Source organism: Salmo trutta, chromosome 17 (assembly GCF_901001165.1).
Source record: "Salmo trutta chromosome 17, fSalTru1.1, whole genome shotgun sequence".
Lineage (NCBI taxonomy): Eukaryota > Metazoa > Chordata > Actinopteri > Salmoniformes > Salmonidae > Salmo > Salmo trutta.
The window spans coordinates 49628100-49916457 of NC_042973.1; the positions used below are offsets into that span (position 1 = coordinate 49628100).

At 43.1% G+C, this 288358-nt stretch overlaps 5 protein-coding genes and 3 pseudogenes across 11 annotated transcripts; 3 read left to right on the forward strand and 5 right to left on the reverse strand.

Annotated features, from left to right (window-relative positions):
• The window catches only part of LOC115151376 (carboxypeptidase A2-like), a 3297-nt pseudogene extending 288 nt beyond the window's left edge, over positions 1 to 3009 (reverse strand).
• A 197-nt stretch (positions 3010 to 3206) lies between these two features.
• LOC115151377 (aldo-keto reductase family 1 member B1-like) lies at positions 3207 to 7761 on the forward strand (annotated as a pseudogene).
• Positions 7762 to 15955: 8194 nt separating this feature from the next.
• On the reverse strand, positions 15956 to 18213 carry LOC115152344 (alpha-1,3-mannosyl-glycoprotein 4-beta-N-acetylglucosaminyltransferase C-like). The gene is made up of 4 exons (XM_029697113.1): positions 18193 to 18213; positions 17639 to 17779; positions 17416 to 17551; positions 15956 to 17295 (listed from the first exon to the last, which is right to left on the reverse strand). Exons 2-4 carry the CDS (start codon positions 17765 to 17767, stop codon positions 16154 to 16156), a joined length of 1407 nt encoding a protein of 468 aa, XP_029552973.1. The 5' UTR covers positions 17768 to 17779; positions 18193 to 18213; the 3' UTR covers positions 15956 to 16153.
• Positions 18214 to 80737: 62524 nt separating this feature from the next.
• On the reverse strand, positions 80738 to 96054 carry LOC115152345 (BLOC-1-related complex subunit 5-like; annotated as a pseudogene).
• Positions 96055 to 96997: 943 nt separating this feature from the next.
• LOC115152346 (aurora kinase B) lies at positions 96998 to 105944 on the forward strand. The gene is made up of 9 exons (XM_029697115.1): positions 96998 to 97122; positions 97292 to 97330; positions 97590 to 97674; positions 97783 to 97831; positions 97944 to 98132; positions 98685 to 98823; positions 99132 to 99280; positions 101278 to 101452; positions 105182 to 105944. The coding sequence occupies exons 1-9, from the start codon at positions 97114 to 97116 to the stop codon at positions 105353 to 105355; spliced, it is 1008 nt and encodes a 335-aa protein (XP_029552975.1). The 5' UTR covers positions 96998 to 97113; the 3' UTR covers positions 105356 to 105944.
• Positions 105945 to 114567: 8623 nt separating this feature from the next.
• Positions 114568 to 163643, reverse strand: LOC115152347 (cytoskeleton-associated protein 5-A). Of its 3 annotated transcripts, none has more exons than XM_029697116.1 (44): positions 163525 to 163643; positions 161302 to 161389; positions 159077 to 159270; positions 157620 to 157826; positions 157302 to 157473; positions 156881 to 157013; positions 155964 to 156064; positions 155654 to 155767; positions 155429 to 155533; positions 155147 to 155236; positions 154776 to 154940; positions 154390 to 154518; positions 153937 to 154083; positions 153648 to 153746; positions 153398 to 153508; positions 153126 to 153218; positions 152691 to 152876; positions 152456 to 152550; positions 152089 to 152272; positions 151682 to 151824; positions 151257 to 151431; positions 150889 to 151002; positions 150542 to 150670; positions 149862 to 150056; positions 149466 to 149598; positions 147864 to 147982; positions 138940 to 139068; positions 137950 to 138102; positions 137371 to 137574; positions 135652 to 135787; positions 131019 to 131212; positions 129569 to 129765; positions 128966 to 128989; positions 128476 to 128649; positions 128008 to 128128; positions 127551 to 127730; positions 127181 to 127368; positions 126869 to 126944; positions 126441 to 126629; positions 126173 to 126301; positions 125930 to 126013; positions 125590 to 125752; positions 115982 to 116106; positions 114568 to 115736 (listed from the first exon to the last, which is right to left on the reverse strand). In XM_029697116.1, exons 2-44 carry the CDS (start codon positions 161356 to 161358, stop codon positions 115482 to 115484), a joined length of 6111 nt encoding a protein of 2036 aa, XP_029552976.1. In that variant the 5' UTR covers positions 161359 to 161389; positions 163525 to 163643; the 3' UTR covers positions 114568 to 115481. The 3 variants fall into 3 exon arrangements, with proteins under 3 accessions (XP_029552976.1, XP_029552977.1, XP_029552978.1); XM_029697117.1 differs by lacking the exon at positions 163525 to 163643 and adding an exon at positions 162503 to 162584; XM_029697118.1 differs by lacking the exon at positions 128966 to 128989.
• Positions 163644 to 166092: 2449 nt separating this feature from the next.
• Positions 166093 to 174982, forward strand: cstpp1 (centriolar satellite-associated tubulin polyglutamylase complex regulator 1). The gene is made up of 9 exons (XM_029697125.1): positions 166093 to 166309; positions 166488 to 166590; positions 166857 to 166987; positions 170122 to 170206; positions 171983 to 172068; positions 172918 to 173113; positions 173693 to 173802; positions 173958 to 174021; positions 174273 to 174982. The coding sequence occupies exons 1-9, from the start codon at positions 166249 to 166251 to the stop codon at positions 174436 to 174438; spliced, it is 1002 nt and encodes a 333-aa protein (XP_029552985.1). The 5' UTR covers positions 166093 to 166248; the 3' UTR covers positions 174439 to 174982.
• mapk8ip1a (mitogen-activated protein kinase 8 interacting protein 1a) lies at positions 174956 to 213799 on the reverse strand. Of its 5 annotated transcripts, none has more exons than XM_029697122.1 (19): positions 213332 to 213799; positions 212871 to 213036; positions 211956 to 212081; positions 210604 to 210758; positions 209093 to 209259; positions 208621 to 208704; positions 208145 to 208360; positions 202011 to 202181; positions 201394 to 201505; positions 199872 to 200222; positions 190480 to 190573; positions 188883 to 189929; positions 188500 to 188575; positions 178788 to 178954; positions 178297 to 178400; positions 177970 to 178080; positions 177039 to 177109; positions 176471 to 176569; positions 174956 to 176296 (listed from the first exon to the last, which is right to left on the reverse strand). In XM_029697122.1, exons 8-19 carry the CDS (start codon positions 202112 to 202114, stop codon positions 176224 to 176226), a joined length of 2409 nt encoding a protein of 802 aa, XP_029552982.1. In that variant the 5' UTR covers positions 202115 to 202181; positions 208145 to 208360; positions 208621 to 208704; positions 209093 to 209259; positions 210604 to 210758; positions 211956 to 212081; positions 212871 to 213036; positions 213332 to 213799; the 3' UTR covers positions 174956 to 176223. The 5 variants fall into 5 exon arrangements, with proteins under 5 accessions (XP_029552982.1, XP_029552981.1, XP_029552983.1 ...); XM_029697121.1 differs by having other exon boundaries at positions 210911 to 212081; XM_029697123.1 differs by having other exon boundaries at positions 208145 to 208333; positions 210604 to 212081.
• Positions 213800 to 288358: the final 74559 nt, after the last annotated feature.

A 288358-nucleotide genomic window follows, 5' to 3' on the forward strand; every position in this document is an offset into this window, starting at 1 on the left:
GTCCTGGCTGGTGGGTGGCATCTAATGACAAAGCAACTTAATTGAAACACTTATACCACATATAGTATAACAATTCTGAAATATTGAATACTGACAGATGGTCTTGCAGATGCTACCAACCTTGTATCTGATCCCATGAAGAGAGCTGAGTTTCTGGACTGCAGCCCTGCCCATAGAGTTGTTAGGTTCTAATTATCAGAGTAAGAACTCGACGGACACTATGAAAGCTTAAACCAAGTGTATTCATCCCAGAGGATCAAACAGCTGTACCGACAAAAACATGGTTCCACCACTGATGGTATATATACTCTAATTTGGGGTGGAATCTCCTCCTTCTCTCTAACCATTTCATCGCTGTTGCTAGGCAGGAAATTAAGTGACGCGGGCAATAAACTGTTCTTTCTCCTTTAACGTGACCTGACCTCAACCACCTTCATCACTAATCCGCGGCTCTCTCCCCTTATCAGTGCTGCCACATGTGATCGTTTTCCCTGCACTCAGCATATTCCAAGCTTAATTGCACCCGCTATATACCTTCCTCCTACAGATAACCATTAACTTCTGGTGTAGACCCTCTAAACCTAAGCACTCAATATTTCAATAGGATACCTGATAATTAACCCTATCCCAAGTTTAGGAGTTACAACCCAGAATCCATCAGAGTCCTACCAAAAACAGGCAGACAGGAGAGTCAGTGGATTAGTTGTGTGTGTGTACATGCATATTTGTCAAGTTTCAACGTTTTTTGCAGCTCATTCCCGTCACTGACTACAGCAAACTGAAATGGATGAGCGACCCAAGGATGTGAGAGTTTTGGGAATCTTTAAACGAACAGCTGGGAGTAGGCGTGGATGGAGATTAAGGACTTGAAGTTGCTATGGTTCTTCATCAGGTTCACCACATTCCTCACCTCCATCTCAGAGTGGGGAGATGGGCCGTGGTCGGAGTCAGAGCAGGGGTTGGTATTGGCACACAAGCATGCACACACACACACTCACAAACACACACACACACACACACACACACACACACACACACACACACACACACACACACACACACACACACACACACACACACACACACACACACATGGATGGACACAGGTTATTATGTGTACAACAACAAGGTATGTCATGCTTAGGAAAGAAAGCATTGTCTCATAAGACTATGCATTTGACTAATTTCACCTTTGGGACAGGAAACTATGAGCTGTGAAAAAAATCTATTCCATAGTCAACCACCAATGCTGGTATGGAACTGTAGCCTTACTTGGTTAACAGGTATTGGTGGTGGTATTGGTGGTCAAAATCTCCAAACCGCCATCCCAGTCCCTGTTGGGGTTGACACCACTGCACATGGAGCCCGGGTTGTTGGAGTGACTCTTACGTCACATACGGTCCTGTGAACCATGAGGACACAAGGGACAAACTCAGTAAACCTTTTACTGGTATGCTAGGTAGCACAATCAGGATTGTCCTCATATCACTCTACACTGAGACACAATGAGGCACACTGAGGTGACACAGATTAAAGGTCACTCTTTACACTTAATTCTGTAACTCCTTCCACAGTATACAGTAACTGCGTTATATGGTATATCTATAGTGGGTACCTACACTGGTGTGGGAGTGGACGTAGCCATCAGGGTTGGTCAGGGTCAGCAGGTAGATGTCCATGGCGTTCAGGAGAGAGGTCAGGGAGGCATCAGTGCCATAGTCCGTGACAATCTGAAGAGCCATAACACATTTTTTTGGTTAGAATGTATTAGATAGTATGTTCAATGTTATTTTTTCAATTAGAATACAACACAAGTCTGAAGTGTTCTCTCACCTTGTTGACTGTCCACACTCCAGTGGCCTGAGACACCCACTCTCTGGAGTGGATACCAGAGTCAACCCAGATGGCGGGACGTTTGTTTCCACCAGTGCTGAACTAGAACAGAGAGAGGACAAGTGTTATTATCACAAATGTATCCAACACTACCCATAATATAATAACACTTGTCTTTTCTTTGTTGTAGTTCAGCACTGGTGGAAACAAACGTGGAAACAAACTGATAAATAGAAAAGTATGCACACAAACTAATCCGGACGTAGACACGAAACCTATATATTGACAAAAACACACATGTACTGTACATACACTAACAGGTACAATTGTTGTAATAGGTCTAATGTTTCTGTATCTTGAGCGCATATATGGGTCTGCCCTCATAGGAAGTTCCAATCTGTACCTTGGTGACAAGGTTAGGGTAAGCAGCCACCAGGTCGTCCATCCAGCTGTAGATCTTGAGACACACAGTCAGACGACAACATCAGATAGTACAAACATTGTATATGTTATGCAACATAAATAAGTATTATATATGATGTACACTGAGTATACAAAACATTGGGAACACCAGCTCTTTCAATGACAGACTGACCAGGTGAATCCAGGTGAAAGCCATGATCCCTTATTGATGTCACTTGTTAAATCTACTTCAATCAGTATAGATAAAGGGGAGACATGGATTTTTAAGCCTTGAGACAAATGAGACATGGATTATGTATGTGTGCCATTCAAAGGGTGAATGTGCCTTTGAACGGGGTATGGTAGTAGGTGCCAGGATCTCTGGTTTGAGTGTGTCAAGAACTGCAACGCTGCTGGGTTTTTCATGCTCAACAGTTTCCAACTTGACACAAATGTGGGAGGCATTGGAGTCAACATGGGCCAGCATCCCTGTGGGATGCTTTCAATACCTTGTAGAGTCCATGCCCCGATGAATTGAGACTGTTCTGAGGGCAAAAGAGGGTGCAACTCAATATTAGGAAGGTGTTCCTATATGTTGTACACTCAGTGTATAACGATAACATTATCCAGTTACTTAACAATATGAAAGCAGATCTAATTAAATGAAACAATCTTCCATACATCTTACAGGTAGAATAAACCTCTTCAGAATGGCATGGCTCCCAAAGTTCTTATATTTATTCTTAGTAATACCAATTCCCCCACCGAAGACATTATTTAAAAATGTGTGCTCGCTCGTAAGACTTTATATGGGCAAATAAAACTCAGAAAATGAAAAGGACAGTTTTACATCTTCCTAAGTCTGATGGTGGTTTTAACCTTCCGTACATGGAATTGTATCAACTCGCAACACAAGGCTTTTACTTGTGACATACACTGAGTGTATTTCATTATGAACACCAGGTCTTTCCATGACGTAGACTGACCAGGTGAATCCAGGGGAAAGCTATGATCCCTTATTGATGTCACTTGTTAAATCCACTTCAATCAGTGTAGATGAAGGGGAGGAGACATGTTAAAGAAGGATTTTTAAGCCTTGCAACTCAATATTGGGAAGGTGTTCTTAATGTTTTGTACACTGTGTATAGTTAAATGCACTATGCGTACATATTGAAGATGCGCATGCTCATGCCCAGAATCTTTTCAAGTGACCTATTTTCAAAAGATTAAGCTAAGAACATTAACAACTTCATAGTTACAGTGCCTATAAAAATAATTATACATACCTCTTAACTTATTCCACATTTTGTTGTTACAGCCTGAATTAAAAATGTATTAACTATATATTTTTTCTCTCACCCATATACACACAATATGCCATAATGACAAAGTGAAAACATGTTTTTATAAATTTTTGCACATTTATTGAAAATGAAATGCGGAATTATCTGATTTACTTAAATATTCACAACCCTGAGTCAATACATGTTGGAATCACCTTTGGCAGAGAATACAGCTTTGAGTATGCAGCATTGGTTTCATCAACTGTGCACCTATATCAACTGCTTGTTGGCCATTTGCGGTTATACACGAGTGCTGGTGCAAAGTTTTTTAAGAGAAAAAAAGAAGAAACCCGCACATTGCTCTTGATAGTATCACTGCTCTTTAATCAGCTTTACAGTAAGTAATCGGCCTCAAGGCCTGAAGCTCTGAGGAAGCCCTTGAGGCCGATACGTAAGGCTGATTAAAGAGCAGTGATACTATCAAGAGCAGTGTGCGGGTTTCTTCTTTTATCTCATTTTATTCAACTGTTGAACCTGCAAAGAAGATAGCTCAGATGTGGGTTTTTTTTAAGCAAAGTTATTTAAGGACATCGGACATGACAATTGACATTAATGCATGCTAATAGCTACTGTAATTGATCAGTGCAAAATTGCTTTTTAATTCTGTCATGGAAATAAATGTACAGTGCATTCGGGAAAGTATTCAAACCCCTTGACTTTCCACATTTTGTTACGTTACAGACTTATTAAAAAATGTCATTGTTTTTTTCCCCTTCATCAATCTACACACAACACCTCACAATTTCCACAAAAACATATTTTCTTTGCACATATATAAAAAAAAAATTAAAAACGCAAATTTTTTGATGCATAGGTATTTTCAGATCTCTCCAGAGATTTTAAATCGGGTTCAAGTCCAGGCTCTTGCTAGGCCACTCAAGGACATTCAGAGACTTGTCCCGAAGCCACTCCTGCTTTGTCTTGGCTGTGTGCTTATGTTCGCTGTCCTTTTGGAATGTGAACCTTCACCCCAGTCTGAGGTCCTGAGCGTAGGTTTTCATCAAGAATCTCTCTGTACTTTGCTCCGTTCATCTTTGCCTCAATCCTGACTAGTGTCCCAGGCCCTGCCGCTGAAAAACATCCCCACAGCATGATGCTGCCACCACCATGCTTCACCGTGAGGATGGTGCCAGGATTTCTCCAGACGTGACGTTTGGCATTCAGGCCAAAGAGTTCAATCTTGGTTTCATCAGACCAGAGAATCTTGTTTCTCATGGTCTGAAAGTCTTAAGGTGCCTTTTGGCAAACTCCAAGCGGGCTGTCATGTGCCTTTTACTGAGGAGTGGCTTCCGTCTGGCCACTCTACCATAAAGGCCTGATTGGTGGAGTGCTGCAGTGATGGTTGTCCTTCTGGAAGTTTCTCCCATCTCCACAGGGGAACTCCAGAGCTCTGTCAGAGTGACCATAGGGTTCTTGGTCACCTCCCTGACGAAGGCCCTTCTCTCCTGATTGCTCAGTTTGGCTGGGCGGCCAGCACTAGGATGTCTTGGTGGTTCCAAACTTCTTCCATTTAAGAATGGTGGAGGCCACTGTGTTTTTGGGGACCTTCAATGCTGCAGAAATGTTTTGGTACCCTTCCCAAGATCTGTGCCTCGACACAATCCTGTCTCTGAGCTCTACAGACAATTCCTTCGACCTCATGGCTTGGTTTTTGCTCTGACATGCACTGTCAACTGTGGGACCTTATATAGACAGGTGTGTGCCTTTCCAAATCATGTCCAATCAATTTAATTTACCACAGGTGGACTCCAATCAAGTTGTAGAAACATCTCAAGGATGATCAATGTAAACAGGATGCACCTGAGCTCAATTTGAGTCTTATAGCAAAGGGTCTGAATATTTATGTAAATATGTTTTTTATGTTTTTTATTTTTAATACGTTTGCAAAAATATATACAGACCTGTTTTTGCTTCGTCATTATGGGGCTGTAACGTAACCAAATATGGAAAAGGGGAAGGGGTCTAAATACTTTCCGAAGGCACTGTATACCGTGTCATTAAATATCATGAATGAAATGGTGCTTGAATACGTACATTTTTCAGTGTAAATCCCCTTGGACTTGTATGCTTACATATTTGGGGTCAAATTTTACTGGTCCTTCCCTGTCTGCCTCCCCCAGGCAATGTGACACATTTACAGGGCTTTCTTCTACCAGAATGAGGCTGAGGTGGGAGAGGGCATCCAGGCCATGATCCAGGAGGGAACAGTGAAGCGAGATGACCTGTTCATAGTCAGCAAGGTGCTGTCTCACATATCACACTTTTCAGAAATCATAACAGGGTGAATTCAGAAAAAGTGGCACTTTTTGCTTTTCCGTCTTCTGTAACCTCTTTCAACATCCATCCAAAATATTAGCCTAACACATGATACATTTCGAAAATCCTCAAGATGTTCCCTAATCACACAAAAATAGCAAATGTTGATATTATATTAACAGGAGGCATCACACACTCATTTGTGCACACTGAGCCAAAACCATATTTTCAGTTCGCATTTGGTAAAATGGGACAGCAGGTTAGATAAACTAGGACAGCATTGTTATAGGCCTAATTATACCTCAATGACTTTTCAATTCACACTTTGTTGTTATGTTGTCATCTTGAGGATTTCAGAATTGTATCATGTGTCGGGTTTTTATGTTGAATAGATGTGGAAAGAGGTTACAGAAGACGGAAATGCAAAAAGTGGGACATCATATAAACTGGGACAGCTTAATGCTGACACGTTTATATTTCTTGCTCTGATAAGTGAAAATCTAAACTACTGTTACTAAGCCCTTGCAGAGAAACCACATGATCAAAATCACATCACTTCATTGATGTGCCATGATAGAGCTGGGCAAATCAAGCTTCAAAGAGCACGCTCACCGAGTGAAGCACATGGTATCTGTGACAGCTTTTTTTCTGTTTTGATGTTAAGGTTATAAAACTCATGAATATTAACTGTGCCAAACTGTGGTGTAAATGTGAATACTATGTACTGGTGCATAAAAATAAATGCAAAAGTTTCCAATATGAAGTTTACATTTTGTAAATCAGTCATTTTTTGATGTTGTCTTGCTTTACCAACCATAGCTAGCTGAAGTAGGACAGCATGGAGTAGCTTTAAGGCTTTTCCAATGGAGGAAAGAGATCCAGTTTACATTAAGGACCCCCTGTACCTAGGTTAGGCAGGGCTCTGGTTCTTGTAGTACTGTTATCCTATTGTGGTACTATGTTTTCTAGAGTACAATGGCACCAAACAGAACTATAGTAGGCATACTGTGTGTGTATGTGTCTGAGAATTGATGGAAGATTCTGTCAAATGGTGAATACTGTTATTCCATGGAACCTTTCAGGTGATGTGTAGTCTACGTGTTTGTCTCGGATTACGTCCCAAATGGCACCCTATTCCATATAGCCTAGGGTGCACTACTGCCTGAGCTGGCCGTAAGTAGTGCCTTATAGGGTGCCTGTTTTGGACGCAGCCCCAATCCATGCAGATTGCCATTACTGTTTTTCTCTTTACACCAGCTGTGATGTACCTTCCATAAGAAGTCCCTGGTGAAAGCAGCTTGTCAGAAGACGGTGAGTACCTGAAACTGGACAATCTGGATCTCTACCTCATCAACGTCCCCATGGGAATGAAGGTGAACTCTCTCCCTATAGTCCTCTTGGCATGCATACTGGTTCAACATGTCTTTGAAAAATCCTTGCCACTTGTATCTTGTAATACTCTTGTAATAAAACACTTGAACTGAAGATGGAAATTAGGATTTTAGGTTGTTTTGATGAAATAGTTCCATTTAAAGCTTATAGTGCCTGCAGTGCCTGACTTGCCTATAAAAATGTCTTTGCTCCAATTTATTAAATTACTCACACATTTTGTCAGGCTTCCTGGACACCTGGGAGGTGAGAATGACAGGAAGTCAAATTAAGATAATTTCTGTGTAATTTTTTACATCATCATTACATTTAGATTATCACCCTTTAGACATATCCATTTGGGTGTTCTGCTTTCCATATATCTCAGGGTATGGAAGAACTTGTGGATGCAGGGATGGTCAAAGCCATCGGAATCTCTAATTTCAACCGGGATCAAACCAAAGCTATTCTGAACAAGCCAGGCCTCAAGTACAAGCCTACCAACAACCAGGTGCTCTTTGCCCTCGCTCCCAGCCAAAAATACCCCTCTGCATTTTGAGATCTTTTAGAGCATAATGTAATTGTGTTGAAATTATCTGATGTCCTAGGTTATGGGCAACATTTTCCTCTCGCAAACACACCTGTGTTGTGAGCAAATGCTCGGTAACTTATGGATGGGTGAAATTATAATATGCAGTGTGATTTATTCTATTTTATTCGGAGTGGCTGTGGATCTGACTTTTCCCTGGCCTTTTATTATGAGCATTTTTCTCTCATGTGGCCAAAACTCACCAGTGCGCGCCACTAGGCAAAATACACAGGTAGGCTAACACCATCTGCTCTAAAATTCGCTCACTGTACATCATTCAAAACAACACTGTAGGTTACTTCCAAACAACGCTGTATAACTCAAGAAGATCTAATGCATATCCCCATGAAACCAATAAGATTGAGATCAAACGGTTGGTATGCAGAGGCTGCATGAATGTTTCACCGATAAAACTTGAAGGATTATCATTCACGATTGACAGTGACAAATGTGAAGGGAAGGAGAACACAAAAATGTGTGCTTAAAAAGTAGAGGTAAAGAAACACATGCGCAGAACGGGATCCACACATGCTCAGAAGCCTCTAGTACTCGGAAAAAAAGGACCGGGAAAAGTCAGATGCACAGCTGTAGCCTATTTTATTTGACTATGTGGTTGAGTGTTTCTTATGACATCATTGGATGTCCCTGTCTGCTCCAGCTTGAGTGCAGACACATGGAGGGAAATGTCCTATTGACACACACACACACACACACACACACACACACACACACACACACACACACACACACACACACACACACACACACAGTTATTTGTCACAAATAATTATATTCTTCTAGTAACCTGCTATTATCCCAATAAGTTACTATGGTAACTGTCTGATCTGATGTTCTTGTATTAGGGCCAAACCAGACGAACCCTCTTTATTTGAAGACCCAAACATCAAGCCCAGAGGACCTTATCTCAGGTAAAGTGGGAGCCACAGTAACAGTCATGGCTAACTTTTAGGTAAATAGAGAGGTTGGTATAGGGTATAGGGTCTATGGATCTTGCTCTGTGTTGTCCCTCAAAGGGGCAGTGCGGTCAAAAACATGATTTTCCTGTGCTTTATATATTTCCACACTATGAGGTTGGAATAATACAGTGAAATGAAATGTATGATAATGCACTTTTAGTGTAAAAACAATTTCAGCTTGTTTGGCTGGGTGGGGTTTTTGGACCACCTGGTGATATGTTAATTAGACCAATAACAAAGGGAGTTTGCCTTCCTCTCTGCTGATAACAGGTCGTTTTCAGGTTACACATTCCTCACAGTAGGCTCATCCAATTAGGCCCCTCTCTCAGACCACTAAGAAATGATTTGATATTGAGATTAAAAAAAGAACATTTCTTGCTATGATCTTACTGGGATCTTACTGTGATTGTTAGCAAAGAGCATGGGGAGGGAAAAACAGAAAATTAGCTGTTATTGACAGAGGTATGGAACTCTCTTTCTATTAACTAATTTACCATCTGGTGACGTCACCAGGCAGAACAAAACTCCGTCCCACCTAAACAGGCTGAAAATTCAGGTGGTCTTTTCAAACAGCTCTTACACAAAAAGGTAATTATCAACATTTTCACAATTTCACACTATCATTCCAACCCCATAATGTGGAAATATATATACAACATAGAAAAATCATGTTTTTGACTGTACTGGCCCTTTAATCTCATCATGTGTCTATTATCTTAGGTGCTGCTTAGTTTTCTGGTCCCAAAGAAAAGTGTGCGTAATTCCAAACTCAACTATGCCTTAACACATAAAGGACAACTTTATTGCCTTTGCCACCGTGCCAGAATTATTAATTCATTGTTTTTCCTGCGTGTACTGTAAAACCTGGTTGTTAGGCTGATTTTGTTATGTAATGTATAGTTATTTACTTTAGGCCTTTGCTTTTTACTTCAATGCATCTTTTAAATGTATCTGTGATTCTTAATGTCATTGCTTGCTTTTGCGGGTCTAATTTCTATTGATAGATATGCAGCTTTGTGTTATTTTATGGCTATAGGGACAATGACCAATGTAGCCCATTGGTTGTGCTCCTAGATGAGCCCTGCACAGTGCTCCGATTGTTCTGGCTGTCCACTTTGGTGGTGCTGAAATTGGCATCGCCGCTGAGTGGCGGTAGCCTTCTGTCCATGGTCCTGAATCTATGGTTACGGTGTGTGCTGTTTTAATGAGCACATCTTGGGCTACCAGTCTTCGTGGGGCTTCTCTTCAACATCGCATGCTTTCTTGTGGGAAAACTTACAGTTGTTGTGTATATGGCTGCATTTCAGATAGGCCTACATTTGAGTAAATTTTGAATGTCGCAGTAGTAGGACCAATACTGTGTGTAGTTAGCTAAAAGATGTAGGCAAACGTTCACTCATCATGAAAACGTCATAGCCTACTTTTTCACCCCCTCCCTGCTCTCTTGCTATAGCATGTGTGTGTGTGCGTGCGTGCGTGCGTGCGTGTGTGTGTGTGTGTGTGTGTGTGTGTGTGTGTGTGTGTGTGTGTGTGTGTGTGTGTGTGTGTGTGTGTGTGTGTGTGTGTGTGTGGTAGGGGTGTGTGTGTGTGTCGCTCTATGAATGGGCATTTACTCTTATTCACGGTCTCTATCCACTCAGACAAACACACCTTCACTGTCAATCTTACACACACAGACACACATACAGTTGAAGTCGGAAGTTTACATACACGTAGGTCGGAGTCATTAAAACTCGTTTTTCAACCACTCCACAAATTTCTTGTTAACGAACTATCGTTTTGGCAAGTCTTTTAGCACAACTACTTTGTGCAGGACACAAGTATCACAATTCCAGTGGGTCAGAAGTTTACATACACTAAGTTGACTGTGCCTTTAAACAGCTTGGACAATTCCAGAAAATGTTGTCTTGGCTTTAGAAGCGCCTGCTAGGCTAATTGACATCATTTGAGTCAATTGGAGGTGTACCTGTGGATGTATTTCAAGGCCTACCTTCAAACTCAGTGCCTCTTTGCTTGACATCATGGGAAAATCCAAAGAAATCATCGCTGCACCTCCCGTACGGACTCGGGAGAGGCGAAGGTCGAGAGCTGTGCGTCCTCCGAAATACAACCCAACCAAGCCGCACTGCTTCTTGACACAATGCCCACTTAACCCAGAAGCCAGCCACACCAACGTGTCGGAGGAAACACCGTGCACCTGGCGACAGTGTCAGCGTGCACTGCACCCGGCCCGCCACAGGCGATGTGACAAGGACATCCATGCCGGCCAAACCCTCCCCTAAACCGGACGACACTGGGCCAATTGTGTGCAGCCCCATGGGTCTCCCGGTCACGGCCGCCTAAAACAGAGCCTGGACTCGAACCCAGAATCACTAGTGGCACAGCTAGTGCCTTAGACCACTGCGCCACTCGGGAGGTAATCTCAGAGTCTTTCACGTGCCTTTTTGCAAACACTAGGCTTGCTGTCATGTCTCCCATAAACCCCAGATTGGTGATGTACTGTTGTCCTTCTGGCAGGCTCTCCCATCTCAGCCAAGAAACTCAGAATGGTCATTGGGTTCTTGGTCACCTCCCTGACAAAGGTCCTTCTAGCTCGGTTTCTCAGCAACCTCTAGGCATTGTCAGGGTAATTCCAAATGTTTCAATTTTCCAATGATAGAGATCACTGTGCTCTTGGAAACTTTCAAGAAAAATTGTTTCCCTACCCCAGATATATCTAAGAAATACTGCCCTACAAAGGCAAAACGCAGTAACTGAAATCAGGCTTTGTAGTATCTGTCATATGACTGGTTTCACATTAGTCTCAGTGATTATAAGGTCAAATTGTTTTTTAAATTTAACCTTTATTCAACTTGGCAAGTCAGTTAAGAACAAATTCTTATTTACAATGACGGCCTACCAGGGAACAGTGGGTTTACAGCCTTGTCCAGGAGTCAGAACAACAGATTTTTATCTTGTCAGCTGCTCTGGGATTTAATCCAGCAACCTTTTGGTTACTGGCCCAACACTCTAACCACTAGGCTACCTGATGCCCCAAAATATGTGTTATTCATATTTACAATTCCCTTATCCAAGCAAATTACTCATTTACTACAGTACCAGTCAAAAGGAGTGTGCAAAGCTGTCATCAACGCAAAGGGTAAGGCTACTTTGAAGAATCTCAAATATAACATATTTTGATTTGTATAACACTTTTTTTGGTTACTACATGATTCCATATGTGTTATTTCATAGTTTAGATGTCTTCACTATTATTCTACAACATAGAAAATAGTAAAAGAAAAACCCTGGAATGTGTAGGTGTGTCCAAACTTTTGACTGGTACTGTAGCTCTTATCAACTTGTACATTCCAGTGTATGGAAAATTGTGTTATTTCTATCGAACAAAATTAAGTAGATGCTTTTTCCACTTGAAACTGGTAGGTTGGCTAGATCTCATTCATGGTTTCCTCATGCGTAAAGCTGGTGGAAGTATTAGGGAATTAGGTCAAGGTCAGAATAGGATGTATCTGTAGACACACCTCTGCCACACCATCCTTTATTCGATCTCCACCCAAAACGAATAGCACGCTATTCTCATGTTTAAATTCAAGGTCAGAATACGCGTAGAGAGAAAAGTGCATAAAAAGGAATGAAGCAGCGCTTAACTCGGGTCAGAATCGCGCCCAAAATGACTACTCACTTGAGGATAGTACAGTACTTAAACATTGAATGTTATTATCCAGGTGGTCAAGTCTTGAGGGGGTAAAGCTGCCGTCTAACCCCTTTTTCCCAAAATGAAACAACCTTTCTCCGCTAATGATAAACATAATGTTTGTTATTAATGATTTCAAGTGTTATGAAATCAATTGAAAGAAAATCTATTTGGCTGATAGTATTTTCTGCTTTGTGTTCAGTAGACCCGTCTACTGATAGATTTGTTTTTCCTGTTCATGACTCATTTTCAAATCAAATTTTATTGGTCACATACACATATTTAGCAGATGTTATTGCAGGTGTAGCAAAATCTTGCAGTGGGCCTGAAGCACAGGGACCTGACCAATCGCTTCGGCGACTGCCAATCCACCGTGAGCCAGAACATCACTTCCTGTACTGCCTGCATGGCTCCTTCTGGATGTAACCAGAGTATCTAAGCCCACCTGCCCTTGGAATTCAAGGACTTCGCAGATACCCAGGTTCTGGTCGACTTCACAGAATTCCGCTGCCACACACCATATTCCTCTACACAGACGACAGCATTCTGTATACTTCCGGCCCTTCTTTGGACACTGTGTTAACTTCTTTGGGATAGGGGGCAGTATTCGGAAGTTTGGATGAATGAGGTGCCCAAAGTAAACTGCCTGTTACTCAGGCCCAGAAGCTAGGATATGCATATAATTGGTAGCATTGGATAGACACTCTGAACTCTGAAGTTTATAAAACTGTTAAAATCTTGTCTGTGGGTATAACAGAACTGATTTGGCAGGCGAAACCCCGAGGACAATCCATCCAGAAAAAAAATAATTCAGCTCACCTCTGATTACAATGGAATATAAAAGGAAGTCCTCCCAGATTGCAGTTCCTAGGGCTTCCACTAGATGTCAACAGTCTTTAGAAAGAGTTTCAGGCTTGTTTTTTGAAAAATGAGCTAGAATTTGTAGTTTTTCTAAGTGGCTCCCATTTTGGCTGTAGTGTTTGTAGCGCGTTCCGGTGAGTGTGCGTACTTCGTTATTTATCTCCGGTAATGGTCTACGGTACTCTCCGTCTTAAATGTTATCGTTTATTTACCTAATAGGGTACCTGAGGATTAATTAGAAAAGTTGTTTGACTTGTTTATAAGACGTTTATTGGTAACTTACGGGATTTGCCGTAAAGCCTTTTTGAAATCTGGATTAACAAGAAGTTAAGCTTTTAAATGATGTATGACACTTGTATTTTCATGAATGTTTAATATTACGATTTCTGTCATTTGAATTTGGCGCTCTGCAATTTCACCGGACGTTGTCGAAGTGTGCCGCTAGCGGCACGTCTAGCTCAAAGAGGTTTTAACTAATCTCCAGACGAGCTTCAACGCCATACAACTCTCCTTCCGTTGCCTCCAACTGTTCTTAAATGCAAGTAAAACTAAATGCATGCTCTTCAACCGATCGCTGCCCGCACCTGCCCGCCCATCCGACTAGCATCACAACTCTGGACGGTTCTGACTTAGAATATGTGGACAACTACAAATACCTAGGTGTGTTTTTAGACTCTAAGCTCTCCTTCCAGACTCACATTAAGCATCTCCAATCCAAAATTAAATCTAGAATCGGCTTCCTATTTCGCAACAAAGCATCCTTCGCTGCCAAACATACCCTCGTAAAACTGACCATCCTACAGATCCTCGACTTCGGCGATGTCATTTACAAAATAGCCACCAACACTCTACTCAACAAATTGGATGCAATCCGTTTTGTCACCAAAGCCCCATATACTACCCACCATTGCGACCTGTATGCTCTCGTTGGCTGGCCCTCGCTTCATACTCGTCGCCAGACCCACTGGCTCCAGGTCATCTACAAGTCTCTGCTAGGTAAAGCCCCGCCTTATCTCAGCTCACTGGTCACCATAGCAGCACCCACCCGTAGCACACGCTCCAGCAGGTATATCTCACTAGTTATCCCAAAGCCAATTCCTCGTTTGGCCGCCTTTCCTTCCAGTTCTCTGCTGCCAATGACTGGAACGAACTGCAAAAATCACTGAAGCTGGAGACTCATATCTCCCTCACTAGCTTTTAGCACCAGCTGTCAGAGCAGCTCACAGATCACTGCACCTATACATAGCCCATCTGTAATATAGCCCATCCAACTACCTCATCCCCATACTGTATTTATTTATTTATCTTGCTCCTTTGCACCCCAGTATCTCTACTTGCACATTCATCTTCTGCACATCAATCGCTCCAGTGTTTAATTGGTATATTGTAATTACTTCGCCACCATGGCCTATTTATTGCCTTACCTCCCTTATCTTACCTCATTTGCACACACTGTATATAGATATTTTTCTACTATATTATTGACAGTATGTTTGTTTATTCCATGTGTAACTCTGTGTTGTTGTATGTGTCGAACTGCTTTGCTTTATTCTTGGCCAGGTCGCAGTTGTAAATGAGAACTTGCTCTCAACTAGCCTACCTGGTTAAATAAAGGTGAAATATATATATATTTTAAAATTAGCGATACAGTGAAGAGTCTTCCTCCACCTTCAATGGGATGGTGGGGATGAGACCACATGGCGCGGTCATGTTTGTATCTGTACTTTATCCTGGATCTGTAAAGTGACAAGGAGATATTCCAGCAGTGTGGAATTGTTCCCTTACTCACCTCAGACACAGTCATTGCAACGTCCACTGGCCAACTTCCTGGTAAAAGGGCACCCAGATGCCAGCAGGGTGCAAATGTGAAGGAGGGTGAGACATGGATCATTGCAAAGCTGAGGGGAATGGTAGAGTGGACGATGCGGAGAGTCAAAGACCACAAGCTTGTTTGAGACAGTGCTCCCCCTATACCTCTCAGACACCATGAATGAACTGTTCACAGTGGCATGCCCGCTGGTCAACAACCAACATGAACAACTATCAGCAATTAAAGCACCATGGTACAGGCGGAAAGATAGTGAGGGGGGAGTTGGGCATCTTGTTCCGTATACTCCTCTTTGACCAGATACTGTACTGCTGGAAGGGATTTTGAAGAACCAGCAGGGGGCACTCCTCTCACTGCTAGTAGAAACCAATGCCGCACCAATTATGCCGACCAATGTTCAAGTGCTTCGCTAAGTTGTTGCACTTCCTGTAGAACTATTTTTCTGAACTAACCTTTCCTTTCCTGAGAAGATTTCATTTTGTTGGAGGGTCGTTCATAGAGAAAAAGTTTAATGTAATTCCAGGAGAACCAAACATCATCCAATTCACTGAAGTAAATACTGTGTGTAGAGAAAGAAAGATCTACCTCATTCCTCTGAGTGTAATGCACTGTATGACAGCTCCTCGGAAGATGGGAAAAAGCAAGTGTTACGTTCTCCACTTGAAACGTATCACAGTCATCTTTTAACACTTGTCTCTGTATAATTGTTGCTATTTAAGGACATGCATGAGTGTATTTTCTGTAAACCTGTGAAAAACACATATTTGATAACTTCTCTTTTAGAAACCCTTTTAGAAACCTAAACACAATTGTCTGCATTTTATTTTATGAAAAACATACAATGTTGACAACCCAATAGTCTAATTGTTTCAAATTCAAAAAAATGTAGGCTACTGTATGCAAACTATAAAGGAATATAAACCATAGAGCATCCAATATAATCAATATATATAAATGAATACAACACTTTAGTCCAGATGGTATGGGCCCTCTGTGTGCCAACTATGTCGTCCACAGACTTATTTTCCTAATAATCAGCCATTCTTTTTGACTGGCAGTCACCACAATACGTACACACTGGATGTCAAAGGCAATCTTGTGGTCCACATCTTTGACCTCAATGTGGCCATTTTTAAACTCCCCTAACGTGATGTAGGAAGAACACTGCCTTCCTCTCTTTGTCCCCACCAGCTTCTCTCCTACTTCCAGAGCTCCATGGTGCAGGATATCGTTCTGACGATCGTCTGTTCCTGTCAAGATTTTGATTTTGCTAATATTGCTTGGTTCGTGAAAGACAATGACAAAGAAGTCTCCTGTAGAGGGGGGTTTCCCCCAAAAGTATTCGTCCACACTGCTATAAGCCTTGGTGGCGTCATAGTTTTCAAATACATTAATGTTTGTGTACAGGCTGGCAGGAGGGTTGTCAGGGATGTCAATAAAGTCTTCTTCAAAGTCATCATCCTTCAACTTGTTCTCTGCTCCCTTATATGAGGAGTAGTAGCCCATGTGCTGGAACAGAGAGGGCTTGAAGCGGATGACATTTTTCTGGGCCAACAGGTCCCGGAAGTGAATAAGGAGCCAGTCGCAAGGCATCTCCTGGTAGAACATGAGCAGGAAGTGGACCAGGCGCGGCAGGTCACTTGATTGGTAGAGCTTCCCTATGTAGCCAAGCTTGGAGAACTCCAACATCACCCAGTACGAGCCTTCCCTGGAGGTGACCACCTTCTTCAGGGATGTTAAGAAGTTCCGTGAGCAGAGCACATCGTCCTCCAGCATCATGTAAAAATCTGAGAGGTTGGTGCAGAAGTTGAGGAGGAAGGCGTAGTCCACGTTCTGCTTGGAGCGGAAGCGTACTCTGTCCTCTGGGTCATTGTAGTTCCTTTTCAGCCCATCCAGTGATGGGTAGTACTCCTCAGGGGCATGGATCACTAGGAGACGCCCAGCGATGATGTGGTGGGCAAACTTCCTGGAGATGTCCTGCACCAGCTTTTCACACCAGGCCAGGTCAAAGTCTGCCAGGTGAACCACTACCACAATCTCTTTCAGTTCCTCATAACTGGACTGGTCAAAAATGGATTTGATCGTCTCCATGAGGTAATTCCCTTTTTTTCTTTTCACAGATGACAACCCAATGGTTAGATATTCTGTAAACACAAACATTGATATGATTCCAAATCAAATTATTTTTGAACAAATCAATGCATTTCAGGATAATATACATACTATGTGTATCTCTACATATCTAAAATAAAAGGTATATTTACTTTTTCGGGGCAGTGGATTCCCAGCGAGGTAACGGTATGTGACATTTAAGGTTCCAGAGAAATTCGTGAGGTCTCTAAAGTTGTGAACATATCTCTCAGAGTTTGAAGGATGCATCAGCTGTCTTTTACCCGCCTCCTAAAAAAATGACTATATTGTTACTCAAATGTAAAATACAAATATGTCATAGGAAGGAAGATCCAGAGACAGCCAATAATAACCTACCAAGACGTATCCATCCTCCATGTACAGGTTGAAGAACAGAAGAGATGTGATCAGGACCCCCAGGAAGGGGATGGTGGAGCGTTTACGGAAACACCTCATCTTGTCCAGGGACTTCCACACCAGCCTCATGATGGAGACACACTTCAGGTAGGACAGAAAAGAAAAAGGTTTGAACAAATTATTATCATCATTATCGTTCTCTGTTTACGGTGTAGGTAGGCGATATTGATATCAATCCAGTATTGTCGAATGTACACTGTCTGTGTGAGTGCACATACTGTACAGAACTGCCTGTGCCATGGGTTTGTTGATGTGCTTGTTTGAAGTCAGCAGTTGCATATGAAATGTGTGTGTATATATATATATATATATATATATATAAACTGCACATGTATGCATACTGTGTGTGTGTGCGTGTGTGTGCATGCGTTCACGTCTGTGTGTGATGGGCACTGAACCATACACACACTTATACGGTGTGTTGCAGAATACGGCCCTCCATCTCCAGCCCTCATATCCAGCCCTCCCCGGTGGGCCTCTGGTGGAGAGCTAACCTGGGTCAAAGTGCTAAATGCTGAGAAGGGCCTGGGAGAGGCTGGCTCATACATGAATCATTTCTCACGCCTCCCGTCTTCATTATTCTCGCCACTGGCGGAACAGCAAAGCCTTTCATGTTTCTCTCTGACCTTAAAAGTAAATACCCAGTTAACACTCTGGAAACAGCCTGGATCAAAAGCCTTATTGAATAGGAACATATATTTTCCATGTAGCACAACAGTTGGTCTCTTGACAGAGAGAGAGAGAGAGAGAGAGAGAGAGAGAGAAAGGTTGATGTAGCTGGAAGTGTTGCTGAGAGACTTGCAGTATATTTGTAGCTGTACTATTGCAAGGGTGTCTGATTCCACCTGAACATTTTCTGTAATGTATAAACAGCCTCTGAGATGAATTTATGCTGACAGGAAGAAATTGATCGTACTCTGCCTATAAAAAACATAATATTGAAGAGGTGAATATATTCCTTACAGACAACTAACTCTTCTCTCTTGCCTCGGAGCAGAAGCTCGTGTTTAGAATTCAGCGTGTGCATGCACACCAGCCGAGCTCCACCTTAGGCTCATTTCCTAACAATTTCCAAGCTTCCTGTAAAATTACACTGTTGCAGTGAATCCATTTGCAACACAGAATGATAAAAAAAGCAATTTAATCGTATGTGAAACGGCAGCTCAATGCGGCTAATGAGACGTCATTTTAATAAGCGGGTATGTTGTACAACAAAGTCATTTGGTAAACAATATTGTTCATTTGTTTGATGACATGTAGACAACATATGTAGCAGCCTAGATGCCTGTCTGTTTCTGCATCAGCCAAGTTGTTGTTGCCTTGTCAGACAAATTACATGGGATACAGGCAACAGAGCTGAGACTGTAAAAAGATTAAGAGAAAATATTGCATTCAATATGCTCAAAGCAAAGAATCAATGTATTCTGTAAACAGCATCGATGTTGTTAGATAAGGGGCTATATTTCAGCTACTGTAGGTTATGGTATGGGTGAAGATGCCAAGACAAGTGTAAAAATCTTAAGTGCTGAGGTCAAGGAGTTGGGTTATCATCAACTTTTAAACAGCATTGCTTTCAGAAGAAAACAAATCTGCTTGTGACTGGACGTTTTCCGACTGCATCTCTGCCCTGTTGACTGTGTTTACTTATTAATCAAGGAAGAAGGCTGCTAGTTCTCCGACATAGGACCCCAGCAGTTATCCCCTTCCTGCTTCTGGACAAGAGGGGCAGACCCCATTAAAGATGCATGGGGACCAGTGAGTTGAGTTTAACGATCTCAAAGCTCTCTTCAAATATTCATGCCCAACACTATGTATGCATGCGGTCTTCAGCACATAGAGTTAATGTATCACTATCCACTGATGCATTGGCGGTTGAAACACTGAAGACAATGCCAACCAAGGAGAGAAGAGCTTCACTGCTGTGTTGAACCTCCAGTTTGATCACTAAATCCATCGTTTAAAAAACAAGATATTACAAGTGACAGTTACATTATCTCTGTAACAATGACAAGTAGCCAATACACAACCACTCTTCAACCAACCCACTCAGCTCCTTGATATAAGAGGGCTTTTATTGGAAGGACTATGACATATACCATCCATAGCCTATGATATTCAACGTACTGTATGATCATAAAATAGGATCATGCTGTCCATAATTCACTTATTCACTTAGCTGTGGTTCATCAAAAATGTCCACATCTCTCCCCTTTCATCTCACCACATTCGAATGGCAGTGATGCTGAATGTGGTTACGGTGTCATTGAGTGTCCTCGGTGCTGCTGGGCTGTGACTGTGGTAGCGTCCATTTTGTCACTTTGTTTTATTACTGTCTCAGATTGGAAATGCATGGGCGATTATTTCCTTGTGTTCAGGACGAGTGATGATGGGCACTGAGCCTAGCCCAGCCTGCTCTTTCTCTACTTTCGTTTGTGTGGGCTGTCAAAGCTCATCTGGCAGAAGGAGAAATCGATGATCTGGGTTACGGGTGTTAGGGGACATGTCATTTTGTGTTTTTGTGTCTCGGGGAAAACTTCCATATGTCACTAATAATAATAGGAATGACTATTGAGACAACAAAGATGATCAAATAGGGAACGAAGATGGGGTACTTCTTCCAAATGGTATGTATATCATTATATCCCTGGAAATTAAGCTGAGATTGGCTGGCCAATATGTACACTACCAGTCAAAAGATTGGACACACCTATTCATTCCAGGGTTTTTCTTTATTTTGACTATTTTCTACATTGTAGAATAATAGTGACGACATCAAAACAATGAAATAACACATTGAAAAAAGTGTTAAACAAATCAAAATATATTTTATATTTGAGATTCTTCAAAGTAGCCACCCTTTGCCTTGATGACAGCTTTGCACACTCTTGGCATTCTTTCAACCAGCTTCATGAGGTAGTCACCTGGAATGCATTTCAATTAACAGGTGTGCCTTGTTAAAAGTTAATTTGTGGAATTTGTTTCCTTAATGCGTTTGAGCCAATCAATTGTGTTCTGACAAGGTAGGGGTGGTATACAGAAGATAGCCCTATTTGGTAAAAGACCAAGTCCATATTATGGCAAGAACAGCTCAAATAATCAAAGAGAAATGACAGTCCATCATTACTTTAAGACATGAAGGTCAGTCAATCCGGAAAAAACATCAAGCGCTATGATGAAACTGGCTCTCATGAGGACCGTCACAGGAAAGGAAGACCCAGAGTTACCTCGGCTGCAGAGGATAAGTTTATTAGAGTTAACTGCACCTCAGATTGCAGCCCAAATAAATGCTTCACAGAGTTCAAGTAACAGACACATCTCAACATCATATGTTCAGAAAAAACTGTGTGAATTAGGCCTTCATGGTCGAATTACTGCAAAGAAACCACTACTAAAGGACACCAATAAGAAGAAGAGACTTGCTTGGGCAAGAAACACGAACAATGGACATTAGACCGGTGGAAATCTGTCCTTTGGTCTGATGAGTCCAAATTTAAGGTTTTTGGTTCCAACCGCCATGTCTTTTTGTTAGATGCAGAGTAGGTGAACAGATGATCTCTGCATGTGTGGTTCCCACCATGAAGCATGGAGGAGGAGGTGTGATTTTGTGGGGGTGCTTTACTGGTGACACTGTCTGTGATTTATTTAGAATTCAAGGTACACTTAACCAGCATGGCCACCACAGCATTCTGCAGCGATACACCATCCCATCTGGTTTGCGCTTAGTGGGACTATCATTTGTTTTTCAACAGGACAATGACCCAACACACCTCCAGGCTGTGTAAGAGCTATTTGACCAAGAAGGAGAGTGATGGAGTGTTGCATCAGTTGCATCAGATGACCTCCTCAATCACCTGACCTCAACCCAATTGAAATGGTTTGGGATGAGTTTGACCACAGAGTGAAGGAAAAGCAGCCAACCAGTGCTCAGCATATGTGGGAACTCCTTCAAGACTGTTGGAAAATCAGGTTGAGAGAATGCCAAGAGTGTGCAAAGCTGTCATCAAGGCAAAGGGTGGTTACTTTGAAGAATCTAAAATCTAAAATATATTTTGATTAGTTTAACACTTTTTTGGTTACTACATGATTCCATATGTGTTATTTCATAGTTTTGATGTCTTCACTATCATTCAACAATGTAGAAAATAGTAAAAAATTAAGAAAAACCCTTTTGAATGTTTCCAGTGCAGCTGTTGATATTTGACAATAGAACTTTCAGTTCCTAGGGCTGATTTACGTTATTCTATCATTTAGATGCTAGTTCTAGCATCTAAATGGAATGTGATGATACTTACCCAGCATGTGATGACTTTCAAATCAGCGGTGCACCAGGGCAGTATTGGGAACTTTCCAGCTATTCTGAGTTACATTTCCAATAACAAATGGCCCTCTTGTGATAAGTCAACAATGCCCCGAGGGACCACACTTGCCATAGATCGTTCTGGAGACATGACAATGTGTGTTGTTGCACAAATGCCAAGAAGAGAATAGTGATGATATCAGACTGTCAGAAAAGCAGTTATTTTGATTTCGAATGTATTTTATATGTGAGAGAATGGTTCTAGACACACAACAGGAAAGCACGTTAGTAGGTAGGATATTATTGCAGATTATTACGGACGAATATGGTATTTTGCTAACTCCAGCACATTTACATTGACGTGAACACTGACATGTTGACTAATTTGCCCTGTCCATGTCCAATCTGTATTCACAAGCCTAGCGTCACTTCCCTCCCTTACACAATCCAGTAGTCAAATTGTGTTTACAACCCAAAGAGCACCAATACAAAACACTGCAGTCTTTCAGGAGTCTTTCAGGAGATAGTAGGAGAAGATTGAAAGATGCAATATACAGGCCTCGATTAAATGTTGGTCTCCATAGTGACCGCCGGTGTAATGTGGTGGTAACCCTCTGTGGTAACATCAGAGGGTCCTGCAGGTCTGATCTCAGTGAGGCAAAGGAAAACAATTGTAATGACTGATTAACAAAGTTGCATTAACGACTGTTCGCAACAGACAGTGTCGATTAATGACACGGGGGGGGGGTTCATGACACCGGACACAACCCCTCTAATGGAGCGGTAGTTAGAGGCTGCAGGGCAGCGTTGTAATCTAAACCAATGTGACACTTAGTGGCTCAACTGACATGAGGAGTGAAAATGTCATCTTTCCAGGAAACCTAGGAACAGTCAGAATGACAGGCTGAGGGATGTGAATGAATGTAATAGCAGAAGTGTCTGAGTTGGGTTCAGGAGCAGAGTACGTCAGGCAGCTTACATGATCCAGCAGCAGTTATCGGTGACACTCTGTCATCAAAGATGAACACTGACGAAGGTCTGATATTCCCCCTAGTACTTGTCCTGTATCCGCATAACTAACAATGTCTGCTTTGCCGTCACAAACACAGCTTGGGTGGAAATAAGTGTGGAAATCCAATCACTGTTCATTCCACAAGGACTACATGCTGAAAGTTATGCAGTGAATGATGAGGCAAGCTTAAACTCTGTCACAACGACACCGCCAACAACTAACTAAAATGCCACTGAACAGCCAGACTCAACTAACCTGAGTCATTATATTATGGTCGGTGTCACATACCCAGATGAAATCTCACTAAACAAGAATCCCTCTCTCTTCAACCCAGCTGTCTGTTGGGGGCATTGAGGAGAGGCTGAATCTTAATACAGCCTGATGTCTGTCTCGTTCCCAATCTGCTCCTCTGCAGGTCTGTCTGACAGAGTAATGAGAGACCCGTTCTGCCACCGACATTTCCTCAAAGACTGCTGGATTACAAATTCACTGCAGGCGGTTGGAAAGTCTCTTCCCTGTTCTCACCAAATCCATTCTAATCGTGTTCTTCCGGTCGATAACTTGCACACTGCTCTGCTATTTCAGCTCTTTTGCATCCATCAACAGGTTATGTGATTAAATCAAGTGTAAATCTTTTCAAAGTTTCACGCACAGTTTCACCCTGTTTAAAACAACAGCACTCAGATGAATAAAAGCATCACTGAAGGTTCAGCTCGGGTACACCTGAGGCCAGATCACAGAAAATGGACCGGGGATGGGGGTCCATTCTCTGTAAGTAACAACATGTAGGTCTAGAACCTGTTTTCTTTTCCCATTTAGAAATCCCATCTGAACTGTCCGTGATTCACTAGAGCTGGCACGTAGGAGTTACAGCCCATCTAGCATTTCCTCCCACAAATCCCAGTCGGTAATGACTCCAGAGAATCTTTTGCATGAATGCTATGAGTCAGTCATATATAAATCCGGCTAAGCCAAAGGTGCGATGCTGGAGAGGGGCCAGACAATAAAGCTCAGTCAGGATCAGTAGAGTTGGTCTCCACTGACTCTCTCTGCATTGTCGGATGCTTCGCTCCCTCTTGCCAATGTTAGCAGTGACCATCAAAGGCACTGTCAAGATAATGTGAAACTGGGGCTTCTAGAGACTGCCTGCAACGCTCGACACATTCAAATAAGACAGGCTTATTAATTCTTCAAAAGCCACACAGTTTCCTAAAAAGTGTAGAAGCTCGGTTTTGTATTCTGACTTGAGGTAAACCTGGGAGCTTGTGTTATGCTTATGGGGTCAAGGAAAGAGCCTTCCACAATGCACATCTACACTGTATGTAGTGTGACATCTACATCTCGGGCTCTATTGTAGCAAACCTAAATCTTAGCAATGGCGGTAATGGTATATATTGAATTTTAGTCCATTATATCGTAGTTTGTTAAATTAAATAGCCCAAAATAAACAAAATAAAATGCATGTAGGCCTATCCAATCTTTGCTAAATATGTTGAACATGTTTGCAGTCCACATTGTAAGAAGTCTAATTGCATGGCTTCAATATGGAAATGTATTGTTAAACAGGGCATTTACACTGATATAGGGGCTAGACCTTTCTGTAAATTGCATTATGTTAATAAGCAAGATTAAATTCACTATTGATAAGGCTTAAAAAGAGTGAATAATTATATTCAAATTCTAATCAAAACGAAACAACAACTTGTTTCAAATAGGTTATGTCTAAATACAGTGACAGGCACCATAATTGCTCCCCGTGGGCATATAATATTATGGTAGAATATGGAGGCTTTATGCACATCCAAACTTTTCACAGGAGCTGGACAAAGACCTAACGCTGCTTCCTAACTTGATTTTTGAATAAAGCTTTGGTGATTAATATTTATTTCAAGGCAGTCTCACGAGTCAAACCTTTTATTGATATGCTGCATTTGGCAGGACAAAAGAAAACAGCCCTTATTGAGGAGAGTGAAGGCTATGCTTGGTTTTTGATTGTTTTTTGATTTTAATAAAAACGAAAAACAAGCAATCTTTTTTTAAGTATAAATAGCTGTGGCGTTCAGAATTGTTATGGTATTTCCTCATAATTTGCAGGGATGGAATTTGGAGACCAAAGCGATAGGCTTCTGTAGCGCCGGACCTACCGAATTGATAAATGCGCTCTAGAATGTTTTAATTACGTGTATGCCCAGGCTTTTCTTCTTTTCTTTTTTTTTTTAACATTTATATCATGTTAAATATTAGCCACTATTGGTAGCCACCGTCAGTAATTCCCACATACATTTATAACTGTAACTTTAGTGAGTTTTCTCCAATTCGTAGCCTACATTTTGCATCATTCCATTACACTCCATTTACTGTTCGTTCCTCTGTCACGTCCGTGTAGTTGCTCCTGAGGGTTGCTAGCAACAGTAGACCATATTAGGCTAACATTGTGCAATAATTTGGGACATGTAGCCTATTTGAATCATTATGGAACTCAGACCACACATAGCTGTTTAAACCTGGAGCCTGTGTCACGGTTCATGGCGACTGGGCTGTTGTCATCACAGTTCTATAATTAGTAGGGTAGATTTAAAGGACTATTTTTCAAACCCTATTGTACACTTTTCTCACCTTCCAATATTACATGGTTTGAACAATTGAATATGGCAACTTTTAGAATGAATCAAACCATACATTTTTTTATTCAGCAATATATTTTGTGTGTAAAGGCTCTCCAAACCTGTTTCTTTATGATTCATAAGTACTTTGCTTACCCTAAATGATCTACAAGATGAGAGTATTTTTAAATTTACCAATTGGCACTGAAACAAAAATGAATATACAAATATTTAGATGGTTTTCTTTCATTGATCCCTAATATTCGGAACCTGTTCTCTCTATATATTATATTGAGTCTGTTGGGAAAATTCAAATTAAGGTACACAGTATTTAAAGAGATGACTTCAGATAAATGTTCAGAAAACCCCCATAAGAAAGGCATACATTTCCTATGTCTGAATCGGACCCCAAAAGCATAGATGGAAATAAAATTTGTTCTGATGACTGAAGAAGCATCTTCAATGCTCTTAAACAATAACTTCATAACATAATATTCGTAATCATCTACAGTGTTGCGGGTAATACATTACAAAAGCAACATGTTAAGTAGTCAGATAACTCTTATGAGTAACAGAGTAACGTAACTCGTTACTTTTTCAAATTGGGTAATAATATTACCCCTCGATCACGCCTACAAATGTTATTGTGTTTTGGTACACCAGAAATACATTCATTTCCAATGGAACGCTGCATTTACCTTGCAGCATTGCATTGCAGAGGCAGTTGCAGTGTGTTCTGTGTGGTGCATACTTGGTTTTATGGAACATATGCCTCAAATTGTATTCGTAGGCGGTTTGACAGAAATGGTAGCAGAAGGCGAATGTTGAACTTTTGTTGCACACATATCCTGTAAGGATCTATGTGTAGCTGCTGCAGAGGAGTCAGGCGCAGGACAGCAGAGATTAGTAAATAAAAGTAACTTTACTCAAAGTCATCAAAATACAAGAGAATTACCAAGCCCACAAATACGGACCACAATACAACAAACAATCACTCACAACCAAACATGGGGACGAGAGGGTTAAATAATAAACAGGTAATTGGGTGATTGAAACCAGGTGTGTAAGACTAAGACAAAACAAATGGAAAATAAAAAGTGGATCGGCGGTGGCTAGAAGGCCGGTGACGTCGACCGCCGAACGCCGCCCGAACAAGGAGAGGGACGGACTTCGGCGGAAGTCGTGACATATCCAGATGATGCTGCGTACCATTTTGTGCAATGACACTGTAGGTGTGTTCGAGGCATTACAGTTTTTTTGTCAATCAACGCGTGGGTTTCTTTCAGAATCATATCTCTACGTGTTTCCATGATCCGATCTCAACTTGTTTCCTCATTTAGTTGTCAAGCGAGCGGAGAAAGGCTAGAAATGTTATGACAGCTTCTGTCCATATAAAATGTATAGTGGGCACACCTCCGATCTTTTCCATCGATCACTTCTGTGATAGCAAAGCCCATGGAGCGATTTTCCGTCTAGTGGCAAGTGTGCCCTCTATACATCTCTCGGGGTCCGTGTACGTGCAGTCAATCACCAGAACTGCCGGCTCGAGAGAAAGATTTTGAATGAAAAGATAGGAAATCTGTACAGATGTTTGGCTTACAGTATATATAGGCTAATTAAGCAGCCCATATGATAGCGCAGCACTTGCAGACTAGCACAGAAAAGCACAGCTACAGATGAAAGGAGAGACTTGTTATCAAACCTTTATCTTCTGCAGATTTTATACGGCGGTTGGCAACCAACTTTAAGGTGCATTACCGTCATCAACTGGACTTGAGTGTGGACATGAGACAGGGAAGGTCTAACTCTTACCCATTATTTTTGTCTCCCTAAGGAAACGAAATACAGAATTAAATCCTGAAGATTTTTTTGGGGCAGTTCTCTTAAGCTTGGCTCTTCAAAACCATCACTCAATAAATCTAATAACAATCTCTCACGTTCTCTCCCATATTGCTGGCACTGAAATAGAACATGTTCCACTGTCTCAATCTCCTCCTGACTGGTACAGTCAGTATCTGGATAACATGTGTGAAATGCTTGATAATGTATGGGATATCAACAGAGAGGTATATTTTCTGGGTGATTTAAATATTGACTGGCTTTCATCAAGCTGCCCACTCAAGAAAAAGCTTCAAACTGTAACCAGTGCCTGCAACCAGGTTCAGATTATCAGTCAACCTACCAGGGTAGTTACAAACATCACAGGAATGAAATCATCAACATGTGTTGATCACATCTTTACTAATGCTGCATAAATGAGCTTGAAAGCAGTATCCAGATCCATTGTGACATGGTAAGGTTGGACCCAGGCGCAGAGAAGAGACCAGACGAGGAATCAGTGGTTAAGGATAAACATAGTACTTTACTAAGAATGGTAGTCACAGGATCACAGTACACTTTAAAAAAACAACAAACACTAAGTCTCAAACTCACTCAGGAAACAACCGCACACGGTAAACAATTCAAGCTTCTGCAAAGCACAACAGAAAACACATAATGAGTAATAGAACACACCTGAGTGCCATAATTGCCTCTAGGATGATCTCTGCCGCCCTCTGGTGACAGGTGGAACCATGATAGTACCCCCCCTTCTAGGAGTGGCTCCAGACGTGGAGCCAGGGCGACCACCACGTAGTTAGTTGAAATCCGGAACAAGTCCCAGATCCAGGATGTCCCGGGCAGGCACCCACACCTGCTTCTCGGGGCTGTAGCCCTCCCAGTCCACCAGGTACTGCAGGGTTCCTCGGACAATACGAGCCCCCAACAGACGCTGGACAGTGTAGGGCGGACGAGCATCAACAAGTCGTGGAACCCAGAGGAGAGACTCACCAACGCCCCCTACAGGGAGCAGAAGACTTTCGTGTACCGTGCAACGAACTGGGGCCCACGATCCGAGACAATGTCCTTGGGAAATCCGTGTAGTCGAAAGACAAGGTTAATCATGAGATCTTACTGAAGGCCTACCGGAGGTCGAAGTATTTGGGAGGGAGAGTGGGGAAGTCTTGGTCGTCAATGGATGCAGGAAGACACGGCGAGGCTCTTGGTGGGCGTCTTTGACATTTAGTCTGGCAGTCCTTACCCCAGTCTAGTAGGTGTCCCGTGGACCAGGAGAATAGTGGGTTATGTAGTGCTAGCCAAGGGTACCCTAGGATAAGGGAGTTCTCCCGGGAGCAGTGATCAAAAGAAAAGCAGTAGTCTGAGTAGTTCAGCCCAACCTGCAGTAGAATGGGCTTGGTCTAATATTCCACCCGACCGGAGCCAATGGGCCATCCATTGAGGCCTTGAATATGCAGATGAATGGGACATTTCATGCAGTGATCTGAAATTCTCTGGCGAAGTCCTGATCAATTAAATTATCTGCGGCCCCGGAGTCCACGAAGGCTTGAATCTGGTGCTGATGTTTTTCCCAGTGGAGGGTTATGGGTAGTGACAGATGGTGGCTGGGTTGCCGGGAGGTAACTGCACAGCTCGTCAGGGTCTCCCCTTGTCCTGGCGAGCCCTGGCGTTTCCCGTTAGCTCTGAGCATGTAACATGGAGATGGCCGAGACCTCCACAGTAGAGGCAGTAGCCTTCGCTCATGCGCCTGTCATGCTCCTGTGTGCTCAGATGTGTGCATCCCATCTGCATGGGCTCCTCAATGCTGGGTTCGGGGGGCTTGAGGTGCTCAGGCAACAGGGATACTGGGGTGGTGTCAAAAAGGCGCTGTCTCACTCGTTCTCAGAGGCGATTGTCAAACCTGATTGCCAGCATTATCAAGGACTCAAGGTCCTCTCCCAGTTCCTGAGAGGCCAGTTCATCCTTGATGGAGTTAGACAAACCCTGGTGGAAAGCAGTGACCAGGGCCTCCATATTCCACCCACTCTCTACGGCAAGGGTGCGGAACTCAATAGCGAAGTCAGCCACTGGTCTGTCCCCTTGGCTGGTGTTGAACAGTCGGCTGGCCGCTTCTCGTCCGCCGACTGGGGGGTTGAAGACTCGTCGCAGCTCGGCAGTGAAGGCTAATATGGAGCTGCAGGATGGTGGCTGCTGTCAGAAGCCTTGATTGTAAAATGTCCATGGTCAAAATATATTGATACAACAGTAGCTAAGATGGGGAGAATTTTGTCCATAATAAAGGGCTACTCTACCTTCTTAACAGCACTATCAAAAAGGCAGGTCCTACAGGCAGGTCTTAGTTGTGTCGCCCCTGGACTACTGTTCAGTTGTGTGGAGAAGTGTCACCAAAAGGGACTTAGGAAAATTGCAATTGGCTCAGAACAGGGCAGAATGGCTGGCCCTTGGATGTACACAGAGAGCTAACATTAATAATATGCATGTCAATCTCTCCTGGCTCAAAGTGGAGGAAAGATTGACTTAATCACTACTTGTGAAGTCTCATTTACATAAAGAACCAGCCTAAATGAACATTTATGGTCACAAACCTTCCCTTTAACGCTGCAAGAAATGTCACAAATTTGGAGAAATCATATAAGACAAAGAAAAAAAAAACATTTCGGACGCAGAAATAGAACTTTTGATCAACGAAGTGTATGCAAAACAAGCCATAAGATAAGAAAATATTGCTTGGGAGCAGGTTAGAGCTGTGGTAAATTCTGCCTCATCTGTAGAACAGTCTGCTATGGACCAGTGCAGTAGCAGCATAATTGGAGAGACCTCTCTTCCAGACCCTGAAGGAGTACCAGACACACCAACTGATGGTAAGTCAAGCTTTATTTTCGCAACCATATTCAGTCGTGTGTGTGTGTGTGTGTGTGTGTGTGTGTGTGTGTGTGTGTGTGTGTGTGTGTGTGTGTGTGTGTGTGTGTGTGTGTGTGTGTGTGTGTGTGTGACAAAATGAATATAACAAAACATGAAATCTTCACAGATGTCAGTGATTTGCCTGACCCCTCAGCCTACAAGAAGGGTGTCCTCTTTGGCGAGCGCTTCAGCTGCGCCACATGTTTTGACTGACGCAGTCCTGAAACAACAAGAAGAGATCAACACATCAATTATTGGACTCCAAACAGCAGCTGGAGGATGTATGCAACGGCCTGAGAGAGAGAGAAATCAATCATTGAAAGAATTTGTTGATTGTGTCAACATGAGACAATATATTCTGGTGCAATGTAAATGTGTTTTCCTTGGCGATTTGATTACAATATTTGGAAGAACAGATACCTAAAACAGTTGTATGATATTGACTCTTGTCCTCAGTGCCAGGGCTATGGGTGGTGGGAAACACACCCTGTCAGGCATTGGGTCATCAGGTCTGGGTGGATCATGGTCTGGGTGGATCATGTTGTGGAGCACACTGCAAGCCTTGACAGAGTAGCAAACCTAAAAAGGAATTTGCACATTGTATTACATTCACGTAATGGCATTTGAAGGAATGTCATTTCAGTGGCAAACCTTTCTAGGCTGGTATTGCAGTGTGCCTCCTGTCCCAGACAAGCACAGCCAACGCCCTTTCAGCAAGCCTATGGTGCGCTCCAATGTTGTTCTTGTGCATGCGTGGGCTTGGTTGTACCTTGCCTCTTGTTGGTTTGAGGGGTTTTTGAGGGGAGTCATCAGCCATGATTTTAATCGGTAGCCCCGGTCTCCTGCAGTTATGAACACAATTCAGATATTGTTTCCCAGTAGAAGTCTAGCATGGTAAATAAAACCTTGAAAATAGAACAAGTCACTTACCAGTAAGCCATCCGTCCTCAACAGCTCCTTCCTGGAGGTTAAGGCCGACTGAACGGTTCTGCACAATGAATGAATCGTGTGTCCCACCTGGCCATTTGGCCACTACATTCAACAAAGCCAAATGTGAATCACAGATGACCTGCACATTGCCTGAATGGAAACCTTTCCTGTTGATGAAGTTGAATTTGTTCAATGATGGTGCTTTGATTGTGATGTGGGTGCAGTCAATTGTTCCTACGACATTGGGAAATCCAGCTATTTGTATGGAAATCCCTTTTCATCTGGCCTGTTGCACAGCAGTGTACGGAAACTGTATGTATTGTGGGGTCAATGAAATAATGCCATGAAGGACTGCAGGCAATATTCGGCTCATGGTTGATTGTGAAATGCCAGACCGATCCGCAATCTCACATGGAATGTTCCAGTGGCCAAAAATCCCAGGGTGGAGAGGATTTGGGTATGCACTGGCATGGCATTACTGCATTTTGTCTCCCTTACTCATACTTGAGAGAGTTGGTTGCAGAGATACAATAAAATATGCCTTGGAAAATTAAATCTACTAATAAGCCAAGCGTCGCTCTCAGCAAAAAAAATCTGCACCCTCATTGAAAACACGCTCCCTGGGTAATGCAGCTTGTGCCAGATCCTCCAGCAATGCAAGATTTGCCATTTTGGACAAGTCACAATTAATTATATTATTATTATATATTTAATATTATTTAACTGGTTTAACTAAATTGCCTCCAACCTCCTTCAGATTTACTTTATTATTCAATTAGACTTGGTTTCATGGTTTCATGCTTATGAACTCGAAAGCACCCTGAGAAAACTATTAGTAGCTTAAGTGTCTATGAAAGAAATACATGAACAAACTATTAATGTATTATATTTTTTCCACTATAATCCTTTCTCCATTTGGTGGATGGTATTTTTATTTTATTATTTTTACCTCTTTTTCTCCCCAATTGGTAGTAGTTACTGTCTTGTCACTGCAACTCCCATATGGACTCGGGAGAGGCAAAGGTCAAGAGCCATGCATCCTCCGAAACCCAACCCAACCCAACCCAACCCAACCCAACCCAACCCAACCAAGCCACACTGCTTCTTGACACAACACATCCAACCCAGTCACACCAATGTGTCAGAGGAAACACCAAGCAACCTGGTCAGCATGCACTGCACCCAGCCCACCACAGGAGTCACTAGTGCACAATGAGACAAGGATATCCCTGCCGGCCAAACCCTCCCTAACTCGGACGACGCTGGGCCCATTATGCGTCGCCCCATGAGCCTGCCGGTCACAGCCAGCTGCGGCAGAGCCTGGGCTCGAACCCAGAGTCTTTGGTGGCACAGCTAGCACTGCGATGCAGTGCCTTAGACCACTGTGCCACCCGGGAGGCCCTGGTGGATGGTATTTCACTAGCAGTTTGACTTTTCTACCACAAGGGGCTGTGTGTACGCAGGGTCAGAGGTGTGCTTCAATTTACGCACATTCTCAAGTATCAGTACAAATTGATAAATCCCACACTTTTCTTAGAAATGATCGCACATATGGTTTACAAACATTTCTGTTCCTACGCAACATTGAGAAATGAGGGCCCTGAATAATATTTGCCACACAGCACTTTAACTGGACCCTGTCTCCACATTCCCCATATTCATCTTGTCACCCACATTATGCTGCCACCTGCCCAAACCTTTGACAGTTATAGCAATGCAATGGTTTTGGAAACATACATTTGCACATAGTAACTCATATACCCAATCCTAACTTTTTCTGGCAGTACCAGATCCTCAAAGTTTAGTTGCACTGACAGGCTATCCACCTTCTTACCATCTCGTGTCATCTGGAGGCGCTTTGCCTCAATAAGAGAGCCTCCCTTCAAGTGGTCCTTTATTTACTTCACGTTAAACATTTCTGGAACTCCCGTAATAACTCCCTTTACCCAATTCCATCCGGTTTGATCTGGCATGCTACTAACAACCACTCATATACATACCTGCTTGAGTTTGAGAGCCTACTCATGCTGTTTAGCATCGATACACAACACCACCAAACTTCCATCACAAAGACTTTAGCAGACATAACCTCCCCGAATTTACTCTTCCAATCACTGGTCAAAGCGATCGGACTCACTTCACCAACACTTAGAACTCCACTTTTCTCCATACAACACTGCGAACTGAACCTCCCTCATCACTATTCTACCCTGACGAGACCTGCAAAAGATCCTCCATCTTTCTCTTCTTCACATCTACTCGCACAACTCTTCATCCACCTTTTCCCCCTCTATCGCTACACTCCACAACCCCTAACCCCCCTACCTTTCCATCAATCTCTGTTCCAGTCCCAGCCCGGTGTTGCTCAACCACCTCTACTTCAACACTCAAACACTACGCCTTCCCTTTCGAAACGTTTGCTCCGCCGAATAGCGGTGATCAAACCTGAGTTAGTAAGTGTCCTTTCTTTGGTAGACGCATGCAGCTCGCCTTGCTCCCTATGACAGTCAAACAAACGGTGAGATTTAGAGATTCATTTTTTTAAATGAAAGTAATGCAGTGTTCTCACTAGTAATATAACGCATTTCTTTTGTTCAATGCAATGAGGAGTATGTAATGTATTACTTTTCCAAGTAACTCATCCCAACACTGATCTTCTAACTCATGATATATGGCTAGTGGCTTGTGTGGATATTTTTGTATATGGTGGTTATATAGTGTCTCGACTACCTGCGTTGCTGCTGGCCTGACATACGTGCACCTCCCAACTGAAGAACGAATGGAGTTAGGTCGGAGATACAGCCGCTCCTTTCTCTTTCTGCGACTGTATGTGCAGGCTATCAGCCAATCAGACTGAATATTGATGATGATGTAAATCAAGTCTTATCAAGTGTTAATAAAATGTTATGCTGCTGTGGCAGTACTGTTGATAGGGTGAGCTCCAAAAGTATTGGGACAGTGACAAATGTTTTGTTGTTTTGTCTCTGTACTCCAGCACATTGGATTTGAAATGATACAATGACTACGAGGTTAAAGTGCAGACTGTCAGCTTTAATTTGACGGTGTTTTCATCCATATTCATAGCACCCGATGATCACATCAAGCTTGTGACTCTACAAACTTGTTGGATACATTTACTGTTTGAGATTATTTTATGCCCAATAGAAATTAATGGTGAACAATGTATTGTGTCATTTTGAAGTCACTTTAATTGTAAAGACGAATAGAATATGTTTCTAAACACTTCTACATGAATGTGGATGCTACCATGACTACGGATAGAACTGAATGAATCGTGAATAATGGTGAGTGAGAAAGTTACAGACGCACAAATATCATACCCCCAAGACAACCTCTCACCATTACAAAAATAGGATAGTTAGCATTTTTTCACTCATCATTGTTCACGATTCATTCAGGATTATCTGTAATCATTATAGCATCCACATTAATGTATAAGTGTTAAGAAAAGTATTATATTCTGCATGACCCAAGATTTTATATAATGGACTTTGGCCAAAACAAAGAGGGAAATGTGGACTAAACTAGATATAAACTGGTTAATGACTTGGCAGAGACTCTTTATCCACATTATCTTATAAACTTTTCAGCAAACTTAACATGTGTAAATATTTGTATGAACATAAGATTCAACAACTGAGACATAAACTGAACAAGTTCCACAGACATGTGACTAACAGAAATGGAATAATGTGTGTCCCTGAACAAAGGGGGGGGGGTCAAAATCAAAAGTAACAGTCAGTATCTGGTGTGGCCACCAGCTGCATTAAGTACTGCAGTGCATCTGCTCCTCATAGACTGCACCAGATTTGCCAGTTTTTGCTGTGAGATGTTACCCCCCTCTTCCACCAAGGCACATGTAAGTTCCTTGACATTTCTGGGGGGAATGGCCCTAGCCCTCACCCTCCGATCCAACAGGTCCCAGACGTGCTCAATGGGATTGAGATCCTGGCTCTTCGCTGGCCATGGCAGAACAGTGACATTCCTGTCTTGCAGGAGATCACGCACAGAATCAACAGTACGGAGAAATAAAAAATAAATTAAAATAAAAAAAAAAAAATAAATGTATGAAATGTAAGTCGCTCTGGATAAGAGCATCTGCTAAATGATTAAAATGTAAAATGTAATTGTCATGCTGGAGGGTCATGTCAGGATGAGCCTGCAGGAAGGGTATCACATGAGGGAGGAGGATGTCTTCCCTGTATCACACAGCGTTGAGATTGCTTTCAATGACATCAAGCTCAATCCAATGATGCTGTGACACACCGCCCCAGACCATGATGGACCCTCCACCTCCAAATCGATCCCGCTCCAGACCTCGGTGTCACGCTCATTCCTTCGACAATAAACGCGAATCCGACCATCACCCCTGGTGAGACAAAACCATGACTCGTCAGTGAAGAGCACTTTTTGCCAGTCCTGTCTGGTCCAGCGACAGTGGGTTTGTGCACGTTGTTGCTGGTGATGTCTGGTGAGGACCTGCCTTACAACAGGCCTACAAGCCCTCAGTCCAGCCTCTCAGCCTATTGCGGACTGTCTGAGCACTGATGGAGGGATTGTGCGTTCCTGGTGTAACTCGGGCAGTTGTTGTTGCCATCCTGTACCTGTCCCGCAGGTGTGATGTTCGGATGTACCAATCCTGTGCAGGTGTTGTTACACGTGATCTGCCACTGCGAGAACAATCAGCTGTCTGTTCTGTCTCCCTGTAGCGCTGTCGTAGGCGTATCACAGTACGGACATTGCAATTTATGGCCCTGGCAACTTCTGCAGTCCTCATGCCTAAGGCACGTTCACACAGATGAGCAGGGACCCTGGGCATCTTTCTTTTGGTGTTTTTCAGAGTCAGTAGAAAGGCTTCTTTAGTGTCCTGAGTTTTCATAACTGTGACCTTAATTGCCTACCGTCTGTAAGCTGTTAGTGTCTTAACGACCGTTCCACAGGTGCATGTTCATTAATTGTTTATGGTTTATTGAACAAGCATGGGAAACAGTGTTTAAGCCATTTACAAATAAGTTATTTTGATTTTTATTAATTATCTTTGAAAGACAGAGTCCTGAAAAAGGGACGTTTCTTTTTTTGCTGAGTTTACATACACATCTGTTACATACAGTAGAACATTTCGAACACACACGTCTTACTTTAATAGGCCTATACTTTAGGCTGAAAACACAGTAAGTGCTCAGCTGAATTCTTGAGTTGTTGTTTGTTTCCACAAAGTGATAGGCTACTTCAGATTCCTTGAACAAGTTACAGTCTCTGCCACCCATTAGTGAACAAGATTGGCTTGTATCTCTGGATGTCTCTTCTCTACATTTCTATACCTCACAAAGGAATCCTTTTAAAATCTTAATAGGATCGGTGTGTCTTCAAAGCTTACTGAGTGAAACACATGATCGATCAGAGGAGATTGTATTGAAATAAGAGGATTGAAAAATACATCAAGAAGCTCTTACTTTGACAGCTTAACCTTTGTGCCAATATGTTTAACTGGCTAGCCACTCTTTCACTGATCAAAAAGGCATACATCTGAAAATTGAAATAAAACTAACATAAAAGCCACAGACACAATATTGTCTGGGATCTATGCACAATGAGTGTACAAAACATTAGGAACACCTTCCTAATGTTGAGTTGCACCACCTTTGGCCCTCAGAACAGCCTCAGTTCGTCTAGCAATGAACTCTAACTCTACAAGGTGTCGAAAGCGTCCCACAGGGATGCTGGCCCATGTTGACTCCAATGCTTCCAACAGTTGTGTCAAGTTGGCTGGATGTCCTTTGGGTGGAGGACCATTCTTTATACACACAGTAAACTCTTGAGCATGAAAAACCCAGCAGCGTTGCAGTTCTTGACACACTCAAACTGGTGCGCCCTGCAGGTACTACCATACCCCATTCAAAGGCACTTAAATCTTTTGTCTTGCCAATTAAACCTTCTGAATGGTAAGCATACACAATCCATGTCTTAAATGTCTCAATGCTTAAAAATCATTCTTTAACCTGTCTCAATCTCTTCATCTACACTGATAACAGCTTCTTGTCACGCCTGCTCCCGCTCCCTCTTAGCCGGCTCGTCAAACTGCCCTTCATTATGCACACCTGTCACCATCATTACACGCATCAGCGCTCATTGGACTCACCTGGACCCCTCTATATCTGTCTGTTCCTCAGTTTTGTTCCCCGTGTCAGCATTATTGTCGTAATGTCGTTTGGTTCCCTCTGTCCAGATGCTGTTCTTGTTTTGTTTGATGTCCGTTTTCCATTAAATGTTCAATCCCTGTACTTGTTTCTCGTCTCCAGCGTCGGCCTTTACACTTCTACCCCAAACTATAAGAATGCTTAACATTTGATCAAATGCCCCCCCCCAGTGTTTTTACACTGCTGCTACTCGCTGTTTATTATCTATGCATAGTCACTTTACCCCTACCTACATGTTTAAATTACCTCGACTAACCTGTACCCCGGCACGTTGACTCTGTATATAGCTTCATTATTGTTATGTAATTTTATTGTGTTACTTTTTATTTTATTTTTCAATTTACTCAGTAAATATTTTCTTAACTCTATTTCTTGAACTGCATTGTTGGTTAGGGGCTTGTAAATAAGCATTTCACGGTAAGGTGAAACACCTGTTGTATTCGGCGCATGTGACAAATAAAATGAGATTTTATTTGATTTAACAAGTGACATCAATAAGGGATCATAGCTTTCACCTTGATTCACCTGGTCAGTGTATGTCATTGAAAGAGCAGGTGTACCTTATGTTTTGTACATTGGTGGGGGTGAAGGAATGTGTTATTTTTGGACTAAACAGGTGAAACACAGTTACTGGTCACCTGTTCAGCTTGTTCAACCTGGGATCTTCCAGCCCTACTCCCCAGTTTGTTTTAAACATTTGACACACTCATTAGCTGCATCTCAAAAACACTGTGGTCATGACTGAAACACATTTACACTCCGACTTCAATTATTAATCACCCTACATTCCATGGCAGTCAGTTGACACAACAGATTTAATGCAAATCAGAAATGTTGAAATAATCTGTGCTACACTGTAAAACTTTCTCCTGTAAGAGTTGCCAGGTAGATACTGTAATTTTGCTTTATAGCAGGGATGCTGTATAATGTTTTACATCAAGAAAAATAGTGCTGTATTATACAATTACAGCAATTTGTTGGCAACTCTGCTGCCACTATAATGCTATAAATTTACAGTACAGCATGTTACCATAATCAGTTTTACGGTACCGATACTCTTACTGTAATATTTTATTCGGTAATTGTAATGAATAAATAAATGGATGAATTAGTAAAGGAATTAATTAAATTCATTGAGGGAAGGCATGGTTTGTATTTTACAGTATTTTACTGTAATTACATGGGATTGGTGCAAGAAGGTTGGTTGCCAGGTAATGTGTTTACATCAGAGATGTTCACAAGTCTTTGAGGTAGAGTCCAAGTCTCAAGTCTTTTAGGGCCAAGTCTATGTCAAGTCTCAAGTCTTTTAGGGCCAAGTCTCAGTCAAATCTCAAGTCTTTTAGGGCCAAGTCTCAGTCAAATCTCAAGTCCCTTTTGGCAATGGCTTTATGCCTGCTGTGGGTTAGGTCTATAAACCCTGTAAATTATTTGAAGAGACTCCCTTGCTCATTAGTCCATACTTGTATGAAAGAAAGCACATCAGGCACTATTTAAATCAAAATAAATGTCATTTTAAAATGTAGACAGTCTATATTAATAAAAGTAATTGTACCGGATATGAAAAAAAGCAAACATAACATTTTAAAGTGCATGGTATTTTGTGGCAGACATTGTCTATATTTCACTTCATTCTGTCACACAAACGGAAAATCTGTAGGTGAGGGAAGATAAATGACAAGTATGAATGTAAAACAAAATGACTGACAACTGTTCAATAACTGCACTACTAAAGTGTCCTATATATCAAACGTAATGAGGTTTATCCCTAAATTATACTTACAGACCTGGACACTTAAGAACAGAAATACAATTTCCTCTAACAAGTAACAAATGAAGTCCTGTGCCCTAAGACAGAGAACATTTCTGTTGCAGACAGGTTACATTTCAGAAAGACAAGTTTGTCAGCATTCTTGCACTGAGCCTGGCACGATGAGGCCTCCATGACTAAATACTCTCCTCAATGGGGCACTGGTGGCAGGCACAGCCAACACTGTCATTGCTACCTGCTTGAGCCTTGGAAAGTCTTTTGCATGTATTCTCCAAAAATCCAAGCAAGCAACTTAATTTTCATCAGAAGATGCTTGAATGTAGCGAATAATCTCTGCTCTGATCTTGTTGCGGTAGCCAGAGAACAGTCTGGAGGTTTTGGCAGGTGGTTGTTCTTCTTCTTCTCCGCTACTGCTCTCTGTAACGTTGACATTCCGTGCCTCAGCCAAAACCAGGTCTGTATATGATGTATATGATCAAGAATATAACAGTGTACATTACACATTAAAAAATATATATTATTTGAATGCCAGTGACATAGAAAACGTTGCATGTTGCAATGCATTGTACCTACCAATCAGACTCTCCTTCAATTCAGCTTTATTTTCATGTGGTATGAGGACATAATGATCAAGCCAGAACAGGCAGAATGATGGGTCCAGAAGTGCAGCAATTGTCACCAAATGGAAATTTTGTTGCCTGTTCATCCGAGTGCTCCATCCTGACATTCACAAACACCACCTGTGATAGCAGTCACACCGTCAGTGACTGCTGCAGTGAATTTACTAGACTGACTAGGTGACGGCTTGTGCTCAGTATACTTTGCATATGATAGTTGAGTGACAGTACACAAGGAAGGGCAGCACTGAGAGTCACCACTTTCTCCCCCTGAGTTAGGTTGGTGGCCTGGACAAAAGGGTCCAATAGCTGGCTCCATTCCCTTGGTGATAAGCAGAGCTCCTTGTGTCCTTGGGCCTCAACTAGAGTATTGAGGCTTTGTTGATTCAGATCGGTGACTGCTTTAACAAGCCGGAGGATAGAATTCCATCTGGTAGACACAGCAGCAGGGAAACTACGATTGGCTCCGAACTCAGCTTCAAATGCTTCTTTCAGACCACAGGTAGTATGTAGTAAGCTGCAAAGTTTAGTTACCTTAGCCATCATACTGTGTATATATTTTTTTTCTTTAGTCCATCTCTAATCACCAGTTGTAATGAACAGGACAAAGCACTGTAAGATCTGTTGCCTGCAGTTGGTTTGGATAGCTTCTACATCAGCACTGTACTCTTCACTAAATTCTTCCCATAGGCTGGGTTATCCACATCATCATGATCATTGCTTGCTTTGGGGAAACAAACTGTGAAGGCCTTTTTCATATTTGCAGAATTATCACATATGATATTTAATTCATGTTTTATGCCAAAATTCTGACATATTACTTCAAATTTATCATTGATTCTTTCCCCAGTGTGTGAACCTGTGAATCTATCACAGCTCAACAGAACTTAGTTTTTTTTCTCTTCTATGGCCATGTAATGGCAGTTACTCCCATGAAGCCCCTCATGGTCCTGTCAGTCAATTTATCTACAAGGACAGACACTGATTCTGTCTTCTCTAGGGCATTTTTGATTGTAGCCTCTTTGTTCAGTGTTAAGTCATGTAGGCGGCTGGTCAACGTGGGCCTACTTACTGGTCTATATAACACCAGCTCAGGTGTTTCCTGTTTCCGGTCACAACTTGCAGACTTGTTTACGCTGCTGTGCGTTTTTGTTGCCGTTTTTACTTTGCTACCTGACGGTTTTTACTTTTTCATTACCGTATATTTTTACTTTTTCCCTCACTCAACTTTTTTTTCATTCAACTTTCCTACCCCGGAGGTTTTATCTGGACATGGTTCGTCAGGACTTCAAACAGCCGAAGCTAAGTAACATTAACATGATGCCTTCTAATTGCAGTTGTTGTACTCATAATATACAGGAGAATGATCGCCTTACGGCAAGGATAGCTGTGCTGCAAGCCCAGCTTCAGACGCAATCGTTAGGCAAGGGTCATTTCAGTGTAGGAAAGGATGAAACAGCGTCTGTGCCACCAGCAAGTACAGATAGTAACGTTAGTATAAACCCCCTCGCACGGTCCCCGCAGCCGGACATCTTTCTCATGGCGTCTGGAGGGAAACGCTGTAGGAATGCTCAACCGGTGTCGCTTATTCAGCCGACAGAAACTTTCAACCGGTTCTCCCCGTTAAGCGAGTCGGAGTCGGAGGCCGAGACTTCTCTGGTCTCTGCTCCTCCCGTTGTGGGGTCTGAGACGCCGACGGCTCCCACCATTAGCTCTGACAAATTGAAAACCCTAGTCATTGGCGACTCCATTACCCGCAGTATTAGACTTAAAACGAATCATCCAGCGATCATACACTGTTTACCAGGGGGCAGGGCTACCGACGTTAAGGCTAATCTAAAGACGGTGCTGGCTAAAGCTAAAACTGGCGAGTGCAGAGAGTATAGAGATATTGTTATCCACGTCGGCACCAACGATGTTAGGATGAAACAGTCAGAGGTCACCAAGCGCAACATAGCTTCAGCATGTAAATCAGCTAGAAAGATGTGTCGGCATCGATTAATTGTCTCTGGCCCCCTCCCAGTTAGGGGGAGTGATGAGCTCTACAGCAGAGTCTCACAACTCAATCGCTGGATGAAAACTGTTTTCTGCCCCTCCCAAAAGATAGAATTTGTAGATAACTGGCCCTCTTTCTGGGATTCACCCACAAACAGGACCAAGCCTGGCCTGCTGAGGAGTGACGGACTCCATCCTAGCTGGAGGGGTGCTCTCATCTTATCTACGAACATAGACAGGGCTCTAACTCCTCTAGCTCCACAATGAAATAGGGTGCAGGCCAGGCAACAGGCTGTTAGCCAGCCTGCCAGCTTAGTGGAGTCTGCCACTAGCACAGTTAGCGTAGTCAGCTCAGCTTTCCCCATTGAGACCGTGTCTGTGCCTCGATCTAGGTTGGGCAAAATTAAAAATGGCGGTGTTCGCTTCAGTAATCTTACTAGTATAAAGACCTCCTCCATTCCTGCCATTATTGAAAGAGATTGTGTTACTTCACATCTCAAAATTGGGTTACTTAATGTTAGATCCCTCACTTCCAAGGCAGTTATAGTCAATGAACTAATCACTGATCATAATCTTGATGTGATTGGCCTGACTGAAACATGGCTTAAGCCTGATGAATTTACTGTGTTAAATGAGGCCTCACCCCCTGGTTACACTAGTGACCATACCCCCCGTGCATCCGGCAAAGGCGGAGGTGTTGCTAACATTTACGATAGCAAATTTCAATTTACAAAAAAAAAAACAATGACGTTTTCGTTTTTTGAGCTTCTAGTCATGAAATCTATGCAGCCTACTCAATCACTTTTTATAGCTACTGTTTACAGGCCTCCTGGGCCATATGCAGTGTTCCTTACTGAGTTCCCTGAATTCCTATCGGATCTTGTAGTCATAGCAGATAATATTCTAATTTTTGGTGACTTTAACATTCACATGGAAAAGTCCACAGACCCACTCCAAAAGGCTTTCGGAGCCATCATCGACTCAGTGGGTTTTGTCCAACATGTCTCTGGACCTACTCACTGCCACAGTCATACTCTGGACCTAGTTTTGTCCCATGGAATAAATGTTGTGGATCTTAATGTTTTTCCTCATAATCCTGGATTATCGGACCACCATTTTATTGCGTTTACAATTGCAACAAATAATCTGCTCAGACCCCAACCAAGGAAGATTAAAAGTCGTGCTATAAATTCTCAGACAACCCAAAGATTCCTTGATGCCCTTCCAGACTCCCTCTGCCTACCCAAGGACGTCAGAGGACAAGAATCAGTTAACCACCTAACCGAGGAACTGAATTTAACCTTGCGCAATACCCTAGATGCAGTTGCACCCCTAAAAATTAAAAACATCTGTCATAAGAAACTAGCTCCCTGGTATACAGAAAATACACGAGCTCTGAAGCAAGCTTCCAGAAAATTGGAACGGAAATGGCGCCACACTAAACTGGAAGTCTTCCGACTAGCTTGGAAAGACAGTACCGTGCAGTATCGAAGAGCCCTCACTGCTGCACGATCATCCTATTTTTCCAACTTAATTGAGGAAAATAAGAACAATCCGAAATTTCTTTTTGACACTGTCGCAAAGCTAACTAAAAAGCAGCATTCGCAAATGGAGGATGGCTTTCACTTCAGCAGTAATAAATGTATGAACTTCTTTGAGGAAAAGATCATGATCATTAGAAAGCAAATTACGGACTCCTCTTTAAATCTGGGTATTCCTCCAGGGCTCCATTGTCCTGAGTCTGCACAACTCTGCCAGGACCTAGGATCAAGGGAGATACTAAAGTGTTTTAGTACTATATCTCTTGACATAATGATGAAAATAATCATGGCCTCCAAACCCTCAAGCTGCATACTGGACCCTATTCCAACTAAACTACTGAAAGAGCTGCTTCCTGTGCTTGGCCCTCCTATGTTGAACATAATAAACGGCTCTCTATCCACCGGATGTGTACCAAGCTCACTAAAAGTGGCAGTAATAAAGCCTCTCTTGAAAAAGCCGAATCTTGACCCAGAAATTATAAAAAACTATCGGCCTATATCGAATCTTCCATTCCTCTCAAAAATTTTAGAAAAAGTTGTTGCGCAGCAACTCACTGCCTTCCTGAAGACAAACATTGTATACGAAACGCTTCAGTCTGGTTTTAGACCCCATCATAGCACTGAGACTGCACTTGTGAAGGTGGTAAATGACCTTTTAATGACGTCAGACCGAGGCTCTGCATCTGTCCTCATGCTCCTAGATCTTAGTGCCGCTTTTGATACCATCGATCACCACATTCTTTTGGAGAGATTGGAAACCCAAATTGGTCTACATGGACAAGTTCTGGCCTGGTTTAGATCTTATCTGTCGGAAAGATATCAGTTTGTCTCTGTGAATGGTTCGTCCTCTGACAAATCAATTGTAAATTTCGGTGTTCCTCAAGGTTCCGTTCTAGGACCACTATTGTTTTCACTATATATTTTACCTCTTGGGGATGTTATTCGAAAACATAATGTTAAATTTCACTGCTATGCGGACGACACACAGCTGTACATTTCAATGAAACATGGTGAAGCCCCAAAATTGCCCTCGCTAGAAGCCTGTGTTTCAGACATAAGGAAGTGGATGGCTGCAAATTTTCTACTTTTAAACTCGGACAAAACAGAGATGCTTGTCCTAGGTCCCAAGAAACAAAGAGATCTTCTGTTGAATCTGACAATTAATCTGGATGGTTGTACAGTCGTCTCAAATAAAACTGTGAAGGACCTCGGCGTTACTCTGGACCCTGATCTCTCTTTTGAAGAACATATCAAGACTGCTTCAAGGACAGCTTTTTTCCATCTACGTAACATTGCAAAAATCAGAAACTTTCTGTCCAAAAATGACGCAGAAAAATTAATCCATGCTTTTGTTACTTCTAGGCTTGACTACTGCAATGCTCTACTTTCCGGCTACCCGGATAAAGCACTAAACAAACTTCAGTTAGTGCTAAATACGGCTGCTAGAATCCTGACTAGAACCAAAAAATTTGATCATATTACTCCAGTGCTAGCCTCCCTACACTGGCTTCCTGTTAAGGCAAGGGCTGATTTCAAGGTTTTACTGCTAACCTACAAAGCATTACATGGGCTTGCTCCTACCTATCTTTCCGATTTGGTCCTGCCGTACATACCTACACGTACGCTACGGTCACAAGACGCAGGCCTCCTAATTGTCCCTAGAATTTCTAAGCAAACGGCTGGAGGTAGGGCTTTCTCCTATAGAGCTCCATTTTTATGGAATGGTCTGCCTACCCATGTGAGAGACGCAGACTCAGTCTCAACCTTTAGGTCTTTACTGAAGACTTATCTCTTCAGTAGGTCCTATGATTAAGTATAGTCTGGCCCAGGAGTGTGAAGGTGAACGGAAAGGCTGGAGCAACGAACCGCCCTTGCTGTCTCTGCCTTGTCGGTTCCCCTCTTCCCACTGGGATTCTCTGCCTCTAACCCTTTTACAGGGTCTGAGTCACTGACTTACTGGTGTTCTTCCATGCCGTCCATGGGAGGGGTGCGTCACTTGAGTAGGTTGAGCCACTGACGTGGTCTTCCTGTCTGGGTTGGCGCCCCCCCCTTGGGTTGTGCCGTGGCGGAGATCTTTGTGGGCTATACTCGGCCTTGTCTTCAGACGGTAAGTTGGTGGTTGTAGATATCCCTCTAGTGGTGTGGGGGCTGTGCTTTGGCAAAGTGGGTGGGGTTATATCCTGCCTGTTTGGCCCTGTCCGGGGGTATCATCGGATGGGGCCACAGTGTCTTCTCATCCCTCCTGTCTCAGCCTCCAGTATTTATGCTGCAGTAGTTTATGTGTCGGGGGGCTAGGGTCAGTCTGTTACATCTGGAGTATTCTCTTGTCTTATCCGGTGTCCTGTGTGAATGTAAATATGCTCTCTCTAATTCTCTCTTCTCTCTTTCTTTCTTTCTCTCGGAGGACCTGAGCCCTAGGACCATGCCTCAGGCCTAACTGGCATGATGACTCCTTGCTGTCCCCAGTCCACCTGGCCATGCTGCTGCTCCAGTTTCAACTGTTCTGCCTGCGGCTACGGAACCCTGACCTGTTTCACCGGACGTGCTTGTTGCACCCTCGACAATTACTATGATTATTATTATTTGACCATGCTGGTCATTTACGAACATTTTAACATCTTGACCATGTTCTGTTATAATATCCACCCGGCACAGCCAGAAGAGGACTGGCCACCCCTCATAGCCTGGTTCCTCTCTAGGTTTCTTCCTAGGTTTTTGGCCTTTCTCAGGAGTTTTTCCTAGGGAGTTTTTCCCAGCCACCGTGCTTCTTTCACATGCATTGCTTGCTGTTTGGGGTTTTTGGCTGGGTTTCTGTACAGCACTTTGAGATTTCAGCTGATGTACGAAGGGCTATATAAATAAATTTGATTTGATTTGATATATTTGTCATCTACCACTGACATGAAATGCCTAAAATGAGAGTTGTCCACTAAGGACATAGGCAGGTTGCAGGAAGTTATCACATCTTGCAGTATAGCCTCTGTTATGGTCTTCTGCCTAGGGTGGCCCTGGCTGTAAACATGGACACCTGTGGTGGTCAAGAATGAGTCAATGCTGCTCTGTCCTTCTGTCCCTGTGCCACCTTTGCTTTGCAGAATTCAGTGGAACTGCAGATGAACAACATGATGGATAGTTGTTGCCTACTTGAGATGGAAGTACAAGGACACAAACAAATATATATGGGATTTTTCAGCAGAAATGTCCAAGAAGTTGCATGCTTTGAACTCTCATTTTATACAAAGTTACTTACTAGGACCAGGCTACAACAGAAAGTATATTACATCTCAAAGTGATATGCCTATCGCCGAGATGTAATTGAATAATTTCTGCTAACATGTAGGCCTAGCTATCTGACAACCCACCTCTAACCTTTCAATAAATATTTGACAGTAATATATTTCCAGGTATCTAAAAAATGACACACAAGAAAGCTAGCTATAACAAGCTGGCATCTGCTAAACAGGCTATTATTAGTCTAACCACATTGTAACATTGTTAGCTAGCTAGCCTAACTGACCTTTCGGGGTGAGTTTTCAAATGTCGGATGAAGTTAGATGTAGTTGCGCCAGCATCTTTAATGTTAATTCCACAATTTTAGCAAACAGAATTTCGTTTTTTGCCACTGGCATTATACTGCAGGTTCCTGTAATCAAATTTAATAACGAAAGCCTCACCATCCGATGACATTGTTGCTGATTACGATCGTTTAGCTGTAGTACTACAGTGACGTACAAATGACAGCAAAAATTAAAATGAAAGACTCTTTAAGAGCATCTTGGAAGTTAACACCTCCAATTAATTTAAATGTAGCCAATGAAGGCGGAAACGTCATCTGACTTTTTTTTCCACATTTGACTTACATAACTCAAGATGTACATCATTAAGTCATTATATTAAGCGCGTACACATCAAAAACAGCTTAACTCCAATGATGTAGAAGAAGGTGAACGGCCTCAGCTAGAACGTCAGGTCAGGTAGGAAAACGCGGCTGCTGCTATAGAGTATTTATTCAGCTATCTAGTCATTAGATGTTAGTAAACGACCCCTAGACATCTAGATAGTTGGATCTATTTAGGTAATGTTAGATAATTTAGCTACAGTCTGCACATAGGCTAAAGTTATATACTGCTCAAAAAAATAAAGGGAACACATAAACAATACATCCTAGATCTGAATGAAAGAAATAATCTTATTAAATACTTTTTTCTTTACATAGTTGAATGTCCTGACAACAAAATCACACAAAAATAATCAATGGAAATCCAATTTATCAACCCATGGAGGTCTGGATTTGGAGTCACACTCAAAATTAAAGTGGAAAACCACACTACAGGCTGATCCAACTTTGATGTAATGTCCTTAAAACAAGTCAAAATAAGGCTCAGTAGTGTGTGGCCTCCACGTGCCTGTATGACCTCCCTACAATGCCTGGGCATGCTCCTAATGAGGTGGCGGGTGGTCTCCTGAGGGATCTCCTCCCAGACCTGGACTAAAGCATCCGCCAACTCCTGGACAGTCTGTGGTGCAACGTGGCGTTGGTGGATGGAGCAAGACATGATGTCTCAGATGTGCTCAATTGGATTCAGCTCTAGAATCAATGCCTTCCTCTTGCAGGAACTGCTGACACACTCCAGCCACATGAGGTCTAGCATTGTCTTGCATTAGGAGGAACCCAGGGCCAACCGCACCAGCATATGGTCTCACAAGGGGTCTGAGGATCTCATCTCGGTACCTAATGGCAGTCAGGCTACCTCTGGCGAGCACATGGAGGGCTGTGCGGCCCCCCAAAGAAATGCCACCCCACACCATGACTGACCCACCGCCAAACCGGTCATGCTGGAGGATGTTGCAGGCAGCAGAACGTTCTCCACGGCATCTCCAGACTCTGTCACGTCTGTCACGTGCTCAGTGTGAACCTGCTTTCATCTGTGAAGAGCACAGGGCGCCAGTGGCGTATTTGCCAATCTTGGTGTTCTCTGGCAAATGCCAAACGTCCTGCACGGTGTTGGGCTGTAAGCACAACCCCCACCTGTGGACGTCGAGCCCTCATACCACCCTCATGGAGTCTGTTTCTGACCGTTTGAGCAGACACATGCACATTTGTGGCCTGCTGGAGGTCATTTTGCAGGGCTCTGGCAGTGCTTCTCCTGCCCCTCCTTGCACAAAGGCGGAGGTAGCCGTCCTGCTGCTGGGTTGTTGCCCTCCTACGGCCTCCTCCACGTCTCCTGATGTACTGGCCTGTCTCTTGGTAGCGTCTCCATGCTCTGGACACTACGCTGACAGACACAGCAAATCTTCTTGCCACAGCTCGCATTGATGTGCCATCCTGGATGAGCTACACTACCTGAGCCACTTGTGTGGGTTGTAGACTCCGTCTCATGCTACCACTAGAGTGAAAGCGGGTTTGGCCGGTGTAGGCTGTCATGTAAATAAGAATTTACAGTAAATTACAATCTAGTCTAGAAAACTGGGACAAAATGTGAAATTTGCCCGATGATGGGTTCCAAGATTGGCTAACTTTAGCTGGTGGCAAACGAGCTAAACTTTCTTAACTACCAAGAAGGTTAGGTAGGTAGCACTGTACTCACTCACAGGCAATTTCACAACATACACTCCTCATCTTGTAACGTTAGTTTTCGCACCGCTGGTTGAAGCGGCCTTTCATTCGATGGACAAGAGTGCAGACACAGCACCCTATCTTGAGGTAGCACCGATCCTTGGTCCTGGATTCTATTTTGTACTCAATCATCTCACTAGCCTCACGGAGTGTTTGGGCTGCACAGAGGCAGCAGTGAAGTCAAGCCTCTTCACCTGCACAAATCTCACCCAAGCCTGAAAAGTTGTGCTCTTTTTGCTTAGAAATCTAACCACTCTGTGTCCATACAATTTGGAGCAACCACCACACACAAAAAAGTTAAACATTTTAGCTTGTTAATAACTGAAAGCTAAAGTTAACCGCTCTCTGACATAAGATTTCCGTAGATTTCTTCAAGGCACTAGTCGGATGTCTACCTCCTCTTATGTCATAGGCACACAAAAATGTAACTGTATTTTCATCATAGTGGCCAGAACATTTTTATAAATATTTGTTCATTTTTAATAATGCTCCCTAGACCAGTCCTATAACCTATTTAAAAAAATAAAAAAGGTAATAGTTGCTCTTTAAGTTTACTAAGACAGTTCACTAGGGCAACAGTCAATGTGAAACCATGTCTGCTTAGAAATAAAAAATAAAAATAAACAAACATTTCCTACATTCTTTTTTGGACAATTTCATAAATTTAAAGTTAGTTGCCAACCACTGTCATAACTATATAATTTACAGCATATTATTTAAATATGACATGATTTCACATACTATGATAAACAATAGCTAACTTTTGCTTGTCTTAACAAGCTTAACTTAAGATAAACTTATTAAGATAAACAATAGCTTAACTTTTGCTTGCGTTTTAATGTTTCCGATCTATATAGCAATAGCATACACAATGTCCGCTCAACCAAATAATGACAAAGTGCAAATATGAGTAACCACTATCCTCCAATTGAAATAGACGTCGTTGTCTGCATATTTTTTGCAGAACGCAGATGTTCTAGAATGCTTTTCAGCCCTCTGTATTAAACTACTTTCTCTGTGTTACAATGCCACCTGTTCCATGTTATCTGACAGAATGCACAACAAAAACTTATCCCAGTACTGACTTGCATTGTTCACGAGTCTCTCATCTAGAGTCCAAGTCAAGTCTCAACTCAATTAATCACGAGTCTAAGTCAAGTCGCAAGTCATTTTCTTTGCGACTTAAGTGCGACTCGAGTCCGACTCTCAGTTTCCATCTCTGGTTTGCATATTACAGCATATCAAATATATATGAATACGTTTTCTTTAAAATCACTTGCACTTCTAGAGGCCTTAACAAAGGCTTCTAAACCTGCAGTGACTACAGGGTAAAACAGACCAAGGGTTGCTGCCCCTCCAATATGTCCCCTATACACATGTAATTGTTGGGACACTACTACCAAGTCTGGCTGCACAACCGATTGGCACAACGTACTGCAAATTGAGAAATCATGTGACTAACCTGAATAAAAAGATGGAGACACTACACTATGAAACAAAGATAAATGACATAAAGAATGATAGTAAAAAGCTTTGGAGGTCGTCTCCACCCCCCTCCAGGTGTCGCCAATCTTCCCCATTATCCCCAGTGTATTTATACCTGTGTTCTTTGTTTGTCTGTTGCCAGTTCGTTTTGTTTTGTGAAACCTACCAGCGTTTTTCCCCTTGCGCCTGTCTGTTCTAGTTCCTGTTTTGCCTGCCCTGACCCTGAACCTGCCTGCCGCTCTGTACCTTGCCCCACCACACTGGATTATTGACCACTGCCTGCTCTGACCCTAAGACTGCCTGCCGTTCTGGACCTTTTGCACCCTATCTGGATTACTGACCTCTGCCTGCCCTTGACCTGTCATTTTGCCTGCCCCTGTATTAGTAATACACTTTTGTTACTTTTACACTGTCTGCATCTGGGTCTTACCTGAAACGTGATACATTCATTGAATCAGATGGCTCATTCATCACAAAACCCACTGATATTGCCAACTACTTTAATGATTTTTTTCATTGGCAAGATGTGCAAACTTAGGCATGACATGCCAACAACAAATGTTGACACTACACATTCAAGTATATCTAACCAAAATATGAAAGACAAGAATTATCTTGGGCTCCCGAGTGGCTCAGCGGTTTAAGGCGCTGCATCTCAGTGCTAGAGGTGTCACTACAGACCCTGGTTTGATTCCAGGCTGTCTCACAACTGGCTGTGATTGGGAGTCCCATAGGGTGGCGCACAATTAGCCCAGTGTCGTCCGGGTTAGATACAAGGGATCCATGTCTAGATACAATGCCATTTTACAATAAACAAATTGACAACAGGCTTTTAGCACACATAGGGAAGGAATTCAACAAGCACAGCACTTACACAAATGACTGATGATTGGCTGAGAGAAATTGATGATAAAATTATTGTGGTGGCTGTTTTGTTAGACTTCAGTGCGGCTTTTGACATTATCGATCAGTCTGCTGCTGCAAAAAACATATGTGTTATGGCTTTATACCCCCTGCTATATTGTGGATAAAGAGTTACCTGTCTAACAGAACACAGAGGGTGTGCACTTTGTGTATCCAACATAATCCAGGTAGAATCAGGAATTCCCCAGGGCAGCTATCTAGGCCCCTTACTTTTTTCAATCTTTACTAACGTCTTGCCAGTGTCGTTAGTAAAGCCAGTAAAGCCAGTGTGTCTATGTATGCGGATAACTCAACACTATACACATCAGCTACTACAGCAACTGAAATAACTGCAAATCTTAACAAAGAGCTGCAGTTAGTTTCAGAATGGGTGGCAAGGAATAAGTCAATCCTAAATATTTCTAAAACTAAAAGCATTGTATTTGGGACAAATCATTCACTAAACCCTAAACCTCAACTACATATTGTAATGAATAATGTTGGGGGGACTAAGCTGCTTGGAGTAACCCTGGATTTTAAACTGTCATGGTCAAAACATATTGATACAACAGTTGCTAAGATGGGGAGAAGTATGTCCATAATAATGTGCTGCTCTGCCTTCTTAACAGCACTATCAACAAGGCAGGTCCTAAAGGCCCTAGCTTTGCCGCACCTGGATTACTGTTCAGTCATGTGGTCAGGTGCCATCAAGAGGGATTTAGGCAAATTGCAATTGGCCCCTAACAGGGCAGCACATCTGGCGCTTAGATGTACACAGAGATCTAACATTAATAATATCAATTGTTCCTGGCTCAAAGTGTAGGAGAGATTGAATTCATCACTACTTTTATTTCTGAGAGGTATTGACATGTTGAATGCTGTCTGGTTGAACTACTGGCACACAGCTCGGACACCCATGCAACCCCACAAGACATGCCACAAGAGGTCTCTTCACAGTCCAGAACAGACTATGGGAAGCACACAGTACTACATAGAGCTATGATTACATGGAACTCTATGTGACAACAAGTAACTCATGCAAGCAGCAGAATTTGATTTAAAAAACAGATAAAAATACACCTTATGGAATGGTGGGGACTGTGAAGCAACACAAACATAGGCACAGACACATGCATACACACACACAATAACTATGCACACAGGTACATGTGGATTTTGTGTTGTAAATATGTGGTAGTAGTGTAGGGGGCACACACACTTAATGTGTTGTGAAATCTGTTGTGAATGTATTGTAATGTTTTAAAAATGGTATAACTGTTCTTCCTGGACCCCAGGAAGAGTAGCTGCTGCCTTGGTAGCAGCAAATGGGGATCCATAACAAATACAAATACAAATACCACCTTAATGGAGAATGTTTTATCTACGAACCGGTCTATGGGGGAAACTAGTGTATAACCAGCTGAATAGATTCCCTTTGGACAGTAAGATGACACGACTCAATATCGTCATCTGCCGGCCTTTGGGCTAAATCAACACTGACTCCTGTTACAGTGCAACGGTATCCCAGATTTTAGGGCTAGATTCAATCAGTTCTGCCTTAACCCGCGATAACCGACAGTTGCATAGCAGTTTCATTGTTTTTATTTAGACGGTGTCAGAGGTGTAACTGTGTTGGAGCTATCAAATCAGCAAACGCTCCCGGTGTTATAACTATACTGGAATGTGTATGGCTTAGTGACAACCACATGAGCAGCTGCTCACCGATTTGACAGCATTAATGCAGTTACAACCCCGACACCGACAAAACACCGGCTATGGAGATGTCGGCTACCGCCGGTTAACGCTTCATCTGATTGAATCTAGACCTTAATAAGTTTGTGGTCTATGGTGAGACTAATAGACAGGGATCAATAAAAGAGATAAGCTCCATTTACACTCAGGGCAGCCGTTGATGACTATCCAGCAGTCTGGCCAAAATACATAAAAATAGCCCCAGGGACATCCTTTACCGAAACAAGGTTGCTTCTCAAATGGCACCCTATTCCATATTAAGTGCTCTACATTTGACCAGGACCGATAGGTCTCTGGTCAAAAATAGCACACTTTATAGGGAATAGGGTGCCATTTGAGTCGCACGCCCAGACTGATGAGCAGAGGTTTCACTGTCTGAAGGCAACTCCAATCTGCAATAAAAGTACTTTAGCATTTTAAGGGGTCCATTAATTATTGTCTAGCACCAGAGAGAGCCGTATATAAAGATTACTCTGACTGAGGCCCAAATGGCACCCTATTCCCTATACAGTGAGGGGAAAAAAGTATTTGATCCCATGCTGATTTTGTATGTTTGCCCACTGACAAAGAAATGATCAGTCTATAATTTTAATGGTAGGTTTATTTGAACAGTGAGAGACAGAATAACAACAAAAAAATCCAGAAAAACGCATGTCAAAAATGTTATAAAATGATTAGCATTTTAATGAGGGAAATAAGTATTTGACCCCCTCTCAATCAGAAAGATGTCTGGCTCCCAGGTGTCTTTTATACAGGTAACGAGCTGAGATTAGGAGCACACTCTTAATCACTGTCAAACTCCCTCGGCCTGGAGCTCCATGCATCTCACCTCGTGGAGTTGCAATGATCATGAGAACTGTGAGGAATCAGCCCAGAACTACACGGGAGGATCTTGTCAATAATCTCAAGGCAGCTGGGACCATAGTCACCAAGAAAACAATTGGTAACACACTACGCCGTGAAGAACTGAAATCCTGCAGCGCCCGCAAGGTCCCCCTGCTCAAGAAAGAACATAAACATGCCCGTCTGAAGTTTGCCAATGAACATCTGAATGATTCAGAGGACAACTGGGTGAAAGTGTTGTGGTCAGATGAGATGAAAATGAAGCTCTTTGGCATCAACTCAACTCGCCGTGTTTGGAGGAGGAGGAATGCTGCCTATGACCCCAAGAACACCTTCCCCACCGTCAAACATGGAGGTGGAAACATTATGCTTTGGGGGTGTTTTTCTGCTAAGGGGACAGGACAACTTCACCGCGTCAACGGGATGATGGACGGGGCCATGTACCGTCAAATCTTGGGTGAGAGCCTCCTTCCCTTAGCCAGGGCATTGAAAATGGGTCGTATATGGGTATTCCAGCATGACAATGACCCAAAACACACGGCCAAGGCAACAATGGAGTGGCTCAAGAAGAAGCACATTAAGGTCCTGGACTGGCCTAGCCAGTCTCCAGACCTTAATCCCATAGAAAAGCTGTGGAGGGAGCTGAAGGTTTGAGTTGCCAAATGTCAGCCTCGAAACCTTAATGACTTGGAGAAGATCTGCAAAGAGGAGTGGGACAAAATCCCTCCTGAGATGTGTGCAAACCTGGTGCCCTACTACAAGAAACGTCTGACCTCTGTGATTGCCAACAAGGATTTTGCCACCAAGTACTAAGTCATGTTTTGCAGAGGGGTCAAATACTTATTTCCCTCATTAAAATGCAAATCATTTTATAACATTTTTGACATGCGTTTTTCTGGATTTTTTTGTTGTTATTCTGTCTCTCACTGTTCAAATAAACCTACCATTAAAATTGTAGACTGATAATTTCTTTGTCAGTGGGAAAACGTACAAAATCAGCAGGGGATCAAATACTTTTTCCCTCACTGTATAGTGCACTACAGACACCAGTCATACGTAAGGCGCAATCCATTCTGAGGAACTCCCAGCATCCCCTGTTTGATGAATTTATGTTGCTTCCCCCAGAGCGCAGATACAGTACACACTCCCCAAGTTTAAAATGGATCAAAACTCTCCTTCATGCCAGCTGCTATCAGCTTTCTCAATAAGCTGAAGGAGTACTGTTAGTTGTGTACATACTGCTGTATTTATTGTTTTGGGGTATATTTATTTTTTCTGTGTTCAATGTGTTTTTACTATGTGCTGCAAAATGAATTGCCCCTTTGGTTAATAAAGACTCTACGCTACTCTACACTACTTTACACTTCTCTATTCTACTTTACTTTTGACCAGGGCCAATACGTCCCTCGTCAGAAGTAGTGGACTATACAGGGAATAGGGTACCATTTGGGATGCAGCCTCTGTCTAGCACTCGGATATGACAGGTGAAGTGGGTCATAAAGGGAACCAACATTAATAGCAACTGGTTTGGCAAGTTACATGATGTGCTTAGCGGAAACTGCTCAAATCTGTTCAGTCTGACAGGGAGAAAAGCCCATCTTCTAGGACACAACATGTGATACCATTAAATGATACTATTATAGGTCAAAGTCACAGCCAGAAAAACACCCTGACTGACAGAGAGGAGACCAGTAGTACCCCAGCTCATTATAAACTGTGAGGGAGAGGAGTGCAAGTTATTCCCACATCACTGAGAGGAAGGGGATTTGTGTCACCAGGCAAAGCCATGATAAATCCTGGGATATACAGCCATTTTCAGGACAGAGGAGCTGCAAGTCTCAGTGAGAGAAGAGTGGGTTTTACAACGGAACAGTTGTTCAATATTTAATGCAACCAACACATACTTGTGAATAAAATACTATACCTGTGGGAGTATTTTACATTACAGCACAGAAGAAAATGGTAATAACATGGTAATAGTATAGTAACAAGTGATAGTTACTCAAAAAGAAAGAAAGAAAGAAAGCCCATGAAGCGACAGGCACACTCACCTGCCTGCTGTCTGTGTGAATGTGAAGGAGTTCTGGTGATGCTCTGTGCTGCACGTTGCCCCCAGTCTAAATTATCTCCATGACTCACACAAGAGCAGATCCTTAGCTCTCAAAAAAGTTTGGTAAACACTAATTATAATGGCAGTCGTCTGGTGAGGCTAGTAGCCCCTCTCTCTGTCTGTCTCCATCTCTCTCTCTCTGATCTCAGTCTCTCTTTTCCAGCCCTCTTACTCTCTTTCCCTCTGCCTGCCTCACTCCCCCGCTCTGACTCTCCTCACCAAGGTGTCACTGTGTCTGCACATACACTGCTCCTCATTTGTTGTTAGTTTTTCCCTCTCCTGACTCTCCTCCCCTTTCCAGACGTTTGGTCTTAAAGTGACAACACATTGAAATGCATCCCTCAGCCTCAACCCGGTGGCTCGAGATAACAATCTGTCAGTTAGACTGAGAGATTTAAACCAATCCAAAAAAATACAGCCTAAGAGCATACTAAGGTCATTAGAGGCAATCAGCAGTGTTTACATCCATTTTTGGACTTAATGATTAATTACATTAATGATATGTACCCATTTATTCTTGAAGAATATAACCTATTAATGCCTCATGAGCTCAGTTCAACTGTCGTATCCCATCAGAACCCCAAATATAAGCTTGTTCTACTCCAACGTTTGTAAACAAAGTGAATGTATAGCCTCAGAACATGGTTAAAACTATAATTTTGATATCGTGGATGGTCAGTCCTTGCATCAGTAGCTCTGTCTATGAAGTTGAGAGCATTTACATTTCTCCAGCCCCGTTCCTCAGCTTTATACCGAAACAGTGGCGGGGAAGATGCTGTGTTATTGTGTCAACTGCTGATTGGCCCTTTAATGGACAGATTTCAGTAAGTGTTAATCCTCTCTCAAAGAGAGCGGGTTACAAAGTGTACTGGCCCATTAGTGGAAAAAAGGGGGCCAAGAGTCATGCACCCCCCGTATTTATTTGCAATTAAATGAGACTTGCTGCACCTTAACATGTAGATACATACAGTACATAGTATACTGTGCCAACCATGGTGCTCTCTCTCATGCAATATTTCTAATGCCTAGACATGAATCATAGATTAATGAGGGAATAATAACATTGCCAGTGGTGGAGCTTTGTGGTGTGAAGCGCTTGGTGCCCTGCATACTCATGGTGTTAATAAGGCATTTCAAGGGTGGCTGCTGCAGTTTAAATGGAACACTCTAAATCATCTACACCAACACATCACCTCGTCTTGGTGTGTTCGGGTTCACTGTTCACTGTTGTAAGCATGAACTCAATTCAACTGTGCTCCATTTGATCTGCACAAGAGACCAATCGACCATTCCTACAACTAGGAACATGCCTTTCCCATCGTTCTATAAAGAATATTCACTGATAAAATCCAACCCAGAGATGACTGACACAAGTTTGAAAACATCCTGTGTTAAAACACCAGGTTGAGCCCAGGGGAAACTCACGCTGGGGTGAAATTGCCAGCGGAGTCAAAAAAGTATACTTTGTCTGCACTTTGCAGCAGTCACCCTCCTCTACAGTAGCAAACAAGCTCCAAACAATTAACCATCTCTGATTTTTAGAGACAGTCTGCTCTATAGTAAATCTGAAGTTAAGTTGTAGTTAAATTGGTTAGACTGGGGGTCTATGTGTACTTTAGATATTCATATCAAGTGCTCTTCCATGGATAGCTTCTCCCTTATCTTTCACCAACAACATCATATGGCAAAGGATGGAGGAGGAGAGGAACACTGACAAGAAAGGATGGCTTGGCCAACAAATATGAAACGACTATTAAAAAAATCTGTACTTCACTGACCTGTGAAGTGCCTTATTGTGAGGGTCATATATGATTTTGACAATTCTTACAATGCATTTATAACAGCATCATAATGCATTACACATGCAGCCTAAGCAAAGCCTTACCAAACACATTGCATTGGTTGCTTTACAGCACTGAGTGAACCTTAGCCTTCTTGGCAAACAGGTGGTAGATTACTAGTATAGAGGGTCAGACATTAAAAAGTTGGAGGTATTGGAGAGATTACAAATGCCTCAACTTCTCCATGACACCTGCCTCTGTTGTTCCTGGAATATATTAGTAATTCCTGGAATGTATTATTCATTCCTGGAATGCATGAATAATTCCTGAGTCAGACACAAGCAGTCTAGTCAGTCCAATCATTCTCATAGTGTGGAGGGATGTAAACTAATTTACATGCCATTCTCTCTGCCTGAAAGTCTTGCATATCAGCGTGTACAGCAATGTGATAACCATGGCCACTAACAAATGACGGGTAAGAGTCACTCCTAGAAGAAATTTGCCATGTAGAGAATCAAAGAACAGCTTCAGAGGGCACCCAGGTTGATAGAATAGATTGACAGGTCCTTAAATCTTACTGGCAGAATCATGTAGCATTGTAGGGCCATTCAACTTTTCAGAAAGAGACAAGTTTGTCAAATGAAATGTTTAAAAAAATCGTCCTGCTTCATCCATGTTTCATGAACTGAAATTAAAGATCCCCGAAATGTTCCATATGCACAACAAGCTTATTTCTCTCAAATGTTGTGCACAAATTTGTTTACATCCCTATTAGTGAGCATTTTATCCTTTGTCAAGATAATCCATCCACCTGACAGGTGTAAACAAATTTGAAGCTGATTAAACAGCATTATCATTACACAGGTGCACCTTGTGCTGGGGGCAATGAAAGGCCACTCTAAAATGTGCAGTTTTGTCACACAACATAATTCCACTGATGTCTTAAGTTCTGAGAGAGCTAGCAACTGCCATGCTGACTGCAGCCAGAGCTGTTGCCAGGGAATTTAATGTTCATTTCTCTACCATAAGCCACCAATTGTATTTATATCTGTAATAATGCCCTTTTGTGGGTAAAAACTCATTCTGATTAGCTGGGACTGGCTCCCCAGTGGGTCACCGTTACTCCCAAGTGTGTGGTTGATGGCTGCACTCCTGTCCAGTCATGTGAAATCCATAGATTAGGGCCTAATGAATTTATTTAAATTGACTGATTTCCTTATATGCACTGTAATGTACACAAAGTCAAGGTTATGCTTCCCTGATGGTAATTACTGTCTATTTGCGTGCTCTGTGATTACATGCTTGGCTTGACAGGCATCAATGTTATCATTTAGTGAGGTTAGTTAAAGGTGAATGTGTGTGTGTGTGTGTGTGTGTGTGTGTGTGTGTGTGTGTGTGTGTGTGTGTGTGTGTGTGTGTGTGTGTGTGTGTGTGTGTGTGTGTGTGTGTGTGTGTGTGTGTGTGTGTGTGTGTGTGTAATGCATTGAGAGCACATGACTTCTTCTTTCATAGGTCGTCACTCAAATCAGCCTGCCAACCTGCCATGTAGGCTCAGGCTGGCTATCCCTGTGGAGTTGGAAGAGTCTGAATTTTTCATATCCTCTAATTTGAGGTGTTGTGAGAAATCCCAGTTTCACTGAAAATTCAATGAAGCAGAGCGGCACCCAGATTCAGATTTCACCCAAGTAGAACAAGAAAGGCAGACAAGGAAGAGCAGATGCGAGGAGAAGAAGGCATGAGCTGCATGATCGTCTCAACTGTTATCGCACAGATCAGATGCCCTCAGTGTGGGGGGTCTGATTCACAGAAATATGGTGAAATATACAATACATAGCACTGATGGGTTAAAACAGTGAGAGTGAATGGGGCACCATCCCAAATCACCGCAAAGTAACTGGCAGCAAACCAAGTCGTTAAGCAACACAAGCACCTTGGGACTTGATTGTGTGTGTAATAGGAAAGCATACAATTTCCTTTTCTTGAACCTCATTTCGAAGACAATATCAACAATACTGCCAAAACTAAATTACTTGGCTTGACTTTAGGTTATTTAGCAGGAATATGTTCATTCGATTCAGAGCATGGCTGAACCATCTAGTTGTAGATGTGTGAAGTTTAGCTCAAAAAGTACTTGAGTACTTGAGGCACTATTCAATCAGAACCCCTTGTTGGTTTGAACACGATGTGAACTTGCATCGACCATGAGTGGCTGTTTAAGTGGTAAATGCTGCTCCTAAAACTAAGTAATATAACTATATATATAATACAACTGAGTAATAATCTGTATTTGAATGGAAGAAATAATGAATGGAATTATGCAACAGACACATATTGCATAATTGGAAAAAAACCTGCTGAAACTGGGTTACTAAGTAATACAATTATATAAATAATAAAACTGAGTAATAATCTGCATTTGAAATAATGAATTTTCCAATCAGGCTTTGTTCAATAGAGCACGCTCCAACTGCAAGTGCTTCAACATAATTATGGTTGCATTACATTAAGTTGTTCCTCCTACCCATATTTTGGGTGTTGTTCTCACTGATGTATTCAAGTCCATCTAAATCCAATTGCTGTGTTAATAATGAATAATAAGGGCAGAGCCCAGTGACAGGTTCATTCTGAAGTGGGGTCAGTAAATGCTCACGACTACAACTTATGTTATTACAGGGTCAGAATAACCTACATATCAAGACAACCATGACAATCACGTCTGACAGGATGGGCTGCTATTGGCAACACAAAACATATTTTTGTTGTAACACATTGCCTTTTTCATGTATTACTATGGTACATGGTCCTACCATGTGCATGGTTTCGGAAAAATGTTATACTAAAGTAGGCTTACGTACCTATTCTATATGTTCTGGTCTTAATAAAACTGACTCAACATCGTCCGGCATTAGGTTCAAAATCAAGTAAAAAAGGTAGACTTTGATTCATCAGAGCTATTCCGTATCACAAGAAGACTTCAGGGGCACTACAGTATGTGAACATCAGAGACGACTGACCTCCAGTAGAAAAACTCCTGGGGGCTTGACTGACTCCGTTGTCTTGGTGAATAACACAAAGAGACTCTGCCAGACATGAGTCCTGTCATGTGGAGCTTCTTCCACTCTCCTCCTACAGTAAAGTGATAGTCCATGCTATGAATTCAGCCTAACATGGCCTTCACAGAAAAGAGCAGGGGCGCAGTGGAGACTATGTACAGTATATGCAGTGGGCATTGCGTAGCCTACACTCACGTTCTTAAAGGCGCTGCATGGTCAATCCGTCCACTGCATTGGCAGTGCAGAATTTACGATCATACGACCTCTGCAGAAGTGAGGGCATTAGCAGCGCAGAGCTGTTGTGAAGGAAGTTGTTAAGGAAGTGAGTTTGTGTTTATACAGCACCTCCCACCCTCACCTACCATCAACCAAATGTCAAAGCAGAGCTATACAAAGCCCTCCACATTGTTACAAAATTCAAGAGGTACACAGCGATGCCGTACGTTGTTTGATTTGGCCTCTGCATGCCTCCAGAGGCTCCTCAATTAAGTCACACCCTCCATAGGAAACCTCCAACCACAATTTCGGATCAAGTATAAATTGGCTTTAATTCCCCACTGATGCATTTCAAAGTAGTGTAGTGGAGGTATACGCCATATCAATTATGTAGTATGATAGAGAAATCGTGCACAAATTAGACTACACAAACGCAAAGCAAATATTCAGCGGAATTTCATCTGCCAGGCATCAAGAGCATGCAGCTCTCAATGTTGTCATATGGAGCAGCTCACAGAAGAACGACATCGGTAGCATAGGAAAGACGTTTCTTATATCTACCAGTAAATAATAACTTAGGTAACAATGGGTAGGCATGCCTACCAGGTATTGAAAAAGTATGGTCCGAATTCTTACTTGAATCTTTGCGATGCGCAATTCAGTCATCATGCGCAGTTTGAATGAACACTTCTAAAGGCTTTCCCCAAAAAACTTCCCAAATAAATGTTGACTGCAAAGTAGGCCTACCTGGCAGAATGATATACACTATATATATACACGAGTATGTGGACACCCTTACAAATTTGTGTATTTGGCTCTTTCAGCCACACCGGTTGCTGACAGGTGTATAAAATTTAACAGCCTTGCAATCTCCATAGACAAACATTGGCAGTAGAATGGCCTTACTGAAGAACTCAGTGACTTTCAACGTAGCACCATCATAGTATGCCACCTTTCCAACAAGTCAGTTCAAGTCAGTTCAAATTTCTGCCCCCCTAGAGCTGCCCCGGTCAACTGTAAGTGCTGTTATAGTGAAATGGAAACGTCAAGGAGCAACAACAGCTCAGCCAGGAAGTGGTAGGCCACACAAGCTCACAGAACGCTGAGTGCTGGAGTGTGTAACTTGTAAAAATTGTCTGCCCTTGGTTGCAACACTCACTACCGGGTTCCAAACTGCCTCTGGAAGCAACATCAACACAAGAACTGTTAGTCAGGATCTTCATGAAATGGGTTTCCATGGCAGAGCAGCCGCACACAAGCCTAAGATCACCATGCGCAATGCCAAGCGTCGGCTGGAGCGCTGTAAAGCTCACCGCCATTGGACTCCAGGAGCAGTGGAAACGCATTCTCTGGAGTGATGAATCATGCTTCACCATCTGGCAGTCCAATGGACAAATCTGGGTTTTGGCGGATACCAGGAGAACGCTACCTGCCCCAATGCATAGTGCCAACAGTAATGTTTGGTGGAGGAGGAATATTGGTCTGGGGCTGTTTTTCAAGGTTTGTTCCAGTGAAGGTAAATCTTAACACTACAGCATACAATGACATTCTAGACGATTCTGTGCTTCCAACTTTGTGGCAACAGTTTTTTTTATTTTACCTTTATTTAACTAGGCAAGTCAGTTAAGAACAAATTATTATTTATTCGATCTAGCAACCTTTCGGTTACTGGTCCAACGCTCTAACCACTAGGTTACCTGCAGCCTCAGTTTGGGGAAGGCAATTTCCACTTTCAGCATGACAATGCCCCTGTGCACAAAGCAAGGTCCATACAGAAATGGTTTGTCGAGATCGATGTGGAAGAACTTGACTGGCCTGCACAGAGCTCTGACCTCAACTCCATCAAACAACTTTGGGATGAATTGGAACTCGGACCGCGAGCCAGGCCTAATCGTCCAACATCAGTGCCCGACCTCACTAATGCTCTTGTGGCTGAATTGAAGTAAGTCCCCGCAGCAATGTTCCAACATCTAGTGGAAAGCCTTCTCAGAAGAGTGGAGGATGTTATAGCAGCAAAGGGGGATGAACTCCATATTAATGCACATGATTTTGGAATCAGATGTTTGACGAGCAGGTGTCCACATACTTTTGGTCATATAGTGTACATCATAATGATTTGTATCAATCGGAAGTGCATTTCTTTTGCAAACTCTGCCATCACATGTAGAACATTGTACAGTACAGAAACACTGGTAGCCAAATGGTCTCTTGCTAGGTGTACAATTGAATTAAAATGTAACTACACCTTCCCAAATGTTTCTTTTAAAACACATGTAAAACATGGTCCTGGTGTGTTTTAAGCATTGTTGTGGACTTTAAAACATCAACTATTGAGAGTGAAAACCTGAAAATTCTATGGGAAAGCCCATAAAAAATACTTGTCCCGCTTTATTTGAAGTGCATTTTATGAAAACTTCATAAAGCATTCATATACAGTTGAAGTCTGAAGTTTACATACACCCAGGGGCGAAAATCTGATATCAACTTTGGAGGGGACAATTACATTAAATTTTCTCAAGATCAATTCCTGAGGGGGACACCAAAAGTAGTGCTGTAACACATAGCCTACATTGTAATATGGTAAATGTATATTGAGGAACCAAAGAAATAAGGTGTTTGCCGTACTCCTAACTACCGGTACCCAAAACTACACAACTAATCACAACAGCAATACCATTGCCTTAAACAAATCTTAGTTCAGTCACCAGTTTAAGTTGAGAGTGGGGGTATCCATGGCATTTTCCAATTATGTTCCTATTTTACAAGTCAAAAAAATGGAGAACCTTTCATAATGTTGCCAAACAAAGACTCAACAAACTTACCTGAGACTCCCTGTCTCTGCCAGTCTGTCCCTGCATATCTGTCCCCAACTCTGCTGTCTGTGTGCCATCTGTTGCCTGCTCTGCCTAATGACATCATTGTGAAACATTTCCATTAGAATTTCATTTCTTTCTTATGAACATTTTATCAACTAGTCTTTGAGATATTAGGCTACTAGGGGTCTTACTTTGTCTGGCTGGCTACTAGGGGTCTTACTCTACCTGGCTGGCTGGCTGGCTGGCTGGCTACACACACACACAGTGTGTAGGTTATTAACAGTAGGAGATGGGCTTCTATCATCTTATCTTTTATCATTCTATTTGGGCTTCGATCTAAAAGGTAGCTAGCAAATGTGAAACGGATTAAAATGACAAGCGTTGACAGCTGTATGAGTTCACCATTTACACAACATATGCTGCAACCTTTTATAATTGTAATAGTTTGTTCATATTGGCTGGCTTCCAACAATCGCTGAATTTGCAAAGCTAGCGAGCACCAATTCCGTTTCAGTGGTGTTTGCTATAATCTTTGCTACCCGGGTTAAATAAAGGTGAAATAAAATAAATAAATAAAAGTTCCCTTGCGACAATTTAGCTTTTGCAACGAGACCATTAAATATATTTAAGACAATGGTAGAAGAGTTCTGTTCAGTTTGGACTTCAGTTTATCGCTAACCTTATCGCAGGGACTTTGAAGCACTAACTTACATCATCTGCATGCTGATCTTGGAATAAATTGACGATAGCAAAGATTCCATCTTTGACGAGGCCACATAAATGGAATAGGTACTAGCTAGCTTAATAGTTAATATTTGCGCGCTAGCTCTGCATATTCAGCTAGTGTGTGTGCGCGATTGACTGGATTAACCTCACGTCAGTTACGTTCATTGAGTGCCTTTCAGACAGTAGATACGACCCCTCTGTTACCTTGCCAACTAAGGAACTGGCAGTGGATCAAAACATTGTGAGGCAAAGGGTGGGGGGGTCGCAATCTTTTGAAACTTAAAAACACGCTATTAAGTGTCTATAATAAGCACAATTGCTTTCATTGCGTATTATTAATACTATTTAAATGACATAGTTATGTTTCAGTGATATATTGGGGGGGACAAATCATATTTTTCCAAGGATTTCCGCCCCTGCATACACCTTAGCCAAATACATTTAAACTCAGTTTTTCACAATTCCTGACATTTAATCCTAGTAAACAATCCCTGTCTTAGGTCAGTTAGGATCACCACTTTATTTTAGCAAAGTGAAATAATAACAATAGTAGAGGGAATTATTTATTTCAGCTTTTATTTATTTCATCACATTCCCAGTGGGTCACAAGTTTACATACACTCAATTAGTATTTGGTAGCATTGCCTTTAAATTGTTTAACTTGGGTCAAATGTTTCGGGTAGCCTTCCACAAGCTTCCCACAATAAGTTGGGTGAATTTTGGCTCATTCCTCCTGACAGAGCTTGTGTAACTGAGTCAGGTTGGTAGGCCTCCTTGCTCGCACACGCTTTTTCAGTTCTGCCAACACATTTTCTATAGGATTGAGGTCAGGGCTTTCTGATGGTCACTCCAATACCTCGACTTTGTTGTCCTTAAGCCATTTTGCCACAACTTTGGAAGTATACTTGGGGTCATTGTCCATTTGGAAGACCCATTTGCAACCAAGCTTTAACTTCCTGACTGATGTCTTGAGATGTTGCTTCAATATATTCACATACTTTTCCTGCCTCATGATGCCATCAATTTTGTGAAGTGCACCAGTCCCTCCTGCAGCAAAGCACCCCCACAACATGATGCTGCCACCCCCATGCTTCACTATTGGGATGGTGTTCTTTGGCTTGCAAGCCTCCCCCTCCCCCTTCTCCTGACCCCTCCTGTCTCAGCCTCCAGTATTTATGCTGCAGTAGTGTATGTGTCAGGGGGCTCTGGGTCAGTCTGTTATATCTGGAGTATTTCTCCTGTCTTATCCGGTGTCCTGTGTGAATTTAAGTATGCTCTCTCTAATTCTCTCTTTCTCTCTCTCGGAGGACCTGAGCCCTAGGACCATGCCTCAGGACTACCTGGCATGATGACTCCTTGTTGTCCCCAGTCCACCTGGCCGTGCTGCTGCTCCAGTTTCAACTGTTCTGCCTGCGGCTATGGAACCCTGACCTGTTCACTGTGATTACTATTATTTGACCATGCTGGTCATTTATGAACATTTGAACATCTTGGCCATGTTGAAATAAAATAAAATGTATTTATATAGCCCTTCTTACATCAGCTGATATCTCAAAGTGCTGTACAGAAACCCAGCCTAAAACCCCAAAACAGTAAACAATGCAGGTGTAGAAGCACGGTGGCTAGGAAAAGCTCTCTAGAAAGGCCAAAACCTAGGAAGAAACCTAGAGAGGAACCAGGCTATGATGGGTGGCCAGTCCTCTTCTGGCTGTGCCGGATATGAGTTTGAAGGTAGGCCTTGAAATACATCCACAGGTACACCTCCAATTGACTCAAAGGATGTCAATTAGCCTAAGATAAGCTTCTACTGGCATGACATCATTTTCTGGAATTTTCCAAGCTATTTAAAGGCACTTCTGACCCACTGGAATTGTGATACAGTGAATTATAAGTGAAATAATCTGCCTGTAAACAATTGTTGGAACAATTACTTGTGTCATGCACAAAGTAGATGTCCTAACCGACTCGCCAAAATTATAGTTTGTTAACAAGAAATTTGTGGAGTGGTTGAAAAACGAGTTTTAATGACTCCAACCTAAGTGTATGTAAACTTCCAACTTCAACTGTAGGCTTTATAAGCACTAAATAAATTGGTCACAAATCATCTATAACTGTATTTTATTGCTCTATAAATGATTAACAAATGTGAAGAAATAAATTGATGGTTATGTCACACAGTTATACAACATTATGTATAGGAAATAGGAAAACATAATTTTTCACACAGGGCGCCTTTCTTTTGCCTGGCAGGCCATTTGGGAATTTTTGGGCAAAATTAGAGTATACCCACTTTTCCAGGCACCACGACAACACTGAAAAAAAGAAGAAAAAAAGAACATTACAAAAGCAGACTGCCGAGCAGTAATTTATAAATATTTTGTGACTAAAAATAATCATTGAAGATTGGCCTACGCGGATGGTTCTTGTGACCTGGTATTACGACGATCCCACTTCAAATGTAAGAATTCTAGGAATTTTAACTGAATTTTAGTGAACATTAATAAATGAACTGCAAGATGGAAATTAGATTAATTTCCATTCTGGCCCATAATGTCACCTTGCTCTCCAACAGAATAAACACACAAAGCCGAGCAGAGCCCTAATGAGGTGCTGTTTGGGCCACATGCTTTTAGATGAGCAATGACGTTGTCACTCTGCCATCATGACAACTGCCCCTCAACGTCCTGTACGTTATTTAGGGCAAGGAGGAACTGCAGTGAGCTCAAAGTATTGGGACATTGACAATTTAGTTTTTGTTTTGGCTCTGTACTCTAGCACTTTGGATTTGAAATGATACAGTAACTATGAGGTTAAAGAAGTGAAGACTGTAAGCTTTAATTTGAGGGTATTTACATCCATATAAGATGAACAGTTTAGAAATTGCAGCACTTTTAGTACATAGTCCTCCTATTTTAGGGGACCAAAAGTATTGGGACAAAATAATTCACTTATATATGTAGTAAAACGTTAAGTATTCGGTCCCATACTCATAGCACTCAATGATTACATCAAACGTGTGGCTCTACAAATTGTTGTTGGATGCATTTGCTGTTTGTTTTGGTTGTGTTTCAGATTATTTTGTGCCAAATAGAAATTCTGGGGAAATAATGTAGTGTGATTTTGGAGTCACTTATATTTTAAATAGGAATATAATATATGCTTATAAACACTTCTACATTAATGTGGATACTACCATGATAACGCATAATCCTGAATGGATTGTGTACGATGAGTGAGAAAGTTACAGAGGCATAAATATCATACCCCCCCCCCCAAAGAAATCATACCTCCCCTGTTATTGTAATAGTGAAAGGTTAGTATGTTGTCGTGACTTGACTCTAACATTCATATGAAGACTGTTATTTATCTAATTAACGATGTTTAATTGTTACCCGATTAAATTAATCATGTAACAATTAACTCATTAAGATCTGGGGCACCACGAGAGCCGTTCTTTAAAGACTTACCATCTCCCGAATTAAACTCTGAAAGGTCTTTACCTATCACATCTATAAACAATCAACTTACTAATCATAACCACATATCATATCATCATTTTGAACAGTCGTAAACTCCTTGCATCTGCAAAAGCTTGAGTCTTACTTATGATTCAGTACTACACAAATTGATTTAATTACTTATTTACTAGCTAATTAAATGGGAAAAACAGGATAAACATACACACTGCACCGGTTATTGACTGAAGACGTAATACGCTGAAAACAGGTCCCTAGCGGAATGACAACAACATTTATGCTTGTTAAAGAAGAGATAGAGAGGAACAGAGACACTTAACATTGGTACATTCAGAAACTACTCTCACCTTTAGTAACCATATACTTTGCACATGAACCGTCGCACACTTTGAATAAGAAATTATGAATGTATTTACGTGAAATGCCTGGGTTTGCCGGGGATCTCTCGGTGAACAGGGCAGCTTTGGAAAGGGGGGTGGGCCTTTTCGTGGCACGGTTGGAAGGCTCTGATTGTCCAAAATGGTTCCAACAAGTATTCTACTGTTGTCCTTTGTAGTTGTCCGGTATCCTGTGACTTGTCGTGTAGTCCTGAACAGAAATACAGAGTTGATTTTCCTTCCATTCGCTCTTGAAGATGCTTCTTTGAAGATAGGCTAGCCAGCCGTATCGATGGTTTCCCAGTGGGATGATGAGAGTAGAGTAATACGATGGTTTGAGCAGAGTACCAGGATGGTCCTACTTAAATTAGCTTTCGAAGATACTTTACTTAGGACAGCTAATCAGCTGTACCAGTGATTGTCCGGAAGGTGAGTTTATTGTCTCCACCTCATGTTGAGATTCAAAGTTCAGCTTCACACTTTTCTAGTCCAATGTGTTTTTTTTCTTAACCCATCATTTATACAATTTGTTCGAAAGGGGCGGTTCCGGCAGGCTGGCACACTCCCTGACCTCACTCCGGGGGAGCGGCGGCAGGTAGCCTAGTGGTTAGAGCATTGGGCCAGTAACCGGAAGGTTGCTGGTTCGGATCCCCGAACTGACAAGGTAAAAATCTGTCATTCTGTCTCTGAGCAAGGCAGTTAACCCACTGTTCTCCGGGCGCTGAAGACGTGGATGTTGATTATGGCAGCCCCCTGGACCTCTCTGATTCAGAGGGGTTGGGTTAAATGCAGAAGACACATTTCAGTTGAATACATTCAGTTAAACAACTGACTAGGTATCCCCCTTTCTCTAACTACTCACTGTGCAAAGTTAGGTAAAACAATTATCTCTTATAGCTTCTCAAATCACATCCCTTTCTTAACAAAAACATGGAAACGTCATATATACAGTGGGTATACTTTCCAAGTTACAGTATTTTCTTTATAATTTTTTTATGACATCACAAATTAACAAACAAAATGACAGTGTTCTATAGATCGCCTCTGACCATTCCCACGTTCTATGATAGAAATATTGAACGTGTTAGTTTCAGCGGGAAAAAGTCAGTTGAAACAAAGCACATTCCTTTGGTGAATCTTGAGAGCGCATGCCTGAATCTTCTCCCTTGATTTACAACAGAGCGTGAGTTGCTAACCCCCACTAGTTATTTCCTTCCCCCTCTAGAGTGAGAGGGGGTCTGATTGAAGTTATTCATTGCAAACCTGATCTGACCTATTTGGATTCTCGTGGACAGTCATGACAATGTCTTGGGGGTATGATATTTGTGACATAGTGACATGCTAGTAGAAATGAGGTAAAACGGATTTCAGTTTCCCTGCATTAAAATCACCAGCCACTAGGAGTGCCGCCTCTGGATGAGCATGTCCTTGTTTGCTTATGGCCCTGTACAGCTGGTTGAGTGCAGTCTTAGCGCCAGCACCAGTTTATGGTGGTAAATAGACAGCTACGAAAAATATGAAAACTCTCTTGGTAAATAGTATGATCTACAGTTTATCATGAGGTATTCTAACTCTGGCAAGCAGAACCATGAGACTTCCTTAATATTAGAGATTGTGCACAATCTGTTGATAACAAAGAGACACACCCCTCCTCCCTAACCTTACCCAATGCTGCCGTACGGTCTTGACGATGCACAGAAAAACCATCTACATGTATATTTTCAATGTTCTTGTTCAGCCACGACTTTGAGAAACATAGAATATTACAGTTCTTCAGGTCCCGTTGATTGGATAATCTCAAAAAGACCTCGTCCAGTTTCCTCTCCAGTGATTGTACGTTCACCAGCACAACAGAGGGTAGAGACCGATTATTTATTTGCCAACATAGTTTTGTCAGGGTCAAGATATATACACCTTTGAGTTAATAAAGCCGGATACAAACTTGGTCTCTTTTTTGCTTTCTTGAGTAAGGCAGCCCCAAAATGCAGGTGTTTCAGTCTAGCTCAGTGCTTTCTGTGGTGGTGGGGCAGCCAGTGGAAAATACAGTAGGGGTTGGTAATGTTCTCTAGTTGCGCAGTGATTGGCTCAGTGTTCTGTCACTCATGGGGACACTACATCACCGTCAAATCTCGAAAATTCAAGCCCCTTGGGTGCTGCCACAGAGTTACATTAGAAGTTACCATCCAAGTAGGCTCAAGGTCATTCGCCACATATAAAATTACATCAAATCATGTTATATCTACAGCAGCTTTGATTGGACTGATCATGTCAACATCATGCTTTCAAAATCTTAGCTTGCAAGCTAGCAGTCATCATCATAAATCAAGTCGACAATCTACTGGCAAATCCTTTTAAATCCTTGTCATATGAAGAGAAAAATGAAGAAAAATTATAGATAAAACGTATCGGTGCTCATCAGCCATTGGACATAAACATTACACAACATTGTGTGGTTTGGAAGGAATCAGTGGCTAACTGCAAGCATTGCAAAGCAATCACTAGCCTGGTATTCAGTGGAGTGGGTGTGTGGTCCCAAGTCTGGGTTTAAGGGTCTCTTTTCCAAGCTTAAAAGGATAAACATTCAACATTGGCCATGGTGTCAATCCAGCATGACTTCTGCCTCGCTCAAAACAACTGGGAGCTCTGCACTGGGAAATCTGATTTTAGTGAGTTCAAGACAACTGGGAACTCGGGAAAAAACGAGATCCAACTGGGAAAATACATTTTGAATGGTCATCCGACTCGGAATTGCAAATCGGGAACTCTGGCCTCTTTCTAGAGCTCCGACCTGAAGATTACTGACGTCATCATGAATCAACCTTGTTTTTTTTCAGAGTTCCCAGTTGTCTTGAAAGCACCATAAATCCAGAGAATGCCAGACTTTGATGACAAAGTTTAATGAGAACATTTGCCCACAAAGGACCACCGCACCATCTTCCTGTTCAAGTGAGAACAGCACAACAAGGTGAGTCCAAAAATGTCTTATATGCTGCTGCATAAACGATGTATATGCCAGGGAGATATGTATACTGTAGCTAAGAAAGTAATACTAAGTGTATGTTATGTAGAAAGCTGTTAGTAGCCCATGTGCCTCACCCTAATAATTTAGTCCCGTTTCCCCTCCTAAATTCAACTACTGTTCTGACTTGGTGGTGCACATGTAGCCTATAGCCTGTTTTAGAGAAATGTAATCGAATATTGTAAGAGCTTTCATTGTCTGCTTATATGACCCCTTTATTATCATATGGTTCTGACTTGGTGTGAATATACTGTAAAAACGGCCCATGTTCTGTATTCTGTCGCTGTACATTTCAAAAGTGCTGAATAAGTAGTTATATTGACTACGTCCATCCTAGCTCGCTCATTAATGTCTTAATCGAAATTACACATTGTCTCTTATCCGCTCGTTGTCCCCTTATGCCATAGTTTGTACATCTCAATTGTCAGTAGAAACCACATTTGTTTAAACAAGTCAGCCATATCAGCAATGTTTTTTTTTAAAGGCAGTAAATGAGGCTGAATGAACTGTTTCGCTGCCAGACAAGGCTCCACTGATAGCCAGGTGTAGCAGTGGTAAGGTGTTGGGACTGCTGTTGGGACTCTGCTGTTGTGACAGCTTTATGTAGGCCCTAATAGTGTGTGGGCACCGTTTGTCACTGTTATAGTGCCATTAATGTATTGTTTAGTGTTGTGTTTTTTTTCTTCCCCCCACCAAGATATACATGCTAATATTGCCACTGGTCAGGGTGCCCGCACGTCGGCCTCTCTTACACCGTCTTTTCCTTTTCCTAACAACTTAGACAAAAAGTTAGATGGTATGACATCTTAGTCTACTTCTCTGCTATTCAAATCTGAAATAATAACAGAAATAGCCATTACGGATCTAACAATATGGCTGTTTTAGTTACCGCATCAACAACCTTTTCTGTAACTTGTTTTGCAAACAGCTCCAGTTTTGACCACTACCCCAACAAGTTAGACAAAAAAAAGTTAGCGGGTATGAAATCTTCTTCTACTTCTCTGCTATTCATATGTTTGTGGAACCAACATTTTCACTTCAGATCTTACAGTACAGCTGTTTCAGTAACTGCATTCCCACATTTTCCACAAACTTTTTACAAACAACTGCCATTTTTACCACTAACCCAACAAGTCAGACAAAGACATAGAGGTTATGAAATCTTCCCCTACTTCCCTGCTTGTTAAATTAGGAATAGCGTTTACCAATCCGTAGATGGAGCTGTTTTAGTAACCCATCAACTGCTCTCTTTCTTGATGCAGTAAATCATGTCAAAAGCTAGCAGATTAATTATTTACCAACAGCTGTAAATTCCAATAAAACTACATCAAGTTTTGAAGTTCACTTTCCTTGCTTTGTCTAAAAACACTATCATGCATCTAGCAAAGGAGTTTTGTGGGTCAGAGTGCAGTATTCAGTTAATATTAAAGCACAAACTTGCTGTATGTTACCATGCTTCTCACACTTGCTTTAGCCAAAAGGGAGCAGTGTTGCCAAGGCTACTGTTACCTAGCAACGCTTGACTCACAGGTATGAATGTCTTCATAGCTCTTCAAATTCCCATGATTTGTCAGTCTTTTTCAGACCGAACAGCTAGTGCTAAGATTTTAGACTACCTTCCCGGTCTGGACGACCTGGAATGAGAAAGATAAGATTTCTAATGCTTACTAGCTTCGTCCTCTTTTTCCAGGATCATGCTCCGTGCTCTAAATACCTTAACTGGCTAGTTTGCCTGTCTCTAAAGAGAAGGGTGGGTTGTACCCCACTGATTGGATAGAGCGGATTAGGAATAGCTTCTACCAATAAAACGTTTTGGCTGTTTGTTCAAGTTTAGAGTGACAAAATGTGGCTAGCTAACATCTACTAACAGCTCTCTGCGTCATCATTGAGCAGCCCAAACAAAGCAATTCTCAGGTCTAACCATGCCACGTCTGTATCAAGCCATTGTTGTGACAGTGCTTCCTCTTATTTGACACACAGTCTTATTCTCCAACTGAAACCCAAACAGTTGATAGGCCTACTACGGGCACAGTAGTCTGATGTTTCATTCCTTTCTAGAAATGAATTACAACCCAATAAATAATACAGAACATGAAGGTACAGCCTGTTCAGAGAAACATTGAATACTTATCCAGTCTGAAATTAAAATCATATAACCACAAGGTAGTTGACTTAGAACGGTTCTCTACAACAGCAGAGAGTTTTCAGGCAGCTAATAGCTCTGCTCATTAGTATGCACCTAGTCCAGCCTCAGATAAAGAGAGAATCAGGGTTCTGTACTTTACAGCAGGACATTTCAACAGATGAGAATCTTCTCCCACTCATACTCCTAGCTATGGATCAATTCGGAATACAGAAACAAAAAATAAGAAAAGTATAAAAACTGTCCCTTTGATTTATATTCAAATGAGCAGTAGGCCTATGTGTAGAAATTGGACTTCTCAGAAATGAATTTCCTGATGGCAAATTGTATTGGATCATCTTGCTGTATTAATATCCAAGCTATGAGGATCATCAGGCTAGGCCTATTCTTCATTTCACAGCACAAAGGTAGGTTGAATAGAACCCTCCAACCACAAAGGAGCTCTGCACAAGAATTAACATTAGCGCTCTGTCTGTGTGCAGACTGACTCACATTTCCATTCCAGTTTCCATGTTCAAACAATTCCCCTAAGCAATTTTGTGGATTTCGTCCTTGTTCATTTACATGTGAAAGGCGATCATATTTCAAAAGAGTCCCAACATTAGAATTCAAAGGAGCACACATTGAAAGTTACAGAGGCGAGGGAGAGAACTTTTCTCCACAATGCTAATGAAGTATTTACGCTAAGATTGAAATTCAACGGCCACATGCTCACTGAATAAGTGAAAACTAAAATGACTGGCACCCTTGATAAAGATGAGCAAAAAAAGACTAAAATATATCATACAAATTCTGCACTATATTGTATGAAAATATATACAGTCCCAGTCAAAATTTTGGACACACCTACTCATTCCAAGGTTTTTCTTAATGTTTTTCCAAAACAATGAAATAACCAGTGGTGTAAAGTACTTAACTAAAAATACTTTAAAGTACTCCTTTATTCGTTTTTTGGGGTATCTGTACTTTACTATTTCCATTTTTGACAACTTTTACTTCACTACATTCCTAAAGAAAATCATGTACTTTTTACTCCATATATTTTCCACGACACCCAAAAGTACTTACATTTTGACAGGAAAATGGTCCAATTCACACAATTATCAAGAAAACATCCCTGGTCATCCCTACTGCCTCTGATCTGGTGGATTCACTAAACACATGCTTTGTTTGTAAATGAATGTCAGAGTGTTGTAGTGTAGCCCTGTCTCTCCGTAAATAAAAAAATAAAAAAAGATAATTGTGATGTCTGGTATGACTTTTGAGTACTTTTTCCACCACTGGAAATAGCACATATGGAATCATGTATTAAGCAACAAAGTGTTAAACAAAGAAAAATATTTGTATATTTTTTGTGAGACGTAGAGTAGGTAAACGGAGGATCTCTGCATGTGTGGTTCCCACCGTAAAGCATGGAGGAGGAGATGTGATGGAGTGGGGGTGCTTTGCTGGTGACACTGTCTGTGATTTATTTAGAATTCAAGGCACACTTAACCAGCATGGCTTCCAGAGCATTCTGCAACAATACGCCATCCCATCTGGTTTGCACTTTGTGGGACTATCATTTGTTTTTCAACAGAACAATGACCTCCAGGCCATGTAAGGGCTATTTGACCAAGAAGGAGAATGATAGAGTGCTGCATCAGATGAACTGGCCTCCACAATCACCCGACCTCAACCCAATTGAGATGGTTTGGGATGAGTTGGACCACAGAGTGAAGGAAAAGCAGCCAACAAGTGCTCAGCATATGTGGGAACTCCTTCAAGACTGTTGGAAAAGCATTCCAGGTGAAGCTGGTTGAGAGAATGCCAAGAGTGTGCAAAGCTGTCACCAAGGCAAAGAGTGGCTACTTTGACGAATATAAATACATTTTGATTTGTTTAACACATTCCATATGTGTTATTTCATAGTTTTGATTTCTTCACTATTATTCTACAATGTATAAAATAGTACAAAATAAAATAAAAACCCGGGAATGAGTAGGTGTGTCCAAACTTTTGACTGGTACTGTATATATTATTTTATACTTATAGGCTCAAACTTAGTTTATTCAGCTAGATAACTTGGTACAGTATTCTTCCGTGAAACCCACCCAGTGCACCGTGTCTTATGACGCCGTAGCTAACTAGCATGCTAGTATCCAATAACACACAGTTAGCACCAATACTTGGTTACAACAAACTACCAATGGATCATTCGTGTCCGTGTCTAGTTCCTTTCATAACGCAGAAGTAATTAAACGTTGGCTAGCTAACACGAAGTCAGTCCTGCTAGCTACACAAGTGAACTACACAACTCGAAAGCTTACGTTGCAAAAATCTTATTGACTAAAAATGATACATCACTGCTAGCTGGTAGAGTTGGCTAGCTAGCAGTGGCTGCGTATAGCTCTATCTTTGATACAAAGACAACTATGTAGCTAGCTAACGTTACACTAATCAAATCGTTCCGTTGTAATGTATTTAGTTTCTACAGTACTGCTAGTTGGTAAAGTTGGCTAGCTAGCAGTGGCTGTGGTGTTGTGGTATTTAGCTACCTCGAACCAGCTAATCTGCCACTGCCATGATGGTTATCAGAAATTGGCTTCGCCAAAAGTACCAAAACAAAGCCAAAAGGAGGAAAGCAATGAGCAACAGCATCAAACCATGAGACCGACGCCAAGCCCAGCAGCGATGACGGATGCTGACGGACTCCAGCTAGCTCCGAGTGCAGAGCCTACCCACCCTTCCACAAGCTCCACCAGAATAATGACTCTACAGCCCCCTCCACCTCCGACTGTTCCTGACGAGGAGCCATCCCAGGTTAGCCTAGAATCCTACCCTAGCCGCAGGTTCTGTCCAAAAACATTAATTTAATAGCAACTGGTTCATAGGAAGAGTGGGTGGAATATTTGGTTACTGCAGAATTCAGTATAATTCCAATGCAGGAACCAAAATGACGCCCTCTGGGTGGGCGTCAGACGACTCTTCTTGTCATTTACAGTAATGCCCAGCCCACCGATGTGGGTCAGGAGCATATCCCTGTCTGACAGGACTTGGGTCCTGGTCGTGGCACAAATCAGCCAATTGTCCAGGTAATTGAGGATCAACAATCCTCGGGGTGTGAGAGGTGCCAGGACAGCGTCCATGCTCTTTGTTAAAGTACGGGGTGCCAAGGAGAGGCCGAAGGGAAGAACCATGAATTCGTAAGCCGATCCTTCGAAAGCGAATCAAAGGTACTGCCAATAAGCTGGGTGAACAGGAACATGGAAGTACGCATCCCTCAGGTCCAGCGTCACAAACTACTGGTCCCTGGACATGGCCTGCAACACACAGGTTGGGGACAGCATGTGGAACATCAGTACCTTCAAGTACCCATTGAGGTTGCGGAGGTCCAGTATCGGTCGAAACCAACCGTCTCTTTTTGGAACCACAAAATAAGTGGAGTAGAACCCACCTAGCCATTCTGATGTCTCGATCCTGCGGATGGCACCCTTGTCCAGCAGTGAAGAGGGCCAGCCCCGGAATTGGAGTCGATACCCCTCAAGCATTGTGGACAACACCTTGGGGGACTCCACCTGGGAAGGGTGTGTCAGGGGTCCTGCCGGGGTCCGCCTCCCCTATGGCGCCCCAAGTGCCTGGGTCCCCCAGGCATGTCCCTATGGTGGTGACGGATGACCGGTTGTTGCTCCACTGCACGCTGTACCCCTTCCCGCTGTCGTCCCTCAGTACGAGGCGATGAGGCAGAGGCCCAGCTCTCCTGCAAGAACTCGCGGAACTCAGCAGAGATGGGGACAGATGGAGAGTCATCACTGTCCACCAGTTTGATGTACAGTGCAGTGGCTATCCGAGTGAGTAGGCTCCTCATAGCCTCTCGAGCCGCTGGGGGCGATGAAGCCCCGCTGCCGGCTTCTGATGGCCTGTCAGCCCCGCTCACGGTGATGAACAGTGCCAACATCATCCCCCAGGAACAGTCTATCACTGGCCAAAAGGGAACAGCTGTCGTCGCCATCGAAGCTATCACCCTCCTGACACAGTGCATGCGCCCTCCGTTCAAGGTGGTCCCAGCGGTCCGACTCCTGCCCCCATCCAGGACTGGCAGCAGATGGTCTCTGCCTGGGGTGGCTCCGGCCATGCTTCCTGGGGGGGTACTGGGCCCAGTAGAGGGACTAACAGCTTGCTGGCGCACCACTGCTGAGGGAGGGAGCTCATCCCCAGCCTGAGCCCGAGCCTGGCCGACCCACTTGTGCATGGCCTCGAATCGCTGCCAGGCGTATTGAGTGCATCACACAAAACAGGCATCCAGTAGGGTGCTCCACTGCCCTCTCAGTATGGCTCAAACCCAGGCAGTGCATACACAAGGTATGCAGATCCCCAGGGGGATGCCACCATCACACCTGTCACAAAGGGAAGCCATAAGTTCAGCCAAGCCAACAAGGCCACGGAGCAGGGGTCTGACTCCCTGGGAGAGCTTATATCGTGACCCGTTTGGAGGAATAGGAACCCGGTGAGGGATAAATTACCCAGTACCTCTGCAAAAAAAACGGGGAAGACCCGGGTTGGAAACGCAGGCAGACAAAAAAACAGCAACAGGTAATGGATTTGATTTATTCAATTTTTTTGTTTTACGCCAACTGCAATATTACCTAGCCGGTTTAATATCCAAGCAGTAAAAACAACACCATATGATGGAGTAACTCCGTTAAGGAACTCCAAAGTTAATGTCTCAATGTAGTGGAAAGCCCACCACAGATACTCTTACACTCTGCAGGGGGAAAGAACAATAAAAAAACCTGCAAGGTAATTAGCAGAGAAGAAGCATGTTAAAGCAGCATGTTAAAGCAATTCACAACACACACATAGAACAAGCCAGTCGGCAAGTTGTGTAAGGTAAATTACAGTTTGTGGCAGCAACAGCCACCATACTAATGGATGCACACGGAGTTGTAGTGTAACTCTAACGAAACACAAGTACAACAAACCACGTGCAGTAGATACAGATCAACCGCGTGCAGCGAGTGGAGCACTCAAGACAAGGGGCTGGCCATGTGGCCAGCTGCAAACAGCCAGTGAGGATACTTCCACGCAAGATATTACACGTACCAATGACTTAGCAAGCGAACTTCAGAAAGTTTGTACCTCAAACCATAATGAAAGAGAACGTGTGTCGCGGCCATGGACCGCAGCCTTGACACAGGTGTACACGGGAGTAAATCTGTAAATCCTCCGCCGCGGAGTGACACCCATATATTGGAGTGATCCAATATAGTGAAACATAACTGCACATTTGAGAGTGGCCTTTTATTGTCCCCAGCACATCGTGTACCAATGTTATGATCATGCTGTTTAATAAGCTTATTGATATGCCACATGTAAGGAGGATGGATTATCTTGGCAAAGGAGAAATGTTCACTAACAGGGATGTAACCAAAATTGTTCACAAAAGTTGAGAGAAATAAGGTTTTTGTGCATTTAGAAACATTCTGGGATCTTTATTTCAGCTCATGAAACATGGGACAAACACTTTACATGTTGCGTTTATATTTTTGTTCAGTATAGATACGTTCTATTATGGTTTTCGTGGTTGTAAATGGAACTGTACTTATTGGAAACATGTTTATGGTAGGCTGGCATTGCTTAATTGATTACGTGGGTCCGAATTTGATCCGTGTTGCTGTACTTATGGTACGCATGGTTTTTCATGTTTGAAGCAGGCCTGTAGGCCTATTTGTTTGACAAGACAGCTGTGCATGGCTGCATCTCACTATAGAAGCCTATTTTGGTTATTTTTACTGCGTTTGTTTACTGTTATTGTAACGAGTTTAAATACAGATTGTATCATGCCGCTGGCTGCTTTGTTCTGTTCACATTCATTTGTTTCTTATTCACAGTTATTCACAGGTATTCTAAACCAAACTGCTATTCAGTATTTTTGTTTGCATGCATTAATTACTAGGCTACTACTTTCAGCATTTAGTTTGCATTATTTTGGTAAGACAGTTGTATTCACATAGTGTTATTCACCTATTACAAACAACCTATCTTGTGGCTTATATTCATTACCAACACAGCCTTGCTTTAATGTGTAGGGTGCTGTTCATTGTGCTGATACAGCAGAGCGCAGATAGCCTACTGATTTCGCACCAACCTGTCACTTCAAAAGCACTTATGGTATAGCGTGAAATAAGCAGAATTCAATATAACTACAATGCAAGAACCCACCAAAAAATGTGCCCGCTCACCGATTTCAACCTCCCCCTTAGTCACTTTATCCTGGCGCCGGGTCTGCAACGGTTTGGCGTTGAAAAAACGAAAGTATCCCATACCTACTGTAGAATATGGTGGTGGATCTTTGATGTTATGGGGCTATTTTGCTTCCACTGGTCCTATGGCCTTTGTTAAGGTCAACAGCATCATGAACTTTATCAAGTACAAGGACGTTTTTGTCAAAAACCTAGATGCCTCTGCCAGGAGGCTGAAACTTGACCGCAAATGGATCTTCCAGCAAGACAATAACCCCAAGAACACGACAAACCCCCCCCCCCACAAAAAAAGTTAATTGAAAACAAAACTCTCAGTCTCCGGACTTTAACCCTATTGAAAATCTGTCGTTGAATTGAAGAGAGCAGTCCATAAGCGCAGATGAAGCATATCAAGGATCTGGAACAATTCTTTATGGAGGAAAGGTTTAAGATCCCTCCCAATGTGTTCTCCAATCTCATAAAACATTTGAGGAAAAGGCTCAGTGCCGTTATCCTCGCAAGGGGAGGGTGCTAGAGGACTGACTCTTTCTCTGAGCAATTGTATAGTATAAAATGATTGACCCCCATTTTTTTGCATACAATATTGCGCAGTATTTGTATTATTTATTTGATAGACTTTTTTGCTCATCTTTATCAAGGGTGCCAATAAATTTGGACCTGACTATGTGATAACACCAAATGTCAATATCCTATAACCAAACATCACATCCAATTGAGAGGGTAAGTATCTGATTCTTTAGTAAACAGAACAGTATAAGCACCTTTATACATTGTGCAAGGAATTCAAATGATTCAAATTCCTAATTTGTTTATTTCTTTCCCAAATGCATCTAACACACATAACTTTCACAAAATTCACGCAGATTACTATCGATGGTTTGAAGTGATATCCATAAATTATCTTCCACAAAGCTGTAGCTATGTGTAGGCCTAATTTGCACAATATGCCAAATTTGAGACTACTAGGTTTCTCACATGCTGCACAGTACAACACAGAATCTATAGGTCAGTTGCAAGAGCTGAATAATAAGCTAAAGCTTATTAGCTAATAAGTTAGCTTCTTTTATGGGAGTCTTCTGAGCTCATCTTTGACCAATATTACTTCTGGAGATGAAGTAATTTTTGGAAGTAATTTTGTTGCCACACTCGTGTGGTGTCTTCAAAGTACCAGTAATCCAAGAAGATTCCCTTCAGTGCATCATCACGTAAACTTCTGTTTTGCAGTCTTCCAATTCCTTGACTGAAGGTGGTTAACACTCACTGACATGTAAACCCCAGTGTGGGGTGCAGCTGTCCCTGTACCCCACTGCTTCTGCTGGATGGGGTGGGAAGTGTGTATGGCTTATGGTGAGGGGCTGAGCTAAATGTCCAGGCCTGGTGGGATGGTGAGTTGTGGACGTGAAAGGTTCAGGATGGCTTGGGGAGCTGGTGGGGCAGCGTTCTCTTTCTTTTGCTCGCTCCCTCCCTCTCTCTTTCTCTAAATGGTTCAATAAAGAGCTTTCAGAAGTCTCTCTGGAGTGGTGATTGGCAGGGGCATGGGAGGTAAGACTAGAGGTCCATGACAGTGAGTGTATCAGCGTATCCAGGCAATGCTGCTGCTGCTACTGCTACTACTATTACTTGGCTGCAGCGTCCCCCTCCGGCCTCATGCTAAAGGGCTCCAGGCGTTCGCTCTCCGGCAGCAGGTTGTTGAGCCTCTCCATTAGAGGGATGGTCTGGTCGATGCCCATCTGGATACGCCGCAAGATCATGGACATCTCGTTCACCTTCTGGATCTGCTCAGCGTACTTGGCATAGCACTTCTGACGGTCCTGCATGATCCTGAACAAAGTCTCCACCGGTAGGTCCATCTGGAAGGAAGAGTAAGGCAAGAATATGCCTTTCTGGCTGTGGCACACAAGTGACAGACGTTCTGGTGATATGGCATGTATTTCAATAGCCTAAAGTGCCTTCCTCTCCTCCTTTCCTACATCTGTGAGTTCAGTGCAGATGAAGGAAAAGAGACAAGGAGAGGTCACTTTCGTCTATCTATAGGGATGAAGACAGTTAATTACGGCAGTTAATTAATAATTCATTATTATTAGTTACCTCTTTGATCCTCTTGACCAGGGCGTTCTGGTCGAAGGCCACGGCCTCAGAACACTGGTGTAGGTGGTCCTGGTAGCGGATGCAGAGCTGCAGCACCTGGGCATAGTCCAGCCGCTCCAGACACACACTGCTGGGGGATGTCTGGCCACTCAGCACACCTAGAGACATGGACAGACTGACCCTCAAAACACTGGACATTATCAGTCTTTCTGTAGACTTCATGGTCATAAAGGAATGTCTAGACCTATTCATACTTTTACACATTCTCACAATATGATTTTCCTGGACTATTATGTAGTGTATTCAAACTTGTGTCTACTTTGTCCTCCAAATCTTTGCAATACTGTAGAGGCAGAGAAGAGGTCTAGATCCAGGTTAGAGGCCATTGAGCTTACCTTTCAACAATGGCTGAAAAGTTGGTATTTCCTAAAGCTTGATGACATCAGGGTCATTGTGGATGTTGCGCAATGACTGTGTCCCCTGGGCCACCACCACAATGTCATCCATTTTAGCCTTCTGCTTTGCTGGTGAGGGCACCACTGCAACAACAAAGCAATAAATAAAAAAATGCCCAACTATAAGTAATACAAATAAAATAAAAAGTATTTGTCACATGCTCCGATTACAACAAGTACCGTGAAATGCTTCCTTTACGAGCCCTTTCCCAACAATGCTGAGTTAAAAAGTAAGAATACTTTGCAAATAAAAAAACGGAAATAGTAACACAATAAAATAACAATAACGGAGTTAGAAAGTTGGCTGTCAGAAGTTTTACAATGTAACTTAACTTTTAATCTACATACTGTATTTCAAAACACGGCATATCAGGGTGCGGTGAGATACACAATGGGTTGGACCATACTTATCTCAGTCATTTAAAAAAAAAAAAGACTTACAAAATTGAAATCAAATGATCCTCCATCATTAAGACAGTGGATGAATCAAATACATTATTACTTAAATATTGAAAAAATGTTGGCTACAGAGAGAAACAAAATAGTGCAATTTGTGTTACAAGCACTGGATATATCCAAAAGATGAGAAAAGGAAAGGGATGTTATTGTGAGACGAACGGGATGGGTATGAATACGGTGTGAGCATGTGGGTCTAAGCAAGTGTGATGTCATTAATGTTTGTTGAAATTTATGTACGTCTGAGTTGGTGTTTTTTGTATTTTTTTTCTTTATGTTGAAGGTTGTGCATTAAATCCCAGTCAACGTCATGTCTATTTAGTGGATCTGTTTGTGGAATGTTAAATTGTCTATGTACACTGAGTTTCACGCTCAATAGTTTCCCGTGTGTATCAAGAATGGTCCACCACCCAAAGGACATCCAGCCAACTTGACACAACCGTAGGAAGCATTGGAGTCAACATGTGCCAGCATCCCTGTGGAATGCTTTCGACACCTTGTAGAGTCCATGCCCCAATGAATTGAGACTGTTCTGAGGGCAAAAGGTGGTGCAACTCAATATTAGGAAGGTGTTCCTAATGTTTTATACACTCAGTGTGTATACAGTGTGAGTGTGTGTTTGTGTGGCGTCAATATGCATGTGTGTGTTTTGTGTGTTTGAGTGTATGTAGTGTGTTTGTGTTGGGAGTGTCAGTGTAGTATGTGTGAATGTGTGGGTAGAGTCCAGTGAGTGAACATAGAGCCAGTGCAAGAGGGGGTCAATGCAAATAGTCTGGCTAGCCATGTGAATAACTAGAGGACCGAGTGGCACAGCGGTCTAAGGCACTGCATCGCAGTGCTAAAGGCGTCACTACAGACCCGGGTTCGATCCCGGGCTGTATCACAACTGGTCGTGATCGGGAGTACCATAGGGCGACGCACAATTGGCCCAGGATCGTCCGGGTTAGGGGAGGGTTTGGCTGGGGTAGGCCATCATTGTAAATAAGAATTTGTTCTTAACTGCCTTGCCTAGTAAACAAAGGTGACATTTTTAAAACAAATATGTGTAGTTTTGGAGGGGGACTGTGGCGCCCATATCCAGCAACAAAGCTTTAAATGACTGGGAACTATCCATGGTCCTGAAATAAATACACAGTCATAAAAAAAAGAAACACAAAAGCTACAGTGAGGGAAAAAAGTATTTGATGCCCTGCTGATTTTGTACGTTTGCCCACTGACAAAGAAATGATCAGTCTATAATTTTAATGGTAGGTTTATTTGAACAGTGAGAGACAGAATAACAACAAAAAAATCCAGAAAAACGCATGTCAAAAATGTATAAAATAATTTGCATTTTAATGAGGGAAATAAGTATTTGACCCCTCTGCAAAACATGACTTAGTACTTGGTGGCAAAATCCTTGTTGGCAAAATCCTTGATGGCAATCACAGAGGTCAGATGTTTCTTGTAGTTGGCCACCAGGCTTGCACACATCTCAGGGGGGATTTTGTCCCACTCCTCTTTGCAGATCTTCTCCAAGTCATTAAGGTTTCGAGGCTGATGTTGGGCAACTCGAACCTTCAGCTCCCTCCACAGATTTTCTATGGGATTAAGGTCTGGAGACTGGCTAGGCCACTCCAGGACCTTAATGTGCTTCTTCTTGAGCCACTCCTTTATTGCCTTGGCCGTGTGTTTTGGGTCATTGTCATGCTGGAATACCCATCCACGACCCATTTTCAATGCCCTGGCTTAGGGAAGGAGGTTCTCACCCAAGATTTGACGGTACATGGCCCCGTCCATCGTCCCTTTGATGCGGTGAAGTTGTCCTGTCTCCTTAGCAGAAAAACACCCCCAAAGCATAATGTTTCCACCTCCATGTTTGACGGTGGGGATTGTGTTCTTGGGGTCACAGGCAGTATTCCTCCTCCTCCAAACACGGCGAGTTGAGTTGATGCCAAAGAGCTCCATTTTGGTCTCATCTGACCACAACACTTTCACCCAGTTGTCCTCTGAATCATTCCGATGTTCATTGGCAAACTTCAGACGGGCATGTATATGTGCTTTCTTGAGCAGGGGGACCTTGCGGGCGCTGCAGGATTTCAGTCCTTCACGACGTAGTGTGTTACCAGTTGTTTTCTTGGTGACTATGGTCCCAGCTGCCTTGAGATCATTGACAAGATCCTCCCGTGTAGTTCTGGGCTGATTCCTCACCTTTCTCATGATCATTGCAAATCCACGAGGTGAGATCTTGCATGGAGCTCCAGGCCGAGGGAGATTGACAGTTCTTTTGTGTTTCTTCCATTTGAAAATAATCGTACCAACTGTTGTCACCTTCTCACCAAGCTGCTTGGCGATGGTCTTGTAGCCCATTCCAGCCTTGTGTAGGTCTACAATCTTGTCCCTGACATCCTTGGAGAGCTCTTTGGTCTTGGCCATGGTGGAGAGTTTGGAATCTGATTGATTGATTGCTTCTGCTTCTTTTATACAGGTAACAAGCTGAGATTAGGAGCACTCCCTTTAAGAGTGTGCTCCTAATCTCAGCTCGTTACCTGTATAAAAGACACCTGGGAGCCAGAAATCTTTCTGATTGAGAGGGGGTCAAATACTTATTTCCCGTATTAAAATGGAAATCAATTTATAACATTTTTTACATGCGTTTTTTCTAGATTTTTTTGTTGTTATTCTGTCTCTCACTGTTCAAATAAACCTACCATTAAAATTAAAGACTGTTCATTTCTTTGTCAGTGGGCAAACGTACAAAATCAGCAGGGGATCAAATACTTTTTTCCCCTCACTGTAACCTTTTTTATCAAAACAAAATCAAATTTATTTAGAAGTTAAATGTAATTAAAATTAACTAGGCTATTTGGACACAGTATAATCACACTTTCTAAACAGCAACAGAGAAAATTATTCACAAGTTGTAGGCCGATATATGCTTCTTATCTATCAAGGTTTGCAGTATACAGAAAAGGCATAGGCCTTGTTACCTAGTTTGAAAGAATAATAACAGACTATATTGTCATGATTTATCAATCAAGGTCAGCAAAGACACTTTTGTAGAGTTAGAAATGGCTTACAATAGGCAACAAAGCTACAAGGCTAACAGTACACAGCGTAATCAAGCTTTCAGAACAATAATGGAGAACATTATTTACAAGTTATAGGCCTCTATGTGTTGCTTTTCTATCAAGGTCAGCAGTATACTGTAAAGTCATATTAAACAAGTTTTCAAAACCAATAACAGAGACAAGATTGAAAGATAATACAGAGATGTGTTTATTATCTATCAAGGTCAGCAAAGGCATTTTCTGTAGAGTTTCAAATGTATTATATAGTATTTTTCTCTCTGATCACTCATATAAAACCTACTCTCGCATGCCATTGTGACAAAGCGTATTCACATTGCCCTCTAATAAGATTGCTTTAGAGAATAAGCACACAAACACCTCAACTACTACCATCTGACTGTTTTCTAAAATGAGGGCATCAATGAGAAAATTCATAGTTTAGTGTCACATCCACCACAAATCCACAAATTGTCAGATTCTGTCATGTTTCTTAAGGAATCCATAGTTGTTAGATTTAATCTATAACTGTCCAATGTGACTTTAAGTTCACAGGAACTATCACATGCTCAAAACCCCATGAATTGTGCACCGTTCCAGGCACATTTGGCATAACCTCTTTGTTTTGTCACAGCAGACTCTGTAATTCCTGACTCGCAAAAGACGCAGGAGACATTAACACAAATTGTTCATTCAGATGTGACTTCAAAAGAGCATTATACCCGTCAATTATTTGGTCATTGAACCACTTGTTGTCATTGCTTAATATGTTATAATCATCTTAAGTAAGTGAAGATGGAAGAGTTTTGGTTGTCTTTAGAATTTGAAGTTTAGACCCAGATGAGTCATTCTTTGTGCATTTGTCAGAGCACAGATGGCTTTTGTCTTTCTGAAGAAAATGTAGTACCTTTTCACAGTATTTATTTTCGTATGATACCATATAGAACACAGCTTGATTCAATAATTATTGGACTTTCTCTAAGGTAAAGTCCACACTTGATTTTGATACTTGAGTGCAGTCGATATAACAGAGCTTGCTATGTAGTGTGTACAATTTCACAAATAGGTAATTGTTTGAAAATTCTAAAATACTAGATCATTCTTAGAGGTGTATGTAATACTGTATATGTAGGATAGATTCAAGCTCTTGGGTAAACAGCTGTCTACCTTCACAAGTAATGTCTCTGGAGCATGGAAGACATTAAAGCTTGACCGCTGAAAGTTGTTAGCAGTATTACATGTTTTACTAATCTTGTTTTCTTGAGATGTTTGCAGTGAAAATAATTATTTAATGCCTCTTTCTGAAATATCACTTAATCTTGATGGTTGTACAGTCATCTCAAATAAAACTGAAGGACCTCGGCGTTACTCTGGACCCTGATCTCTCTATTGACGAACATATCAACATCGTTTCAAGGACAGCTTTTTTTCCATCTGCGTAACATTGCAAAGATCAGAAATTTTCTGTCCAAAATTGATGCAGAAAAATGAATCCATGCTTTTGTTACTTCTAGGTTAGACTACTGCAATGCTCTACTTTCCGGCTACCTGGATAAAGCACTAAATAAACTTCAGTTAGTGCTAAATACGGCTGCTAGAATCCTGACTAGAACCAAAAAATTGGATCATATTACTCCAGTGCTAGCCTCCCTACACTGGCTTCCTGTTAAGGCAAGGGCTGATTTCAAGGTTTTACTGCTAACCTACAAAACATTACATGGGCTTGCTCCTACCTATCTTTCCGATTTGGTCCTGCCGTACATACCTACACGTACGCTATGGTCACAAGACGCAGGCCTCCTAATTGTCCCTAGAATTTCTAAGCAAACAGCTGGAGGCAGGGCTTTCTCCTATAGAGCTCCATTTTTATGGAATGGTCTGCCTACCCATGTGAGAGACACAGACTCGGTCTCAACCTTTAAGTCTTTATTGAAGACTCATCTCTTCAGTAGGTCCTATGATTGACCCAGGAGTGTGAAGGTGTACGGAAAGGCACTGGAGCAATGAACCGCCCTTGCCTCCTCTGCCTAGCCGGTTCCCCTCTCTCCACTGGGATTCTCTGCCTCTAACACTATTACAGGGGCCGAGTCACTGGCTTACTGGTGCTCTTCCATGCCATCCCTAGGAGAGGTGCGTCACTTGAGTGGGTTGAGTCACTGACGTGGTCTTCCTGTCTGGGTTGGCGCCCCCCTTGGGTTGTGCCGTGGCGGAGATCTTTGTGGGCTATACTCGGCCTTGTCTCAGGATGGTAAGTTGGTGGTTGAAGTTATCCCTCTAGTGGTGTGGGGGCTGTGCTTTGGCAAAGTGGGTGGGGTTATATCCCCACCCACTTTGTTTGGCCCTGTCCGGGGGTATCATCGGATGGGGCCACAGTGTCTCCTGACCCCTCCTGTCTCGGCCTCCAGTATTTATGCTGCAGTAGTTTATGTGTCGGGGGGCTAGGGTCAGTCTGTTATATCTGGAGTATTTCTCCTGTCTTATCCGGTGTCCTGTGTGAATTTAAGTATGCTCTCTCTAATTCTTTCTTTCGCTCTCTCTCTCTCGGAGGACCTGAGCCCTAGTACCATGCCTCAGGACTACCTGGCATGATGACTCCTTGTTGTCCCCAGTCCACCTGGCCGTGCTGCTGCTCCAGTTTCAACTGTTCTGCCTGTGGTTATGGAACCCTGACCTGTTCACTGTGATTACTATTATTTGACCATGCTGGTCATTTATGAACATTTGAACATCTTGGCCATGTTCTGTTATAATCTCCACCCGGCACAGCCAGAAGAGGACTGGCCACCCCTCATAGCCTGGTTCCTCTAGGTTTCTTCCTAGATTTTGGCCTTTCTAGGGAGTTTTCCCTAGCCACCGTGCTTCTACACCTGCATTGCTTGCTGTTTGGGGTTTTAGGCTGGGTTTCTGTACAGCACTTTGATATGGTCATTTATGCACTGATATAAGTGAACCACTTGGCATCTTGGCAACTTACCCCAAAACAACTTCATATCGGAATTGTGCCTGTTGTCATAGAGACATATAAATCAAATCAAAATCAAATAAAATTTTATTTTCACATGCGCCGAATACAACAGGTGAAATGCTTACTTAGAATGCAGTTAAGAAAAAAAGTGTTAAGAAAGTATTTACTAAAATAAACTGAAGTAAAACAATAAATATACATTAAAAATAAGACATATAGAAAAGTAACAAATTATTAAGGAGCAACAAAATAACAGTAGTGAGGCTATATACAGGGGGTCGAGGAAATTGAGGTAATATGTACATGTCAGTAGAGGTAAAGTCACGATGCATGGATAATAAACAGAGAGTAGCAGCGGTGTAAAAAACGGGTGGGGGGGACAATACAAAAAGCCTTTTGGACCTAGACTTGGCACTTCGGTACCGCTTGCCGTGCAGTAGCAGAGCGAACAGTCCATGACTTGGGTGGCTGGAGTCGTTGGCAATTTTTGGGGCCTTCCTCTGACATCGCCTGGTATAGAGGTTCTGGATGGCAGGAAGCTTGGCCCCAGTGATGTACTGGGACGTACACACTACCCTCTGTAGTGCCTTGAGGTCGGAGGCCGAGCAGTTGCCATACCAGGCGGTGATGCAATCAGTCAGGATGCTCTCGATGGTGCAGCTGTAGAACGTTTTGAGGATCTGAGGACACATGACAAATCTTTTCAGTCTCCTGAGGGGGACTAGGCGTTGTCGTGCCCTCTTCACGACTGTCTTGGTGTGTTTGGACCATGATAGTTTGTCGGTGATGTGGACACCAAGGAACTTGAACCTCTCAACCTGCTCCACAATAGCCCTGTCGATGAGAATAGGGGCGTGCTCGGTCCTCCTTTTCCTGTAGTCCCCAATCATTTCCTTTGTCTTGATCACATTAGAAAGAGGTTGTTATCTTGGCACCACACTGCCAGGTCTCTGACCTCCTCCCTATAAGCTGTCTCATCGTTGTCAGTGATCAGACCTACCACAATTGTGTCGTCGGCAAACTTAATGATGGTGTTGGAGTCGTGCTTCGCCATGCAGTCATGGGTGAACAGGGAGTACTTGAGGGGACTGAGCATGCACCCCTGAGGGCCCCTGTGTTGAGGATCAGCGTGGCAGATGTGTTGTTACCTACCCTTACCACCTAGGGGCAGCCCGTGAGTAAGTCCAGGATCCAGTTGCAGATGGAGGTGTTTAGTGTTTAGTCCCAGGGTCCTTAGCTTAGTGATGACCTTTGAGGGCACTATGGTGTTGAACGCTGAGCTGTAGTCAATGAATAGCATTCTCACATACAGTGAGGGAAAAAAGTATTTGATCCTCTGCTGATTTTGTACGTTTGCCCACTGACAAAGAAATTATCAGTCTATAATTTTAATGGTAGGTTTATTTGAACAGTGAGAGACAGAATAACAACAAAAAAATCCAGAAAAATGCATGTCAAAAATGTTATAAATTGATTTGCATTTTAATGAGGGAAATAAGTATTTGACCCCCTCTCAATCAGAAAGATTTCTGGCTCCCAGGTGTCTTTTATACAGGTAACGAGCTGAGGTTAGGAGCAAACTCTTAAAGGGAGTGCTCCTAATCTCAGTTTGTTACCTGTATAAAAGACACCTGTCCACAGAAGCAATCAATCAATCAGATTCCAAACTCTCCACCATGGCCAAGACCAAAGAGCTCTCCAAGGATGTCAGGGACAAGATTGTAGACCTACACAAGGCTGGAATGGGCTACAAGACCATCGCCAAGCAGCTTGGTGAGAAGGTGACAACAGTTGGTACGATTATTTGCAAATGGAAGAAACACAAAAGAACTGTCAATCTCCCTCGGCCTGGGGCTCCATGCAAGATCTCACCTCGTGGAGTTGCAATGATCATGAGAACGGTGAGGAATCAGCCCAGAACTACACGGGAGGATCTTGTCAATGATCTCAAGGCAGCTGGGACCATAGTCACCAAGAAAACAATTGGTAACACACTACGCCGTGAAGGACTGAAATCCTGCAGCGCCCGCAAGGTCCCCCTGCTCAAGAAAGCACATATACATGCCCGTCTGAAGTTTGCCAATGAACATCTGAATGATTCAGAGGACAACTGGGTGAAAGTGTTGTGGTCAGATGAGACCAAAATGGAGCTCTTTGGCATCAACTCAACTCGCCGTGTTTGGAGGAGGAGGAATGCTGCCTATGACCCCAAGAACACCATACCCACCGTCAAACATGGAGGTGGAAACATTATGCTTTGGAGGTGTTTTTCTGCTAAGGGGACAGGACAACTTCACCGCATCAAAGGGATGATGGACGGGGCCAAGTACTGTCAAATCTTGGGTGAGAACCTCCTTCCCTCAGCCAGGGCATTGAAAATTGGTCGTGGATGGGTATTCCAGCATGACAATCACCCAAAACACACGGCCAAGGCAACAAAGGAGTGGCTCAAGAAGAAGCACATTAAGGTCCTGGAGTGGCCTAGCCAGTCTCCGGACCTTAATCCCATAGAAAATCTGTGGAGGGAGCTGAAGGTTCGAGTTGCCAAACGTCAGCCTCGAAACCTTAATGACTTGGAGAAGATCTGCAAAGAGGAGTGGGACAAAATCCCTCCTGAGATGTGTGCACACCTGGTGGCCAACTACAAGAAACATCTGACCTCTGTGACTGCTAACAAGGGTTTTGCCACCAAGTACTAAGTCATGTTTTGCTGAGGAGTCAAATACTTATTTCCCTCATTAAAATGCAAATCAATTTATAACATTTTTTACATGCGCTTTTCTGGATTTTTTTGTTGTTATTCTGTCTCTCACTGTTCAAATAAACATACCATTAAAATTATAGACTGATAATTTCTTTGTCAGTGGGCAAACGTACAAAATCAGCAGGGGATCAAATACTTTTTTCCCTCGCTGTAGGTGTTCCTTTTGTCCAGGTGGGAAAGGGCAGTGTGGAGTGCAATAGAGATTGCATCATCTGTGGATCTGTTGGGGCGGTATGCAAATTGGACTGGGTCTAGGGTTTCTGGGATAATGGTGTTGATGTGAGCCATGAGCAGCCTTTCAAAGCACTTCATGGCTACAGACGTGAGTGCTATGGGTCGGTAGTCATTTAGGCAGGTTACCTTTGTGTTCTTGGGCATAGGGACTATGGTAGTCTGCTTGAAACATGTTGTTATTACAGACTCTGAAAATGTCAGTGAAGCCACTTGCCAGTTGGTCAGCGCATGCTTGGAGTACACGTCCTGGTAATCCGTCTGGCCCTGCGGACTTGTGAAATGTTGACCTGTTTAAAGGTCTTACTCACATCGTCTATGGAGAGAGTGATCACACAGTCGTCCGGAACAGCTGATGCTCTCATGCACGCTTCGGTGTTGCATGCTTCGAAGCGAACATAGAAGTTATTTAGCTCGTCTGGTAGGCTCGTGTCACTTGGCAGCTCGCGACTGTGCTTCTCTTTGTAGTCTGTAATAGTTTGCAAGCCCTGCCACATCCGACGAGCATCAGAGCCGGTGTAGTACGATTCAATCTTAGTCCCGAATTGACGCTTTGCCTGTTTGATGGTTCGTCGGAGGGTATAGCGGGACTTCTTATAAGTGTCCAGGTAAGAGTCCCGCTTTAGCTCAGTGCAGATGCTGTCTGTAATCCATGGCTTCTGGTTGGGGTATGTACGTACAGTCACTGTGGGGGCGACGTCATCAATGTACTTATTGATGAAGCAAGTGATTGATGTGGTGAAAGATCCCAGAACTTATTCCAGTCTGTGCTAGCAAAACAGTCCTGTAGCTTAGCATCTGCGTCATCTGACCACTTCCTTGTTGAGCGAGTCACTGGTACTTCCTGCTTTAGTTTTTGCTTGTAAGCATGAATCAGGAGGATAGAATTATGGTCAGATTTGCCAAATGGGAGAAGGAGACCTTTGTACGCGTCTGTGTGTGGAGTAAAGGTGGTCTAGTGTTTTTTGTTTTTGCACATTTAACATGCTGGTAGAAATGAGGTAAAACGGATTTAAGTTTCCCCGCATTAAAGTCCCCGGTCACTAGGAGCGCCACCTCTGGATGAACATTTTCTTCTTTGCTTATGGCCTTATATAGGTCGTTGAGTGCCGTCTTAGTGCCAGCATCGGTTTGTGGTGGTTAATAGACAGCTACGAAAAATATAGATGAAAACTCTCTTGGTAAATAGTGTGGTCTACAGCTTATCATGAGATACTCTACCCCAGGCGCGCAAAAACACCAGCTGTTATTTACAAATAGACCCAGACCGCCACCCCTTGTCTTACCGGAGGCAGCTGTTCTATCTTGCTGATGGACCGAAAACCCAGCCAGCTGTATCTTATCCATGTCGTTGTTCAGCCACGACTCGGTGAAACACAAGATATTATCGTTTTTAATGTCCCGTTGGTAGGATAGTCTTGATGGGAGCTCATCAATTTTGTTATCCAATGATTGTGATGGGGGGTCACCTTGGGGTCATGATAGGGGTTGCACCAAATTATTGATGTATTATAATAATTTATTATGCTTATGTTGTATTAATAGAAGGGGAAGGGCTATAAGATCCCTCCCCCACTACATTTATAGGATCCTGGACTACAGATTAGCTATATATATATATATATATATATATATATATATATATATATATATATATATATGCATTATAAGGTTTAATATTGTTCCACAGTTCTTTTCTAGTCTCTGCTTCTTATAAGAAACGGCCTGAGAGATGTGTGCATTATTGCAGTCAAAACAGATTGTCTGTGAGAAAGCGCCTCAAGGCTGAAAGAGATTCATAGACTCTAGAGGTCGACTGATTAATCGGAATGGCCGATTAATTAGGGCCGATTTAAAGTTTTCATAAGAATCGGTAATCAGCATTTTTGGACACCGATCATGGCCGATTACATTGCACTCCACGAGGAGACTGCGTGGCAGGCTGACTACCTGTTATGCGCGTGCAGCAAGGAGCCACGGTAAGGCTCCTTGCTAGCATTAAACGTATCTTATAAAAAACAATCAATATTAACATAATCACTAGTTAACTACACATGGTTGATGATATTACTAGTTTATCTAGCTTGTCCTGCGTTGAATATAATCGATGCGGTGCCTGTTAATTTATCATTGAATCACAGCCTACTTCGCCAAACGGGTGATTTAACAAGCGCATTCGCCAAAAAAGCACTGTCGTTGCACAAATGTGTACCTAACCATAAACGCCTTTCTTAAAATCAATAAACAAGTATTTATTTTTAAACCTGCATATTTAGTTAATTTTGCCTGCTAACATTAATTTCTTTTAACTAGGGAAATTGTGTCACTTCTCTTGCGTTCTGTGCAACAGAGTCAGGGTATATGCAGCAGTTTGGGCCGCCTGGCTCGTTGCGAACTGTGTGAAGACTATTTCTTCCTAACAAAGACAGCCAACTTCACCAAACGGGGGATGATTTAACAAAAGCGCATCTGCGAAAAAAGCACAATCGTTGCACAAATGTACCTAACCATAAACATCAATGCCTTTCTTAAAATCAATACACAGAAGTATATTTTTTTAAACCTGCATATTTAGTTAAAAGAAATTCATGTTAGCAGGCAATATAAAACTAGGGAAATTAAGTCACTTCTCTTGCGTTCATTGCACGCAGAGTCAGGGTATATGCAACAGTTTGGGCTGCCTGGCTCGTTGCGAACTAATTTGCCAGAATTGTACGTATTATGATATAACATTGAAGGTTGTGTAATGTAACAGCAATATTTAGATTTATGGATGCCACCCGTTAGATATAATAAGGAACGGTTCTGTATTTCACTGAAAGAATAAACGTTTTGTTTTCGAAATGATAGTTCCCAGGTTTGACCATATTAATGACCTAAGGCTCGTATTTCTGTGTGTTATTATATTATAATTAAGTCTATGATTTGATAGAGCAGTCTGACTGAGTGGTGGTAGGCAGCAGCAGGCTCGTAAGCATTCATTCAAACAGCACTTTACTGCGTTTGCCAGCAGCTCTTCGCAATGCTTCAGGCATTGCGCTGTTTATGACTTCAAGCCTATCAACTCCCGAGATTAGGCTGGCAATACTAAAGTATCTATTAGAACATCCAATAGTCAAAGGTATATGAAATACAAATGGTATAGAGAGAAATAGTCCTATAAATAATAACTACAACCTAAAACTTCTTACCTGGGAATATTGAAGACTCATGTTAAAAGGAACCACCAGCTTTCATATATTCTCATGTTCTGAGCAAGGAACTTAAACGTTAGCTTTTTTACATGGCACATATTGCACTTTTACTTTCTTCTCCAATACTTTGTTTTTGTATTATTTAAACCAAATTGAACATGTTTCATTATTTATTTGAGACTAAATTGATTTTATTGATGTATTATATTAACTTAAAATAAAAGTGTTCATTGTTCATTCAGTATTGTTGTAATTGTCATTATTACAAATATATATATATATATATATAAAAAAATCGTCCGAATAATCGGTATTGGGTTTTTTGGGTCCTCCAATAATCGGTATCGGTATCGCCGTTGAAAAATCATAATCGGCCGACCTCTAATAGACACAGAACCCTGCAGGGGAGTGAAAGAGATAAGAGACTAGTCAGACATACCACTATAAAGCAACTTGGGGAGTGAAAATTACTGCTGAGCCCTTAGAAAACACTGGAACCATTGTCTCTCCTGCAAGTTTGTATAACTGTATATGCATGGGATTGGTCTCATGAGTAGAAGGTGTTGACATAGGCAGTTACATCACTAGGGGTTGACTGCAAGCATATTAAAGCAACGTGGACATTTCCTATTTTGCAAAACTTACTCGGAAACATGCATACTAGGTTCTCGTTGTCAACTTCTGTCTGCAATTGCATTAATAAAGGTTTATGATTGATTTTCTTAAAGATATTGTCTGATTGCTGATTTCACCAATAAGCAAATGATTGACAAGGAACAAGGAACCTACCCCAACATTTGCACGTTGGCTAATAGGATTGATGGTAGAGGGGGATTACTCACTTGCCGTCGGATCCTTACAAGGCACCCGAACTACGTCCCCGATATCTCCATCTCTTCTTCATGTGAATGATGGGGATTTGGGCCTTGTCAGGTGTCTGAAGTAAATCCTTTGTGTCCGACTCGTTAAATAAAAAATCTTCGTCCAGTACGAGGTGAGTAACCGCTGTCCTGATATCCAGAAGCTCTTTTCGGTCATAAGAGACTGTGGCAGAAACATTACATACAAAGTAAGTTACAAATAACGCAAAAAAACACACACACAATGGCACAATTGGTTAGGAGCCCGTAAAACGGCACCCATCTCTTCCGGCACCATCATCAGGCCTCATCATGGATATAACCCATTTTAGCATGGACATTGCCATTGAGGGCTTCCACCATTTTAAAGTCGTCAACTGGGTGGGGATTCCTATAAGTTGGGAGCAATCAGCCAATGAAGAAGAAGAAAATTGACTACTTTCAATGGCGCTGCCCATGCTGTCACAGACGCTTTAATGGCAAAGATTAGTCCCCTATCTATCTCTTTCACAGGAGGTTGGTGGCATTATAATGGCTGGAACGGAGCTAATGAAATGGAATGCATGTGCTCAATGCCATTCCATTTACTCCGTTCCAGCCATTATAATGAGCCATCCTCCCCTCAGCGCCTCCACTGATCTCTATGCCCATTGTGCACACGCATATCTGCCCTTTTCTTGCCTAGAATGGTCCCACCTGATCTTGTTTCCTCCCGCCTGCCTTCTATATTGAAGAACATGTATTTCCATTGTTAGAGCGGTCACTCGAATTTCTTGTCAATATAGTCTTTGAGAAAACGCAGGCCGATAGGAAGTAAAACGGAAGCGCGTCACTGCTGAGCTTCTTCTTCTTCGGGGGGGGGGTTCAACGACGGTTGGCATCCAATGTTAATGGTGCATTACTGCCACCAATTGGACGGGTTACTGCTGATCTGACCAATCGACAAGGAGTTATACATTTGGTAGCCAATCACACACGACAACACAGTGTCTTTAAAAGATTGGCGGTCTAAACAGACAACAGTGTAACGTTTGCGTTCAGAATTATCGTAATAACGTTTTATGTCACATACATAAGTATGATGCAGGTAAGAGTTTAATTGTTCATTTATCAAGGTTCTTCCCACATTGATGTTGTCTCTAGCTAAAGCGTTACTAGCTATCCAGCGTTGTTTGAAAATGGCGTTGGCTAGCTAAAATTAGCTTAATGGTGGAGCTAACTTGAAGTACTTAATAAACTATTCCATCTCTTTGCAGAATAAGGAGAATTGTGATCCTAAAGGGCTACATAGACCGGTAGGTTTCGCCACAAATATATTTTCTCTATTTTTGCTCCCATCCTTTCCATCTGAAATTTGAGCGTGTTGTGTCTAACGTTAACGTAACTAGCAAATAACGTTGGCTAGTTAAGGCTAGATGTCCGTCTTAGCTGTCTAGCTAGTTAGCTACCATTTGAATGAATTTATTACATTCAAATGACAATTCGGAACGTTGTACCAGTACTGGGAGCTGGAGGCAATTGGGTTTAATCCAGGATATTCTTTCTACACGATAGATGGCAACTCCAATGGTTTCTTTGGGTCCTCAGCGAGTTCAAATGCCCTCTGCACCAGACGCTACAGACAAAAAAGCAATTACAGGTACATTTCTGTAGCTACTATTTTTGCCTGCGGTGTTTCTATAACTTTTCAGATGCCACATCACACCACCACTTCTGTTGCAAAATTCTGTATCCCTATCTCCTTAAGGTCCTGGGAGAGAGCTTGCCAAGTCTTCATCCAGTGCAGCTCTAGCAAAGTAAATAATACATGGCCTGACACTAAATGTGTTTAATCTAAAATACCCATTTTCTTGTAAAATATTTGTACATTCAAGTTGTGGCTTAGCAACATCAGCTTTCTTTATGCAGGAAATTCACCATCGATGACTTTGACATTGGGCGGCCACTCGGAAAAGGCAAGTTTGGGAACGTTTACCTGGCCCGGGATAAGAAGCTGGACTTCATTGTGGCGCTGAAGGTGCTCTTCAAGTCTCAGATGGAGAAAGAAGGCGTGGAGCACCAGCTCAGGAGGGAGATCGAGATTCAGTCCCACCTTAGGTCAATAGTTTTGATTCAGACTTTTATCCCATTTTTAAAGGGGTGGTTTCTCAGACACAGATTGAAACATAATACTGGAATGAAATGTATTTTCAATGGATATTTTGTGTCTGGAAAACCAGCCCTTTTGGATGTAGTGGTATGGGTTGATGTTGCCTTACTATTGTATTTCTGCAGGCAATGTTGTGGCATGTTGATTAACACCAACATTATGTCAAACAATACCAGTATTGTGGCAAGGAAACAAAACAAGGGGATTTAACTTCTTTAGGAAAACAGCCCTGATGTTGGAAACAAACATCATTATGCTGTCATCCAGAGTCACATTTATTTTCCGAGCTATAGCACACAATATTTTACATAGTGTGGTCTGCTTTGTTTTAATTTTTGCCATGGAAAAAAATAGTGCGTCCAAGCCCTAACCAATATCATGCAATGTACTTCATTCAGTTAGGACTTGAAACTGACCATGAATTCCTTTAGGTCATTGTGTTAACTTTTCAGATTATGGAAAACTGAGATTAAATCCTTGCTCTCTCCTCCTTCCTTTAGACACCCCAACATCCTGCACTTCTACAACTACTTTCATGACCGCACCAGGGTCTTCCTAATCCTGGAGTACGCACCGCAGGGGGAGATGTACAAAGAGCTGCAGAAATGTGGACGCTTTGATGACCAGCGCACTGCTACAGTAAGACAGGAATCAGTGTTGCAGGCTTATTTATTTATAATGGTCGACAAGATAATGAACCTATTCTTACTAATCCTTTGTTTTGTTTCACTCTGTATTTTCCCAAGAACACCTCCAATCATAACATTTTGTAACTGAAAGGTTTTTTGGTTTATAGATGCTAAAATAATTAACTTGATATGAATATTCCCTCTATGGACTAGTTTTGGCAGGTAGATTCATGAGGCTGACATGACTGACTTAGCATTTTAAATGCATCACATGTAGTAGTCTGTCGTAATAAATATTTGTAAAATGTTCTTTGTCAGTACATGGAGGAGTTGTCTGATGCGCTGCTGTACTGCCATGAGAGAAAGGTGATCCATCGGGACATCAAGCCTGAGAACCTGCTGCTGGGATTCCGAGGGGAGCTGAAGATAGCAGACTTTGGCTGGTCTGTCCACGCACCATCCCTAAGGTGAGGGAACCCTGAACAGAACCCTCTCCAGCCTGTTTGCCTTCACAGCATTTATTTTTGGTACAATGTGTGTTTATATTGCAGGCAGATTGCGCAGAATTGCTAATCTACAAATCACTTTGAGTTCCAAATACCTACTCATTATGTGATCAAGCGATTAGTGACGTGATTCTTAGCCTCGACTTGCTCAAACGGATCCCAGCAAAATAAACTGAATGTGACCGTACTCAATATAGCTGTCCCCGACAAATCTTGGTCAACTGAAAGTCGTCTGTTCTTCTGACCAATTGATTTGTCAATTTTAAAATGTACATTTTTTTCCATAGACAAACTGTTTTTAATAAAATCAACTAAACTCAGCAAAAAAAAGAAGTCAACTGCGTTTATTTTCAGCAAACTTAACGTGCAAATATTTGTATGAACAGATTCAACAACTGAGACACGAACTGAACAAGTTCCACAGACATGTGACTAACAGAAATTGAATAATGTGTCCCTGAACGGGGGGGGGGGATCAAAATCTGTCGTTATCTGGTGTGGTCACCAGCTGCTTTAAGTACTGCAGTGCATCTCCTCATGGACTGCACCAGATTTGCCAGTTCTTGCTGTGAGATGTTACCCCACTCTTCCACCAAGGCACCTGCAAGTTCCCTGACATTTCTGGGGGGAATGGCCCTAGCCCTCACCCTCCGATCCAACAGGTCCCAGACGTGCTCAATGGGATTGAGATCCGGTCTCTTCGCTGGCCATGGCAGAACACTGACGTTCCTGTCCTGCAGGAGATCACGCACAGAATCAGCAGTATGGCTGGTGGCATTGTCATGCTGGAGGGTCATGTCAGGATGAGCCTGCAGGAAGGGTATCACGTGAGGGAGGAAATTGTCTTCTCTGTAACGCACAGCATTGAGATTACCTGCAATGACAACAAGCTCAGTCCGATGATGCTGTGACACTGCCCCAGGCTGTGACGGACCCTCCACATCCAAATCGAGTACAGGCCTCGGTGTAACACTCATTCGTTCGACGATAAACGCGAATTCGACCATCACCCCTGGTGAGACAACCTTGACTTGTCAGTGAAGAGCACTTTTTGCCAGTCCTGTCTGGTCATGCGACGGTGGGTTTGTGCCCATAGGCGACATTGTTGCCGGTGCTGTCTGGTGAGGACCTGCCTTACAACAGGCCTAAAAGCCCTCAGTCCAGCCTCTCTCAGCCTATTGCGGACAGTCTGAGCACTGATGGAGGGATTGTGCGTTCCTGGTGTAACTCGGGCAGTTGTTGCCATCCTGTACCTGTCCCGCAGGTGTGATGTTCGAATGTACCGATCCTGTGTTGTTGCACGTGGTCTGCCACTGCGAGGACGATCAGCTGTCCGTCCTGTCTACCTGTAGCGCTGTCTTGGGCGTCTCACAGTACGGACATTGCAATTTATTGCCCTGGCCACATCTGCAGTCCTCATGCCTCTTGCAGCTTGCCTAAGGCATGTTCATGCAGATGAGCAAGGACCCTGGGCATCTTTCCTTTGGTGTTTTTTCAGTCAGTAGAAAGGCCTCTTCAGTGTTCTAAGTTTTCATAGTTGTGACCTTAATTGCCTACCGTCTGTAAGCTGTTAGTGTCTTAATGACCGTTCCAAAGGTGCATAGTCATTAATTGTTTATGGTTCATTGAACAAGCATGGGAAACAGTGTTTAAACCATTTACAATGAAGATCTGTGAAGTTAATTCGTTAAAATCAAAATATCTTTGAAAGACGGGGTCCTGAAAAAGGGACTTATTTTATTTTTTTTTGCTGAGTTTATATATTTGCAACTGCCCGACCAAAAAAAATCTTGCTCCACCAACATCAACCAGTCAAATAATTAGGGTCAGCCCTAGTATTGTCATTAATTCACTGTGAGACATGTTTTTCCTTCCTCTTCATCTTGACGGTGTATTTTGTACATATAGGTCAGTCTAAAAACCCGATCACATATGTATTTGTTGACTTGCCCCTCTAGGCGCCATACAATGTGTGGAACACTGGACTACCTGCCCCCAGAGATGATTGAGGGAAAGCCCCACGATGAGAAGGTGGACCTATGGTGCATTGGGGTGCTCTGCTATGAGTGCCTAGTTGGAAAACCCCCGTTTGAAACCGCCAGCAACTCTGAAACGTACAAGCGCATCACAAAGGTTTGCATTTTTAGATTGTCATTAACTTGTTGGCAGAGGCTGCGGATCTGACTTTTCTGGACCCCTCTTCCTAACAGCTAAAGATCCCGAAGCTTCTGTGCATGTGCGGGATTCTCTACTTTACACACAATCTCTGCTCTACTCAAGAACCTGCCTTCACATTTCTCACTGTCAATCGTGAACGCTAATTCAAGTTTTACCGGTGACTCGTCCATGCAGCATCTGCATACCAACCATTTGATCTTAATCAATTTCGTGGGGATATGCATTTAGAACTTGAGTTATACAGTGTTCTTGAAGTAGCCTACAGTGTTTTGAATGATGTACAGCGAGCAACCATAGAGTAGCCTGTTCTCTACAAGTAGAGCAGAGACTGCGTAAAGAATCATGCACAGATGCTTCAGGGCCTTTTTTAGCTGTCTAAATCACTGTGACCATGTATTTTCAATAACAAAAAATATAGTTTTTACTGCTGTTTTCAAAGCTGGTGGACCAAAACGAAAGTATCCACCAGCTTCAAACAGCTGTGAAAATACTTCACAAAAGTTATGGGTGGAGTTAAAAAGTATTTTTTAATCTGTCTGCATATTTCAATAATTGGGATATGAGGCTACATTGAGATACCCGATGGGTTGGATGATACTTTTCTCATCATCTTGAAAAAAATGTATACTTAACTGGAAATCTGCCATTGTTAACATGATGGAAAGGTAAAATCTCCAAATGCAGGTGTGCCAAGAAGACTCAATGCTCTAATTGCTGCCAAAGGTGCTTCAACAAAGTACTGAGTAAAGGGTCTGAATATTTAAGTAAATGTGAAGTTTTTATTTTTAATACATTTAGCCAAAATTTCTAAACCTGGTTTTGCTTTGTCGTTATGGGGTATTGTGTGTATATTAATGAGGGGAAACGATTTAATCACGTTTAGAATAAGGCTGTAACGTAACAAGGTGTAAAAAGTCAAGGGTTCTGTATAATATAGAGTTCTGTACAAAAGTTTTAGGCAGGTGTGGGAAAATGCTGTGAAGTAAGAATGCTTTCAAAAATGGACATAGATGATATTAATTAAATGCAGTGAGTGAACAAATCTAAATCAAATCCATATTTGGTGTGACCACCCTTTGTCTTCAAAACAGCAAAAAGGTACACTTGCACAAAGTCAGGGATTTTGTAGGCATATAGTCAGGTGTGATTTAAACCATTATACCAAACCGGTGCTAATGATCATCAATATGTAGGTTGAAACACAATCATTAACTGAAACGGCTGTGTAGGAGGACTAAAACAGGTTGAGGAACAGCCAAACAAGGTGAGGCAAGCTCTTTTGAAGAAGCACAAAAACAGGCAGCGTTGAGGGCCATAGACAGTGGTCGGCCAAGGAAACTTACTGCAGCAGATGAGACATCATGCTTACTTCCCTTCGCAATCGGAAGATGTCCAGCAGTGCCATCAGCTCAGAATTGACAGAAAACAGTGGGACCCTACTGTCCAGAGGAGTCTGGTCAGAAGTGGCCTTCATGGAAGACATGCAGCCAAAAAGCCATATCACCAATGTGGAAACAAGGCCAAGCGACTGAACTATGCACACAAACACAGGAACTGGGATGCAGAAAAATGGCAGCAGGTGCTGTGGCCTGATGAGTCAATTTGAAATAGTTCGGCAAACAAACTGCCTTCTGCTACAGCCAAAGGGCTAGAGAGTGGTACACGAATAAGTGTCTGCCGGCAACAGTGAAGCATGGTGGAGGTTCTTTGCAAGTTTGGGGCTGCATTTCTGTTTACATACACCTTAGCCAAATACATTTAAACTCAGTTTTTCACAATTCCTGACATTTAATCCTAGTAAACAATCCCTGTCTTAGGTCAGTTAGGATCACCACTTTATTTTAGGAATGTGAAATGTCAGAATAATGGTGATTTTATTTCAGCTTTTGTTTCTTTCATCACATTCCCAGTGGGTCAGAAGTTTACATACACTCAATTAGTATTTGGTAGCATTGCCTTTAAATTGTTTAACTTGGGTCAAATGTTTCGGGTAGCCTTCCACAAGCTTCCCACAATAAGTTGGGTGAATTTTGGCCCATTCCTTCTGACAGAGCTGGTGTAACTGAGACAGGTTTGTAGGCCTCCATGCCCGCACACGCTTTTTCAGTTCTGCCCACATTTTCTATGGGATTGAGGTCAGGGCTTTGTGGTGGCCACTCCAATACCTTGACTTTGTTGTCCTTAAGTCATTTTGCCACAACTTTGGAAGTATGCTTGGTCATTGTCCATTTGGAAGACCCATTTGCGACCAAGCTTTAACGTCTTGAGATGTTTCTTCAATATATCCACATTTTACTTCCTCATGATGCCATCTATTTTGTGAAGTGCACCAGTCCCTCCTGCAGCAAAGCACCCCCACAACATGCTGCTGCCACCCCCGTGCTTCAGGGTTGGGATGGTGTTCTTTGGCTTGCAAGCTTCCCCCTTTTTCCTCCAAACATAACGATGGTCATTATGTCCGACCAGTTCTATTTTTGTTTCATTAGACTAGAGGACATTTCTCCAAAAAGTACAATCTTTGTTCCCCTGTGCAGTTGCAAACCGTAGTCTGGCTTTTTTATGGAGGTTTTGGAGCAGTGGCTTCTTCCTTGCTGAGCGGCCTTTCAGGTTGTCGATATAGGACTCCTTTTACTGTGGATACAGATCCTTTTGTACCTGTTTCCTCCAGCATCTTCACAAGGTCCTTTGCTGTTCTGGGATTTATTTGCACTTTTTGCACCAAGTACGTTCATCTGTAGGAGACAGAACGTGTCTCCTTCCTGAGCGGTATGACAACTGCGTGGTCCCATGGTGTTTATACCTGCGTACTATTGTTTGTACAGCTGAACATGGTACCTTCAGGCGTTTGGAAATTGCTCCCAAGGATGAACCAGACTTGTGGTCTACAATTGTTTTTCTGAGGTCTTGGCTGATTTCTTTTGATTTTCCCATGATGTCAAGCGAAGAGGCACTGAAGGTAGGCCTTGAAAGACAGGTACACCTCCAATTGACTCAAATGATGTCAATTAGCCTATCAGAAGCTTCTAAAGCCATGACAATTTTCTGGAATTTTCCAAGCTGTTCAAACGCACAGTCAACTTAGTGTATGTAAACTTCTGACCCACTGGAATTGTGATACAGTGAAATAATCTGTCTGAACAATTACGTGTCATGCACAAAGTAGATGTCTTAACCGACTTGCTAAAACTATAGTTTAACAATTGTGTGGAGTGGTTGGAAAAACGAGTTTTAATGACTCCAACCTAAGTGTATGAAAACTTCTGACTTCAACTGTATGTATGAAAGATATTTAATGGTACAATGATTCCTACACTAGCAATTTAGCAACCAGGAAATGACTGATTTCCACTAGGGGAAACAACCACAAAGTCAACAGCTTTCCCAGTTTGACCACCTAATACCTTGAGAGAAATCAATAGGCGAATATCACCGCCAATCACAACACTGGAGGATAAGTTGTACTCTGAAACACCATCATTCCACTATTAGTGCCAGAGATAATGACATTTTCTGAAATTGCAATGCAAAAATTCAAAGTGTAGCACTTAAGTATCTGCTAGATAGAAAATGCTTTTTATGCAACCTAGTTGTAATTTATTCAGAGAATGATTGACCAATTCATCCAGTAACCAATGCATAGGTATGAACAGTGATTTAATGACATCTCCTCCCTCCATGTCTCAGGTGGACCTGCAGTTCCCCAAAGTGGTGTCTGACGGGGCTCGGGACCTGATCTCTAAGCTGCTCCGCCACAGCCCCTCCAAGCGGCTGCCGCTGCGGAATGTAATTGCCCACCCATGGGTGAAAAACAACTCACAGCGGGTCCTACCTCCTGCCTTTCCACTCAAGAAACCCTAACGTCAGTTGTTCCAGCCTGTTACAAACTGCCAAGAAACCGTAAAAGCACCAGAGACAAATATATTCACGGTTCCAGTCTGCCTTCTACCTGAGTGGGGGACTATGTCTTGCACTGCTGATTGAGAGGGACTATGGTGATGGATGTTTTTTTTTAAAATCTTTTTTTCCTTCTCCACTTTCAAGGGTTTCACACTTTTTGTTTGCCTGGACAGTCTTCAACCATGAGGTTTAAAGGGGTCTTTTAACTTCTAATTTCTTTAATTTATAAGATCTGTCAAATCTGAGAGGTTCGGGCGGAGAGTTTGGGAAAACCTGAACTAGATTACTGTCATTTTATATTTCAATTAACTCCAAGAACAGGGTAAGGCTGCCCTCTACTGGTAGAAATGAGGAAGGCCATTGAGAATAAGGATGATACCTTTTATAATTCTTAAATGGATTTCAAGAAGAGTATGCCTGTTTACTAACTGAAGTCTTCTCAGTTTTTGTACAGCATGTATGTAACGTCCTCTACAAACGAAGTTTATGTATCTGAAATTTCCGTGTGCAACTGTTTTGAAATAAAAAATAATCCAAAATGTGAGAACCTTGAACTCTCCAGCCTAATGTTTGACTTCACAGCATTTATTTGTGGCGCAATGTGTGTTTGAGATGGTACAAAAGTGTGGCAAGGATTAATTGAAGTTGTGAATTTTAGCAGGTAAAATTGCATATCTTACCACCTTGGAAAGGCTGGTCATGGATCACATCAACAGCATCCCCCCCGGATACCCTAGACCCACTCCAATTCGCATACCGCCCCAACAGATCCAAAGATGACGCAGTCTCAATCGCACTCCACAATGCCCTTTCCCACCTGGACAAAAGGAACACCTATGTGAGAACCTCCTCTGCAACTGGGTCCTTGACTTCCTGACGGGACCGCCCCGAGGTGGTAAGGGTAGGCATCAACACGTCTGCCACGCTTTACTCCCTGTTCACCCACAACTCCCAACACCATAACGTTTGCTGACGACAATTATTTGCATTTGCCCCCCCCCCCCCCCACGCAGCCGCTGCTCTTAACTACCTACATGTATATATTACCTCGCCACCGGTGCCCCCTGTGTATATAGCCCCGTTATTTTACTGCTGCTCTTTAATTTGTCTTTTATTTGTATATATAGGTACACCTGTTTTTGTATACGATTAGATTTTTTTTAAATAGTGAACGGGAACATTACATTGCAGCTTTTCAAAGCACCCATACGTGTGACTCAGTTGGTAGAGCATGGTGTTTGCAATGCTAGGGTTGTGGGTTCGATTCCCATGGGGGACCAGTACGGAGAAAAACATTAGTGAAATGTATGCGTTCACTACTGTAAGTCGCTCTGGATAAGAGCGTCTGCTAAATGACTAAAATGTAAATGTATTGCGGACAAGTTTGATACTGGTGTGCAGATCAGTAGATTGACTGCAGTTTGTAGGATGGTCGAGGAACCCCAGGATTTTGTGGGTCATGTTAGCAATAAACAATGAAGCGCAGCTCTGTCACTGCTTTAAATAAGCCTGTGGCCTCAAATCTCACATCTGTGCCATATGCACGAGAAGACTCGATTTCACCGAGCATCTGTGATGTGACTTGATTTCATGACTGACAGTGGCGAGGTGGCCAGTCCATTGCTGATCAAGAAGTATTTTCAGTTTTTCCCCAGTGTACTGTGCAGCCACCATGGGCTTCCTAAAGAAGTTAGAGCTACACGCACTGAAAAAGTCCTATCGCCTTCTCAGTTCCTCAGACATAGCGTGCACCACAACCAAATGCAGACCTTCAACCAGGCGCTACAAAAGGCCTGCTTTCTCCCACTTAAAATGAGGCTCAGGAAAATGTTCTTGCCTGCTGAAATCCCCCCAAAGATAACATTGAAAGATCCATATAAATGTTTTTTATCTACAATTAAATTAGAAACTGAACATACCAGTGTTTTGGAGGAGAGTGACTGCTATTTCTTTTCTCATGATAACATCTTTGTATTTGAAAAGACAATCGACGACTCCTTCAGAACCTGGGAAAACATTTTGATGGGCATTTCAGTCTTCCCCAACAAAATTATGTTACACTTAAGATTCTAATTCGCAAGTATACAATGACACAGCTCTAATATAATTTGACAGTTCTGTTTTGCCATTTAGTCAGTATACTTTCAGTAGGTTAATTGTGCATTACTTATACTCTCATACTTACTTTCAAGGCAAAGATCCCACAAGAAGTAACATCTTGTTGACATGGGTGAGGAAGGATACCACATGCTCATCTGAAGATATTACACCCCTTCTCTCTCAGGAATGATCTGAACATCTATGTTAATAAAAGTACAGCATTTTGAAACACTTTGATTACAATATAGAGATTAATAACAGTATAGCATTTCAAAGACTTTATTGATTCCATTGTAAAAAATAATATTAAAAGCAGTTTTTACCTTGTCACCCCCTGGCATCCTTTTATCTTTCTGGCACTTTCCCCCATTGGGTCCAGGAACAGAGCCCTCTTGGGATGGCAGCATAGCCTTTCAAGTTTAGACAGACATATTACATTCACACATAAATATATACATATGGCACACACGTATGTATATTCTGTATTATGTATATAGTTCTTAGTACTGCCTTAGTGGCTCTTACCGTCACAGTCCAGTGGTTGTGTTCATTGATGATGCCAATAATGTACTTGTACATCATTGGATCAATCTGAATTTTAAAAGAGCAGTTGCTTGAGTTCAAAATCTGTCATATAATATTATGAGAATAATCCAACCAACCTTAAGTTTTGATTTCTTGCTCCCCTAAATGCCAGTCATTTCAAAGGTGTCAGTGTAGAAAGCTTGCTCGGTTGACTGCTTGTTAAAATTCCGCACCAGATGGAACATGTAGGCATTGATGGTCTGACAGAAAAAAAGAAAGACAATGAAGGTAAATCTGAAAAACAACAATTTAGGTTTTCCTTATACACAGATTAATCACACACACAGTGTTTACATATACTGTATGTGCAATACAGTCTTACCTCACTTTCCATATCCATATTTGGACCAGTTCTGTGAAGATCCTGATAAAAGATGTATATGGGCCGATTCTAGACAACAGCACATATACATATTTTCCTCTGCAACACCTTGACAAATTTACCTGTAAGTGTACTGAGATATATAAATGGATCAACCTGACAAGATTACATGCATGCATTTGTTTATATCAGTAGCTGCTGCTGGTGTGGTGGCTGAGGAGGTGGTGGCTGAGGAGGTGGAGGCCGCTGGTGTGGTGGCTGTGGAAGCAACACCTGCTGGTTTGGTGGCTGTGGAAGCAGCACCTGCTGGTGTGGTGGTTGTGGAGGCTGCACCTGCTGGTGTGGAGGTGTAGTGGCGGTGGAGGCTGCACCTGCTGGTGTGGTGGTTGTGGAGGCTGCACCTGCTGGTGTGGTGGCTGTGGAGGTGTAGGCTGTTGGTGTAGTGGCTGTGGAGGCTGCACCTGCTGGTGTAGTGGTTGTTGAGGTGGAGGCCACTGGTGTGGAGGCTGCACCTGCTGGTGTGGTGGTTTTGGAGGTGGAGGCTGTTGGTCTGGTGGCTGTGGAGGCTGCTGATTTTATTTTATGAGGGATCTGAGGAGTCTCCTCTACATGAGGCCTCAGGTGATCCACGCTTATTTTAGGGAAGATAACCCCCTTGTCATCTTCCAAGTCCACACTTTTCCCCTCGAGACCTCGAATCGTATATTGGCTAAGATAGTTGGGATCTAGTTTAACTGGCTTCAGATATTTACCCTCCACACTGTCACCCACATTAAGTTTTGGTACTGTGCCTTTAGTTTTTTTGGAGGATTTACTCTGGACCTCAGCAGTCCATGTCCATGGCAGTCTGAAGAACCTCACTGAGCTTCAGCATATCTTCTGTTAAGTCTTCCAGTGCTAAGACCTCCTCGACACTGCTGTCAATCTATAACATACATTTCTGATATTAATTTAAACTTACAAGGACAGTCTGCACTTTTCAAATCAACTAGAATGTAAAATGATGTACACCAACCCTGTAATATTCTGGAACCCTCTGACGGGTAGCGAGCCTCTCTACCGAACATCAGGTAGAAGGGGGAGTATTTTGTCATTTGATTCTTGGTTCTTAAACCATACATTACGCTATCAAGGTGCTTGTCCCACTCTTTTGGTTTTTGGCCCACTAATGTAGAGATGGATCTGAAAACATGATTGAATAGAAAATTATATGACACAAGTTATGATATTATGAGAATAATCCAACCAACCTTAAGTTTTGATTTCTTGCTCCCCCAAATGCCAGTCATTTCAAAGGTGTGAATGTAGAAAGCTTGCTCGGATGACTGCCTGTTAAAATTCCGCACCAGATGGAACATGGTCTGACAGGAAAAAAAGAAAGACAATGAAGGTAAATCTGACACAAGTTATTCTTAGAATGTGAACATTTTTATAACATTGCAGTTGATGAACTCAAAACCACTACTGCCTGTTAAATATGTTATAACATCAGTCTACAGATGTTGCTTATACCTGTGTATTGTCCCGTTCATCCTTTCTAACAATCCATTCGTCTGGGGATGGTACGGTGCGCAGAGACTTCTTCGGATCGCCAGAGTCTTGCAGACATGTTTGTTGAGTTTTTATTATAAAAGGGGAAAAAAACTTTTATAAAGCTGAAGACATTTAAATAAATATTAAAGTTGAGTAACACAGTTACTATTTACCTCATTGACAAACTCCTTCCCTTGGTCTGTGAGTATACGTTTGGGTGCATCAAACTGACAGAAAAATTTGATTATGCAGTCTGTGACCTCCTTAGCAGACTTTGTGCGGAGGGGTTATGCCTGTGACCATTTAGTGAGGTAGTCAATCATAACACAGATACACTGGTGTCCGCTGTCTGTCTGTGTCAGTTTGCCGATAAGGTCCATCCCAAGTAGTTCAAATGGCTGCGTGACCTTGAGGAAACATTGAACACACTTTACATTAAGTGTGTATTAGCTATGCTGTAGGTATATATCAACACCTGTAGTAACAACATTGTAGATTGAATTGCTATGTAATTAACCTATCTGTTATGTTAGCGCATGTGATGTAGGTGACCCTAAGACACGCACAAACTTAAACACACCATTTTATGTGTGGATTAATTGTCAGAGTAGAGGATTTTGTGCATTTCAAGTAAAATAACGTTTATATCCCAGGACAAATTTGCTAGCAACAGCAAGCTAGCTAAATAGGACAAATTAGCTAGCAACTGCAAGCTAGCTAGCTAGATGTTTAATGCTTTTTGACCTGTCCCCAAATTAATATAATTGGTTCAGAGTTTGTTTTTATATTTCAACCTGCGTGTCGTGATCGCGTTTGGTGTGGGGGGACAAAATCAATTTGCGTAGCAAGAGATAGAAATCAATCCTAATTTAGGCAACTGACTGTATGCAATGTTCAATCAGTGAGCAGAACAGTTTACATGGCTCTTCATAGCTTTCTGTTTGGAAATCAGACCCAGTTGTCATGTCAACACAGCTGTAAGTACTGCTGCAAACCACAACAAAAAAGACATGCCGAGGGGCCAGGCTTCCAGTCTGGAAACACGTTTTCTACGCTCGTTGGCTTAAAGATTTGATGACAGAAATCTGTGGAAAGCTTGATATAATGCCATTAACCTGTCTGGGGTATGTGGGACGCTAGCCGGCGGGACACACTGCCAACAGCCAGTGAAATAGCAGGGCGCCAAATTCAAAACAACAAAAATCTCATAATTCAAATTTCTCAAACATACAACTATTTTACACCATTTTAAAGATGAACTTCTCGTTAATCCAACCACATTGTCCGATTTCAAAAAGGCTTTACGGCGAAAGCATAGCATTAGATTATGTTAGGACAGCATCTAGACAAGAAAAACCACACAGCCATTTTCCAAGCAAGGAGAGGCGTCACAAAAACCAGAAATACAGCTAAAATGAATCACTAACCTTTGATGATCTTCATCAGATGGCACTCATAGGACTTCATATTACACAATACATGTATGTTTTGCTCGATAAAGTTCATATTTATATCCAAAAACCCCATTTTACATTGGCGTGTAATGTTCAGAAATGTTTTGCCTCCCAAAACTTCCGGTGAATGAGCACATCAATTTACAGAAATACTCATCATAAACGTTGATAAAATAATCAACTGTTATTCAAAGAATTATAGATGCAACCGCTGTCAGATTTTAAAAAAACTTTACAGTGAAAGCACATTTTGCAATAATCTGAGTACAGCGTTCAGACACGAAACCAAACCTGCCATTTTGTGGAGTCAACAAAACTCAGAAATAATATAAATATTCACTTACCTTTGATGATCTTCATCGAAATGCACTCCCAGGAATCCCAGTTCCCCAATAAATGTTAATTTGTTTCGGTAAAGTCCATATATATGTCCAAATCCCTTCTTTTTGTTCGCACGTTCGGTCAAGTACTGCAAATGTGCATGCGCATTAACCTCTTACATCTAGACGTTCCGCTAGCGGAACACCGCTCCAATATCCAATGATAGGGCGTGGCGCAAAATACAAACTCCTCGAAAATCCGAAAACTTCAATTTTTCAAACATATGACTATTTTACACCATTTTAAAGACAAGACTCTCCTTTATCTAACCACACTGTCCGATTTCAAAAAGGCTTTACAATGAAAGCAAAACATTTTTCAAGCTAGCATATAATGTCACAAAAAACCAAAACCACAGCTAAATGCAGCACTAACCTTTGATGATCTTCATCAGATGACACTCCTAGGACATTATGTTATACAATACATGCATGTTTTGTTCAATCAAGTTCATATTTCTATCAAAAAACAGCTTTTTACATTAGCATGTGACGTTCAGAACTAGCATTCCCACCGAACACTTCCGGTGATTTACTAAATTACTCACGATAAACGTTCACAAAAAACATAACAATTATTTTAAGAATTATAGATACAGAACTCCTTTATGCAATCGCGGTGTCCGATTTTAAAATAGCTTTTCGGTGAAAGCACATTTTGCAATATTCTGAGTAGATAGCCCGGCCATCACAGGCTAGCTATTTTGACACCCACCAAGTTTGGTACTCAGCAAACTCAGATTTACTATAAGAAAAATTGGATTACCTTTGCTGTTCCTCGTCAGAATGCACTCCCAGGACTTCTACTTCAACAACAAATGTTGGTTTGGTTCCAAATAATCCATAGTTATATCCAAATAGCGGCGTTTTGTTCGTGCGTTCAAGACACTTTCCGAAGGGTAACGAAGGGTGACGCGCGGATGCGTATCGTGACAAAAAATGTCAAAATATTCCATTACCGTACTTCGAAGCATGTCAAACGCTGTTTAAAATCAATTTTTATGCGATTTTTCTCGTAAAATAGCGATAATATTCCGACCGGGAGTCGTTGTTTTCATTTAAAGACTGAAAATCTAAAATGGACTCTTCACGTGCATGCGCGCACCCGTCTCATTGTTCTCAGATCGACCACTATCCAAATGCGCTACTGTTTTTCAGCCAGAGACTGCAAAGTCATCATTCAACGTTCTGGCGCCTTCTGAGAGCCTATGGGAGCCTTAGAAAGTGTCACGTTACAGCAGAGATCCTCTGTTTTCAATAAAGAGAATAAAGGCGGCCAAGAAATGGTCAGAGAGGGCACTTCCTGTATGGAATCTTCTCAGGTTTTGGCCTGCCATATGAGTTCTGTTATACTCACAGACACCATTCAAACAGTTTTAGAAACTTCAGTATTTTCTATCCAAATCTACTAATAATATGCATATCCTACCTTCTGAGCCTGAGTAGCAGGCAGTTTACTACGGGCACGCCTTTCATCCGGACGTCAAAATACTGCCCGCTACCCTAGAGAAGTTAAATGTTCAATTTGATCCATGTTTTCCTGCATGTGTATGCCATATCTTCCATTATCCATTGGCCTTTTTAGAATATTTTATGGAAAAGAAAAACAGCTCGTCAGATTTCTAAAATGGTTTGTGTCCTTTCGGCAGTTTATCATCTTGAGACACTACCACAGATTGTATATTTATGTATTTGCCTTTATTGTAACTTATGAACCAATGAACTGAAGTTCTGAAATGCCTTAATATAAATGTACCGTAATTTCCGGACTATTAAGCGCACCTGAATATAAGCCGCACCCACTGAATTTTAAAAAAAAAATATTATTTTGAACATAAATAAGCCTGCACATGTCTATAAGCCACAGGTGCCTACCGGTACATTGAAACAAATGAACTTTACACAGGCTTTAACGAAACACGGCTTGTAACAAAAATAAATAGGCTTTAACGAAACACAGCTTGTAACAAAAATAAATAGGCTTTAACGAAACACGGCTTGTAACAAAAAATACAAAATTAGCAGTAAACAGTAGCCTACCAAGAAAGTCATTGGTCACCATCTTCCTTCTCCTGTGCACTGAAACCATCTCCTTCGGTGTCGGAGTTGAATAGCCTCAGAATTGCTTCATCCGATATTGGATCGTTTTCATTGTCGCTCTCGTCACTTTCATCCGGAGGCAAATCCCCCGCTGAGCCCTCTCCAACACGCAGCCGTCCAGCCTTTCGAAACCCATTGATGATAGTGGATTTTTTGACAATGCTCCACGCTGTCTGGACCCACTGATAGACTTGACCATAAGTTGCTCTTCGCATGCGGGCCGTTTTAGTGAAGGATTTCTCCCCACTTGTCATCCAAGCCTCCCGCTGAACACAGAGCGCCACCTTAAATGCACGATTTACACTGATGTCGAGTGGCTGCAAATGCTTTGTTGTACCCCCAGGAATCAGGGTGACAAAATGACTACCGTAATCAGAATGATGGGAAGTTTGAGAGCGCTCGATTTAATCTAAACAGTAAACAAAAATAGTTGTTTGACCTTAACCCGTTCGGCAATTTCATTGGTCTAATGAAAGCTTCATGCCGCCAAAAAACTGAGCACGTCACAGAATGTGTTTTTTTGGAGAAAAAAATTTGAAAGCGGGAAAAATCCATATATTAGCCGCGTCATTGTTTAAGCTGCGAGGTTCAAAGCCTGGGAAAAAAGTTGCAGTTTATAGTCCGGAAATTACGGTATATCACTCAACATGTGGTGCAGTGATGTGTTCAAGCAAGAATAAAATGCAAAACGTATCCACATTAGTTTGTTAAAAAAACAACTTTATTGCCATTTCACTATCGATTATACACTTAAAACCCATAAGGGCAACAATTTAAGACTACTTCCATTTGAATTAAATACAAAAACAATGCATCAGAATTAGCGACATTCTGCTACAGTATGCAAGATGGGAGTATTATTAAACCAATGACTTAAGCATATTTTAGTAATGCAAACTTTATTACAAAAACAATTACTTCATGCCATGCTCTTTGCTTTACTTCAAGAACAGAATCAATCCTTCAAGTTTTACAAGTATTAACTTCATAAATGCAAAAGCAAAATAGCAAGTTTAGCAAACAGTGGTATGAACTGACACGGCCTGGAAACAGGGTTGGGGTCAATTCCAGAAGTAAACTGACAGGGTCAGGGTCAGGGTTCCTACTCAGATTTTCCTAAATGCTTCTCTATGAGGAAACATTTGGCTTTTTGTTTACTTCTAGAAATAACTGAAAATGGAATTCACCCCAAACCTGCTTGGAGGCCCAGAGAAGAGACATGTTATGGTTTGACTATGAAATTCAAAACCTTAAAAAAAAAAGAAAAAAAGGCTAGATTAAGTTACACATATTACAGCATTCTGCACATGGAAACTGTACACTATAACCCTAACTTGACACTTAAAAGCGTTGAGTGGTTAGCATCCATGAGTATATACACACACAATTGTGCCACGATACTCAACAAAAAAATTGTCCACTTGCAGAATATTATACAATGAGACAGGTGCTTTTTAAATTTACACGAAGAGGGGGTTACCCAGAAAAAGAAAGCCAGGATAAGAGCAGGGTTTTGGGGTGGGTAAAGCCAAGGCTTGGTGGGTATCGGGTCGAGGGTTGGGGCTGGCTAACACATTGGATAGACTGGGTATAGAGATGGGGTCAGGGGTCGTTTATTGGCGGTTGCTCTTTATCCGTTCCAGCCTCTTCTTGAGGTCGTCGAGGTTGGCGGAGGGGGACGAGCATCGAGTGGGGCTGTGGGAGTGGGACTGCTCCTGCTGGAAGTGGGACTCTCGGGACTCTTTGAGCTGAGACAGTTTGCTTTGGAGCATGTCTGTGGAGGAGGCCACCGAGGGCTTGGACAGAAGGGACGTGATGGGACGCATCAGTCCACTGTCCCCCTCCTCCTGCTGCAACAACTGAGCCTGCTATTAGGATGGAGAAGAGAAGAGAAGAAAGGAGGAGGGATGGGAAAGAGAACAGGCGATCAGCTTTCAAATTAATTTAAAGTAAGTAAGCCAAGAAACGATGCTATATCACTGTGGGTATGACAAGCTATAATATAATGTGGACACTCATTAATACAGCAAGTATTCAAATTCTACATCAACATCATAATATGAATGTGAAATTGTAAGCCAAGTGGCACCAATGTGATCAACATTAAACTAACCCTGGAGTTGTTTTCCAGTCCTTGTCTCTGTCTCAGGATCTTCAGTCTCTCGTAGTACACTGCAGGTTTCATCTCCTCTCCATTCAGAGGCACTGAGCCAGAGTCTAGGCCATGTTGGGGAATCACTGTAACAGAGAAACATTTAACTTCAACAGAACTCTTCACAGCAACTGAAGCGCTTTTCAAATCAGTCCAGCACATGCATATACAGTAATATCAATGAATGCATTCGTCAAGTATTCAAACCCCTTGACTTTTTCCACTTCAATCAAATCAAATTTTATTGGTCACATACACATGGTTAGTAGATGTTAATGCGAGTGTAGCAAAATGCTTGTGCTTCTAGTTCTGACAGTGAAGTAACATCTAACAAGTAATCTAACAATTTCCCAACAACTACCTAATACACACAAATCTAAAGGGGTGAATGTGAATATGTACATATAAGTATTTGGATGAGCGATGGCCAAGTAGCATAGGCAAGGTGCAATAGATGGTATAAAATACAGTATATACATGTGATATGAGTAGTGTAAGATATGTAAACATTACAGTGGCATTATCTAAGTGGCATTGCTTAAAGTGACTAGTGATCCATATTTGTAATTTTTTGTACCTTTTATTTAACGAGGCAAGTCAGTTAAGAACAAATTCTTATTTACAATGACGGCCTACCGGGGAACAATGGTCAACTGCCTTGTTCAGGGGCAGAACGACAGATTTTTTACCTTTAGGTTATTGGCCCAACGCTCTAACCACTAGGTTACCTGTCGCCCATATATTAAAGTGTTTAGTGATTGGGTCTCAATGTAGGCAGCAGCGTCTCTGAGTTAGTGATTGCTGTTTGATGGTCTTGAGATTGAAAAACAGCTTCTATCTCTCGGTCCCAGCTTTGATGCACCTGTACTGACCTCGCCTTCTGGATGATAGTGGTGTGAACAGGCAGTGGCTCGGGTGGTTGTTGTCCTTGATGATCTTTTTGGCCTTCCTATGACATTAAGTGCTGTAGGTGTCATGGAGGGCAGGTAGTTTTCTCCCGGTGATGCGTTGTGCAGACCACACTGCCCTCCGGAGAGCCTTGCGGTTGAGGGCGGTGCAGTTGCCATACCAGGCTCTGATACAGCCTGACAGGATGCTCTCGATTGTGCATCTGTAAAAGTTTGTCAGGGTTTTGGGTGACAAGCCAAATTTCTTCAGCCTCCTGAGGTTGAAGAGGCGCTATTGCGCCTTCACCACACTGTCTGTGTGGGTGGACCATTTCAGTTTGTCTGATGTGTACGCCCAGGACTTTCACCTTCTCTACTGCTGTCCCTTTAATGTGGATGGGGGGGTGTGCTCTCTCTGCTCTTTCCTGAAGTCCACGATCATCTCCTTTGTTTTGTTGACATTGAGTGGAAGGTTGTTTTCCTGACACCACACTCCGAGTGCCCTCACCTCCTCCCTGTAGGCTGTCTCGTCGTTGTTGGTGATCAAGCCAACTACTGCTGTGTCGTCTGCAAACTTGATGATTGAGTTGGAGGCGTGCATGGCCACGCAGTTGTGGGTGAACAGGGAGTACAGGAGAGGGCTGAGCACACAGCCTTGTGGGGCCCCAGTGTTGAGGGTCAGCGAAGATGTTGTTTCCTACCTTCACCACCTGGGGGTGGCCCGTCAAAGTCCAGGACTCAGTTGCACAGGGTGGGGTTGAGACCCAGGGCCTCCAGCTTGATGATGAGCTTGGAGGGTACTATGGTGTTGAATGCTGAGCTGTAGTCAATGAACAGCATTCTTACATAGGTATTATTTTTGTCCAGATGGGATAGGGCAGTATGCAGTGTGATGCGATTATGTCGTCTGTGGACCTGTTGGGGCGGTATGCAAACTGAAGTGGGTCTAGGGTGGCGGTGACGTGATCCTTGACTAGCCGCTCAAAGTTATCTTTGCCTTCTTGGGTACAGGAACAATGGTAGCGATCTTGAAGCATGTGGGGACAACAGACTGGGATAGGGAGCGATTGAATATATCTGTAAACACACCAGCCAGCTGGTCTGCACATGCTCTGAGGACGTGGCTAGGGATGCTGTCTGGGTTAACAAGTTTAAAATGTTTTACTCACGCCAGCCACGGAGAAGGAGAGGAGGTGCAGTCTTTGTTAGCGAGCCACAATGGTGGCACTGTATTATCCTCAAAGCGGGCAAAGAAGGTGTTTAGTTTGTCTGGAAGCGTGACGTTGGTGTCCGTGACGTGGCTGTTTTTGTAGTCCGTGATTTCCTGTAGACCCTGCCACATACGTCTCGTGTCTGAGCCGTTGAATTGCGACCACACCTTGTCCCTGTACTGGCATTTCGCTTGTTTGATTGCATTGCGGAGGGAACAACTACACTGTTTATATCTAGCCATATTTCCAGACCTCTTTCTATGGTTAAATGCAGTGGATCGTGCTTTCAGTTTTGTGCAAATGCCGCCATCCATCAACGGTTTCTGGTTAGGGTAGGTTTTAATAGTCACAGTGGGTACAACATCTCCAACGCACTTCTTTATAAAAGGCACTGACCGAGTCAGCGTATAGGTCAATGTTGTTCTCTGATGCTGACCGGAACATAATCCAATCCGTGTGATCAAAACAATCTTGAAGCGTGGCTTCCGATTGGTCAGACCAGCGTCACTGGTACATCCTGCTTGAGTTTCTGCCTATAAGACGGAACAAGCAAGATGGCGTTGTGGTTGGATTTGTCGAAGGGAGGGCTTTGTATGCATCGCGGAAGTTAGAGTCGCAGTGATCGAGAGTATTAGCCCTGCGAGTCATGCAATCAATATGCTGATAGAATTTAGGTAGCCTTGTTCTCAAATTTGCCTTCTTAAAATCCCCAGCTTCAATAAATGCAGCCTCTGGATATATGGTTTCCAGTTTACAGAGTCCATTGAAGTTCCTTGAGGGCCGTCTTGGTGTTCGCTTGAGGGGGAATGTACACAGCTGTGACTATAACTGACGAGAATTCTCTTGGTAGGTAAAATGGCCAGCATTTGATTGTAAGGAATTCTAGGTCGGGTGAGCAGAAGGACTTGAGTTCCTGTATGTTGTCATGATTACACCATGGGTTTTTAAATCATGAAGCATACACCCCCGCCCTTCCTCTTCCCTGAGAGGTGTTTATCCCCGTCGGCGCGATGCATGGAGAAGCCCCGATGGCTGAACTGATTCCGACAACATATCCCGAGAGAGCCATGTTTCTGTGAAACAGAGAATGTTACAAATCTCTGATGTCTCTCTGGAAGGCAATCCATGCTCGAATTTCGTCTACCTTGTTGTCAAGAGACTGGACATTGGCGAGTAGTATACTCGGGAGCGGTGAGCTATGTGCACATCTACGGAGTCTGACCAGGAGGCCGCTCTGTCTGCGGCGGAGTTTTGTTGGGTGCCAAGAGAGAGAATGCCAAGAGTATGCAAAGCTGTCATCAAGGCAAAGGGTGGCTACTTTGAAGAATCTAAAAGATTTTGATTTGTTTAACACTTTTTTGGTTACTACATGATTCCATGTGTTATTTCATAGTTTGTCTTCACTATTATGTTACAATGTAGAAAATAGTAAAAATAAAGAAAAACCCTTGAATGACTTCCTTTAAAAGTTGACCTCATGCCACGACCGTTAGTGGTAGATGGTGGCATTCTGTCATTGCACCACACTATCACAAGGTGGAGTTAGAACGCTGATCTGACGGTAGTAAATTTGTGCCACAGTTTAGACTATCTTTTCGTAAATTAATTGAGGTGTTTTCAGTCTGAGAGTCTTCTCTGGCACTAGAGTCCTGCATCAGGCAACAACAACAAACTGTAGGTGGTCCTGGAGTTAAGCGAGAACTTGGGAAAATACAATGAGGGAGTTACACTTGACATGTGGACTGACGATTTTTGAAAAATAGGCATGGTGGGCTTTTGGTTTCTCTCCCTCTAAAAACAGAAAAAAGTTAGTCTAAATAACAAACTGGCTTCATTTACAAATTAGTAAGAATGTCTCACCCCATGTTCAAGAATGGCCTTTTCCCCTTAATTTCAGATTACAACTGCTCTCTTTTGGTTATTTGAAAACAAATGTCCAAAATATCGTTATTTTTTAAACAAGCCATAGAAAGTTGGTTGCAATTTGAGTTTAATCCATCGGAAAATACAGAACAAATAATACAAGAATACAACAAATATTGTGGTTAAACTCAAATATACTAATTGATAAAAAAATAACTATCAATTGGAACCTTTAACAAGTGGAAGGGGGAAAAAGAAAGGAACTCGTCTGTCGGCCCTGCATTAAAGACCAAAATTGGTTAAAGAAAATTGTGATACATAAAAATGTATTCCAGTTTCATTAAGTACTCTAAAGTGTTACATTTAACTCCAAACCTCATGCAAACGCAATGTCAAATCAAGCATATACTGTACAGTATTTTTTCATCAACATCTTTATGCTTTTGTTAATAAAATAATGATCAAAATACCTTTTCAAAATGCAGATGTTTATTTCAACTATCAGCAGGACAACAGGGAAAAAATATCACTGAATGACAGAGCATGGGGAATGGTCTTGATAAATCATTCAGATTTTTATTTGGAAATGTTAGGATTATTTTGCTCTTCACTCGCATTCACTTAGTAGCTTAGGCCTACTCCCGACCGGTTCCGTTGTGCAGCGCCATATTTTCCTAACGGAAACACTTAGGCCTACATCGACTACAGTAAGAAATGTCATAATATTAATAGAAACACCATAATATTAATCAAATTGATTAAGCTACAGAAAGAGATACATTCTCTGAGGGCAGAGATACGGGCGACAGCTGATGCATTGGCGGAGAGTCAGGCGGCATTGGCGGAGAGTCAGGCGGCATTGGCGGAGAGTCAGGCGGCATTGGCGGAGAGTCAGGCGGCATTGGCGGAGAGTCAGGCGGCATTGGCGGAGAGTCAGGCGGCATTGGCGGAGAGTCAGGCGGCATTGGCGGAGAGTCAGGTGGCATTGGGTAGCAATAGCCTACCCATTTACATTTTAGTCATTTAGCAGAGGCTCTTATCCAGAGCGACTTACAGTAGTGAATGCATACATTTCATACATTTTTTTCTCCATACTGGTCCCCCATGGGAATCGAACCCACAACCCTGGTGTTGCAAACACCATGCTCAACCAACTGAGCCACACGGGACCACTCGCTTTAGCCGACATTCATTGTTTAAATAGTCAAGGCTCCTTTTGTTATTTCATTTTATAACTAAAATGCTTGAATTAATTTAAAGACATGTATGACTTGCATGCTGTGTGATGACACGCACAAATGAATGAATGATTGATATACTGTATATTGAAGTAGGCCTTTATGCCAATAAGTTATGCTAAAACAGCTACAGTAAACAGGCCTCTTAGGTCTACAGCTCCATGTCATTTCAATAACTTAACTTCTCAAATACGCCCTCTGGTGGTCAAACTAGCATTAATGGCAACAATGGCTGACACTTAATTAACTTGCCATTCAATTCTGTGGCACCACGCAAGCTGCACTGCAGTATGACGCAACTTTTAAAGGAAGAACCACTGTAGGTGTCCAAACTTTTGACTGGTACTGTAAGTATTCAGACCATTTACTCAGTACTTTGTTGAAACTTTGGCAGCGATTACAGCCTTGAGTTTTCTTGGGTATGACGCTACAAGCTTGGCACATCTGTATTTGGGGAGTTTCTCCCATTCTTCTCTGCAGATCCTCTCAAGCTCTGTCAGGTTGGATGTGGAGTGTCGCTGCACAGCTATTTTCAGGTCTCTCCAGAGATGTTAGATCGGGTTCAAGTCCGGGCTCTGGCTAGGCCAGTCAAAGACATTCAGAGACTGTCCCGAAGCCACTCCTGTGTTGTCTTGGTTGTGTGCTTAGGGTTGTTGTCCTGTTGGAAAGTAAACCTTCACCCCAGTCTGAGGTCCTGAGTGCTCTGGAACAGGTTTTCATGAAGAATCGCTCTGTACTTTGCTTCTTTCGTATTTCCCTCGATTCTGACTAGGTCTTCGAGTCCCTGCCGCTGAAAAACATCCCCACAGCATGATGCTGCCACCACCATGCTTCACCATAGTGATGGTGCCAGGTTTCCTCCAGATGTGACCCTTGGCATTCAGGACAAAGAGTTCAATCTTGGTTTCATCAGACCAGAGAATCTTGTTTCTCATGATCTGAGAGTCCTTTAGGTGCCTTTTGGCAAACTCCAAGCGGGCTGTCATGTGCCTTTTACTGAGGAGTGGCTTCAGTCTGGCCACTACCATAAAAGCCTGATTGGTGAAGTGCTGCAGAGATGGTTGTCCTTCTGGCAGGTTCTCCCATCTCCACAGACGAACTCTGGAGCTCTGTCAGAGTGACCATTGGGTTCACGGTCACCTCGTTGACCAAGGCCCTTCTCCCCCTATTGCTCAGTTTGGCCGGGCAGCCAGCTCTAGGAAGTCTTGGTGGTTACACACTTCTTCCATTTCTAAGCAAACAGCTGGAGGCAGGGCTTTCTCCTATAGAGCTCCATTTTAATGGAATGGTCTGCCTACCCATGTGAGAGACGCAGACTCGGTCTCAACCTTTAACCTCTTATGGCTAGGGGGCAGTATTTTCACGGCTGGATAAAAAACGTACCCGATTTAATCTGATTATTAGTCCTGCCCAGAAACTAGAATATGCATATAATTATTAGCTTTGGAGAGAAAACACTCCAAAGTTTCTAAAACTGTTTGAATGGTGTCTGTGAGTATAACAGAACTCCTATGGCAGGCAAAAACCTGAGATGGTTCTGTTCAGGAAGTACCCTCTCTGACCATTTATTTTCTTTCTTTGACATCTCTTCCAAAAACTAAGGATCTCTGCTGTTACGTGACAATACCCACGTCTCCAATGGCCTCTCAGAGCCCGGGAAAAACAGGAATGACGTAATTCAAAGCCCTGGCTGAAACAAAGGAGAGCAAAAGCTAAGTGGTCTCTCAGTGGAGTAAGCCTTACGCTCGCGACCCGCCCCGCCCCCGCCTTTCGGTTTTTCCCTCAGTTTACAGGCATGCACCTTCCCGGTCGGAATATTATCGCTTTTCTACGAGATAAATTGCATAAAAATTGGTTTTAAACAGCGGTTGACATGCTTCGAAGTACGGTAATGGAATATTTCGAATTTTTTTGTCACATTCTGCGCCATGCTCGTGACCGAGATTTAGCGTTGGGATAGTGTCTAGAACGCACGAACAAAACGTCGTTGATGGAATATAACGATGGATTATTTGGGACCAAACCAACATTTGTTATTGAAGTAGAAGTCCTGGGAGTGTATTCTGATGAAGAACAGGAAAGGTAATAACATTTTTCTTATAGGAAATGTGATTTTGGTGAAGGCTAAACTGTGTGGGTGTCTAAATAGCTAGCCCTGTGATGCCGGGCTATGTACTTAGATTATTGCAAAATGTGCTTCATCCGAAAAGCTATTTTAAAATCGGACATATCGAGTGCATAGAGGAGTTCTGTATCTATAATTCTTAAAATAATTGTTATGCTTTTTGTGAACGTTTATCGTGAGTAATTTAGTAAAATCACCGGAAGTGTTCGGTGGGAATGCTAGTTCTGAACGTCACATGCTAATGTAAAAAGCTGGTTTTTGATATAAATATGAACTTGATTGAACAGACATGCATGTATTGTATAACATAATGTCCTAGGTGTGTCATCTGATGAAGATCATAAAAGGTTAGTGCTGCATTTAGCTATGGATTGGGTTTATGTGACATGATATGCTAGCTTGAAAAATGGGTGTCTGATTATTTCTGGCTGGGTACTCTGCTGACATAATCTAATGTTTTGCTTTCGCTGTAAAGCCTTTTTGAAATCGGACAGTGTGGTTAGATAAAGGAGAGTCTTGTCTTTAAATAGCTGTAAAATAGTCATATGTTTGAAAAGTGGAAGTTTTCGGATTTTAGAGGAGTTTGTATTTCGCGCCCCGCCCATCATTGGATATTGGAGCAGACGTTCCGCTAGCGGAACGTGTAGATGTAAGAGGTTTTAAGCCTTTATTGGAGACTCATCTCTTCAGTAGCTCCTACGATTGAGTGTAGCCTGGCCCAGGAGTGTGAAGGTGAACAGAAAGGCACTGGAGCAACAAACTGCCCTTGCTGTCTCTGCCTAGCCGGTTCCCTCTCTCCACTGGGATTCTCTGCCTCTAACCCTATTACAGGGGCTGAGTCACTGGCTTACTGGTGCTCTTCAATGCTGTCCCTTGGAGGGGTGCGTCACTTGAGTGGGTTGAGTCACTGACGTGGTCTTCCTGTCTGGGTTGGCGCCCCCCCTTGGGTTGTGCCGTGGCGGAGATATTTGTGGGCTATACTCGGCCTTGTCTTAGGATGGTAAGTTGGTGGTTGAAGATATCCCTCTAGTGGTGTGGGGGCTGTGCTTTGGCAAAGTGGGTGGGGTTATAGCCTGCCTGTTTGGCCCTGTCCGGGGGTATCATCGGATGGGGCCACAGTGTCTCCTGACCCCTCCTGTCTCAGCCTCCAGTATTTATGCTGCAGTAGTTTGTGTGTCAGGGGGCTAGGGTTAGTCTGTTATATCTGGAGTATTTCTCCTGTCTTATCCGGTGTCCTGTGTGAATTTGTATGCTCTCTCTAATTCTCTTTCGGAGGACCTGAGCCCTAGGACCATGCCTCAGGACTACCTGGCATGATGACTCCTTGCTGTCCCCAGCCCACCTGGCCGTGCTACTGCTCCAGTTTCAACTGTTCTGCCTGCGGCTATGGAACCCTGACCTGTTCACCGGAAGTGCTACCTGTCCCAGACCTGCTGTTTTCAACTCTTTAGAGACAGCAGGAGATACTCTCAATGATCGGCTATGAAAAGCCAACTGACATTTACTCCTGAGGTGCTGACCTGTTGCACCCTCGACAACTACTGTGATTATTATTATTTGACCATGCTGGTAATTTATGAACATTTGAACATCTTGGCCATGTTCTGTTATAATCTTCACCCGGCACAGCCAGAAGAGGACTGGCCAACCCTCATAGCCTGGTTCCTCTCTAGGTTTCTTCCTAGGTTTTGGCCTTTCTAGGGAGTTTTTCCTAGCCACCGTGCTTCTACACCTGCATTGATTGCTGTTTGTGGTTTTAGGCTGGGTTTCTGTACAGCACTTTGAGATATCAGTTGATGTAAGAAGGGCTATATAAGTACATTTGATTCGATTTTTTATAAATGTGCATAAATGTCTAAAAACCTGTTTTCAATTTGTCATTATGGCGTATTGTGTGTAGATTGATGAGGAACATGATATAATCCATTTTAGAATAAGGCTGTAACATAACAAAATGTGGAAAAATGGAAGTGGTCTAAATACTTTCCGAATACACTGTACATACAGTAGTTAGCTACTAGTAATCCTCAATAGTAATTCAAACAAAACTAACACTGCTTACACCAAAGCACTAGAGCTGATGTCAGGATTGCATTTCCTATTACTCTGCTACAGATTTGTACAATCTCTGGGATAGACACATGGTAGACAGTTTTATCAGATAAAATATTACAAGGCAAAGAACAAAAAACTTGACATTTAAACTTTTGAGTGGAATTCCACTTTAATCTTTCAGGGTTAGTACCTGTGCTAGAAGGCTGGATCCTGCCTTTGCCCTCTCTCTCAGACTCGATCATGCGGAGGCCTCTTTCCACGTAGCTCTGGAAGAACTGAGACGTGTTCCTCAGGAAGGGCTCCAGGTCAGCGTCTGAGTAATTCTGTTTATACTCATACAGCTCCGTCAGGCCCTGGGGAAACAACAAACAGTTAACTCACTCACAATTCTGGATTGGCACTGTAAATTAATTTAGCCAGTCACTGAGGACACCATCTTTTACAATTACGACCTTAAAAGGTGCAAACCGTAAAATTAAGGTATGAATACATGAACATGAATGACCAAGGAAATAAAGAAAAAGAATCACCTCTTTTGTGTTTTCCTTGGAGCCAATCTTCTTGAATATCTCAGAGAGGATGTCGCTCACTTTAGCTTTCGACATCCTGTCATCCTGGAAGCAGCAAGAATACATTAGGCTATTACGGACTCACGTTGCACTACAGACATGTTTGTAAAAACTTTGTTATCCCCATCTATTTTAAAAGCAGTGTACTCACTTGAATGACGTTAAATAAATCAAGTAATTAGAGGTTGGGTTAACTCAACGCACCTGGCCTTTCTCGGTGCCCCGGTCAGACTTCATGCCAGAGAAGTTTCCAGAGTGTTTGACCACTCGTCTCAGGTGGGCCTCCAGCTCAGAATCATTCTTGTTCTCTATCATGGACATGTGGTCCAGGATCTACACACAGCAAAGCAACAACAGCCTAGCCTCACGATGGTCTACTTAATCAAAACCACAGACAACAATCACTCAGCTATTGGATGTGAATGAGCTTTGGGTATATATATATATATATATATATATATATAGTACATACCTTGGCTCCAGTGAGTTTACACAGTGTGTGCAGCAGGGTCTTAAGGGTCCTGTGGGGCACGTCAGACTTCAGCTGCTTCAGTTTCTCCTTGGGGAACACCTTCATAAAGTTGTGGACATCCAATAGGATGCGGTCCAGGTTGATGCTGTTGATGGTCTCTGGCAGGAACCGGATCATACGCCACAGGCACTAGAGAGACAGCGAGAACCAGAGGGTTAAATATATTACATTTCAAATGTGTTCATTCAGCCTCAAAATAATTATTCATAATGATTTGGATTGGAAATAGGTAATCATTTGTTTTAAGCGCTAAAAAAAGGTAAAAATGTCCCAAAGAACAGGGAATACACATCTGACTAGCTCATGTGCAAACACCATACATATCATGCACAGACAAAAGTAAACACTCTCAAGTGAAATAGTAATACCTTCATGACCAGTTCGGAGAACATAGGAGACCCTGATGAGGTGGTAAGGCTGTCCTGTAGCAGCACTAGAAGAGCACTGGGGGAAGAGAAAAAGATAGACAGAAATACTATATACAGTATTTTGGAAATGCCTTAATCTGTATCACCCTTAGCCAGGGTACATTCTACTGCTCAGTGCTTAGAGAGGTTCTCTGAAATACATGAGCCTTCATCGCTAACATTTCTCAGGACAAGGCATTTCGAGTAATGTTAATTAATGTGCACTGTCCCCGTAAAACTAAATGTAATAAAGTCAAGGTTCTGAGTTCTGACCTGAGGATGTTGGTCTGGTCAGACTTCTCCAGTACTCTGACCACCAGCAGGTTGACGGAGCGAATGAGCTGCTGTCCGTCCTCGATGTCCTCCACCCGGGCATCCAGCATCAGGGTGATTAGACCGTGCATCAGGTCCTTTAGAACCCCCATAGACGACTCTCGCGCCAGGCTCTCCATAGAGAACAACTACAGTACACAGGTGACACACAAACAAAGCAGTGGCACAGACGTCCACACCAGTCTACCAAGCCTACTCCGGTGTGGTTTTAGATGTTAAAACAAAACCTCTTTAGAGAGACTGAGCCAACTCTTTGAAACAACAGACCAGTATCACCCCTTAGTGGTGTGAATGTGTAGTCACTACTCACTGAGAGCATGTTGCCGATGATACAGCTGTAGAGCTTGAAGATGTCCTTCTTGTCGAGGCGGTCGTCGGCCATGTGTGTGTTGTAGATGAGGCGCAGCTGCATGAAGGTAGCGATGAGGAACTGGTCGATATGACCTGACATGGCCTCCGCCTTGTCCTCCTGCCTCAACACCTCATCAATCTTGGGGGAAGGGGAGAGACAGAGGTTAATACGCACAGAGACACTGTCCACTGCTTGCGCTCTTCTCTTTTCTAACTAGAGCAGAGTACTGCAGGTAGACAGGTCGAAGTTCCCTAGTCTCCCATTTCCAGACACCCAAGTACCCTTCACTCAACTATTGGAAGACGGAAATCGAGGTTTGATGTTCCCTAACCTCTTTTTCAATAAAGACTCCGTATAGGAAAGCCTGCTATTGCATCATGGTGTATCTGAGCCTATACTACAGTGATGTACCAACCTGTGCCAGAGCCTGGATGCTGGTGTTGATGTCGCCACTGGCCACCTGGGAGATGACAAAGTTGATGGTGGAAGCGGTGCTGTTGTGAAGATCATCAAAGTGGGGCGAGACAGAGCGGATCCTGGGGAAACACACACACACACACACACACACAACTAATTACATAACCACTCACTGTCATTAGTCTTGGGATGCCACAACAGTCACAAGTCTCTTGGATCTTAGAAATTCTAAAAAACTATTACAGTAGATCAATGCACATCCCTCCCAGCCAGTGTTGGTATAATGCTCGGACAGTTTAACCATGTATCCATACTTTAAAGTTCATCCCTCTACTATTCATCCCTCTGCTATTTCAGAACTACTGTGAAAAAGACTGAAATGGAAGTTCAGGCCAGCCAGGCAGCGTTGGTCTAAGACTTGGGACAGGTTGGTATAAAGTTTGGGTCCTTTCAAACAGACACTCACTTGGGCTCTGGCATCGTGATGGGCTCCAGCAGTTCGTCCAGTTTGTGTTGGACCAGGTCGGGCAGCTCACTGACCCGTGTGTGGTCATTCTCAATCATGTCCAGGTCCAGCTGAAACTCCTTGGGGATGGACGGGTGCGAGTGTTCCCGTATAGCGTTCTGAGCCCGCGCTTGGCTGGGGGAAAACAGAAGAGGATAATTCAGAACAATGTCATTGAAACCAACACAGACAGGTCGGGTCACACATCTCCGTTCCAATATACCCGCACAATATTTCGAATGGCTGTGTAATACATTGCTTCACCCTAAGCGGTTTGCTAGTATGGAAGGTTGCCATTAACACAGGACAAGGGGGGGGAGACACCAACTGAACTATTTAGTTTAGACTGGTGAGTGTTACGTTTAGATTAATCTACATTACATCCCCATTCTGAGTGCTTCTGGAGGAGAGCAGAGTGCACACTGTCTGGGAGAGGCACGGCGGTACTCACATCCTATAAGTGCGATACATTATTCTGTCCATGGAGAGCAGAGCAGTGATAAGAGAAGAGCAATTATAAAGGAGAAGAGAGGCTCAGGATTAAGAGACCACACAATCACCATGCAATGAAACCAACAGAATAGGAGAAGGAAAGAACCCGCATATACTCTTTTCACACCCTCGTGCCAACCCAAACCGTGCAAACCAATTTCCCTCTGGCGACAAAGTACGATTTTCTTTTATCATCTCACTGTGCCGGCTCAGATATTCTTTCTTTCAAATTGTTGTTCAAGCACGTATGATGGATGCGTAACCTGGCCAGCGCAGTAGAGCTCGGCACGGTTCGGCTCATCTCATCAGTGTGAAAAGAGTAAAAGACGGACATTGAGGAGGAGCATAAAGAGGGCTTATCCTTACGAGGGTTTGTAGGTAAGGTCTTAAGACATGGACAGAATGTTTTTGCCATGAATGTGAGTAAAGTACAGTGGCACTTGTAACTACTAGATCACCAGACTAAAGTAAAAACCCCATAGATACGTTACAATAGAGAGCCATGCTTTGGTAGGTAGGTAGTTGAGGAGGCACTAGGTCAGGGATTTGACCCATCCCATACTTGAGCTTGTTGGGCACATCCTCCTGAGGTTGCTGAGCAGGCTTCCTCATGAAGGTAGCGTTGGGGTTGGAGGGGTGTTCTCTCTGGGGCCTCTCTCTCTCTGCAGCCTGTCTGGCGGATGGTGGGGCTGCTGCAGGGGTCTTCTTAGCAGAGCGTTTGACCCTCTCCTCTAACATACTCATCTCCTTCTCAGACAGCTGCAGAAGAAAGACAGACAGGATGTTTGAGAAACACGAGAGATGACATCTCCAGAGGCGTATACTCCAAAGCAGGATACTAAGTTAGCCAACTTTAAGAAACATTCACATTTTCTGGTTCATTAATAAAGTGAAAGTTGACCATGGGTTGTTGGTTGAAACAGTCCATGGCCATTTCAACCATATTAAAAAAAACATATACCGTAATTTCCGGACTATGAGCTGCAATTTTTTCCCACGCTTTGAACGTCGCGGCTTAAACAATGACGCGGCTAATATATGGATTTTTCCCGCTTTCAATTCTTTCTCTCCAAAAAAACACATTCTGTGACGTGCTCAGTTTTTTGGCGGCATGAAGCTTTCATTAGACCAATGAAATTGCCGAACGGGTTAAGGTCAAACATCTTTTTTGTTTACTGTTTAGATTAAAATCGAGCGCTCTCAAACTTCCCATCATTCTGATTACGGTAGTCATTTTGTAACCCTGATTCCTGGGGGTACAACAAAGCATTTGCAGCCACTCGACATCAGTGTAAATCGTGCATTTAAGGTGGCGCTCCGTGTTCAGCTGGAGGCTTGGATGACAAGTGGGGAGAAATCCTTCACTAAAACGGGCCGCATGCGAAGAGCAACTTATGGTCAAGTCTGCCAGTGGGTCCTGACAGCGTGGAGCATTGTCAAAAAATCCACTATCATCAACGGGTTTTGAAAGGCTGGACTGCTGCATGTTGAAGAGGGCTCAGTGGGGGATTTGCCTCCGGATGAAAGTGACGAGAGCGACAATGAAAACGATCCAATATCGGATGAAGCAATTCTGAGGCTATTCAACTCCGACACCGAAGGAGAGGACTTCAGTGGTTTCAGTGCACAGGAGAAGGAAGATGGTGACCAATTACTTTCTTGGTAGGCTACTGTTTACTGCAAATTTTTTGTTTTTTGTTACAAGCCGTGTTTCGTTAAAGCCCATTTATTTTTGTTACAAGCCGTGTTTCGTTAAAGCCTGTGTAAAGTTCATTTGTTTCAATGTACCGGTAGGCACCTGCGGCTTATAGACATGTGCGGCTTATTTATGTTCAAAATAATATATATTTTTTAAATTCAGTGGGTGCGGCTTATATTCAGGTGCGCTTAATAGTCCGGAAATTACGGTATTCATTTCTGAACATTTAAGCAAGTTTGCTGGCTAACTCATTGATCCTGCTTTGTGACATAACCTCTATTGCAGTATATTGTTAGTAGTAGGAGTATCTTACATTGCCAATGAGTTTGTAGACTTGGTCCCCACAGACATTGTACACAGCCAACACTGTGTTGAGGGCAGCGTTGCGTACTGAATTGTCCCTGTCTCCGATGTGAACAGCGATCTCTTTCAGGGATTTGGCCGGTGTTGGCTGACAGACGTTCATTCCATAGTTCTCTATCAGACAGCCCAGCTCCTCAAGACATTCTAGGGGAATACAGGGAGAGAATGGTTAGTTCGTGACACAACGAGGAGATACAAATAAGGATATTGAAGCACAGGAAGTTTACACTCAACAGAAGGCCTGAAGGTTCTTACTCTCCCCTGCTTACTGTTGCTTGGCGATATTAATATTCACGTGGACTCAAACTAAAAACTTGTCTCAGATTTCATTGGTGTTCTGTTTCAATATTACCCAACATGTACATTTTTTTCCACTCTCATCAAGGGACACATCGTCTGCTGTTTTGGCCTCAACCTAACTCATATTTCCCCCTCCCTGTTCCCACTCTGACAACAAGATCCTTCATTTCTCTTCCCGCATACTCACCCCAGAACACTGACAAACGCCTCAACTCCTTCCGCAACATCAAAGCTTTCGATCCCCTCCAACGCTCTGATGCCATCTGCTCTGCCCTGCCCCTTGACCATGTCCCCCAATTCACCTGATGAACTAGCTGCCCAATTCAACACTGCTCGGTTTCCCTCAACTCTCTGGCCTATCTCCAAACTAAACTCTGCAACTCATTCCTTCAGTTTTTCAAGGACAAGTTCACCAAAATAAACTCATCACGGACTGATCAATCTCCCTCAGCTGCCCCTCCCCGTCAACCACCAGCCCTGAAACCAGGCTCTATGAATTCACCCCCCCACAAGGGATCCTCTACATCTGCCTCAACGGCCACACCTCAGACTAAGCTGCAGTTACACAGGGTGTCCCCCAATGCTCTGTACTGGGTCCCTTACTCATAATCTACACCCTCCCCCCCGGTCAGATCCTCAGGTTACCTCAACCTAGACTTCCACTGCTATGTCGATGATACCCAGATCTACCGCAGTGCTAAAACGCTACTCCTCATTAGGTACCAAATCCACCCTACCAAAGCTCGCAACTTTACCCTTGACCATTGACGACAACTGTCTCTTCCTCGGCATCATCCTGGATTCCACCCTCTCCTTTTACCGCCACTAGAGACTGTCAAATCCTCTTCCCACCTCACAACATCAGGTCCTTGCATCCTGCCACTGAAACCCTCATACATGCATTCATCTTCTCCAGTCTTGACTACTGCAACTCACTACTCTCCGGCATCCACTCAAGCTCCCTCCATAAGCTCCAAATGGTTCAAAACTCTGCAGCCCGACTCCTCACCCACACTAAGTCCTGGCAGCACACCCCTCCTGTCCTCCGTGAACTCCACTGGTTCCCTGTCTCCCAGCGCATTGACTACAAGATCCTGCTTCTGACCTACAAAGCCCTTCACCACCTGGAACCCCTTACCTCTCAGACCTTCTCCCCTACCAACCCACACGCTCACTCCATTCTACCACAGCAGGCCACCTTGTCATCCCCAGGTCGAAGCTCCAGAGCGTCGGTGACAGGGCCTTCTCCAGGGTTGCTCCTAGGCTCTGGAACACCCTCCCTCCAGCTATCCGAGTCCATCACCCTCTTTCAGTCCCACCTCTTTGACAAGGCCTACCCTTAAATGAGAATTTTACCCAAAATCCAGAAACTCCCAAGTGATTCCATACACTGAAACTAGTTCAGTGGAGATGGCCCTCTCCCCCTCCTTGGATTGCAGAACTGAGATAGCTGCAAAAATGGGTCATGTAACGTTGCTCGATGCAGGCCTCACTCTGCACGATTCACAAATAATGTGTTATTAAAAAGAGTACGGACGAATTAGCTAACTTTGAGTCAGGAAATGTGCCACAGCAGCAGAGACCGGTAACAACTGAGCATGTGCGCCCTCATGGGGGAAACCCTGCTCATGATATGCCCTTATATGGAGGTTGATGTCAATGCATATGAGCGAGATATGCAATCTGAAATTATGGGGACAGAAAAAGGACAATAAAAGATACAACTGTTGCTACTGTAATTCCATGGACTGGATCTGGCGCGGTGCGTTTGAAAAGAGAAAGCGACAAAAGAAAGCATGCGGCAGGAATAGTTTGTAGCTTAACCTGATACTTGAAGTGCAGGGTGTTCTTATTACCATTGCACCATATCATGTAGACATAGGCCTAGGTGCTCTACAGGTTAGCATGTAGTGTATTCGGGAAAGTATTCAGACCCCTTGAATTTTTCCACGTTTTGTTACGTTACAGGCTAATTCTAAAATGTATTAAATAAAACATTTCCTTATCAATGTACACACAACACCGTATAATGACAAAGCAAAAACAGATTTTCCACCTGTGATAAATTCAATTGATTAGACATAACTTGGTAAGGCACACACACACACACCACACACACGTCTATTTAAGGTCCCACAGTTGACAGTGTATGTCAGAGCAAAAACCAAGCCAGGAGGTTGAAGGAATTGTCCGTAGAGCTCCAAGACAAGATTGTGTCTGGACACAGATCTTGGGAAGGGTACCAAAAAATGTCTGCAGCATTTAAGGTCCCCAAGAACACAGTGACCTCCATCATTCTTAAATGGAAGAAGTTTGGAACCGCAAAGACTCTTCCTAGAGCTGGCCGCCCGGCCAAACAGAGCAATCGGGGGAGAAGGGCCTTGGTCAGGGAGGTGAACAAGAACCCGATGTTCACACTGACAGAACTCCAGAGTTCCTCTGTGGAGATGGGAGAACCTGCCAGAAGGACAACCATCTCTGCAGGACTCCACCAATCAGGCCTTTATGGTAGAGTGGCCAGACCGAAGCCACGCCTCAGTAAAAAGCACATGACAGCCTGCTTGGAGTTTGCCAAAAGGCACCTAAAGGACTCTCAGATCATGAGAAACAAGATACTGGGGTCTGATGAAACCAAAATTGAACTCTTTGGCCTAAATGCCAAGCGTCACGTTTGGAGGAAACCTGAAGCATGTTGGTGGCAGCATCATGCTGTGGGGATGTTTTTCAGCGGCAGGGACTGGGAGACTAGTCAGGATCGAGGGAAATATGAATGAAGCAAAGTACTGAAAGGTCCTTGATGAAAACCTGCTCCAGAGTGCTCAGGACAGCGACCCTAAGCACACAGTCAAGACAACGCAGGAGTGGCTTCGGGACAAGTCTCTGAATGTCCTTGAGTGGCCCAGCCAGAGCCCAGACTTGAACCCAATCAAACATCTCTGGAGAGTCCTGAAAAATAGTTGTGCAGCTACGCTCCCCATCCAACCTGACAGAGCTTGAGAGGATCTGCAGAGAAGAATGGGAGAAACTCCCCAAATACAGGTGTGCCAAGCTTGTAGTGTCATACCCAAGAAGACTTGAGGCTGTAATCTCTGCCAAAGGTGCTTCAACAAAGTACTGAGTAAAGGGTTTGAATAATTACAGAAATGTATATTTCAGTTTAATTATTTAACCTCTCTGGGGTATGTGGGACGCTAGCGTCCCAGCAGCCAGTGAAATAGCAGGGCGGCAAATTCAAAACAAAAATCTCATAATTCAAATTTCTCAAACATACAACTATTATATCCCCATATAACCACATTGTCCGATTTCAAAAAGGCTTCATTTGCGAAAGCATAACATTAGATTATGTTAGGACAGCGCCGAGACAAGAAAAAACACATAGCCATTTTCCAAGCAAGGAGAGGCGTCACAAAAACCAGAAATACAGCTAAAATGAATCACTAACCTTTGATGATCTTCATCAGATGGCACTCATAGGACTTCATGTTACACAATACATGTATGTTTTGCTCGATAAAGTTCATATTTATATCCAAAAACCCTATTTTACATTGGCGTGTAATGTTCAGAAATGTTTTGCCTCCCAAAACTTCCGGTGAATGAGCACATCAATTTACAGAAATACTCATCATAAACGTTGATAAAATATTCAAGTTATTCAAATAATTATAGATACACTTCTCCTTAATGCAACCGCTGTGTCAGATTTCAAAAAAGCTTTACGGCGAAAGCTAATTTTGCAATAATCTGAGTTCAGTGCTCAGACAACAACAAGCAATACATATACCCGCCATTTTGGACTATATTCCTATTCATTTTGAAACTCATTTCATGTATGTTTTCATGGAAAACAAGGATATTTCTAAGTGACCACAAACTTTTGAACGGTAGTATACATTTCCTGAGCCAAAATTCAGCCTTACGCTTTCAATAAAACAATGAATTTGTCACAGTTCGCAGATTTGTGAATCATGCATTCACTGACAACGGAGCAGAGTGAAGCCTTCATCCAGCAACGTCAAGTGAAATGACCCGTTTTTGCAGCCTTCTCAGTTCTGCACTCCAGAGAGAGAGAGGGCAAACTCAACTGAACTAGTTTCAATGTATGGAATCACTTGTGAGTTTCTGGATTTTGGGTCAATTTCTCTTTTAAGAAACTTTGGGTCCTTGAAAAACACTATAAGTCCCATGTATTACTATTATTACAATGAACATAAGATTTGACAGTGCAATAAATGATATTGTCTCGTTCTTTATTCTAGCCTTGGTCCACTTGGTCTTACCAGCTCTTTGTTTGGAGTTCTTGGACTTGGTCCCATCCATGAGGAAAGGGAAGACTTTGCTTGCAGGGTAGACCTTACACAGCATGGTGAGGATGGCACGCACATCTTTACGCACCACATCCTTTGATTCCCCAACCTGTCAGGTGAAAAAAAGGATATAAAAATAAATAATGGTTAGTCACACAAACAATAGCTTCTATAAACAGAGACCACACCACATGGAGAAAGTGTGTGGTGGTCCCAGACCTAGGTTCAAATAGTATTTGTAATACTTCGATTATTTGCTTAAAGTCTACCCTGACTGCCAGATTATTCCAAATTTGGGACTATCCCACTGATCCTACTGCGCCAAGGGAGCTCAATCAAGCAGAGACTATTTGAAAGACTTCAGATATAATTTTAACACTGGTCGGGGTGGTGGAAGAGATGACTTACGTTGAGGTAAGGGATGAAGGATGAGGTGAATTTGAGAATGAGGTAAGGGATGAAGGATAAGGTGACATAGTTTGAGGATGAGGTAGGAGATGGAGGTGACTTACACTATATTTCAAAAAAGTATGTGGACACCACTTCAAATTTGTGGATTCGGCTATTTCAGCCACACCGGTTGCTGACATGCGTATACAATCAAGCACACATGCATGTCCTTACTGAAGAGCTCAGTGACTTCAACATGGCACCGTCATAGGATGCCACCTTTCCAACAAGTCAGTTCGTCATATTTCTGCCTTGGTCAACTGTAAGTGCTGTTATTGGAGTGTAAATGTCTAGGAGAAACAACAGTTCAGCCGCAAAGTGGTAGGCCACACAAGCTCACAGAACGGGACCGCCAAGGACTGAAGCGCGTAAAATGTGTCTGTCCTTGATTGCAACACTCACTACCGAGTTCCAAACTGCCTCTGGAAGCAACGTCAGCACGAGAACTGTTCGTTGGGAGTTTCACGAAAAGGGTTTCCATGGCCGAGCAGTCGCACACAAGCCCAAGATCACCATGTGTAATGCCAAGTGTCGGCTGGAGGGGTGTAAAGCTTGGAGCAGTGGAAACGCGTTCCTTGGAGTGATGTATCACGCTTCACCATCTGGCAGTCCGACAGACGAATCTGGGTTTGGCGGATGCCAGGAGAACGCTACCTGCCCCAATGCATAGTGTCAACTGTAAAGTTTGGTGGAGGAGGAATAATGGTCTGGGGCTGTTTTTCATGGTTTGAGCAAGGCCCCTTAGTCCAGTGAAGGGAAATCTTAATGCTACAGCATACATGGCATCCTAGACAATTCTGTACTTCCAACTTTGTGGCAACAGTTTGGGAAAGGACCTTTCCTGTTTCAGCATGACAATTCCCCCATGCACAAAGTGAGGTCCATACAGAAATGGTTTGTTGAGATCGGTGTGGAAGAACTTGACTGCACAGAGCCCTGACCTCAACCCCATCAAACACCTTCGGGATGAATTAGAACGCTGACTACGAGCCAGGCCTAATCGCCCAACATCGGTGCCCAATCTCACTAATGCTTGTGGCTGAATGGAAGTCCCCGCAGCAACGTTCCAACATCTAGTGGAAAGCCTTCCAAGAAGAGTGGAGGTTGCTATAGCAGCAAAAGAGGACCAACTCCATATTAATGCCCATTATTTTGGAATAACATGTTCGATGAGCAGGTGTCCACATACCTTTGGTAATGTAGTGTACTTTGAGGACGAGGTAGGGGATGGAGGTGACTTACTTTGAGGATGAGGTAGGGGATGAAGGAGGAAGCCTCGTATTCGTTGAGGTGGTAGTTCTCTCTGCTCAGCGTGGGGAAGAGAAGCTTGAGGTATTCCAGAACCTTCATCAACACAGTGCTGTTGGTCTCAAAGAAACGCAGTGTGAACCACTTCAGGATCAGGTCCAAGCAGCTGACTGTGCCCTCAAGCTCATCCTCCATTCGCTAATGAGTGGAAACATAACATTGTAGTCTGTCAAGTAAACAAACGCCCCTACGTTTCAAAGAAACACTAATGGTTTTAGTCTAAAATAAACATGTATATAATAGGCAGAATCTACCACACGGCCTTGGCTGATTTGTGAAGTTGCTGGAGGCAAAAACGCAATACTGGAGAAACAGGAGACTTTTTCCTGTTATTCACGTCTAAAATAAACTAAAAATAAGATTAGATATTTGAATCCTTTTCACTCTTCAGAGTATAGTTCTCTATTGCAAAAAAGATAATCTCAATAACACAAGTCTGTATGAATAAAAAAGAAAGAGCCCTTGGTGAGTCTAATCATAAATGTGTTTTGCTGTCTCCTGCGGGGTTCTTACCTCTCCCATGACCCCAATAGCCTTGACCTGGCGTTGGAAGTCAGAAGCGTGGAAGAGTTCGTCCTGGAGCCATCTGGCGAAGCAGGTGGACATCTGAGTCTTCAACTGGTCCACATACTCATCTCGTGGGGTCTGGAAATTCCATTTCAACACCTGCATCACAAGTGAGATGATTATTCAAGCACTATATCAGCATTATTTACTCACATTACCAGGGGGTATATGTTTTAAGATGGTCATACCAAGGATCATTTAGATATTACATTTTTTACTTTTAGAACCACTTTAGGTATCCCAAAAAGAATAATTGTTGCTGAAAGGCCCCCCTGTGGCTCAGTTGGTAGAGCATGGTGTTTGCAACGCCAGCATGGTGTGTGCAACGCCAGGGTTGTGGGTTCGATTCCCACGGGGGGGCCAGTACAAAATGTATGAAATGTATGTATTCACCACTGTAAGTCGCTCTGGATAAGCGCGTCTGCTAAATGACTAAAATGTAAATGAAACAAAGGAGTTTTTCAAATTATTATGCCAATTAGATTTTCCGCAAATTGACTCGGGTTAACTGACTCGCCAGGTTAAACAAAGGATAAAATAAAACAATCTCTCTTCCTCAGCAAACAGTCTTATCTTGGGCATCCAAAATGCCACAAAAAAAACTGTCGGGGAGCAGATGAAACACATGACATGACTCATTTCAATACTGTCCTTTTGATCAACCTCGAGTTTCCTTCAACACTGCACAACCTCCACTGACAACAAAGAGACACCTCACCCACTCCTTTTATCAAAGTGAAAAGCTACAAGGTGACAAACTGAATATCTAAAAAGGTGACGTGACTTCTCTGTAGCTCAGTTGGTAGAGCACGGAGGTTGCCACCCCAGGATATCGGTTTGATTCCCGGGACTACCCATAAATGAAATGCATGCATGATTAAGTCGCTTTGGGTAAAGGCGTCTGCTAAATGGCATATATTATTATATATTACGTGCCTTCAGCCCTTTTTCCTCCTTTATCCTCTGTTCCTTGCCGTTGGGTACCAGGATAAAGATAACACCAGACCTGTCCTCCTCATCCTTGGCAGTGGCCTTAGTGACCAGGGCCTTCTTCCCAAGCACACCCTGACAACGGGACAGAGGAGAGAAATGGGGAGGTTTACAAGACAGCACAGAGACATCAGAACAAGATAAAAAGCACAGAAACAACATCATTACAAGATACAAAGCTACAGGTAACTGCCAAAATAAAGGAAACACCAACATAAAGTGTCTTAATAGGGCGTTGGGCCACCACGAGCCAGAACAGCTTTAATGCACCTTGGGTACAGACTCTACAAGTGTCTGGAACTCTATTGGAGGTATGAGACTACATTTTTCAACAATCAATACCATCATTTGGTGTTTTGTTGATGGTGGTTTTTATTTTTTATTTTATTTTTATTTCACCTTTATTTAACCAGGTAGGCAAGTTGAGAACAAGTTCTCATTTACAATTGCGACCTGGCCAAGATAAAGCAAAGCAGTTCGACAACATACAAAAACACAGAGTTACACATGGAGTAAAACAACATACAATCAATGATGCAGTAGAAAAAAAATAAGACTATATACAATGTGAGCAAATGATGTGAGATAATGGAGGTAAAGGCAAAAAAATGCCATGGTGGCAAAGTAAATAAAGTATGGCAAGAAAAACACTGGAATGGTAGATTTGTAGTTTGAAGAAAGTTAAAAGTTAAAATATAAATAATATGGTGCAAAGGAGCAAAATAAATAAAATAAATAAATACAGTAGGGGAAAAGGTAGTAGTTTGGGCTCAATTAAAGATGGGCTATGTACAGGTGCAGAGATCTGTGAGCTGCTCTGACAGCTGGTGCTTAAAGCTAGTGAGGGAGATAAGTGTTTCCAGTTTTAGAGATTTTTGTAGTTCGTTCCAGTCATTGGCAGCTGAGAACTGGAAGGAGAGACGACCAAAGGAGGAGTTGGCTTTAGGGGTGACCAGAGAGATATACCTGCTGGAGCGCGTGCTACAGGTGGGTGCTGCTATGGTGACCAGTGAGCGGAGATAAGGGGGGACTTTACCTAGCAGGGTCTTGTAGATGACCTGGAGCCAATGTGTTTGGCGACGATTATGAAGTGAAGGCCAGCCAACGAGAGCATACAGGTCGCAGTGGTGGGTTGTATATGGGGCTTTGGTGACAAAACGGATGGCACTGTGATAGACTGCATCCAGCTTGTTGAGTAGGGTATTGGAGGCTATTTTGTAAATGACATCGCCGAAGTTGAGGATTGGTAGGATGGTCAGTTTTACGAGGGTATGTTTGGCAGCATGAGTGAAGGATGCTTTGTTGCGAAATAGGAAGCCAATTCTAGATTTCACTTTGGATTGGAGATGATTGATGTGAGTCTGGAAGGAGAGTTTACAGTCTAACCAGACACCTAGGTATTTGTAGTTGTCCACAAATTCTAAGTTAGAACCGTCCAGAGAAGTTATGCTGGATGGGCGGGCAGGTGCACGCAGCGATCGGTTGAAGAGCATGCATTTAGTTTTACTTGTGTTTAGGAGCAGTTGGAGACCACGGAAGGAGAGTTGAATGGCATTGAAGCTCGTCTGGAGGGTTGTTAACCTCTACGGGCCACGGTGGCAGTATTGAGAATTTTGAAAAAAATACGTGCCCATTTTTAACTGCCTCCTACACCAACTCAGAAGCTAGGATATGCATATTATTAACACATTCGGATAGAAAACACTGAATTTTCTAAAACAGTTTGAATGGTGTCTAAGTATAACAAAACTCATATTGCAGGCAAAAACCTGAGAAAAATAGATTTAAAAAAAATGAGAATTTTGTGGCTGTACTATTTAGTGTCATTGTTTATTAGATACCATAGTGAGAAAGGATTCAGTTCGCAACTCCTACGGATTCCACTAGATGTCAGCGATCTTTATAAAGTTGTTTGAAGCTTCCATGATTAACAGGGAGCAAATAAGAATGCATTGAAGTTGACGTCCGTGGGATGTCGTCACTTCCATTATGGCCTGCACCTGCGCAATCATGAGACACGGGACATTTTTCAAAAACGTTTTTCTAGACACAGGTGAGGTCGGGTTGAAACATTACTGATGTTTCACGTTAAAAATGGCTCTAAAGATTGATGCTAAACAACGTTTGACATGTTTGAACAAACATAGATTATTTTTGTAACTTTTTTAACTTTTTGCCGTGACTTCACACACCCCCCCCGCGCTACTTTTTAGTAGCCACCGAAGCGCTAACAACATGGAACAACTTGGAGTTCTTTGGACATCAATTATGAACTTTGTCAAAAGAAACCACATTTGTTGTGGACCTGGAATTCCTGGAACTGCCAATGGATGAAGATAATCAAAGGTAATGGATTATTGACAATAGTATTATTGATATTACATGGTTACAAGATGATGCTAAGCTAATTAGGCTAGCTTATTGTTCTTAGCACAGCACCTGGTTTATTGCAACTTGTGATTTCCCAGTAAAGTTATTTTGAAATCTGGCAAGACAGTATCATTTACGAAATGTTAAACTATAATTATTTGAATGACAATATTATAATTTATCAATGTTTTCGAATAGTAATTTTGAAAATTGTAACGTTGTTCACCGGAAGCATTTCAGAGAAGAAAAAAAATCAGAATTTCACAGCTACTGTAAAATGCGGTTTTTGGATATAAATATGAACTTGATGGAACAAAAAATGCATGTATTGTATAACATAATGTCCTAGGAGTGTCATCTGATGGAGATTGTCAAAGGTTGGTGCATAATTTTAGCTGGTTTCTGCTTTTGGTGACGCCTGACCTTGAATTGAAAATGGATGTTTGTACTTTTGTGGCTATGTACTGTCCTAACATAATCTAACTTTATGCTTTTGCCGTAAAGCCTCTTTGAAAATCGGACAATGTGGTTAGATTAAGGAGATGTTTATCTTTTAAATGGTGTAAAATAGTTGATTGTTTGAGAAATTGAAATTATTACATTTTTGATGTTTTGAATTTCCAGCCTTGCTAGCAATCCCGTCTCAGGGTTCATTGCTAACCCGTGGCCTCAACAGGTTAACACAGTGTCCAAAGAAGGGCCAGAAGTATACAGAATGGTGTCGTCTGCGTAGAGGTGGATCAGAGATTCACCAGCAGCAAGAGCGACATCATTTATGTATACAGAGAAAAGAGTTGGCCCAAGAATTGAACCCTGTGGTACCCCCATAGAGACTGCCAGAGGTCCAGACAGTAGGCCCTCCGATTTGACACACTGAACTCTGTCAGAGAAGTAGTTGGTGAACCAGGCGACGCAATCGTTTGAGAAACCAAGGCTACTAAGTCTGCCGATGAGGATGTGGTGATTAACAGAGTCAAAAGCTTTGGCCAGGTCAATGAATACGGCAGCACAGTAATGTTTCTTATCGATGGCGGTTACGATGTCGTTTAGGACCTTGAGCGTGGCTGAGGTGCACCCATGACCAGCTCTGAAACCAGATTGCATAGCGGAGAGGGTGCGGTGGGATTCAAAATAGTCGGTAATCTGTTTGTTGACTTGGCTTTCGAAGACCTTAGAAAGGCAGGGTAGGATGGATATAGGTCTGTAGCAATTTGGGTCAAGAGTGTCACCTCCTTTGAAGAGGGGGATGACAGCAGCTGCTTTCCAATCTATGGGAATCTCAGACGACACGAAAGAGAGGTTGAACAGGCTAGTAATAGGGGTTGCAATAATTTCGGCAGATAATTTTAGAAAGAAAGGGTCCAGATTGTCAAGCCCAGCTGATTTGTAGGGGTCCAGATTTTGCAGCTCTTTCAGAACATCAGCTGAATGGATTTGGGAGAAGGAGAAATGGGGGAGGCTTGGGCGAGTAGCTGTGGGGGGTGCAGTGCTGTTGAATGCAGTAGGGGTAGTTAGGTGGAAAGCATGGCCAGCCGTAGAAAAATGCTTATTGAAATTCTCAATTATAGTGGGCTTATCGGTGGTGACAGAGTTTCCTATCCTCAGTGCAGTGGGCAGTTGGGAGGAGGTGTTCTTATTCTCCATGGACTTTACAATGTCCGAGAACTTTTTAGAGTTGGAGTTGCACGAAGCAAATTTCTGTTTGAAAAAGCTAGCCTTGGCGTTTCTAACTGCCTGTGTGTATTGGTTTCTAACTTCCCTAAAAAGTTGCATATCGCGGGGGCAGTTCGATGCTAATGCAGAACGCCACAGGATATTTTTGTGTTGGTTAAGGGCAGTCAGGTCTGGGGAGAACCAAGGGCTATATCTGTTCCTGGTTCTAAATTTCTTGAAAGGGGCATGCTTATTTAAGATGGAGAGGAAGGCATTTTTAAAAAATAACCAGGCATCCTCTACTGACGGGATGAGGTCAATATCCTTCCAGGATACCAGGGCCAGGTCGATTAGAAAGGCTTGCTCGTTGAAATGTTTCAGGGAGCGTTTGACAGTGATGAGTGGAGGTCGTTTGACCGCTGACCCATTACGGGTGCAGGCAATGAGGCAGTGATCGCTGAGATCTTGGTTGAAAACAGCAGAGGTGTAATTAGAGGGCACATTGGTTAGGATGATATCTATGAGGGTGCCAGTGTTTGCGGCTTTGGGGTTGTACCTGGTGGGTTCATTAATAATTTGTGTGAGATTGAGGGCATCAAGCTTGGATTGTAGAATGGCTGGGGTGTTAAGCATGTCCCAGTTTAGGTCACCTAGTAGCACGAGCTCTGAAGATAGATGGGGGGCAATCAGTTTACATATGTTGTCCAGAGCACAGCTAGGGGCCGAGGGGGGTCTATAGCAGGCGGCAACGGTGAGAGACTTGTTTTTGGAGAGGTGGATTTTTAAAAGTAGAAGTTCAAATTGTTTGGGTACAGACCTGGATAGCAGGACAGAACTCTGCAAGCTATCTCTGCAGTAGATTGCAACACCGCCCCCTTTGGTCGTTCTATCTTGTCTGAAAACGTTGTAGTTAGGGATGAAGATTTCACAGTTTTTGGTGGACTTCCTAAGCCAAGATTCAGACACAGCTAGGACATCCGGGTTGGCAGAGTGTGCTAAAGCAGTGAATAAAACAAACTTAGGGAGGAGGCTTCTAATGTTAACATGCATGAAACCAAGGCTATTACGGTTACAGAAGTCATCAAAAGAGAGCGCCTGGGGAGTAGGTGTGGAGCCAGGCACTGCAGGGCCTGGATTCACCTCTACATCCCCAGCGGAGCAGAGAAGAATAAGTATGAGGGTACGGCTAAAAGCTATAAGAATTGGTCGTCTGTGACGTCCAGAATAGAGAGAAAAAGGAGCAGGTATCTGGGGGCGATAAAATAGCTTCAAGGTATAATGTACAGACAAAGGTATGGTGGGATGTGAGTACAGAGGAGGTAAACCTAGGCATTTAGTGATTATGAGAGAGATATTGTCTCTAGAAACATCATTGAAACCAGAAGATGTCATAGCATGTGTGGGTGGAGGAACTGAGAGGTTGGATAAGGTATAATGAGCAGGGCTAGAGGCTCTACAGTGAAATAAGCCAATAAACACTAACCAGAACAGCAATGGACAAGGCATATTGACATTAAGGAGAGGCATGCTTAGCCGAGTGATCAGAGGGTCCAGTGAGATTCAGACAGCTAGCCGGGCCATAGGTAGCAAGCTGGTGGAAGATGGGAGGGAGGTCTGTTTTTAGCCGCCTCGTGCGTTTCCGTCTGTGGGTTAGTGGGGTTCCGTGTGGAAGGGGGGACCTGTCCAAGTTGGCAAAATAGTTAGTTATAGTGGCCCAAGAAAAGTGTCCGACAGACCTATTCAGATCGCAGCCGAAAAGACAGCTAACGATTAGCTGGCCGCAGATGGGCGATCAGGTTACGTCGCGACGGAGGGGCCAGTTGGACAACTCCCTCGGGCAGATAACGTCGGTGATCCAGTCGTGAAGACCCAATGGGGCTCCGCATCGGCAGTAAAACGGGTCAGGATAGGTGAGTTGTAGCCCAGGAGACACTTCAGCTGGCTAGCTCAGGAATAGCCCACGAGTGGCTGACGGAACTCTTCAGCTGGCTAGCTAGCTAGCTCCGTAATAGTGTGTGTTAATTCCGAGACCGACGTTGCCAATAGTCACTCAGGTAGCAGCTAGTTAGCTGCAAGATCCAGGTGTAAATGTCCAGAGCCTGCGGTAGAAATCGAGGAAAGGAGAGAGAATAGGTCCGATATGCTCTGGTCTGAGTCGCGCTGTACAAAAACTGGCGATAGCTTTTCGAGCTAATGGATAGCTGAGGACAGCTAACCGTAGCTAGCTGAACTTCAACGTTAGCCAGTGAAAATGGCTAACCTCTGGCTAGCTTCTGTCGTGGAATTCAGATGAGGTAAATAATACTTTTTTTTTTTTTTTTAAATTGATGAGGCGGGTTGCAGGAGAGTGCTTTGAGGTTGAGTATTTAGAATAAAAAAATATATAAAAAGATAAGTGAAGAAAAAATATGTAAATATATATATATATACACGGGACACGACAGGACGTCTGAACTGCTACGCCATCTTGGAATGCAATGGTTTCAGGCGCCACTCCAGAATCTCCCATAAGTGGTCATTTGGGTTGATATCTGGTGACTGAGACGGCCATGGCATATAATTTACATCGTTTTCATGCTCATCAAATGATTCAGTGACAACTTGTGCCCTGTGGATGGGGGCATTGTCATCTTATGGGGGCATAGCCACGGTAACCAAAGTAATGGCCTGCCCAGCATTTTTGTACATTGCTTAATTATCTCAGGAACCACACCTTGCTTTCATTTACTCAAATGTTTCCATCATTTTGGCAATTTCCTGTATATAAAAGCTAGAGATATATATTGTGCTCAGAATATGTGGTAGAGAAACGGGGAGGTTTAAAAGACAGTTCAGAAACATAAGATATAAAAGCTATATACAAAAGTTGTAAAACTCATTTATAGCATGGTCAGACAAAGACAAAGGTTTAAAAGACTACGTTATAAACATATGTAAAGAACTCAGATTTCAGCCTGTAAATGAGAATAAGTCAAGGGGTATGAGAAGCTAGACAAAATATTACTACAAGATAATACTAAATATAAAAGCAAAAACATACATAATTTAGATAGTGTTCAACCTCACACAGAGTGTGTGGGTGTGTGTTAATACCCACAAAACATAAAAAAAAAAAAAATTGACCAACATAGTTTTAGAGACAGACACACGTGCAGTGTCTAAACAACACCCAATGCATGGCTCAGTCCACCCAGCCCAGTTAGTAATTCCTGAGTCACATATTAGTAACACAGTGGTGCTTGACTCCAACCATGTACCTGCTGGCAGCTAGGCTTCCCCTTTGTAAGTCTTTTAGGACTACTGACCCTATCTTTACCGAGCTCGCAACAGATTCCTGGGGGGTGTTCTATTAAATGCAGAATTAAATATCCAGTTCACAAAGAGAAAAGCTGGCACATAGTAGTAGCTTGGTGTGCCAAGTGCTGAATGAGATTGTCATGAAAAACCTAATTCGGTACAGTGGCAAGTAAGATTCCCAGGGACTGGAGACAAGCATTATCGGTCTAGCCACAGAGCCTTCAAAAAGGATTTACACTCCTTGACTTTTCCCACATTTTGCTGTGTTACAGCTTGAAATTAAAAATTGAGATTGTTTGTCACTGGCCTACACACAATACCCCATAATGTCAAAGGGGAATTATGTTTTTCGAAACTTCTACAAATTAATTAAAAAAGAAAAGCTGAAATGTCTTGAGTCAATAAGTATTCAACCCCTTTGTTATGGCAAACCTAAATAAGTTTAGGAGTAAACATGTGCTTAACAAGTCACATGGACTCACTGTGTGCAACAATAGTGTTTTTGAATGGCTGCCTCATCTCTGTACCCCAATCACAATTGTCTTTAAGGTCCCTCAGTCGCGCAGTGAATTTCAAACACAGATTCAACCACAAAGACCTGGGAGGTTTTCCAATGCCTCTCAAAGAAGGGCACCTATTTGGATGGTGTATCAATACGCCCAGTCACTTCCTAACTCAGTTGCCGGAGAGGAAGGAAACCGCTCAGTGATTTCACCATGAGGCCAATGGTGACTTTGAAACAGTTCAGATATTTGTAATGGCTGTGATAGGAGAAGACTGAGGACAGATCAACAGCATGGTAGTTACTCCACAATACCAAGGGCAAAGCAATTAACTTTGTCATGTTTGGGGCAAATCCAATACTCTCCATATTTTCAAGCAGAGTGGTGGCTGTATCATGTTATGGTTATGTTTGTAATCCTTAAGGACTGGGGAGTTTTTCAGGATAAAAAAAAGAATCGGAATGGAGCTAAGCACAGGAAAGAAACACAAGGCCAAATCTACACTGGAGTTGCTTACCAAGATGATAGTGAATGTTCCTGAGTGGCTGAGTTACAGTTTTGACTTAAATCTACAGCAAGACCTGAAAATGGTTGTCTAGCAATGATCAACTACCAATTTGACAGAGCTTGAAGAATAAAAAAAATATTTAAAAAAAAAAGGGCAAATGTTGTACAATCAAAGTGTGGAAAGTTCTTAAACTTAACCAGAAAGACTCACAGCTGTAATTGCTGCCAAAGGTGCTTCCACAAAGTATTGACTCAGGCGTGTGAATACTTACATTAGATATCTTTATTTTACTTTCAATACATTTGCTAACATTTCTAAAAACATGTTTTCACTTTGTCATTATGGGGTATTGCATGTAGACGAGTGAGAAAAAAAATCTAATATATTTTGAATTCAGGCTGTAACAACAAAATGTGGAATAAGTCAAGGGGTATGAATACTTTCTGAAGGCACTGTATATCTGGAACAATGCATCAAATGTATGTTTTAATTGTACACGGTGCCAGACAAATAAACATTTAAGATGAATAAATGCATACCTTTTTAGCAGCTCCAGGCTTAACCACTTTCTTAGTCTTAGTTTCGGGCTCAGGCTCGTCGTCATCATCATCATCATCATCGTCATCAATAACAGGTTTAGGTTTAGCTTTAGACGAAGCTGCACAACACCAACAACAGTGGTTAGGAAGTTCTGGGATGAACACGGCTTCTATAAATAATACTCTATTATAGAAGACACTTTTATATAGATTTACAGTCAAAGTCGACATTTTACAAAACAGGCTACCTGTCCAAGGGAGCTAGAGAAATGTTTGCTTGCTCAAGATGTTGGGTTCTGAGAATATGAAATATACTTATTCATGTCACGGAGGGAGTGCTGAGGTTAGAGGCTCTACACCAGAAGTGAATGGTTATAGGAGGAAGGTAAATAGTATGTGCAATTAAGCTTGGAATGTGTTGAGTGCAGGGAAGTGAATACATGTGGCAGGCATTGATAAGGGGAGAGAGTCATGGATTAGTGATGGAGGGGGGTTGAGGTCAGGTCACCTTAAGGGAGAAATAAAAGTTCATGGCCCGTATCACTAGTGTCCTGCCTAGCAGTAAAGAACGATGTTTGTACAGATAGGTAGGAGGAGACTCAGCCTATGAGGAACCGTTAAATATCAGTGCTTGTGTGAAAATGTTTTTGTCTGTATTGATCCTCTGGGCAGAATAAACTTGGTTAAGCTTTCATAGTGTTCGTAGAGTTTTTTACTCAGAATTAGATCCTAACAAAAGATAAGAAAATCGGAAAAGATAGATCCCCCTCTTCAAACTCAATTGCTGATGCTACTTTGCTGATATAGCCACATGAACGGCGCATACTCCCCTATTTAGGGAAGCCCTAAATAGGGCAGCCCTATTAAACCTGGTCAAAAGTCATGCGTATTTAATAGAGAATAGGGTGCCATTTGGGATGCACACTCATAGTTCTACAGCTGCACCATCGAGAGCATCCTGACCGGTTGCATTACCACCTGGTATGGCAACTGCTCGGCATCTGACCGTAAGGCCCTGCAGAGTGTAGTGCGTACGATCCAGTACATCACTGGGGCCAAGCTTCCTGCAATCCAGGACCTATATAATAGGTGATATCAGGCCCCCAACAAATTGCCAAAGACTCCAGTCACCCAAGTCATAGACTTATCTCTGCTACTGCATGGCAAGCGGTACCGGAGCGCCAAATCTAGGACCAAAAAGCTCCTTATCAGCTTCTACCGTGCTGTATGATCAAATCAAATTGTATTTGTCACGTGTCGAATACAACAGGTGTAGACCTTACCGTGAAATGCTTACTTACAAGCCCTTAAACAATGCAGAGTTAAGAAAATATGTAATAAATAAACTAAAGTAACAAATTTAATAAAAAGTAACACAAAAATAACAATAACGAGGCTATATACAGGGGGTACCGGTACCAAGTCAAAGTGCGGGGATACAGGTTAGTCGAGTTAATTTGTACATGTAGGCAGTCTTCTAAGCCATAAGACTGCTGAACAATTAATCAAATGGGAGCGACCATTTGTGTATTCGGCACATGTGACAAGTACAATTTGATTTGATCACCCATCATTCAGACAGTAACTGAGAAGCAAGCCAACCTGACTTTGCAGCAGGGGCACCGCCGCTGATAGACTTGGCTGCGCCAGCTTTGCCAGGAGGTGGAGCAAGCTTGGCTGGCATCACTGCCCGGGCCTTCTCCAGCAGGGCAGACACAGGCTCCTTGGAGGCGGGCTGCAGGGAGAGCGGGACACACATAGAGTCACTACAGAACAACAATACAAGCCCATTGGCTTTAAATTAAGAAAGACCGCGTCATTCTAACACGACAGCGTAGCCATGAACCGGACGTAAGACAATGTACTCTAGCCTGCAAATCCAGACCTAAACGGAGCTGGATTCACTTTCTTTCGCTCCACTATCAATTAGTCATTTAGTCATCTTTTATATGTTTAAATTTAGCCTGTCCAAGTCATCTCCTCCATGGCAGAGCGTACCTTGAGTTTGCCAGTAGCCTTTAACATCTTCTCGTAGCCCAGGTGCATCATAAAGATGGGCAGGGCATCCTGGGCCTTCTTCCTCACGTCTCCGTTGCGGTCCTCCAGACAGGAGTACAGGTAGGGCACACACAGCATCAGGTCAGAAGGCACCGTACGCATGGTGGGGAGCTTCTCTGCCAGCCAGCCCAGCACCTGGGGAGGGAAGGGGCATGTTATATGGGTCATTCTCAATCAAATGCATTTATAAAGCCCTTTTTACATCAGCAGATGTCACAAAGTCCTTATACAGAAACCCAGCCTAAAACCCCAAACAGCAAGCAATGCAGAAGCACAGTGGCTAGGAAAAACTCCCTAGAAAGGCAGGAACCTAGGAAGAAACCTAGAGGAACCAGGCTCTGAGGGGTGGCCAGTCCTCTTCTGGCTGTGCCGGGGGGAGATTCTAAACGTACATGGCCATCAAACATGGCTTGGAGCAGGGGCACCGCCGCTGATAGACTTGGCTGCGCCAGCTTTGCCAGGAGGTGGCTTCCCATTCCAGGTGCCCCCAATGTTTCAACCTTGTGCTCAGATTCCACACAATACCCATGATACCAGCACCTAACCACATCCTTACTACATATTACTGCCAGCTACAAGAGGCAGGCTTTAAGAGATGACCTGAAGGGCTGTGTTTGTACCTCCTGCCTAAGGAAGGGGTTCTCTCTCTTGAGCTCTTCAGACAGGTCCTCTCCCTCCAGCCAGTCCTTCATGCCGGTCTGTTCAACCCAGGCCTGCAGGGTTGTCATGGCAGCAGCACGCACGTTGGTCTACAGGGGAGAGGGGGATACTCAGAGTCAGCCAACACCAATTATTCACTCAATACAATACTGAGAACAACAAACAGTCCTTCAGTCTATCACTTGTAGTAGATTGTTATGCTCGTCATAGGTATGTACTATGCGTACAGTATAATATTCTCTATCACACTAATCATAATAGCTACCTATGCCTTTGTGCATGCATGTCAGAGTATGATAGTCTTTACCTTGCCGTCTCCCAGTACAGTGATGATGGGCATGCCCAGGTTCTTGACATGTTGCTTCAGAGCTGGACCCATGGCTACGGCGATCTGCTGAAGAATGGTCAGGGTTTGCTGGACCTGGGGAGAGAAGAGATACTTTGGTGTCAGAAAAAGCTAGAATAATCATATAACATTCTACTATCAGACAGAAGAAAATATAGCTTAGACTTAACATACTAAAGAGTGCCTGCAAAACGTTTGAAGACTTTGTCGTAAAATAACTGCCTCTAAAACAATCCATGTGTCTTCATCATGCTTTATATTGAATTTGAAACTGAAAACAAGAAAAACAGACAGCTAGCTCTTCAGTCACAGCCCACCACACTTCTTACCAGGATCTTGTTGGAGTCGTTGAGGCGTCCCTTCAGTGCCATGGGTAGCTCTCCGATGCTGGGCTGGATAAACTTGGCCTCAGAGATGACCGCTGCCACCTCGTCCAGACCCTCCTTACGAATCTTCCAATTCTTGTCACCTATCTTATCCACCATGTCTTGTGTGATCTTATCACTGCACAGGAGATGGAAAAATGGAGTGGATTAATGAGGTGGAATGGCTAAACCATTAAAACATAGAACGGAACCACCATAATCCAAATAGTCAAAGTAGTATAGGGTTCTTCACACTACTGAGCTGAACAGAGCCAAACAGATCCAAGCAGTAAATGAGCTGGCCTGATTACGCATCCATCATAGTTGCTGAAAATATGGAACAGTGCCGGCCAGGCGGTGTGAAGAAGAGTATGAGTGTAAAGTCAAACCTGATGTCAGTTCTAGGTAGCAGATCCATGACGTCAGGTGCTCCTCCTCCATCCTCCTCCTGCTCGTCTGCCTCCTCTCCATCCTCCTCCGCTCCTCCTTTCTTGGCTCCTCTGAACGCAGTCGGAGGAGACTGGCCTTGCATCTGAAGCAGCAATCTCATCAGTCACATTGAAAATATATACATGTACATACAATATATACATTTCTTATATGCCTTCCTGACAATCTTATGTAGAGTGAACAGATAGCAGATGAAATCAACCTGTAGCTAGCAATTTCAAAGAGAGTCAGAGAGGCCATTCATTAGAAAATACAAATACACAATTGTATACATACTATACATATTAGATACTGCCATATTGTTGTGTTCTTCAATCAACCTATTCCTCACCCATGTTTTTCTTACCTTTTCAAACTCATCGTCTATCTGTTTCAGCAGGGCAGGTTTCTCATCCTCGAAGAACATGCGTAGAGGAGCTCCCATGTACAGGTACATGACTCCTAGGAGGGTGATGGCTGCTGTCCGCACCGCAGGGTTGGTCGCTCCCAACGCCGTCTTTACATTGTTAATGAAACCCTTCACATTGATGCTGCAGGGATAAACATGCACATTATCATACATATGTATAACAAGTTATAAAGCATTATACTTGCAGACTTGTGTTACCAAAATGATTGTGTGCATTAGAACGTCATATCATAGGACACTGAATGCTTTGATATTGTTAATGGTAAATGAACACACCAACAATAATGGAAAGTAAGACACTTACCCAGCAAATCCAAATTCCTTCATGGCATTAGCCAACCAGTTGAGGGTTTCAGCTTGATTTTTAGGATTCTTCTGTGCAAAAACCATGGAAACCACCTGAGGGATGAAGCACGCTAGTGAACAACTGATATTTCTTACCGGTGTTCTTTTTTTAAATTCAAAGACATGGGAGAAAAGGAAAATGGAATAGCAGAACCACAGTGTCAATCAGAAATGTAGTCAGAAAGACAACAGACCTGTTCAGCAGTCCAGGGTAGGGAGCAGGCTTCAGCGGTAGCAGTCAGGCCCTCCTTGGCTTTGCCTCCACACTTCACATCTCCTATTTTATCCACCAGGCCGTCCAACACCACGAAGGCTGACGTCTTGGAGAATGATCCCTTCTGGGCTATCAGACCCACAATGTGAAGCTTCATCTGCATCACCTGAACCATGAACAAACCCAAGAACCAAAAGTCAGTTATGACGACAGAGCAATGTGGATCCATCTAGTGAATAGAGATTCTTATTTTACACATCCACAATAAATGACAGGCGCTGGACAAATACAAGGTCCAATACATAGGTGTAAGCCGTTCAAAAACAAACCTCAGGTGATATAATCAACATTTGTATCTATGCATCCATTTTAGCTCTTGTTGTGGTAAGTGTTTAAAAACGTTGGTATGCTGTACCTGGAAGTTGGTCTCTTTCCAGCCTGGTTTCTTGGCAAGCATCCTAACCAGAGCCTGGCAAGGCATCTCACTCTTGTCCATCTGCTCCACAGCCTGATGACAATCACATGATAAGAATATAACATAAAAGTACCTAACTTCACCAATTAACCTATTTACACATTGTTGTAAAGAGCAGGTTCACAGAATTAAGTAGAACACAAATGTCTTACATTCAATGAGATATGAGTAAGACAATACTAAAGTCAGATTATACAGTCAAAACTAGTCACCTTCTGAAACTCCTCCATGCTGGCCAGTCTCTCCTTCCAGTTAGCAGAGTCCAGCAGCTGCATGCAGGAGGCAGGGAGCACCGCGGCAGATCTCTCCTCACACACCTCAATCTAGTGGACACAAACAGAAGGGGAATGAAAGAGTTAACTGCAGAAAAACTGGTTCGCTCATTCAATCAGACCAATAAAGCATGAGTATTCCTACGGTTAAAAGGCTGCACATTGCAGTCCTCTTAAACAGTTGACTTACCGATAGCTCGGTCTCTACGAATTCCTTTGTTTCAGGACATTTCTTTCCTTTCGCACTCGGAGCGGAGGCAGGTTTCCCTTTCTTAGGAGGTCCACCCAACTGCAAAATAATGAACACAAATAATCATTTTTAGTAGTTTCTTTACATACGCCTACAATGGTTACAGTTTCACATCGGGGACAGTGTAGCGAGCCTGGTGAATAAGACTGACAGCCTGGGCTTCACCTCGTCTCAGGCTGAAGTGGCTTTATATGCATTTTAACCGCCAAATCAATTAAATCAATCAAACCTTAGCTGCTGGGGCCTTCTTGGGCGGCCCAGAGGATCTAGCTGGAGCCACAGCAGGCGGTGCTGCCTTTGCAGCAGGTGCCTTCTTCTCCGCCCCACCACCTCCTTTCTTTCCAGGCAGTTCCACTTTATCGGCACTTTCTTTAATCTGTTCATTTAGAGATGGATGGTCAGGTCATTTCATTCGTTGTCTACTCTTCAAAATGGGTCAACTTTAAGGATACAATCTCATTTACTCATAATAATACAACACTATATCCAATAAAGAACTCATCTACATTGGCATTAGTTCCCCTTTAGTTTCAAGAGGTAAACTAGTTTTACACAGGATACACAATATAACACGGCACACAAGATCGACTGATACCAACGATAAGGACATACTGTATATTGACGATAGACTAAACACACTGATATTAATGACAATGATAGATATACTGATAGCAATCCTCACCTTGTCAAGCTTGAGTTTGTCCAGATCAGCCAGGAATGGGTTGACAGCCTTCTCCCCCACCACCTTCATGGCTGTCCCCAAAGCTTCATACGCAGCGTCTCTCACCTCTGGGGCCGAATCATTCACTTGCTGAGAGGGTTAATCAAGAGATGGGGAGTAGGAGCATAATTCCACACACATTCACAAAATGGAGGACAAAACATTAGCATTTGTGAACACAGAGGGACGTTTTCCCAGGCACAGATTAAGCCTAGTCCTGGCCTAAAAAGTACTTTCAATCCAGATTCTCAACTAAGCATGCTTTTTAGTCCAGAACTAGGCTTAATCTGTGTCTGGGAAACCAGCCCTGAATTTGCCTGTTTATGAATATGAAATGTTTTCGGTACCTTGAGAAATGCAGGGCAGAAAGCTTTGAGCATGCTCTTTGGCAACGTGGCCTGGGTGCAGTGGCAGAAGCTTCTGGCCAGGAACAGAGAGGCCTGCTGTTTGATGGAAGGGTTCTTGTTCTCCATCACACCCAACACATCCTCACTGATATTCTGGAGAGTTGTCTGCAAAACAATAAGACATGGAAAATATAATGTTAGGCACAGAAAATAAAATAGAGGCAGTCCCTTGACCAAATCAAACGGCAATGAATATCTCAAAACAAGAGCAGTACCAACATTCCAGATCTCACAAAATCAGCTTGATATGAATCACATAGCAACAAAGCCCAAACTATGACCAGTGAATCCTCATAGTACAGTTTACTCACAGTAAGGAAGATTGCATCAATAGCCTCCTGCAAGGCCAGGACCACTTGGGGTTTCTTCTCTTTAAACTTCTCTAAAATGGTTGGCACCACCTTGAAACACAGAGCATAATATAAGCACAGTATTTCTGGCACAGTAAATCAGGATGTACAAAGACATGTTGCCACTGCTCCCTACTGTTAATCCACTCAGCTTGTTCATGCATCAGCTCCCACATTCACTGCTCTTGGCTAGCATAACTGTTGTGGACACAATTCTATACCACTGCCTTGAAGGTAACTTACATGTCCTGCGTATGTTCCAAACTTCTTCCGAAGCCCAGCTGCTAGTCCAGCCACACATTTGGCTGCTAGGGTCACCAACATAACATTTGCATCTTTACCAATCACCTGGGAAACAAGAAATAATTATTTTCAGGACGTTTATCACTGTCCTACTTCCTGGAGACACATTCCATTACCCGGTATCCCCATTTGTGGTGTCCCCTTGAAGCATAAATGTTACAGTACCTTTCTTAGTGCTCTGACTAAGTCACCAAAGTCCCCGTTCTCCAATTTAGGGTTTTTAGCCAAGATCTCCACTGCTTCCAGGGCCTCTTTCCTCTCCTGCCATTTTTTTGCCTCCTAAAGACAGATATAATGAGAGATGGTTTGTGTCTTATGACATGGATTCCACACAATACAAAAAACACATAATAGCTTAACTTTTGCTTTAAAAAAATATTACTACATATGTTTAGCAATATATTAATTCAATAGATTCACTTAAGGCCTTTTCAGTTTAAGGGTCATGTCCCTTAAACAGTGGTGCCAAACTTACAATTTTGTCGTAGAAGTCTTTAGGTAGTTTTGAGAGGATCTCCACTGCTTCCAGCAGCTCATAAGGGTCTACCTGAGGTGCAGGTTCATCATCATTATCTCCTGAAAGAGCGTTTACAGTGTTAGACCTTCAATTTGATAATGTAGGCCGGCCTACCCATCTCAACAACATGATTATAGAAAAAAAACAAGACGAGACTATACAGTACCAGTCAAAAGTTTGGACACACCTACTTATTCAAGGGTTTTTCTTTATTTTTTTCTACATTGTAGAATATTAGTGAAGACATCAAAACTATGAAATAGCACAACCAGCTTCATGAGGTAGTCACCTGGAACGCATTTCAAGTAACAGGTGTGCCTTGTTAAAAGTTAATTTGTGGAATTTCTTTCCCTCCTAATGCATTTCAGCTAATTTCTTGTGTTGCAACAAGGTAACACTTTAACACTTTTTTGGTTACTACATGATTCCATATGTGTTATTTCATAGTTTTGATGTCTTCACTATTATTCTACAATGTAGAAAATAGTTAAAATATAGAAAAATCCTTGTGTCCAGACTTTTGACTGGTACTGTATACTTGAGACTTTTTGATGACGACAATTCAGCAAAGGTTTTTCACAAGACCAGTTTCCATCAACAAGATAACATGGCACATTTACATACATCTTCCACAAAGACATAAAGCGTTGCACAAATTCTCTCTCAAAAGCCATTGACGAAGATCAATTGTTTCACAAATGGAATTAAGCTGCTGGGGAGAAGCCTAGTCACAGATCTGTTGGTGCTATCTTGCCAACAACTCCATAAAGAGTTCCATAAGACAGCGCAAAGACTGCCATCCAGGCTAGGAAAAAGAGGTAAAGTGGCTTAAAATGTGGACTTCAAAAGTATAGGCTAAATCTGATAAAGTATACCATCTGCCTCGTCTCCTCCAGCTGCCTGCTGCTGTTCAAACTTGGCCTTGAGGGCCTGCTGTGAGCGGAGGAAGCGGCTCTGTTTGGGGGCTGTAGTCGGCAGCTTCACCCACTCTTCCTCCAGTTCCTTCAACTGTAAAAGAAAGAGGAAAGACCGCTGTTAGACATCCCATTCATCGGTTGTTCCAGCATTTATGGAGACCCATATTGCATATGAGCATAAACAAATTCTGGCTGCATCTCAATTGGTCTTTTGAAGATTCCATGCATCAATCCAATTATTGAAGAAGGTCCAAAATCCCTACCCCTCAGACCTACTTCTCCTTATGTGTTTTGAGAAGGAAGCGAGGATGTAAGAAATCGAGAAAAGATTAATTGAGAAAGAGCCTCTGTATCAAAGTTTTCAGAAGCCTTATCTCACCTGAACAGAGTTGATGCCCTGGAGAGGAGGTCGAAGAGCATCCCGGATCCATTTATAGATCTCTACTGCTAGTAGTTTGGCCTCATCTCGAACTGCCTTTTCTCTTGACTCAAACTGTTTGGGCAAAACTTTCACCACTGGCTTCAGAGTAATAATTTTGGAGCCAAACTCACTGGAAATGAAGAAAAAAAAGGTTACATTTCAGGATTTAGGCCTATGTAATGACATAATAGCTATGGTAAAAAATACTTTTTTTAAAGTGTCTGAATTAATTGGTTGGAGAAATCTTTATGAAAACTATGAAGTAGAAAAACTCACCTGAGTGCTTTCCTTAAAGTTTCAATACAGGTGACAACAATTTTGGGGTTTTTGTTATCGAGGCCTTTGATGAGCTCGTCCTGAACCACCTCAGCCCTCTCAATCTCCATGTACATGAGACAGATGTCTGAGCCCAGCTCTTTGGCCCGAGCTTTTGGCTGGTTGAATACTTTACTGACCACTCCCGACACCACCTCTCCTGATGTTCTGGAACACATGCAAAACACTTAAGCCGAAACCACAGAGAGACACCGTCAAAATTTCCGTGCGAGACTAAATTGTCAATTCACAGACACTGCGTAGCGTATACCAACTCAATTGACATTAGAATCGATAATAAACAGTTGAATGATGTTTGCTACGTAGCCCTTGTGAATTATTGTCGTGTGTTCCTTTTGACTCACCTTATATGTCCTACGGGAGCCACTGTACCTGCCTCCAGTTATGTTAGCTCACAAACGTGAGGAGAGTTGTAGCTAATACAACCTAGCCGTTTATAAAGAATTTCGCTCGTCTCGTTCTTTCTACATAACAGTATTCTCTCTTGAACGGAGTTTCCCCAGACATAGCCTGCATAGGCTGTACGCCTGTGCTCAAAATCAACAAAGGCAGGCATAAAGTTATTGTTTCCAAATATGTATTATTGGCACTGGCAGCTACACTTAAATACTAAATAGACACGTTTTAACTATACCTCACAACTACAGACATAACAATGCAGTCTATATCCGCTCACTTTACCAGCATTGCTTTGGGTAGACGCGAGGAAAATAGACTTGCTTTCTAATTTGAAACGCATGACGCCGTTGATGCTCGCGGCCCATCTTCTCTCATTCACTACCGTGCATTCTAATTCCAGCATGTTCACACAAGTAAAAAATGCTTTTTGTTTGACTTCAAATATAGGTTAGGCTTTGATATTTTGTACAATGTGTAAATATCAACCTACACTAATCATCACATAGTAGACATCATCCGGGTGGAATCTTGAAGTGTAAACTCTGAGATAGACTCAAAGTCCCTACTAGTCATTCCTAGAATCCTTCAATAGTGTAATCCATGCTTGATAGGCTGCACACAATATACAGATCTGATGTCAGACTGGCTCGCTCCATATATAAATATCAGACAGGCTTAAAATGTATCCTGACTGCGTTGCAGCTCACTGAAGCTTCCACAACTAGCCCAGTTTCACACAGAGAGCAGCACTTAAAACAGACAAAGCTTTCACTGGGAGATGCAGATATATTCATCCATCTAATTACAATGAGTCTCTTGTATTATAATTGTATGCATTCACCTAACCTGTAGACCAAGGCTATGAGTTAGGCCTTTTCATGACTTCTTTTCAACTATTCAAGTAGCCTGAAGATCAAGGCAATGAGTTACTATTACCTCTTCTTGTATTTACAAAGTTCTGTTTGTGTCGTCAGATGAGATCTAGATCTAATACTTACTTGCCAGCCACATGAGCATTCTTGATGTAGGCAAGTGCTGCCTCGAGGCCCTTAAGCTGGGCCACTGCGTTTGAGTCTGTCACAAACTTCTTAAGCAGGCCCAGGTACTTGCCCCATTCTGGGCTCTTCTCATCCTCTATCCTATTGAAGAGCTTCAGGGCTTCTTCATAGCCATTTAGTCTGGCTTTCCATACCTTGGTTGGGATGAAGCAGGAGAATAGTGAGCCTTGTGATGAGAGGGAGTCAAGGTACATTTTAGTTCATAACCAAGGGATTTGATATGACCCAGATTCTAGTTGTACAGCCAGAGTAAGAAACAAATTTAAAATGGGCCTTCTTTTGATGTTACGTACAGAGGGCAGTTGTTTGGCCTAGCATATCCTCCATTGTGATTGAAGCAGTCAGTGAGTGTAAATCATTTGAGAGAGACTGAAGACAGGGATTGGAAACTTTAAATCATAAGCTTCACTGCATGTTAGGCTATCCTTTTGGAAAATCCATTTAGCAGTCTTCAGTCTAGCTCTTTGCTGCGGGAAATCTAGTCTAAACAAGCTGTTTTTGTGGGGGAAACGGTGTTCAAGAAAAGCTGCTCCATAAATGAGCTTACCAGTGTTTTTCACAAGTACATAGACTAGCCACCAAAGAGAAACATTTGCCAGCCAGGCACCCCCGGGCCAGTAGTGTGAAATTATTGAATTGGCTACTTTATCAAGTTTACCTCCCAGATCGGAAAAATGTATTGTGGTATTGTGTAGAAAGACACGACAATTTAAATTACTGAAAATGTATGAATTCAGTGTATTGGTAGTTGTTCTGGATTTTGTCTAGGTCTATATGATAAGGGCTATTTTCTAAGTATAAGAAGATTAAACATTTAATATTTAACCTGTATTCTCGATATTAAAGTCTCATTTACAGTTTTACTGCAAGATATGCATTGCTACAACGTTTCTTTTTCAAATGATGTATTTTATTACAATAGAAAAATTCAGTAAATAGCCCACATTATCTTGAAAAATAAATGAAAAGGGTTAAATGGGAACCATCAAAGGCTTACGATAGTCTTAAGTATTATACTAAACACAAAATAAAAAAACTCAACATGTAAGGTGTTGGTCCTATGTTTCATACGCACAAAAAATATTTTGCTAAAAATGTCAATACATTCATTAGATTGTTGAATTCCGTTTTAATGCCCAGATTCCGTAAGGGCCCTAATGATCATATTTGGACCAGAATGAGGCTCTCCACAACCTATTGTTCCTGCAGTTATGATTCTTCATTGAATGTTTTCATTATTTATCTGCGGATAATCATCAAAAAACCTTGGCCTACCGGTCCCCGTGCAAATTAGGGTGCCAAATGAATGGCTCTCTCACCTATGCGATAGGCTACACTGACTGACGAGACAAGAGTCACTCACTTTAGCGTCACTATCTGGCGAGCCCTGAAATCCTAGGAAAGGAAAACCTTTGGTTTACTTGTCCCGATGCGAAACCATGAACATAACCACGCTGCATGATTTATGAATGGCAAAGGGATATAGGACATCGACTTTATTCAGTCGGTTCGACACCTTTTATAACGGTCAACGCTTGCTTTTCAGTTGTCAAATAAAGCACAGTAAATAGCCTATGCATCACGACTCTGTGTTGCTGGCTATGTAAAAGACAAGAAAGAAAATACATGGTTGCAGAAAATAATAATTAGGCTAAGTGGATTTCAACTCATTGTTACAACTTACATTACATGGGATGTGCAAACTCAACGAGCATCATGCTCTCTCCCTCCTCCATGTAAAGAAATTCAACTGCAACCAACCACAGCGCACACAAATTATACCGGGGACGGGACAGACGGCGCTTCCCTGTCGTCGCTCGCTTTGTGTATAATAGGCGCCTATCCTATCAATAGATTGCTAGAAACTGCATGTCATTCATTCTAGCGGGAGAGGGCTCGAGGGACTAGCCAATTTAAACTTCTAAATGAAAAGTAGCCTTGTTAATAGGAAGTTGAAAAGGTAACCGGCTGAAAAGGAGACCGTAACCGGCTGATTAGCCGACGGCTGGCACTAATGGAAAACGCTGGCTTACAATGTGAGTTCAGGGTGTGCTATTGGATAACATTTTCTGAAACAAAACCAGAACTGCTGAAACACATCCAGCAAGAATTCAACACTGTGGAAAGTCAGGTTTGTCTTAAGTGTGTGTGTAAGGGGTAGTCACCTTGTGTTCACACTTCTGGTCGATGGGCAACTTCATCCACTCACTGTCATCACCCATGATGACCTCTGTTTTCGCCTTACAAATTCAACTGTAACAACAATATCAAAACAAAGTGGGAGTCACCAGTTTTGCAATACATTCTCAGAACATCCAATTGGAATGAGTACTGGTATGTCAATGGTACAGTCATAACATACAATGCCTTCAGAAAGTAGTCATACCCCTTGACTTATTCCACATTTTGTTGTTAGAAGCCTGAATTCAAATATTATTGCACACTGAGTGAGTCCGTGCAACTTATGTGATTTGTAAAGCACATTTTTACTCCTGAACTTATTTAGGCTTGCCATAACAAAGGGGTTGAATACTTAAGACCCAAGACATTAAAGCTTTTCATTTAATTCATTTGTAAAAATGTCTAAAAACATATGGGCTATTGTGTGTAGACCTGTGACAAAATCAAAATTTTAAGTTCAGGCTGTAACAACAAAATGCGGAAAAAGTCAAGGGGTGTGAATACTTTATGAAGGAACTGTACATTTCTGATTAAATTAAATGTGTATTTCACTTCCTTTCATCCACGACACGTAACCTACTAAGTACGCATCAAAAGATTGAGAAGATCATACCAATAGTGAATTTAGAAAACAACATGGCACTCACAAAAGCATCAGTATGAGATGCTCTGGCCTGCACCAATAACACTTATGTGTGGAGAGTGAGGACATAATTCAGTTAAACAATTTGCTTGTCGAATGCACTGTGAGTGGAGATCTGAGGACAAAACTAGCCGTTACAATATAGCCAGCTAGTTAAGTAGTTAATAAAATGGGCTGTACTAGGTGCTACAGCTCTATTTGAACGGACAAGCATGTCATTCTCTCCTAATGCCTGTCAGATTTCATATTGATCAATGCACGTCGGGGGTAAAACAGCTTTCAGAAATGACATTTACGGGTACCACTATCATGTCATGTGTAACGGTATTCCTCAACATGTTAGCTATCCATCTATCTAGCTAGGCAAATTAACTACTTGCAAATAGCTGAGCGATATGTAAAGATTTGCCAAAAAGCATGACAACTGATTCTGGCAAGCTACATCAAGTACATTACTGGGGCTGTGTTCCCACCCATCCAGGACATCTACTTGAAACGGTGCAGGACCCCACACCCCAGACATGAGCTGTTCACTCCCTTACCGTCTGGCAGACGTATCTGAGCATGAGGTCTGATACAGTTTATATCCACAAGCCATCAAGCTGCTGGACCCTTGAGCTAGATTGACCACCTGCACCGACTCTCCACACCTTAGCACACACACAATGTAAATACTTGCCCCCCAATTCCCCCCTTCGCTGATAAGTCTAACGTTAGCTAAATATTGTACTACAAATTGTGCCTTCCTGTGTTATACCAACATTTTTATTCTACTTCCATTTACTTGTTCCTATTGTATTATATTTTATTGTTGTTGCATTGTCGAGAAGGAACACGCAAGTACGAATTTCGTTGTATCCTGTACATACGACCAATACAACTTCAAAACGTATGTCTGACTGGCTGGTACGAGTTCAATATGTTGGCCGGGTAGAATGAACTAGCTAGCTACATTACAACCAAACGTTAGGTTGCTAGTTACAGCAACATGATGAACATTGCTGGCAGAGCCCCACTCGCAACTAGTTAGCGCGCTAATATTTCGAAGGGGGGGAAAAAAAGCCGTTAGTTAGAAAACTAGATTTTGATGGAATCAAATAACGACACAAATGTGTTGCACACGTCTTAAACATCAATGCAGTTAGCTTGCTATGTTAAGCGAAAACTGATGCCGTTGCAAACGTCAGCTGACAACGTCAAGCTAACGTGGCTAGTAACAGTAACGTTAGCTAGTAACTTTGCTAGCTGGACCTGTCAACACGACCAAAACCCAACAACCATGTTGACTATTTACAACGATGCTTTCTCACCAACCAGTGTAATGTGGAGCAAATATACAAGTCATGGCATTGCATGAAGCTGGCATGTGTACAAAATAAGACTTGTCTAACGTTACCTAACATTAAAAAAAAAGCTATTTCATCTGCACCACAGCCAGGCCCAGACAACGCAGCAGCGAGCAAAATGAATGAGGTCTGTCTTGAGTGAACATCAAAGCGCGAACTCTCCTTTCATTAGCTAGCTAAGAAGCAGAACAATGAATACTGGCTTTTTTTTTAATTACCTGTGGTCTTTCTCGTAGGCAAAATGATGTTAGCTATTTAGATGGAGCCGATATTCGACCATTACTTTCCCCAGTCCAAGCTTTGAAAACGCCTCCAAGGGCGGGGAACCAGAGGGAGGGACATAACTAGAGTAACGTACCACAACCACAAATGGCTAAACCCCGCCTTTTTCTACAATTCTCTTCGTTCAAATATGATTTTTAAACCTAACCCTAACCTTAACCACACTACTAACATTATGCCCAAACCTTAAATTAAGCAGCCTTCCTAGGTAATTGCCAGTCAAAATATATTGACTTTTAGACCTCAACAACACATATTCAGATGCCAAATCCTGCCAATATGGCAAACGCCATATCTGCACATGGCATATGGAATGAAAACATTTGTGAGCCCTGAAATTGTAAAGTTATAGAGTCAGCATGAGCATGGTCTCAACTCTCTTCTGTCTATTTCATTGCCAGTGTTTCCCCTAACTTTCCCTACCTGCCCTGAGGTCAGCTTGGTGCTCTACTGTCTCCAGTCCTCCCCTGCCCCTTCCTTCCTTTTCTCTGCCTTCCACCTTTGCCTGCCTCCTGTTGCTTGCCCTGGCTTGCTCTAGCCTTGATCATTGGCCCATGATGCCCTCTTTCTGGGGCTATACCTGACACAGGACATACTGCCTTGTCTTCACAATTTGGATTATTGTTTGACCTGGTTGGCCTGCACTATTTATTCTATTCGTGTTAAAGAGATACTTCAGGATTTTGGAAATGCATGCTAGCAGTTACCATAGAATTCCAGACATTGCGCTAACGCTAGTTAGCAATTACGTGAAACTAGTTAGCAACTTCTTTCAAACTGAACATAAAATGGTACGTTATCCACAAATTCATCTGACTCTGGGGAAGCAGATAAAGGGCTTCATTACCAAAATGATGACGTATCCCTTTAATGTATTTGACTAGGGACAGACACAATAAAAACATTTACACCTTGAATAACAGTCAGATACCTTGCACCATCACACTTTAGGTTGAACTAATTTCCAGTGCTGTGCAGAGAGAAATATTCTAGTGATTATGCTATTTCCAAGGATGATGATATTCTGAGTTCTTTTAGGAATTCTGTGACAAATGAATTTAAATATAGAAAGCATTACAGTACATAAAGTTGAGGATTCCACTGATTGACTTATACAGCATAGACTAGAATATATTCCTATGGTATACACAGTAACAATATGCTGTAAACTTGTTAAATCAAATTTCAGTTTGTGTACTTGCATATTGGCGTATGTATCAATGAAAACATGGAGAGGACAATGATTTCCATGACAGGACAATGGCTTACCTTGCTTCCATCTTCTGATCTTGCCTCATTGTATAATTTTTAAAGACATGGAATATCCTTCGCAGGTATTTACAGATGTGATGAGAACCTATTTGCCACACCCCGATGAAGGCTATTGGAAATGTTGGTAATAAATCCAGAAGCAAGGAGAGATGAGTGTGCGACTTGTTTTTTCATTCTATGACCCTATGCAGGTACATCATCACAGACAGGTGGTGCTGGATGACCGGGGACCACATGGACTACAGACACTGGGAGGGAGTCACACCCCCTAAGAAGGACTTCTCCAACCCCTGTGGAGCGATGACCAACGGGGAGGCTTCCTATGGGTGGAGCTGCTCTACGATGACCATCACAACTTCCTCTGCTACTCAGGTGAAGATGACAGAAATGCATTGCCTTAACGCCCCATGGTCACTCAGTGAACCTCAACAAACCTCTTTTCATCCTGTGCTTCAAATGACTTACTGTACCTCCAAGACTTTAACTATGTGTTATGATGCTGTGTCTGAATGTTTAGTAGCAAGATACCACAATTTCAAAACCCCAGTCTCGTCTTCCTCCTGAGCAACATCTCTCCTTTTCACTCCCTCTCTCAGATGCAGCACATAAAGATGCCTCATACAGATGCTTCCAAATGTAGATAATAGAGAGATAATAATAGAGAGAGATCAAATCCAATGTATTTATAAAGCCCTTTTTACATCAGCAGATGTCACAAAGTGCTTATACAGAAACCCAGCCTAAAACCCCAAACAGCAAACCTTTTTGTGAATCCTTTGTCTCTCTCTCCCTCAGGTGCTGAGGAAGGGGTCGAAAGAGTGTGATTCTACAGCACCTACAGAGACAAACGGCCAGAGACAGGGTCTGTGGAAAGATAGTCCATCTATTGATTCAACCGGTAGTGGAGATGTTTTGTGTTGTCTTTAACTAAACATGGCCCTGAATTTAAATGTTAATATGACAATGGCAAAGGACGGTTTTGTGGTTGAAATTAGACCATTGAGGCTACTCAGGCCAATATACTTCGTATCTTGATGTATTGCATATACGGACTGCTTTAATAAATGTGTAATAAGCTATTTGAATGATTGTCCATTACATTAATAGTTCATCAATCACTTATTGTCCATTAAATCAATAGACCCATGATTGTTGCATTCTGTTTGGGTGTTACACTAGGAACCTTCAGTGAATACCGATGTTCCATGGGGGTTTAGTTGATAAAACCCAAAACATCCGGTACTGTTTCCCATGGAAACGAAATCTTGTGCCGAAACCTACCAAGGCTAGATCGTCACAGTAACATGAACATGCAATGTCAGCTGTAAAATTCAAGTAGTGAATACATTAAAATATCAACATATAACCTTAGAATTACGGACCCTGCAATGTGCACGAAAATGAATCCTGATCGTTTCAACCCTACCCTCTCAGTTGATGAGTACCTTGGTGAGTAGCTAACGTTAGCTAACCAGGCAGCAGAGCCGTTAGGCCTATGGGTAGAGATATGCTGCTCTGCATTACGGTTCTTTGTTAGCTAGCAACACCTGCGTAAAAGGACACCGATATTGGTTGACCCAAAGCTAAATTAATAATTTGTAGCTACTCACCCTCTCTCCTCTGGCAGCTGAGACCAACGTGCTTTTCTACCTGAACGATGCTGTGACCCAGCTTCTGGAGCACAAGGAGGAATACACCCAGTTTGGCATCGTCCGTTACTTTGCAGAATAGTACGTTTCTATTCTATTCTACCAGTCTGTTTCTTCAGAGCAGATCATGAACAGTGGGGTGGAATACGTTTCCCTGCCACGTTCCTCAAATCAATGAATCTTATTTCAAAGTTTTTACATTGTAGCTACAGTGTAGGTATGTAGGTAGATATACATTCTTACATTAAACTGCTTATAGCCATCTCCTGTTTATGGATTATTATTATGTTTTTGTCAAATAACTGGACCTTATGTTGTATTTCACTTCCTTTGTGATTGGTTGACAGCTTTAGCAGTGTGAAGAACGGCAACCACGTACTGTTCAGAGAGTTCGGTTACATCAAGGCCACAGCTCATAACAGGGCCTCCTTCATCCGCGTCCTCTGGAGGTGCTTCCGACAGATCGGGAAGAATGGAGGTAGGCCTAATGAGTGTGTGTGTGTGTGCGTGTGTGTCTTTGTGTGTGATGAGGTAACACTGTCTTTGAACATTTGGAAAATGTGAAAACAATTGAGTGAAAAAGTTACGATTAAAAACACAAGGCTTATGGAATTATACTCTAGCTTCAGCTTCCTGCATGGACCTCCTGTGTGTGTGTCAAATAAAAATCAAATCAAATTTTATTTGTCACATGCGCCAAATACAACAGGTGTAGAAATGCTTACAGTGAAATGCTTACTTACAAGCCCTTAACCAACAATGCAGTTTTAAGAAAAATAAGTGTTAAGTAAAAAATAAAATACCAAAAAATAAAAGCAGCAGTAAAATAACAGTAGCGAGGGTATATACAGGGTTACCGGTATAGAGTCAATGTGAGGGGGCACCGGTTAGTTGAGGTAATTGAGGTAATACGTACATGTAGGTAGAATTAAAGTGACTATGCATAGATAATAAACAGAGAGTTGCAGCAGCGTAAAAGGGGGGGCAATGCAAATAGTCTGGGTAGCCATTTGATTAGCTGTTCAGGAGTCTTATTGCTTTGGGGTAGAAGCTGTTAAGAAGTCTTTTGGACCAAGACTTGGAGCTCTGGTACCGCTTGCCGTGCGGTAGTAGAGAGAACAGTCTATGAATAGGGTGGCTGGAGTCTTTGACAATTTTTAGGGCCTTCCTCTGACACCGCCTGGTATAGTGGTCCTGGATGGCAGGAATCTTGGCCCAAGTGATGTACAGGGCCGTACGCACTACCCTCTGTAGTGCCTTGCCATACCAGGCAGTGATGCAACCAGTCAGGATGCCCTTGATTGTGCAGCTGTAGAACTTTTTGAGGATCTGAGGACCCATGCCAAATCTTTTCAGTCTCCTGAGGGGGAATAGGTTTTGTCGTGCCCTCTTCACGACTGTCTTGCTGTGTTTGGACCAAGATAGTTTGTTGGTGATGTGGACACCAAGGAACTTGAAGCTCTCAACCTGCTCCACTATAGCCCCGTCGATGAGAATGGGGGCGTGCTCGGTCCTCCTTCTCCTTTAGTCCACAATCATCTCCTTTGTCTTGATCACATTGAGGGAGAGGCTGTTATCCTGGCACGACAAGGCCAGGTCTCTGACCTCCTCCCTATAGTAGCCTAGTGGTTAGAGCGTTGGGCCAGTAACCAAAACGTTTGCTGGATCAAATCCCTGAGCTGACAAGGTAAAAATCAGCTGTTCTGCCCCTGAGCAAGGCAGTTAACCCACTGTTCCCCGGGTGCCAAAGACATGGATGTCGATTAAGGCAGCCTCCCGCACTTCTCTGATTCAGAGGGGTTGGGTTAAATGTGGAAGACACATTTCAGTTGAAGGCATTCAGTTGTACAACTGACTAGGTATCCCCCTTTCCCTTTATATCGTTGTCGGTGATCAGGCCTACCACTGTTGTGTCGTCGGCAAACTTAATGATGGTGTTGGAGTCGTGCCTGGCCATGCAGTCATGAGTGAACAGGGAGTACATGAGGGGACTGAGCACACACCCCTGAGGGGCCCCCGTGTTGAGGATCAGCGTGGTGGATGTGTTGTTACCTACTCTTACCACCTGGGGGCGGCCCTTCAGGAAGTCCTGGATCCAGTTGCAGAGGGAGGTGTTTAGTCCCAGTGTCCTTAGCTTAGTGATGAGCTTTGAGGGTACTATGTTGTTGAATGCTGAGCTGTAGTCAATGAATAGCATTCTCACATAGGTGTTCCTTTTGTCCAGGTGGAAAAGGGCAGTGTGGAGTGCAATAGAGATTACATCATCTGTGGATCTGTTGGGGCGGTATGCAAATTTGGGGTGGGTCTAGGGTTTCTGGGATAATGTTGTTGATGTGAGCCATGACCAGCCTTTCAAAACACTTCATGGCTAGACGTGAGTGGTACAGGTCGGTAGTCATTTAGGCAGGTTACCTTAGTGTTCTTGGGCACAGGGACTATGGTGGTCTGCTTGAAGCATGTTGGTATTACAGACTCAGTCAGGGACAGGTTGAAAATGTAAGTGAAGACACTTGCCCCTTGGTCAGCGCATGCTTGGAGTATACGTCCTGATAATGTGAATGTTGACCTGTTTAAAGGTCTTACTCATCGTCTATGGAGAGCGTGATCACACAGTCTTCCGGAACAGCTGATATTCTCATGCATGTTTCAGTGTTGCTTGCTCAAAGCGAGCGTAGAAGTAATTTAGGTGGTCTAGTGGCACGTGTCACTGGGCAGCTCGCGGCTGTGCTTCCCTTTGTAGTCTAATAGTTTGCAAGCCCTGCCACATTCGACGAGCTTCGGAGCCGGTGTAGTACAATTCGATCTTAGTCCTGTATTGACGCTTTGTCTGTTTGAGAGTATAGCGGGATTTCTAAAAAGCTTCCGGGTTAGAGTCCCGCTCCTTGAAAGCGGCAGCTCTACCCTTTAACTCAGTGTGGATGTTGCCTGTAATACATGGCTTCTGGTTGGGGTATGTACAGTCACTGTGGGGACGACATCATCGATTCACTTATTGATGAAGCCAGTGACTGATGTGGTGTACTTAATGCCATTGGTAGAATCCCAGAACATATTTCAGTCTTTGCTAGCAAAACAGTCCTGTAGCTTAGCATCTGCTTCCTCTGACCACTTTTTTATTGACCAAGTCACTGGTGCTTCCTGCTTTAGTTTTTGCTTGTAAGCAGGAATCAGGAGGATAGAATTATGGTCAGATTTGCCAAATGGAGGGCGAGGGAGAGCTTTGTATGCGTCTCTGTGTGGGGTAAAGGTGGTCTAGTGTTTTTTCCTCTGGTTGCACATTTAACATGCTGGTAGAAGTTAGGTAAAACAGATTTAAGTTTCCCTACATTTAAGTTACCGGACACTCTGGATGAGCTTTTTCCTGTTTGCTTATGGGCGTATACAGCTCCTTGAGTCCGGTCCTAGTGCCAGCATTGGTTTGTGGTGGTAAATAGACAGCTACAAAGAATATAGATTAAAACTCTTGGTAAATAGTGTGGTCTACAGCTTATCATGAGGTACTCTACCTCAGGTGAGCAAAACCTTGTCATTGAGTTATATAGATTAATGAATACCTCTGGTGTTGCTTGTCAGTGTTTATATATTCTATGTGCTTTTGTATGCTTGCTATAGACCTCCTGGCCATGTTGGAGTACAGCTCACTTCTGCAGCTTCTCTGTCCAGACTTCCCAGTGGAGATGGTACAACATGCAGCAAGGTCTGATTTGGCATAATTTATCGATATTGTACAATATTTTGTTAATTTAGCTACATTTAAGTTACTGAACGTAATGTGTGTTTTCATCTCTGTGAAATGGAATGCCAACACATGATTGTAAACATTTAAAGTATACACTATTTGTATTTATTATGGATCCCCATTAGCTGCTGCAGTTATACAATTTTAAAAACAGAGTACATTCACAGATTTCACAACGCACTGTGTGCCCTCAGGCCACTACTCCACTCCACATATCTACAGTACAAAATCCATGAGTACCTGCTGTGGTAAACCGTGGGGTGTTGGCTTGAGCGTGCAGAGATTGACACAGAGAGGCTTTAGTCCGAAAAACAACTTTACTTAAGACAGAAAATAAATATATCAAAGAAATAACTTAGGTTTGCTCTGTCTTCCGTCTCTCTTCTCTGGTATCCGTCTCTCTCCCTTCTCTGGTATCCGTCTCTCTCCCTTCTCTGGTATCCGTCTCTCTCCCTTCTCTGGTATCCGTCTCTCTCCCTTCTCTGGTATCCGTCTCTCTCCCTTCTCTCCCGCGGTGTGCCATCGTGCTCCTTTTATTTAGCCTGCACGGCTGGTTGGCACTTTCCTCTAATTACCTCCACTTAGCTGTCAGTGTCGGGGTGCCCAGCTCCCGTATTCCCAGCAGAGGGAGCCAACGTCGCCTCACGTACCTCCCCTCTATTACCATCCCCCGGGGTAGACCTCCTGGGATAGCACAGTGTGTGTATAGTGCATATGTTATCGTGTGTGTGTGTGTGTGTGTGTGTGTGTGTGTGTGTGTGTGTGTGTGTGTGTGTGTGTGTGTGTGTGTGTGTGTGTGTGTGTGTGCATGTGTCTGTGCCTATGTTTGTGTTGCTTCACAGTCCCTGCTGTTCCATAAGGTGTTTATTTTATCTGGGTTTTTTTAAATCTAATTTTACTGCTTGCATCAGTTACTTGATGTGGAATAGAGTTCCATGTAGTCATGGCTCTATGTAGTACTGTGCGCCTCCCATAGTCGGTTCTGGACTTGGGGACTGTGAAGAGACGTCTTGTGGCATGTGTTGTGGGGTATGCATGGGTGTCCGAACTGTGCGCCAGTAGTTCAAACAGACTGCTCGGGTGCATTCAACATGTCAATACCTCTCATAAATACAAGTAGTGATGAAGCCAATCTCTCCTCCACTTTGAGCCAGGAGAGATTGACATGCATATTATTAATATTAGCTCTCTGTGTACATCCAAGGGCCAGCCGTGCTGCCCTGTTCTGAGCCAATTGCAATTTTCCTAATTCCTTTTTTGTGTCACCTGACCACATGACTGAACAGTAGTCCAGGTGCGACAAAACTAAGGCCTGTAGGAGCTTAACTCTTTGTTAAGTGTTGCAGTAATTTCAGTTGCTGTAGTAGCTGACATGTATTGTTGAGTCATCCTCATACATAGACACGCTGGCTTTACTCAAAGCCAGTGGCATGTCATTAGTAAAGATTGAAAAAAGTAATGAGCCTAGACAGTTGCCCTGGGGAATTCCTGATTCTACCTGGATTATGTTGGAGAGGCTTCCATTAAGGAACACCCTCTGTGTTCTGTTAGGCAGGTAACTCTTTATCCACAATATAGCAGGGGGTGTAAAGCCATAACACATACGTTTTTCCAGCAGCAGACTATGATCGATAATGTCAAAAGCCGCACTGAAGTCTAACAAAACAGCCCCCACAATCATCTTTTTATCATCAACACTATGACTATATCCAACTGATATCTCTTTCAACATAGGATAGTGCTAATGGATGATGCCATGGACTGCCTCATGTCCTTCTCGGATTTCCTCTTCTCTTTCCAAATCCAGTTCTACTTCGAAGGTAAGTACATCTGTATAAACCAACGACGAGAGAACTTGGTTCACCACTATGTACCTGACATGATGATCAAATCAAATCAAACTTTATTTGTCACATGCGCCGAATACAACAGGTGTAGACCTTACCGTGAAATGCTTACTTACAAGTCCTTAACCAACAGTGCAGTTCAAGAAAGAGTGAAAAAAATATTTACCAAATTAACTAAAGTAAAAAATAATAACAAGTAACACAATGTATATAGTCCGGTGGCCATTTGATTAATTGTTCAGCAGTCTTATGGCTTGGGGGTAGAAGCTGTTAAGGAGCCTTTTGGTCCTAGACTTGGCGCTCCCGTACCGCTTACCATGCGGTAGCAGAGAGAACAGTCTTATGACTTCGGTGACTGGAGTCTTTGACAATTATTGGGGCTTTCCTCTGACACCACCTAGTATATAGGTCCTGGATGGCAGGAATCTTTGCCCCAGTGATGTACTGGGCCGTACGCACTACCCTCTGCAGCACCTTATGGTCAGATGCAGAGAGCAGTTGCCATACCAGGCGGTGATGCAACTGGTTACATAAACTCTAATGCTAGAGCACTAGATACTTTTCAGCCTCTGACTGGGTAGACTCTAGGTTGCACAGTACATTACATTACATTTTAGTCATTTAGCAGACACTCTTATCCAGAGCAACTTATAGTAGTGAATGCATACATTTCATTTTCATTTCATGCATTTTTTTGTATTGGCCCCCCGTGGGAATCGAACCCACAACCCTGGCGTTGCAAACACTATGCTCTACCAACTGAGCCACAGGTACCCACAGTGCCACCTGAAATCCTGTATTCCTTTTACTTTCCACTAACAGAGTTCCTGGAGAGTATTGCTGTGATCTACCAGGACCTGCTGTCAGGGAAAAGCCCCAACACTGTGATCGTCCCAACCTCTACCTCAGTGGAACAGCTTCCCCAGGTGGCCACAGAGGAAACTGAGGCCCAGGAAGGAGTGGACTCCTCTGTCTTTGGAGAGTGCATCGAGGTGCTTTGTGAAAGGTTCAAACACAAGTAAGAAATAGTTCCATGATTACAATACATCTAAATAAATATTGTGACTAGCCTACAATGACAATATAAACAAACATTCAATGATTCTCAGGTAACACCAGCACTCGGGAGAAGATTATACCGGGGGGTCAAATGAAGTTGTATTGAACTACTAGGGTACATAACTCCTGATTAAAGATGCTCTATGTTGAAATCGCTCCACCATTTCCTGGTTGCTAAAATTCGAATAGTTTGCCTAATATCAGTTTATGTGACAAAACAAGCAAGTTTAGTGTAGAGAATCATTGTACCATCTAAACAGCTTTTAAATATATTTTCCAAACCCCAAAATGTTGTAATTTCAGCTGTTTGAAGCTGGTGTACAAAACCGAAAGTAAAGGACGCAAAAACTAAACTTAAAAACAGGAAGTATAGAAATAGTGCACATAGAACAGATCTACTGCATCTTAGACTTGCTTTCAATGGGAATGACAGATCTATAACACACATTTCTATGTGAATTTGGTCAGGTCACTGAAAAAGTTACATATTGCCACTTTAAGTTAGAGTGATTTATTGATCTTGTGTGTTTCTCCATAGCCATCCTTCTACATCTGCCATTAGAGAGGTTCTGGAGCTAACACAGAGAGTGACATTCTATGGCTTTGTGATGGCTCTGGTCAGACATGAGGGCGTCAACCAGGACATTGGTGAGAACTAGCCTACTGTGTTATCTATTGATAACAAAGACTATTGTTCCAATAATGAAATAGAACTACAATGCATTACAATAAATGTACCCTACCAGGCTTTTAATTTAATCACTGTTTACCTAGTGTTTATAATTGTGAGTTGACCTTGCTAGGTGCCCTACCAAACAAGTCAGAGCTTCTCATTGACCCTGAGATGGACCAGGAAGTAGAGAAACTGTGAGTAAACTGGAGCACATAATGTACCATAATCAAAACCTAGATTTGCCCGTGTTTCTACTACACTGTTAAAAATGGCTAATAGATCATGTTGCATGCCTTCATTGCCTTGACACAACTTGACTATGAACCTTCAGTCACCCTCTGGTTGGAAGCTCAGTCAGTTCCGTAGTACTGTGTATCCTCTCCTCTCAACAGGATTAAATAGTATTATATTGTAATATGTTATTATATCTCTATGCTCTCTACAGCATTGCCCAGATCGCTATCAGTCCTACGTCCAACAGCAGCAGCAGTGTACCAGGACACAAGGAGCCCCCTAGGAAGGCCTCCCCACGCAAGTCCCTTCACCACCGCAAGAGGATCGAGATGGAGAGTGACGGATCCACCGAGGAGACAGACTCCTCAGAGAACTGAGCCTGAACTGAGGCTGACCTCCCAATGGCCCTTGGTCTCCCATTAACACACTTATACTTCCACTGACGGACTAAACTTGTCATTAACCCTGTTACAACTATAGTGTCTGTGTTACAACTGTGTACTTTAGGCTTATTACTCTAGGCCAATTTCTGTAGAACTGTTATATATTTAGTTCTATGAAAACCTGTCTGATGATTGCATTCCCTGTCTGAAAAGTGTGAAAGTTTTATTTTACAATAACATCTCTTCAGGTTGGAACTGTAATTCAGTGTTCCCTACCTGGTAACACGCATTCTTTTATGTAGTTATTTATGATGTGGTATATTTGTATGTAATTTATGATTACCAACCCTGTATCAACTAATATAAAGATTGCTGCTGTGTGTCACAATGTCGCCCATGGCAATAATGTCTCACTGCGTGGTCAGGAAGATTTTTATACCTCAGGTTGCCTCTTAGAGGGTTGTTTAGAGATGGAATCATCAAGGAAAATATAAATCATAAAGTTCAGAGAGGATGTAAACACCTTCACATTTAATGACAAGAATTGGCATCCTGTGTTTTTTTTCTCTACATTGTTTTGTTTGACATTGATATCATGCAATACACACCCGGTTTGATCAAACTTACTGTAGGACATTTCATTTACAAACATCATATTTATATTGTACAGGTATTACATCTGTCCCACAGTGCCAGGATAACCTTCTCAAATAAAAAGGAAATACATAATGTATACAGTAATCACAATAATTAGAAAATAGGCACTACTTGTGGTTTGAAAACATGATTTTAGAACACATGCCTTCCAGGTGACTTTTAAAGTGGTAAGACCACAGTGATTCCAAGATCATATTTATGAAAGTATTTTCCTTATACAGTAATCCCACCTTACAATTTGGGCCCAAAATATTGTTTCCAAGTTACAGTAGGAGTATGGGCTCTATTAAATCAGATCCGCTTTGGCCGACATCAGCATAGCAGTTGTTTTGGAGGTGTCAGAGGTGGAACTGCGTTAAGAGTTGTCAAATCCACAAGCCTTGGCTGTACGGAGTCACATTAAGAGAAAAAGAAAAGTGAAATCACCTTTTTGGTATTGGAAGATAGATGATAGGCCCTAGTCAGAGTTCATTGGTGAGAATGATGAACTGGACTTCATTAAAAGCCTGTTATGATGTGATGGGGACCATTAATCCATTAATACACTTTCCCACCCAACATACATACTAACTGATTCTGAAATCAAACACAGTGTGATTTTAAAAACAGTCCAGGGACAACATACAGACAGATTGAAATCACTGCCTCTCTGTCTTCCTCTGTACAAAGACAAAGTTTCCAGGTGACTTGATATAGTGATCTCATCTCATTTGGAATTGCTCGTAAAGCCACATATATAGAAACATATTCTATCTTTGATATTGAGTGTGATATTGAATTAGATCTGAAATCTGTAACTACTTTTGGGATTTTCTGTACTGTAGTGCCGGTCCTTACATTTGGCTTCACACACTACATTTAAAAGTACTGTACTTTTGGCCAATTACCTTTTTTTTAAGGAAGATGCATGTATGCTCTTTTGGATAGGATTGGTAATGCTTTAGTTTGGGTATTTCTGTAGACATGTTTGTGCTGTGGAAACATGACAGTGAATAGGAAGCCGCACCAAGTAGACCTGTGTGACAGATCAATATTACTAAAAGCGTTACCATTCAATGCAGTAATCCATGGTTCTTTCATCATGACACAACGTTGGAGAAATGTACTATAGCGAGAAGAAAGCTACTCAATGAAGATGTCCTCTGTTGGGCATGAGTAGCCCACCGTTTCCTTGTAGTACAGTTGGAAGGCTTTCCTATAGGCAGGAACAACAAAAGAGGGCTTAGGTACAAATAGTGAGTAGTAGTTTGTGAATAGAACAATGTATTATTATAAACAGTATGATGTTCATATTCATTAGCATATTTGGATAGTAAGAAGAGATGAGTGGCAGAGAGAACGGAGGAGAGAGAAATGTTAGAGAGCTTACCCAACAGACTGAGCCAGAGGCATCATGGAGTCGTCTGACATAAACACATGGCAAGCAAACCTCTGGTGATCAGGATGTTTGGTGATGAATCCAAAATACCTGGAATCAATGGGAGAGACGTGGTACAACATGCTCCGGATACAGTAGTGGCTACTTGCTAGTCTTTCTGCCGTTGAGATACAGCTCTTTAAGTTTTGTTAAATAAGTTGCCCACTGGGCACAGATGTCAGTTCAACGTCTAGTTTTGATTTACGTTTGGTTGAGTTGTCAACGAACGTGGATTCAACATGGAATCAACAAAAAATGGCACCATGTCATTGGAGTTAGGTTAAAAGTTAAAAGTGAAAAAGACTAAATTCCCTTTCATTGATGACTGTGCAAATCCAATCAGTTTTCCACATTGATTCAACGTCATCACATCGTTTTTTGGAGTTGAAATGACATGGAAAGTTGATTCAACCAGTTTTTGCCCTAGTGGGTGCGGTGGCCATCAATCTGATTTGGTATTCATAGGCCTGTAGCCTGGAGTTGAATGACTTCCTTAGTTTAGCATGTGTCATTTACTCACTTGTTATGTTTTGGGTGACAGCCGCAAAAGGAGATGTTCTTAAGCTGAAAAAGGTGAAAGCACTTATCCCCCTGTGAAAATATACATAGAGATGAGAGATAGTCACGGTGAGTTCCTGCACTAGCATGTGATGTCATAGAATTAGAGAGTACTTCTAGAATGTGCTAATTCTATTTCGATGGGTACAGTGGCTGTTGGGCCTGAGTGAATGCATCATACTGGCATAGTCTGGGTTCCAGTCTGTTTCCGCTCATGTTTGCCATGGCAATTCAATAAATAGTTGTCAAGAGAGCAGAAACAGACTGACTCTCAGGCCACACCACACCATACACCACACCTCGGTAAGAACAGAACATAATGTTAGGCTCAGACCTTATGGTCTGTGTCTGAGAGTTTACTCATACAGTAAGCCGGTCCAATGGGACACACTGGTGGAACCACGAGTGAGGAGGATTAAAAAGTCTTAAGACTAAGTGGTCATTATGCAAGAGGGGTTCTGTCACCGACCATAGGACCACAGTATCCCACGAGGGAAATGTCCACCCTGCTAAATGACTGCTGCTTTCCACCCAAGACTGTTTTGAAAAGATCTAGTCTTACTTAACCTTGTTTTGAACCTTGTTTGAACCCTGTTTTGAAAAGTTCTAGTTATACTGTATTTTCCATTCCTACAGAAATACTCCATACTTGTATTTTCCAATGTATGACAAACGTACGAGGGACTATGACTAATCTATGACTTCAAATTACTTACAGGATTAACTTTGGTCTGACTGGAAAATTCCTTATCACGACATGTGTCTAGCTAATCGAAATGAAAAATGTGTATTTACATGGGCCTTGAACACTGATGCATAAACTAATAACAGTGAGGCATTGTGAACACAGATATCAACAAAAAGGGCATTTCAGTGTATAAGAGAGGACATACTCTTTCCGAGGTCCTACATTCATCTTGCACAATGATTTTCACCCCCTTCATGTTGATTTCCAGAATACATGCAGAGGGAGGCTGCATGGTCATCCGGCGGTTGTTAGCAATCTGTTGACGAAAACAATAGCACCGCTTGATTGTTTACATGTGCACGTCAGCATATCCACTCAGGTTTTAAATAAGCCAATCCGTTCTCAGACGTTGCTGTAAGTACAATAGGCTGCCTAGTCGCTTTCTGTCCGTATTGTTTTTCCAATTGAGGATTGTGAAATGATGGTTTAGATTACTAACCCCAACACACCACCAGGGGGGCAGATACTGTACCTTTTGCATAGCAGCACAAAGCACATCGTTGCCTTTGTGGTAGGGTACGTTAACAGAACCCAGGAACTTCACTCGGAACCTGTCTACCCAGTCATCTTTGTTTTCTAACGGAGATAGGGTAAGACAAAGGCAAGGGCAAAGACACACTTAGAGTTCTATTTGTCAGCATATTATTCAGTAGAGGTTCATTCAGAGCCAAATCAGGCTATTTAAAGATCCTCTCCATCCTATACTGTTTGTGCTCTCTTGCCAAAATGCCGACTTCTATGGGCAAACGTGTTTGGCATGACAATAAGGGACAAGGAGTTGGCAAGAGGGCACAGACTTGCACTCAGGCTAATGAATTGAATGCATTTCATAGAACGTCTATATTGATCCTATAACCAAACACTGATGCCCAAAGTGTATTGATGACAGTACCTTTGCTGTGTTCAAAGCCTGTCTAATGGATTAAATAAACCATCATAAACAGTATAAACCAAATTTGATACCTTTGATGGGTTCCTGGATGACCTTGGCAGCATAGTAGGCAGGGAAGATGCCGCTGGCCCCAGTTCTCATGTTGTAGGCCTTACACCACAGATCATCAGCCTGAACCTCCATAAGCAGAGGGTCGTCCACTTCTAGCTCCAGCTCATCGCCATGGCGAGGGACAAACCTGTTAATCACACAGACAGCATGGTTAATCATTCAATCAATAAATCAATCAAATGTGTTTACAAAGTGGTTTTTTTTGCATTATCTTGATAATGAGCTGTTAATCACACTGACCACTATGATGTTATGTTTGATATTAATCCATGTAATGAATCTCTAATGTGTTTGTCGGTACCTGAAGAAGGACCCTGTGTAAGATTGCTTCAAGCATTTATTAATATTTATATCACAGCATTGTTGAGTACTCGTCTCTGATTGGCTAGAAGTCCATTCTAGGGCTTGAGCCGGTGTTTGGAGGGGATATATTGGCACGTTATTGTTAGGCCCGAGACAAAGTCATTATAATCATTTTATACCACAGCATTGTTGAATAGTCGTTTATGATTGGCTGGAAGGGCATTCTAGAGTGGACATTTAAACCAGATGGGACAGTTGGAAAAGATGTTGGGACACCTTGCAATCATGACACAATAAGCGCCGACACATGCAGACCGTACTTGCTACAAACAACCACTCAAACTGAAGTTGGACACATTGTAAACGCGGGTCCAACGAGGAAAAAACGTAGCTAGCTATCATTGATTTGTTTTTGCAGAGACACATTTTTAAGGGAACATCTCATGACCTAACGTGGTGAGTGATAAACATGAATTTCTCTGGTCCCGGCTACTGTTGCACGCAAATGCCGCTATGCTGTCAAATCCTCCCACGTTTCAAGTTTGACCAGCTGTTTTCAGCAACTGATATTTTTTTAATTCGGTTGTCATATTGGCAGGTTTGCTAGCAACAAACTATTTAGCTAGCTCCTAGCTTAGTGTTTGATATGCAATTCGATCTCCTTGTAATGAACGCTGTCGAGTGTCCTGACGAGAAGGCAAACTTTTCTAGCTATGCCAGGCAGAATTGGGCATTATCAGCTCATGGTTATGGATGTATCCAAAATGAATGTCAATAGAAAACAGCTACTTTGCTGTTATTCTGGCTGCAGAGGTTGTGACTGTGTTAGCCGTAGCTAGCTGGCTAGCTAGCGAGGGATAAGAACGCTGCCAGCAGCAGGATGGCAACAGAACATAAAGAATGAATGACTGGGTCACATCCATAAATATCGAACTAATCGAACGAACGACTGGATGGCGTCTCTAGCAACCAAAAAATGAGAAAGTACTAGTTTGCTTATATAAATGAAGATATCAACTGAAACATTTATTTACTTGTTTTACTTTTTACTCCCAAACTTCATGATATCTAATTGGTAGTTACAGTCTTGTCCCATTGCTGCAACTTACGTATGGATTCGGGAGAGGCAAAGGTCGAGAGCCATGCGTCCTACGAAACACAACCCTGCCAAGCTGCACTGCTTACCCAACCCGGAAGCCAGCCGCACCAATGTGTCGGAGGACCCACCGTACAACTGGCGACCATGTCAGCATGCATGCGCCCAGCCAACCACAGGAGTCGCTAGAGCGCGATCGGACAAGGACAGCCCTGCCGGCCAAACCCTTCCCTAACCCGGAAACAATGGTGCGCCGCCCCATGGGTCTCCCGGTCATGGCCAGCTGTGACAGAGCCTGGACTCGAACCCAGAATCTCTAGTGGTACAGCTAGCACTGCGATGCAGTGCTTTAGACCACGGCACCACTCGGGAGGCCTCTGGCAACATTCTTATCCCTTGCTTGCTAGCTAGCTACAGCTAACACAGTCACGACCTCTGCAGACAGAATAACAGCAAAGTAGCTGTTTTCTATTGACATTCATTTGGATACATCCATGACAATGAGCTGATAATGCTCGATTTTGCCTGGCATAGCTTGGAAAGTTTTCCTTCTTCTCTGGACACTCGACACTGTTCATTACAAGGATATCTCAATACATATTAAAAAGCTAGCTAAATAGTTTGTTGCTACAAACTTTCCAATATGACAACCAAATAAAAAAATATCAGTTGCTGAAAACAACTGGTCAAACTAGTCTAGAACTGTGGGAGTATTTGACAGCATACAGTTGAAGTCGGAAGTTTACATACTCGTTTTTCAAACACTCCACAAATTTCTTGTTAACAAACTATAGTTTTGGCAAGTTGGTTAGGACTTTGTGCATGACTTTGTGCATGACACAAGTCATTTTTCCAACAATTGTTTACAGACAGATTATTTCACTTATAATTTACTATATCACAATTCCAGTGGGTCAAAAGTGTACATGCACTAAGTTGACTGTGCCTTTTAACAGCTTGGAAAATTCCAGACAATGATGTTATCGCTTTAGAAGCTTCTGATAGGCTAATTGAGATAATTGGAGTTGTACCTGTGGATGTATTTGAAGGCCTACCTTAAAACTCAGTGCCTCTTTGCTTGACATCATGGGAAAATCAAAAGAAATCAGCCAAGACCTCAGAAAAAAATTTAAGACCTCCACAAATCTGGTTCATTCTTGGGAGCAATTTCCAAACGCCTGATGGTACCACGTTCATCTGTACAAACAATAGTACGGAAGTATAAACACCATGGGACCACGCAGTCATCATACCACTCAGGAAGGAGATGCGTTCTGTCTCCTAGAGATGAATGTACTTTGGTGCGAAAAGTGCAAATCAATCCCAGAACAACAGCAAAGGACCTTGTGAAGATGCTGGAGGAAACCAGTACAGACGTATCTATATCCACAGTAAAATGAGTCCTATATCGACATAACCTGAATGGCCGCTCAGCAAGGAAGAAGCCACTGCTCCAAAACAGCCATAAAAAAGCCAGACTACGGTTTGCAACTGCACATGGGGACAAAGATCGTACTTTTTGGAGAAATGTCCTCTGGTCTGATGAAACAAAATAGAACTGTTTGGCCATAATGACCATCGTTGTGTTTGGAGGAAAAAGGGGGAGGCTTGCAAGCCGAAGAACACTATCCCAACAGTGAAGCACTGGGGTGGCAGCATCATGTTGTGGGGGTGCTGTCACGAATCCCACCGAAGGTGGCTCCCCTGCCTGCTCGGGCGGCGCTCGGCGGTCGTCGTCACCGACCTACTAGCCGCCGCTGATCCCTTTTTCCTTTTCGTTTGGTATGTCTTATTGTTTGACTCCTACCACCACTCCTAGCAACATTGTGACAGAATCCCGCACCTGCTATGGAGTCAGCAGGAGCAGCCTCCCCTCCTCTCCCATCGATGGAGGAACGGGTCCTTCACCATACCACCATCCTCCACCGAATCGGCTCAGCGATGGAGCAGATGATGGAAAGGATGGACCGATGGGAGAGGAGTGGCCTCCCTACCGCATCCCCAGCACCAAATCCCCCTCCACCATCTACCCCTCCACCGACGTCCGGACCCGGAGCCCTACGCCTGGCTCTCCCCAGGGAGTACAATGGAGCGGCGGCTGGGTGCCAGGGGTTCCTGCTACAGTTGGATTTGTACCTGGCTACCGTTTATCCAGCTCCCTCGGGAGAGGAGAGCGTAAGCGTCCTCGTCTCCTGCTTAACGGGACGTGCCCTGGAGTGGGCCAACGCAGTGTGGTATGGCCCAGACTCGGCAAGGGATCATTACCCCGAGTTCACCCGCCGTTTCCGGGCCGTGTTCGACCACCCAGCAGAAGGCCGGGCGGCGGGTGAACGGCTGTTCCACCTGCGTCAGGAGACGAGGAGCGCACAGGACTTTGCTCTGGAGTTCCGGACCTTGGCTGCTGGAGCGGGGTGGAACGACAGGGCCCTGATGGACCACTATAGGTGTAGCCTCCGGGAGGACGTCCGCCGTGAGCTAGCCTGTCGGGACACTACCCTGTCACCAGATGAACTGATCGACATGTCCATTCGTCTCGACAACCTGCTGGCTGCGCGCGGGCGTCCAGACGGGGCCCTGTTGGTTCCACCTCCAGGTCCTCCAGCTCCCATACCTATGGAGCTAGGGGGGGCCGCGTCCAGGGGAACCGGAGGAGGAGGCTCCCCTTGTCCCCAGTGTGGTCGGAGAGGACACTCTACCGACCGGTGCTGGGGGAGCTCCTCTGGGAATCGGGATGGCAGGCGGAGCACTCTTCGTCCATCTCAGGTGAGTAAGCACCAACCTCACCCAGAGCTCCCTGTTGGTCACATGTTCGTTTTAGTAACTTTCCCCTTGTTTTCTCCCTCTTTCCAGCATAAGGCGCTAGTCGATTCAGGCGCAGCTGGAAACTTTATGGATCGTGGGCTCGCATTAAGGCTAGGGATTCCCCTGGTGTCGTTGGACCAACCTTTCCCCGTGCACTCCTTAGATAGCCGACCATTAGGGTCAGGACTGGTCAGGGAGGCCACGGTGCCACTGGACATGGTAACGCAGGGGGATCATGGGGAACGGATTAGTCTCTTCCTCATTGATTCTCCTGCGTTTCCAGTGGTGCTGGGGATTCCCTGGCTGGCCAATCACAATCCCAATATTTCGTGGAGACAGGGGGCTCTCAGAGGGTGGTCAGAGGAGTGCTCAGGCAGGTGTAAGGGAGTTTCCATCGGTGCGACGATGGTGGAGAGTCCAGACCAGGTTTCCACAGTGCGCATTCCCTCAGAATATGCCGATTTGGCTATCGCCTTCTGTAAAAAGAGGGCGACCCGATTACCACCTCATCGACGAGGGGATTGCGTGATAAATCTCCAGGTAAACGCTGCACTTCCCAGGAGTCATGTGTACCCATTGTCACAGGAGGAGACGTTGGCTATGGAGACATATGTCATGGAATCTCTGAGACAGGGGTATATACGGCCCTCCATGTCACCCGTCTCCTCGAGTTTCTTTTTCGTGAAGAAAAAGGATGGAGGTTTGCGCCCGTGCATTGATTATAGAGGTCTAAATTCCATCACAGTAGGGTTCAGTTACCCACTACCTCTCAATCATTTCACGGCGCGCGTTTTTTCACGAAACTGGACCTCAGGAGCGCTTACAATCTGGTGCGTATCCGGGGAGGAGACGAGTGGAAAACCGCATTCAGTACCACATCGGGCCACTATGAGTACCTCGTCATGCCGTACGGGTTAAAGAATGCTCCAGCCGTCTTTCAATCCTTTGTTGACGAGATTCTCAGGGACCTGCACGGGCAGGGGGTGGTGGTGTATATTGACGACATCCTGATTTATTCCGCCACCCGCGCCGCGCATGTCTCCCTGGTGCGCAAGGTGCTTGGGCGACTGCTGGAGAATGACCTGTACGTCAAGGCTGAGAAATGTGAGTTTTTCAAACGAGCCGTTTCCTTCCTTGGGTATCGCATTTCCACCTCGGGGGTGGTGATGGAGGATGACTGCGTTAAAGCCGTGCGTAATTGGCCGACTCCGACCACGGTAAAGGAGGTGCAGCGGTTTTTAGGGTTTGCCAATTACTACCGGAGGTTTATCCGGGGCTTTGGTCAAGTTGCGGCTCCCATTACCTCACTGCTGAAGGGGGGTCCGGCGCGCTTGCGCTGGTCAGCAGAGGCGAACAGAGCGTTCAGTCGCCTGAAGGAGCTGTTTACCGTCGCTCCAGTGCTGGCTCATCCGGATCCCTCTTTGGCATTCATAGTGGAGGTGGACGCGTCCGAGACTGGGGTGGGGGCCGTGCTATCACAGCGCTCGGGCACGCCACCCAAACTCCGCCCGTGCGCTTTATTTTCTAGGAAGCTAGGGCCGGCGGAGCAGAACTATGACGTGGGGGACAGGGAGTTGTTAGCTGTGGTCAAGGCTCTGAAGGTGTGGAGACATTGGCTTGAGGGGGCTAAGCACCCTTTCCTCATCTGGACTGACCACCGTAATCTCGAGTACATCCGGGCAGCTAGGAGACTGAATCCGCGTCAGGCCAGGTGGGCCATGTTCTTTACCCGTTTCCGGTTCACGATCTCTTATCGGCCAGGTTCACAGAACACGAAGGCCGACGCACTGTCCCGCCTATATGACACCGAGGAGAGGGCAATCGATCCGGCTCCCATTCTTCCGGCGTCGTGTTTGGTAGCTCCGGTGGTATGGGAGCTGGACGCGGAGATCGAGCGGGCGTTACGGTCGGAACCTGCACCATCGCAGTGTCCGGCAGGTGTTCAGTACGTACCGCTTGGTCTCCGTGATCGATTGATTCGATGGGCCCATAATCTCCCCTCTCCGGGTCACCCTGGGATCGAGAGGACAGTGCGGAACCTGAGGGGAAAGTACTGGTGGCCCACCTTGGGTAAGGACGTGCGGTTCTATGTTTCCTCCTGCTCGGTGTGCGCTCAGAGCAAGGCTCCTCGACACCTGCCTAGAGGGAAATTACACCCCCTCCCCGTTCCACAGCGGCCGTGGTCACACTTGTCAGTGGACTTCCTCACTGACCTTCCCGTATCTCAGGGGAACACCACTATCCTGGTCGTTGTGGATCGGTTCTCGAAGTCCTGTCGTCTCATCCCGTTGCCCGGTCTCCCTACGGCTCTGCAGACTGCGGAGGCACTGTTTACCCATGTCTTCCGGCACTACGGGGTGCCCGAGGACATCGTTTCTGATCGGGGTCCCCAGTTCACCTCCAGAGTTTGGAGGGCGTTCATGGAACATTTGGGGGTCTCAGTCAGCCTGACCTCGGGTTTCCACCCCGAGAGTAATGGGCAGGTGGAGAGGGTGAACCAAGAGGTGGGTAGGTTTCTAAGGACGTATTGCCAGGACCGGCCCAGAGAATGGACGAGATACGTGCCATGGGCAGAAATAGCCCAAAATTCTCTACGGCACTCATCAACCAACATGTCACCGTTCCAGTGCGTGTTGGGCTACCAGCCGGTCCTGGCTCCATGGCACCAGAGCCAGACCGAGGCTCCTGCGGTGGAGGATTGGGTGCAACGCTCGAAGGACACCTGGAGAGCCGTCAAAGACGCACTCACAAAGGTGAGTGGACGGCAAAAGAAGAGCGCTGACCAGCACCGCAGTGAGACCCCTGTGTTTGCACCAGGGGATCGAGTCTGGCTCTCGGCTAGAAACCTGCCCCTCCGCTTGCCCTGCCGGAAGCTGGGCCCGCAGTGTGTAGGGCCGTTTAAAGTCCTGAGGAGGATAAACGAGGTGTGTTACCGGTTACAACTTCCATCTTACTACCGTATTAACCCCTCGTTTCATGTGTCTCTCCTCAGGCCGGTGGTGGCTGGTCCCATGCAGGAAGGTGAGGTGCCGGAGGTTCCTCCCCCCCCGCTGGACATTGGGGGGTCCCCGGCGTATAGGATATGCGCCATTCTGGACTCCAGACTTCGGGGGGGGGGGGGGCCTACAGTACCTCGTCGACTGGGAGGGGTACGGCGCGGAGGAGAGGTGCTGGGTACCCAGGAGGGACATTTTGGACCCCCCACTACTGAGGGAGTTCCACCGCCTTCATGGGGATCGCCCTGCGCCTCGTCCTCCGGGTCACCCTCGAGGTCGGTGGCGGCGTGCTGCGGGAGCCGCGCGTCAGGAGGGGGGTACTGTCACGAATCCCACCGAAGGTGGCTCCCCTGCCTGCTCGGGCGGCGCTCGGCGGTCGTCGTCACCGACCTACTAGCCGCCGCTGATCCCTTTTTCCTTTTCGTTTGGTATGTCTTATTGTTTGCACCTGTTCCTCATTTGGTCTTTTGATTTGGGTTATTTAAGCCTGGTTAGCCCGTGTTGTGCGGGATTATTTTAGCGTCAGGTTGTACTTTTGTCGTTGGATGTGCTGGCGATTTATTACTTATTATTATATGCATGCTGTGCACCCGTTTTGGGCACTTGGCAATTTTCCCACGCCGTTTGTGTTGGCGTTGATCGTGTTGTTTTTTTGTTCAAATAAACACGAAATTCCGTACCTCTGCTCTCTGCGCCTGACTCCTACCACCACTCCTAGCAACATTGTGACAGGTGCTTTGCTGCAGGATGGACTGGTGCACTTCACAAAATAGATGGCATCATGAGGTAGGAAATTTTGTGGATATATTGAAGCAACATCTCAAGACATCAGTCAGGAAGTTAAAGCTTGGTCAAAAATGGGTCTTCCAAATGGACAATGACCCCAAGCATACTTCCAAAGTTGTGGAAAAATGGCTTAAGGACAACAAAGTCAAGGTATTGGAGTTGCCATCACAACGCTGTCACGTCCTGACCCTTGTAAGAGGTCATTTTCTATAGTAGATGGGTCAGGGCGTGACAGGGGGTGTTTGGTTGGTTTTCTTGTTTTCTATTTCTAGGTTTTGTGTTCTAGGTTTTCTATTTCTATGTTGTTGTTTTTATGGGTTGATCTCCAATTGGAGGCAGCTGGTCCTCGTTGCCTCTGATTGGAGATCCTATTTAAGTAGGGGGGTTTTCTTTTTGGGTTTGTGGGTTGTTAATTTTGAGTAGTGTGTTTTCCTCTCTGCGTCACGGTTTGTTGTTTTTTGTATTTCTAGTATTTGGTGTATTGCAACGTTTCTCTATAAATAAAAAGATGTGGAACTACAACCATGCTGCGCGTTGGTCCGATCATTCTGACAGCCGTGACAAACGCCCTGACCTCAATCCCATAGAAAATTTGTCGGCAGAACTGAAAAAGTGTGTGCGAACAAGGAGGCCTACAAACCTATCTCAGTTACACCAGCTCTGTCAGGAGGAATGGGCCAAAATTCACCCAACTTACTGTGGGAAGCCTGTGGAAGGCTACCCGAAACGTTTGACCCAAGTTAAACAATTTAAAGGCAATGCTACCAAATACTAATTGAGTGTAGTATGTAAACCTCACCCACTGGGAATGTGATGAAAGAAATAAAAGCAGAAATAAATTATTCTCTATACTATTATTCTGACATTTCACATTCTTAAAACAAAGTGGTGATCCTAACTGACCTAAGACAGGGAATTTTTATTAGGATTAAATGTCAGGAATTGTGAAAAACAGTTTAAATGTATTTGGCTAAAGTGTATGTAGACTTCCGACTTCAACTGTAGCTCTACATGCCTCAAGACTGCAACAGTAGGATTCATGTTCATCACTCACCACGTTAGGTGATCAGATGCTCCAAAAACATATGTCTCTGAAAAACAAATCAATGCTAGCTAGCTAAGTTTTTTCCTCGTTGGACCTGCATTTACATTGTATCCAATTTCGTTTGTGTTGTTGTTGGTTTATCTTTCTGTAACTTTGTACGGTTTGCATGTGTAGGTGCTTATTGTGTCATGATTGCAACGTGTCCCGATATCTTTTACAACTCTTCCGTTATATGGTTTATATGCTTTTATTGTCCATTCTGGAATGCTCTCTAACCAATCAGAACCAGTATTCATCAACGCTATGGTATAAATATATATACATGTCATTTAGCAGACGGTCTTATCCTAAACGACTTGCAGGAGCAGTTAGGGTTACGTGCATTGCTCAAGGGCACATCGATAGATTTTTTACGTAGTCAGCTTGGGGATTCAAATCAGTGAACTTTCAGTTACTGGTCCAACGCTCTTAACCACTAGGCTAGCTAACCGTGGCTCTATGCGCTCTCTGGCAAATAATGCAACTTTTCCCATTGAACGCTCATCGTTGATTATCACTTACGGATAACTCATTTATAATGGCTTATTCATGAGTTTTTATATAAACCAAGTTTTTATAAAGAGTAAAACCATTCAATGTCTCACCTGAACACAGCTCTGTGGCTCTGCTCTTGCTCTACTCCATCTAATACACAGGAAAACAGGCCAAAGGACTCCGCACCTGGAGCACACAAGGCAGGAGAGGAGCTTTAGGTCACTGTGATAAAAATGGAATAACAAAGTGCCAAAACAAGAGTACTATACAGGAGTAACTTTGCTGAATTTGGTGTCTTTCAATCATGTTAAATAGGGCATTCTAACTTCTGTAATTCCTTTGAAGTAAGAAAGTAAGTACAGCTCTTTGTCTTCAGAAATATAAACATGGTTTCAATGAATTTACAATACAATTGAGTATGAGCATTATCCTGAGCCAGGTCTGCCTCGGGAAAAAAAGGGTAATTGGCAGCAGCCAGTCACACAAAACTCACCAGAGGAGTGTAAATGTCTGTTCACGAACACATTGCGGAACTTGCGTGTTCGAGGTCCCCCGCCAACTCCTGCCTCAGAGGACGAAGAAGCCCTCGACAGACGTGATGACTTCCGTTCTCTCTTCAGCTCGCTGTGATCCACCTCATAGTCCTCTTCCTCGTTGGCTGACTCATATACCGTCTCTGTGTCGCTTTCATCGCTGTAGCTCTGGTAGCACTGCTTCAAGCTCACCAGTTCTAACTTGGCGTGCTCGTCCACCACTAGGGTGTACTTAACAGAGTCATAGGAGAGGCCATCGGCCTCGGAGCTCTGAGCGCGTGCAGTCCGCAGGGCCCCCGACCCCCCCGACTCACCCTTAGAGCTAGACTTAGAGCCCCTGTCCCACAACCCCCTTTCCCGCTCCCCTCCCTCACTGTCAGATGGCCTAAAGCATGAGGAGATGGAGAAGGAACGTGGAGGAGGTGCAGGGGGGTGCAGGTAGACCTCGTCCTCCTCGCTGATGGAGGGGTTTGTTCGGTTGGGGAGGGCAGTGTTTGTGTACGCTGGGGGTCCCTCCGTGTCGGAGCTGATTGACATGCGATTGCCCTCGCTGCTCTGAGACAGGAAGGGACGGTCAGAGTCTGGACGGTCAGTGTCTGTGTTCTTCTGGTGTACCGGTGTCAGGTAGATCTCCTCCGTGGCTTCTGGCTGGCGCTCCTCCTCACGGCAGCATCCCCGCCCTTGCCCCTGTCCTCCTCGCCCCCTGCTCCCATCCCTATCCCCATCCACAGCTTTGTCTCTCATACTGCCTGCTTTCGGCTTTGCTGCTGTAGTCTGATTGTGTGGAGCAGTGGAGGACTTCTTATCCCGCTGCTTTGCATCACGCTGCCTGCCCCGTGATTCTGTAGGTCCATGTGAGATGAACGTGGAGTAGTCCTTGCTGTATGCCTTGACTGCCTTCTCTGGTACTGTGCCTCTGTGTTGGGGTTGTTTGGCCACAGAGCCATCGTTGTGCTGCTGGACTTTAGACTCATCATTGACCTGCTCATTAGTGGGTGTCAGATCGCCTTTAACACACACAAACAAAACAACAACACAAGCAAAAACAAAAGATTATTAATTAGGCCTCAAACTGCTGAAGGATTATAAGGGATGTAGCTACAGTAACAGTATCCATGCTACTCGGTAAAGAGTTACAGGATGAGAGCCATTGTTGGGTTTCCTGGCCAACACGCTCTTATTGTATGTATCATACTGAAGTATGAGAACACCGAAGATGTTGGGCTTTTAATATTTTCTATTTCTTGAACATTTTAAAGATTATGACTGTGAGTGTTCATGTCAGGGTCACCTTATGAAGGGATTAGCGGATTGGAGTTGAATAAATTACTGTACTGTAGTGTTGACATACGTGCAATTACTTTGTGCTCATTGACACAAATGAAATAAAAAGGTGTAGAAAAATGCCACTGAAAGTTGTCATTTTCTAAATGCTTCCACTTCTGCGAACAGAAACGTTGCTGCCTTGTTCAAAGGTAATGTTGGTATTACTCTCACAAGAAAGTACTGTATACACGTACAGTATATGGTTTAAACCAGTGAATATCCCATTCTCACCTGTTATGTGGGGGGAGGAGGAGTTTGAGTTTGACAGATTCTCCTTCCATGTGTCCTTCTTTCCAAATGAGTTGTTGTTAATTGTATCCTTGTCCTACAATGATATTACAGACAGAGAGAGAGGTAAAGATCGAGAGACAGGAAGAGAGAGAGGAGAGAAAGATAGTTAGATGTAACTTTTCTTTGATAAACATTACATCACCCTTTAAGAGTGTGCGTACACACACAGAGTCTTGCACAGCTAACCTTGTAAGGACACACAATTCAGTCACATTCAAAATCCTATTTTCCCTAACCCCTAACCCTAAACCTAACCTGTACTCTCACCCTTACACCTTTTATTTATTTATTTCACCTTTATTTAACCAGCTAGGCAAGTTGAGAACAAGTTCTCATTTACAATTGCGACCTGGCCAAGATAAAGCAGGCAGATTGACACATACAACAACACAACACAGAGTTACACATGGAGTAAAACAAACATACAGTCAATAATATAGTAGAAAAATAAGTCTATATACAAAGTGAGCAAATGAGGTGAGATAAGGGAGGTAAAGGCAAAAAAAGGCCATGGTGGCGAAGTAAATACAATATAGCTGTAACGGTTGTCGTCGGGAATAGAGGACCAAAACGCAGCAGGAATGTGGATGCTCATCTTGTATTTATTTTAAAATAAAGAGAATAACAAAAACGAAGAACTCACGAACAACAAAACAGTCTTGTCATGCTCACACAGGCAAAACAAGAAACAATCTCCCACAACACCAAACCAAACAATTACCCATATATAGGACTCTCAATCAGAGGCAACGAGAAAGCACCTGCCTCCAATTGAGAGTCCAACCCCCCATCAACCTAAACATAGAAATACAACAAACCAAAAAGAATATAGAAATACAAAACATAGAACATAGACCAAAACCCGGAAATAATAAATCAAACACCCTACTACATAAATCCCCACCCCGAAGCACATAAACAAAATACCCTCTGCCACGTCCTGACCAAACTACAATAACAAATAACCCTTATACTGGTCAGGACGTGACAATAGCAAGTAAAACACTGGAATGGTAGATTTGTAGTGGAAGAAAGTGCAAAGTAGAAATAATGGGGTGCAAAGGAGCTAAATAAATAAATACAGTAGGGGAAGAGGTAGTTGTTTGGGCTAAATTATAGATGGGCTATGTACAGGTGCAGTACTCTGTGAGCTGCTCTGACAGCTCGTGCTTAAAGCTAGTGAGGGAGATAAGTGTTACCAGTTTTAGAGATTTTTGTAGTTTGTTCCAATCATTGGCAGCAGAGAACTAGAAGGAGAGGCGGCCGAAGGAGGAATTGGCTTTGGGGGTGACCAGAGAGATATACTGTACCTTCTGGAGCGCGTGCAACAGGTGGGTGCTGCTATGGTGACCAGCGAGCTGAGATAAGGGGGAACTTTACCTAGCAGCGTCTTGTAGATGACCTGGAGCCAGTGGGTTTGGCGACGAGTATGAAGCGAGGGCCAGCCAACGAGAGCTTACAGGTCGCAGTGGTGGGTAGTATATGGAGCTTTGGTGACAAAACGGATGGCACTGTGATAGACTGCATCCAATTTATTGAGTAGGGTATTGGAGGCTATTTTGTAAATGACGTTGCCGAAGTCGAGGATCGGTAGGATGGTCAGTTTTACGAGGGTATGTTTGGCAGCATGAGTGAAAGATGCTTTGTTGCAAAATAGGAAGCTAATTCTAGATTTAACTTTGGATTGGAGATGTTTGATGTGAGTCTGGAAGGAGAGTTTACAGTCTAACCAGACACCTAGGTATTTGTAGTTGTCCACATATTCTAAGTCAGAACCGTCCATAGTAGTGATTCTGGACGGGCGGGCAGGTGAAGGCAGCGATCGGTTGAAGAGCATGCATTTAGTTTTACTTGTATTTAAGAGAAGTTGGAGGCCACGGAAGGAGAGTTGTATGGCATTGAAGCTTGTCTGGAGGGTAGTTAACACAGTGTCCAAAGAAGGGCCAGAAGTATACAGAATGGTGTCGTCTGCATAGAGGTAGATCAGAGACTCACCAGCAGCAAGAGTGACATTATTGATGTATACAGAGAAAAGAGTCGGCCCAAGAATTGAACCCTGTGGCACCCCCCATAGAGACTGCCAGATGCCCGGACAACAGGCCCTCCGATTTGACACACTTAACTCTATCGGAGGAGTAGTTGGTGAACCAGGCGAGGCAATCATTTGAGGAACCAAGGCTATTGAGTCTGCCGATGAGGATGTGGTGATTAACAGAGTCGAAAGCCTTGGCCAGGTCAATGAATACGGCAGCACAGTATTGTTTCTTATCGATGGCGGTTAAGATATCGTTTAGGACTTGAGCGTGGCTGAGGTGCACCCATGACCAGCTCTGAAACCAGATGGCATAGTGGAGAAGGTGTGGTGGGATTCGAAATGGTCGGTAATCTGTTTGTTGACTTGGCTTTCGAAGACTTTAGAAAAGCAGGGTAGGATAGATATAGGTCTGTAGCAGTTTGGGTTAAGAGTGTCCCCCCCTTTGAAGCGGGGGATGACCACAGCTGCTTTCCAATCTTTGGGAATCTCAGACGACACGAAAGAGAGGTTGAACAGGCTAGTAATAGGGGTTGCAACAATTTCGGCAGATCATTTTTAGAAAGAAAGGGTCCAGATTGTCTAGTCCGGCTGATTTGTAAGGGTCCAGATTTTGCAGCTCTTTCAGAAGATCAGCTGACTGGATTTGGGAGAAGGAGAAATGGGGAAGGCTTGGGCAAGTTGCTGTGGGGGTTGCAGTGCTGTTGACCGGAGTAGGGGTAGCCAGGTGGAAAGCATGGCCAGCCGTTGTCACGGTTGTCGTCGGTGAAGGAGGACCAATACGCAGCAGGTACGTGTATGCTCATCTTGATTTTTAATTACTTCCAAAAATGAACATACAAAAATAACAAAGAAACGAACGATCAACAAAAACAGTCTGGCCAAGCAAAGCTCAACACAGAACAATCACCCACGAATCACAAACACAAACACACCCCAATATATGGGACTCTCAATCAAACACAACATAGAAACACTCTCACCAGACTACACATAGAAATACATAAACATAGACTATAAACCACAACCCCGGAAATACTACATCAAACACCCTTTAAACAAACACACCACCCTGAACCACATAAAACAAATACCCTCTGTCACGTCCTGACCAAACTACAATACTAATTAACCCTTATACTGGCCAGGACGTGACAGTACCCCCCCCCCCCCCCCCTTAAAGGTGCTAACCCCGGAAGCACCTTTAAAACAAAAAACAAAACAAAAACAACAACCCCAAACAACAAAACAAAAATTCCCCTCTACTAAAGGGAGGGAAGGGAGGGTGGCTGCCGTCAACGACGGCACTGTGCTACACCCCCCCCTCCCCAACCCACCTATATCAGGAGGTGGCTCCGGTTCAGGCCTTTCCCGGCAGTCGGGCCACTCTGGCAGTTCGGGGCAGTCTGGCCAGTCTGGCAGCTCGGGGCAGTCTGGCAACTCGGGGCAGTCTGGCAACTCGGGGCAGTCTGGCAACTCGGGACAGTCTGGGCAGTCTGGCAACTCGGGACAGTCTGGGCAGTCTGGCAACTCGGGACAGTCTGGGCAGTCTGGCAACTCGGGACAGTCTGGGCAGTCTGGCAGCTCGGGACAGTCTGGGCAGTCTGGCAACTCCGGCAGTTCAGGGCAGTCTGGCCACTCCGGCAGTTCAGGGCAGTCTGGCCACTCCGGCAGTTCAGGGCAGTCTGGCCACTCCGGCAGTTCAGGGCAGTCTGGCCACTCCGGCAGTTCAGTGCAGTCTGGCCACTCCGGCAGTTCAGCGCAGTCTGGCCACTCCGGCAGTTCAGGGCAGTCTGGCCACTCCGGCAGTTCAGCGCAGTCTGGCCACTCCGGCAGTTCAGCGCAGTCTGGCTACTCCGGCAGTTCAGCGCAGTCTGGCCACTCCGGCAGTTCAGCGCAGTCTGACCACTCCGGCGACTGTTGACTGGCGGGCAGCTCCGACGACTGTTGACTGGCAGGCAGCTCCGACGACTGTTGACTGGCGGGCAGCTCCGACGACTGTTGACTGGCGGGCAGCTCCGACGACTGTTGACTGGCGGGCAGCTCCGACGACTGTTGACTGGCGGGCAGCTCCGACGACTGTTGACTGGCGGGCAGCTCCGACGACTGTTGACTGGCGGGAAGCTCTGACGACTGTTGACTGGCGAGGCTGGGTTTACGCACTTGCAGGCTAGTGCGGGGAGCGGGAACAGGACGAGTCGGACTGGGTTGATGCACTTCCGGGTCCGCACGAGAGACAGGAGCTGGAAACCCAGGGCTATGGAGGCGCACAGCCGGTCTAGATCTTACCTCCTGCACAACCCGCCTTGGCTGGATGGAACTAGTAGCCCTGTACGAGCGGAGTGCTCGTACAGGGCAGACTGGGCTGTGCAGGGGCCTGATGGTAGCCGTGCGTAGAGCGGGAGTTGGGTAGCCTGGTCCTCGGAGGCGTACCGGCGTCCAGATGCGCTGCGCAGGCATCCTCCTACCAGGCTGGATGCCCGCTCTAGCACGGCACCTGCGAGGGGCTGGAATAACTCGCACCGGACTGTGCGTGCGTATGGGTGAGATAGTGCGCTTCTCAGCGAAACATAGCGCTCTCCACCCCGTACGCTCCTCCATATAACCACGGGTAGCTGGCTTCCGGCTCTTCCTTCGCCTAGCCAAACTACCCGTGTGCCCCCCCAAAAATTTTTCTTGGGGGTGCCTCTCGTGCTTCTCCCTCAGCGCGTCTCTGGCCTCGTACCACCGCCTCTCTGCCTTGGCTGCCTCAATTTCCCACTGCCAAGGTCCGGCCCCGTCCAGAACTTCCTCCCAAGTCCACTTCTCCCGCCAGTCCAACTCAAACGCCGTCTGCTCCTTCCTCTGCTGCTTGGTCCTTGAGTGGTGGGTGATTCTGTCACGGTTGTCGTCGGTGAAGGAGGACCAATACGCAGCAGGTACGTGTATGCTCATCTTGATTTTTAATTACTTCCAAAAATGAACATACAAAAATAACAAAGAAACGAACGATCAACAAAAACAGTCTGGCCAAGCAAAGCTCAACACAGAACAATCACCCACGAATCACAAACACAAACACACCCCAATATATGGGACTCTCAATCAAACACAACATAGAAACACTCTCACCAGACTACACATAGAAATACATAAACATAGACTATAAACCACAACCCCGGAAATACTACATCAAACACCCTTTAAACAAACACACCACCCTGAACCACATAAAACAAATACCCTCTGTCACGTCCTGACCAAACTACAATACTAATTAACCCTTATACTGGCCAGGACGTGACAGCCGTAGAAAAATGCTTATTGAAATTCTCACACACCCTAACCCCAACCTTAACCCTAACCTTAACCTAAAAACCTAACACTAAAATTAACCCTAGCTCCTAACCCTAACCCCATAGAAATAGCATTAGCCTTCTGGTCCCCACAAGAATAGTTAGACACATCCACACACACACACACACACACACACACACACACACACACACACACACACACACACACACACACACACACACACACACACACACACACACACACGCACACACACACACACAAAGGAGTGGCTGTTAAAAAGCGTGAGTGGTTGTTCTGCCTAAGAAGATGGCTGTTCTCTATTCTCTATTATTACCACACAGTCCAGCCCAGTCAGTCCACAGCCCTTTTCTAGCCAAGCAGCTCTATGATCAATGACTTTTCTCAGCTGTCAATCACATTTACCCAGTCCTAGCCTCTGTTCCAGGCCTCCTGCAGCTGAGTGATGAACGAGGCTTTGGACTACGGTAACGCGAGATCACAGCCATCTAAATATATGGCGCTGGCTTGGGGCGAGACTCACCAAGCCCTGATGACATCATCTCACATACCATCACAATCTGATCCGGCTGCCAGGAAGAGGAATCAGGAGCTAGCCAATAAAGAGGAAGTCAAGACTGTTACACTACACAGCAGCACACTGTCATAGAGACCATTCACAGTGATGATGCTGACTCACAGTCGTGATGCAGCTGCTGCTGGGCACTGGAACTGGCTCTGTTACCATGGTTACCATGGCCAGGAACTGGAGGAGAGAGAAACTGTGTGTAGGTGTGTGTGTGTGTGTTTCTTTGGTGTGTCGGGTTTGTGTTGATAGAACGGTTTGATGTTGAAAGCTCCAAGTTCTATATATGAAATGAAAATGAGACATTTTGGAATTCATGGGACTGTGTTATCATTTTGGTAGCTGTTATCCCTTTGGTTGAAGTCTTCGGGTCTCAGGTAAGGTTACTCTTCACGTAGCTTCACAAACTTTGGTACACTTCACCCTCCCCCTTGGCCTCCTGTCCTCCTGTCCACAGTAACCAACCCCAGCAACTGATAACCATCCACTGTGTACTCTGATTCATGACACCACCATAATCAGTCATATTGCTCTGAGAGATTCAAGTCTCTTCAGGTCTCAGGCAACATGGCACCGGCATAGTTTAGAGTAGTATCATAATGTCTAATAGCCTAATTGTCAGAAAAGTGTTCAGCCCAAATAAACAATTGTGATGACTGTAATGATAATTGATCTGCGGTGTGCCCAATAAGCTGCATTGGCCACACACCTACTTACGTGTGTGGCCAATGCAGCTTACATATGTACTCACGCATGAACACACACACACACACACACACACGCACACGCGCGCACACACACACACACACACACACACACACACACACACACACACACACACACACACACACACACACACACACACACACACACACACACACACGGCTCAACCCATCCTTCACAACAGCGTGATGTAACAAGGTGGGACACATAGTGACGGCAACAGCCATGGTGACATATGGCTGGCAGATGTTGTTCACAATCAAAGCAATCCGGTTTTTAGTCTCAACAAAGGGGCTAAAGTTTCTAAGTAATCGTTCACCTTGATCACATTAGAAACCTGAGTGGGTGTGATATAGTATAGAGCAGGGCTCTACAACCCTGTTGCTGGAGAGCTAGCCTCCTGTTGTTGGTTTTCACTCCACCCCAGTTGTAACTAACCTCATTCAGCTTATCAACCAGCTAACTATTACTAGAATCAGGGGCGCTCGACTAGGTTTGGAGCTAAAACCAACAGAAACAGGGTTGGAGAGCCCTGCTATAGTCACTTGATCTTGAGGGGGATGTAAGCTCAAGGACTGTGAAAATAGGCAGTGAACACCACCATTCAGATAGCCTGGTCCCAGATCGGTTTGTACTGCCTTGCTACAGCACAAACAGATCTGGGACCAGGCTATCTGAATCAAGCTTTCACTACCTGTTTCCCTAGTCCTTGAGCTCAAGTGTCTCTGTAATTGTACCAGGCTACCACTCAGACAGAGTAGGAGTGAGACATAAAACATGGTTAGCCTAATCCTTCCCAACACAGCGTGAGACCACGAGCAGCAGCAGGGCTCTGAGGCCAGGTCGTGTTGTGGTGCCATACACAGAGACGTTAGTCACGTGACCAGGTCTGACAGGGCCAGAATTAGGAATTGCACCTCCTAGAGGGGAAAACATCCTGGGCCTCCCTCTATCCTCCCCAGGCCACACCTGGATTAAAAAATAAATACTTTCAAAATCTTTCAAATACTTTTAGCATTTGCTTTAGTCTGCTTAGAGTGCCAGATGGACAGGGTCTGAGTCTAAAGTGGATGTGATGTTAAGTTATTTGATGGGAAGGAACCTTGACAGGGTAAGGATTAACCAGTCAGTGTAGCAGGTTATCCAAACCTACATCTGGTCACGCACCTTATCCTGGTTTGCCTGATCTTCTTTGAATTTAATCAGAAGTCTGCCATAAAGACATTGTTCTCATCATTCATGAATGTCCTTGTGAAACAGATTTTTTGAAACATCTTCTTTTTAGCATCTTAATGTTTTGGTTATAACTGATTATAACCGGTTGTATCTGATTATTACTGGTTTCAACTGGTTATACCTGATTTTAACGAGTTATAACTGGGTGGAGTTGTTTGGGTGGGTACATATATCATACATACAATACATACACACTGGACATAGATTACAATAATCCTACCAATGGCTTAGGTTAAAAGATGAAACCGTCAAACATTCAAACTGCAGTCTGCACTCTACTACTAGAGACTGTAGAGTATTTGGTCGTGCTGAGCGTTGTGGGCAATTACTAAGATCATTCCAAATCTCCGCCAGAGAAATGACAGCCCTCTCCTCATCGTATACTTCTTCAATGAAGACAGGTCTGAAGCTCACTGGACTATATCAAAGCATCCAAGCAATAATAAACCATTTTTGTTACGACAGATACTAACCTACAAAATCTCATTCTGGCAAGAGGTCTATTCTGAGGGAAAGATCAAAGATATTTTATAAAGATCAACATGAGATGCAATGGATGAAAGACGAGTGAACAGATCCTCACTCGTTTAGTCACTCTACATAGGATTGTCATTGTAAACGGCCCTATCCTTGGACTGACACTGATGGACTCTGACCTGTCCTTTCCATCGTTATCCCTAGTCAGCAGAGCACACCCTTCCTTCCCTGTCTGATGCCATTCAGCTGGCGGGGAAGCTGACAGACTCACAGAAGGACAGAAGGGTGTGCTATTTACAGACAGCAAAGATCAAGGACAGCAGTTAAACGGAGCACATGCTACAAACAGTCGTAAGCATGGGCTCCGTCGAGAGAGAAAGAGCACATTCATTATCACACGAATGAACATTTCCTCTACTGTTACAATGCTTCGATCGAGAACCACAACAGTCCCAGCATTATGCTTTTCTGGTATACAGTGGCTATCAATGTGAAATGAAAATATTTCCATTTAACGACATTAACAAATACACACTGTAGACATACTGCTTACATTACATTAAAAGGAAATCCGTATTTATATTGGTGCCTGGGTAAGGTATGCTGACTCGATACAGATAGCATTCTATACAGATTCAATTCTATCTGATCTCCCATTAATTATTTAAACAAAACAGACGGTCTGTGATCACAGAGGAGAAAATAAGCAGGATCTCTACTGTAAATTGGTGCTGGGTGTAAGCTACCAGCTTCTATACTGCTCTTATACAGATCCCATCCTATCGAATCTCATATTTCAAACAAACCTAATATGATCTATGATATACTATATGATCTGCCTGTCATCACTGGGAAGATACAGAAGCAGCCCCTTGAATGCCTCTTTACAGATTCCCTTCTATAGCTAATCCAACATTATATGAACCAAACAGATGATGTGATGATGTCGTGTCATCACAGAGGGTAGAAATAAACAGTCCCCACCTGTGTCCTGGGGGGCTGAGGAGGCTGAGGCTGCACCTGTGGAAACAACGCTAGTGTGGTGGGTCTCTTGGGCCTGTACGTATCCATAGCGATTGGATGTTCAGCAGATTTTAATTCTATCACATTGGGCTGTTTCTGCCTGACAGGAGTTAGAATGACGGCCCCTCTCTCTTCCCGGTTGAGTCTGCGGTCGTCGAGGGAACCATGGATCAGGCCCCAGTGCTCCTCTTCCTCCTGGATCTCTTCCTCAGCATCGATCAGGTCCAAGTGGAGCATCTCCGCCTGCACTTCCCCGAACCCCCGCCCGTCTGCCTTCCCCGCCTCGCTACTGGCTGGCCACGTCACATGGTCCTGGGAAGAGCCAGGCAGCAGTGTTGCAGCAGATAGAGAGAGAATAATTCAGTGAGGTGGAGGGGGAGAGGGAGGGAGGCGGAGAAAGCAATAATGAGAGCAAGTGGAGAGAGAGAGAAAGGGATTCAGTGAGGAAAAAAGGAAGGGAGGGGAAGAGGAGGAGGAGAGCAGAGCCAGTCAATCACGGCCTGGCAATGACATCAGCAGCCTGAGACTGTGGCTCGTTCTCTGCTCATGCTCACTGTAATGCCATTCTAATTCAATCATACCGTAGTAGGGTAAACCACCCTGAAAACAAACACAAGCAAAGCTGGGCTACTGTTCTGTTCTGTGAGGTATACAACAGCAGCCTGTAACACCTTTACCGTCTTTACACTGACGTCAAATCTAAAGATAATGTTAATACGGAATCATTTCTTTAACCACAAAATATTAAGATGCACACAGACCTGCTGTACTGTGCGTCAACGTCATACAACCTTCCCCTAAGCTAACGTATGGTCTGACGTCTCCATTTGACTGATACTAAAATGACAGTTCACCCTAGCAGCTAGTTTAGTAGAATATCTGCAGGGCTAAAGGTGGAGGCCAGTGATGTGATGGCCAGGCTTTAATGACGTGTGGCATGTTAGGTCTACTCGGCTCTGGAACACATGTGTACCAAGACCATCCCCGCCTGCAGTCATTCATCTGATTAGTGACTTTGGACTACTAACTCTGGATTCTACTACCACTTCTGCTTCTGCAGCGGCTACTATCTCACAGCGACGGCCCCAAAATAACAGCAAGCATACAATGGGAGCGACGTTTATCTCAATATCTCAACTTTCCGTTATGAATATTCATATTATGAAAAACAAGACCGCAACAGTGTGAAGTCAGACAGTGTGTTGTGAGGGAAGGGAGGGAGGAGTTGGTTGAGGGAAACTGGTGTAGAGGAGCTTACTTGGTCATCCAGGTTGTCGTAGTTGAGGCTGGCACCACACTGTGCGTACCAGACCTGGGTTCATATACTATTCAAAATCATTTCAAATACTTGATCTGTGCTTGATTGAGCTTGCCTGGCTTAATGGACCAATAGAAAATTCGCAAAATTGCAATCCGAGGACATTTGACACTTTGAAACTGTTTTTGAACCCAGGTGTGTGTGTGTACATGTAGATTAGCTTACTTGAGAGTCAAGGTCGTCGTAGTTAAGGCTGGCTCCAGCCTCATCAGTGATCTCTGTGACCTGAGAAAGGTCCTCGTCCTCAAACTCCTCCAGGCTGATGTCATAGGTCAGCCTGAGGACACGACATACACACCTCGTCACACCACACTACAGAAAACAAACCACGCCGTCACTCAACATCTCTGGGAGCTGAGGGCAGAGCACACTGTTTTACACACATCAGTGAGAGAGTAAACACAGGGGTGTCGCTCTCTGCAGACGACTTAGTCACACTTTCACCTTAGTGAGGTACTGCTTGATACTCCTGATGGTAGGTGGCAGTTGCACAACCAGGTGGACAACCATCTGGGCTGAAATCAAAAAGCTCTAAACCCTTTAATAAAAAGGCGTGCATTGGGGTTTGCATGAATGCCCGAGAGAGACAGGAAAAAGTGTGGTCTCTATGTCTTACATTAGCATTACTGTACGTCACTGCCAAGAAGTCTAGACCTTTATGGCAAATAAACGCTTGTCTGGTAAACACTTGTTTTAGTTATCCATTGAAAAACATTTTGTTACTTTTTACCCTAATGAATGTGACCCTGGTTTAACTCTACAGTATATAAATACTACTGTACCATTTCTCCCACTGGTCCTCCATCCACTTCTCTCCATTCTCCTCCTCCCTCCAATTCTCCCCATCCTCGTTGGACTCCATGGCCAGACTGAGGTAGAGCAACATCAGCTGGGCTGGGCAGGCAGATGGACCAGGAACTGATCGATTCAACAGGCAATTACAGCACTTCCGCCTTTCAACAGAGCATCATTCACAATCCTGACTTTTCAATCTCCATCCGCTCTGGCCCACACATCAGCATCAGCAACAACAACGACAACGACAACAACAACAACAACAACAACAACACCACCACTGATAGAGAGGGACCTTGAAGATAAAGACAGCTTATTTTCCTTTTCCGCACACACAGTATAGAGCTCTCTTCTCTTCACCACCGGCTCCACCCAGGCACTTATCTCCTCTCTGTGTATTTGTACTCCCCCTCTGGTCCAGAATAATGACTGGAGGAGGATGGGAGGATGGGGGAGGTGCAGGCTGCAGGTGGACAGTAAAGAGACTGGAGATCGGGGGACTCAATCACCCGCTTAAGCCCCAGCCCATCAGCCGTGGCTGGGTAGGTTCTCCTCCTGTAAGTCCCTGCGTCCTGTATGATGGACGGCTTGAATCGAGGCAGCTCTACTCAGGTTGCTGCCTACTCCTCCGCAGGCCAGGCAGCCATATACAGGGAGGGCCAGACTGAGGGAAGGGAAGTGGTGACTGCTAGGATCAATGGAGCTGCTGTAGTGCTGAAATAGAATCTTCTTCCCTTTTATCCCTGATCTGAGGGAGGGAGGATTTGGAAGGTCCCTGGCCCTGCTTAGAACATCATGGCTTCCATTGTGTTGTTGTGTAGGTTGGTTCTCATGCCATGGAATGACCCACGCCTTCTTCTCCTCACTCTGAACAAACTGTGACGTGATGTGTGAGCCGGTGCAGCAGAGAGAATTAACAGCTTACGTATGTCGGGGGTGTATCATTTTTAAAATGGCGGAGGAGGGCAAGTGGGCTAAGCGGTCATTACATTATTACCTCTAATGTGATTTGCTGTCCCTGTGGACATGTCCACACATTACACACTAAACTACTGTTTAAGACATGACATGCACACACATTTTACACACTACAACCCTGGCCACTAATACGTATACCACACCAGGGGTGTGTACATTACAGTTCCTTTATAATTGAATACACCAAAAAGAAAGGAGGGCAAAGTCACAGTGAAAAGTTTGACAACCTGGGCCTGTGTACATTCATAGACACAATATCCTATTCTTGGTATCCTAATCCTGTTCTTACTTTATCAAGTTACAAACCAGGATAATTATACTGTACAGGATAGCTAAAATGTCACTTTCACTGGGCCATGTCTGTATCAGATATCCGAACGGTGCTTAAAGACAGCCTTTAGCTCGTTTGTCCCTCCTCATCCTTTTATTCTTTATTGTTCACCGTGACAGTGGGATCGTCAGAGGTTACACAACCATTCAGGAATTTGTTTCTATCAGAGTTGATATCGGGGAGCGAGAGAGTGTGAGATGGAGAGACAGACACAGAGAGGAGGGAGAAACACACACACACACAAACAGAGAGAGAGAGAGAGAGAGAGAGAGAGAGAGAGGGAGAGAGAGAGACAGAGAGGGAGTCGACCAGTCTTGTTTTCCTCCTGCACTGTACATAGCTTTCAGCACATTCTGTGCTAAGAACCTACTGCATGTGGCCCTCCAGTGGCGAAATGTGGTACTGTAACTACCTACTACCAATTATAAACTGGGTGGTTCGAGCCCTGAATGTTGATTGGCTGACAGCTGTGGTATATCAGACCATGGGTATGACAAAACAGTTATTTTTGCTTCTCTAATTACGTTGGTAAACAGTTTATAATAGCATTAAGGCACCTCAGAGGTTTGTGAAATATGGCCAATATACCACGGCTAAGGGCTGTATCCAGGCACTCCGCGTTGCATCGTGTATGAGAATAGCCCTTAGCCATGGTTTATAGGACATATACCATACCTCCTCGGGCCTTATTGCTTAAATATATAATGCTATGAATTAACTATATTTATTACCATTGACAGTGAATTCCAGCATCAGGTATAGAGGTTCATATACAGATACAATCACGAAGACTGATTGGATCACTATTCTATCAGCGCTTTAATGAAAATAAAAATATTTTGACAATACAAAACAAATAAATACAACTAAATACACGTTTCCCAAAGCTCATCATGGGAATTATTTTTATAGTGAATGTACTCTTTTTGCATGGAATGTACAATATTTGGTGACAAATAATGACAAGCTTTAGATGTTAACGGGAAATAGAAATGAAGTTTACCTCTGTTAGTATATCCTAAAGGCTTATTTATAGTCAATGTAAGTACGCAACACAAGAATGCAAAATGGCTGTCCTGATTACTTAAGTAGACTATAAATTAGGCAAACTCATCCCCTTCTGGGCAGATCCACAGACAGAACAGTGCAAACAAAGAAAACGTGTTTTATGGTAATATATACAGTATAATATATACACAGGGCTGATAGATGTGCAAATATAAACAGAATATTGCGGGAATTAATACAAATCTTTATACACATGGTACTTAGCGGAACTAGTTATTATTGTATTAGTATAGACACTATTATCATTATGGGAACTTTTTCAATCAATTTAGGTTGCGGCAAGACAGATTTAGCATCCGTCAAAAATGTATTGAGGCAATGGATTTTTCTATGGGAGTCATAGGTTGAGGACAACAGAAATGATAAATGTCTATGCACAGCTTTATCCGTATTCTTCTTTTTTAAAAGTTAGCAACTCATATGTGAAAAGGTGAAACGAGTTGAATGGACAGTTTCATCCGTCTCTGTGTGGCCGCAGACTCCCTTCTCACTACCCATAGTGGGTGAGAACAGCTGGTTGCTGTTCTGTTTGACAGTAAGCACAATGACCAATCATGATGCTTCATAACTTACACGAGGGGCACTAAATCATATGAAAACATTAATTCTAGGTTCTTTCACTGATTGATATTATATCTTCTCTGCCAAAGGCAAAATATTTGTTTCTAAACCAATGACATCGTTGTGATCGAAGTCAAAATATCATACAGAGGACAAACAGATGAATGACAGTAGAGCCGCAGATCAAGAATGGAGGTCGTTAGGAACACTGAAATAACTTTGACATACACCTTTATAGAAAATATGAATTGCGTATTTTACATTAATGTGTATTGTTTTAATGCGTTTTTTTGGGGATAACAATATTATTGCCTGCTCGCTTGACTGGTCAGTTCGTAAATCTAAGGTTTGTATCTTTGAGGTTCTACTGTAGTCCTAAGGCAGTTATTCACTCACTAATAAAAGTGTGTGGTGGTGCAAAAAACTATAACAAAAAAGAGTTTAGGAAAGCTGAAAGGAATGATGCTATATAACTATATAGCTATATAACTTGCTATAAAATACACTGTTTGTAACCTTTCTGCATGCAAATTATTATTGCCAATTACGAAGGTGTTCTTGCTGTTCTTATACCTTATAAACCGGTTATTGTACTTAAAACTCTGTGTATGTTTGTGTGTGTGTGACTAGTCTTGCCCGAAGGAAAGGGGTGAGCACAAGACATCAGAAGTCTTCTGCTATGTCTCTCTAGCATTCACTATCCCACATGGCAAGCTCCGAAAAACACAGAAACCAAATGACACAGTTGGTTAAATTTCTACAAATAGCCTACAGCAGGCTTCCCCAACTGGCAGCCCGCGGGCCGACTTTGGCCCGTGGGGGGTTTTATTTGGCCCCCCAATTTTGCTGAGCAAAGGAAAATAAAACAATACGATCACGTGTCTCTCTATTATGCGTGGGAATACTTGGGAACAGATGTCTTAAATAAAAATCCATTGGAGTTGATTTCCTGGTGTTTTTCCAGTCTTTTACACTACCGGTCAAAAGTTTTAGAATACCTACTCATTCAAGGGTTTTTCTTTATTTAACTATTTTCTACATTGTAGAATAATAGTGAAGACATCAAAACCATGAAATAACACATATGGAATCATGTAGTAACCAAAAAAGTGGTAAACAATATATTTCAACAATATATTTTATATTTGAGATTCTTCAGCCTTGATGACAGCTTTGCACACTCTTGGCATGGAAAGACTGGAAAAACACTCAGGAAACAAATTCCAATTGATTTTTATTTAAGATATCTGTTCCCAAGTATTCCCACGCATAATAGAGAGACACGTGATTGTATTCAAATGTAAGCAAGGTTTGAAATTATTATGTTTTAGTCTAACATTATACAGTACCTTGTAAAAGTATTCATCCCCCTTGGAGTTTTTCCTATTTTGTTGCATTACAACCTGTAATTTAAATAGATTTTTACTTGGATTTTGTGTAATGTACATACACAAAATAGTCCAAATTGGTGAAGTGAAATGAAAAAAATTACTTTTTTCAAAAAATGCAAAAAAATAAAAAATGGAAAAGTGGTGCATGCATATATATTTACCCCTTTTGCTATGAAGTCCCGAAATAAGATCTGGTGCAACCAATTACCTTCAGAAGTCACATAATTAGTTAGATTGCACACAGGTGGACTTTATTTAAGTGTCACATGATCTGTCACATGATCTCAGTATATATACACCTGTTCTGAAAGGCACCACCAATTAAGCTGCAACATGAAGACCAAGGAGCTCTCCAAACAGGTCAGGGACAAAGTTGTGGAGAAGTACAGATCAGGGTTGGGTTATAAAAAATATCCTAAACTTTGAACATCCCACGGAGCACCATTAAATCCATTATTAAAAAATGGAAAGAATATGGCACCACAACAAACCTGCCAAGAGAGGACCGCCCACCAAAACTCACGGACCAGGCAAGGGGGGGATTAATCAGAGAGGCAACAAAGAGACCGAAGATAACCCTGAAGGAGCTGCAAAGCTCCACAGCGGAGATTGTAGTATCTGTCCATAGGACCACTTTAAGCCTTTCACTCCACAGAGCTGGGCTTTACGGAAAAGTGGCCAGAAAAAAGCCATTGCTTAAAGAAAAAAATAAGCAAACACGTTTGGTGTTTGCCAAGAGGCATGTGGGAGACTCCCCAAACATATGGAAGAAGGTACTCTGGTCAGATGAGACTAAAATTGAGCTTTTTGGCCATCAAGGAAAACGCTATGTTTGACGCAAACCCAACACCTCGAGAACACCATCCCCAGTGAAGCATGGTGGTGGCAGCATCGTGCTGTGGAGATGTTTTTCATCAGCAGGGACTGGGAAACTGGTCAGAATTGAAGGAATGGTGGATGGCGTTAAATACAGGGAAATTCTTGAGGGAAACCTGTTTCAGTCTTCCAGAGATTTGAGACTGGAATGGAGGTTCACCTTCCAGCGGGACAATGACCCTAAGCATACTGCTAAAGCAATACTCAAGTGGTTTAAGGGGAAACATTTAAATGGTTTGGAATGGCCTAGTCAAAGCCCAGACCTCAATCCAATTGAGAATCTGTGGTATGACTTATAGATTGCTGTACACTAGCAGATCCCATCCAACTTGAAGGAGCTGGAGCAGTTTTGCCTTGAAGAATGGGCAAAAATCCCAGTGACTAGATGTGCCAAGTTTATAGAGACATACCCCAAGAGACTTTCAGCTGTAATTGCTGCAAAAGGTCGCTCTACAAAGTATTGACTTTTAGGGGGTGAATAGTTAAGCACGCTCAAGTTTCAGTTTTTTTGTCTTATTTCTTGCGTGTTTCACAATAAAAAATATTTTGCATCTTCAAAGTGGTAGGCATGTTGTGTAAATCAAATGATACAAACCCCCAAAATCCATTTTAATTCCAGGTTGTAAGGCAGCAAAATAGGAAAAATGCCAAGGGGGTAAATACTTTCGCAAGCCACTGTATTTGTTTGGGCTTTTTGCGGTCAATTTGCAGTCTACAAATGATTTGTAATTATGTTCCGGGCCCCCAACCATCCACTCAAGAAAAAAAATGTCACATGGCTGAATCTAGTTGATGATCCCTGGCCTACAGAAAGAGCCTTGAAAGATTTTATTTGACTGAAATTTGATGACTTCTGAAGAGGTTCCAGTAAAATGCCTCACATTTCAGAATACAGAACAACCCAGTGTCTTATTACCGTGTGCCACTGCAGATCCATTGGCTGTTCTACAGCCTGCTGCTCTGACCGTTCCTCCCACTGCTCCTGTTGCTGTTCCTGTTGTTGCCGCTTGTCTCCTTGGGCAGTGATGGTGTGCTGGTGTTTCGAGTGGGTGCACTTCTGGGTGCTCTATGGTTCGGAGGGCCTGCCTCTCTTCAGAGTGTTGGACTGGACAGACAACGTGTGTGTGGGTGACTGCATTAAATAGAGTTTAGATTTGTCATGTCTTTTCCTGTACATGTATCCTTCACTTTCTGTTAGACAACATTTATTTGTTTAGCTGATACATTGAAACTTTGAGAAAAGGAAACGCATGCATTACATTTCAAATCATAGCTTGTTTTTTTTATATTAATCTAAAGCAGCAACTAAAACCTGGAAAATGCGGCTTTCTTGACCAGGACATTCCTGGTTAATTAAATGATAAATAAAAAAAAATACACCTCTCAACATACCACAGGTGCTGCTGCTGATCTAAAAGTCGTCTGTCGGGGGAGGCACTGCCTCTTCCTGGGTGGTGGACACAGAGGCCAGGAGACCTGATGGACACACACACACACACACACACACAGGTTACATCAATGTCACCATGGCAGCCACTGACTGGAAATATCCTACATAACGGCTGATGGCAGAATTAAAACATAACACGGAAAAAATGGTAATGCAGGACATCCAATGAAAAAAAACAACAACAACATTTAACCACTAGGTTGCTCTCTCTACGGCCATAGAATAAGCCAGGAGAAGTGCTTTGTAAAAACAGGATGCAAAAAGAGTCAAATGACTAGCTAGAGGATTGTGGTCGAGTTGTGGGCCGTTATAAGACGAATCAAGAGCCAAATTGCTTCAGTTCTCAATAGGAACTGTGAGAGAGAACCATGATGTGGAATCAGAAGAGAGCGAGTGGGAGAGTTGCTGGAAGACCTTCTTCATCTTCTCTATGTTGAGCCTGCTGCCCTCTGCATGGTTGATCATGGGCTTAGGGTAGTCCATTCATGATGCAGTTAGCTGCTTTCTGGACAGGCTCTGGGGCTCTCCACGGCTCATAGAGGTAGTAGTTGGGATAGTCCTTTAGCGTAAGGATGTAGCGCCTGTGAGATAGACAATCACAGATATGTTAGGGACATGCATTGTTATTAGGGATATGCATCTCTCCCTCCTTACAAGCACGATTTGATACACATCTAGATACATGGGCTCTGATACGATACAGGAACGATACTTTTAGTTTGAAACGATTCGGTGCGATTCAATTCGATTAGTGGAACGAATCGATGCGATTCGGTTCGATGTACTAACAATTGTTGCATGAACCTATTCATTTTCTATTCAAAATGTTTATATGGTACTGATGGAGCTCAGGAGCTGAGCTGGATCTATCTGAATTGACTTCTCTGAGCTGAGTGGCTCTGTGTGTTTGTGTGTACATCTACCACTATCAGATTAGAGGGGGAAATTTATGTTTTTTTGTGCCCCCACTTGTTATCCAACATCCTCATCACCCACTGATTAACTTGTCATATAGCAGATTCAAATGCTTTGAGCTAGTAGTATGTCAAAATCAATTTTTAGAAATGAGCTATGACATAAATAGGGAATTGATTTAACACAGTTTTGGATTTGACCCCCATCTCAAAAGCAAATGATTGTGACCGTTTGGAAGTTTACGGAGGAGAGCTGCTCTCTCCCAAAAAATGGTTGCTGTCCTTGTTATGAAATTACACCTTTACCCTGATCATGTAAAAATTACCAAATGCACTGACTGTTTAAAGCAGAAAACCCCCCCACATTTTGGGGGGGTTTTCTGAACCTGGTAATCAATGAACCTGGTAATCAAAAAGCCCCAATCAGCAGTAAGATGTGAGCTGTGTTCACTCCGGTAGCCTACACAGCTCCATTTTCTACACCGCATTCGGTGACAATGACCTAGAAAATTACACTGGTTGTCACTCAATGAATAAAGACTATGATTTAATATTGTGAAAGCCATTTTACAAACATCTGAATGCTGAAGGTGACACGCAGATGAAGCCTACGAATGTTAGGACAGGGAAAGGGTAGGCCTCGTTGGCGCAAGCAGCTGCATCAATTATTCTGCCAAAGCACAAACATTGTGGTAATCACGGACCAATCACCGTCTTTTGTCTGAAGCCCAGGAGGGCAGTAAGTGAGTGTCTGTGTTTGTGTGTAGTGTGGGTGTCTATGTGTGTGTGAGTACCTGATGTAGTGTGTGTGTAGTGTGTACCTGATTTAGTGTGTATGTGTGTGTGTCTACGTGTGTGTCTATGTGTGTGTATGTGTCTACGTGAGTGTGTATGTGGTGTGTACCCTGCTTTAGTGTGTGTGTGTGTGTGTGTGTGTGTGTGTGTGTGTGTGTGTGTGTGTGTGTGTGTGTGTGTGTGTGTGTGTGTGTGTGTGTGTGTGTGTGTGTGTACCTGATGTAGTCTCCGCTGGGGTCTTTCCTTCGTCCCGAAGCCTATACAGGACAGTAGCAGTGGAAGAACTGCTGGAAGAAAGACACTGCAGGAGAGCCACATCCAGTGCCTGAGTTTACGCTCCAGTCTGCATCCAGGAGCACCTCCTCAAATACCTGACAGGCAAAACCAACCAGCACAGAAAACAGTTAGTCAGATTCTAGTGAAGCTGCACCACTACTGTCTCCCTTAAGCATCTATCATAGTCCAAAACGTGTAGGTGTATGCACAGCAGTGTTCGAGTATATTGGACCATTGGCTTTCGTACTTTTCAAATTCTCAGAGCAGCTCAAGCTATTTCTCCAACGTCACCACATTAAAATGAATAGAGGATGTGTAGCGGAGCCGCGTTGGTTGGGAATTGTGGGGAGGTGAGCGTTTGTGATTTGCATCCCCCGCAGATAGTGGTCTCAAAGCAGTTTAGCTATGTCGCATTGCGTCTTATCGTCTGTGGACTATGATTTACGCTCAATGTCTTTATGTCATGTTTTGTATATTAAGTAAATCCCCATGTCCCCCAATGCTTTTATGTGTGTGTAAATGTCTTGTATTTGTGAGAAACATATTGGACTGTTATGTGGAAGTAATAGGCTAAGGTAAAGAAAACACTGTGTTGACATTCTGTATTCGGTAAAAGCTCTTTAAACACATGGACAAGGGGAAAAGCCCCAATGTTACATGCTCTAAGACACTGACTAACTGATAACATGCTTTGTGGCTTAGCCCAGATATATTTGCACTGGGCTTATGACAAGCTTTACAGGTTACTTTTATATGTAATATGCAATTGTAAGGTTTGAAATTATTACGTTTTAGTCAAACTATGTTTGGGCTTCTTGCAATCAATTTGCAGTCGACAAATGATTTGTAATTATGTTTACATTTTATATATTTAGTAGACACTCTCATTCAGGCTCGGGGATTTGAATCAGTGACTGTTTTGCCCCCCCCCCCCGACTATCCGCTCAAGGACAAATTGTCTGTGAGAAAAAAATATATTACCTGATTTGTTTAATATTAATATTTAACAATTAATATGCTTAACAATAGTATAGACATTTCTTTAGTGCTAATGCTGTGCTTCTGAGAAAGGATGGTTTATTTCTTCCACATTCACTCCCCGCAGCTGGTCTTGGCGTGTAGTCAGGGACATGGGATAGAGATCAGCTGGTCTTGGCGTGTAGTCAGGGACATGGGATAGAGATCAGCTGGTCCTAGGCGTGTAGTCAGGGACATGGGATAGAGATCAGCTGGTCTAGGCGTGTAGTCAGGCAGGGACATGGGATAGAGATAAGCTTGAAAAACAGATAGACCTGTATTATTTCCATTTCTCTTTGCTTCTGAGTAAGCTGGACACACGGCATAAGACAAAGAGCCTCTGAGAAGTGACCACTGTACTTCAGCCCATCCTGTTCTTTTACTATCTTCCAAGGGCACAGCTGTGGAGAGAGAGAAGAGAACGGAGGCTAGCTTGGTAGAGAAGGGAGTAAACGGAAATAACGTCTGCTACGACCCGATACACATAGCCACAAGATGAAAACAAGGTAGCTGATCTGCCAGGGAGGGTGGAACCAACCATGACTAAGCAGTTTTGTGTTTCAATATAAACCCCTCGCTTCTCTGTATTATTAGAGCACTCAATCGATTCACCTTGTATGTGTGTGTTGTATTGACCTGCTCCCTTACTAGTAAGTGAATAAAGAAGTATAACTCTGACTTGTGTGATAAGCTTGTCTTTCCTCATTTGATAATACAGAAATAACCATTACACGGTCCACGGCTGTCACGTCCTGACCATAGTAAGATGTTATTTTCTATGGTAGAGTAGGTCAGGGCGTGACAGGGGGTGTTTTGTGTTTTTCTATGTTTTCTATATCTATGTTTAGTTCTAGTTTTCTAATTCTATGTTTTTTTTGGGGGGATGATCTCCAATTAGAGGCAGCTGGTCCTCGTTGTCTCTAATTGGAGATCATACTTAAGTAGGGTTTTTTTTCCACCTGTGTTTGTGGGTAGTTATTTTCTGTTTAGTTATCTGTTACATGACAGAACTGTTGGCTGTTTGTTATTTTGTCTTTAGTATTCTGAGTTAAAATAAATATTCACTATGAGCACTCAACACGCTGCGCCTTGGTCCCCTCTCTACGACAGCCGTTACAACGGCTGACTCTAGTTGATGATCCCTGCTGTATAAGCTACTTGCTCAGCCCACAAATGAAATATAAAATCACCTGCTATTGAAAAGATGCATGCATCATTCACTTTCCTGTCGGATCGACTCAGGGCAGTATTTGTTTCATTCGGGACAGTAGCTTTCAGTTGAATGTTGATCCCTGCGGTGTGCGGTGTGCTGTGTGCCCCAAAAGAATGTTGCAGGATTGGTAATCTTATTGGTTTCTAAAAGAAACGACATCAGAACAATCTGAGATGATGTGTGTCAAAATTCTCTTTCTTGTACTTTTGGGAGGTGGAACGACCCACATCCAATTCTGTTGTTTTAATATAATTTTAAAGTGTGATTTTTGAGAGCAGAAACCTGACAAAATGCGTTAAAATCACTGCCTTTCTCCCTGTTTTTTTTGTTTGTTGCCTTGGTATCAAGTATAGTTTTTTCAAATTCTATTACTTTACATGAATATTACATGGCGATCAGCGAACACTTGTTGATCCTGGTCCACTCAAAGTTAGTTACCCAGGCTTTTCTGTCTAAGTGTTTGTAGAGTCTCTAGTGCTTCAGACTCCTCGCCCTTCCACATTGCTAGGTCCAGTCCTTGAGGCTTGAATCCTGGAGAACGGAGTACAAGTATAGCACAGTCAGATAACAAGCACCAAATGTACATGGACACTGTGACTCTCTATTTCTCCTTGTCAACAGACAGTACTGCAAACAGTACTGCACACAGTACGTGAAGAATAACAGGATGTAACAGTTCGGGATATCACAATGGTGGAAATGTGTCAAGCACTATATTATACTGTACAATCACACTGTTGTTCCACCAGGTGTTAATGAAACAAAAGGAGTAGATTTAGGTCAAAGTTAAAATTAACTTCCATTAAAAAAAAGACTCACTTCCATATGGTCGGAGTCCCTTCTCTCTAGTCTGGATTACCCTTTCTGACAACTGCTGATGTAAAAGGGGATTTATACAGTGCCTTCAGAAAGCCTTGACTTTTTCTACATTTTGTTGTGTTACAAAGTGGGATTAAAATGAATTTAACGCTGTCGGTGTGATCGAGGCGAAAGAGCTTTGCACACCTAGATTGTACAATATTTGGGCATTATTCTTCAATGTTGGTTGTTGATCATTACTAGACAACCATTTTTAGGTCTTGCAATATATTTTCAAGCATATTTAAGTCAACACGATAACTCGGCCACTCAGGAACATTCCCTGTCATTCTTGGTAAGCAACTCCAGGATAGATTTGGCCTTGTGTCTTATGTTATTGTCCCACTGAAAGGTGAATTCATCTCCCAGTGTCACGGTTGTCGTAAGGAATGGGGGACCAAAACGCAGCAGGAATGTGGATGCTCATCTTGATATTTATTTTAAATAAAGAGAACACCAAAACAACAAAATGAAGACAGCACGAACAACAAAACAGTCTTGTCATGCTCACACAGGCAAAACAAGAAACAATCTCCCACAACACCAAACAATTACCCATATATAGGACTCTCAATCAGAGGCAACGAGAAAGCACCTGCCTCCAATTGAGAGTCCATCCCCCCATCAACCTAAACATAGAAATACAACAAACCAGAAAGAACATAGAAATACAAAACATAGACCAAAACCCGGAAATAATAAATCAAACACCCTACTACATACACCACCACCCCGAACCACATAAAACAAATACCCACTGCCACGTCCTGACCAAACTACAACAACAAATAACCCTTAATACTGGTCAGGACGTGACAGTACCCCCCCCCCCCTAAAGGTGCAGACCCCGGATGCACCTCATAAATAATTTTAAAAAAGAACCCCAAAACAAACAAAAAAACAAAAAAAAAATCCCCCTAAACAAAAAGGGAGGGAAGGGAGGGTGGCTGCCATCACTTGTGCTACACCCCCCCTCCCCAACCCACCTATACAGGAGGTGGTTCTGGCTCCGGCCTACTGTCCTCCATTTACATTTTTTTTTACATTTTAGTCATTTAGCAGACGCTCTTATCCAGAGCAACTTACAGTAGTTTTTTCTCTTCTTTATACTGGCCCCCCATGGGAATCAAACCCACAACCCTGGCGTTGCAAACACCATGCTCTACCAACTGAGCTACAGGGAAGACCCTGTAGCTCCAGACTGTAGGGAGAATCGCTTGGTTCCGGACCGTAGGCAGACTCCTTCGGTTTCGAGCTGTAGGCAGACTCACACAGTTCAAAGTCATATTTCACCTCACTCGGTTCCGAATCGCAGGCAGACTCACTTGGTTCCGGATCGCACGCAGACTCCCTCGGTTCCGGATCGCAGGCAGACTCCCTCGGTTCCGGATCGCAGGCAGACTCCCTCGGTTCCGGACTGGACACTGTTGCCGGATACTCTGGACACTGTTGCCGGATACTCTGGACTGCACACTGGTGCCGGATACTCTGGACTGCACACTGGTGCCGGATACTCTGGACTGCACACTGTCTCCGGACTCTCGAGGCTGGGCTGACGCACTGGAAGCCTGATGCGTGGTGCTGGTACTGGAGGTATCAGCCTGGGAACACGCACCTCAGGGCTAGTGTGGGGAGCGGGAACAGGCCGAGTAGGACTGGGATTACGCACTGGAAGCCTGATGTGTGGTACTGGTACTGGATGTGCCAGTCTGGGGACACGCACCTTAGGGCTAGTGCGGGGAGCAGGAATCGGCCGAGTAGGACTGGGATTACGCACTGAAAGCCTGATGCGTGGTGCTGGTACTGGAAGTGCCAGTTTGTGGACACGCACCTCAGGGCTAGTGCGGGGAGCAGGAATAGGACGGGTTGGACTGGGTTGACGTACTGGACCGTAGAGGCGCACTGGCGGTCTCGAGCGCAGGACTGACATCCCCCATATTGGCTGGATGCCCACTTTCCCCTGGCAAATGCGGGGCGCTGGTACTGCGCGTACCGGCCAGAAAATACCCGGCCTCGCCACAGCACCCATCACCCCAAAACACGGGACCTGTCCAGTTAGTCTCTGCCCAAAAAAGGTACGGGGAGTTGGCCTGGGGCTCCATCCTCGCCCAGCCAAACTACCCGTGTGCCCCCCCCAAAAAAAATTATTGGGGCTGCCTCTCGGGCTTAAACGCCAGTCGTGTTCCCCTGTAGCGTTCCCGGTCTTCGCTCCACTTCCTCCAAGGACCTTCTCCGGCCATAATCTCCTCCCACGTCCACTTCTCACGATCGTCCCTCCATTGCTCCTTCCTCCGCTGCTTGGTCCTTATTTGGTGGGAGATTCTGTCACGGTTGTTGTAAGGAATGGGGAACCAAAATGCAGCAGGAATGTGGATGCTCATCTTGATATTTATTTTAAATAAATAGAACACCAAAACAACAAAACGAAGAAAGCACGAACAACAAAACAGTCTTGTCAAGCTCACACAGACAAAACAAGAAACAATCTCCCACAACACCAAACCAAACCAATTATAGGACTCTCAATCAGAGGCAACGAGAAAGCAACTGCCTCCAATTGAGAGTCCAACCCCCCATCAACCTAAACATAGAAATACAACAAACCAGAAAGAACATAGAAATACAAAACATAGAACATAGACCAAAACCCGGAAATAATAAATCAAACACCCTACTACATACACCACCACCCCGAACCACATAAAACAAATACCCTCTGCCACGTCCTGACCAAACTACAACAACAAATAACCCTTAATACTGGTCAGGACGTGACACCCAGTCTTTGGTGGAAAGCAGACTGAACCAGGTTTTCCCAAGGATTTTGCCTGTGCTTAGCTCCATTCCGTTTCTTTTTTATCCTGGAAAAACTCCCCAGTCCTTAACAACTACAAGCATACCCATAACATGATGCAGCCACCACTATGCTTGAACATTTGGAGTGTGGTACTCAGTAACGTGTTATATTGGATTTGCCCAAAACATAACACTGTATTCAGGACAAAAAGGTAATTGCTTTGCCACATTTCTTGCAGTATTACTTTAGTGCCTTGTTGCAAACAGGATGCATGTTTTGGAATATTTGTATTCTGTACAGGCTTCCTTCTTTTCACTCTGTCAATTAGGTTAGTTTTGTGGAGTAATTATAATCTTGTTGATTCATCCTCAGTTTTCTTCTATCACAGCCATTAAACTCTGTAACGGTTTTAAAGTCTCCATTGGCCTCATTGTGAAATCCCTGAGCGGTTTCCAGAAACTGAGTTAGGAAGGATGCCTGTATCTTTGTAGTGACTGGGTGTATTGATACACCATCCAAAGTATAATGCATGCACAAAGGGTTAACCACCTAGATTCGATGTCTGTGCCCCACAAAAAAAATAATAATCCCAAAATCAGTTTAAACTAGAGATATCCACTGCATCCACCAATGGCGGCCTTCCACATCTGCGGAACATGAGACATCCCGAAAATCAATCTTCTCAGCAAAATGTCTGTAGCGTTCAAACTAATATGAAAAGAATGGAAAGATGAAGCTCTCACGAACACGATGGTGTTCTCCGTTTTGCTCTACGACCCCCACAAGCATCACGGGAATCATCTGAAGCTAGCCCGGTACCAGTTTAAAATGTTTTATTCAATGTGTTTCTATGGGCTAATAGCAGTAAGGCCAAATTCAATGCTTCATCAAATAATTGTTTTGATACCTAAAAGGGTCCTGAAATTCAAAATCAAATGCCTTAAATGATCCTTGGTATGACCATCTTAAAACAACTCCATATGTTAGCTTTGTAGAACCTCCCCCCATAACAAAGGGGTTGAATACTTATTGACTCAAGCCATTTAAGCTTACATTATGGGGTATTGTGTGTAGGCCAGTGGCACAAAATATAAATTTAATCCATTTTAAATTCAGGCTGTAACAACAAAATGTGGAAAAAGTCCAGGGTTTTGAATACTTTCCGAAGGCACTGTAAAATTCATTTGATTGATTGATTGATTACCCAGCTCTTCCAGAGAGGGGACGCTGTAGTGTTGGTCATGGTTGTCTGCGATCTTCGTCTGACAGCTGTCCATTTGTTCCTGTGTGATGGTGGGCAGGGGTTTCCTAGGCAGCTCTAGCCTGTTCCCTAAGGCCTGGAACTTCTTGAAGGTCAGTGGAGGACTGCTGTTGTTCTTCTCAATTATCCTGATAACAGCAGAAACATGAAGGACAGTGAGATTAAAACATTGACATCTTGGCCCATATTCATGAAGCTAATCAGAGTAAGTGATGATCTAAGATCAGGTCCTTTACGTAAGATCTACACTTGATGTGACAAATAAAGTTTGATTTGATTTGATTATATGTGACAAAAAAAGTTTGATTTGATTATCCTGTTCTTGTAATCTTACTCATTATTTATCTCAAAGGCATAACTGATCCTAGATTAGCACTTCTACTCTGAGAGTTTCTGGAGGTAACTTTGTAGAAATGTCAATAATAATACTGTTGGTGTGGTGAAATGATGCTGTTAATAAAAACGTCTTCTTTGGTATGACGCTACAAGCTTGGCACACCTGTATTTGAGGAGTTTCTCCCATTCTTCTCTGCAGATTCTCTCAAGCTCTGTCAGGTTGGATGGGGAGCGTTGCTGCACAGCTATTTTCAGGTCTCTCCAGAAATGTTTGATCGTGTTCAAGTCTGTGTGTTGTCTGTGTGCTTAGGGTCGTTGTCCTGTTGGAAGGTGAACCTTCACCCCAGTCTGAGGTCCTGAGCGCTCCGGAGCAGGTTTTCATCGAGGATCTCTCTGTACTTTGCTCCGTTCATCTTTGCCTCGATCCTGACTAGTCTCCCAGTCCCTGCCGCTGAAAAACATCCCCACAGCATGATGCTGCCACCACCATGCTTCACCGTAGGGATGGTGCCAGGTTTCCTCCAGAGGTGACGCTTGGCATTCAGGCCAAAGAGTTCAATCTTGGTTTCATCAGACCAGAAAATCTTGTTTCTCATGGTCTGAGAGTCTTTTGTCAAACTCCAAGCGGGCTGTCATGTGCCTTTTACTGAGGAGTGGCTTCCGTCTGGCCACTCTACCATATAGGCCTGATTGGTAGAGCGCTGCAGAGATGGTTGTCTTTCTGGAAGGTTCTCCCATCTCCACAGGGGAACTCTATAACTCTGTCAGAGTGACCATCGGATTCTTGGTCACCTTCCTGACGAAGGCCCTTCGCCCCCGATTGCTGGACGGCCAGCTCTAGGAAGAGCTTGATGGTTTCACACTTCTTCCATTTAAAAATTATGGAGGCCACTGTATTCTAGGGGACCTTCAATGCTGCATTATTTATTTGGTACCCATCCCCAGATCTGTGCCTCAACACAATTCTGTCTTGGAGCTCTACGGACAATTCCTTCGACCTCATGGCTTGGTTTTTGCACTGACATGCACTATCAACTGTGGGACCTTATATAGACAGGTGTGTGCCTTTCCAAATCATGTCCAATCAATGTAATGTATCAAAATGTGGAAAAAGTCAAGGGGTCTGAATACTTTTCGAAGGCACTGTAAATGTAGAGGTAGAAATGATTAAAACATAATTTCAAGATTAAAACAGAGCATAACTTTTTGAAATGCCAATTGATACTGATCTGCAATCTTTGCACATCAACAAACTGGTTGTTTCAAGTTAACGACACAGTACATCATTTCTCAGCACAATTCAAAACATCATAATACCAATACAGTTTTACTTTTCAGTCTTTGAAATTCTGTAGTTTTTAAATTTAGTAAAATCTAAAATCCTACTGTATAAATGATTTATAGTCAACTTGTAAAGTAAACATAGTCATGGTACTTGATTTGATCATAGTTATCAAGTTGTCATTCATCTTCTCCATTACTCATATACAGGATGTACAACAAAGTACATATAAAATATATATTTAACAAATTATAATAAAATGGCTGCATCATGACTCATTATAGAACAGCGGGCATTACCTTGATATCTACATAGATATCTAACCATGCCCAGATGAAGTTACAGCACGTCATCTATATCGGTGTTGGCTGGAACCTTTCAGACCTTCCAATTGGATCATTCCCTGTTGTGGGCCGGACCAAACAGGCGTATCAAGAGCCCCCATGAGTCTCCAGCAGAAGCATGGTTGTAATGGCTGAGCACTGCCACCCCACCAGGCCACCACTAGCAAGTCTGCCACGGTGACTGCCTCCCTGCTTAGCTATTTCATCGTCTCACTGCTTGTAGCCTGCACATGTTGTGTGGTGTGACAGCACTGAGCTATGGGACTCTCAGCTGTAGGAAGTAAAACATCAAAACTCTTTCAGTTGGTTCTACATCAGTGAGAGCTTTTCCCCTTTGACCTCTGGAGCTTTGCTCGCAGCATGTGTGTCTTTAGAGCGTCAATCACATTTATGTAACCCACTGTGCTCTAGTTTAGTTACAGTAACATACTGACATCACTTCGCCTACTGGATAGAAAGAAATAGGCTGAATGGAAGCTACTATGCTGACAATAGAAGTTGTGGAAATGTGAAAGTAGAAATTATAATCTTATTGATCCCTGCCAGGCAACATACCCCACCAATGCGGCATTTTACACTGTCCTGGGGTTCCGGATTTTCTGGAACCTGACTTGCCGTTCCGGATTTTTCTGCTCAGTGCTCCCACTGCTCCGCTGCCGCTTCCCTCTCATTGACACGGAGGGAGAAATGTCATGTTGTATACTAAAGATATGGTTGACATGTTCAAACTATGAATTCCATGTGTCCTCCTCTCCGAAAACTCAGTGTTCATGGCCTATAACTGAACATGTTCTTAGATGTGCCATTTCCCTACCTGCTAGCATTTTCTCAATTTACACTCTTATTTTCCAGTTGACTCTTCTCTATCCAGCAAGCAACAGTGTTGAATATGCCACCGGAAACAGTTTGAGCTCAAAATTCAAATACTATTCAAATGACTATTGAATGTACTGTTATCGGACTAATCAGAAATGGGAGACATAACTTCAAATGACATGGGTAGGTAAGCACTAGTCTGGTCCCAGATCTGTTTATGTCGTCTTACTAACTCCTTTGGTCATTGTCCTCTGGCTACAGAGCACAAACAGATTTGGGACTAGGTTTTTTAAATTGTTGTATTTATTTTTTATTTCACCTTTATTTAACAGGTAGGCTAGTTGAGAACAAGTTCTCATTTACAACTGCGACCTGGCCAAGATAAAGCAAAGCAGTGCGACACAAGCAACAACACAGAGTTACACATGGAATGAACAAGTGTACAGTCAATAACACAATAGAAGAAAAATAAAGTATATATACAGTGTGTGAAAATGGCGTGAGTAGGTAAGGCAATAAATAGGCCATAGTAGCAAGTAATTACAATTTAGCAAATTAACACTGGAGTGATAGATGTGCAAGTAGAAATACTGGTGTGCAAAGGAGCAGAAAAGTAAATAAAAACAATATGGGGATGAGGTAGGTAGATTGGATGGGCTACTTACAGCTGCAGCGATCTGTTACATTTTTTAGTCATTTTAGCAGATGCTCTTATCCAGAGTGACTTACAGTAGTGAATGCATACATTTCATTTCATACATTTATTTTATTTTTTTCCTGTGCTGGCCCCTTGTGGGAATTGAACCCACAAACCTGGTGTTGCAAACACCATGATCTACCAACTGAGCTACAGGGAAGGCTATAGCTGCTCGGATAGCTGATGTTTAAAGTTAGTGAGGGAAATATAAGTCTCCAGCTTCAGCGATTTTTGCAGGTAAGCACTGTCATGGAGAAAAGCATTTCACTTATTGGACCCTTCCTACTGAGTGTGACAGTGAGTGACTAACCTGTCCAAGTTGTAGAGTGTGTGAGAATTCCCCACTATTGTCTCCACTACAAACTACCGGGCCATTTTAATGATGGATTCATCTCTCTCCTTCCCAAAGGTCAACCAGGTGATGTTCCACTCCTACAGACAATACAAAGACAGGAGGAGGGATAGAGACGGGTATAGAGGTGGAAATGAGACAGGATGAGAAATGATAACATGACATATAGTATGTACTGGGGTTGAGATCATTATTCTGTGAGGTTTTTGGGACTATCTGTTGACAGATATGCCAGACTAGCCATATCTCCCAGACATACAGATCAGAACCTAACAATACTGTTTGCGCCTACATGATATTGACACAATTATGTACCTGCTAGGGCAGAGAAATCAATCTTAATGCGTGTTCAGGAAAACACATTTTGTATTCACCTATTAGGCCTATAGCTACTGTGTGCCCAGGCAGCATGACAGGTTGCCAGAGTGTACACTTAAGTCAATATTTTTATTAAGGTGAGACAAAACAACAGAGTATTCTCCATCGGTGGTTGTTGCAACCAGTGGTTTCTTACTAGTCACAGAACCTTCTAAACATCCTCCAGGGATTGTTCTGCCATTGAAATCCTTGGGATTTCAAAATTCTGGAATGTAAAAATGCTAAAACCTGATATAAGGTATGTAAAAAAGATAATGTACCTATATATTTAAAAAAAATATATATATATATATATATATATATAATCTTAGAGAACTATGTTTGAGCAAAAGAACACAGCATTAACCAAAATGTTCTCTCAGCTCCATGGCAAAATGTGTAGAATTGCAAGAAATTTGCCGACAGCACCCATTGCCTCGGCCCGTGCCACGCCCCCACCTAAGCCCCTTTTTGATCCAATAAAACCCTGCTTATCTGTTGAAGCAGTGGCTGAATAGATGCAGCAATCTCCTATAGTGATCACATCTCTGTGCAGAACAATTTCATCACTATAACCGCATTCACGATCAAAATAAGCAGCTGTGTCCACTGTATCTGTACTTCTGAAGAGGGGCTGTTATTGGGGTTTTATAGACATCTGATGTTGATGGCTATTCAACCATCTAGGCCCTGCTGCTACACACACAATGGTGATAAGAGCTTGCAGCTGAATGTGAAATGTGCTGACTGCTCTCAGACCTGAAGGACTCTTGCATAAGCAACCCCTTCTCTAACCGGCTGGTCGGTGCGTCACCCACTACACGTTTAGAACATGTAATCTAGCGCTGTCAATTGGACATCTCAAAGTTTGGCAAAGTGGCTGTTGAGAAGCAAATATCTTCTGAATTACGGTATTGTGACAATCAGCCTAAAAGTGAGACAATCTTTGCCCAACTGTCAAAAGAGTGATGTTTTCTCTCTCCTCTTAGTTATCAACCTTTCAGAGATGAATTGAGACATACAAAAGTGCCATTTCTTAGAACAGGTGAAAACAGGTGACTGGCATCAGATTACTTTGTTCGTTACAGGTTGTTCAGTGTGGCTTGATTTACTTATCAACCATAGGCTCTATTTCCGAAAGGTGGAAAACATTTTCTTCTCACAGGCATCTCACAAGACTAATGGGGATTCGTCATCTTGTCTCATGCATGAACAAACTCATTGCATGGTAGAAAATATGGGTAATTAAGCAGGTTGATGTATATTCTTAGTGTCCAGTTTATTTCTTTGTGGAGGAAATGAAGGTGTCTAAGTTGTAGGCTGTGTTGTGTTGGGACAGGCATAGTCATTGCGCGGCTCGCAGAGCCTCGATTGGCGGCTCGCGGTAATATTTCGATTTTTACATGTACAGACTACCAAATACAGCAGAATTTCAAATAGTTTCCGAGCAGTCAAATTCCACAAACTCCCAACAGGTGGCAGTATAAGATAGCTGTTGAGCTTCTGCGTTAACATGTGCTGTCGAATTACCTTGCAATTAACATTTGTAAATTGAGCGATTTGTAGTACTCAAGCAGAAGCAAAAAATGCAATAATGAGAAACTTGCTACCAGTAGCAGTGTGTGGATATAATCACTGGGGAAGTCAATGCCCCCCCATAAAACAAATCCATATTACAACCTATATGTTGTGGTAATTGCATTATTTGCTCTATAACCTGTTAATTCATATGCCTTGCGACGGGATATATATATATATATATATATATATATATATATATATATACTATAGGCCTAAAGGCCGAGATAATAAGAAGACACAGTGGCACAGAATAAATTCAACCACACCTTTTGTTTTAGCACAAAACCAGATAGCAAGCTCTGGCCAGTGAAGTCCACAAAGCATATTGCATGTAGAGTAACAGACAGTTACATGACCTACAGCAGGGTCAACCAAGTGAATGTTTCCGACACTTTCGGACCACTAAACAACTATTCATTTAGACCCTTACGAAAAAAAGATTGCAGTTTTGAAACTGCAGTAAAAGTGCAGTAACTGCAGTCGACTGTGGTATTTTGAACGCAGTGATTGCAGAATAACTCTAGTGTACAGCAGTTTAACTGCAGTTATACTTTTTTTTGGAAGCAGTATTTACAGCCTGCTGCAGTTATACTGTATTCTAACGACAGTTAGATTACAGTCGACTGCAGTTATACTGCACTCTGACTGCAATCTTTTCTTGTACGGGGAACCACAGAAAGAAAACAGGAGCTACCTCCACTATTCCAGCACCATTTCAACTTCAACATTTCAACATCATCAAATCACCTCTGCTTAGTCTAATCCAATGACAACTAAAAGATACCAAAAACAATCAACGTAAGCTAAATATGATGTGGCTGTCCATGGTTCTGATTTCTGTCTGCGTGTGTATGTGTGTGCATTCGTGCAAGTAGAAAAACATGTTGACTCACACTACTTGAATAGAAACGCAAATGCCATCCTCCTCTCTTTCATGTTGACAAAATGGTCTACACTACAAACTATGGCATAAGTGGATGAGTGGATAAGTGGATGGGACGTTCTTACAGTAATCTCCCTGTACACCAAGTCAGAACCGTAGGATAAATGCAGGGGGCATATAAGCAGACAATGAAAACTCTTACAATATTCAATGATGACATTTCTCTAAAACAGACTATAGGCTAAATAGGCACCACCAAGTCAGAACAGTAAGCTAAGTTATGAGGCGTAAAGAGACCAAATTATTAGAGTGATGCACATGGGCTACTAACAGCTTACTACACAATATACACTTAGTATTACTTTCTTAGCTACAGTATACATATCTCCCTGGCATATTTCATAATTTATGCAGCAGCATACAAGCCATTTTTGGACTCTTTTGGACTCTCAGGAAGGTGCACGTGTCACGCCCTGACCTTAGAGAGCCATTTGATTTCTCTATTTGGTTAGGTCAGGGTGTGATGTGGGGTGGGCATTCTATGTTGTCTATTTCTTTGTTTTGGCCGAGTATGGTTCCCAATCAGAGGCAGCTGTCTATCGTTGTCTCTAATTGGGACTCATACTTAGGCAGCCTTTTCCCACCTGTGTTTTGTGGTTAGTTATTTTCTGTTTAGTATCTGTTACCTGACAGAACTGTTCACTTTTCGTTTTGTTACTTTGTTCGAGTGTTTCGTTGATCAATAAAAATCATGAACACTTTCCACGCTGCGCTTTGGTCCACTCATTCCGACGAGAGCCGTTACAGCACGACAGTCCTTCATGGGCAAATTTTGTCATCAAAGTCTGTCATTCTCTGTATTTATGGTGCTTTCAATACAACTGTGAACTTTAAAAATAACAAGGTCGAATTATGATGTCAGTGATCTTCAGGTCGGAGCTCTAGAAAGAAGTCAGATTTCCGACTTGGAATTCTGAGATGGATGACCGTTCAAAACAGATTTTCCCAGTTGGAGTTCCCAATTGTCTTGAAGTCACTGAAGTCTGAGATTTCCCAGTTCCGAGTTTCCAGTTGTTTTGAACACGGCAGAAGTCATGCTGGATTGACAGCATGGCCAATGTTGAATGTTTATTATTTTAAACTTGGAAAAGATACCTTTAAACTTGGACCACACACACCCTCCACTGAATAGCAGGCTAGTGATTGCTTTCATTTACATTTTACATTTACGTCATTTAGCAGACGCTCTTATCCAGAGCGACTTACAAATTGGTGCATTCACCTTATGATATCCAGTGGAACAACCACTTTACAATAGTACATCTATATCTTTTTTGGGGGGGTTAAGGGGGGAGGGTTAGAAGGATTACTTTATCCTATCCCAGGTATTCCTTAAAGAGGTGGGGTTTCAGGTGTCTCCGGAAGGTGGTGATTGACTCCGCTGTCCTGGCGTCGTGAGGGAGCTTGTTCCACCATTGGGGTGCCAGAGCAGCGAACAGTTTTAACTGGGCTGAGTGGGAACTGTGCTTCCGCAGAGGTAGGGAGGCGAGCAGGCCAGAGGTGGATGAACGCAATGCCCTTCTTTGGGTGTAGGGACTGATCAGAGCCTGAAGGTACGGAGGTGCCATTCCCCTCACAGCTCCGTAGGCAAGCACCATGGTCTTGTAACAGATGCAAGCTTCAACTGGAAGCCAGTGGAGTGTGCGGAGGAGCGGGGTGACGTGAGAGAACTTGGGAAGGTTGAACACCAGACGGGCTGCGGCGTTCTGGATGAGTTGTAGGAGTTTAATGGCACAGGCAGGGAGCCCCGCCAACAGCGAGTTGCAGTAATCCAGACGGGCGATAACAAGTGCCTGGATTAGGACCTTCGCCACTTCCTGTGTAAGGCAGGGTCAGACTCTGCGAATGTTGTAGAGCATGAACCTACAGGATCGGGTCACCGCCTTGATGTTAGCGGAGAACGACAGGGTGTTGTCCAGGGTCACACCAAGGCTCTTAGCACTCTGGGAGGAGGACACAATGGAGTTGTCTACCATGATGGCGAGATCATGGAATGGGCAGTCCTTCCCCGGGAGGAAGAGCAGCTCCGTCTTGCCGAGGTTCAGCTTGAGGTGGTGATCCGTCATCCACACTGATATGTCTGCCAGAAATGCAGAGATGCGATTCGCCACCTGGTTATCAGAAGGGGGAAAGGAGAAGATTAATTGTGTGTCGTCTGCGTAGCAATGATAGGAGAGACCATGTGAGGATATGACAGAGCCAAGTGACTTGGTGTATAGCGAGAATAGGAGAGGGCCTAGAACTGAGCCCTGGGGGACACCAGTGGTGAGAGCACATGTTGCGGAGACGGATTCTCGCCACGCCACCTGGTAGGAGCGACCTGTCAGGAAGCACGCAATCCAAGAGTGAGCCGCGTCGGAGATGCCCAACTTGGAGAGGGTGGAGAGGAGGATCTGATGGTTCACAGTATCAAAGGCAGCAGATAGGTCTAGAAGGATGAGAGCAGAGGAGAGAGAGTCAGCTTTAGCAGTGCGGAGAGCCTCCGTGACACAGAGAAGAGCAGTCTCAGTTGAATGACCAGTCTTGAAACCTGACTGATTTGGATCAAGAAGGTCATTCTGAGAGAGACAGCAAGAGAGCTGGCCAAGGACGGCACGCTCAAGAGTTTTGGAGAGAAAAGAAAGAAGGGATACTGGTCTGTAGTTGTTGACATCGGAGGGATTGAGTGTAAGGGGTGCAACTCTCGCTCTCTTGAAGACGGAAGGGACGTAGCCAGCGGTCAAGGATGAGTTGATGAGCGAGGTGAGGTAAGGGAGAAGGTCTCCGGAAATGGTCTGGAGAAGAGAGGAGGGGATAGGGTCAAGCGGGCAGGTTGTTGGGCGGCCGGCCGTCACAAGTCACAAGATTTCATCTTGAGAGAGAGGGGAGAAAGAGGTCAAAGCATAGGGTAGGGCAATGTGAGCAGGACCAGCGGTGTCGTTTGACTTAACATATGAGGATCGGATGTCGTCAACCTTTGTTCAAATTGGTTGACAAAGTCATCCGCAGAGAGAGAGGAGGGGGGAGGAGGATTCGGGAGGGAGGACGAGGTGGCAAAGAGCTTCCTAGGGTTAGAGGCAGATGCTTGGAATTTAGAGTGGTAGAAAGTGGCTTTAGCAGCAGAAACAGAGGAAGAAAATGTGGAGAGGAGGGAGTGAAAAGATGCCAGGTCCGCAGGGAGGCTAGTTTTCCTCCATTTCCGCTCGGCTGCCCGGAGCCCTGTTCTGTGAGCTAGCAATGAGTCATCAAGCCACGGAGCAGGAGGGGAGGACCGAGCCGGCCGGGAGGATAGGGGATATAGAGAGTCAAAGGATGCAGAAAGGGAGGAGAGGAGGGTTGAGGAGGCAGAATTAGGAGATTGGTTGGAGAAGGATTGAGCAGAGGGAAGAGAGGATAGGATGGAAGAGGAGAGAGTAGCAGGAGAGAGAGAGGGAAGGTTGCGACGGCGCAACACCATCTGAGTAGGGGCAGAGTGAGTAGTGTTGTAGGAGAGCGAGAGGGAAAAGGATACAAGGTAGTGGTCGGAGACTTGGAGGGGAGTTGCAGTGAGATTAGTAGAAGAACATCTCTCATCTAGTAAAGATGAGGTCAAGCGTATTGCCTGCCTTGTGAGTAGGGGGACGGTGAGAGGGTGAGGTCAAAAGAGGAGAGGAGTGGAAAGAAGGAGGCAGAGAGAAATGAGTCAAAGGTAGACGTAGGGAGGTTAAAGTCACCCAGAATTGTGAGGGGTGAGCCATCTTCAGGAAAGGAACTTATCAAGGCGTCAAGCTCATTGATGAACTCTCCAAGGGAACCTGGAGGGCGATAAATGATAAGGATGTTAAGCTTGAATGGGCTAGTGACTGTGACAGCATGGAATTCAAAGGAGGAGATAGACAGATGGGTCAGGGGAGAAAGAGAGAATGTCCACTTGGGAGAGATGAGGATTCCAGTGCCACCACCCCGCTGACCAGATGCTCTCGGGGTATGCGAGAACACGTGGTCAGACGAGGAGAGAGCAGTAGGAGTAGCAGTGTTTTCTGTGGTAATCCATGTTTCCGTCAGCGCCAAGAAGTCGAGGGACTGGAGGGTAGCATAGGCTGAGATGAACTCTGCCTTGTTGGCCACAGACCGGCAGTTCCAGAGGCTGCCGGAGACCTGGAATTCCACGTGAGTCGTGCGCTTGGACCACCAGGTTAGCGTGGCAGCAGCCATGCGGTGTGAAGCGTTTGTGTGGCCTGTGCAGAGAAGAGAGAACAGGGATAGACAGACACATAGTTGACAGGCTACAGGAGAGGCTACGCTAATGCTTTCCATACCACTCAAATCAAATCAAAGTTTATTTGTCACGTGCGCCAAATACAACAGGTGTAGACCTTACAGTGAAATGCTTACTTACAGGCTCTAACCAATAGTGTGAAAAAAAGGTGTGTGTGTGAGAGACAGCTGGCAAATGTGTGTTACAGTCAATGGACAGGGTAATCCCCTTCCACCAGATAGGCTAAGTGAAGTGCACACATTAACATTAAGGACAGACACATCTGGACCACCACATCTGGTGTCGGCCGCCCACTTTGGTCAGGCTGGTCTGGGTACACCCTGCCATGCCAGCTTCGGGACAAGGGTCTCTCTTCTGGGATGGTGGCTGGCAGCAGCTGCCCCAACCCAGGGGGAGGTGAGAGGGGGCATCCTCTCTCCTCTCCCAAAGAAGGGATTGGTCCCCAGAGGGAGTGGACCATGAAGGCAGGAACAGATTTGGGGAATTCCAGCTGGTTTTAGAATTGGGTTGTGTGTTGGATTAGGAAGGAGCTGCTTGGAATAGATAGGTTGGTATTTTAGAGAAGTTAGTAATAGGGGTCTGACAACTGGTGAGAAACGGAGGAAATGCTACTGGAGAATCAGAGTAACATTTTGTCTCAGGGCAAGATGATGCAGACGTGTCATATACGGTACCTTCAGAAAGTATTCATACCCCTTGACTTATTTCATGTAGGTAAGTAAGGAAATAAAACAACAGTAAAAAGACATTTGAAAATAAGAGTAGCAAGGCTATATACAGACACCGGTTAGTCAGGCTTATTGAGGTAGTATGTACATGTAGGTATGGTTAAAGTGACTATGCATATATGATGAACAGAGAGTAGCAGTTGCGTAAAAGAGGGGTTAGCGGGTGGTGGGACACAATGCAGATAGCCCGGTTAGCCAATGTGCGGGAGCACTGGTTGGTCGGGCCAATTGAGGTAGTATGTACATGAATGTATAGATAAAGTGACTATGCGTATCAGATAAACAGAGTAGCAGCAGCGTAAAAAAGGGGTTGGGGGGCACACAATGCAAATAGTCCGTGTAACCATTTGGTTACCTGTTCAGGAGTCTTATGGCTTGGGGTAAAAACTGTTGAGAAGCCTTTTTGTCCTAGACTTGGCACTCCGGTACCGCTTGCCATGTGGTAGTAGAGAGACAGTCTATGACTGGGGTGGCTGGCGTCTTTGACAATTTTTAGGGCTTTCCTCTGACACCGCCTGGTGTAGAGGTCATGGATGGCAGGCAGCTTGCCCCAGTGATGTACTACCCTCTGCCCTCTGAAGTGCCTTGCGGTCGGAGGCCGAGCAATTGCCATACCAGGCAGTGATGCAACCAGTCAGGATGCTCTCGATGTTGCAGCTGTAGAACCTTTTGAGGATCTCAGGACCCATGCCAAATCTTTTTAGTTTCGTGAGGGGGAATAGGCTTTGTCGTGCCCTCTTCACGACTGTCTTGGTGTGTTTGGACCATTCTAGTTTGTTGTTGATGTGGACACCAAGGAACTTGAAGCTCTCAACCTGCTACACTACAGCCTCGTTGATGAGAATGGGGACGTGCTCGGTGCTCCTTTTCCTGGAGTCCACAATCATCTCCTTAGTCGTGGTTACGTTGAGGGAGAGGTTGTTATTCTGGCACCACCCGGCCAGGTCTCTGACCTCCTCCCTATAGGCTGTGTCGTCTGCAAACTTAATGATGGTATTGGAGTCGTGCCTGGCCATGCAGTCGTGGGTGAACAGGGAGTACAGGAGGGGACTGAGCACTCACACCTGGGGAGCTCCAGTGTTGAGGATTAGCGTGGCAGATGTGTTGCTACCTACCCTCACCACCTGAGGGCGGCCCGTCAGGAAGTCCAGGATCCAGTTGCAGAGGGAGGTGTTCAGTCCCAGGTTCCTTAGCTTAGGGATGAGCTTTGAGGGTACTATGGTGTTGAACGCTGAGCTGTAGTCAATGAATAGCATTCTCACATAGGTGTTCCTTTTGTCCAGGTGGGAAAGGGCAGTGTGTAGTGCAATAGAGATTGTATCATCTGTGGATCTGTTGTGGTGGTATGCAAAATTGGACTGGGTCTAGGGTTTCTGTGATAACGGTGTTGATGTGAGCGATATGCATGTGTGTGTTATATGTGTATGTGCGCATATGTGGTGTATGTGAATGTGAGTGGCTTTTGTGTGAGTATATTGTGTACTGTGTGAGTATGTATATAGTGTGTATATAAGTCTTGTGAGTGTGCATGGAGTGCAAGATAGGCGCTGTCGTGCCCTCATCATGACTGTGCAGGTATGTGTGGACCATGTTAAGTCCTTAGTGATGTGGACGACAAGAAACTTGAAACTGTTTAAAAGTTTTACTCACATCGTCCACAGAGAGCAATAAATGACGTAGGTTACCTTGGAGTTATTGGGAAAAAGGGACAACAGTGGTCAGCTTAAAACATGTTGGGATTACAGACTGGGACAAGGAAAGAATGAAAATGTCTGTGAAGACACTTGCCAGCTGGTCTGCACATGGTTTGAGTACACACCCTAGCCCGGCAGCCTTGCGAGTGTTAACCTGTTTAAAAGTTTTTCTCACATCGGCCACGGAGAGCGAGATCACACAGTCATCTGGAACAACAGCGTCTTTCACGCAAGACTCAGTGTTGTATTCCTCAAAGTGAGCATTAATGGCGTTTATCTTGTTTGGGAGTTCTGCATCACTGGGCATCTTACGGTTGGTTTTCCCTTTGTAATCCGTTATCGTCTGCAAGGCCTGCCACATATGACGAGCATCAGAGCCGGTGTAATAGGATTCCACCTTCCTCCTATATTGTCCTTTTGCATTTTTGATGTCTCGTTGGAGGTCATAGCATGCTTTCTTGTATGTGTCCATGTCCATGCGTCATTTATTGTAAGCGGTAGCTCTAGCATTTTGCCCAGCACGGATATTTCCTATAATCCATGGTTTTGGTTTGGATATGTTCGTATAGTCATTGTTGGGACGACGTCGTCTATGCACTTATTGATGAAGCCAGTGACTGATGTGGTAAACTCCTCAATGTTATCAGATGAATCCTGGAACATATACCAGTCTGTACTCGCAAAAAGTATTATAGCCTCACGTCTGCTTCATCGGACAACTTCTGTATTGAGCGTGTCACTGGTACTTCCTGTTTGAGCTTTTGTTTGTAAACAGGAAGTAGGAGAATAGAGTCATGGTCAGATTTGCAGAACTGTCACGCCCTGGCCATAGAGAGGTTTTTGTTCTCTATTTTGGTTAGGCCAGGGTGTGACTAGGGTGGGCATTCTATGTTCCGTTTTCTATGTTTTGTGTATTTCTTTGTGTTGGCCGGGTATGGCTCTCAATCAGGGACAGCTGTCTATCATTGTCTCTCATTGGGAGCCATACTTAGGTAGCCTTTCCCCACAGGGTTTTGGTGGGTAGTTTTTTTCTGTTTAGTAATTCTTACCTGACAGAACTGTTTGGCTGTCGGTTTCTGTTTCTTTGTTTCAGTGTTCAGATCAAATAAATTCATGATGAGCACTAACCACGCTGCGCTTTGGTCTACTCTCTTCAACAGCATTACAAGAATGTAGGATGAGGAAGGGCCTTATACGCGTTTCCGTGGGTAGAATAAAAGTAGTCTAGAATTTTAATGCCCCTAGTGGTGCAGGAGACGTGTGTTATAATTTCTTTTTGGGGGGGTTTCCCATCCACCACCCCCCATCTTTGTAAGATAAAATAAACATTGTTTTTACAGCTTTTTCTTTTGTTGTTACATGTACATTCTACACACATTTTACGTACATGGCATTTAGAAAAAAAAATATTGACAGTAGTTACGTAGTAAGAATAAAGTAATTTGATATTTGATGTACATTATATATAACGTTTTGGGGAAGACCCAGATGCAGACAGTGTCGAAATAACACAAGTCTATTACTAGAACAGGTCAATAATCCTATGTGTTGGGGCAAGGTACAGGACAGCAGGTTGGCTCAGGGTCAGGGCAGACAGAATGGTCAAAACTGGGAAAACTAGAAAACAGGAACTATAGAAAAGACAGGAGCAAGGGGAAAACCGCTGGTAGGCTTGACGAACAAAACTAACTGGCAACAGACAAAGCACACGGGTATAAATACACAGGGGATAATGAGGGGATATGGGACACACCTGGTGGGGGGTGGAGACAAGCACAAAGACAGGTGAAACAGATCAGGGTGTGACAGTATATCTTGATAGATAGATACATTAAACATCGTGTTTTCAGTCATAACTATTATAGAAAGTGAGCTCTAAAACACACCCCTCAGCTACTCTCAGTCCATCCCACCTATCTCCGTAAACTGCCCTCTATATTTTTCAACAGTGCTGTGATGTTTCGCATAAATTCTGAACCAGTAAAATCGCATAGTAAGTTAAAGATAAATATTTTTACTAAAAGTATGATTATATTGTTCATTGATAGACTATGGTTTTCCAAATCTCTCAACAGTGCTATTTTTAGTGTTCATTTGATATAAATTATGTGATTTTTTTCATCCATTTCTGAACCAGGGACCAAAAACAAGCTACAGTACATTCAGCAAGTATTCAGACCCCTCCCCTTTTTCCATTATTCAGATCCCATCAAGAGAGAGCATGATGGAGAAAAGTACAGTTACACTATTTTGATTTCAGGTGTGAGTTGATTTAACCACCAGGTGGCGAGTGTATCCAATTTATGTGGACAGCTTGTTGATATGATCTGAGTAAATGTGACTGTGGTTGGGCAGAGCTTCTCACAGAAATAACTAATAGATGTAGCAGCATTGAGGTGGATGTGCTGCTCTAACTTCACATCTCTTATCTCTGCTGCATTCCAACATGAGCCTGCATGCCAGCTGCTGTCAGTGTCAACTACTGCAAGAGAAAGATATGGCTTTTGTGATTGTGACAGTATACAGTCCCTTCAGAAAATATTCACACCCCTTGACTTTTTCCACATTGTGTTGTGTTACAAGGTGGGATTTAGTCAACGATCTACACAAAATACTCTATACAGTTAAAGAAGAAAAATTTGAACAATTGTAAAAAAGGTATGAAAAATAAACAGTAATATATCTTGATTACATAAGTATTCAACCCCCTGAGTCAATACATGTTAGAATCACCTTTGGCAGCAATTACAGCTGTGAGTCTTTTGGGGTAAATCTCTAAGAGCTTTGCACACCTATTGTACAATATTTTGTTATTTATTCTTTAAAAAATTATTCAAGCTCTGTCAAGTTGGTTGTTGTTCATTACTAGACAGCCATTTTCCATTCTTGCCATAGATTCTCAAGCCGATTTAAGTCAAAACTGTAACTAGGCCACTCATGAATATTCAATGTCGTCTTCATAAGCAACTCCAGTGTATATTTGGCCTTGTGCTTTAGGTTATTGTCCTGCTGAAAGGTGAAATTGTCTCCCAGTGTCTGTTGGAAAGCAGACTGAACCAGGTTTTCCTCTAGGATTTTGCTTGTGCTTAGCTCCCTAGTCCTTGCAGATGACAAGAGATACCCATAACTTGATTCAAACACCACCATGCTTGAAAATATGAAGAGTGGTACTCAGTGATGTACCCAAAAACAAAAAGTTAATTTCTTTGCCACATTTTTTTCTGTTTTACTTTAGTGCCTATTTACAAACAGGATGCATATTTTGTACAGGCTTCCTTCTGTTCACTCTGTCATTTAGGTTAGTATTGTGCAGTAATTACAATGTTGTTGATTCATCCTCAGTTCTCCTATCACAGTCATTAAACTCTGTAACTGTTTTAAAGTCACCATTGGCCTCATGGTGAAATCCCTAAACGGTTTCCTTCCTCTCCGGCAACTGAGTTAGGTGTATTGATACACCATCCAAAGTGTAATTAATACATTTGTCATGCTTAAAGGGATATTCATTGTCTGCTTTTTTTTTTTTTTACAGAAACCAATAGGTGCCCTTCTTTGCGAGGCATTGGAAAACCTCCCTAGTCTTTGTGGTTGAATATGTGTTTGAAATTCACTCCTTGACTGAGAGATGGTACAGAGATGAGATAGTCATTCAAAAATAATTTTAAACTCTATTATTGCACACAGAGTGAGTCCATGCAACTTATTATGTGACTTGTTAAGCACATTAATTTGACTCTTGAACTTATTTAAGCTTGCCATATCAAAGGCGTTGAATACTGGTCCTGCCATACATACCTACACGTACGCTACGGTCATAAGACGCCGGCCTCCTTACTGTCCCTAGAATTTCTATGCAAACAATGGGAGGCAGAGCTTTCTCCTATAGAGCTCCACTTTTATGGAATGGTCTGCCTATCCATGTGAGAGACGCAGATTTGGTCTCAACCTTTAAGTCTTTATTGAAGACTCATCTCTTCAGTAGGTCCTATGATTGAGTGTAGTCTGGCCCAGGGGTGTGAAGGTGAACGGAAAGGCACTGGAGCGATGAACTGCCCTTGCTGTCTCTGCCTGACAGGTTCCCCTCTCTCCACTGGGATTCTCTGCCTCTAACCCTATTATGGGCGCTGAGTCACTGGCTTACTGGTGCTCTTCCATGCTGTCCCTAGAATGGGTGCGTCACTTGAGTGGGTTGAGTCACTGACGTGATCTTCCTGTCTGGATTGGTGCCCCCCTCGGGTTCATGCCGTGAGGGAGATCTTTGTGGGCTATACTCGGCCTTGTCACAGGGTAGTAGGTTGGTGGTTGAAAATATCCCTCTAGTGGTGTGGGGGCTGTGCTTTGTCAAAGTGGGTGGGGTTATATCCTGCCTGTTTGGCCCTGTCCTGGGGTATCGTCGGACAGGGCCACAGTGTCTCCAAACCTCTCCTGTCTCAGCTTCCAGTATTTATGCTGCAGTAGTTTATGTGTTGGTGGGCTAGGGTCAATCTGTTATATCTGGAGTATTTCTCCTGTCTTATCCGGTGTCCTGTGTGAATTTAAGTAGGCTCCCTCTAATTCTCTCTCTCTCTTTTTCTCTCTCTCTTTCTCCTTCTCTCGCTCTTACTCTCTCTCTTCTTTCGGAGGACCTGAGCCCTAGGACCATGCCTCAGGACTACCTGGCCTGATGACTCCTTGCTGTCCCCAGTCCACCTGGTCATGCTGCTGCTCCAGTTTCAACTGTTCTGCCTGCAGCAATGGAACCCTGACCTGTTCACTGGATGTGCAACCTTGTCCCGGACCTGCTGTTTTGGACTCTCTCTCTGCCGCACCTGCTGTCTCTAATTCTGAATGATCGGCTATGAAAAGCCAACTGACATTTACTCCTGAGGTGCTGACCTGTTGCATCCTCTACAACCACTGTGATTATTATTTGACCCTGCTGGTCATCTACGAACGTTTGAACATCTTGGCCATGTTCTGTTATAATCTCCACCCGGCACAGACAGAAGAGGACTGGCCACCCCACAGAGCCTGGTTCCTCTCTAGGCTTCTTCCTAGGTTCCGGCCTTTCTAGGGAGTTTTTCCTAGCCACCATGCTTCTACATCTGCATTGCTTGCTCTTTGGGGTTTTAGGCTGGGTTTCTGTACAGCACTTTGTGACATTGGCATTGACATTGATACTTATTGACTCAAGACATTTCATCTTTGTTGTAGTTTTACCTCCTGTTTCTCACCAAATTCATGATATCCAATTACGATCCAATTATGATCTTGTCTCATCGCTGCTCCCCAATGGGCTCAGGAGAGGCAAAGATCAAGTCACGCATCCTACGAAACATGACCCGCACCAAGGAAACACCATTCAACAGCTTGCAGGTGCCCGGACTGCCACAAGGAGTCAGTAGAGCGCTATGAGCCAAGGAAAGCCCCCTGGCCAAATCCTACCCTAACCCGGAGCTGGGCCAATTGTGCGCCTCCCTATGTGCCTCCCGGTCACGGGCGGCTGTGACACAGCCTGGGATCAAACCCCAGGCTTTAGTGATGCCTCAACACTGCGATGTAGTGCCTTAGACTGCTGCGTCTCTCGGGAGGCCTCAGCTTTTCATTTTTAATAATTGTGTAAATAAATTCAAAATAACATAATTCCAATTTAATGTGTTTCCACTGCTCCAGAGTCCAATGGCGGCGAGATTTACACCACTCCAGCCAACACATGGCATTGCACATCATTATCTTAGGCTTGTGTGCAATGCAAGCATCGTTATTCATGAAGCTCCTGACGAACATTTCTTGTCTGGAAGTTGCTTCCAGAGGCAGTTTGAACTCGGTAATGAGTATTGCAATGGAGGACAGATGATTTTTACGCGCTACGCGCTTCAGCACTCAGCGGTCCCGTTCTGTGAGCTTTTGTGGCCTACCACTTTGTGGCTGAGCCATTGTTGCTCCTAGGTGTTTCAACTTCACAAAAACAGCACTTACAGTACAGTTGACCGGGGCAGCTCTAGCAGGGCAGAAATTTGACTAACTGACTTGTTAGAAAAGGTGGCATCCTATGACGTTGCCACTTTGATAGTCACTGAGCTCTTCAGTAAGGCCGTTCTACTGCCAATGTTTGTCTATGGATATATGGCTGTGGCTGTGTGCTCAATGCATGGCTGTGTGCTCAATTTTATACAATTGTCAGCAATGGGTGTGGCTGAAAATGTCCTCATAATTTTCTATATAGTATACATTGTGCCCCCTCAGATTTTTGGGGTGCATGACACCCCTGCTATGGATATAGTTTGTTTAAAAACCAATGTAATCACAAATACAAATCTACTGTATAATCCCTGGCTGTATAACCATATGACTTGATGGCCCACTTAGGCCCCCTTATATGACAGTGTTACTCTGTTGAGTTTCATTATTAACAATGAAAACAGAGCATGCTGATTGTCACTGTTTAATTACTAAACAAGGATGCCTCAAACTATCAATCAAATGTTGTATTATGCATTGCGTTTAAGCATATTTCTTTGTGTGTTTGTGTATTTTAGTGTATTTTATGATGTATCTCAGGTCCATGTGTATTTTATATGCATTTTTATATGACTTTGTCTTCGTCATTGAAACTTTACTTTTTTTGTGTGTATTTCAACTATCAGGGATGATGATATCTCTTCAATTTTGTTAATCCTTCAATTTCGGTAATCCCTTTTTAATGCATTGGGCTATATCAAGAGTGAACAGAAAGTACAGTATCTTTCAATGCATGCTAATACTGTGATTCCCATAATCTCTCTGAGATCGGCAAAATGGAGAATGAAAAGTATACAGTAACAACCTCTCTGCTTCTTTGCAAATATATTTTTAATACCAAAAATGTATTCCCCAAATTCCTATCTTGAACCATAAAATGTTATTGATTTTTAGACTGTGCCCTTTTCCTACACTCCTAAGAGGGAAACATTTGAGGGATATTGATCCCATTTAGTAGCTATATTCCTCCCACCTATTCCCTCCATCCTGAACTAATAATATATTCCACGGTGGAATATGATAAATAGCTTGTCATATAAAGTTAGGAGATAACACAGTTCTTTTTTTCAGAGCAGCATAACACTCTGTGAATTAAACTTGATTTCACAGATCCTGGAGCTGATGACATTTTGACTTTTATCTGAAATGTGATCACATTATATAATAGTAAATGCAACACCTCTGAATGTAGTCGATGAAAGGCACAGTAACAGCCGATGGAGTTTAAGGTACCTTGGGCTGCCCTGTACGACAAGATAAGCATAACTTGTTAGATAACATTTAGTGCAGAGCTGTCTAAGAATACAGTAATACTCAACAATTGGTGCATTTGGCTAGTCTTCTTTATGTAATTTTTTTAATGTAAAAGCAATCAGTATGCGGGGATTATTGCAAGCCTATGCATGCACTATGCAGGTTTCTATTGTTCCTTTTGCGAGACAATCTACTGTAGATCAAAGAGTATATGCAAAGCAAAAATATTCCCTTATCTCAGCAAGAAAAATCACTGATGACAATCACATATTATATGAAATTATGCATATTTAGATTTTATTACAAGAAACAGTGTGTGATTCTTCAAAGAAAAATGGGATTGAACACAAACTGACCTTGAATTCCACACCTTAAAGTTTAGATTCCTCCAACTTCTCTACTCTTTCTTCCTTCTACCTCCTCTAACACCTCCTCCCAGGACCTCCTCCTTGTGGGAGAACAGGTGCTAGTGTTCCATGCTACATTAGCTGTATTTCATGTCTTGCCAGGGTTGGGTTGTCTTTGCCAGGGAACACATAGGTGATTTATTACATGTCTCTATGACAGAGGTTGTCTATCACTGAAAACGTATGCCCTTTCCAGTGGTTAAATTGAGACGGACCATACGGTGGAGCACAATTGGCCCAGCATTGTCCGGGTTGGGTGACGGTTTGGCCGGGGTAGGCCTCATTGTAAAATAAGAATTTGTTCTTAAACTGACTTGCCTAGTTAAATTAAGGTTAAAAAAAGAAAAAAAAGAGAAGGAGAGCCAGGCAGAGGCGAGCTCCAGCACCTTACAGGTCTAAAGAGAAAAGTAGGATGAACCAAGGTTAGGGTTGAGGCTACGGTTGAACCGTGATCTGGATATGAAGCTAGGATTAGTGTAAAGGTTGTGGTTGAGGCTAGGGTTGAACCAGGATGTGGATGTGAAGCCTCTGATAGTAAAGATCAGGTGACAGTCTTATTACCATGTTTTTTTGTTGTAAAGAGGGACAGTTCAAGGTGAGTCCAGTTTACAATAAACCAGATATTAGTGGGCAAGAGTGTGGTGAGTAACCATGACTACAGAGAAAGTCAGTATGTTAGCCTCAGGGGAGAACGACTGCCCCCTCTCACTGAAGCCATGGATGTTCAAGGCTGACCATGATACTGCAGGCATTGTTAGTAGGAAACAGGAACCCCTGAGAGTTTCTATTGGACAAATTCAGGTATTTTTATCCCCGTTTCTTTTGCTTCTATTTAAGAAACATTTTTCGACAGAATTGGCAGAATGAACATACCCCTGATCACACATCTATTCAACCGTGCCCAATAACCTGCTCCTTTTACTCTCTGTTCTGAACGTACTAGACGACCAGTTCTTATAGCCTTTAGCCGTACCCTTATCCCATCCCTCCTCTGGTCCTCTGGTGATGTAAAGGTTAATCCAGGCCCTGCAGTGCCTAGCTCCACTCCCATTCCCCAGGCACTCTCATTTGTTGACTTCTGTAACCGTAAAAGCCTTGGTTTCATGCATGTTAACATTAGAAGCCTTCTCCCTAAGTTTGTTTTATTCACTGCTTTAGCACACTCTACTAACCCGGATGTCCAAGCCGTGTCTGAATCCTGGTTTAGGAAGACCACCAAAAACCCTGAAATCTCCATCCCTAACTATAACATTTTCTGACAAGATAGAACTGCCAAAGGGGGCAGAGTTGCAATCTACTGCAGAGATAGCCTGCAGAGTTCTGTCTTTCTATCCAGGTCTGTGCCTAAACAATTTGAGCTTCTAATTTTAAAAATCCACCATTCCAGAAACAAGTCTCTCACCGCTGCCGCTTGCTTTAGACCACCTTCTGCCACCAGCTGTGCCCTAGACACCATATGTGAATTGATTGCCTCCCATCTATCTTCAAAGCTTGTGCTATTAGGTGACCTAAACTGGGACATGCTTAAAAAAAAAGTCTGGTCATGGCTCACATCAACACCATTATCCCAGAAACCTTAGACCCACTCCAATTTGCATACTGCCCCAACAGATCCAAAGATGATGCAATCTCTATTGCACTCCACACTGCCCTTTCCCACCTGGACAAAAGGAACACCTATGTGAGAATGCTATTCATTGACTACAGCTCAGCGTTCAACACCATAGTCCGGTCAAAGCTCATTAATAAGCTAAGGACCCTGGGACTAAACACCTCCCTCTGCAACTGGATCCTGGACTTCCTGACGGGCCACCCCCAGGTGGTAAGGATAGGTAACAACACATCCGCCACGCTGATCCTCAGCACAGGGGCCCCTCAGGGGTGCGTGCTCAGTCCCCTCCCCTCCCTGTTCACTTATGACTGCACGGCCAGGCACGACTCCAACACCATCATTAAATTTGCTGATGACACAACAGTGATCACCGACAACGACAAGACAGCCTATAGGGAGGACGTGTGCTGCCAGGACAACAACCTCTCCCTCAGCGTGATCAAGACAACGGTGATGATTGTGGACTACAGAAAAAAAATAACAGAGCCCGCCCCCATTCTCATCGATGGGGCTGCAGTGGAGCAGGTTGAGAGCTTCAAGTTTGTTGGTGTCTACATCACCAACAAACTAACATGGTCCAAGCACACCAAGACAGTCGTGAAAAGAGGACACGACGAAACCTATTCCCCGTCAGGAGACTGAAAAGGTTTGGCATGGGTCCTCAGATCCTCAAAAGGTTCTACAGCTGCACCATCGAGAGCACTGCCTAGTGTGGCAACTGCTTGGCCTCAGACCACAAGGCACTACAGAGGGTAGTGCGAACGGCCCAGTACATCACTGGGCCAAGCTTCCCGCCGTCCACAACCTCTATACCAGGTGGTGTCAGAGGAATTGTGAAAGACTCCTGCCACCCTAGTCATAGACTGTTCTCTCTGCTACCGCATGGCAAGCGGTACCGGAGCGCCAAGTCTAGGTCCAAGAGGATTCTAAACAGCTTCTACCCCCAAGCCATAAGACTCTTGAACATCTAATCAAATGGCTATGCAGACTATTTGCATTGACCCCGACTCTCTCCCGCTTTTACACTGCTGCTACTCTCTGTTGTTATCATCTATGCATAGTAACTTTAATATCTCTACCTACAAGTACATATTACCTCAACTAACCGGTGCCCCCTTCACATTGACTCTGTACCGGTACCCCCCTGTATATAGTCTCGCTATTGTTAGTTTACTGCTGCTCTTTAATTACTTGTTACTTTTATTTCTTATTCTTATCCCCCCAAAAGGTTTAAACTGCATTGTTGGTTAGGGGCTCGTAAGTAAGCATTTCACTGTAAGGTCTACAGCTGTTGTATTCGGCGCATGTGACTAATACAATTTGATTTGATTTGATGACTGACCCAGCAGACTCGGACCAGCTCTGCAACACCGTCTCCTCCCAAGGAGCCACCATTGGGAGACACGTGGGGTTACTTTAAGGTCTCATGGAAGGATTCCATACCTTGGAGGAACGCCACGATTGTGCATTCCATACATTGCTGGAGCAAGTCCACAGATTGTCTGTTAGACAGCCAGCCACTACTGTAACCTCCCAGCCTCTCAGTAACCCTGCTGTCAGCAGCGCATCCCCCCAGCCCACCCCGACTTCCCGAGAACTCCGCTTACCTCCTCCGGAACGCTTCGCTGGAGATTCAGGGACCTGTCGGTTGTTTCTCTCTCAGTGCTCACTAATCTTTGAGCTACAGCCCTCTTCTTTTCCCTAGGACTGCTCGAAGATAGCGTACCTTATAACACTGATGTCCGGGAGAGCTCTCGCCTCGGCTACTGCTGTGTGGGAGCAACAAGCCACTGTGTGTTTCAGTCCAGAGGAGTTTATTGTGGAGGTGAAGAAAGTGTTTGATTCTCCATTGTCAGGGAGAGAGGCTGCTCGGAAGCTACTCTGGCTACGCCAAGACTCCCATAGTGTGGCAGACTATGCGGTCGATTTCTGCACATTGCCCACCGAGAGTGCCTGGAACCTGGAAGCCCTGTTCAACGCATTCCTTCACAGGTTATCGGAGGAGGAGAAAGATGAGCTCGCAGCCCGGGAGCTGCCCATCAATATCGACTCTCTCATCGCCTTGACCATCCTGATCGATGGGAGGGAGAGGAGGTCTGTTCCCACTCCCCCTCGCTCATCCATGGATCCCATCTCATATCCGAGGAATCCCGGAAGTCTTTGGCGCCTACATTGCCGAGAGAATCCGAGGTTACCCGAGATCCTCCGGGAATCACCTAGGTCTGCCGACTCGCCTCCTCCGGAGCCTATGCAACTTCGCAGAGCTAGATTATCTTCTGCCAAACGGTTACACAGACTGAACACTAACAGCTGTCTGTATTGTAGGACGACAGGACATCACATTTCTACCTGTCCTGTAAAAAGACCCGGCTCATCAGGAGGTGTGAGTACGCTGATGGGCATTACGGAGAATGTCCAGTCTCCCCTTACTCGTATCCCTCTCCATGCCATCCTGCTGTGGGGTGACCGGTCCAAATTTCTCCGGGTATTCATTGACTCTGGGGCCGCTAAGAGTTTTGTGGACGCTACCCTAGTGCCTGAGCTTGGAATCCCCACTCAACCCCTCTCCATTCCCATGGACATCAGAGCGCTGGATGGGTAGAAGTTTGGCAGGGTCACCCAAAACACAGTTCCTATCAACCTGTGAGTGTCAGGCAACCACAGCGAGTCGATACAGTTTCTACTTATCGAATCCCCTCAGGTACCAGTGGTGTTGGGGTTTTCATGGCTCAAGAGACACAATCCCCTTGTTGACTGGACTGTGCTTTCGATCAAGGGTTGGAGCCCATTCTGCCATGCTCATTACCTGAAGTCAGCGCAGCCTGCCCTGGGACGTCTTCCTGTGGGCTTGGGAAAAGCCCCGGACTTCTCCTTCGTTCTCGCGGAAGTACCAGGACCTCCAGGAGGTTTTCAGCAAGGCCGTGCCACCTCGCTTCCTGCACATTAGCCCTATGACTGTGCCATCGACCTTCTCCCGGGTACAGGGGTATCCATCCTTCAGCCTCTTCAACCGGTGCAGGGTTCTTCTTTGTGGAGAAGGACAAAGCCCTTCGCCTGTGTATCATCTACCGGGGCCTGAATGACATCACAGTTAAAAACCGTTACCTGCTTCCACTTATCACCTTGGCTTTCGAGCCTCTCCATGGGGCTACCATCTTCTCCAAGTTGGACCTCCAGAACGCCTATCATCTGGTACGGATATGGGAAGGGGACAGCTAGCGGGCACTACGAGTACCTGGTGATGCCATTTGGACTGACCAACATTCCTGCTGTGTTCCAGGCCCTGGTTAACTATGTTCTCTGTGACATGTTGAACAGGTTCGTGTTCGTCTACCTCGATGACATCCTCATTTTGTCCTCCATGTCCGACAAGTCCTCCAGCGTCTTCTGGAGAAGCAGCTGTTCGTCAAAGTGGAGAAATGCAAATTCCATCGCTCCACCATCTCCTTCCTTGGATACATCATAACTGCAGGCAACATACAGATGGATCCTGGAAAGGTGAGAGCGGTTGTGGATTGGCCGCAACCAACCCCCAGAATGCAGTTGCAACGCTTCCTGGGGTTTGCCAATTTCTACCGCCGGTTCATCTGAGTTACAGTACCCTGGCTTCCCCCTTTCAGCACTCACCTCTCCAAAGGTCCCGTTTACGTGGTCTCCAGCTGCATACCGGGCGTTCTTGGACCTCAAGTACCAATTCACTACCGCCCCATCCTAATCCATCTGGATCCGTCCTGGCAGTTCGTGGTGGAGGTCGAAGCCTCAGTTGTTGGAGTGGGGTCTGTCCTATCCCAGTGTTTGGCCCAAGACCAAAAGCTGCATTCCTGCGCTTTCCTCTCCCATCGTCTCAACACAACGGAAAGGAGTTACGACATGGGTAACCAAGAACTACTCACTGTGAAGATGGCGTTGGAGGAGTGGAGGCACTGGTTAGAGTGGGTGGAAAACCCATTCATAGTATGGACATATCACAAGAACCTGGAATATCTTCGCACCACCAAGTGCCTCAACTCCAGGCAAGCTCGATGGGCCCTGCTATTCACCCGATTCAACTTCACCATCTCCTACCGCCCGGGAACCAAGAATGTGAAGCCGGATCTGCTGTCATGCCTCTATAGCCCCGCTACTACACCATCGGACAAGACAATCCTCCCTACCGCTTGTCTCGCAGCTGCACTCATCTGGGGTATAGAGAACCAGGTCTGTGAGGCGCAGCGTTTTCCAGCCGATGGGGCCCGGCTAACCGGAAGTATGTCCCGGACTCTGATCGTTCCCCATTTCTGGAATGGGCTTATTTCTCTCGACTGGCCTGCCATCCTGGCTCCCATCAGACCATGGCCTTTGTACAACAATGTTGTTGGTGGCCCACCTTGGTTCCTGACGTTTCCGCTATCGTTGCCGCCTGCATCGTGTGTGCCCAGAATAAGACTCCTCGGCAAGCTCCGGCTAGCCTCCTTCAACCACTTCCTGTCCCTCACCGTCCCTGGTCACATATACACTACCGTTCAAAAGTTTGGGGTCACTTAGAAATGTCCTTGTTTCCCATGAAAATCTAGATGAAGTGAGTTTCAAAATGAATAGGGAATATAGTCAAGACGTTGACAAGGTTATAAATAATGATTTTTAATTGAAATAATAATCGTGTCCTTCAAACTTTGCTTTCGTCAAAGAATCCTCCATTTGCAGCAATTACAGCCTTGCAGACCTTTGGCGTTCTAGTTGTCAATTTGTTGAGGTACTCTGAAGAGATTTCACCCCATGCTTCCTGAAGCACCACCCACAAGTTGGATTGGCTTGATGAGCACTTCTTACGTACCGTACGGTCAAGCTGCTCCCACAACAGCTCAATAGGGTTGACATCCGATGACTGTGCTGGCCACGTCATTACAGACAGAACACCAGCTGACTGCTTCTTCTCTAAATAGTTATTGCATACTTTGGAGCTGTGCTTTGGGTCATTGTCCTTCTGTAGGAGGAAATTAAATCCAATTAAGCGCAGTCCACAGGGTATGGCATGGCGTTGCAAAATGGAGTTATAGCCTTCCTTCTTCAAGAACCCTTTTACCCTGTACAAATCTCCCACTTTACCACCACCAAAGCACCCACAGACCATCACATTGCCTCCACCATGCTTGACAGATGGCATCAAGCATTCCTCCAGCATCTTTACATTTTTCTGCGTCTCACGAATGTTCCTCTTTGTGATACGAAAACACCTCAAACTTAGATTTGTCTGTCCATAACACTTTTTTCCAATCTTCCTCTGTCCAGTGCCTGTGTTCTTTTGCCCATCTTAATCTTTTCTTTTTATTGGCCAGTCTGAGATATGGCTTTTCTTTGCAACTCTACCTAATCAATTAGCCTTTTAAAATTATAAACTAACGTAACGTGCCATTGGACGCTGGGTGTCAAGTAAAGTGTTACCAATTATTCTAAAGCCTTGTGAGAAGCAAATAACTGAGATTGTATAATTGACCATTGTTTGCCTTTCAATGATGGAGATTTTATCAATGTCTTAGAGTGTTTTGTGTCACATCCAGGGCTATGGCTGATACAGTATGTACAGCTAGATAGATACCATCTGTGTTCAATAATTCTTCTTGTTCCCAGATCCTCCAGGAGGGAGAGGGATGGCGGGTTGGAGGGATGGAGGGAGAAAGGGAGCGAGAGAAAGGGGGAGGTGGAGAGAGGGATGGAGAGAGGGATAGAGAGAGAGAGAGTGAGTGGGATAGAGAAAATAGAGGGAGAGAAAGCGGGATAGAGGGAGAGAGAGGTGTAGAGGTAGGGAGGGAGTGGGAAAGAGGGAAAGAGAGGTATAGAGGTAAGGAGGGAGTGGGAAAGTGAGAGAGAGAGAGAGAGAGAGAGAGAGAGAGAGAGAGAGAGAGAGAGAGAGAGAGAGAGAGAGAGAGAGAGCGCAGTTATCAGGCGTGGAGCTCTGGAGCAGATGGTACAAAGGAAGACTCTGGAGATGTCTGTCTGGCTGCTGTGTGTGTGTGCATGCCTGCGAGCATGCCTGCGGGCGTGCATGCGCGTGCATGTGGGGTGGATCTGCGGAATAGAACAGGGCCATCTCTACAATGACTCACAATAATGGTCTGGTGATGAATGGAGTTTTACCCTGGTCCCTGGGACTGCTAAACGGCAACACCATCTGGATAGGGCCAGAGGTATTGGTCTCCTTCCTCTGGCTTTCTCTGTACCATCTTCATCTCTGTCAATTTTTTCTGAAAAGTCAATGGCCTCCAAGGCCTTTACCCCTTTCTTAGTTGGTTCCTACACTGGCTGCAGGGTGCTACCCAAGCAAGACTGGCAAGCAAGACTACGTCCATGTCAATTGTCGATTTGGGACAAGGATGCTGTTGTATAGGCTTCTCTTACAATGCAGGGGTTGCGGTTGGGGGTTTGAAGAGGACTGTCTTTTTATGTTGTGTCCAGAACATTGAGCCCAAAGCCTAACACCCTGAGGCACAGCACAGTCAGATATCCCTCCCCAACATCGGACTAGGCACTGATACTATTATACTAGGTCAAGCAAACTCTTTGGAAACTTTTAAAAACTGCAAAATAGCAATCAACTTTGGAAGTGTTACAATACTTTCCACTAATATGGCTTGAGGGAGGTGTGGCTTGTGAGCAATGTTCCCTCTAAGCTGCACCTGTGTGCAGTATCAGCCCACGGAGAGAAGCACGAGATTGAACTTCAAGCTTTCCCTCTTAGTTAACACTATCAATGTTTCCCTTTAATGTGGCAATTGTGATCTAATCAACGCAATATTATCCGCTTTCAATGCAACATACCGAAACAAAACAAACTATGCAAGGGATTTTGTTCTAGGCAGGAGACATAGGAGTGGGATTCTATTGCGCACGACTCAGGTTGTACTACACAGACCGGTGCGGCATAGCCAATCAGAGCTCCAGTAAGCCTATATGCAAATAGACCATTGCCATATATGGATCTGTGCCATTTACTTTGAACTGGACTGTGTTTGCAGCTGTGGTCGTAAGTGGATGCACTTGTTTTGAGATCAAAGCAAGAGCTGCATGTAGCCATGTGTGAACATTTTGTTCATATCCTTTGCTAAATTAGTTAGTGAGTAATTAGCCCAGTTATAGATCAATTGTAGTCAGCTATAGGGGAGTGACTGCTTCCTACAAGAGCACAAAACGTGTACATTTCCAGACATCTTTGAAAAGCAAGTCAGGTAAAGAGCTTTTTTTGTCTTAAAGGGGCAGTGTTGTATTTTGAGACAGGCTTGAATAAGCTAAGTAGCCAACAGGCAGAGGGTAGGATAATTTCTCTGACTCTCTGTGATAAGGGTCTGGAAATAATAATGCATTTTATTTTGTAAAGTGGTTCCTTGCATCAAACAACAAAACAACATTTTCAGTCATAAACAGGTTAATGTTAGTTAAGCCCTGCATGTTTTTTTCAAAAGTCTAATGTAATGTAAGGCTACATTGAACACCACACATTGGCTGCTACTGTAGGATGAATGATAGAACAGCTATTTTCATGTTAAAAAGTTATGGGATGCATTTTCTCCGTTGTTTTTGATGGTAGGTCTCTCTGGTAGGCCTACATTATGATCTACTTGGCCACTGTTGAAACTGTAACTTAAAGCGGGTGTTCACATGAGTTCAATGTTCACAGTAAACGCCCGCTGGAAGTTGCACAGATTTTTCACAACGCTCAAGTTTGCGCTTGACAGACCTGAAATTTGCTCAGTGCTGAGAAATGTTTGAGGGAACATTGCTCATGAGTGTTCAGGGAGGCCCAGCTAGTTAGGCATTTCTCTCCAGCTCTTTAATGAATATGGTCGTGCTGAGTTATTAAAGCCACTGCACAGCAGACAAACGATTAAGGCATCAGTACAAAGGCCTGGCTGGGATTCTAGAATGCAGAATTGGAATTGGAATTCCCTATTTACAGAATTAGAATGAGTAAACTTGGCTCGCTTTGGGCAGGCTATTGGTCTACTTGTGGCTTGTGATAATGAGGAAGCATGCACATTGAATATGAACTCTTGAAGATTATGTAAAATAAAACATTGTCAATCAACCAAGCTCTGCAAATCTAGCTACCTTATACGTACATACTGCTTCTTTTTTTCCCCCTGAGTGTAATTTCATTATGTGTTTGTTAAAATAATGTTTGTGACCCTTTTGGAGGTTGCCTGCAGCGTGCAAACTTCTCATAGTTGCCCATTCAATACCTAGAACACATAACTGTTTAACTTCAATAGAGGAAACCTTGAATAGCTAATGCGTCTGTCCAGAGACAATGGGGTTTATTGGTTGCCTTAAAGCATGGTTGTTATACTTTGAAATCAAAACGATCCTTGACACAACCTTTAGTTGCCTTCAACATATTGTCACAATAATACTTGAGAACTAGCCTTGATGACACAACCTTTTCTACAAATAAAATATTCTCTCTCTTCGCTCATTGAGTCAAGAATGTTTTTTCAGAGCATGGTAAGTAAGCATGTATCAATTTCAGGTAATAAAGTTAATTCGGATTGAGAAAATAAAAAAAGAGGTTCTCTGAGTCCTTTGGTCCCCTCTCAATCTCTGGTAACAGACACGGCGCCCAAAAAGAAGGGGTATTTATTCCAAGCAGTAAATACTCATCCTCTACTATAACACAGACTCTTCTGTCTCAATCACTAGATTCCATGACAACCTGTGATACGGTGGACTTGAAAGGGAATGGGATTTCCCGGGAGCACAGGCTGTTTTTTGTTGTTGAGTTTAATCATAGGCCTCCTCTGTGGAGAAACTCATGGGATTCTATGGCACCCTATGAACAGAGAAGCATGATGTTGTCCTTTCCTGCAGAGAGCTCAATTGGCCATTTGGTGCTCTCTCTGCAATCAGATGCTGTATGCACTTATAAAAAGTACTACTGAATTACTACTCATCCCTACTACAGAGTATCTACACAAAACCAACAGGTTTTACTGCTTGATTGTTATTGATATGTGTAGTTAACCAGTGGTAATTGATGTAGTAATTTAAGTAGTAATGCGTGATAAAATGGGACATTTCACTACTGGTGAACACTTTTTCCTATTCAAATCTCTACATAATTCTCCCTGAATGACTGCTATGTAACTACTGAGCTTTTGGGTATCTACTACTTACAGTTGAAGTCAGAAGTTTACATACACTTAGGTTGGAGTCATTAAAACTCGTTTTTCAACCACTCCACAAATTTCTTGTTAACAAACTATAGTTTTGGCAAGTCGGTTAGGACATCTACTTTGTGCATGACACAGGTAATTTTTCCAACAATTGTTTACTGACAGATTAATTCACTTATAATTCACTGTATCACAGTTCCAATGGGTCAGAAGTTTACATACACCAAGTTGACTGTGCCTTTGAACAGATTGGAAAATTCCAGAAAAGGATGTCATGGCTTTAGAAGCTTCTGATAGGCTAATTGACATAATTTGAGTCAATTGGAGGTGTACCTGTGGATGTATTTCAAGGCCTAGGACCTCCACAAATCTGGTTCATCCTTGGGAGCAATTTCCAAATGCCTGATGGTACCACGTTCATCTGTACAAACAATAGTACGAAAGTATAAACACCATGGGACCACACAGCCGTCATACCGCTCAGGAAGGAGACGTGTTCTGTCTCCTAGAAATGAAAGTACTTTGGTGCGAAAAGTGCAAATCACAACAGCAAAGAACCTTGCGAAGATGCTGGAGGAAGCAGGTACAAAAGTATCTATATTCACAGTAAAACGAGTCCTATATCGACATAACCTGAAAGGCCGCTCAGCAAGGAAGAAGCCACTGCTCCAAAACCGCCAGAAAAAAGCCAAACTTCGCTTTGCAACTGCACATGGGAACAAAGATTGTACTTTTTGGAGAAATGTCCTCTGGTCTGATGAAACAAAAACAGAACTGTTTGGCCATAATGACCATCGTTATGTTTGGAGAAAAAAGGGGGAGGCTTGCAAGCAAGAACACCATCCCAACCATGAAGCACAGGGGTGTAAGCATCATGCTGTGGGGGTGCTTTGCGGCAGGAGGGACTGGTGCACTTCACAAAATAGATGGCATCATGAGGAAGGAAAATTATGTGGATATATTGAAGCAACATCAAGACATCAGTCAGGAAGTTTAAGCTTGGTTGCAAATGGGTCTTCCAAATGGACAATGACCCCAAGCATACTTCCAAAGTTGTGGCAAAATGGCTTAAGGGCAACAAAGTCAAGGTATTGGAGTGGCCATCACAAAGCCCTGACTTCAATCACATAGAAAATTTGTGGACAGAACTGAAATAGCGTGTGAGCAAGGAGGCTTACAAACCTGACTCAGTTACACCAGCTCTGTCAGTAGGAATCGGCCAAAATTCACCCAACTTATTGTGGGAAGCTTGTGGAAGACTACCTGAAACGTTTGACCCAAGTTAAACAATTTAAAGGCAATGCTACCAAATACTAATTGAGTGTATGCAAACTTCTGACCCACTGGGAATGTGATGAAAGAAATAAAAGCTGAAATAAATCATTCTCTCTACTATTATTCTGACATTTCACATTCTTAAAATAAAGTGGTGATCCTAACTGACCTAAGACAGGGAATTTTTATTAGGATTAAATGTCAGGAATTGTGAAAAACTAAGTTTAAATTTACTTGGCTAAGGTGTATGTACTCTTCAGACTTCAACTGTACATATGGGATTGTCAAAACAGTAGCTAGCTAACAATAACCAACTACTTCCTGCATTGACTTTTTCTGCAGTCGCAAAAAGCCGGTGTAGTCTGGCTGTAGTGTTGTGGCTACTTATTTACAACCAACATCAAGCAGTAAAAACTCTACCTGATTACTATTGAAAAGCCTCTGTTGTAAAGCTGTAGTGCTTTGACTACTTATTTACTACCAACATCAAGCAGTAAAAACTATACCTGCTTACAACTGGAAACACTACTGTTTTCCTACTGAACACTACAAAACTCTACTTCTGTGTCTTGAGTAGTGCATAAACTACACACTCACTACACAATCATTACACATCTCAACTTAGTCACTACTGCGCGAATAGGTTTTGTGTAGTAATTCAGTAGTACTTTTTCATAAGGGTGGTGGCTAAATTACACGTTTTAATGAGCAGAGTATAGGACCTCTGTGAAAAGCTCCTCTGAAGTAAGGGAGACAAAGGGACCTCACTGCTCTGCCCAAACCTCCTATAGCTCTCTCTTTCATGGTAGTACACTACTGTACTCATGCTGTGTGGAAGTATATCATTCCTCTATAGTACTCAAGGGACAGAGGGAACCAAATCCTTGAAATCTGAGTAGGTCCTGCAGTGATTTGTTGGTTTGAACATCTATAGTATTGTAGCGACCTTAACCCAACACCAAGCAACCTCGTCATGGGAGTTTGATCCCTTGGCGCAACGGTTAAGGTTGACAGTAACTAGACCTGGGTTTGAGTCCCAGTTGGGACTACCCCTGAATTTGCTGCAGTATAATGTATTATAAAACAAGAATAATATCCCATGGAACTACTCACAGTTACCACTACTCAGTTATCTGTCTATTAGTCTACCTGTCTGATTGTATGGTGGTCTATCTATCTGCCTATACATTACCCATGTACCTGGCAGTCTGCTCAGCTGTCAGTTAATCCATCAGGTTGCCTTATAGCAGTTGGAGTTGGACGGGTCTAGCAGCAGCAGATGCTGTTGTCTATGGACAGACGAGGTGGCAGATGTTGGGTGCCAATAAAGATACTTGATGGGGATCTGTTCTGCTTAAGGGAGAGTGATATGCATGGGATTTTATCACCACCATTATTACAATGAACTGCTGTATAAAGGGAAATGGGAATTGCCCCAATGGTGAGAGAGATATAACAGGCCTCCTTCAAGGGCTTATTATTTTTTATAAGCCTTTTTAACACCAAGGAAAAAGGGCATCAAGAGAGTTGACTATGGCTGGCCTATTTACGTTTAATCTTAATACGACCAAGCCTGCTTTCATGGTGATTCAATGGGAAAGGGGAAAGAAGGAGAACAGAACATGTCAAAGCTCTGCTTACAACAACCTGTTTCTATTGGCTCATTATAATGCCAACCAATGATTGTGTCATAAAATTCTGTTTTCTGATCTGTCCTCAACTTAACTCATGTAAAAACAGAGATCCACTTATGTCAGTACAGAGAGAGTTGGGTTGAACCCATTTGCAAGGACACAGGCTTGCTAGAGGGAAATGCGGTGGTGTGTTGTACTTAGACACACAGAGGTGAGAAGGAACATGATTTCAGCCTGAGTGTCTCAGCTTACCACCTATCTACAGTATTTCAGAGAGCTGACCCACTGGGCACAAACTGGTTGAATCAACGTTGTTTCAATGTAATTTGTCAATGTATTGTTGAATGTACGTGGAAAATATATTGGATTTGAAAAAGGTAATCAATGGTTTGATTTGAGCATGACATTTCAACCACAGGATTATGTCATCATGGTAACCAATTTTCAACATAAACAAAGTTATGCATAACATACTGTATGTTGAATTTGTACCTTTGAAACAATGTCAGATATTTAACGTTCTATCCACTATCAGAAAATAATGTCTGGGCAACACCTTCTACTGGTTAGTCTTTCTACAGCTATTCATTTGGACTCCCATCCAGGGTTTTAACCAAGCCCAGCTCTGCTAAGCTTTGATATTTGTCACTGACTATTACCAATGTGCTATCAAGAAAATGATTATTGAGAGATCTCATAATAACTAAATAGATTCACTGTTGCTATCGAAGTCATTCCAAAGGGTAAGCCTAACAGAGCAAATGCAACTTAACCATACTTTATAAGTGATATATCATGTTGATGATATTTAGGCCTATATAGCATTTACAAAGTCATCAACAGCTATTGTGTCAATTCAACCCAGGGTTCAACTAAAAATAAACAATACATATAGGCCTAGAGTTTCAAGCTTTGGTTGATTTCTAATTTAATCTTCAAGTTAATAATTAATATGTTGGATTCACATCTCCATCTCAACCAAAAATCTAAGTCAAAGATTATGTCACGTCCTGACCAGTAATAGGGGTTATTTGTTATTGTAGTTTGGTCAGGACGTGGCAGGGGGTGTTTGTTTTTTGTGCTTCGGGCTATGTATTTACGTAGAGGGGTATTTGATTTATTAGTCCAGGGTTTTGGTTATTGTTCTATGTTAGTTTTTCTATGTTCTTTCTAGGTGTTTGTATTTCTATGTTTTGGTAATGGGGATTGGGGCCTTCAATTGGAGGCAGCTGTCTATCGTTGCCTCTGATTGAAGGTCCTATATTTAGGAGTGTTTTTGTCATGGGATTTTGTGGGAGATTGTTGCTGTGTATAGCTTTGTGCTTTACCGGCCTGTTCTTTGTCGTCGTGTTTTTTTGTATACGTTTTGGTTTTTCCTTCTTTGTCCTTTAATAAAAGAAGATGAGTATACATTTTCCCGCTGCGTCTTGGTCTAAACCCTACGACACCCGTGACAGATTACGACTAAATCAAATGCACTTTAAATAAAGTTTGATTAGATTTAGTCCTATTCCATAACTTCGACATTTGGTTGAGATGGGGATGTGAATCTAACATATTATATTATATTAAATAGACAACACATAAAGTCCTAGGGTTTCAAGCGTTGGTTTATTTCTAATTTGACCTTAAAGTTAATAATGTAATCTTCAGGTCTCCATCTCAACCAAAAATCTAAGTTAAAAATAAAGACTAAATCAAAACAAACTTTAAATTCACTTTAAATCAAATTTGATTTGATTTAGTCCTTTTGTTTAACCCTTATTTTTGGTTGAGATGGAGACGTGAATCCAACATATCAATTATTAATTTGAAGACAAATTCAAATTAAAGCCAGACTAAGTCAGTGGCACAGATTGAACTATCCAATCAGAAGATACATCTCCTTTAAATGTTGATATTTGGTTGTTTTGACAACCAAACACAATTCAATATCATTACAATTTAAATCAACCAGAGTTGAAACCCTAGGCCTATTTTATTGTCTATTTTTAGTTGAATTATGTGTTGAATTGAAACAATAGTTGTTGATGACTTTGTAAATCCTATACAGGCCTAAATAGTATGGTCACATTTCACTTGCTCTGCTAAACCTACCCTTTGGATTGACTTCGATAGCATTTTTAAGAGGAGATCTCTCAACAATCATTCTCTCAACAACCATTCTCACGATAGCACATTGGTAATAGTCAGTGTCAAATTTCATAGCTGGGCTTGGTTAAAACCCTGGATGGGAGACCAAAAGACACTGTAGCTGTTCTCCAGTAGGAGGTGCTGCCCAGCCTATTGTTTTTTTTCTGACAGTAGATCGAAGATCTGATGTTGTTTTAAAGGGTCAAATTCATCATATTTTATTCAAGGTTAGTCTATGTTGAAATTTCATCCTTAAAACAACAGTTTATGTTGTTGACTTAAAAAAAATCCAATGTATATTCCACTTAGATTTCACGTCACAATATGTTGGCAAATTACATTGAAACAACGTTGATTCAACCAGTTTGTGCCCAGTGGGTAGCTACTTTAATTTTAAGCACACTCTCCCGCACACAATCAGAAATTGCAGTGGTGGAAAAAGTAGCCAATTATCATACTTGAGTAAAAGTAAAGATACCTTACTAGAAAATGACTCAAGTAAAAGTTTCACAGTAAAGTACTACTTGAGTAAAAGTCTAAAAGTAGTTGGTTTGAAATATAGCTAAGTTCAAAAGTAAATGTAATTGATAAGATATACTTAAGCATCAAAAGTAAATGTTAAAGCATAAATAATTCCAATTCATTTTATATTAAGCAAACAAGACGGACAAAGGTTATTGTTTTTTATCTATTTACGGATAGCCATGGGCACGCTCCAACACCTAGACATTTACAAACGAAGCATGTGTTTAGTGAGTCCACCAGATAAGAGACTGTAGGGATGGCCTTTTAAAAAGTGTGAGAATTAGACCATTTTCTTGTCCTGCTAAGCAGGGAAAATGTATTGAGTAAAAAGTACATCATTTTCTTTTGGAATGTAGTGAAGTAAAAGTAAAAGTTGTAGAAAATATAAATAGCAAAGTAAAGTACAGATACCCCAAAAAACTACTTAAGTAGTACTTTCAAGTATTTTTACTTAAGTACTTTACACCACTGAGAAATTGTCTTTATTCCTCTCATACAGCAGTGGTGTGCTGCAACAGATGTTATATTTCGCTCAAGCTCCAATAAAAGACACTACATTTAATTTCTGTTTTATAAGCTCTGTACATCATACTGTACTATCTCACACTTATAGATTTAGCAAAATAACGTTCTACATTTAATGCCTGTTTTCCAGACAGACTGGCCGACAGACAGACAGACATACAGACAGATGGATACATACTACCCTGAACAAAAATATAAACGCAACATGCAACAATTTCAAAGATTTTTCTGAGTTACAGTTCATATAAGGAAATCAGTCAATTAAAATATATAAATGAGGCCCTAATATATGGATTTCACATGGCTTGGAATACAGATATGCATCTGTTGGTCACAGATACCTTAAAACAAAAGATAGGGGCGTGGATCAGAAAACCAGACAGTGTTGTAATGAACACGAGGGGAGATAGAGAGCTGTTTTCAAGCGCAGGGTGCAGCAGGTGTTTATTGTGAAGGACCACAGGAGGAGGCAGGTAGCTGGGTCCAGTGGCTGGCAGAAGGTCATACACAGGGGTTCCAAATGGGCAACAGTACAGGGAGGGAAAAGGCTAGTAATGTAGTCCGGGATAACAGGGAATAGGTAGGTAACAGGGAATCCAATAGGCTAAAGTACAGGCAGGGAATAGGCAAAAGGCGTCGTTAGTGAGGCAGGCAAAAACTATCATACACGGGAGGAGTAAATCATGGGAAAAACAGAGTTCCGAAAGACGTGTCAGTGATGGGGTGTAAAGAACTGAACTAAATAGTGTGTGATAATGACATACAGGTGTGTGAACAGGTGATTAGAATTCAGGTGATTGGGATCTGGAGAGTGAGCTGCGTTCAGGGGATCTATGTGTTTGAGAGTGAGCTGGAAAGTGGGCTGGAAAGTGGATTGGAAAGTGAGTTGCGTTCAGGGGATATGGTGTTTGAGGGTGTGAGTTGGAAAGTGGATTGGAAAGTGAGTTTCGCTTTCAGGGGATCTAGGTGTTTGAGGGTGTGAGTTGGAAGCAGATGTTACAAGTATCAGGTGTGACCACCATGTGCTTCATGCAGTGCGACACATCTCCTTTGCAGAAAGTTCATCAGGTTGTTGATTGTGGCCTGTGGAATGTTGTCCCACTTCTCTTCAATGGCTGTGCGAAGTTGCTGGATATTGGCGGGAACTGGAACAGGCTGTCTTACACATCAATCCAGAGCATCCCAAACATGCTCAATGGGTGACATGTCTGGCGAGTATGCAGGCCATGGAAGAACTGGGACACTTTCAGCTTCAAGGAATTGTGTAGAGATTCTTGCGACATAAAAAAAGTTTGCTCATTATCATGCTGAAACATGAGGTGATGGTGGAGGATGAAAGGCATGACAATGGGCCTCAGGATCTTGTCACAGTATCTCTGTGCATTCAAATTGCCATCAATAAAATGCAGCTGTGTTTATTGTAAGTAGCTAATGCCTGCACATACCATAACCCCACCGCCACCATGGGATTTCTGTTCACAACATTAATATCAGCAAACCGTGAAGAGCACACTTATCCACCATGCTAGTGGCCATCGAAGGTGAGCATATTCCCACGGAAGTCGGTTACGACGCCGAATTGCAGTTGGGGCAAGACCCTGGTGAGGCCGACGAGCATGCAGATGAGCTTCCCTGAGACGGTTTCTGACAGTTTGTGACGAAATTCTTTGGTTGTGCAAACCCATAGTTTCATCAGCTCTCCAGGTGGTTGGTCTCAGACAGTCCTGCAGGTGAAGAAGCCAGATGTGGCTTCCTGGGCAGGCGTAGTTACACAGAGTCTGCGGTTGTGAGGCCGGTTGGACGTCCAGCCAAATTCTCTAAAATGACGTTGGAAGCAGCTTATGGTAGTGAAATGAACATTCAATTATCTGGCAACAGCTCTGGTGGACATTCCTGCAGTCAGCATGCCAATTGCACTCTCCCTCAAAACTTGAGACATCTGTGACATTGTGTTGTGTGACAAAACTGTACATTTTAGAATGGCCTTTTATTGTCCCCAGCAAAAGGTGCACCTGTGTAATAATCATGGTCTTCATCAGCTTCTTGATGTGCCACACCTGTCAGGTGGATGGATTATCTTGGTAAAGGACAAATGCTTGGTAAAGGACAAATTTGAGAGAAATAAGCTTTTTGTACATATGGAAAATGTCTGTGATCTTTTATTTAAGCTCGTGAAACATGGGACCAACAATTTACATGTCTGTTCAGTGTAGATACTGTAGATAGATATAGATAGATACAGATACTTTTCATTCTCATGTAGATATTCATTCATTCAAGCAATTCTGTCATCACTGTACCCCTGTTGTGATTGTGTTGGTACGGCTGAGCACTACTCCACAGTAGCTCAGCTATCATATCTATAATGCATACACTCCCCAGAATTATACTGTGGCTTGGGCTATTGCCTGTTACAAAGACCAACCAATGTCATCAAGACAAACCGCCAACCGATGCTCATTTCAAACTATCCTCATGTCATGCCCCATTTGGCTCTGAACATATGCAAACACCTCCTTAAATTAGCCATTCACACTCCCACTGCATATATTAATTGATCTCTTGGTTGTGGTTGATGGACTTTCAAGTGCAGGAAATGGAGGAAGAATAACCACAAACAAACCTAGGGTAATTCAAAGTCAAGAGCCTTTTGGAGAGGAGATGAGCTGCCATGCCACATTATTGCACTGACTACCAAGATGGTAGAGGTTTCGTTATAAATGACCTATTACCCAAACCCTGATGAACTGACACACGTTGATAGGATCCTAACAGCTACAAAAATGATCTGATATATTGTTCTTCCCCTTTACCAAAATGCATAAGACATTGTTAGTAAACGTATTGAGAACCTGCATTAGAACGTGCTACTGACTGGACCAAAGATGCTACGGTATGTAACATGTATCTCTCACGTCACCCCGCTCCTCCGCTCTCTCCACTGGCTTCCAGTTGAAGCTCGCATCCGCTACAAGTCCATTCTGCTTGCCTACGGAGCTGTGAGGGGAACGGCACCTCCGTACCTTCAGGCTCTGATCAGGCCCTACACCCAAACAAGGGCACTGCGTTCATCCACCTCTGGCCTGCTCGCCTCCCTACCTCTGAGGAAGCACAGCTCCCGCTCAGCCCAGTCAAAACTGTTCGCTGCTCTGGCACCCCAATGGTGGAACAAGCTCCCTCACGACGCCAGGACAGCGGAGTCAATCACCACCTTCCGGAGACACCTGAGACCCCACCTCTTTAAGGAATACCTGGGATAGGATAAAGTAATCCTTCTAACCCCCCCCCCCCCGAAAGATTTAGATGCCTATTGTAAAGTGGTTGTTCCACTGGATATCTTAAGGTGAATGCACCAATTTGTAAGTCGCTCTGGATAAGAGCGTCTGCTAAATGACTTAAATGTAAATGTATTTAGAATGTTGCCATGTTCCCCTGGTTTACATTAGAAACGCTAATCGACCTTGAAGTCCATTAGTCTATTGAACACTATTCCAGGAGGTCATGATGCTCAGCTGTTGAGTTGTTGTGCAGTCCAGATCCAAAGATGCAGCAGCACAGTTTTTTCCTAGAGTCATGGGTTTGTTGTGCTTTTGCCTACGGTGCCTTCGGCTATGCAGATTGTCAATACACCCACACTAAAATCATGCATCTCACCAGTTTGTGAGTTTGAGAGTTCAGCATAGTATTGTCTTGGCTCAGTGAATTAGACTACTTAGTTCTGTCTCTGCAGTCTGCTGTTCAAGAAAACCTTCAGTGTTACACCCTGTGTATGTTCCAAATGCCATGGGCCCTGGTTAAAAGTAATGCACTACAAAGGGAATAGGGTGTCGTTTGGGATGTAGACTTGATCGCGCTCTAAAATAAGTAATACTGTACGAAGGCGTGTGTGAAAATAGTCTGTGCTCATTCCTGTCATATTGAGGTTGCAGGAGTCAGTGCTATGAGGCAGTGATATGAATAATGTGTTTCTTTATAAGTGTCATAACCTCTATAGATTTCACACTGTTCCTTAACCATGGTGATCAATAAGGTTTCCTGGGAAATAAGTAGCTATTGATCATAGCAGGGATGAGAAGTGTCCCCTGGAGTGGACTGGAGGGGGTGAGAGTGTTGAGACCTTCCAGGGCTCTGCACAGCAGGAGCAGCCCCCCCCCCCCGTACCCCACTCCACCTCTTCATCCCTCCATCCCTCTATCTACCTCCAGACCTCCCTTTATCCCTCCCTCCATCTCCATCCAACCACCTCTATCCTCTCAATCCACCCCCTCCCCTCAGCCACACATCCACACAGGCACTGATGGATCACATAGCCAGACCAACTTATTTCCCCAAGATGCCCAATCCTATTTGAGGGAATAAAGCTCTGGAAGATTTATGTGGCTGGGAGAGTGAAGGCTACACAGCAGTTTCGTCTAGGCAGGTCAGGTCACAGAGAGGAACACACTCATCTCGTATTCATTTATTATGAATGTATTAGGGGAGTCTAAAGTGTGCCTAGGGATATTACATGTACAACCACATTACAACCAAGTCTGAAAATGTTGTTTGAACGATGGAACGCTCTCAATTAAAAAGGAATGTTCCATAACTATAACAGTAAATATCTGCTCTGCTCCGTTCAGAAGCACTAAGAGCAGCAGACAAGGCAATCCAATTTCGCTATTCTTATTATCCATGGAACCCCTGGCCTAGGCAATTCGTCAACCGAAGGAAATAACACATATGTTTCTCAAATCTACTGACCACTTCATCTCATTATATGCAGACAATATTTTACTTTATCTAGACAATGTATCTCAAACTAAGTGAAGATCATAGATAAATTCAGCTTCCTCTCAAGTTAAAAAATTAATGTAAGTAAGCCACCCTTTGCCTTGATGACAGCTTTGCACACTCTTGGCATTCTCTCAACCAGCTTCACCTGAAATGCTTTCCAACAGTCTTGAAGGAGTTCCCACATATGCTGAGCACTTGTTGGCTGCTTGTCCTTCACTTTGTGGTCCAACTCATCCCAAACCATCTCAATTGGGTTGATTGTGGAGGCCAGGTCATGTGATGCAGCACTCCATCACTCTCCTTCTTGGTCAAAAAGCCCTTACACAGCCTGGATGTGTGTTGGGTCATTGTCCTCTTGAAAAACAAATGATAGTCCCACCAAGAGCAAGGCAGATGGGATGGCGTATCGTTGCAGAATGCTGTGGTAGCCATGCTGGTTAAGTGTGCCTTGAATTCTAAATAAATCACAGACAGTGTCACTAGCAAAGCACCCCCACACCATCACACCTCCTCCTCCATGCTTCACGATGGGAACTACACATGCGGAGATCATCCATTCACCTACTCTGCGTCTCACAAAGACACAGCGGTTGGAACCAGAAATCTCAAATTTGGACTCATCAGGACAGATTTCCGTTGTCAAATGTCGATTGCTTGTGTGTCCTGATTACTTGAACTCTGTGAAGCAATTATTTAGGCTGCAATTTCTGAGGCTGGTGTGGGAGTTAATGTAAAGAAGTTAATGTAAAGAAGCTAGATGCAGCTGCTATGCTGAAGGAACATGATTGAATAGCAGGAAGTAGCAAGGACAATGAGTACAATGACCGGATAGAGAGCTAGGGGGCTACTAGGGGCAGCTGATATGCTGAGCCACTAATGTAAACAATGAGTACATTGGCCGGATAGAGAGGTGGGGGCATGCAATACAATTGCCATCTCTGAGTAGGATGTCATGACAGAGATTGCATTAGCTGAGAACATAGATACAATTGTGCCTTCTGACGTACCAATATCAGGAGGAAGGAGGAGGAAGGATGGTGGCAAATTGACCGACGTGAACCATATACAATAAATGTATTTTTGTTGTGTAAGCTAGGGGGTTCTACCACCATTGTAATCCAAACCGTAACAGATGTGTGCGTCGTCAGGCGTTAACAAGCAAGAACTGATATGGAGAGATAATGGTGAAGAACGGTCTAGGGAAGCTATTTTCATATAGAGGGAGGGGACTCGATACGTTAAGCAAAGACAGAATCCTATGAAGATGGGACTCTGTAATATGATAATTTAGTCTTTTTCATGGAGGGGCTCGGCTCTGTTGCGTGTGGTAGGGTCCTTCCATGGAAGGGCTCGGCTTTTGCTACTTTTTATTAAAGCCTATATTGAATTCAAAAGTTCTTGTAAGAGTGTTATATTTTTTAAACAATATTCCACGACACTGATTACTCTAATGAACTTGTCCTCTGCAGAGGAGGTAACTATGGGTCTTCCTTTCCTGTGGCGGTCCTCATCAGAGCCAGATTCATCATAGCGCTTGATGGTTTTTGCGACTGCAGTTGAAGAAATTTTCGAAGTTCCCGAGGTTGTCTGGATTGACTGACCTTCATGTCTTACAGTAAAGATGGACTGCCATTTCTCTTTGCTTATTTGAGCTGTTCTTGACATAATATGAATTTACCAAATAGGGCTATCGTCTCTATCAAATAAAATAAAATCAAGTTGTATTTGTCACATGCCCCCGAATACCTTCATGTAGACCTTACCGTGAAATGCTTACCGTGAAGCCCTTAGCCCTTAACCAACAAGGCAGTTCGAGAAATAGATTTAATAAAATATTTAATAAATAAACTAAAGCAAAAAATCTAATCAATCAAAAAGTAACACAATAAATGTCCATAACAATAACAAGGCTATGTACAAGGGGTACCGGTACCAAGTCAATGTATGGGGGTACAGATTAATTAAGGTAATTTGTAAAGTGATTATGCATAGATAATAAACAGCGAGTTAAACAGCGAGTAGCAGCAGTGTAAAAAGAAGGAGGGGGGTCAATGTAAATAGTCAATGTAAATAGTAAATAGGCCATTTGATTAGTTTAGTTGTTCAGCAGTCACATGGCTTGGGGATAGAAGCTGTTAAGGAACCTTTTGGTCCTGGACTTGGCGCTCTGGTACCGCTTGCCGTGCAGTAGCTAAGAGAACAGTTTATGACGTGGGAGGCTGGAGTCTTTTACAATTTTTTGGGGCCGTCCTCTGATCCTGCCTGGTATAGAGGTCCTGGATGGCAGGAAGGTTGGCCCCAGTGATGAACTGGGCTGTACGCACTACCCTCTGTAGCGCCTTGCGGTTGGATGCTGAGCAGTTGCCAAACCAAGTGGTGATGCAACCAGTCAGGATGCTCTTGATGGTACAGCTGTAAAACTTTTTGAAAATGCTTTCTTCATGACTGTCTTTGTGTGTTTGGACCATAATAGGTCCTTAGTGATGTGGACACCAATGAACTTGAAGATCTCAACCTGCTCCACTGCAGCCCCGTTGATGTGAATGGGGGCATGCTCGGCCATCCTTTTCCTGTAGTCCACAATCAGCTCCTTTGTCTTGCTCACATTGAGGGAGAGGCTGTTGTGTCGTCAGCAAACTTAATGATGGTGTTGGAGTTGTGCATGGCCATGCAGTCGTGGATGAACAGGGAGTATAGGAGGGGAATAATAAGCACTGTTGGGGTGGTATGCAAATTGGAGTGGGTCCAGTGTTTCTGAGATGATGGTGTTGATGTGAGCCATGACTTGCCTTTTCAAAGCATTTTATAGCAACAGATATGAGTACTACGGGGCGATAGTCATTTAGTCAGGTTACCTTGGCGTTCTTGGGCAGAGGATCTATGGTAGTCTGCTTGAAACATTTAGGTTTTACAGACTAGGTCAGGGACAGGTTGAAAATGTCAGTGAAGACACTTGCTAGCTGGCCAGCACATGCTTTGAGTACGCGTCCTGGTAATCTGCCAGAATGTTAACCTCTTTGTGCTAGGGGGAACTATTTTCTCGTCTGGATGAAAAGTGTGCCCAAAGTAAACTGCCTGTTACTCAGGCCCAGAAGCTAGGATATGCATATAATAGGATATGCATATAATATAATAGATATGATAGACAACACTCTAAAGTTTCTAAAACGGTTAAAATTATGTATGTGAGTATAACAGAACTTATTTGGCAGGCGAAACCCCGAGGGCTAACCATCCAGGAATTTTTTTTTGAGGTCACTGTCTTTTCAATTCGCTTTCTATGGCAAACTAGATTTATAAGGGACCTGGTTGCAGTTCCTATGGCTTCCATTAGATGTCAACAGTCTTTAGAAATTGGTTGATGTTTTTCCTTTGAGAAATGAAGAAGTAGCCCTTTCCTTTATGAGTGTAGAGCCAAGTAAACTGTTTTGTTGGGTGCGCGCGACCTGAAACTCGCTCCACTTTCATTTTATCCGCTATTGAACACAGTATATTCCATCTTAAATTTTAGCGATTATTTACGTTTTAAAATATCTAAAGTTGGATTAGGAAATTTGTTTGAAATGTTTGGATCAAGTTTACAGGTAACTTATTAGATACTTTGTATTCATGTTGGGCGAGTTGGAACCGGTGTATTTTCTGATATAACGACGGAATTTATCAAACAAAAGGAACATTTGTGATGTTTATGGGACATATTGGAGTGCCAACAGAAGAAGATCTTCAAAGGTAAGGCATGAATTATATAGTTATTTCTGACTTTTGTGTAGCACCTGCCTGGTTGAAATCTGATTTTCATGTGTTGGTATGCTGGGCGCTGTCCTCAGATAATCGCATGGTTTGCTTTCACCGTAAAGCCTTTTTGAAATCTGTCACTGCGGCTGGATTAACAAGAAGTTCACCTTTAAACCGATGTATAACAGTTGTATGATTGTATGATTTATGAATTGTTATTATGAGTATTTCTGTTTTTGAATTTGGCGCACTGCAATTTCACTGGGCGCGCGAAGGGATCCATAAGAAGTTTAAACAGGTTAAAGGTCTTACTCACATCGGCTATGGAGAGCGGGGTCACACAGTCGTCCGGAACAGCTAGTGCTCTCATGCATGGTTCAGTGTTGGTTGCCTCGAAGCGAGCATAGAAGGCATTTAGCTTGTCTGGTAGGTTTGCGTCACTGGACAGCTCACCGCTGGGTTTCCCTTTGTAATCTGTGATAGTTTGCAAGCCCTGCCACATCCGACAAGCGTCAGAAGTGCTGTAGTTGGATTCGGTCTTGGTTATTTTCCTCTAGTTGCATATGTGACATGCTGGTAGAAATTAGGTAAAACCAATTTCAGATTTCCTGCATTATGGCCCCTGGCCACGATCAGTGCCACCTTTGGATGAGCATTTTCTTGTTTGCTTATGACCTTAAACAGCTTGTTGAGTGCGGTCTTAGTGCCAGCATCGGTTTGTGGTGGTAAATAGACAGCTACGAATTATATATTTAGATGAAAACTCTCTTGGTAAATAGTGTGGTCTACAGCTTATCAACTCAGGTGAGCAAAACCTCAAGACTTCCTTAAAACCTGTTGGGGCTAGGGGGCAGTATTTGCACGGCCGGATAAAAAACTTACCCGATTTAAACTGGTTACTACTCTTGCCCAGAAACGAGAATATGCATATGGTAGATTTGGATAGAAAACACTCAGAATTTCTAAAACTGTTTGAATGGTGTCTGTGAGTATAACAGAACTCATATGGCAGGCCAAAACCTGAGAAGATTCCATACAGGAAGCGCCCTGTCTGACAATTTGTTCTCCTTCTGTGGCATCTCTATCAAAAATACAGCATCTCTGCTGTTACGTGACATTTTCTAAGGCTTCCATTGGCTCTCAGAAGGCGCCAGAAAGTGGAATGACGTCTCTGCAGTCTCTGGGCGAAAAACAGCAGGAGTTTTTGTGAGTGGTCAGGCAGGGAACAATGACACTGGAGTGCGCGTCCACGAGAGGACTCCATGTTTTTCTTTCAATCTTTGAACGAATACAACGTCGCCCGGTTGGAATATTATTGCTATTTTACGAGAAAAATCGCATAAAAATGTATTTTAAACAGCGTTTGACATGTTTGGAAGTACGGTAATGGAATATTTTGACATTTTTTATCACGAAATGCGCTCGCGCGTCACCCTTCGGATAGTTACCTGAACGCACGAACAAAATGGAGGTATTTGGATATAACTACGGATTATTTTGAACCAAAACAACATTTGTTGTTGAAGTAAAAGTCCTGAGAGTGCATTCTGACGAAGAACAGCAAAGGTAATCAAATTTTTCTTATAGTAAATCTGAGTTTGGTGAGGGCCAAACTTGGTGGGTGTCAAATTAGCTAGCCGTGATGGCCGGGCTATCTACTCAGAATATTGCAAAATGTGCTTTCGCCGAAAAGCTGACACCGCGATTGCATAAAGGAGTTCTGTATCTATAATTCTTAAAATAATTGTTATGTATTTTGTGAACGTTAATCGTGAGTAATTAAGTAAATTCACCGGAGGTTTGCGGTGGGTATGCTAGTTCTGAACATCACATGCTAATGTGAAAAGCTGTTTTTTGATATAAATATGAACTTGATTGAACAAAACATGCATGTATTGTATAACATAATGTCCTAGGAGTGTCATGTGATGAAGATCATCAAAGTTTAGTGCTGCATTTAGCTGTGGTTTTGGTTTTTGGGACATATATGCATGCTTTGAAAATGGCTGTGTGATTATTTTTGGCAGGGTAATCTCCTGACATAATCTAATGTTTTGCTTTTGCTGTAAAGCCTTTTTGAAATCGGACAGTGTGGTTAGATTAACGAGACTCTTGTCTTTGAAATGGTGTAAAATAGACATATGTTTGAGAAATTGAAGTTATAGCATTTATGAGGTATTTGTACTTCGCGCCACGTGATTCCACTGGTTGTTGACTGCCCAGGGAGGTTAATATTAGAGATTGCGCACCTGTTGTTGTTGACAAAGAGACACACACCATGCTTGTCATTTTCACGGACTAGGGAGTTTTTTAGGATAAGAATAGAGCTAACTACAGGCAAAATCCTAGATGAAAACCGGGTTCAGTCTGTTTCCAACAGACGCTGGTAGACAAAATTCACCTTTCAACAGGACAATAACCTAAAACACAAGGCCAAATATACACTGGAGGTGCTTACCAAGATGATATTGAATGTTCCTTAGTGGCCTAGTTACAGTTTTGCTTAAATCGTCTTGGAAGTCTATGGCAAGACTCGAAAATGGCTGTCTAGCAATGATCAACAATCAATTTGACAGAGCTTGAAGAATGTTTTAAATAATAATGTGCAAATATTGTACAATCCAGGTGTGTACAACTTCCCCAGAAAGATTCACAGCTTTACCTGCCAAAGGTGATTCTAAAATGTATTGACTCAGGGGTGTGAATACTTATGCAAATTAGATATATCTATGTGCTGTATAGCCTGACTATAAGAGCCATATGACACTAGCCTAGTCCCAGATCTATGTGCGGTATAGCCTGACTATAAGAGCCATATGACACTAGCCTGGTCCCAGATCTATGTGCTGTATAGCCTGACTATAAGAGCCATATGACACTAGCCTAGTCCCAGATCTATGTGCGGTATAGCCTGACTATAAGAGCCATATGACACTAGCCTGGTCCCAGATCTATGTGCTGTATAGCCTGACTATAAGAGCCATATGACACTAGCCTGGTCCCAGATCTATGTGCTCTATAGCCTGACTATAAGAGCCATATGACACTAGCCTGGTCCCAGATCTATGTGCTGTATAGCCTGACTATAAGAGCCATATGACACTAGCCTGGTCCCATACAGTATCTATGTGCTGTATAGCCTGACAATGACCATACATTGACCAAAATAATTTGGACTTGATGTAGAGTCCCTAAGTTCCTCCATACTCCTATAATATCTGATGAATCACATCCATTATGTTTTAAATTCCTTCCATGAGTCAACAATAATAGGAATTTAAACTTTATAGCTCACTAATAGGACTTATCACCGGCCCAGTCAGTGTAATCCTGTAACACACTGTGAAATGAGTTTCTCTTTGCTATTTAAATGCAAATGCAGAAGCAATGCTGCGTGGAGAGAATAGAGAGAGAGAGAGGTTCATAACTTGGACCAGGGAGAGCAGCGAAGCATCCAAACAAACCACCAGATTTGTAGACTCACTCCACCTTTAATGTGATTTCCTACGAGAGTTAATTAGAAAAACCTGATATCAGATCTGTAATTAACCACGTAGTTAATGTTGTCTCTAATAAGAGTTATTAGTTAAGAGCTGGCCTCAGACCTGTAAACAACAGCACGATTAATGTTGTAGTTTATAACAGTAAATCATTAGTAGATGGTCTTAGATCAGTGATTTAACTCTTAACTCTGGAGGAGGACAGGCCTTTTTGTTTGAGATCCTATCATGGGATGATAGATGACAGAAGGGGAATATATTGTACATTGGATATACAGAAAACAAGCCTTTGTATAATTGAATTAAATGTACAAAGAATTATTTTGCATATTTTCCATCTATTGATGTGACAATTCCTTTTATCATTCTTACACTACTCGATTACTCCAAAGAATCTAGGTAGAACAAAGTGTTTTCAGTTTGTTCAGTACTATGATCTCTATATACAAGCAAATGCGTTTTCTGATTTCAACATCCTCCTTGGATATTGTAAAATGAGATTGTCTGAACTGCCTGTCCCTGGGAGAAGATGGGAAGAGAGAGAAGACAGTCACTTTATTCTGAAGTACACCTGTGGGATAACATGATTTACAGTATATGACAACAACAAAACCAGCACAGGCAGGCAACAAACTTTCCAAAGCATCAATGTGTATTTCTGCTGCATCCAGAGAGGATAAACAGCTTTTATTTTACTGAAGTGAATTTGTAACTTGTCATGAGTTTCGAGTACATGGAAGTTGAAAAATGACTGTATTCGTTTAGTTGATATGAGCATATCTACGTTTCTATTTTTGAAACCAAATACATAAACTGCTCAAACGTTAGACAACTAAAATATGTATATGCTGCCTGAAAGGACATACAGTTTAGGACTTAAATTCAAGTTTAAAATGACATTTTCTTCACAGTACTTTCCAACTCTGTATCATTGTATAGCTGCCTAACTCATTTTCATACATTTCTTATAAAATGGCCTTTTCCAAATAATTTCAAGTCCATTTTAGTGTCCCTGCTTGCAGACAGTAATTCTGAGATGATGAAGACAGACCGCCAGCTGTCAGCTGTTGGGTAATAAAGGTATTTAATGAATTCATTGGCTGATTGGCTGCCGCTATCGAGGAGACACATGCAGCCACAGTTTATGACCATTGAGCTGATTCCTGCCAACTAAATTGGCTTTTGTGTGTTCAGTTCGGAACTGAGGGAGAATCAGGAAGAGAATACATCCCACTGATTGGTCGTGTCTGATTGGTTGAGGTGGCCAAGTGCTGGATTAATTGCTAGCAAGGCTATTATCCTGATGGTGAGCATTCATCATGCACCAGCCCACAGCTTGAGGCATGAGGCATCAGGCCTTAGCGGCAGAGTAGTGTAGCATGCGCTACAGTACTTGCAACACTAATCATTCCTCTTGTGTGTATGCTGTTTTACATAGCAATTCTCCATTCGTGCTCCTTCATCAAGCCCAGCCCAGCCACTCAGGACGACAGACAATGCTGGACTTAGTCTTCACTGATGTCTTTATTTAAAAAAATACGTTTTTACAAACAGACAGATAATGACCGCCAAAACACCACCACCCCCCCATCCCTGACAGAAGACAGAATAACAAAACAAGGGAACAAAAACAGCACAGATAGAAATCAGCACCACGCTTCAGTGATATTTCACATATAAGGAACATGCTCCATTAAAAATAATTACTGTGGATCAGGGTGGGTTGCTAGTTGTATGTTGTGTTGCCCATTATCACGTGAAAGACAAGCTAAAAAGGGCAGCCACATCTTAACGAATGTATTAGATTTGCCAGAGATATCATGGACTTCGGATTTACAAACAGGTACAGTCTCCTTATTGCAAAGGCTTAAAATATATATTTTTTGCATTTACCATGCCATATTGTACAGTATTTTGTTTCCAGTGGGCTCAAGTCATCAGGTGCTGTGACCTACCTAAAACAGCAGTGTCCAGGGCTTGTGCGATGTTTCAGCTGTATACTTCTGAGTAACACTTAAAAATATCCAGTCAGAATGCGTTCAATTATGAGCATCACCAGAAGAGATGAGCTAGGGTACCTTCGGCAGATTTTCACTTACGGCACATTGGAGAAATCGAGGGATAAAACAAATGCAATTTGTTACAGGAATATTTTAGTCTGTGAATCACTTTATATTGAATAAATTGGTGCCCGGTGTTTATTGAGCAAAAGTGAATATCCCCAAGGAAATCAGCTCAACTATCATCAGTAATCTCCACACCAAGGTCTTCCTCCCAGAATTCCTTCTAATATTGTGTGGGTACAGAGTAATATACTGTAAATCAATCTACATATCTGGAGACCAGACTTTTGGATTCAGGGACGAGATTCATTAAAATATACAGTTTGCGGGCAAGTGTAATTGCTTAAAAATGTTGAATATTTAAGCAAACATAATTTATTTTCTGAAGCTATATCATAACAAATGAGATGCGGGGAGGTCGTACTCTTCCCTCAACTGCCCAAATGTTGCAAAAATTATAAATAATATAAAGGTCTGCAATAGTAGTAAGAATAGAAACGTATTGTCAGTTAGTGAGGGAGTGAAAGCATGATTATGGCAGATAGGATTACAGACTGAGGTCTCCAGGAGACCGAATGTTTTCCTTATTCGATGCCAAATCGGTTATGATTTTTTTTGCATAAAGTTATTGCCAGTAATAACTGTGGGGGATTTAGTTGATGAGAAAATTAGTGCAGGAAGAGGTGTTGTGGATATCTTGTTCAATAGCGAACCATGAAGGGGTGGAGGAATCTACCACACCAGGATATGCATTCTGCCAATAAACCAGTGCTCTAGCATTTGCTGCCCAATAATAATGCAGACAATTTGGCAGGCTCAGGCCCCCTAACTCTTTGGGTTTGATTATGTGTTTTTAGATACAGTATACTTTGCATCCCCACACAAAAGGCAGGATGATAGAATTCAAGGATTTGAAAAAAAATAGGCACATTCTGAAAGAGATAAATAAATCTGGGGAGTGTAACCATTTTAATAGCGTTAAAAGGGCCTATCATAGATAGAGGCAACACTCCAGATCTCAATGTTGCAATTCAACATCTTTATCATGTCGAGATTGTTCAATTTATAAATCAATTAAGGGTCCTTTGGAAAACAACACCCAAATATTTGATTTTAAAAGGTATATTCCTAAGAAAGTCTGGGTTTAGATCAGCTTTAAGAGGTATCAATTCACTTTTATCCCAGTTTATGGTGTACCCAGAGCTCTCCAAATGATTTACTGAGCTCCAACAGATGTGGGAATGAATGTTTGAGACATGAAAGAAGCAAAATGACATCATCCGCATAGAGTGAGATGCGGTGATCAACCTTGCGCACGTTTAGCGGAGCAATGTGAGGATGGTTACTGATAGCAGAGATACTGGATATAATGACAATAGGCCTATGTCTACACCCTAACAATGGAATTCGTTGTCCACAGAGCGGAACGGCGGGCTGTCAATCCCTTTGGATTGGTGGATACACATCGTAATTTGAATACTCTTTTGAGGGGTAATGATGTCAACCACCTGTATTCAAAGGAGAGTGAAGCGCTTTGCTAGCCTCCTGAATATGGCTCAAATTTCAAAAGGGAAAACTTTGATATAAAGTGTTTTTTCTCAAAGTTACCCAGATGTCACGTACATCACTCTTATATCACTAAACTTGTAACAACCTAAGCATTATGAAACTTCTATTAGATCAAATAAACCTGAGGTATCAAAATAGCAATTCATTTTTATCTTCACTAAATTCAACAATCTCTTGTTGCCGCCCATACAAAAACTCCTCAATTGCTTAATAATTAATGATCTGCTTAATGTGAACAGATTTTGGGTGGACATTTCAACACAAAAGACAAAACTCTTGCCCAAACCAAAATCTTTTATTACTGTCAGAATGTAGGTCCATTCCCCTTGGTCAAAAGCTTTCTGAGCATCAAGTGCTTGAATGGCAATTTTAGAATCTTTGTCATGTTTGGAATGATATTCATCAGTCACCTAATGTTGGAAAATGAACATCTGCCTGGGATAAAAACTAGTTTGGTCATGATGAATTATAGTCGAAATGCATGTATTTGCAAGTATTTTAGTAAACACCTGAAGATCGCATCTGTGGAGGGCAATCTGCTTTATCTTTATATTTTTTATTTTAGGGAGATATTGACTCCAGAAGTCTATGAGTTTCAATAGAATGTTAACACATCCTCAACATAAGGTGAATAACCTTTTCTGAATATGCTTTGTAAAACTCTATACCAAAGCCGTCAGGGCCAGCCGCTTTCTCGTTATGGAAGGAATATACTGCAGCGGTGTCACGTCCTGACCAGTAAAGGGGTCATGTTGTTATTGTAGTTGGTCAGGACGTGGCAGGGATGTGTTTGTTTTGTTTTCCAGTCCGGCGCCGCCAGAGTCGCCCTCCAGTCCGGCGCCGCCAGAGTCGCCCGCCAGTCCGGCGCCGCCAGAGTCGCCCACCAGTCCGGCGCCGGTCCACTCAATACAACGATTGTGACAAGCGGCAACTTCTTTTAAAGTAATTTCTGCATTTAATTCCTTTTGTGTGGTGGCACATTATTTAGAGAACGAAAATGGTGGAAATCAGAAATGTACGCATCCTCTACAGTAGTGCTTGAAGTGTAAAGGTCTTGATAAACCACCGTGAAACATTCCAGATTTTTTGGGGGGTCGATAGTAAGTTCCAACATTTTCCTGTATACATTTCAGCTTGCGCGCCAGTAGTTTATCCGGCTTGTCACCTAACTCACTGTTTTTGCTTAGTATTTAATTGCATTGTGCTTACTTGGTAAGAGAAAATAGTATTGTATTCAAATTTGAGTTTCATTATTTCGTACAACTTGGAAGATAAAGGATCATCCTCTTTCAAGCACCGGGAGCCTTGATTTCTAATAATCTTCTCTGCCTACGTTTTTTCATGGTAGCCTCGTATGATATTGTATGCTCACACATAACAGCCTTAAATGCATCCATCAAAGTGAAGTCCAATACGCCAGCAGTATCATTCTGGGATATATAGTCTGCATTCCAAATACTTAAAAGACACACCCTTAGCCCTCAAATGAAGTGGACACTTTTGATGACCTATCATGATGTCTGACGAGTTGACACTTGCAGAGCAAGGGGCAAGGGAAGAATGAATGAATTTTAAATGGACCACGTTGCCAGGAAATGTATCATTCGTTCATCCCACGGTTGTGTTTTCAGTCATCATGGAACCATCGGTAGCTATGGTATGTGTAATATATGCGCTACAGTCAATTATGATTGCATTTCATATCTTGGCTAGAAGACAACGGATCCGCAGACATCGAATGTTAGCCATTCGACTATATCAGGTAAATCGAAAATTACAATGTATAAGTGTGACGTCAGCGAATGTTGTATGTGCAACGTTTCCAAAAGCTAACCAAACAAAAGCATCATTACTTTTATGATACGCGTTTGAGCCGTCATGTGCATTAGTAGCACAATTTCTAACTTATTTATATTTGTTTTTACTTACACTTGCATGTTGACTTCTCCATATTAATGTTGGCTTTAAGTTTTGGCAGACTTTTGTTAGTGGATGTACAATCATCGCAAATTGAATAATGGGGCGTTTCAGGCCCTTGAGTGAGCATAATTTTACACTCGCAAACTCAAACAAAAACCAGGGCTGAGGGGCTTACGTTGCCAACTTCCCTTGCTTGTCCAATCAATAGGACTGACGACAAAGATGGCTGCAGGGATTCCCCAAAGGGTACTTGGAGTGGACTTCAAGTCCGACTCAGGAGGCGTGCACACCACCCACCGCTTCCGAGTATATTACTCACTAATGTTTAGTCTCTGGATAATAAAGTTGACAGCGCATGGAAACATGGCTCTCTGGGGATATACTGTCTGAGTCTGTACAGCCATTTCGGATCTCAGTTCATCATGCAGACAGGAATAAACATCTCTATGAGAAGAAGAAGGGCGGGGGTGTATGTTTCATGATTAACTGCTCATGGTGGGATTGTGATAACATACAGGAACTCAAGTCCTTTTGTTCACCCGACCTAGAATACCTTACAATCAAATGCCAACCTTATTTCCTCCCAAGAGAATTCTCTTCGGTTATAGTCACAAGCCGATACCATGAAGGGCCTTAAATAACTTCACTGGACTGTTCAGAGAACAACATAGACGAATACACTGATACGGTGACTGAGTTTATCAGGAAGTGTATAGGAGATATTGTACCCAGTGTGACTAATTAAACCAATCCTAACCAGAAACCATGGATAGATGACAGCATTCGCGCGAAATTGAAAGTGCGAACCATCACATTTAACCATGGCAAGGTGACTGGGAATATGGCCGAATACAAATAGTGTAGTTATTCCTTCTGTAAGGCAATCAAACAGGCAAAACATCAGTATAGAGACAAAGTGGAGTCGCAATTCAACGACTTAGACACAAGACTTATGTGGCAGGGTCTACAGACAATCACAGACTACAAAGGGAAAACCAGCCACGTCGTGGACACCGACTTTTTGCTTCCGGACAAGCTAAACACCTTCTTCGCCCGCTTTGAGGATAACACAGTGCCACCGACCTGGCCCGTACCAAGGGCTGTGGGCTCTCCTTCTCTGTGGCCGATGTGAGTCAGACATTTAAGCGTGTTAACCCTCGCAAGGCTGCCGGCCCAGATGGCATCCCTAGCCACGTCCTCAAGAGGTCCACGTTGTTCCTGTACCCAAGAAAGCAAAGGTAACTGAACTAAATGACTATCACCCCGTAGCACTCACTTTTGTCATCATGAAGTGCTTTGAGAGACTAGTCAAGGATCATATCACCTCTACCTAACACCCTAGACACACTCCAATTTGTTTACCGCCCCAATAGATCCACAGACTATGCAATTGCCAGTGCACTGCACACTGCCCTATCCCATCTGGACAAGAGGAATACCTATGTAAGAATGCTGTTCTCCAAGCTCATCATTAAGCTTAAGGCCCTGGGTCTGAACCCCACCCTGTGCAACTGGGTCCTGGATTTCCTGACAGGCCGCCCCCAGATGTGAAGGTAGGAAACAACACCTCCACTTCGCTGATCCTCAACACTGGGGCCCCACAAGGATGCGTTCTTAGCCCCCTCCTGTACTCCCTGTTCACCCATGACTGCGTGGCCACGCACGCCTCCAACTCAATCATCAAGTTTGCAGACGACACAACAGTAGTAGGCCTGATTACCAACAATGACGATACAACCTACAGGGAGGAGGTGAGGGCCCTGGGAGTGTGGTGCCAGGAACATAACCTCTCACCCAATATCAACAAAACCAAAGAGCTGATCATGGACTTCAGGAAACAGCAGAGGGAGCACCCCCTATCCGCATCGACAGGATCGCAGTGGAGAAGGTGGAAAGCTTCAAGTTCCTCGGCTGACAAACTGAAATGGTCCACCCACACAGACAGTGTGGTGAAGAAGGCACATCAGCGCCTCTTCAACCTCAGGAGGCTGAAGAAATTTGGCTTGGAACCTAAAACCCTCACACACGTTTACAAATGCATAATTGAGAGCATCCTGTCGGGCTGTATCACCGCCTGGTACGGCAACTGCACCACCCGTAACTGCAGGGCTATCCAGAGGTTTGTGCGGTCTTCCCAACCGTGGGCAAACTACCTGCCCTCCAGGACACCTACAGCACCCGATGTCACATGAAGGCCAAAAAGATCATCAAGGACAACTACCACCCGAGCCACTGCCTGTTCACCTCGCTATCATCCAGAAGGCGAGGTCAGTACAGGTGCATCAAAGCTGGGACTGAGAGACTGAAAAACATCTTCTATCTCAAGGCCATCAGACTATTAAATATCCATCACTGGCACATTAGAGGCTGCTGCCCTATATGCATAGAATAAAATAACTCGTCACTTTAATAATGGAACACTAGTGACTTTAATAATGTTTACATATATTGCATTACACATCTCATATGTGCAGTATATACTGTATTTTATCCTATTCTACTGTATCTTAGTCTATGCTGCTCTGACTTTGCTCGTCCAAATATTTATATATTCTTAATTCCATTCCTTTACTTTAGATCTGTGTGTATTGTGTACATTGTTGTGAAATTGTTCGATATTACTTGTTAGATGTTACTGCACTGTTGAAGCTAGAAACACAAGTGTTTCACTACACCCATAATAACATCTGCTAAACATGTGTATGTGACAAATACAATTTGATTTGATTTGAGGGTAAGTGGAGGAGGGTGTGTCTTTTGTGTGTTTGAAACGCAGCCATAGTCCGTAATTAAGGTGAGGCACCACACCCTAATTCCCTTAATCACATCACAATTCACTTTTACCAGTTGAATATAGACACCAATTTAACACTTTTTGGTACTACAACTTTTCTAAAATAATGTATTAAAATATGCAAATGAGGCAATATAAATTAAATATGTTCACATTTACATATACTGCAAATCCATATTTATGGACTCTGGATGAAGTCGTCTAAATATTTTCATTTAATTTTGTTAAGACACTCCAGGACCGGACTTGCATAGAACAGATTGTGGATATTAAAAATGTTCAACTTTCTATCTATAAAACACAAAAGACGTACTGTACATCAAATGCATTTTTGGCACATATTTACAAAGACATTGTTATAAAGAACCAACATGTTATAGCATACCAACAATTCCCTCTATACAAGTCTGGAGAATATAGAGTGCCTTCGGAAAGTATTTAGACACCTTAACTTTTTCCACATTTTGTTACGTTACAGCCTTATTCTAAAATGGATTCAATATGTCACGCCCTGACCATAGAGAGCCCTTGGTTCTCTATGGTGTAGTAGGTCAGGGCGTGACTAGGGGGTGATCTAGTATGTCTATTTCTATGTTAGTGCTAATATGGTTCCCAATTAGAGGCAGCTGTTTATCGTTGCTTCTGATTGGGGATCATATTTAGGTAGTTATTTCGCCACCTGTGTTGTGGGAAATTGATTGATTGTTAGTGTGTTTGGGCACTACATCCTCACGGTCTTTAAGTTTTTTTATTTTGTTTCTTTAGTTTCACTTAAATAAATATGTGGAACTATACTCACGCTGCACCTTGGTCCGCTCATTTCCAAGAACGTGACACAATAAAAAAAAAGCCCATAATGACAAAGCAAAAACAGGTTTTTAGAAATGTTTGCAAATGCATTAAAAATAAAAAACTGAAATACCTTCTTTAGATAAGCATTCAGATCCTTTGCTATGAGACTCGAAATTGAGCTCAGGTGCATTGTGTTTACATTGGTCATCCTTTAGATGTTTCTACAACTTGACTGGAGTCCACCTGGAGTCCACCTGTGGTAAATTCAATTGATTTTACATGATTTGGAAAGGCACACACCTGTCTATATAAGGTCCCACAGTTGACAGTGCATGTCAGAGCAAAAAACAAGCCATGTGGTTGAAGGAATTGTCAATAGAGCTCCAAGACAGGATCGTGTCGAGGCACAGATTTGGGGAAGGGTACCAAAACATTTCTGCAGAATTGAAGGTCCCCAAGAACACAGTGGCCTCCATCATTCTTATAAAAAAATAAATAATTACCACTTTTTCTTCCCAATTTGAGGAATGTAATTGGTAGTTACAGTCTTGTCTCATCGCTGCAACTCCCGTACAGACTTGGGAGAGGAGAAGGTTGAAAGCCGCGCATCCTTCGAAAGACAACCCAGCAAAGCCGCACTGCTTCTTGACACAATGCCCGCTTCACCTGGAAGCCAGGTAACACAATGTGTAGAGGAAAAACTGTACACCTGGTGACCATGTCAGTGTGCATTGCCTGCCACAGGAGTCCCTAAAGTGCGATGGGACAAGAACATCCCTGCCGGCCAAACTCTCCCCTAACCTGGACGACGCCGGGCCAATTGTGCGCCGCCCCATGTGTCTCCCTGTCGTGGCCGGCTGCGACAGAGCCTGGACTCAAACCAGGATCTCTAGTTACAGTGCCTTAGACCACTGTGCCACTCGGGAGGCCCTGGCCTCCATCATTCTTAAATGGAAGAAGTTTGGAACCACCAAGACTCTTCCGAGAGCTGGCCGCCTGGCTGAACTGAGCAATCGGGGGAGAAGGGTCTTGGTCAGGGAGGTGACCAAGAAACCGATGGTCACTCTGACAGGACTCTAGAATTCCTCTGTGGAGATGGGAGAACTTTCAAGAAGGATCACCATCTCTGCAGCACTCCACCAATCAGGGCTTTATGGTAGAGTGACCAGATGGAAGCCACTCCTCAGTAAAAGGCATATGACAGTCCGCTCAGAGTTTACCAAAAGGCACCTAAAGACTCTCAGACCATGAGAGACACGATTCTCTGAAACCAAGATTGAACTCCTTGGCCTGAATGCCAAGCGTCACGTCTGGAGGAAACCAGGCACCATCCCTACGGTGAAACATATTGGTGGCAGCATCATCCTGTGGAGATGTTTTTCAGCGGTAGGCTGGATGAATGGAGCAAAGTACAGAGAATTCCTTGATGAAAACCTGCTCCAGAGTACTCAGGACCTCAGACTGGGGCGAAGGTTCACCTTCCAAGAGGACAATGACCCCAAGCACACAACCAAGATAATGCAGGAGTGGCTTCGGGACAAGTCTCTGAATGTCCTTGAGTGGCCCAGCCAGAGCCCGGACTTGAACCCGATCGAACATCTCTGGAGAGACCTGAAAATAGCTGTGCAGCGATGCTCCCCATCCAACCTGACTGAGCTTGAGAGGATCTGCAGAGAAGAATGGGAAAAATTCCCCAAATACAGTTGTGTCAAGCTTGTAGCGTCATACCCAAGAACACTCGAGGTTGTAATCGCTGAAAAAGGTGCATCAACAAAGTACTGAGTAAAGGGTCTGGATAATTATGTAAATATGATATTTCAGTTTTTAATTTTTTATAAATTTGCAAAAATGTCTAAAAAACTGTTTTTGATGAGGTAACATATTTAAAAATAATTTAATAAGGCTGTAACCTAACAAAATGTGGAAAAAGTCAAGGTGTCTGAATATTTTCCGAAGGCACTGTATCTAATGATAAGCACAAGAAATGTGGTGAATGCAGTTGCTTCTGAAGCTGAGAAAAAGGATTTGGCATGTGGCAAGAGTCTGACTTTTAGGAAATGTAAGTTAAAGAGAAGTACAATTAACTTAGCCTACCAATCGCCGATCTATTCAAAGTAAGTTGCCACATACACTGACTGTATAACACATTAAGGACACCTGCCCTTTCCATGATATAGACTGAACAGGTAAATCCAGGTTAAGGATATGATCTCTTACATACAGTTGAAGTCGGAGGTTTACATACACTTACGTTGGAGTCATTAAAACAAGTTTTTCACCCACTCCACAAGTTTCTTGTTACTTTATGCATGACACAAGAAGTTTATCCAACAGATGTGTCAAGGTTGTGCGCTACTGGTACGAAGTCAGGTGCAGGAGAGGAGTAAGTTGTGATCAGGCGCACTTTATTTGGCAGAGGCACAAAAGACAGACGCAACTGCGTCCAAAAACCTCCAGCCACAGGTAAAAGTAAGCAAGCGCGAAAACACTCACAAATATACAAATGTATGACAAATACATACAACGGGTCAAAATACGATACCTGGGGGAAAACCAGTCTAGCGCATACAATAAACACGTAACAAAACAATTCCACACAAAGACATGGGGGGGAACAGAGGAATAAATACATGCAGTGTGATTAGGGAATGTAAACCAGGAGTGCAGCGAACAAGACAAAACAAATGGAACAATGAAAAAGTGGAGCGGCGATGGCTAGAAAGCCGGTGACGTCGACCGCTGAACGTCGCCCGAACAGGGAGAGGAGCCGACTTTGGTGGAAGTCGTGACAAGATGTTTACAGAGAGATTATTTCACTTATAATTCACTGTATGACAAATCCAGTGGGTCAGAAGTTTACATACACTAAGTTGAATGTGCCTTTAAACAGCTAGGAAAATTCAAAAAAATTACAGTGAGGGAAAAAAGTATTTGATCCCCTGCTGATATTGTACGTTTGCCCACTGACAAAGAAATGAGCAGTCTATAATTTTAATGGTAGGTTTATTTGAACAGTGTGAGACAGAAGAACAACAGCAAAATCCAGAAAAACGCATGTCAAAAATGTTATAAATTGATTTGCATTTTAATGAGGGAAATAAGTATTTGACCCACTCTCAATCAGAAAGATTTCTGGCTCCCAGGTGTCTTTTATACAGGTAACGAGCTGAGATTAGGAGCACACTCTTAAAGGGAGTGCTCCTAATCTCAGCTTGTTACCTGTATAAAAGACACCTGTCCACAGAAGCAATCAATCAATCAGATTCCAAACTCTCCAACATGGCCAAGACCAAAGAGCTCTCCAAGGATGTTAAGGACAAGATTGTAGACCTACACAAGGCTGGAATGGGCTACAAGACCATCGCCAAGCAGCTTGGTGAGAAGGTGACAACAGTTGGTGCGATTATTCGCAAATGGAAGAAACACAAAAGAACTATCAATCTCCCTTGGCCTGGGGCTCCATGCAAGATCTCACCTCGTGGAGTTGCTATGATCATGAGAACGGTGAGGAATCAGCCCAGAACTACACGGGAGGATCTTGTCAATGATCTCAAGGCAGCTGGGACCATAGTCACCAAGAAAACAATTGGTAACACACTACGCTGTGAAGGACTGAAATCCTGCAGCGCCTGCAAGGTCCCCCTGCTCAAGAAAGCACATATACATGCCCGTCTGAAGTTTGCCATTGAACATCTGAATGATTCAGAGGACAATTGGGTGAAAGTGTTGTGGTCAGATGAGACCAAAATGGAGCTCTTTGGCATCAACTCAACTCGCCGTGTTTAGATGAGGAGGAATGCTGCCTATGATCCCAAGAACACCATCCCCACTGTCAAACATGGAGGTGGAAACATTATGCTTGGGGGTGTTTTTCTGCTAAGGGGACAGGACAACTTCACCGCATCAAAGGGATGATGGACGGGGCCATGTACCGTCAAATCATGGGTGAGAACCTCCTTCCCTCACGCAGGGCATTGAAAATGGGTCGTGGATGGGTATTCCAGCATGACAATCACCCAAAACACACGGCCAAGGCAACAAAGGAGTGGCTCAAGAAGAAGCACAATAAGGTCCTGGAGTGGCCTAGCCAGTCTCCAGACCTTAATCCCATAGAAAATCTGTGGAGGGAGCTGAAGGTTCGAGTTGCCAAACGTCAGCCTCGAAACCTTAATGACTTGGAGAAGAGGAGTGGGACAAAATCCCTCCTGAGATGTGTGCAAACCTGGTGGCCAACTACAAGAAACATCTGACCTCTGTGATTGCCAACAAGGGTTTTGCCACCAAGTACTAAGTCATGTTTTGCAGAGGGGTCAAATACTTATTTCCCTCATTTAAATGCAAATCAATTTATAACATTTTTGACATGTGTTTTTCTGGTTGTTTTTGTTGTTATTCTGTCTCTCACTGTTGAAATAAACCTACCATTAAAATTATAGACTGATCATTTCTTTGTCAGTGAGCAATACAAACAAAATCAGCAGGGGATCAAATACTTTTTTCCCTCACTGTATGTCATGGCTTTAAAAGCTTCTGATAGGCTAATTGACATAATTTGAGTCAATTGGAGGTGTGCCTGTGGATGTATTTCAAGGCCTACCTTCAAACTCAGTGCCTCTTTGCTTGACATCATGGGAAATTCAAAAGAAATCAGCCAAGACCTCAGAAAAAACACTGTAGACCTCCACAAGTCTGGTTCATCATTGGTAGCAATTTCCAAACGACTGAAGGTACCACGTTCATCTGTACAAACAATAGTACGAAAGTATAAACACCATGGGACCACGCAGCCATCATACCACTCAGGAAGGAGATGCCTTCTGTCTACTAGAGATGAAAGTACTTTGGTGCGAAAAGTGCAAATCAATCCCAGAACAACAGCAAAGGACCTTGCGAAGATGCTGGAGAAACCGGTACAAACCTATCTATATCCACAGTAAAACAAGTCCTATATTGACATAACCTGAAAGGCCGCTCAGCAAGGAAGAAGCCACTGCTCCAAACCGCCATAAAAAAGCCAGACTACGGTTTACAACTGCACATGGGGACAAAGATCGTACTTTTTGGAGAAATGTCCTCTGGTCTGATGAAACAAAACCAGAACTGTTTGGCCATAATAACCATCGTCATGTTTGGAGGAAAAAGGGGAAGGCTTGCAAGCCGAAGAACTCTATCCCAACCGTGAAGCACGGGGGTGGCAGCAGCATGTTGTGGGGGTGCTTTGCTGCAGGAGGGACTGGTGCACATCACAAAATAGATGGCATCATGTGGCAGGAAAATTATGTGGATAAATTGAAGCAACATCTCAAGACATCAGTTAGGAAGTTAAAGCTTGGTCGCAAATGGGTCTTCCAAATGGACAATGACCCCAAGCATACTTCCAAAGTTGTGGAAAAATGGCTTAAGGACAACAAAGTCAAGGTATTGGAGTGACAATCAGAAAGCCCTGACTTCAATCACATAGAAAATGTGTGGGCAGAACTGAAAAAGCGTGTCTGAGCAAGGAGGCCTACAAACCTGACTCAGTTATTCCAGCTCTGTCAGGAGGAATGGGCCAAAATTCACCCAACTTATTGTGGGAAGCTTGTGGAAGGCTACCCGAAACGTTTGACCCAAGTTAAACAATTTAAAGGCAATGCTACCAAATACTAAATAAGTGTATGTAAACTTCTGACCCACTGGGAATGTGATGAAAGAAATAAAAGCTGAAATAAATCATTCTCTCTACTATTATTCTGACACTTCACATTCTGAAAATAAAGTGGTGATACTAACTGTCGTAAGGCAGGGAATTCTTACTCTTATTAAATGTCAGGAATTGTGAAAAACTGAATTTAAATGTATTTGGCTAAGGTGTATGTAAACTTCCGACTTCACCTGTATGTCACTTGTTAAGTCCACTTCAATCAGTGTAGATGAAGGGGAGGAGACAGGTTAAAGAAGGACTTTTAAGGTTGTGTATGTGTGCCATTCAGAGGGTGAATGGGCAAGAAAAAAATATTTAGGGGTATGGTAGTAGGTGCCAGGCTCACTGGTTTGTGTCAGGAACTGCAACGCTGCTAGGTTTTTCACGCTCAACAGTTTCCTGTGTTAATCAATAAGGGTCCACCACCCAAAGGACATCCAGCCAACTTTACACAATTCTGGGAAGCATTGGAGTCAACATGGGCCAACATCCCTGTGGTACACTTTCGACACCTTGTAGAGTTCGTGTTTGATTACATGTAGTGAGCTTTGAAATTATGGCATGATGTCATATTAATGTGGTTAAAATTTATGAAATTTTGATGACGGTAGTATGATAAACAAAATAAAATATACACTTATATCAACTTTTTGACATTTTTATGTTTACTTTTTGAAAGTACCAATATTAACTGACAGAAATACCCCAAAATCTGAGAATTGGTAAGTTGATGGAAACATTTCATTTCAGCCTGTTGTGTCTCACCTTAAACTGGCTGTTTGTTCGTGAAAGTGCTCATCATTGACTAATGTTGGATTAAATCGTCAGCTGAAATGAGGCGTGGTTCTGCCTAAATCCATTTGCAATGAAACTGAACTGTGATCATAAATTATTATATTATGGTACTGAGTAGAAGTGACGTTAGATGTACATTTAGAGCCTGTTAAAAAGTAGTTAATTCTTGTGTATGATTTATGCACGTGACAAGGAAGAAAACTCCTTATCCGTAGGGTGTTGTAATCTCCAAATATTGACAAGATTTATTGTTCCAATTAAATTATTCAAGACAGTGGTGGAATTCAGTGGAGTGGCAGGGTGAGAAGAAAGCCTATTGATATAAGGATCCAATGTGCCGTTAAAATCACCACCACCTGTATTTAAATGTGTGGTTGATTAATCTGGTAAGAGATTGAAAACATTCCAAAAGAACCCCAGGTCATCGAAAGTCGGTGCATAAAGATACTTGTTTTTACATGTAGTGAAAGAATACGGCCTATTACTATGATAATGCGGCCATTGGGGTTGCTTATAGATGAAATATGTCTGAAGTGGACAGTTGTTTGACATAATATGGCTATAATGAAAAAGTACATTGATAAACCTGTGATACCCAACTACATTTTAACCTGCATTGCTCAGTATGCTTTATGTGAGTTTTTTTTGTAAAAACAATGTCTCCAGATAAAGATTTCAAATAGGAAATAACCTAGCCTCTTTTTAAATTTGTTCTCAAACCTCGTACATTTCATGAAAGAAGGGCAATATCGCCACGTTGTGGCCAAGTTGTAGAGTTACCAGTAGCCATAATAAATAATAATTTGGTCCTCGGATACAGTAACATTGTAGCAATAGTGATGGTGCAATATGAGAAGAGCAAAAGACAAATTAAAAACACAAAACCAATGAGCATTAATATAGAGTTGCTGCTATAATAGCCTTCACTTGCCGAAACTATAGTTTGTTTAACAAGAAATTTGTGGAGTGGTTGAAAAACAAGTTTTAATGACTCCAACCTAAGTGTATGTAAACTTCTGACTTCAACTGCCAAAATTCACCCAACTTATTGTGGGAAGCTTGTGTATGGCTACCAGAAATGTTTGACCCAAGTTAATCAATGTAAAGGCAATGCTACCAAATACTAATTGAGTGAATGTAAACTTCTGACCCACTGGGAATGTGATGAAAGAAATAAAAGCTCAAATAAATCATTCACTCTACTATTATTCTGACATTTCACATTCTTAAAATAAAGTGTTGATCCTAACTGACCTAAAACAGGGAATTTTTATTAAGATTTTTTACTAAGATTAAATGTCAGGAATTGTGAAAAACTGAGTTTAAATGTATTTGTCTTAGGTGTCGTTAAACTTCTGACTTCAACTGTAAGTGTATGTATACTTCCGACATCAACTGTATGTATCTATACTGGTTAACAGCTACTCTGGATGGCATTATTGATCCTCGGCGTCGGTGGCTGTAGCACGAACCCTGTTAATGAAAGTGTCTTGTGGCTTCTCGAACACTTTCTCTACCCTACCGTACTGTCAGTCGAGCAGAGAAGAGGAGGCCGTGTGATTCCCTGGTCTCTGAGTTTATTCCTTGCTCCATGGAAGGTGCTGCTTGGTTACCTCGGCAGTGTAGTCTGGGTATATATTAATCTGCACCCAGTTGAAGGACTGGGGAATTGCTGATGGACAGAATATTGTCTTTCTCAGAGTCGTGGTGGATTTTGGCAATCATGACGTGGGGCCACGTAGAGGAGAGCCTGCTGATACGGTGCCCTCGATCCACTTTTAGGCCTTAGGCGAAATTGTCATTCCCCAACAGTTTTTGTGCGATTTCTTCCACAAACTGAGTCGGTCTGCTCTTCTCAATTTTTTCTTCCAATCCTGTGATTGTTATATTTGAATGCCTTGAATGTCCCTCGAGGTCAATTAGCTTGAGTTTCATGGCTTTGTTTGCTGTTAGTAACTCTTCATACTATCCCTCGAGGGAGGTGATGCGCGTATTGTGGTCATCTGCTCTTTCTTCCAGGTCAATAATACGGATTGTGTGGTCAGGCAGTGAGATTTGGACTGATAGTAAGGATATGTCCAGGTTGTTAAATTGAGTAATCATGTCCTCCATTTTGTTATAGCAGCCAGAATGTTCGCTGGTGAAGGCTCCAGGTCAGGGTAAGCCATGCTAGTCATTTCAGCTGGGCTAATGTTAGCATCGCCATCTTCGTGTTGTGCGGTGGTCAGTTCAGACTGGACGGCAGTGACTTGGACTTATTTCATGCCAGTTGGTTTTGTGTTATTTTGTTCTGCATTGGCCATGTTTCTCGTAGAGTTGTTCATTGTAGCAGTTTGGTCTAGTATAATTTTGCATATATAAAGTAGAATTTAAATCAAATTTTTAGCATGAGGTCATCAGAAAAGCATCTACTCTGTGCGGTGCTCACTAGCACCCCCTTAGTCATTCACTGATGTCTAAATGAAATAGAGTTCCATGCAGACTAACAGCAGGGATCAACAATGGCCAGAATATGTATATACTGCTCACAAACCTTGGCTCAAATACTATTTGAAATCTTTCAAATACTTTGAGCATTTGCTGAAGCCTAGTTCCAGATGGGTGGGGCTTGCAGTTTTGGGACCCTTCTATTGGTCCATCAAACTAAGCAAGCTCAATCAAGCACGGATAAGTCTTTGAAATCATGTCATTTGTCAAATAGTATTTGAACCCAGGTCTGGCTGCCCAGTTTCAAGGACATAATATTTACACTGAGCAGGTAATTGGTCTCAGAGCTACTAAACCTAACATGGCAACAACTCAGGAATAATAAGCAGGAACTCTGCGCCCTCTATTCACCAAGCTTTAAGAGGCCAATCATACTGCTTCAGAACTATTGTATAAGTGCTGTCTCGCTCTTTAAAACATAAAACAGAAAGCTAAAGCTATACGCTTCACAGTACAGAGCTATTGTATGAGTGCTCTCTCTTCAGAACGGAAAATAAAGCTTTATGCTTTGTTCCACACATACAGTGTGATTAATATGCAGCCTTTTGTGATCCTCTGAACAATAGACCTCACTTTGTGTGAAAGCACATTTTTGGGGAGCGTGTTATAGAATAAACGATGTCAACAACAGAACAGAATTGAATAGTGGGTCCTCTATTTCTGGTGACTGATTGCTCCTCTTTGAGAAGAAACTGTCCCCTTTATATATCCTCTAGTTCTGATTAGATTACAGGGCAACTTTTTTGGGAATGGGCCATTAAGTACAGTCATGAATCTTATTATTTTCCCCAAATGGGGCTCCGTCAGGGCGCCTTGGATTAATGATCGTCGCTGCTGTGTTACCCTTTCTCTTCCAAGGCCCGCGTTCCCATTCACCCTGGGCTAATGCAAATTAATTTCCACTCTCCCAGCAAATGAGTCCTTGGGACTTGGCCTCCCACTAGGGCTGGAATAAGAGAGAGTTGTAAGGAACCAACACTTCATTAGCTATTCCTCACAGCTGTAATGGATATATAGGAATGGTTGCTTTCCCAAATGGCACCCTACAGTATATGTCCTAATCCCTATGGACCCTGGTCAAAAGTAGTGCACTATGAAGGGAATACAATGCAATTTGGGATGTTGCCAGGATTTCAGCACAAATTGGATGGTGTATTGTTCTCTAATAGGTTTTATACCAAATGATTTATTTGCACAGGCGTTTTTTTCCAACCATGGGTGGTTAACTGAACTCATATTGTTCAACATATTCCTCATTGGAATTCGACTTTAAAGTTAATATTAGGACACTCTTCTCCCATATGTGAACAAAATACATTTCAAACATTTTTTAAAAACATTTTTAGGATACATATAATATTTATAATTGGCCAAATAATGTATTTAACCTTTTTATTTAATACATTTAAAATACATTCCAACATCTATTACAATAATGTATATACAAATGTATGTAAAATGTACAGTACCAGACAAAAGTTTGGACACACCTACTCATTCAAGGGTTTTTCTTTATTTTGACAATTTTCTACATTGTAGGATAATAGTGAGACAACAAAACTATGAAATAACACATATGGAATCATGTAATAACCCCCCAAAAAGGGTTAAACTTGTCACGCCCTGATCTGTTTCACCTGTTCCTGTGATTGTCTCCACTCCCTCCAGGTGTCACTTATTTTCCCCAGTGTCTTTATCCCTGTGTTTCATGTCTCTCTGTGCCAGTTCTTCTTGTATGTTTAGTCAAGTCAACCAGCGTGTTTTTCCCGTACTCCTTTTCTATTCTCTTTTTATAGTCCTCCCGGTTCTGACCCCTGCCTGACTTTGGACTACTTTCCTGCCTGCCCTGACCTTGATTCTGCCTGCCCTTCGGTACCTATTTTACTCTGATCTGGTTTTTCCTTTTTGCCTGTCCACGACCATTCTCTTGCCTACCCCTTTGGATTAATAAACATTGTAAGACTCCAACCATCTGCCTCCTGTGTCTGCATCTGGGTCTCACCTTGTGCCTTGATAAAACAAATGTATTTAAATGTATATTTTAGATTCTTCAAAGTAGCCACCCTTTGCCTTGATGACAGCTTTGCACACTCTTGGCATTCTCTCAACCAGCTTCACCTGGAATGCATTGCCAACAGTCTTGAAGGAATGCCCACATATGCTGAGCACTTCTTGGCTGCTTTTTTTATTTATTTTTTATTGTGGAGGCCAGGTCATCTGATGCAGCACTCCATCACTCTCCTTCTTGGTCATAAAGCGCTTACACAGCCTGGAGGTGTGTTGGGTCATTGTCCTGTTGAAAAACAAATGATAGTCCCACTAAGCACAAACCAGATGGGATAGCGTATTGCTGCAGAATGCTGTTGTTGCAATGCTGGTTAAGTGTGCCTAGAATTCTAAATAAATCACAGACAGTGTCACCAGCAAAGTACCCCCACACCATCACACCTCCTCCATTCTTCACAGTGGGAACCACACATGCGGAGATCATCCGTTCATCTACTCTGCGTCTCACAAAGACACAGCGGTTGCAACCAAAAATCTCAAATTTAGATTAATC

What these genes read in the sequence shown, in the direction of transcription:
- LOC115152344 (XM_029697113.1), bottom strand. Translation starts at nt 17,767, where the DNA reads ATGAGGCTGGTGTGGAAGTCCCTGGACAAGATGAGGTGTTTCCGTAAA. An exon ending in TGGAGGATGGATACGTCTTG is followed by an intron (nt 17,552 to 17,638) that starts GTAGGTTATTAT and finishes TCATTTTTTTAG; the next exon opens with GAGGCGGGTAAAAGACAGCT. An exon ending in GAATCCACTGCCCCGAAAAA is followed by an intron (nt 17,296 to 17,415) that starts GTAAATATACCT and finishes TTGTGTTTACAG; the next exon opens with AATATCTAACCATTGGGTTG.
- LOC115152346 (XM_029697115.1), top strand. An exon ending in CTAAAGGGCTACATAGACCG is followed by an intron (nt 97,331 to 97,589) that starts GTAGGTTTCGCC and finishes TCTACACGATAG; the next exon opens with ATGGCAACTCCAATGGTTTC. An exon ending in GTCCACGCACCATCCCTAAG is followed by an intron (nt 99,281 to 101,277) that starts GTGAGGGAACCC and finishes TTGCCCCTCTAG; the next exon opens with GCGCCATACAATGTGTGGAA.
- LOC115152347 (XM_029697116.1), bottom strand. Translation starts at nt 161,358, where the DNA reads ATGGGTGATGACAGTGAGTGGATGAAGTTGCCCATCGACCAGAAGTGT. An exon ending in GTAAACTCACTGGAGCCAAG is followed by an intron (nt 126,302 to 126,440) that starts GTATGTACTATA and finishes TGCTGTGTGTAG; the next exon opens with ATCCTGGACCACATGTCCAT. An exon ending in GATCCAGCCTTCTAGCACAG is followed by an intron (nt 116,107 to 125,589) that starts GTACTAACCCTG and finishes TCTCTGTTACAG; the next exon opens with TGATTCCCCAACATGGCCTA.
- cstpp1 (XM_029697125.1), top strand. Translation starts at nt 166,249, where the DNA reads ATGTGCACGAAAATGAATCCTGATCGTTTCAACCCTACCCTCTCAGTT. An exon ending in CTCAGTTGATGAGTACCTTG is followed by an intron (nt 166,310 to 166,487) that starts GTGAGTAGCTAA and finishes CTCCTCTGGCAG; the next exon opens with CTGAGACCAACGTGCTTTTC. An exon ending in GTCCGTTACTTTGCAGAATA is followed by an intron (nt 166,591 to 166,856) that starts GTACGTTTCTAT and finishes ATTGGTTGACAG; the next exon opens with CTTTAGCAGTGTGAAGAACG.
- mapk8ip1a (XM_029697119.1), bottom strand. Translation starts at nt 202,114, where the DNA reads ATGTTGCTCTACCTCAGTCTGGCCATGGAGTCCAACGAGGATGGGGAG. An exon ending in ACGACGACCTTGACTCTCAA is followed by an intron (nt 200,223 to 201,393) that starts GTAAGCTAATCT and finishes GGCTCTTCCCAG; the next exon opens with GACCATGTGACGTGGCCAGC. An exon ending in TGTCACCCAAAACATAACAA is followed by an intron (nt 176,570 to 177,038) that starts GTGAGTAAATGA and finishes CATTGATTCCAG; the next exon opens with GTATTTTGGATTCATCACCA.